The 270,910-nt window shown below is 37.5% G+C and overlaps 2 protein-coding genes across 6 annotated transcripts; one reads left to right on the top strand and one right to left on the bottom strand.

Moving 5' to 3' along the window:
* The first annotated feature begins 52,392 nt into the window (after positions 1-52,392).
* On the top strand, positions 52,393-207,587 carry LOC149800795 (protein madd-4-like). 5 transcript variants are annotated; one of them, XM_089954784.1, is made up of 17 exons: positions 52,393-52,786; positions 111,245-111,415; positions 143,331-143,564; positions 144,302-144,461; positions 159,768-159,897; positions 168,376-168,577; positions 175,929-176,067; positions 178,607-178,636; positions 185,718-185,811; positions 186,628-186,758; positions 187,133-187,237; positions 188,592-188,721; positions 189,272-189,482; positions 190,854-191,648; positions 201,173-201,361; positions 202,801-202,951; positions 204,323-207,587. In XM_089954784.1, exons 1-17 carry the CDS (start codon positions 52,751-52,753, stop codon positions 204,427-204,429), a joined length of 3,015 nt encoding a protein of 1,004 aa, XP_089810910.1. In that variant the 5' UTR covers positions 52,393-52,750; the 3' UTR covers positions 204,430-207,587. The 5 variants fall into 5 exon arrangements, with proteins under 5 accessions (XP_089810910.1, XP_089810912.1, XP_089810913.1 ...); XM_089954785.1 differs by lacking the exon at positions 52,393-52,786 and adding an exon at positions 64,064-64,983; XM_089954786.1 differs by lacking the exon at positions 178,607-178,636.
* An 8,445-nt stretch (positions 207,588-216,032) lies between these two features.
* On the bottom strand, positions 216,033-264,167 carry LOC149800794 (uncharacterized). The gene is made up of 7 exons (XM_089954789.1): positions 263,816-264,167; positions 260,203-260,304; positions 253,537-253,695; positions 246,101-246,237; positions 235,742-235,880; positions 233,083-233,212; positions 216,033-221,321 (listed from the first exon to the last, which is right to left on the bottom strand). Exons 1-7 carry the CDS (start codon positions 264,077-264,079, stop codon positions 221,230-221,232), a joined length of 1,023 nt encoding a protein of 340 aa, XP_089810915.1. The 5' UTR covers positions 264,080-264,167; the 3' UTR covers positions 216,033-221,229.
* Positions 264,168-270,910: the final 6,743 nt, after the last annotated feature.

The following is a 270,910-nucleotide window of genomic DNA, read 5'->3' as shown; positions in this document are numbered from 1 at the left end:
ACATACATACACACACACACACACACACACACACACACACACACATACATACATACATACATTACGCTACAAGAACACTGAATTTAGAGTGAAAGGGAGAAACCTCATAAACGCCATGTTTCAACATTCGTCCAAGAGAATGTGTCAAAATATCTTCATAAATTAGTCAGACAGAGAGAGAGAGAGAGAGAGAGAGAGAGAGAGAGAGAGAGAGAGGATAAGGCTTCGAAATGAAAACACATTTATCAAAATCTTTCCTACTTTCTTTTTTCTTTCTTTTCGTTTTAATAAGTGATTTTGATAAACACGCAGGGCAAGATCAGGTCAAGTGGTGTGTGTGTGTGTGTGTGTGTGTGTGTGTGTGTGTGTGTGTGTAGTCTGGTCCAAAATTTCAAAAGGGCCCTGACTTTTCTCGAAAGGCACCAAAAGTCTAATGTCTATCTATACAAGGTGTACATAATACCCAATAAATGTGCGTAACGATGGTCAAATTTCAAGTGACCAGTGACTGTACGTTTGTGTGTGTACTTTTTTTTTATCCCGATGAGAGCTTCAGGATTCCTTCCCCCAGCCCCATCTGGCCCTGCCAAGATGTAGTAGTTTTCTAGGTCCACAAGATTAGGTACTTTATTTTGTGTATATTTTGATACTGATGACTAATGCAAATTCGATCGCCTTCTTGTTTTGCATTGGAACATGATACGTTATTCCGTCGTCTCCTTATTTTGTACTGGAACATAACACGTCATTCGATCGTATCCTTATTTTGTGCTGGACCATGATCTGTTTCGTAAATATAATGTTTATGTGTATTCCCCTGTTTTCACATATTTTTTTCAGAAAACTGTATGATGGAACATTCGAAAATGTTAGACTATAAATTGAAAACTTTCACCCATGTGACTCAAGACTATAGCCTGCTTAGAAATATCACGTATTTGATCTTTGTTGGGAGATAACTCACGAATGTATAATGTGCAGTAGCCTGGGTTACAATCCGACTTTACCCCTCGTATTAAATAGGACTAATTTCACGACCGATAACTGATCAGGTTGCCCTTACTTTTAAAACTTCACTCGGTATCCTCATAACCCCGTCTTGCACTCACTGCCTTATTCGTTTTCTTTATGCAAAAAATGAGAAAAAGTTCCTTACAATTGCTTTTACCGTGGATTTTATTGCCGAATATTGTTTGGTTGGCATACACATCATGTGTTCCATGTCACGTCAAAGCTATTTCAGAACGTAGTTGCTGCTTCTTCACCTGTTCAAGTCGACTTCATATACAACTACGGCGGGCTACCTGGACGACATCCTCCAGAAATATATGGTAAGTTCTTTTCTACACCGAGGCAGAAACGATCTCTCGCTAGTCATCTAGGTTTCCAATAGCTACGATGTCGTAGCCTCAATTTGAATTGTTGTGGTTGAGGCTACGAACCGATCCCATATCATGTAATGGAGCAAAAAAAATCATCACTAAAGTCAGAAAACAAACAGCTTAGAAATCAACTACATAAGTATAATCATGTTGTGAAAGAAGTTTGGCTTATTTTGAATTTATTAAGCCCTTACACGATAAAATAAATTGGCATGGCTACTCTAACCATATCCTGTCCGCCATGACAGATAACGCGAGACTTTCGCCGTGACCGCTTTTCTACGTAAGGCTTGCCAGACAATATTTTGGATATTCTACGCTATATTATTATCAATCAGTTGGCGAATAATCGCTTCTTGGTGGAATTTCAAAGTTGCCGATAAACCGTATTTACTTTTAATGCGTAAAATTTCTGACCCAAACGGCGCTAAATATTTACTACGATTTGTTTACATTTCCAAATAAGGCGTCAATGTCCTTATATGGCACACAAACAAACGAGGTTGAGAACGGAAGTAATCATTATTTGAAATAATATGGCGGACGATCTAAACGAAAATATCGGCAAAAAAAGGTAAACGAGATTTTACAACTATTTCTACAATGATTTTCGATACTTCCGGTATTAAATAAGAGGACTACTCAATTTATTGTATCATATGCAAGGAATATGTTTAAAGTGTTATTATTAGGCTAAAAGAGCGCCGGGTGTGAATCTCACCCGGCTTGCTCCATTAACACGTATATGCTCATGTTAGTACCCTGTCCACGAGGTACGAGTAAGGGTACTAATATTAGTACTAGGTTTCCAAGTGAACAAGGAAAAGTCCGACCTCCGTCTAGCCCAGCCCTTTTCCTATCTGGGTATGGATTTTATCACCAACCTGAATCTGGTTCGACTTCCTCGTGTTCGCGTTATCAGAATCGTCGAACAAGCGGGTCCGTTTCCAACAGGACTTGGATTTCAGCGAGAGTTCTTGCAACTCCTCGGAATTTTTAATAAGGCTGTGGAATTGATTAAACGTTATTTAAAAAACCGTCCCAACCACATCGACATGCCAGTATCCTCGTTATTATATCGTTCAGCTAAAACCTAGCGACACCTGTAGCTGGCAAGGGGAGGTAATGGGTAGGAGTTACTGTTCTTTTTCTATGTGATATAGAAATAGACGATTTTCGTCTTTTAGGATGGCTGTATTCGCGAGGTAGCAAGCTAATATTCCTAACGTAATGTAATTGGGTAAGTAATCTCGGAGAAACATAATTTACTTTTTAAAAAATGCTTTCTCATCAATTCAGCAATGCTAGAGTTGAGTCGCGATGATTCAGTGGTTAGCTTACTTGACTCGCAAATCAAATGGATGCGAGTTCGAATCGTGCCCAAAACAAGTCATATCAGGCGTTGTGGTGGTTATGGGCAAAACACGTAACTCCTATTGCCTAATCATGATATAGCCTTTCTTGTTCCGCTAAACAGCCAAGTAACCAACCGTTGCTGATTTTCTAATTACAGGTGTTTCTTGTTCCGCTAAACAGCCAAGTAACCAACCGTTGCTGATTTTCTAATTAGAGGTGTTTCTTGGATTATTTTTTCATTAGAGAAGCGTCATTAAATACGTTTTCAGAAATATGGTCCTAAACATTAATTAGTGCTAAGTGAAGTGGTGAGCGTGATAAATCGAATTTTTAAACTAGTTTTCTGAAGCAGCAAACGTTTGATTGAAAGGGGTGGTAATTCAAGGCTCTAATAAATTCTTATACAACAACGTCGGGTTTTATTTCAGCAGCTGACGAAGAATAACGACATTTTCCGACATGTCTACTTGCTGCCTTGCAGAATAGACAAAGAAAGGGACATTGTGTTCATGTTCACATCTTTTTCTCGCCAACAGCTGGTTCAATATATAAGTGATGCATAATGCATAATAACCTTTTTTAGTTTTGAATAAGGATGTCCATCCAAGATTGTACAGAGGGAATGCAAATATAAAAATCAGCATACTTAACTATGATGTCAAGTCCAATCGTGACATGAATTTCTAAATTTTAGATCAGGGTCTACGTTGTTTGCAGTCGGAATCGACTTGTAAACGATTATATACGGTGAGGGTTTTCTTTAATTTAAAATATGTATAACTGTTTTCTCCGTCACAGAATGAAACCCCATGCAAACAACTAAATGGGATATATTTCAGCTGTCTCCCTTTAAGAGGAAAACTGCTCCAGAATTATTATTTTTTTGGCACTAAAAGGTCTGTTCAGTTTGGTTCAAAAGGCATATCGTATGAACTCACTTATAAGCTGAATCAAATTGCAAACATTTATCCGGATCTGCCGTATAATAATGTGCCTGCAGATTAGGGTCTATGTTATTTGTTCTACTGATTACTCCAAACAAACTGCACAGAACTAGATCTGCCAGCTCATTATGAGACGGCAGATCTGGGTCTGTGTAATTTGCATTTGGATTCTTTTTATAAGCGAGTACATACGGTAAATATAAAACGTACTGTTTATCAGAACGTACGTTCTATGTTAAGGTGAAGATACAGTCACTATTGTGACAATAAAATGTATCTAAACCTGCATGAAACTATTTATATATGACATTGTTATCCAGCAAGCACGGGATTCTTTCTTTAAATCAAATTAAAAAGAAAAAATATAATATTATTGGATCCCACTTGCACATTAGCTGTTACAAATTTCTCAGTAGATAGTCCATACACCGCTACAACATGTGGCGGTGCAAGGGTTCGAGGCTTTCTGATTGCAATTGTCTTTAGTGCCACAGAGAACAATTTTCATGTTAGTTGCTAGCCACCACCCAGCCACCCCCACCATCTAAGTATAAGGTTTGTGAAGAATTGCCCACGTAACACTAAGGCGAGGTGAATTCTATGAACATTAAAAATAAGCTAATGACGGCGACTCCCACCCCCTCGCCTGGTACCCGGGGGCAATTGCCCCACCACTACCACTCTCGCGCCCCCACAGGCGGCCTAGAGTACCAAGCCCAGCTACCCAACTGATAGTTTGATAAATCCCCCCCACCAATCTGTATTGATACTGATGGACTATATGTGAACCTGATGTCAACTGCTCGTTAAATTGTGCAAATATGGTCACCTGTTCGTTGAAATGTGCAATTTTGCTGCATGCAGATCTTTCTGGAACAAACCTACGTACACTTTAGACACATAACGGTAATTGGTAACATCCATATGTAGAGCGAAATTCAAAATGGCCACACGACAGATGGTTGTGCTATTCCAAGTGGATTTAAGTCTCGACATTGGATTTGCTCCGGGAACATAATCTACTTGTCACCAAAATAATCCTGCAGCCAACGGTGGCTCCGCAGACGCGAGAAGAAATCCCAGTAAGTGTATAAGATGTACACTAATGTGTGCAGTCAGAATTTTCTGCAAATATTTTCAGCTTTTAATGAATAGGTGATATTGGCCCCTAAACATAAAATCAATATCGGAACCGGTGAGAAGCAGATTTATCGGCCTACACAACAGAATGCTTGCCTAGTATATGATTACGCAATAAGTCGCCAGAGATGAGAAATTTTAATTAATTTAACACGTGTGCAAGGGAAGCTAAATGGAGGCTCAACTATCCTTGGACAATAAAAAAAACAATCAGAAATGTGCCTTTTGACAGTCTCTGGTATGATATGTCAAGAATGCTGCAATTTTTATTGTGGCAAACAGTCACTATAGATAGAACTTGATCTGAACTAAGACAGAAGTGGATGTTTTATATGCAACTTGAAAACGGTTGTTGTTGTTGTTGGGTTTAACGCCATTTTTCAGCACGATAGGATATACATGGCGGCCAGTATTAATGGTGGAGGAAGAACCCGGAAAACCCCGGAAAGAACCACCGACCCACGAGAAGCTACTGGCAAGCTTTCTCACATGCCCACATTGGCTGACTCTTAGACTCGAACCGCCGCAGACAGAGGTGAGATAGCAGTGATCCGTAACGAAGAGCGCTTTAGACCACTCGGCCACTCGGGGCCCCTTGAAAACGGTAAGATAACGTGTATTATCTATATGAAATGCTGCATAAACTCATGCACCTATTCAAGTGTATAAAACCTAGAGTCACTAATTTTAATCCAGAAAATGACTCACAGTTTCCTTAGTGATCATATAGGATAGTAGTAAATCTAACCAATGAATCTTACCATATACATGCCATTTTAATTTGTCAAACAGTTAGACAACACTCAAGTTTAAGAGTCCTCGATTTTCATGTCATCTTTATCGTCTAACGATGTTGCCACCAGCATACCAGGTTTGTGTCCACGTTAAAGTGTACATGACAGGTCATTATACCGCGTCTGTTAGTTAACATCGTTTAGTTTTCTAACAACACAATACGGCACTTGAAAATGTTGCTTTCGTCATCGAGGAACTTGAAGGGGAAAAATAAAGAATTCATCACCTGGATTAAATTCCCATGCTTTCCAATCACCATACAGTACCTAGATCTTCTGCTACAGAATTAACAGGTTGCATTTGGCAAGAGTTCTGATATCCGTCATCGTGTCACGTATATTCCAGACGTGCTCCACAGTCGATGTCATGTCATCCTTTTCGCTCGTTAACACGCCTTGTAAAATTTGACTTGGTACCCCCTCATCGACCAACAACACATCTTCTCCAAGATATGCCAACAGTAAATATGGTACCATCTCATCTCAATAATTTTCATTGTCTGAACAAAACACCTGCAACACTAACGTCAACGTTCCGTTAAAGCGTTCTACCACTCCATTCACTTGTAGGTGATAAGGTGTTGTCTAAACGACATGGATAACCAGTAGGCTATACAGCTATTTCAACTGGTGTTAGGTAAGTTAAAAACGACTCTTGCAACACCAACTCGGCAAAACTGGTGTCAAAGATAATGGACTCAAAATATCCATATAAATTTTTACGAAAAGTTTTGTTTTCACTGGTGAGCAAACTATTGGAGCTCTCTTGACTGAATACCGTTTTGCTGCCATCTGATACCCATGATATGTTGTACATTGTTCTTTTACGTAGGCAAGCAGCAATGGCTCTGATATACGTTATTCAGAATACTTTATATGTAATAATAATCATCTCTTTCGTTTTCTTCATAACCAAGGGACATCCTAGCGACTGATCGTATACCATGTTCATTGCAATCTTTAATAATCCTTTTGGTGCTACAGATTTATCCCCTCCACGTGAACCATTAACAAGCTGCCATTTTCTCCTTAAAACGCTTTTTTCTGTTTCCGAGTATGTGCCATTTGGCTCCTCCTCAGTTTCATCACGAATAACAAGGCGTTCTCTCTAATATCCTGCAGGGAAATAGCCACAGTCTCTAATCTTCATAATCTGTTTGCGGTCATTGTCAGAAGCTTATCAGATTCGACATCATCATCCTTGTCAGTACCTGTTGTTTTGATGCTTCTGCTGACGCTTCTTTCTCGTTTTCATTGTCTCGGCTGCCAGCAACATCCTTCGTCTACTCATCATCGATTGCCACTGCAACCAACATGATAACCACAAATGTCCTTTATTGCTTTGAAATCCATCCCTGTAGAACAGCTGCTAAATTTGTGAGAAGCTCCATTTACGGTGGTCCCTTGTAACGCGGAGTGTCTATTTTTACCGCTGCCAATTGTGCCAAGAATGGATGACCTTCTGTTGTGTATAATGTAACCTTGTGACCTTCGAGCTTGCAACTCTTGTTAACCAGATCATCCCTTATCAAGGTCACATCTGAGTTAGGATCTCACGCCTATTTACAATTATTGTTTCTGAAATAATCTAATCACCAATTGTTGACTTAACAAACAAGTTGAAGGATTGCCACGATGTTTCCCATTATCTGCAGGACAGTCGTTTGCAATATGTCCCCATGGACTGCATGGGTAACACTGATTTGGATTGATCATTCTATAGTCTTTATTTAACTTGGTGCTGTACTTTATGAACTTTGGTGTTGTGAGTAATTTTATTTCTTCAGCAGCCTCAACAACTGTGCTAGAGAGGTTTTATCCTAATCACTGTGCATCCGCAACTTCTGAGTTAAAGCCCCTTTTCCTTCTTATCTTTTGAGCCATTTCTTTTTAGGCAAAGCTTCGGGAAACATTCTTCACAAAAGACAAGTACCAGGGTCACAATCACCCAAGAAACGCTTGATACCCTGGTGAATCATGACCATCAATACTCGATACGTTTCAGTATTTCTTCATACAGAGCCAAATTCTCAAGCAGACATGCTAAAAAGCGACCAATCAACCATTTCCTGAGCTCCATATGATCATCATAAGCCTGTGTTGCAGCTTGTACAGCACGACCTGTCCAGAGTGTCCGTAGTTGTAATGCGTTTACAACATCTGGCTATTTAACTTGCTTTGATACTGTTTCAAAACTTGTCTTGAAAGGTCTAGACATCTCCTAATTTATGATCATATGTTCAAACTTTTCTTTGAAAGGCATTGAAGGCGAAGACGATTTATCAGTTGAGTTTTCTTTGCATTTTAGACTTTCTCAAGTTCAGTTTCTAAACGTTTCATTTCCAATGCATGTTCCGTTCTTATGTCTTCTCTTGCTAGCTCCAGCTTTAGCGGTCCAGTTCTAATTCAAGCTACATTTGTCTTATCTCAGTTTTCATTCATTCCTCTTCGAGACAGGGTATTGCTTTGTTTCTTTGGTAGGCGGCATGAACTCACGGTCTCTGTCCTCTTCATAATCTTCAGTCTTTGTGTACACGACCGAGTATTTCTCCTGTTCCTATGGTAGTGGTTCTATTGCTAGTGTCTCAGTGGTGGTTGTGAACGTCAGTGTAGCAATACAAAGGTTTATAAGTCTTGGATCGTGAAGATCTCTTTCTCTTCTTTTGGTCCAAAGAAGTCTGATATATTTCTCTTAGATATAACCCAGCCAAATTTTCTGGTAAAATAATAACTGTTTAGCTTTCGCTCTCTTCCTTCTTAGTGTTTACAGTTGTCCTCCTCTCTTCTTCTCGCTTTTGTCCTCTTCTTGATACTTTTGAACAAATACTTGTTCTTGTGATATATGATATTGTAAAAAAAAACTCTTCAGTTCGTCCTACTGTTTCTTTCCGAAACTAACGTAGACTGGTAATGATGGAGGAGGTGAATGTGGTACTACCGCAGAAGGTAGGAAATCACGTAAAACCAAATTAATGTCATCCTGTTCTGAAACAATAATACTTGCAGCAGCAGAAACAGCACCAGCAGTAGTAGTAGTAGTATCACACTGAGTATAAGATGCATCCGGCAGCGGACGCATCCAAATACATTGTCTATGTTTTATGAACCGTAGGTATGGCTCTCAAATTCTTCCTCAATGGCACCTTCGCTGGCCAAGGTTCCGATAACCCTATCTACACCTTGGCGGAACGAACAGAGCTATACAAGTACTTTGTCCTAGCAACATCTATTGGATTTCATGTGTTGCCTCCCTTAGTATGTAATGCCAACTAACCAACAGAGTGGTGCATTGTACATCGGCCGAAAACGGTGGTGGCAATTGACCTAAAATGAATACTTTGTAAGTTTAACATCCAATGTATGACTATGTACAAGAACGAAGCCATTACAGGTGTATTTGAGTGAAAGGTATTTGTGCAAATACAGACCGTCACTGGAAAATTGCTCATTGATCAGTACATTCAAGTTGTGTGTTCCCCTTGTCTATATCACGTATGAACAGTGTTCAAATTTGAAAAGCTTCATTTTGATTGGATGCGGTGGCTTGCCGCGCATCCAATGAAGTTCACAAACCCGAAGCACAGAAATATCTGCCCGATATGCCAAGGTGTAGATAGTGTTATCGGAAGCTTAGCTAGCGAAGATGCCTCAGTGGTAAATCGTAGGATCGCTGTTGCGTTTTGTGTGTCTGTGTGTATATATTAAAAGTGTCCGCTGCATCCTGATTGGAAGGCGTACAACACGTCCTGACTGCGTTTTGTCACGCCTATTAATTAAGATTGATGGAACTTTCCAAAACGTTTCGATTATTTCCTACAATATATATATATATATATATATATATATATATATATATATATATATATATATATATATATATATATATATATATATATATATATATATATTGATACACATTTGTCCATTTTGTCACATATTCTCAAATCAACCCAACAAGATGTGGACAAGAAGTATGGAATTGTCAACTATTGCTTCAAGTATGCACTTATTAGCAGCAGGGAAGTTCTACAGACCAGACTCCCAGACCAAAATAAAGCCTCCTACGAGAACTTTCTCCGTAGAAGCCTCAGATTTCAAAAATAAGCCTTCCCACGAAAATTAATTTGCGTAAATTCACTCCCGACTGCAATTTTTTGTGTGCAAATTCAATGATTCTAGACAAAGATTTTAGGGGGGGGGGGAATTTATTCCGTCGACGAAGTTTGCGAAGATTTGGCTGCTGATCCTAATTTTACCTCGCATTAAACAATATAGTTGAAAATAATATGAGTCGGAAAGCTAGTAGAGTTGGAGAGCCTCATTCTGCCAGATTAGCGCGAGAAGAGTTAGCGGCAGTAAGGAAACTTATCCCGGCAAAACAATTATTTAAGAAAAAAGTTCGTGATTACGAAGACTCGCAATATGGAATTACTGAGATATCGTCAAAGTTGTTGAGTCCAGTCACTGGAGCAATCGAGCAAGTCGCATACGGCGATAAAAAGGAAGATAAGGAACTTAGGAAGCGCGGTCTTATTCCTATGACGAGAGATATCGAGCAACACACTCGATTATTGCCGGAGCGAATAGTACAAACACAAACACGAGCACAAGCACGAGCACAAGCACAAGCACGAGCACAAGCACAAGCACAAGCACAAGCGCAAACACAAGCACAACAAGCACAAGCACAAGCACAAGCACAAGCACAACAAGAACAAGAACAAGCGCAAGAAGAAGAACAAGCTCAAGAGGAAGAAGAAGAAGAAGGGAAGGAGGGTGTTAAAAAAAAAGAACCTCGAGATATAATAATAGAAAAATTTACCAAGAGTGGTTGGGAAACAATGGAAAAACAATTTGAGGTATTTGGAGATGATATTAGATTATTTGCTATTTTTGCTGAAGATTCCTTTGACAATAGAAAGGCGTTTTTAACTGAAGACGGATTTAAAAAAATTAAATCGCGGGATGTTTGGTATAATAATTTATTTCGAGGTAGATTTAATTTGTCTGAGGCGAGAAAAACCAGTGCCCTGTATAGTAAATTTCTGGATGTCGCAGATGCAAGGAAGGAGGAAAAAAAAACTTCGGATAAATCACAAGAAATAACTCAACAAGAGAAAGAAACTGCGAAGTCCGACTATGAAAATCTTCATAAAGCTATCGGAATTGTTTTTACCCGTGATGTGCATGAACAAATCGCAAGGGGAGAAAATTTAGTAGATATTGCCGCGGATTATGATGATAGGGATAAATATTTTAAACCCAGTGTTCGTGGAAAACCTCTTGAAAAAGGCAAATATATCGAATGGATATATTTTGCTAGTAAAAAACCACCTTACAAACGTGATGACGAATATTTTAAATTTATGGAAAAAGTAAAACAAAAAGAAAAAGAAAAGGAAGATAAGGACGTGTTAACGGAGTGGTTTAACGAACCATCAAAATCAAAGACAGGAAGCGGATATACCGTTTGCCCTGACAGCGTTGTCAACGACGTGTCTCGCCTCGAAGTATTAATCGGAGGAAAACGAGCCGGAAATAACTCTCGCGAAATAATCAACGAAGCCTCAGATATTTGTCAGCGATTATTCCGCGGTGGTGTCATCGACTCTTACATTTACAAGGAACTTATCGATGAGCTCATCGATTAAAACAACACAATTGAAATAACATGATTATTCACAAATATCAACGCAGACCCAGACAGGTCCGCGTAGTAAATTCTCGATTGCCCGTATACAGATATATCCACGGTAATGGATTCGGCGATATTGTTGGAAGTCTCTTTACGCGAATAATACCTAAAATTGGACCCATGATTAAACAGATTGGTTTAAAAGCAATAGGAAAGATCGGCGAGACTGCTGCTATTTCTGGTATCAAAAAAATAGCCAGTAAAGGCTACGATTTTGTCAGAGAAAAAATATCAAATTTAATACGTAAAAGAGAGCCAGTTAAATTACCTATCACCAGTGAAATGCCACCCGAAATCAGCAAAGTCATAAACGACGCAGCAAATAAAAAAATAAACGACCTAGCGCAGGAAGTTGCTAAAACAAATCTAGCACAGGAAGTTGCTAACACAAATCTAGCAAAGGAAATTGTTAAGACAAATCTAGCAAATAAAGTTGCTAACACAAATCTAGCAAAGGAAATTGCTAAGACAAATCTAGCAAATACAAGCTTCATTTCAGGTAGTGGTCTTCGTTTTAGATGATATTCTTAATAATAAATGTTCGCACAAGTGTCAAATGAAGTGTTCGACATGGACGAGCCCGTAGGCAGAGACACATCCGTGCGAGATTTCCAGTATTTTTCATACGACGCAGTGACACCAAATGCACCTAATCGCATTGAAATTCAAGTTCACGACACAACGAGATATTTTCTTCCATCAGAGGCATATATCGAATTTGATGGCGAAATAAGAAGAGCTAATGATACCAATTATCCAGCAGATTCCAAAGTTGGATTTGTCAATAACGGAATTATGGCTTTATTCAAGAGCGTCACCTACACGATTGATGGAAGAGAAATTGAATCAATTACAGATAACGCTGATGTTGCAACGACGGTGATAGGCCTGGCCAGATACTCGGATGATTTTACCAGGTCAGCTGGTCCTAGTATGATGTTCGCCAAGGATACTAACGACAGCGCAGATCATACCCCGTATAATATCGCTATACCGAGAAATGCCGCTGATAATGCTGACGCCACCCTGCTGGCGCTAATTATCAGCACCAATGACAATTACAACCTTGGATTTGCCACGCGGAAATTAATGTTAGTTGGTCCTAGTTTAAGATTCTCTTGTGCAATTCCGCTATCCCACATTTTTGGATTTTGTAGACACTTCAGAAAAGTTATTTACGGGGCGAAACACACAATTTCCTTCGTTCGAGACCCCGCGAGTAATGATAGAGCTATCTGGAGAGATAATACTGTTCCTGATGCAGGCAAGGTAATCCTAAACAAATTTACCTTGTGGATGCCAGCGATAACTCCATCGATACTCGAGGAAGAAAAATTATTATCATTCATGAATCAAGGTGGAAAATCCGTCATGTCCTGGTTGACAACAATGACCGACTTTACCGACATTAATATCAACGGAATATTTACCTGGCGAATTGCGTCACAACAGGGCGCTTCGGCACCTAGACACATCTTCATTGTTCTCCAAAACACAAACAGATACGATCAAACTCACAGTCATATGATATTTGATCATTTCGCAGCAACAAACGTTTCATTAAGGATAAACGGCCAACAAGAACCATCCGAGGAAATATCAATTAATTTTCCCACCTATTCGACGTCCCGTGCATATCATCGCTTGCTAAGTTTCATGGGACGCGATCAAAATATCGATACAGGATTGCAAATATCACAGTTGGATTTTAATACTCGCTATCCTATCTTTTACTTCTCCTTGGAGCATCTCGACTTGGTAAAACAATCCGTTGTCGATATCCATTTCAAAGCCAGAATTAACACAGGTGGGCAAGTAGCAAGAGCCATCGCGGTGATCCTCAGTGATAGAACAATGATCTTGGAAGGCATCAGCGGCAGAATGAGAATTATTGACGCTCCTGTCGAGAACATGTGACAAATTCTAAATTTAGACTAAGCGATTATTAATATGCCATACGAACACGTCAGCGTAACTCTGACCCCGGGTCAGATAAAAAAGCTCCAAGCAGCAACAGCAAGGCGAAGCGGCTTGAATTTAACCCTGAAAAATGATCAAATTCACGGTGGGCCTAACAAACTATCGCTAACTAGAAGTCAACGTGAACGATTTACCAAGGCCAAATCAGTAAATTCTGGCATTCATGTGAGCCTTTCCATAGGCGCCATCAGAGATATGGTCAAAACAGGCGGATTTCTTCCTTTTCTCCCTCTGATAAAAATGGCCCTTCCGATTATTGGAAAGACATTAGGATTAGGCGCGCTCTCGGGCATAGGTTCCAAATTAGGAGAAAAAGTGGTGGGAGGACGATACGGTAAAAAAAAGGGAGGGTTACTTCCCGCCCTCTCTCCGCTAATCGAGAGAATGTTGCAAAAACGACAAAAAGGATCCGGCCTTTATCTAAGACGACCCCCGTACGGATCCGGCCTAAGTCGAGTCTACCAGCCTCAAATTTAGATTTGATCAGTGAAGTAAAGAAAAAAAAAATAAAATTTTTCAGAGGTGTATTTATGCGAGATTAACTACCAGAAAAACCAAACCCTACCGAGACAGGAATAATAAATCTCGATAAAAATACCGGCCCTGGTACGCACTGGGTTGCATACGCGATTAATCCTCGCGAAGTCGTTTATTTTGACTCTTATGGATTAGCACCGCCAAATGAATTTATCAGCTATGTGTCAAAACTAAATCTTCCGATTTGGTATTCGACACTTCCAACGCAGACATTAGCGGATCCACCGATATGCGGCTCTGAATCAATTAACGTCCTCGATGCAATTTCAAAATCATCCGGTCCGTATCACAAAATTGTATTTGAATACGCCGTAGATAAATATCATGGTTGATATTTACGGTAGATTTATCTACAGGAAGGAAAAGGCAGAAGTGACTGACGTCGATCTATCAAAGTTCGCAACCAAGAGCGATATTAACAATCTTCTATCGCTGTCAGAGGTGGACCCTGGCGAAGTTGCTGTTTTTCAAAATACCGAAGGAAGATTACAAACCAGCAACGTGAAAATAACTGATATAATCAAGCGAGACGAATACCGCGATCATATTAGTCAGTTTACTCGCCAATCGGAGATGGTATTAAAATCTATTGCTGATATTACCGATATTATCGCGGTATTACCACTAAAGGCCAATATCGCGGATGTGGAAAAATCCGACAAAGAGCTATCAGCGGCGATGCTTCTAAAGGCCAATATCGCGGATGTGGAAAAATCCGACAAAGAGTTATCAGCAACGTTGCTTCTGAAGGCTGATAAAGCATTACACGACGATCTTCAGGACCGAGTGACAAAAAGATTTACCAAGCTAACTAACGATCTTAAAAAACTAGACGATACATCAAAAAATCTCAGTAAAAAACTCGACGAGGATATAAAAAAATTCATCGAAACCTCCTCAACTACACACAGCGATCTTACCGAGAAAACAAAGAAAATAAACGAAGATATCGCCCAAATCAACAGAGAGATTGAATCGGCACGTGCATTAATATTTCAAAAAGCCGATAGAACATCACATAACGATCTTACCGAGAAAACAAGAAAAATCAACGAAGATATCACCCAAATCAACAAAGATATTGAATCGGCACGTGCACTAATATTTCAAAAAGCCGATAGAACATCACACAGCGATCTTACCGAGAAAACAAGAAAAATCAACGAAGATATCGCCCAAATCAACAAAGATATTGAATCGGCACGTGCACTAATATTTCAAAAAGCCGATAGAACATCACACAGCGATCTCATCGAGAGAGTAAAATCCATTAACGAGGAAATTACCAAAATAAATATCTCGTTAGGTCAGAGAGCAACAATCGACGATCTCAACAAAAAAATCAGCGAGGAAATTAATAAACTCAACGATCTTGTTGTTCCCGAATTTACCAAGGGGTTTAACGCGATACGTGAATCGACAGATGAGAAAACAAGAAAAATCGACGAGGATATTACTAAAATTAACGATGAAATTAACGCGGTACGTGAATTAGCGCGTCAAAAGGTTGATACATCAGCGAACGATGGAAAAATTCAAGAAATCAACGCGAAACTTCTCGCCGTAACAACAAGCGTCGACGAAATCAAAGTAGAAATGTTACCGTTGGATATTCCTATGTTGGGGCTTATTGAGGGACCAGAGGAGGTATATACAAAAAATCTTCCTCTCTATATACCATTTGTGCTGAGGTCGGAATATTTTACATGGACACCTGATAATGATTCTTTTAACTTTACCGCGCCATTTCGTGCTGTATATCGAGTATATATTATTTCGAAGTCATTAATAAAATTTAACGTGACGGCTCTTCTTCGTGAAATTTATGAATACCATCCTGGATTTTTCGTTATTTCCATAGATGAAAATAAAACTGAAACTTTTAAATTAACACCATCGGATAGAACCAACATGGGACCAGTGCATTATTTTGTAATTTTCGAATATTTATTTGGTTGGGGTGCGACCAATCCCCCCAAGACGGTCAGTGTTGCCGAAGAGGAGGATCCCGAGCCATTTAAAGTTGCCGAGATAGAGAATCCCCAATCAATTGGCTAGATAAATAACTAATAAATGACCGCATCGGATTATCGTTATAATCAGGCGCGATCATGGCAAGATTCGATAAAAAAACTACTAGACGAGTATCAAACAAAAATAAAAAAATACCAGCGTAGATTAGTTATCATTGACGTCGCCGTGTACACGGTATCCGCGATAGTCGCTGGTGCGGGTATAATTTTATCCGCGGTAACAACAATCGCGCCGATCGTAGCAACAATAATAATCTCGTCAACAACGACAATCGCTGGTGTTCTCAATATCGTAGCGAAAAAAATCTCATCATGCGCGAATGAAAAATTATCATTGTACAAAAACAAACTAACCAAGGTCAATGACGCGTATTCAAAATTATCATCGCTGCTTTCGGAGAGTCTCAATGATGGCGTTATCTCCGATTCAGAATTTTCGGTAATGATAAGTATTTACTCGGAGATTGAACAAATAAATATTAATAATGTCCGAGCTAGCCCAGATCGTGACAAACACGACACCGCCGACAACGACGTTAATATCGTTAAGCTCAACCAATCCAGAATTTAGCATCAATTTTCCAACACCAATCAGCGTCAAAGAAATTGCGTTAACACAATTGCGTGTCTACAACAGCTGGCCTAATGTTAGATCGAAATCATTTGGCAGATTATTATCAAACAATTCACTTGTTTTTGCCAACAAAAACAAACCCGATGGAACGCCAGATTGGATCGTCGTTGGCATACCAACAGGCAGTTACGAAATTGATCAGCTGGATAAGGAATTTACCACCAGAATATCAAATATAACCGGCGATGCTACTCCGGGAATAAAGATATCTGCGCACGAACCAACACTATCATCGATGATAGAAGTGAAATCGCCGTACATGGTAGATATTTACCAATCATCGATTAGGACCATATTAGGTTGGCCTGAAGTCGCACCTCTAGCAAAACCAAAAAAATCAGATTTTATTATTCCAGGTTGGTACGAGGAAGCTCCTCCAGAACTACCGGAACCAAAAAAAGAAGATTTTACCACCGACGAAGGATGGTATGGAGATATCAAACACAAGCCTCTGATTGATAGCGCCATCAACCTCATAAACAACCACAAATTTAACTGGGTAATATTCGCTTTTACTTTTATTAACGAAAGAATTCTCTCGTGGTTGCCTCTTCCTAAAATTCCCCCCGGTGTGAAAATCTTCGACGCTACCCACATTAAGATAATAGCCCCCATAGACGGTATCTTGGTAAGAAGAACCCTCGACGAATTTATTCAAGAACATACAATACAATTAAATTTATTGCGGGAATCCTTTCATGAATGCATCTTAAATAAATCAGGCTCATGTAGCGAAATTATCAAACGCGTGAAGATTTTAAATCAACTCGCGAATGATGTTGAATATTATCACGACATGTTTATTCAGGCGATAGTCGACGATATATCAATTGCCGATTATGTTCTTCCTATTAGCAAATTCGAGTTGATCAAAAATTCAGGAGAAAAACAAAAATTCATGAGAGTATTTGGTTTAACCAAGGAAACGCTACCAAATTTCAAATTTCCCGATTATGATGTTGATAAAATGAGAAAATCCGTCACTGATACCATCGATGATTTATTTCCGAAGTTACATGCCGCGTGGACTAAAAAAGTACAATTGGAATTGATTCTCAAACACAATAACGATCCCGCCGGGCAAGGGCGGCATATCTCGCCAGGTATCGTTAATATAACGGAAGTTATCGCGATTTATCTTCACGCGGATGTTGTCGAGGGCAGCTACAATGTTGATTCGTCAGAGTCAAATCAGGCACAGCAGGGTTTTATCTTGTATTCGTTTTCACCTAGCGCCTCTCCGGGTTTTTTGATAATAAAAGAACCAGTAAATCCGTTTTACCTAAGATGTCATAATCGATTATTGTCAAGGATAAATTTCAAACTGACGGACCAGAAAGGAAATTTGCTTGATATACGCGGGGAAACTGTTAGTATCAATTTACTGGTGAAATCGTAAATCCATCCGCCATGGAAAAACAGGCCAAAAAAATAAATAAAATCCAGGGAAATTTTCAAATCGTGAGAATCTGTCTGCCAGGGAAAAACAGGCCAAAAAAAATAAATAAAATCCAGGGAAATTTTCAAAATTAATATATTTTTTTAATTTTTGTTTTTTTTTGTTGTTTGCGGAAAATATTCAGGAAAATTCAAGAGTCTGCGATTTCCTTGGCCTTGTTCTCATCGACAAGTTTTTTCAGCTGTCTGATGCGTGAACTTGTAATTTTTTTTGACTCGTATGCTTCTGATAAAATCAACCTAGCTTTTTCTACCAGCGTCGATAATTTAACAAAATCCTCGACGCGATCATCGCTGACTGTCGCAAGTGATTGATACATCGCGATTTGGATTTTCTTTATTAATTTGTACTCCGAGGGCAGTGTGTATTTGTATTCGAGTTTTCCTTGGATAATTGTTTCAAATTCGGATCGGATTTTATTCGTGTCTAGATCCGATGGAAGATTTATTTTTTTCCTTAGATCATCGATGGCTTCGATGATATTGCTTATATTTTCTTCGTTCATGTTATATTATTTCTGTAAATATTCAATTATTTTTCTTCGGATATTATCGGAATATAATAAAATTCGATCCACTCACCGAGATTATATGAAAATGTCGCGTTGATTATTTTTTCTGCCGCACGTTGCACCGATGCTGGATTAATACCAAAATACCTTGCGGCGGCGGTCATCGACGTGAATACAATTTCTTCATTTGTTTCTTGATTTACTGATTTTACTGCTTTAGCTGGTCGCCGTACGCCACCGGTATTACCAAATTTGGAATTTTCACTCGGAGTTACCGCGCGAAGATTGGATAGTTTATTATTAAGTTTATTTCCATCAATGTGGTCGATAACAAGCCCATCCCTAATAGGTCCATGAAAACATTCGAACACAAATCTGTGACAGTAATATCCTTCCCATCTTTGTTTTCTGCATTTGCTAATGGTAAATAACAGATAACCCGAATTACAAATATGACCAACACGATTCTTCGTTTTAGCATTTCTGACGGTACCATCCGATGATGACTCGTAACCCTCGATACTTGGATGAGATTTAAACTCGTGTGTGATTTTCATTGCAGGAATCGTTGATTTCATTTCCATTATATAATAATTATCTGTCTAAATCATAATTTGCCTTGAATCGATTAATATAATCCTCTTCGCAGGTTATCACCGAGGAAGATTTCTTTTTGTAATATCTGAGCAATTCCCGATAATTTTTCCCTCCACAGGACAAACACAATCGAGTTTTTCCTCGCGTGCCAACTTGGCAAACTAAACACCGTTGTGGTCCTTTACTGCCTCGTCGAATTGCGTATATGTGAGCGCCACAATAATCACCTCTGCAGGATTTGTCGCATGATTTTGTTGATCCGATTGGTATCCACGAACATTTATTCATTATAATTTAAATATTTGTCTAAAATATAATAATGGATATTTTTGATCTTGATGAGGCAGAATATATCATTCCTGAGGTCGATCGCGCCAAGAGAGAATTCCTCGATGATGGAGCGATTCATGTTTGGTCGACATGGAAAACTAACGCTGTTGATGCTACGATGAATCTGGAACGGGCCAAGAAGATAATCGAGCATATAAAATTCGAACACAAGGAAGAACGGTTTATCTTTGGAATAAAATTCATCGCACAAATGCCTGACGACACTTGGATTATTCGCGATAAACGAGATCCAATACGTGGCGGTAAGAAAAACGTCGTTCTTGATAAAAATTCGAAGCCAGGATTATTATTGGGAATTGACGGTCCTTATTATGCTAGGGCATATCCATCTAGCGCTGTTGTTTATGGAATTTATCGGCTAAATAACAACCCGGATGCGAAAAATCTACCTGCGATGAAAGAATCTCCAATGATAAATTGCGTTGCCGAGCGTGTTATCGAGCACATGAAAAACGCTCGTCGTGGATCTGGTCTGACTCAGTTGAGGTTGGATAAAATTAACGCGTGGGCAAGGACGGTCGCCGATGGTGCATCGATTGACGATGTTGCTGTGTTGAGCAAGAAACTTAAATTTCCTATTACCGTGAAAACTTTATCGGGAGAAATATTATATTCGTCGCCGTATAGATCTCGAGGAGTTCCAATCGAAATTGTTGATCATAATTCACATGCGTGGTCGCAGTCGGTAATGATATTCCCGCGGGATCGTGTTGTTAAATTTTATCCTGTTGATGATGCAAAGGATAATTCCGATGCCATGTTCCGATATATCAAAATATTAGCCGCATCTGATCCGATATCAGTTTGGTTATTCTCGAGTGAAGAAAAATATGATCAGTTTATATTGCCACGAGGAGATATTTACCGAGATGAAAAATTACATGAATCTATGAAAAATATCGCGGTGAAATATTCGTCAAATCCCGATCAGTTATTAACGAACTGCTTTACGGTTCCGTCTGTTGCTGCTCACGCTGCCAGAGAGAGAAATTCGTGGAAACCTACAAGGAACGAATACCTCGCTGATATTCAACTTAGTTGTATCGAGTACGGCCATGGCGGATTATGGAATACCAAGTATTATTTCGAAGACATGATATCCGTTGACATGAGCGCGTGCTATCCTGGAAGTTTCCTCGGATACGGCGATTGTGCGGATTATTTTGCTAAATTTGGCCATCCCACCAGCGAGATGACGAGAGTGGCAATTAACGGACCGTTGCCAGATTTTGTTATGACCGGATTCGCTTATGTTACTTCATTCGAGTTTGCTGAAAATTTACATAAAATTTGTTATATTTGGTTTGGTCGGCATTTCTCTCAACGCAGATGGGTCCCTATAGTGTTATTGAGATATATGCTAGATTCGTCAATGTTAGTATCGTTGACAGTGAGCGAGGCAATTATATCGTATAGAAAACAAACTAAGGTGTGGCTACCGACGGACTGTGAAAACGCGAAAGATATTGGAAGAAAAATAATTGGCAAATTTACTCAAGGAGGATCCGTTGATCATAAACACCGACACGCTAGGTTATTTATCAACGACGCCGAAATGGACTTTATTATTGCCGATACGGTATCGCGAGGAATATTCTGCAACAGAGAGAATATTATCATTGACGGAGAAAAGTTGGGTACCGTAATTAGCTATCTCGATGGAGAATCAGCGCAGTATACGCATTTGAGATCATCGATGCTCGCTTATGTGAGTATAAATTTACTGTCGATGATAAATAAATTTTCTGAGATCGCGGTAAGGGTCGCAACGGACTCGTTTTATATCGATAAGAAATATCAGTATAGGCTAGAAAATTTAATCGCTGATGGTTCTTGGGGAACTTGGAGGATAAAAAACGAGGATATCCTAGATTACTGTGAAGACGCCGATGTCGAAGATTGCGATAAATTTCATCGAGATAAATGCGAGGAAATATCGACGGCTGCATCCGCATTTGACCCGATTTCACGTAGTAAATTCGTTTACCTAAATGGTCCTGGTGGTAGCGGTAAAACAACGAGAGCGATAAATTTATTTGCGAAATCTGATATGATCGTGTTGACTCCAACTCACAGATTAGCGCGAGAAATAAAGCAACGCGGCGTTGATTCTGGTACGTATCATAGTTATTTCAAATACAGCGGTGGATTGTGGGATTCGGCTCGTATGGGAAATAAATATATCAACAGAATTATAATATTTGATGAAATTTGCACAGTAAATTTAGTTGTATTAAAATCGTTCCTGATCTGGCTGGAGGGGAAAAATACCGCCGTGGTAATGTGCGGAGATCATGGCCAGCCTGATCCGATTGATGGTGAATCTCCTCACGAATGGCTCAGGAATTTCGTTGATTATTATGAGGAAATCGACGCCGATTATAGATCCGATGATATTTTACTGACTAAATTTAAGAAAATAATTCGATTACAACCGAATAAAATTCAATGCGATGTGATGAGAAGAATAATCGACGAGACTCCGATGGATATTTTTCTAAATTTGTGGCGTCCCGATCATCTGATTGTTGCTAGTAGGAAAATTGTTCGTGATGTTATTCAGGAAATGTTATTTAAGCTGCATTGCGAGAAATTTCCAACATTGCAGGTGCCGTTATGTTACAGGCCCGCTGATACCAGAAAACAAAATATCAGTGTTACTTTACCCTGCGGAGAGGAAAAGATCCTGGTCTTGAACGATATTATTCTTGTTGATATTAATCTTGTTAATGACGCGATAAACGCAGAAAGATCGCCATGGAAATTAGGCTACGCAACAACGATACACTCATCGCAGGGATTAACCGTGGATGGCCAAGTTTGGATCGTCGATGATAGAATTTCCTGGTCAAATTTAGTGTATTTAGCCGTGTCGAGAGTAAGAAAATTATCCCAGCTAGGTAGAATTCGGTTTCACATTAATGACGCTGGCGGTAGTTGAGTATCTTTCGGTATTATTTGTAATTCCTCCTTGGTAAATCCGCGTTGTGGCGCTAGCGAATCTAGGAAATAAATTGCTGGTCTTCCCGATGATCTTGTTACGGCTGATATTTTGTGTGTTGTTACACTCCAATTTGGATCGGTTGCTCTTTTTCTTCCTCCTTCGGCCTCGCCTTCTTTATATAAATACCTGACCGTGACGCTACCTAGCACAGGCGGAATTGTGGAATCTCGCTTTAGTGGTATATTCGATTTTGTAATTGCAATTGCGGGTTTCATTGCTATTGTTCGAGTTACTTCGTTATTTAGCGCGTTAATCACGTGAGGTAATCTTGTTACCCAATCATGAGATCGATTATCTTGAATAAATTCACGCGCGTACTGATATCCGAATAATCGTTCTGCAAGAGTTTTATTGAATCTTTCGACGATAGCCTGATTGTGATGAACACCTACAATACCGCGACGGATTTTAACATTATTCTTTTTCATCAGTGAAGTAACCGCGCCAAGAAATTCTCGACCTGGATCAATCTGAAGAAGCTTCGGCCAGGTCAGCGGAGATCGCGAGTAAATTTTCTCAAATGCCTTAGCAATCTCTGTTGCTGTTTTATTCGATAACGGTTCCGCTTCCTTGTATCTGCTAGCAATATCAACAACCGTTAACACGTATTTATATGTGACTCCGTCGACGGTATCGTAAGGAAGAAACATAAGATCAGCCTGATGGACTTCATTAGGGACGCTGACAGAGAAACTCGCATATGATATTTTCTTAGGCGGGGGAAGATATATCTGCCAGACTGCCTGTTTCGATAGCCACGATTCAGCAACGGATTGTTTTACTTTTGCTGCCTTGGCGAGTTTGGCAATTGCTGATTTTCCTCGCCAGAATCCTCGCGGAGAATAATATATCTGCTCCATTATTATTTACCAGCACCGAATACTAATTTACCTTTCATCGCGCCTTTTACCAGCCAAGTTGCCAATTTTTCTTTGAAACTTTTGTTAGGAATCGCGTCTATTGCATGAATTAACCTGACATCAGCAAGATGCCGTTGTTGTAAATCCCCACTGCGATACGCAAGATCGTGATAGTAACACGCGTTATCGATGGCGTTTACTGGATCTTCGCCGGGATTTGGTTGATTATTATCGTTGAGTCTTATATCGAGCCTTGTTCCGGGTCCACAGTAATTGTATCCTGGCAGATGTTTCTCTCCCGGATATTTCGCCCAGGGAGTTCCGGGTAATTTTGACCAGAGGGATGCGATGTCTCCTCCGATTTTTCTACTTTTTTTTTTACAAATCTGAACTTGCGTGTATTACAAACTTCGCATTCTCCTGCAATTGCGTTCCTGTTGTTGCGTGTGACGATTTCGGTTGGATTTATCGTAGCTGTGCGCGTGCGACACTTAACACAATATAGATCCATAATATTCTAGTAACATGAATGTAATTGATTTTTCGGCCACGAAGAAACGTGAGCAGGTGAAACACAACGCGGCGTTACCAAATTCGATAAGGATGATAATTATTGGCCCGTCTGGTTCTGGAAAGACGCAGTTGTTACTAAATTTGATAATGCGATGGTTAAAATGGGATAAATTGTATTTGGTTGCACCGTCAGTTGATGATCAGCGATGTTATCAAGTGCTAAAGGAATTCAGCGACAATACCGACGAAGGCACAATCGAATTCATCACAGACATCAATGAAACCCCATCCGTGGAAAATTTAGATGGTGATGTTAATAATCTTGTCGTTTTCGATGATGTTATGCTGGATAAACAAACTAATCCGGCTAGGATATTCTCGCGTGGCCGACACAAGAACACCGATGTAATTTACGTGACGCAGCGATATACGCAAATTCCAAAGGTAATTAGGGACAATTGCAATATCTTATCAGTTTTCAATGGCGTTGATACTCACACGTTGAGAAATATTCATCAGACTTGGTGCAACGGCGATATGGACATAAACAAATTCAAAATTTTCTTCAGCCGCGCCCAGGCAACACCGCATGGTTTTATCACGATTAATCTTCATGATCCGCGTAGTAGATATCGAATCGGTCTTGATCAAATTTATTCATGAGACTTGCAGCCAAACTTTGCAAACTTCGTCGACGGAATAAATTTCCCCCCCCCCCCTAAAATCTTTGTCTAGAATCATTGAATTTGCACACAAAAAATTGCAGTCGGGAGTGAATTTACGCAAATTAATTTTCGTGGGAAGGCTTATTTTTGAAATCTGAGGCTTCTACGGAGAAAGTTCTCGTAGGAGGCTTTATTTTGGTCTGGGAGTCTGGTCTGTAGAACTTCCCTGCTGCTACTTATTCAATACAGGTTTCCTTTTACATATATCAAGGCATCGTGGGCAAGTGCAAGTATACAGATACAACAAAATGGAAGACACAATCTACACAGAGAGGGAACGGTCTCTGCAGCGTGTCGTAGTCTACGGTCAGACTGTGAGTAGAAGTTCGTGGAGAAGAACTGTGTTACGTGGTAACCATCTTGTTTGGTAAACACACCCCAACAGCCCTTTGCAGGGACATCTATATCCCTAGAACAGAGAGATACTACTTAAAACATTGACAATCTGTTATACGTTTCTATGTTTATTTATGACTTTGTTATTGTTTCTGTCAATGTTTACACCAGATAAAACTTAAACCCCACCCCGTGTGTGTAAGATTGTATAGTATGTTTGTATGGATATATTTTGTGTATAAACACCCCTACCCTTGCTTGTGTGTGATAATATATTTGTATGTATGTAAAAATAGTGAATGCATATATATATCAGTGAATGGTTCTTAAGAAATCCTGATGAAATCATTGTGAATTCAATGCATAATATGTAGGAGTCATTTTATTACCAAGGTCGTGGTCGCGTGTACACACTGCTGAATAGCGTCTTAAAACAAAGTTTGTTTTTTGTGGTCTTTTTTTGCCTTTTCTGTTTATAAAGGTGGCAGGGGATAGTTTCATGACTCCTTTAAAATTTCTTAATCAGAGGCTTTGGTGTGACTTTTATTGTTTAGTAATTAAGGATATGGATGTATTTGTGAATTAGGGATTTCGAGATTGTGTTATTCTTGAAAATTAGACATATACACCTCCCATTGTTACTTCGCAGTTGGATTCGAGAACAAGATAACCATCCAAACAGTAGACATGTGGGTTTTAAGCAAGTACAGCAGCTCAAAAACTGCCTTGACGGCAAATAATTTAAATTTCATCCACCTGTTTAGTACACAATGTTTCTCAGAATTGTCATCTATTGAAAGGGGTTGTGTTTGCGCTGTGACCGTCACTTGGTGTATAAAGAAAAATGACATACGAACGTGAAAAATTCAGGCATAAATTTGGGGTTTGTGGTGCACAAACTTCCATTTTTTCTATGAACTGCCATTGGTTTGTCAGGTCAAGCGAATAATATTCTTATACTTTGTTTTAGTAATGCTATCCAAAAGTATTAACCTTTTGACCTCACTTGTGGATTTTAATTTTCATTAATTTTTATATTAGACATTTCAATACGGCAATAAATTTGTGCATGAAAACAGTCCCTCAAGAAATGTTCCAAAGGGAGATGATCGAGTAACGACAGCCGGGAGCCTCTCATACAAAAATTATATCCCTTAATTTTATGTACATTTTCACAAAGTTCGAAATAATAGCAGCTTTCTTTAAATCGGAGTAATTATTTTTTAGACTTCCTAATAAACAAAAACTGCACTGTGTGTGTGTGTGTGTGTGTGTGTGTGTGTGTGTGTGTGTGTGTGTGTGGTATAGATTTAAAAAAATCCATTTTAAAAACTAAGCGAGAATTATACATCGTAAAGAAGCGAAAGTAGTAAGGTGGGGCACCCTAGGGACAATGGGACTTAGCATTAAAAACACCCCTGGGTCACTCTAGGGACAATGGAAATTTAACATGGAGAAAAATCGTGGGTCACTCTAGGGACAATGGAAATTTAACATGGAGAAAAATCGTGGGTCACTCTAGGGACAATGGGAATTTAACATAGAGTTTGGGTTTGTTTAGGGACAAGGGGATTTTTTTTTTTTTTTTTTTAAAAAAATTTTTAAAAAAAGGGGTAGGCAATTGAAAGGCTATCTCTTTTCGAGAAAATATGGCTGGCCCTGAAAAGGGCCTTTGGTTTTTTCTTCTTCTGCTTCTAATTTCTTCTTTTTCTCAACCAACTTCTTATTTTCTCTCCTACACTCTTTCTCTTCTTTTCTTTCTTTTTTTTCTCCTCCTCTTCTTTCTTCTTCTCTTCCTCCTCTTCTTTCTTCCTCTTCTCATTTTCTTCTTCTTTTTCAATTTTTTCGTTCCATTTGCGTATTCTTATCCTTTCCTCTTCATTCTCCTTCTCCTCCTTTATCTCTTTCATGACATCACTTATCATATCCTTTACCTTTCTTAAGTTATTAATTTCCATCTTTACACGATGGGGACTATAGGAATAGTGGTCTTCAACGAGTCTTATTAACATCTGCTCCATCATTCCTAAATTGTCCAAAACGTCTTGCAATGTTTGCATTTTGTCCATTTGGTTAGAAGCCATCTTCTTTGTAGAATGGTTTGAACGACGAATACTGTGGGTTCTTATAGTGAAAGCGCGTACGTGAAGGAAAACATCCCCCTAAAACGTAAAATTGATCTTACCTAGATCATGACCCAACAACGCGCGGACGTGAAGGAAAACACCCCCTACTTTCTCATTTCATATAATAAAACCAAAACTATACTCTCCACATACGCTAAGAAACAATAAATAAACCCATAATCTACTATTCACACTAACATACCTGAGCTCTTACAAACACTAACACTCAAACACATACACTCTCACTATCAATAAAGAGTTAGTGTTTATATTCACACTACTCTACCTACTCACATTGGCAAATTAATAGTTATTTCTTTTCTAGAGTATTGGGTAGCCCTGAAAAGGGCTGTTGGGTCTTTTTTAACTCCAGATGCACCTATTTAATGGTTGCACCTTCCTGGCCTGGCGCCACACACGCATCTTCTTCCCCAGTCTTCTTTCACCTTTCTTCTTGTTAGTGCAGAGGCAGGATATGTGGCTTCAGAATCCCAATTTTCGGTTTCTGGGATTCAGAAATTTCTTCTTCTCTCCTTTTCCTCCTCCTCCTCTTCTTTGTTTCTTCTCTCCTCCTCTTCTTTTCTTCTTCTTTCCTCCTCCTCTCTTTCATTCTTGCTTCTTCGACAATGGCCTCCGCGGCCAGTTCATTTAGTATGCGCCTGGCATATTCCAGGTGCATCTGGAGTTCTAACAGTTTCACAATTCTGGTGTTCATTCCTCTGGTGGTGTTGATCAATCAACAAGGGTAGCTAGACTGCCGAGCGAGTTTCAATTTATACTGAAAGCGCGGACGTGATGGAAAACATCCCCCTAAAAACATAAAATTGATCTTACTTAGATCATGACCAAAGAAACAACGCACTGACCTAAAAGAAACACTCACTCACTTTTTTATGCTACCCATCACTGATTTAAAATTTTTTTATAAAACACTTCAATAGACTATTTACATACGCAAAGCAATCCAATCTAACCCAAAATATACACCTCAAACACCAAAAAAGACATTATTTTAATCTACTATTGACACAAACTTACGTTAACTTTTACAAACACAAACACACAAACACATACACTCTCACTATCAATAAAGAGTTAGTGTTTATATTCACACTACTCTACCTACACACATTGGCAAATGGATCGTTATTTCTTTTCTAGAGTATTGGGTAGCCCTGAAAAGGGCTGTTTTTTTTTTGTTTGCTATGGCATTCTTTTTTAGTTTCTAAGAATGCGATGTCCTCTGAGGATAGACTTTCTGGCGATAGGTCTGCTTCTTCGGAAAGAGAAGAAGAACTCTTTGGTGTCGATACGACAATCGACAAAGCCTCTGTCAGCTTCAGGTTGCTGCTGCTGTTGTTGTTGTTGTTGCTGCTGTTGCTGCTGTCTCTGAAGTCTGTACTTCTCTGTCCATTCTTCTTTTTCCCTGTTCATTTCTTCTCTGAAGGGCTCTTCTATCAGGTCTTCAGTGACTTTTAACATTCTCACATTCTCTATTTCTTCTGGCTTCGGTATCAGACTGTGTCTGACCCTATGCAAATTCACGTAGGCTTCGTTGAGTTTAGCTAGTTTGGAGCACATCTTCTTAGGAGGATGAGTCGACAATGGATGGTTAGACTGGAAACAACCCCGGTTCTTAAAGTCAAAGCGCGGACGTGAAAGAAAACATCCCCCACGGTTTTCGAGCCGCAACGTTCAATGAGTGTCATGAGAGGGATAGTAAGAAACGAAAGAGCATCAATCCAACATTCTTATAGCTAAACAAAAGACAAAGGCATTTTTTTTTTAAAACACAACATTTTTTATTCAAAAATCACTTAACACTAAACAACAACTCTAACATTTTTAACAATAATCCAACAATATAACATCAAACAATTTTTTCAAAACACAAATATTTTTTTCTCAACTGACAATCTACTTTAAACAGGGCTGACAACGTTGTGAATGAATTTGTGATTTCCACTGTTGGAAATCATTAGGCCATTGATGGACACTACGTTTCCTAGCTTGAGACAAAAGATAAGCATAATGGTCACAAAACCATCGATCTACTTTCACATCGTTTCTAGTAGAAGAACGAGGATCAAAATGAGTCACTAAATGTTCTAAGGAATAGCCCAGGCTGCGATGATGCAGAAAATACACACAGTACTGTCCACACACCAAGGAATCTGTGCCTTGTCATTTCACGTTATTGAATCGGGTAGTCTGAGCATTTCTTCTCATAAAGTCGATGATATCGTCTTCCAAAGGGGGCAATCCGTACGAATCGAAATATTCCACACATCCTTCTTGAGGAAAGTAGACGGTTACCCAGTGGGTTCCTGGGAGATGACTGTCGTCCGTGTTGATCACGTAAGCTTGATGGTCTTTAGGTTTGCGATGAGGGAGTTCATCTTTAGCACAGACGACAGGATTCCAAGAAGCCGTATACGAACTGTGGTTCAAAAGGTAATAAAGTTCCCAGGTATCCATGTTTTGTGTGTGCTTTTTTCTTCTTCACAGGTAATAATAAGTCGTCAATTCGATCCTGACTGTTTGCTTGAAAATGTCTGACGAATAAACGGTTATTCGTTCTGTTTCCTCACTCTGATTCAGGAGAGCTTGGATACGATGGATCTCTTGAGTGGTTAATGGTGGACAAGAATGTTCACGCAAGTCTTTATACCACTGGTGCAACACGTCTTTGTCCGAGATGAGACTCCAAGCTTCGTCCAGATACTCGTCCAATTTTTCTTCTTGACTTAACATTAGGCATTTATCGTGTTGAATTTGACTGGGATGATCGTTTTGACATCCATAACAATTTTTCTTGATCAATTCCGTCATTTTTTCCACCAAGTGTTTGGCAAAACAGGAGACTAAATGGACTTCTTGTTCTGGCCATCTCGATTTCATCATGATCACTTCTTCTTCTTTTTCCACGGTCTCCTCACATTCCATCTCCAAAGTTTCTTCACTAGGTAAAGAGGGATAACAGTCTTCCACGGCTTCTAATAATCTAGAATGACTTCTCTCAAACTGTTGATTTCTATGGTATTGTCGAATTCTGCATACAGGATGACGTTCACTGTGTTCCCTGCATCCAGTGGACTCGCAAACTGAATTTCCACACGAATTTGACCGGATTTTATAGAGTGGAAATGTCCCTCGTCGCTGCCTTGGTCTGGAGTGAAATCGAAAGCCCACAAAGCGTAGCCTCCTTCATAATCGTCGTACGTAATGTCGTGACTGGTGTTGGTTCCTAACTGTCCGGTGGCTTCGTACAGGGACAAGTACGATCTCAAATAATTCTTCGCGGCACCAAAGTTAGGCTCGAAAGGTCGGGTACACAAGGTTTTGCCGTCGCGACTGACCTCGATCTTGGACACATTGCAATGTTTAAACTCAAAAGGATTTCCGTTGTAGGTTCCGTTGAAGGCTGAATTCTTGACGATACCAACAATCAAACGCTTGGGTAACTGTCCTTGGAACAGATGATCTTCGATCATGGATCGCTGTCCAGCAGGAATGGTGAAGGTTTTCACTTCCACTCGTCGTATGGGATACTTGGCGGTCGTTCTGCTCAACGTCTGACTGATGTCGTTTCCTACTTTAGGTAACACTTCCACACGACGCACGTAAAGTCGAGCTTCTTGAATGATAGTTTTGTATTCGTTGGCATGGGCCATCAAATGGAAAGCGGCACTGCTACGATTCAGTCTCAGACGGATATCCACCCCGTTCAGCAAATACTTTTCTTGTAACCACATGTCCAAATGCAAACGATCCATCAGTTCTAAACTTCGCCCTTGCAGAATTTTAGTTCTACGTGTGTTAAACCCCACATTGTGGGGATTGTCATCTTCTGTCAGGACTGTGTCGTTAAACTTGTCTACACCTGCCGTGTCAGGTTTCCATACCACGCAAGCATCCAGATGAGTATTCTTGGCTTCTTTTCCATACGTCAAGAGATTTTCCAGGTAGGCGCGATAAGGGTAAGTATCCATGCTGCTGCTGACTAGTTTGTTATTCAAGTACAAGTCCACTTCGCTGAACAAGGAATGCATGAAATTGTTAACAGGAGCTACTCTAGCATCGCCTCCAGGATTGGTGTTGTCCGTTTTGATCACTTTCACTTTCAAATACAGGTAACTGCTATTCAGATTGATGTAATCTTCGGGTTGTCCTTTGATTTCAAACTCGATGGGAGCGGAATCGGTCAATGAGGAGACCGGGTGAAATTCCACCCACTGGGATTCTTGCATCGTCATCATGGTGGGGGGGGGGGGCATGGCAAACATATCCAGTTCCGTCTTGGAACAAGCGCAAGACTCTCGGTGCATCATTTTTTCTCTGTTTCAATAATCGAAAACGTCTAAGTCTCGAACGGTTCTTCTTTTCTTGGCCTTTCTAGCTTGAAGTCTGGTGAAAGGGTGTTTTCTTCGTCGTCTCTTTCTGCCTTGTCCTTGCTGAATGCCTGACTCGGTAGCGTGCAGGGCATTTATAGGTGTGTCTCGTCGGCCTAAAATGTCTTTGCCCGTTTGTAGCAAGACAATTTTGCCTGCCCTCATGAAGGCTTCTTTAGGGTTTTGTTTGTCGATGATGACATTTTGGAGAAATTTTTTGCCTTGCGTCAGTGCCGCATCTTTCAAGGCGTGCAATCCGCGTGTCACCATCGGTTTCAACACCGGGGCCACCGAACGAAAGGCCGATTTTAACATGTCTCCTAAACCGTGTCCTCGCTGTCGTGCAACCCCTCGGTACACTGGATACATGACTTACGACTCGTGAGAGAACCGTTTTCGGAAATGGAGTTTCACCGTGACTTTTCCTTTGGTGAATGCAATATTTTGTCCCAAATCTCCTTTTATAGTAATGTTGACCGTGTCCAAATACGACTTGCTGACGGGCAAATAGTGAGGATGGACAAATTCGCGGTGGACGTGGTAAGTGTTTCCACCTTCCTCGTCAGCGTTCGTGGCAGAATCCACTTTGAAAGGAATGCCACGCAGTAACGGCACGGAGGTGTGTCCCACCACGTTGTATTCCACCACATCGGAATACACAAAGATCAAATTCAGTCCTTGGTTCAGTTCTACCGGGGTACGAAAATACTTGGCAAAAGAATCGTTGTCGTAAATGCCTGATGATTCGGGTTGTCCTTTTTGTTCTACTTTCTTCCTCAGCTCCATGTCTCCGCCCAACATGTCAAACAATTCAGGATAAAATACAATGGACAGGATTTTACTCCGCTCAAATTTCATCAAGAAGCGACGAGCTACTTTGTGGTACTCCATGGTGACACTTTTGTTCTTGACAATCTCAAAAGCTTTCCCAAACACGCCATTAAACCTGGAGGCTATGGCGCTGACCAAATGATGACCACTAAAATAATAGCCTGGGAGAATGGACAAGTGGTAGGTCCACTTTTGAGTTTTGTCATTATAGGTTTTAATGTCAGATATGGTTGTTCTCTTATCCAACTTCTGTTGCAATGGATCGTCAAGAACTTCCACATCAAATTTATTTTGATTGGGAAGGACATTGAGGACTTGGGTCGGGTGAATCATTTCTACTAAAGCCACTTCCCAATGGGCTTCGTGATCTAAGGGGATGGCTTGAGGTAATTTGGCCGTGTAACAGCACAACGTGTTGTGGGGAAACACTTCCATGGAACTGTCACTGGGTAAGGTTAAGTAAAATTGGTTTTCGTGACTCATAATTCCAGAGTTCTGTGGCTGTCCGAGGGGTTAGTGGATGTCAGAGGCGTGTCTCCGTCCAAAATGGGGTTCTGGTTGTGATTGTGGTTGGAGTGGTGACTGACACTGGCACTGGACACAAGGTTCCCGTTGTTCCCGTTCGAGGAGAATTTCAGGGAGGGATTGGGAAGCAGGTAACCGATGCAACTGCTCAATAAAATGGTCCACAATTGTTTGTCTCCTTGTTGCAAACTCAAATTGGCAATGGCTGACCCGATGACACAATACACCACGAAGATTTGGCAGCAAAAGACGATTTGCGTTTTAGGCACACGTTCTCCACACCACACCCACAAGGGTTGTTTTTGTAAATCTTGCACAGAAGAACTAGGTGAAGAAGGAGTGGTCGACGTAGCTGCGTCTGATGTGTGAAAGGGCATGATGGTCACTTCTTTTTATAGTCGATGACTTGCGAAGCGTCGATCCAAGAATCAAAACTGGGTGGATATCCTTTCCAACGTACTTTGACTTCTTTGACACGTCGTTTGCCCACTTTACGGGTTCTGCGTTCGAGAATGCTTTCGATGTCGTACACGTCGTCTTCTTTTTTGGTGACACGTTTTAACTCGGGCAAATAAAACGTTCCTTTGAGCACTTCTCCGTTCATTTCTTCCAATTTATAGACGACAGGATGACGGCCATGCACTCGTCCAGTGACACGAAACAATTCGGTCGTCCAGTTAGGTAAGTAACCTTTGTCGAAAGTGCGTTTGGTTTTGCCAATGCGCACCCAATCTCCTACGACCAACTCTCCACTTTTCTTGGGGACAGCCCTCGTCGGGGACGTACCAAACAGGCGCTCAAACACCAGCACTTCGTTGTCGGGAGTCACGTCTTGCGGGGCACGTCCGATGCTTCGATGGTAAGATTGGTTGTACGCTTGCACCAGGTGCGGTAAGATGTCGATGTACTTCAGAGTGTGGTGATGCGTAAAATATTTCCACATGCGTTCTTTCAAAGTGCGTTGAAAACGTTCCACGATGCTGGCTTTGGTTTAGGGATTCTCGGTGGTAAAAAAATGAATGTCACGTTTCTTTAATTCTTTTTGGAAAGCTTGGTTCAGAAATTCGATGCCTTTGTCCGTTTGCCATCGAAGAGGGTGACGACCGCTTTGTTTCAACACCCGTTGCAGGGCTCGCACTAACTCGCTGCTGGATTTGGAAGTCAAGGGCACGACCCAGGCAAATTTGGAAAAGACGTCGATGACACAAAACAAATATTTGTAGCCACGATTGTAGCTGGCCAAATGAGAGACATCGGCTAAATCGGCTTGCCATTGATGATCGATGCCTTCCACTCGGGTGCGACTTCTGGCAAACTTGCGTCGAATGGGTTTGTGTAAAGTGTAGGTAGCTTGTTCTTGTAACCATCGTTGCACTTGAGGTAAACGGAGACTTTTCAGTCGAGTTTTGGCAGCACGATACAATTTTTGAACTCCTGCGTAACCTGCAGGATGCGAGGGATATTAGTAAATGCTGGCTAAGACTTTTTCCATTTTTTTTTGTGTTGGTTGGTGTGTTAATAAGGCACCCACTCTTGGAGGATGCTACTCTTTTTCTCTTGGGGTATTTTCTTGGATTGCAATGCTTTGCGTGTGCGACCGGCAATAGGTGTTGAAGAGGAGGATGTCTGAGCGGGGGATATCGGTTCTTGTTTCACTTCTGTCTTCACTTCTGTCTTCACTTTCTTTTTCTCTTGTGATGAAGAAGGGGTGGCCATCATCTTTTTAATCTATCCAATTCTGGAGGTAGGTGGTGTTGTTAACTTGCGTACTTTTTCTGGTGGAGTTTGAAACCCTTCTTCTTCTTCTTCTTCTTCTTTTTCTGTCTTGGTCACGGGTAGTGATGGTACTGGTACTGGTACTGGTGATGGTGCTGGACTTTTCATCAAGGTCTTAAAATCTTTCAGAGTGGGTAAAGCTGTTTCGTCTAAAGCTTTCTGGTGAAAGAGTTGCAGTCGTTGCAAGAGTTGACCGTACTTTTGCGATTTTTCTGTTTCGGACAAATCTTGGCGATCCATCAAGGACTGCAATTCGTGTTGTAACTGGGACATCTCGCTCAAATTGGGATTGGGAGGTAAATGCGGGGTGCGTTGTTCTTGCCACCGATGGTATTCCATCCATCGTTTGTAAGGCACTAAAGCTAGTTTTCGTCCTTCCATGGGGTTGTCAGGGGTTGATTCTGAGATCTTGGGACTTCCGAGGGCCTTTTCATCTTGCTCCCACCAGTCCTCCCAACATGGTTCCCAAGACTCCTTTCAGTATGGGGCCTAACAAGAGAGGCAAAATGCCTCCACGTTGGACCAACATCTTCTTTTTTTGACGAATGAGAATTTTCTTTTGAACCATTTGGCGAAGAACGTGACGATGTTTGCCTAAGCATTGTTTCTGGTGTTTGGACAAAGGGATCGTGCCTTTCAAAACGTTCAAACAACATTCGCACACGGTATCGATGACCTCTTTGGAGGCCGTTTGAATGAGTTTTTTTCGTAGGGGTGGAGAAGCTTTGGACAGGACAGATAACATGTCCCCATGTTTAGCTAAACGTGGTGGCAGTCCTTTCCTTTTCTTTCCTTGGGGTTTTCTGGAGGGTGACATCTTTGAGTCTTCAGGAGCACCAAAAAAAACCACTGATACCCTACTTGGTCACAGGCCTTTTTTATACTGGAACGCGTCGCCACTGATTGTCTTTACGTCGTATCAGTTTGAGGACAGGCATGACACGTCGTGCAGGGGTACGTAACGGACTAAATCGAGCCAGTTCTTGCTTGGACAAATCCAGTAAACTTTGTAACATGCCCGATCTTTCATGGACTTTGATTTTGGGAGAAGGTACTTTGTGAGCAGGAGCCACTGCCGCTCAATTGGAGGGTCCTGCCACTGGGGAAGTTCTTTTGGGGGTCATCAAGGGAGAAGTTCTTGGTGTGATCAACGTCTCCAAGTACTCTTCAGTTCCGGGTGTCATTAACGGAGAAGTGGACAAACCTGAGGATGCCGGAGACGCAGTCACTGTCGTGGCAGGTCGTGGTTTGCGAGTGTAAGGTTGCGTCCTTTCCGAAGTACCTCTCTTGCGACTAGGTTTCTTCTGTGGACTTTTCTTTTTCTGGGGACTTTTTTTCTGTTTCTTTTTCTGGGGGCTTCTTTTCTTTTTCCGGGGTGGTGGTGTCTGATCAGAGGAGGGTCCTGCCACGGGAGAAGTTCTCCTTGGGGACCTGGTCTTTTTCTTCTTGGGGCTTCGTTGGACTTTTGTCTTGGGGATAACTTTGGGGGCATTAGGATCCCATCTTAAGAGTGAGCGAATGATGACCCCTCCTAGAGTACCGCTCCCTCCAGGTTTCAAAATGATTTGTTTTTTGGTTTGAGTGTCGATGCGGGGATCGGCCAGTTGGACCAAAGCGACATTGTTTCGATCGAAAAAGCGTTTGGTTTGATGAGGAATCTGAATTATTCCTTGGAGTATTTGACGTGCCGTCACCGTGAACCATCGTAAGACTTCTTTGAGACTAGCTTCTAAGACACGAGCTCGTGTTTGTGGATTTTTTTCTCGACTGATGCCATACAAGGCACGAATCAATTTGACGGGAAGATGCGACTGAAGGGACGACATGTTCACACTGTGTGAGACAGACGAAAAAGGGTCTGAGGTTTTTATAGATTTTTTTTTATGGGCAGTGAAATGAAGTCGAGGACGGAGACGTGTACAGGACAGGCCCTCCGTCTTGGCACCAGTAATGAAACAAGTGGGTACGAAATCGCAAATCCTCGGGAGTGGTAGGTTTGAAATCGACGAGTAAATAGGCATGTGGCGTTTGAGTGGCATCGTCGTACGCCTGAGTCAGCCAAGGCGTTCCTAACTGTTTGGCTAAGACTTGCACTTGCGATTTATCTCGAGGGCTTTTAAACAAGACCACGTAATGCGCATTGAGACTGATGGTGCGATGGGCTTTACATTGTTGAAACAAATTTTGGGTGATGTAAACGACACTGGCATTACGGTGATGCCCTTTGCGCGTGAACCACAGTTTAATTTCTTCTTCGTCTTCTCCTAACATGTCGTCGAAAATGACCAAATGGGTTTGACGGGAGTCAGAGACGATGCCGTCGTCTTCTTTAGGAATGCCTTCCACAAACACGGTGGAATCGCCTTGACTTTCTCGCAAGAGGCTGTACGCCGATTGCCACTCTTTGTAACACCACACGATCCGTTGAGGTGGCCGATCGATCAAATGATGTTTATGTTCGATCAAACGTTTGACGAATTCGGTTTTGCCTGAACCGCTAGGTCCAGCAATGAGCATGTTAAAGGGATGGCGAAGATACAAAGCCTCCCAACTGGTACGATCTAAGTGTTCGTCGATGACTTTGACAGTAGAGGAAGAGGGAGCAGAGACAGCAGAGGTAGCCATGGTGTGAGAAATGTCACTTGTGACACGAAAACAAACAAGACAAGAGTTTATATACTTTTTTCAGGACACGTTTATTGAATGTTTCAAATATGAACAACACGAAAGACAAAAATACATAAAACCCAAATAGTGATGTACAGGAATAAAAAACACATCAAAACGATCAAAGTGGAATATAAACAAGTCTCTGTACAACATGTTTTGGGTAACCAAGATGTCCTAGGGACAGTGTGTAATGTTCTTACAGTCTCTACATGAGGTATTGTCACACAAGTGTCCTCCCGGAATGACCTTTCAGGCATGTCCATGACAGTCCTGTCCTGAAGCGAGTGGTTGTTCTCGGTGACGGGTTCTTCTGGCACCGTCACTAACACGGGTTGAAAAGTAACTTTTTTCCTTGAACAACTCTTGTGCATACTGGGCCACTTCTTGGGTCCAAGCCTCAAAACCCCCCTTTTTCCAATCACGAATATCTGTCCAATGGGGGTGTAAGTCACAAGCTACACACACATCGTCATACACGTCTTGGGTAGCTAAAAGTTGACGAATCTTTTTTTCCTGTTGAGGTCGAGAAGTATCCAGATGAAAACGCAAGGCTTTGAGCAAAAGGAGTTTTTCGTGACCATTTAAGGCCATGGGGGTATGGTAAGTACTGATCGTAAAGAGTCCACAAAGAATCGGCTGGTAAACGAAATCCCAGAAAACAAGTCACTAAGACACACACCACTTGTCGTCCCAAATTGAATGGATACAGTTCTTGTAATAATCGATGGTAATGATCCACGGTTTGAATATGGTCATTGAGTTCCTTCCACGGAATCTGTTCAATGACATGTGACATAAGCCGTGGCATGGCAGCCTGTTTTTATAGTCTCTTTTTTTCGGATGCAATACACGTACTTTCTAGCCAGAGATCTTCGTTCTCCAGCAGGGAATCTAAATCTTGCATACTGTAACCGAAACGTCAGAGTTCGTTTAGAAGTTTCCTCTTCCGCTAAGTAGATTCCACGTAACAAATGTTGGTAATCCTTTAACTTGTCTTCCTCAATGCGTTGTACTAGGTGAATCTCGAAGTAACCATAATTATGAACATGTCGATCATTAGCGACCTCAAAGTTTTGAACAATGTCCGACCATTGAAACAATTTCTGACGAATCAGTTCTCTTATACCATTCAGGTACCAGTGGTTAAAGATCTGGTGACGTAACGGATGCAATTGTTCTTTACGTTTCACTTGTATTTTCACCAACTCTCGGTAAATCCTTTCTCTCAACTCCTCAGGCAAGCCCAAAATGTTCTCTTGTAAAGTATCCATAAGTATATACACTGTTTTTGGAATCGTTGGGTGGTGGCCAATAGCCTCGTTTAACTTTGTGCCTAATGTAATATCCACTCATAATCAGTCTTCTTGTACTCTGGAACAGAGCATAATTTAAAAACGGATGAATCACTTTGAGTTTGCGTTTCACTTGTATTTTGATCAGTTCTCGGTAAATGCGTTCTCTCAACTCCACAGGCAAAGCACGAATGTTCTCTTGTAAAGTATTCATGAATAAGTCAGTCCGTACAATTCACAATCTTCTCATAGAAAGCAAAAGTAATCCACATAGTGAGTAATTTCTGACCACTGCCATTCAGGGTAACGTCCAAGAATGTCACTGAACTCTTTTGATGTAAACGGTCTAAAGCGATATAATAGGATGAATGCAGCCTTGACCCAAAGAAATCTAACACACTGGTTGACTTTTTTCACTTTCCTCTTATGAATTTCTCGACACAAAAGTTCTACAGTGACCCATTGAGATTTCACTCTGGCAAACCCCTGCCAAACTTCTTTGTAAATCTTCTCTTGCAGTTCTTTAGGTAATGATTCAATATCGTTTTTGAAATGAAGTTTAAATACTGGTCTCGGTGATGTCCAACATTTGACTCCTAACCAATCTGGTTTCTTCTTCGTCAACGACATGGTAAGTTACTTCAATGTCTCGGTCCTACTAAGGGTAAGTAATGACAATTCGGTGACCATCGAGCATGTTCTACGTAGGCCGAATCTTGCGGTTCCCAGTGGTGAAGTGACACACCGCAACTGAAGCACTTGACTTTATCTCCTTCGCCCAAGTAGAAAAATCCGGCTCTGGCTAATTCTTCGGGGGTCGGTCCTCCCAGATACTTAGGCCATTTTCCTTTGAACGATTGAAGACGATTTTCAAAGTCGCAGTATTCCGACAAACGCACAGGAAACGAATATTCGTCTTTCACAGGTTCGTTTCGATGAGGGCTAGGTGACATGAACAGGAGTTTGCTCAGGGCTGGATGACATCCGTAGGGGGGTAGACGTGAAGGTGAACATTCCCCTTTAAAACGAAACCCAGTAAAATGTCCAAGAGGACGAGCGGCATCACTTTCGCATCCCACAGGTTTGACACTCACAGCATCACTTTCCATGATAGGGGTAGGGACACTAAAGTTCCCATGATGCTTTACGGCATCGCTAAGGTCACAACGTACAACATCGTACCCATCGCAATGCTCACAATCGCACTCGTCTGCAAACTCCGTTACGCAATTACAATGGTAACCACATGGACAATCGCAGTTTCCTTCCGGACATTTTCCGTCGCAATGCCTGGGTCTTATCCATCCAGTATTAGTCACACTAGAGGAAGATACAACTTTTTTACAATCCCCAAACTGGAACAATGTCTCTTTCAAAGTATTCATCTTGTTCGCTCGGTCTTGGTAGTCCCAACGAACTATCGATCTTGCCTAGGGTTCCTTTTTATATACAGACCAATACCGACGTGACCGTACGGCAACGTAAAGTGATTGGGAAGTCTCACTCGCTTCTGGTACACGATTTGATAGACTTTTTCCAAGGGTCGACTGACGATGTGGTGAGTGGGTAAACGTACAATCTTGTTCGGTTGATAGGTGGTCACTTTAAAGTTTCCATCCTCTCCCGATTGCAAGGCTTCTTTCAATACCCCAAAGTTGACCACTCGACTGGTACGATGATTCAGAGTCAGTCCTTTCACTTTGCACGTCGTGTGCACTTCTCCTTGTTTGTCACGGTATTCGTAGCCGTAATTTTTGGGACCACCACTGACGAAACTTAGAATCTTGTCGTCGGGATGCTCGTCTGTCCAGGCTCCTAAACGGTCTCCTTCGATGTCAGGGTGATGTTGAATCGGGTGATGGATGTAAATGCAACTGTCCGTGTCAAAGTACAGGACGCGTTCCCCTAACAGTTCTAAAGCTTCGTACAATTTTAAGCGAGCGTGGGCTGTCACGTAAACCGCAATGATGACATTTCCAAAAGGGTCGTCTTGTACAAAGTCCAGATCTTCTTCGTAATTGACCAAGATCAAATCCTCTCGAACGACGTCCACGTGTTTCATGTATTTGGTTTTGTCGTGAATCATCTGGAAGTAGCGGGAAGGTTCTGTCAAATATTCCGTCTTGGGTAAACACGGGCGTTGTGCCATTTTACCCCACAAGCAATTTAACATCACTTTGGCAAACGATCGCCTGCCTTCGTTTTTCTCGATGTGGTCTAAAGAGATGCCTTCTTGTTCGTAGTATTTCTCTTTGAATTGTATTTGGTCTTCGGGAGTGTGACACCAGGAAAGATAGCCGCTGGCTTCTTGCTTCAGTTTCAAAAAGGCATCCACGTAGTCAGCGAAAATGCCTTTCTGACTGGGATCACCTTTGTGGTATTGTTGTGTCTTAGGAAAGTGGCAAATTTCGTACACTTCTAACAGTTGGTATCCCATGTCCAGAGCTTTGAACAATTCTACGCTGACCCAGGTTCCCATTAAGGCACGTTCTTCCTGGGTGTGCTGACAAGACTGGTCTTGGTTGCACGTTTCGGCACAAGTACGGCACAAGGGAAACATCAGTTTGCCTTGACAATGGTGAGGTAAGACGGGATGGTATAGGTTCGTGGGAGGCAAAACTTTGCACTTGATCAAGCCTTCGTATTGTCGAATGTTTTTCAGGTCGATGTGTTCCGTCAGCAATTGTGGGTGCCCTACAGGAAAGCGACAATATTTGCACACGTAGGGATACAGCGAACACACGTCCAAGTATTTGATTTCTTCTCCTTTCTCTTCGTCGGCTTGGTACAGCAAACAGGTGGCATTGGTCCTTCCTCCGTACAAACTATCCCTCGGGTTCAGCGGGTCCATGAACTGGTAACTTTCCACGAGGCGTTTAAACTCGGGATCGGTTTTCATACGGTGATCGTACTCGTGTTCCCACATTTCCACCACTTGGTATCCTTCCTGTTCTAACTTTAGGCGTCGCTGACAAGTGTCCTGGTACAAGTCTTCCATGGTTCGTTGTAAAAACTGATTTTTAGTGTCACGGTCAGGGTAACAGACGGGACATCCGTGAAATAAGCAACCGTTAAACTCGTACACGATCTTGGGGTTTTCTAAATCCCAGCCATCGACCGAATACGTTCCGATGGTCTTTTCACCTCCTCCGTTGCGGGCATGCTGAATCCATTTGTCTTCCTTGTCGCACAAGTAATGTAACCAACGTAGGGCTTTGACCGAGTATTGACGTTTGACAAAGTGGGTTGTTTGAGGGCTGATGACAGCCACGGTGTTTTCAGGCATGAATCGTTGTCGATACACTAAGGAACACGCTTTGGCAATGGTGCAAGCTTCTTTCAAAGGATCGACCCCTCCGTGTTCCATGAACAGTTCTCGAAATTTTCCACAGCAACGCCGTAAAATGTCCACGTCGAAACGACAATACTTTAACATTTCTTCCTGAAAGTCGAAAGGGTCCGAGGCGTGAGCCTGGTACCAAGCGTAGAAAGCTTCTCGTTGTTCGGTACGCATGTTGTCGGGGTCGTAATAGTGAGCCTCAGGTAAATGGGGTAGAACGGCGTGTTGATTGGCTTCCGTATTGAAAAAGTGTGGAAAGTACCCTTTAGCCATTTCTGTCATTCCAAAAGTTTTAGGCATTCGACTCAAAGGCATGGCCAAATAGCTCATCGAATCTTTAAACTGCACTTGTCCCACTTGCATGAAAATGATTTTGGCTCCGTTCAAAGTCACTTTAGGACGTTCGGTGCCTTGTTCCGTATAGTACCTCAAAAGAAACTGTCCATCGTATCCGGAAAAATTGTGAGCCATCACCGTGGCATGACGATGACTATCTCCGTAACGTTCGATGTCCTCTTGGCTCCACGTCTTGTCGATGGGGTCTAAAACCCATTGGGCAAAATCGGCTAACGTGTTCGGTCCCCGAAAGATTTTTTCACGCCCTCCAGGAATCTTGCTGCAGTGAGGGCAATGACTGAAAATAGGTTCTTGAATGCACTTCTCGCACGCTCGATGAGCCACGCAAAAATTAGGAATGTGAATGCCGGTCTCTTGCATGCATTCGAAATCGAAAAAGATGAAATTGCCTTTCTTCTTGTGACCGTCCTCTTTCTCTGGTGGGGGTTGGTATTTTTGCACGTAGCATTGGTGTTCCAAGTCCACGATGTGGTGACAAATGTGACATTTTTTCTTTCCTCGACATACGTGTGCCTTGGCATTATTGGTAAGTATGCCTTGTCCACACGTAGGGCACAATCTCAGGAGTTGACAAGCACATTTCTTCTGTGAACCTTGTGTTTTCAAATGTTGTTGGTAACATGTAGGGCTAACAAACGTGCGCAGACAAGTTGAACAAGGCACTGGTTCTTCGCTCAGACAGGGTGGAGAGGCCAAACATCCTGGGCATTTCATTCCACAATACTTGTGTTGCTCTCGATTGTTATAACCATAATCACATTTCTCACAATAATAAGCATATCCCAGGAATCCGGTGATGGTGGTAATGGTATCGAAATGTTCATCGTGATGATAAACATGAATGTATTTTCCATCCTTAAAATCTTGGCCTCGAAACAACAGAGGCCCACGCATTTCTTGAGGGTGCACTTTCAAGGTGTAGCGTGGAGCTAGGACATCTTGCAATTTTTGCATCTCAGGAATGCCACAGGGTGCGTCTTTGGACAGTCCGGCTTGTTGCAACAGGAGTTCTGCTTCGTTTCGTTGTTTGGTTCGGTTCGATTTTCGAATGTTCTCCAAGGTTCTTTTCCATTCTACCGTGTCGTTCTTGTTGGCATAGGTTCGTCCCACCACGATGGCACGGGCTAAACACATCTGGTCTTGAGGGTTGTTAATTCGGACGAGACTTGTTTTGGTGTTGCGAAGGTCGTCCACCAATAACATCTTTTTGCGTCCAGTCCCTTGAGGAGGAGAGACGTGGGCCATTTTCAGTGTGGCTTTACCATCGGTGATGTCAAACTGGTCATTGGATTGTTGTACGTGTTGAATCTTGTCCATGACTTTGGAAGGGGTTAGTTCTGCGGGTCTGCTAAACTCGATCCAAACAGGGGATTTCAAACCGTCGTGATCTATGGATAGTGTCAAGCGATCGTCTTCTTTGGCTTGACATTGTCGCTTGAGTGCGGTGAGCAAAGAATCCCACATCTCGGTGATAAACCCTTCTGCTTTCTCCAAGGGTACGTCGGCCTTGAAATCTTTAAACTTCACCGTGTAGGTGTAAGCCGTGGTTCTAAATTTTCTAGAGGAGCGCTTTTCCGTCTCTCGAATGGAATAGTATTTTTCAGGGTTGACTAAGGGTGGTGAACTTGGTTTAGAGGTTTCAAATTCTGGTTCACTCATGTCCTCTTCAAAATCACTGGCATGAATTTGTGCCAAAATTTCAGCCCTGGTACGAGGCGATAGATCACGTTTCTGCCTCTTACTTTCTTCTTCTTTCTTCTCGAATGAATAGGATCGTTTCATCTTGAGTGCAAAACGTCAAATGACTCAAGTTTAAACACCATAGACTAATTTATAGTCATGACAAACTAGCGTATATAAAAAGGGTGTGTGTCTTGTCCTTTCACTATTCATTTCACTCTCAAACCGAGCACAACGATGGAAGAGACTAACCAAATCGAACGTTTCGTCAGAGCTTTGCGAGGGGTCATTAGAAAATTCTCTTCAGACCAGCCGACGGACTACTCTCCTTCCTTTCGAGATAAAAGTCAAGATACTTGCTATATCTGTCAGAAGAAAGGGCATTGGTCTTCAGAGTGTCCAGACCGTCAAAAAAGAAAAAAAAAACAGGGGCTAAAAAAGACAAAAGTCAAGATACCTGTTATTATTGTAAAGAAAAAGGACATTAGTCTCCAGATTGCCCAAAAAAGAAACAAGAGGAATCAGAAGAAAAGAGGAATTCTTCAGAAGAAGAGAGGGATTCTTCGGAAGAAGAGAGGGATTCTTCGGAAGAAGAGAGGGATTCTTCAGAGTGGTCTAAAGCGCTCACCGTTACGGATCACTTCCATCTCACCTCTGTCTGCGTCGGTTCGAGTCTGGGATTCGGCTAATGTGGTTATATGAGAAAGCTTGCCAGTAGCTTTTCGTGGGTCGGTGGTTCTTTCCGGGTTTTTTCCGGGTTCTTCCTCCACCATTAATACTGGCCGCCATGTATAGCCTATCTTGTGCTGAAAAGTGGCGTTAAACCCTACAACAACAAAAATACCGCATAGGTATAATGTGACTTTTGCCAAATACCATCCGGTAACATAGTCAGAAAATTCGTAACATTCTTGTCTTTTTTCGACGAGAGTCGAATAACTTCGACTCTTTGAAAGAGACTGAGGTGACTTCAGTAATACTATCTAGACTGGTACAGCAAGAAGATGTGAGAAGGACAGATTATTATCAAAACAGCAAGTGCTGGGGAGGGGGGAACGCGTGACATTTCAACAATCAAAAGAAATTCATGCACTTTTGATTTTTAATGCAATTCCTGCATCTTTGTATTGAAATAACTGAAGAAATCGTCCTGTTTCAACGACCTAAAACGATTGCTTACTTTGTTGTTAGTTATGACACGTCATCTAGTCATTGTGACGTCATGAAGTTATTATGACACATTAAGATTCACCGACAGCTCAAAATGGCGATTATTTACATCCGAGGTTTATCCTAGCATGGAAAAACCGAGGATGTTCTAGTTGATAGTTATCCCTTTGATCCATCACTGCAATAGATAATTTCTAACACTTCCCGTCTGTGCCATTTAACATAAATCTCCAATTCTGCACTAAAGCTAATGCAGAGAATATATCACATCAAAATGATGCTGTTATCAATACACAGTTTTCTCCATGTGGCATTTACCCCCCAAATTTACAGCACTGTGGTAGTGGAGTTTTATCACCGAATTTACAGTACTGTGGTACAGCGGCGTCGCTAGGGTTGGTGTCACCCACTGCGGTAAACTCATGGTGTCACCCCTCCAGACTTCCACCATGGATTTCTTCTTCTTAAAATAACTCCAAATTTTGCTCCGACCAGCTCTGAATCTCATTCAAATAAGCACCAGACGCTCTGCAGACTGCATGGTGGCACCCTGTGCCTGCTAGTCATGTATTTAACTATGATCGGTTATCCGCTTATGAAATCCGACTAGACCGAGCAGTGTGTGCTCTGTAACATTTGCAATTTTTCATTTTGGTGTCACCCCTCTGAGATGGTGTCACCCGGTGCGGTCCGCACCCCCCCCCCCCCCCCCCGCACCCTTCTAGCGACGCCACCACTGTGGTAGTGGCATTTTCCCACTCTAAGGAGGCAAAAGATTGTGTTGAGTATGGCGAACCCCGAAAACAATCTTACCTGTATCGTTGAACAAAATACAAAACTTTCGTACGTTTAACCAAATAGGTATAACTCCGATGCGATGATACCAAGCAATCACTGCATTGCAGGCGAGTTCCAAACTAACCGTTGTAGGAATGACGTCAGTGATTTAAGATATTACCGCGAATGAAAAATGTATCGGTGTCAATTTTAAATGATTAAGCATTCCGTTGAATGTGAATCGTGTACAAGATGATTCCTATTGCTAACAACTGCATCGTAAGAAAAGGATAGACAGATAATGCAAACCACAGGATCATACGTTGGTATGATACTAGTAGATTATAATAAATGTCCTACAGGTCATGCAGGAGTTTATAACTGTCTATTTCAGTAATGGGTGCTATATTTTAGAATCTGACTTCATCTATTTTGCAATGGTAATTATTCACTTTATTTGGATCCCGATATATTCATATATTTTTTGAAGGTCTTTATTTACACGCATCGACAAGTACATACGGCAAAATCAATGTGAACATTTTTGGACAAGGTCAGCTTAAAGGCGTGATCCAGTACAAACACAATTTATTTTCGCGCGCTGTAATAAACATCATAAAAGCTATGAGGCGCCGTAGCGAACAAAAGCTGGTCCAATCAGAACGTTGCCGTTGAAATTTTAATGTCACATATCCAGAATTCCAAGTTTACACGTTGTATCAAAAATGCTTGTCCTTGAAGTTCCATTTTCTAGGTCGACATTTTAGATTGCATCTGTTGAATGAAACAGTAGTGGTTGAAAGTTATATTTTCTATGTCGAGGTTTTAGATTGTGTCGTTTGAATTACACGGCGGTGGTTGCAATTTCATTGTAATAGGACGAGAATTCCTAATTTACGTATTTGTTAAAAGAGTTTATGTTGAAAGTTCCATTTCATATGTTGAGTATTTAGATTTCATCCGTTGAATTACACAGCGCTGGTTGAAAATTCTATGTCCAATGTCGAGTTTTTAGATTGTATCTTCTGGATTACATGGCGATTGTTGAAATTTGAATGTCATATGTCGAGAATTTCATTTTAACATGCTGAATCGCATTGATAGTGCTGAAAGTTCCATTTCGTATGTTGAGTTTTTAGACTGTATCCGTTGAATTACACAGCGGTGATTGGACATTTTATTGTGCTTGTCAGATTAGTTATTTTTATATGGTGAAATGATGCGTTGGTGTTAAAAGTAACATTACACAATATCCACTTTAACAAGTCAAAATAATATCGAGTATTAAGATAAATCATTCGTGTATTCGACCGCTCCGGTGGCCTAGTGGTTAGAGCGTCCGCCTCGGATGCGGGAGGTCGTGGGTTCGATCCCAGGCCGAGTCATACCAAAGACTTAACAAAAATGGTACTACAGCTGCTCGCTTAAAGCTCAGCATTAAGAGGTTAGCGTTAGGACTGGTCGGCCTGGTGTCAGGATAATGTGACTGGGTGGGACATCATGCTACGTGTCTGCGGCATGATGCCCCAGTGCTAGACATTACTATAAACTGTCACACTGCAGACATCGTAGCGATATGACTGAAAAATTGTTAAAGCTACGTTAAAGATCCAAATCACACACACACACACACACACACACACACACACACACTCATTCGTGTATTCAATTATGAGGCGCCATTACATTTCATGCATTTACAGTTTGAAAATTACCATTCACAGGTCGAGAATTCCTATGCATTTCTTCGCCAGAGGTCGCTCTCGTGAACGGACCGCGTTAGTTATAAACAAAGAGGCTGCCTCTCGTTGCTGTGAAATTCAACAGATGAAATCTAAATACTCCGTTATGAAATGGAACTTTCATCACAAACAGTTGCATACAACGTGTGAATTAGGGATTCTTGACATATGATTTTGAAATTTCAACTACCACTATGTCCTTCAAAATATACACTGTAAAACTTCGACATAGGAAATATAACTTTAAACCACCACTGTATAATTCTACATGACAAATCTAATATCTCGATCTAGAAAATAGAACTTTAAAGAGATGCAATTTGATCAACATGTGATATTGGATTTCTCGACATACGACATCGAAATTTCAACTGCAACTTTCTCATTGGACCAGCTTTTGTCCGCTACGGCGCCTCATAAAAAGTAGCCCCTGTTGAAAGCACGTGCTACCCTGCTTTTTGTTATGATAGACCCGACGTTCTGTTTTCTTGACCTTATTTAGTGCCTGCTTACAGCTGTAAAAGTCCACAGCGATCGTTAAGTTTTCGCCAGGATGCTTTTTGATGACATTGAAGGTCAAAACATTCCACATTTAGGATTGATCAGACTTTGTTTAAGCTTTATTTGCATTAAAATTTGTGACGTAAATATAGACAGGAAGTAAAACACGGCTTGTTTGTAAACATGGCACTCATGGGACAGTAGGTAGCAGACTATCCATGACCTTTTCTCTTTCAAGTGTATTGACCATTATTACCATTATCATGACGTGATCTCCCAAAGGCGTATGGACCATTATTACCATTATCATGACGTGATCTCCCAAAGACGTATGGACCATTGTTACCATTATCATGTCATTATCTCCCAAATGCGTATGGACCATTCTTACCATTACCATGACGTGTCTCTCAAAGGCGTATGGACCATTCTTACCATTATCATGACGTGATCTCCCAAAGGCGTATGGACCATTCTTACCATTATCCATGTCATTATCTCCTAAAAGCGTTATGGGCCAGTCCTTCCATTACCCATACCAATATAGCTATCTTCTCGTAATCTGTGTTGTTTTTGTCATTATTGTTGAAGTATAACCCTTAAACATACCAGACACGATTGGTTGGAAAATCACTATTCAACCAAGCACATTATCTGGGCAAAGTCCGGCAAAGATCGTTATCCTGCCTCGAGGTTCGGAAGAACAATGATATGCAGCAAAGTTAGGTATCTTGCTCGCTAGATGGTGACTATACCTAACAACAACAACAACAAAACAAACAAAGTAACAAAACAAAGAAAACAAGACAAAGCACACACACGCACACACACACACACACACAAGCAAATAAAACAGTACTTAATGTAAAGGAACATACGTTACAATAGTTTGACGTTTTGAATCTTAAGTACGTTAAACTTCCTCATTGTTGTATAAGTCTCTATTAACTTTTTTTCCGTTTGAATTCAATATTTTGCAAGAGAACTGCGTATAAACATCAGCGCCTGAACATGCTGTCTTTCATTGTTACGTTTTGTAATGCTTGATCTGGAAAATTAAATCTGGAACATCGACTATTCCATTTTTCTGTTGTTAGTTCTTGGATGCGTAAGTAGCATACTAAAATTTAATTCGAATGTTAACTTCACTGAAAATGATAGCAAAGCTTCAACTGCCAAGAGTGGCTCCATCTGGTGATGAAGCCCTTGTTTCACTCTACCCCTTCTTAACAGACTGGCGTTCGAAAAAAGTATTGATTAAAAACAAAACTGTAGTTTTCATGATAATAACACGATAAACAACAACAAAAATGATAATAATAATAATAATAATAATAATAATGAGACAGCTACGGCAGCTTCAGGAGTAACCACAAAAACAAGGACGACAAGGTCAGAATCGACAATTAATTTCTCGACAAAGAATGCTCGTCCTCCTCTTTAGCAATCATTATGTTTAGCATTTCTGCCACCCACCCACCTCACCCATGCGTCCTCCACGTATGTAATAGAGGAAGGAAGAGGTGCGATAGCTATCACTATTTCTGTATGTCTCCCCTTTGCTAAACAGTTTTGTCTCCGGAGCATAACTCTTTAACTACTGCTTGTTTTTTTTTTTTTAAATAAAAAATAGTAACTATGGCATCCAGGCGGCGTAAATATGCGGTTTTCCTATTTTGAATAATTAGGTAGTCATTATATATATATATATATATATATATATATATATATATATATATATATATATATATATATATATATATATATATATATATATATATATATATTATTTTATACAAATTTCCGTTTGTTGATCGTTCATCTTAAAAAGGTTCAATATTTTATCCAAACTCGGTACGCTTCTTCAAAATGATGGTGCTTATGAACGATTTGCTAGTTATGTTTGTTTTTTGTACTTCATTTTTCATCTTTTATGTGGCAATGGGAACAACGAGAAAGTATTTATGTTTGACTTTTTTTTCTGCTTTTATCTTTTTCTTTTGAATCACTGTTGCCTGTTCATTCATGAAACTTGATCTTTGCTTCATCGTGAGAAGTACTATCCTATGCAATGAAGTGTAGTTCCCCCGTATCTTACCTTTTTACGCTCCAATGGCAACGCTTAATTACTCATGTTCAAGCTGCAATTCTCGAGCACTGCCTGTTCGGTAATGAAACTTGTGGATTCATCCTCAGAAGAACAACCGTACCCAAACACAGGCAGCTTTGACCTCCTTTTCGCGCTATGTAGCGACTTTCACTTTTAGGACATTTATACATTTACAGATAATACTGAAACTCAGTATATTTATGCACCCTGAGGAGTTGTGCTCTGTCATCCGAATTTAGGTCACGGTCCAGTGGGAATGTTATACTTTTGCATTGGCTGCTAGAAATGACCGTCGTTATATTTTATGGATTTTTTTTAACGTTTCAGTAGCAACGTTTATTACTGATTTTGTGGTTAATTTCACTCACAATGTTGTCTGTACGGTATAACCTTGGTGTCTGTACGGTCTCAACTTGATACGTGTATGCATTCTGAGGAATGTCATGCTGTCAGGCCAAATTAAGGGGCTCTGACCTACGTATTATATCTCGAACACTGTCGCCTGTACAGTAATGAAATTGATGTGATATGTGTATACCTGACCTACCTAACTAAATGTCTGTTACCGAAACTTCACAAGTTCTTTGTATAAAAATAGGGGTTGGGGTGCATAAACTTTTTCTGCTATGAACTGCCATTGCCTTCTCTGGTCAAGTGGATAATATTCTTATGCTTTGTTTTAATACAGGTATCCAAAAATATGGACCTTTTTGACCTCACTTGTGTATTTTATTTTGTTATGATTTTTTAGACAAGGTCACTGATTACGGCATTAAAATTGTACATAAAACGTCCAAAACTACTCACCTCCGAAAGTGAAGATTTGACAACAGAAGTGCCCCAGTAAGCAACGACAATTTCATGCTTTTGAAAGAATTGTGTTTTGTTTAAATTACTTCCAACATTTGTGTTAGATTGTCTTCAGTAAGTCGTGAAACTTAACAAAGTAATGGTGCCACGTGTTTGGAACTAGTTTGTTGCACTTAACATACAAACGTGACCTTAGAGTTGGTCGGCGTAGGGATAATATCCAAAATTGGTAGTGAATCGCGAGATAGGAACTCTGCATGTTGAGCGACTATGGCACAGAATGATCTGCTACCATTAACACAAATGCTATTTATTATTAGAGTTTATGAGAATGTCATACAATGCGATTTTAAATAAAGTATTGTCGATTTAACACTCTTAGGACGCTGCTCTTCTTACAACAGCAACTGTTAACAATGAGTTTTCATTCGACTCCACACTGCTGTCACTACACGTCATGTCATCACATTAGCGGCAGCCGAGTCACGTTTAATTAAAAAGAAATACGAAAATGCTGAAGAAAACCACGTGGTTTTCAGCTGTATCTCGAACAATGAAACAATGGGGGAACAAAGAAAGTTGTACGGATTTTAATTGGTGTATGTATGTATGTATGTATGTATGTATGTATGTATGTATGTATTCTAGGATTTAAAGACACGGCAGCACTATTCTTACTATGTATGTATGTATGTATGTATGCAAACAAACGCGCGCGCACTAATGTTTCTTACGTGAAAGCAACATATGTGTGTGTCCCACTAGATTTTGTGTCATCCTGAAAGACACATAAAAGACCTCCAGTCAAGGTGATATTACACTACAATTACCACCTACATGACATTGGCCTGCGTTTCATGTAATTTTATATTTGACAGAAGACAAGCCCAGCCACTTACAGGTACCACGTTACATTAACACGAGTTAATTTCAGGAGCAAAAGTCCACCGTCCCACGTGCGATTCCGGTTTCGATTCCATTGTTGCCACACTTGTATGAAAATGTAGTTGCTCATACAAATCGAGTGATTTTCATTGGGTTTTCCAGTTTCCTCATCTTCTTGACACGACCAATACGCTCACGTCTGAGCAGTCGAAAGTGAATTGTTTGAACATGTACAATCGACGTAACAAAACTGAGTGTAATAGAAACCATGACGATAAAGACAAAAACAAATGCATGTATGAAGTCTCTTTGCATCAAGTGATTTTAGTTTGCTTTAGCCTTCCCACTGGTAATGTATGAGCACCAGACAGTTACCAGAGAACCTACCACTCCCAATGCTAGGAAACTGTTTATGTTAGCGTCCCGGGCTGTTATGATGTTTATAGCGGGGGAAATACGGAGTCTATTATAACTATTTGCTCCAGCACGTGCCCTATACCACGTGACATATTGACACCCCTGTGGAATGAAAAGGCTTTGACAGATGTTTAACTCGACTTCCCTTGGGGAAACAGCTATATATACTTGTCCCGTATATGTCCTGCGTGTATTCGCTTATGCATTGGTTCCTTAATACTGTGGGAGTGAAAACTTATTACTTACCGCCATCGTCGATGAAGTAAAAAATTACAGCTTAGTTTCAAAACAAAAAACATTTTTATGCAGTCAGCAGTATAGAATTAAAATTCGGCGAGAGGAAAAAAAAGGATTGATCCCTGCGGTATTCATTGTAGAAACTTCTTGAGATGCAACCCAGCTTGCCGAAAGATGTCCTTCGATAACTTTTTTATGAGTGCTATGTATACCAGGACAGTTCGTTTTTAACTGGACATGAAAGTGGCAATGGATACTCAAAATGGCTAAATTGGGAGTAATTTGGGCTTTTATTCAGGTAAGTGATTCATCATTATGTGTTTAGAGTCTGGAAAGAACATACCGGTGTGGATTCCGCAAAGACAATTTATTCATTCATTCATTCATTCACTTTGCACTTTTGCTGTCTTGAGTTAGATACCTGGTAATTGGCTGTACAAGAGTAAATGAAAAGTCGGAGGGTTGCTTTGTATACCCATCCTCATCAGCAACGTCACATAATAAACTAGCCAGTCGAAACATAACAACCTCTCGCAGTAACCGAGGCTGTCAAGAGACAGCCACTTCACGACATAACCTAGTCTGTCGATATAACTCGATTACAGTTAAAAGTTGTGGTAAGTACGAGGATTTCAAGACAAAGTGGGTTTAATTTTAATTAATTCAGTCTGTACCAGCTGTTGCACTTGGGACATGATATGCGGTCAGTGTGCATACTGTACAGTTTTATTGCAACCTGAGTTATTGCACTTTATCGTGATAATTTTTTCTTCTTTTTTTCTCATTTAAAATTGAATTCAGGATGTTGTTGTTTTTGGTCTGGCTGACTGCCCGCACTGTATATAACACTATCTGGTTAGATGCATGAAAATCTCGAACCAGTGGGAGGGGTGTTGTTCGTATGAGTTTTAAAATCACTGAAAGAGCAAATGGACCTTACTGAGAGAGTAAATGGACCTCAACTAAAAAGCAAATCGACCTCACTGAGACATTGATCTTGGAGATGACGCAGGTATGCTATAAGAGTATTTCGATTTCACAAAAAGAATTGCGCTCATGAGTATATCTTTTTGAAGCACACACCCATTCCGTAAAAAACAAAATACAATCTAGACCAATAAATTGCTCGTCTTTCTTCTTCTGTTTTATTTTTGACATGATTAGTGGCGCCAACTGTCCTGTCAAAATAAAGGCGGAAAACAGCTTGTTGCTCTAAGTACAGTCGTGTCATTCAGCAATGGACATAAGTCCTGTCTGAGTTCCGTTTATTGAGTTCTTAACTTTAAGAATTCTCTTCGTTTGCACACTCTTTTGAAACAAAACTGCATCCGTCCGTGCATAATACTTTTTTTGGGTGCCTTTCTTATGTTTATTATTTTGCTTCAACGATGACATAACTTTTCAACAGCAAGATTCAACAATGCAGAATTGCATGTACCATAGACTTTCATGAATTCTTTAGGTTTATATAGTGTTGATCAATGTTTCAATGCATACACAACTTGGCTTTTGGCTTGATATTGTCGCAAACGATTTTTACTGTCTTCCATGTGTGTGTCTGTTCATACATTAGCTGTATTATGTAAACTCTCTCTCTCTCTCTCTCTCTCTGGAATGGGATTGTCACTATATAAGTCCTATTTGGACCGGGATTGTCACTATGTAACCGGGATTGTCACTATACAAGTCCTATTTAGACCGGGATTGTCACTTGTTGCATCCGGTTTGGACCATAAATCCTATGTAAGAGTGAATATTGTAATCTGTTATGGCAACACATAATTGAGTGAATCGTGCCGCTATTAGTGTGACACGTAACAAATTATATTGACTAATGTGCTAGGTACCGTATTAAAACGCTAGACTGCATTGGCTTTTACATCCCTGGCTTGGGGCATGTTTGATTTGTTAAATAGATTCCATTTTGATAACACTTAGTCGATCCAGAGACAGTTCTGTGCAGTTTGAAGTAAGTGCCATAAAGTGAAACTTTCCAGGAGTCGGTTTATTTAATAAGGGCAGAATAGATCTTTGTTCGATTTCCGCGCATTAATAACGGCGGTTACATGCAGATGAAATTCCATTTTTTAAAGTAATATACCTCGGAAGATTAGTCAGCATAAGTTTATAAGAGGCCAATTATTACTACAGGGAAATATAAAGTATTCTCTTGTTATAAATTGTCCATGGGACGAGTGTCTGGATGTTTGAGAGACATATAACTTAAAGGTGCTGAGTGATTATGTTACGTAAAAGAGAGCGAGTCTTGAAAAGCATTAAGGGAAATAGCTCCACATATACACACATACAGTGGGCAAAGGAAGGAGATAACCAATTTACGATTGATGGCCCAAAAGAGGGTGGTGAGGGAGAGAGAGAGAGAGAGAGAGAGAGATGGGGGGATATGTCGATATAACCGGTCACCAACGTTGAATTTGGAAGGATCGTCAAACATCTAGGTTATGCAGGCATGCTGAACAAACGAATTCGATTGTTCACTCGATTACAGTATGAAATTTGTCTAATCGGTATAAACAGAACAGTTAATTGCAATTTTTGTAATTATAAATCTGGTAATTTTATTTATAAGAGAAAGTGCATCATTTAAAGCTCATGCTCAATTTCATTTTGTTTATCTAATTGATTGAATTCTGTATTTTCTGCATACGGGGGCTCGTGTTGTTTTTATTCTATATCTCTGTTCAGGTCTCTGATAATTCTACCCGTTAGTTTCATATTTTAATTTATTATTTACTCGATCCGGATAATAACATCGCGGTCGATCATCCTCTTGATAACTATTACCACAACCGCCACTTAACATCCTATTTGAGCCATAATTAGCGAAACTAATCCACACAATACCAACATTGACGATTTATTTTCAGTTACCTTGCGCCTCCTTTTAGACACAACTGATCTAAAACCGCAACATTAGTGCCAAATTAGTATGATAAATGTAACAAAAATCGATTGCTCTCTATTTGGTGAAACAGAAACGTCCATGATAGTATTTTGAACAAAGCCTAACGTTAATCCTTTTGGAGAAATCGATTTTGCCTTTATCTGTTTTTCAAACTCCGTTTTTCAAACACTTTTGGCGTTTATTTATAGATTGGCGTGGTTAAATAAATATATAAAATATAACTGTTCATGGAACCAAAATAAAGCCGATTTGCGTTCCTTAAAATAAACTCACTTTTTCCCCCTCCAAATTAGTCATGAAGCATGGAAAATACTAATACATCTATAACTTTTATATATTCATCAACTGAATCACATTTTTGGATGTTTTTATATGTTGAGCTGACCTAGGGTCAAAACACTCTTCTCTTTTATTATATACTTAAATGAGAAATATAGAGTTTTATTGGCGAAATAATTTTCATCCTTTTTTCATTCCAATATTTTTACGTGTGCTAAATACGTGAAAATATAAGATATCCCATCATGCTATGCTTGATTGGTTGTGCCCACAAAAATTGTGCCTGTAAAATCAAACAAAAAATAGTACTTTGTGACAGTGCCTGATTACCAAATAGGCACAGTAGGCACCGGCCTAGGGGCCCCGCGACAACGGATCAAAAAAATGTTGATGAAACGTATTAAGAGATAATTTGCTAAGGGGGCCCCAATATTTCGACTGCCTAAGGGACTAGAATAAATAAAAGGAAACTGTCTCACATTACAGATAAAGAAATTCTACCAGACGTTATTCGCATCTCTCTGGAGTTATTTCCCTTATTTCTTTGACAACAACGATAAACCCGCTGCTGTGCATTGTTTCCAGATAGGGTCAAATCGTTTATAAAATGACAAAAATGTAATTTACTGTGACAGATTAGGTCAATCGAATCCTACCACTTTCTTAGGTTATGTTCATCAGACTTTAAAAGTACAGCGAATTTACGGAAATTGGTTAGGGGTGAGCGGGCCGAAGAGTGAGTTTAATCTTCGAAACCTTTATTCTGGAACAAGTTTGGTATATAATAAAAAGAAAAGTTTCTTTTCCTACGTTAATACGGGATATATTTCATTTGATGGTACCAAAAGGATATTTTTAACTCGTAGCTTCGTCACTCGTTAAAATATCACGTTTTTCCTACTACACGATGAAATATATCCGGTATTAACGTAGGATAAGAAAATATTCTCCATGTATTCTGCGTTGGGGCACTAATTATACCAATATTTAACACTGTCATAGACAGTTGTATCTACCCTACACCGAAAGATTTTTGGCCAACGTTAGTACCAGAAAGGCATGCCAGAATCGCTATTCTTGCATACAAAAGGAACCTTAATTTTTTTTTTTATAGATGCAATTAAAAATTCCATTGTGAAGACGCCAATCCGATACGTTGACTTTACTGATTTCTTTTCCGGGGCGGAGCGCTCACCTGGTCACGGATGAGCATCTCGCAAGAGAGACAGCTTCTAATATCTTTTGAGAAGTAACTACTTTGGGAAACTGTTCAGTATCGTATGTGTCATTTCTGAGGAATAAAGCAACAATCATTTGCTCGGCAGGGAATTACACGAAATTATTCAGATTCTGAGCCGTATTTTTATTGATACGCAAATGAGAATACAGACCAGTTGCTGTGGAGCCAACGAGCTGAAAAGTCCCCTTTGCGTGCATCCTTAGTTCCATAAATAAGACTTATTATGAAAAGAGAGTTGATCTTATTTCTCTGTTCGGAAAATTTATCTTTTCTGCAAATCCAAACAGGATTTACGATTTTCTGCCAATACACACGTGATGCGAAATACAATCTTTTGTTTTGGGTCCGGGCTGAAAAAGAATAAGCATAGCAATACACAAGAGCATCAAAGACACAATAAATCCGGTACTGATGCATTGATACCGCCATATTGATACAACCCGCCCAACAATACTGTACAGTTTGTTATCTAAGAAAAAGCGTTGTTACCGGCATTGAATATTCCAACTCGGAACAATTGATTTTAAATGGAACTTCCGTATTTTGAGTTCATGAGTTTGACCAAATAGCGAAGATTTATTGAGGATAATATATTTCTTCTATATTGTAAGCTGATGAAAACAATTTGAAACTAATGTGAGTTACAAGCAACTCACCGATACTGTAAGACACTGTGATAGTTGTCCGGGTGTCAACAAGCGCTAACCTAGTTTCACATTATGAATTCTGTGTAGGGACGGAAAGTTACATGAAGACATCTAAGCTGAGTTCTTAATTTGTTGTTCTTTTGTTGTTGTAGGGTTTAACGCCATTTTTCAGCACACGATAGGCTATACATGGCGGCCAGTATTAATGGTGGAGGAAGAACCCGGGAAACCCCCGGAAAGAACCACCGACTCACGAGAAGCTACTGGCAAGCTTTCTCACATACCCACATTGGCTGAATCCGAAACTCGAACCCACGCAGACAGAGGTGAGATGGAGTGATCCGTAACGGAGAGCGCTTTAGACCACTCGGCAACTCTTAATTTGTAAGCAGAAGGTCGCCGATTCCATGACTCGGTACCTGTATTTTAAACAATATTAAAATTGAAAGCAGGTCACAGTGAAATTGCAACTTAACAAGAGACACGAATTTTCAGCATCGATTGATTGATTGGCGTGTTAACTGCATATTTTTACGTTTAGGCTCATCCAAAACTCAACAAGAAAAGAGTGAAGACAACAAGCTTTGTAAAATTTAACAAATAATTTATTTCCCTCGAAAAAAGCAAGGTAAAAATGAGAAAAAGAACTTGCGGTTTTACGAATCAAATCCAAAAATAATCCAAGAATATTCCAAGAATTAAAAATAGAAGTCCTAGTAAATGAAACTGAGTTCGATTCCCGATGAAATCAAAATTTGAAGGCGATGACATATGCTGTGGTCGGCGTCGTACTGATGTGTCAACAGTTCTTTGCTGAATCACAGAAAATAATATTCCAGTGTTTGAATTCTGTGTAAATTTCGATAATTGTCCTGTCCAAGAATTAATTTAAAACACAAGTATTTCCAGGGAAAAATAATTTCTTGGAATTCAAATAATTTGAAGAAAACAAAATTATTAGCCCCCAAAAAACTGGTCACAACATAAAATACATTAACGTCTCCAGTGCTAAGGCAAGTAATGATTATTCTGTCTCAAAACGTCAATACTAAATCTAGCTACGGCGCAAAACAGATGCCAGATATGGGTCAATCCTCTGGAAAAGCCTAACTGATATTAGTTATTTGTCACGTACTCCAAGTATGGCATAGATTTCACTTTATGAATCTTACTCTGAGAAAGAATTTTTTATAAAAAGTTTACTTCAAATCTTACTGATTCTGAATCGAGGTCAGGAACTAGGTCAGCATTAAATACAAAGTTTATATTATTAGTTGTTTATCAAAAACAGCCATGTCAAATAGAACTGGACTGAATTTCTGGAAAATGCAAATCCAGCAAATAAAGCTACATTACAATAGCATGTAATGGAATATTTTTTTTTAAAAAAACAACAAAACTCTAACAAATAAACAATTAAATTAAATCAAATATAAATTAAATCTAATGTACACAATAACATCAACACATGAATGACTGTCCAAGTAATCCTGATAGTGTGTGTTGCCTAGAAAACCAACCAGGGTAACTATGGGCAGGATTTGAAACCGCAAACCACGAACTGGGAGTCTAGCGCAGTCACCATTCAGCCAATGAGGCTATCAATATCTAATTGACCACTGAAAGGTCACAACCAAACCTGGCTTCAATTATTACACCCTCCACCTGACAGATATGTGGTTTCAGTAATCTCAGTAGGTGCATTCGAACAAAGGTTTTATCCCGAAAAAAGGAACACGGACAAAGGGATGAAAAAGCCAACTGTTTCAATAGTTTATGTAGACAATTTATCACATATACGAATGCTTATTTCACAAAAAGCTTCCTCGGGATCACTAGGGTCACTATCCCTCCGAACAATTTGCTTTTAATGGCTGCATGATCTGTAACAAAGCATACGGTCCCAGATCAGATCAGTTAAATGCAAGTGTTCCAGGTGATGCCGTATGTATTCCGAAATACTTTGCCGAGACTGAAGATGTCTGAGAAGGATCCGAATGACTTCTGTCTTAATTCCAAACTTGTTCGCACTTGACACAGTTTACCACTGGGGCAGGAGTGGTAGCTATGCAGTTTGCAGCTTCATATGGCATGTCCCAGTAAATAAAATGTTAGGTACAGTGTTTTGAGTAAGTAGTAACAAGTATCAACTGTTTATTTATCATGATAGAGGCGGTATGTTAAATACTCCAGGTCAAAAGGTTAGGAAATTAAATTGATAGCTAGTTCCAAACGCGACCTCAGACTAACGTAGCGGAAAATTGATGTTCTGAGTAGGGCATAAAGTCACTGTCAATTTTTTTGAATAGTATGATCAAATCCACGTTTTATAACGCATCAAGTCTCTTGAATGGATATGAACATAGCTACACGCGTGTGTGTACCGTGTACTTAAAATTTAGAATGGATATAAACATACACACGCGTATGTGTACCAAATATTTAGAATTTAGAAATGTGCAGGCAAGGAAATAATATGCATGTCATAGCGTCTAACGGTGCGTAAGCGCAGTAATGAATATAGGGTTCCTATTAAAATTAAAGTTATATATATATATATATATATATATATATATATATATATATATATATATATATATATATATATATATATATATATATATATATATATATATATATCTGGTACAAATAATAATGAATATGAAGTACTACAAGACTAAAGGTAAAAAGTAAACATGTTTACATTTTTTGAAAGGAATAAAACATAATAATAAAGAAGGTAAAAAGTTTAAAATCCTGTAAATATACGGCAAATTATATATATATGATTGTCCAGAAGGGTGGATTTCAGACGTTCTTCTAGGGCATCCATGAGAGACTGGTACTGGTGCGTTTCGGCTTGGTGATGTTTAGTCGTTTGTGAGCTTTCTTTCCATGCGGGTTTCTTTTGGGCTTAATGCGGATGTTGAGCTTGATGATGATGAGGCGGTGTCCAGTAGTTGGCGCCACACAATGACTTGGTCACACGCACGTCCTGCCTGTCTCTTTTTCTGACAATGACGTAGTCGATGAGATGCCAGTGCTTAGAGCGAGGGTGCATCCATGACGTCCGGTTAGGGGTAGGGCGGAAGACTGTATTGGTGATCAGCAATTCATGCTCTGCGCAAGTCTGGAGCAAAAGGAGACCCACTCCGTGCTTTCCTAGCACTCCATCCAAGGCAACGTAATAACAGCCTAATCTTGCATTTAAGTCGCTGACGAGCTTATCTGCCATTGGAACGTAAGCAACGACGGAGTGAAGATCCTCATAGAACTTGACCTTCACTTCATCCGGGTTGGTCATGGTTGGAGCGTAGCAACTGATGATGGTAAGGTGCTTTTTCCAGACAAGAAGGGGAGTTTCGTGGTCATGAGTGTGTCGTTTACTCTCATGGGAGGTCCAGCCAGTTTGCCAGCCAATGATGTCCTCACTGCAAAGCCGACACTAGCCTCACGGCGCTCTTCATTTCCTCGGCCGCCCAAAACAAAGTATATCCGGAACCCCTTACACACAGTTCGCCTTCTCCTGCTAGCCGGGTCTCGCTCAATGCAGCAATGTCCACGTTGTGTCTAGCGAGTTCCTTTCCTGTTAGAGCGGTTCTCCTCTGTGGTAATTCCGTGTTGTCTCTGTCCAGTAAAGTGCGTACATTCCATGCGCCAAGTTTGAGAGGACCAATCCTCATTTTCTTCTTTGTATTTCGACTGCTGATGTAGGGTCCCCACTAGCTACGATGTCGTAGCCTCAGCTTGATTTGTTGTGGTTGAGGCTACGATGTGATCCCATATCATGTAATGGAGCAAAAAAAAAAACATCACTAAAGTCAGAAAAACAGTGTAAAAATTTACTACATAAGTATAATCATGTTGTGAAAGAAGTTTGGCTTATTTTGAATTTATTAAGCCCTTACACGATAAAATAAACTAGCATGGTTACACTAACCTCACTGTTTCCAGACACTGTTTCCACTGACAGATAACGCGAGACTCTCACCGTGACCTCTTTTCTACGTAAGGCTTGCCAGACCATATTTGGATATTCTACGCTATGTTATTATCAATCAAGTGGCGAATAATCGCTTTTTGGTGGAATTTCAAAGTTGCCGATAAACCGTATTTACTTTTAATGCACATAATTTCTGACCCAAACGGCGCCAAAGTTTTAATACGATTTGTTTACGTTTCCAAATAAGGCCTCAATGACCTTATATGGCACACAAACAAACGAGGCTGAGAATGGAAGTAATCATTATTTAAACTAATATGGCGGACGATCTAAACGAAAATATCGGATTAAAAAGGTGAACGAGATTTTACAACTATTTCTACAATGATTTTCGATACTTCCGGTATTAAATAAGAGGACTACTCAATTTATTGGATTATATACAAGGAATATGTTCAAATTGTTATTATTGGGTTAAAAGAGCGCCGGGTGTGAATCACACCCAGCATGCTCCATTGACACGTATATGCTCATGTTAGTACCCTGTCCACGAGGTAGGAGTAAGGGTACTAATATTAGTACTAGGTCCCCACCAGCCGCGGTAAGCTGGCTAGGGAGGTTTTAGAGTAGGCAATGCTTAGGGCACCTTTTCTATCCCTTTCCTCGCGCCAAGGAGGTGAGCAGTGCATTCATGAAGAGGGCTGCTCATCTGATCAGGGGGTTGCCGGATTCCAAAGCTGCTCCGTGTCAGTGGTGAACGACCCTAATGGTCCGAGCCGCCTGCGTGCAGTGTTGTGGCTACGGCTGCCAGTCTACCCACACCTGCCGCTTCGTCGCTTGCCTATCGCCACAGGACTTTAGTGGGTGATGAAATGGGATGGGTGGATGCCAAGAGTGACTTGCGTGGTGACCTTGTTTTAAGCGAGGAAGAGTTGCGCATTTCGTTGACCGCAGTCTTTCGCCCAAAACCATCTGAATCCAGCAACATGACAAAGTCGAGACGGTCGGAGACGGAGTTGAGTGCAGTGGATACATACATACATACATACATACATACATACATACATACATACATACATACATACATACATACATACATACATACATACATATGTACTGGGCTGGTCGACCTGGTGTCAGGATAATGTGTCTGAGTGGGACATCATGCTGCATGTCTGCGGCGTGATTCCCAAGTGCGTGACATCGATATAAACTGCCACAATGCAGACTTCGTAGCGATATGACTGAACAATTGTTAAACCTACGTTAAAAATCCAAATCACACACACAAACACATGATCATACATGCATGGATACATACATACATACATACATACATACTTACACACACATACATACATACATACATACATACATACATACATACATACATACATACATAAACATGACATTTAATGGACCGACATTAAATTGTATGCGACGTGTGTGTGTGTGTGTGTGTCTGTGTGTGTCTGCGTGTGTGTGTGCGCGCCTGGGACTCCCCACGAAACAACTAAATAAATTCCGGCTTTTGGATAGCTTAAAACTAGTCTTGCTCTGATTTATAGGATAACCCTTACCTCCCAAGAGATAAGACCAGGAAACATAATATATCCATTATAATAGTTGAAAATGCCACTATTTCGAGGTATATAAATAAAAACATATTCCGACTCAAATAAAATCTCACGCCCCTTCACGCCGTGGAAATGAAATGGCCACTCCCTAATGCAAGGAAGTCTAAAACTAGGATGTTGTACTTAACTGTTTCTCTCAAGGCAAATATTTCCATGAATCATACTCTCCTGGCGACCTTGCTTGCTTCAGTGAATCATACTCTATTTGCGACTTTGCATACTTTAGTGAATAATACTCTATTGGCGAATTTGCTTACTTCAGTGAATAATATTCTATTGACGACTTTGCTTACTTCAGTGAATAATACTCTATTTGGCAACTTTGCTTACTTCAGCGAATAATACTCTATTGGAGACTTTGCTTACTTCAGTGAATAATACTCTATTGGCGACGTTGCTTATTTGAATGAATCATCCTCTATTGGCGACTTTGCTTACTTCAAGTGAAACTGGCAGCTACTTGTAAGACAGACACAGTATGCTTGAGCACGGCTTATTTTGTCCTTTCTTTCAGCTTGACTTCAGGGTTTACCTCACCTGTGCCCTGTTAGATATTGTGACAACTCGGGCATTTGCATGCTTCTGTGTGTCCGTCTGCGTCTCTCTCTCTCTGTTTCTTTCTCTCTCTCTCTCTCTCTCTCTCTCACACACACACACACACACACACACACACACACACACACACACACACGCACACATGCAACTGTTGAATTCTCTTCAACATTATATTCGCAAACAGCGCTGAGGTGCGAGATAAACCTGTGTTCAGACTTATTTTAAATGTATACAGTCTCATTTGTGGAAGTTATTTAAATCATCCAAGCGACTAGTACCATGTAAGTCAAAAGGCGTTCATGGTACAGTTCACATCATTTAATAAATATCAGAACCTTCACTGTCGCAATGAAAATACCCTCGGGTGTACAACAGTACATGTTAGACGACAAAGCTTCGTGTTTTTTAATGTTATATTCTTATTGAGAGTGAACCTGGGAATTCCGCCAAATTCTTATCCTTTTATCGTTTGCTTGTGGGTATAATATGCCATCAAGGTGTGTGTGTTGTGTTATAGCTTGATGGGATCATTTAATCAGTGAAAAAGTGAGAAAATGTCAGTCAGCAAAATAACGTTACAATTTTCTCCCAGACAGCGAAATCCGCAGATGTTAACGAGAATGGATAATCATGAAACAGAACAGACCCTGTGGGTCGAAAGTATCCGATACGTTCATTCTAGCAGCTCTATCCCACGGTGGCCATTATCCGTAGACTTTCAACTGGTTGGTAAAAGAATGCAGAGCGCGCCCTACTGGTTCATTCAATATTTAGGTACGCACCATGATCTTTATATTTACTTCACGGTGAATGGCTAGTCACAAGAGCCTGTGTCGCGGGGCTTTGCAAACTTCTGGAATAGAAAATTACCATGCTACACATAACTCATCAAGACTAACTTAATATATGTTTCCTATATCAAATGGACGTGAGAGTTAACGCAGACATTTGGTCACTCGTTTTGGATTAATAGCATGGACAGTGACGTCTTTGTCCTGGTGAATGCATACCAGTATATCAAGGGATAGTAGATTGAGTTCATTCCGAAGATTATCTCTCCAGTAAATCTAACAGTAACCATTGGGGGGATTAGCCACTTTTCTATAAGGAGGCTAGAAAAAAGGAAGAAAAAAAAAAAGAAAAACAACGGTGCATGTACGTTTCAAGACTTGGAGCGCTAAAAGGCAAATATGTACTGTTTAAGGGAGTTACATCTTTTTCCTTAGTACGAGAGGATGTGTTGTAGAATTCTTTTGATATTTTTATCGGTAAGTTGTGTCTTAAAATTTTCTCTAGTAAACTGTTAAGCTATACAAGTCGGTATGTCTTTCCGTCTGTCTGAAAGAGGGGCCGTTCCTTGTTCTGAAAACAACCTTTTCCCCATTGTGTATTATTAGAATTATAATACTGTCGTGGGAAAAAAATTATAAATTACAATATACTAATTGTGCCTTGCATAGCTATTCGATGTTGGATTTTTGTATATATTTTGCAAAAGTAAGGTATTAAAGTACTTTTATTTTTTTGCTGTTTTATATATGTGTGTATGTTTCGTAGCGACTCTTTTTTTCATACGTTTAACTAAATTCAAAATACTTTTCTACCGGCTGCAAATCACCTAATCATAATAGTAAAATAACCGGTTCTTTATACGCGGGTACGAATAGTTTGTTCAATATAAGTGTTCTATTTAAACAACATACATCATTTTTTAAAGCGTTTTATAGTTATGCCAGACTTTTATATTGGTTTCAGTAATGACAAGCCGTTGCTCTGTCTGATAAACGTAACATTAAATCCATATGTGATTTAGAACATTTACTCTCTCTCTCTCTCTCTCTCTCTCTCTCTCTATCTATATATATATATATATATATATATATATATATATATATATATATATATATAGTGGAATTGTGGTTAGAGCGTCCGCCCCGGATGCGGTAGGTCGTGGGTTCGAACCCCGGTCGAGTCATACCAAAGACTTATAAAAATGGTACCAACAGCTGCTTCGCTAGGCGCTCAACATTAAGAGGTTAGTGTTAGGACTGGTCGACTTGGTGTCAGGATAATGTGACTGGGTGGAACATCATGCTACATGTCTGCGGCATGATGCCCCAGTGATAGACATCACTTTAAACTGACACACTGCAGACATGACATCGTAGCGATATGACTGGAAAATTGTTAAAGCTACGTTGAAAATCTAAATCACACCCACCCATTTAAGATGACAATATAATGGATTTATTCGTTCATTTCACCATCTGTTCATTCATTGTCTTTTTTACTTTAGATCCACTCCTCTGTCTAGCTTTCATAACTTTCATCCTCACATACTTCCTCCTACTTCGTTTTACATCCTTTCATTATCATACATTCATTCATTCATTTATTCTTTCTGTCTTTCCTTCCTTGCCCATTCCTCGTAATATAGTTTTCCTTTTTCTTGTTCCTGCTTATCTTCTTTCTGAACCTCAACTTTTCTTCCCAGTACTGTGAGTAAAACTTCTTTGTACAAATGAACTTGAACTTACAAACTTAGTATAACCTCATGGAAAAGGTGAGTACAAGAGGCAAGTGAATAACTGGGGTATGTAAACCAAGATAACGCAAAATCCAGGCCTTTAAACATTGCAGTATAGCAAGGATCTGTTTTAGTTAATTTCTATTAAGCTATTCAAGCTCAGTGTTACATGTACATTCTTAAGATTCCTTGCCATATAAATTATATTTGTATCATATTCTGTCCAACAAAGGTAAGTTGACTGACATAAGTCACGCTTGCGCTGAAGCGAAGAATGTAATTAATATTCCACCCACCCACCCCTCTGTCTGTCTGTCTCTGGACCGGGATTGACACTTATATTGCTGGTGGGAAGCGTACTAGCTATACACTAGAATACTGTCATTGACGCTTTTATTGCCGGTAGGAATCATTCTTCTAATGACGCTTGCAGTGCTGGTGGAAAGCGTGCTAGTTCTACTAGTATTTTGGCAACGAACCTTGTGTTAGGATTCTGTCAATGACACTTGTATTGACGGTGGGCAGAGTGCAAGCTATCTACCAGCATTCTGTCAGTGGCACATGTATTGACGGTAGGAAACGTGCTAGCTATCCACTAACATAATATCAATGACACTAGCATTCTGTGAATGACACTTGTATTGATGGTAGGCAGAGTGCAAGCTATCCAGTAGCATTCTGTCAATGACACATGTATTACCGGTAGGAAACGTGCTATCTATCCACTAGCATTTTGTCAATGACAGTTATACAACCGTAAAATAAGATAACTACCTATCATGCTTATGACACTGTGAGAACTGTGCGCAAATTATTCTCGCATTCATGTTTATGGAAAGCCAAGTAGGTCTCGCATTCATATTAATGAACGCCAAGTTGGTATCGCATTCATATCTATGGAACGCCAATGATTTCTTGTGCAATCCTTAATTATTTTGTTCGACAGAAGAAATCACCGAATGTAAGAACAAAACCACGGAGTAGCTTAATTTAGAAAACATAAGTCAGCCATGACTTCTTTATTGTCACATACGATGTTGTTAATTCAGTCAGACTTATTTACGAACAAGATACATCCTAATTTACAAGCATGTTACCTGTCTCAAGATAGGCGTTAGGGTCTACAACTTTACTTCCCCAGGCCGTATTTAGACTGAATATAATGACTATGCACACAAGCTCATACGAAACGTTCGAACCTAACAGAACGAAGCACTTATTTAACGTAGAGGAATTAGATAATAACCTACAAACACTATAATCCTCTTTTCTTGCCAGATTGTCAGTATATCTTCACACCAAATCTGTCCCTTCACCACAAACTATGGCGGGGATCGCATAGCGTTACCACTTTTCGTCCGTCTCGCTAGTTCTGTATGCCACGACTTTCATTTCCACTATGTATTTTCATATCTAAAACTGAACGGATTAAAATCAAATTGCACGTTTATGCCCTCGCATAAATTTTGTTTTCATTTAGATAAGTTTTGAAAAACATCACGGATTGAAACAAATTTGACATGCAGCTTACTACCAACAGGTCAAAGGTCAGGTTTGATTGTCAGTGGTTTTTGTTTCCTTCGAAATGTCATTGAGTTATGTCCTCATGTTCTTGTCTTCAGAGTTTGCTCATGGACCTTAAAATAAGTCTCTTTTCTTAAATACTGTATTTGTAAATATTTTAAAATATTTTATTATACTATATTAAATGTACATGGCGTGGGCTTCTGTGTGGGGATACCTTTCTAGTCCATACATGTGCGTTATGACCGGTATCTCTGGTAGGACACGATTGCGTTTTGTTGCCGGTCTAATATCAATAGTATACACCTTTGAATTTGTAATGTATGTGCATACGTGACTGTCTATGCACTGGACACGAGCATGTAAGCAATTTATATGATAGCTTCTGCTTGGATCATTGCTCATGTTTTATTCCTTGTAGATTTGCAGATATGAGGACACTGACTACCTCCACCCATTGTATATTCAAAATACCTTAGTAATTAGTTTAATTTTATATCCATTGTCATTCGATACTGACGTTGCATGCTTTGCGTGTCAGACCTTTGAAATTATACATCACTATAATTAGCAATGGAAATAACATACATTTTTTAAAAATGCATATTTTGGTGTCTGTTTTAAAAAATAATTTAATTCTATTAAATCTTTGTCGACTTCGAAGACATCTTTTAGAGCCATAATTTACGTTATTATTGCAGAAGTCCAATCTATGAAATATAACCCTGACCCACGTAATTATGTTGGAATTCGGTGTAGTATGCATGCTATTAAAGACGTACCGGCATTAATTATGTTGGAATTCGGTGTAGTATGCATGCTATTAAAGATGTACTGGCATTAATTATGTTGGAATTCGGTGTAGTATGCATGCTATTAAAGACGTACCGGCATTAATTATGTTGGAATTCGGTGTAGTATGCATGCTATTAAAGACGTACCGGCATTAATTATGTTGGAATTCGGTGTAGTATGCATGCTATTAAAGACGTGCTGGCATGAATTATGTTGGAATTCGGTGTAGTATGCATGCTATTAAAGACGTGCTGGCGTTAATTATGTTGGAATTCGGTGTAGTATGCATGCTATTAAAGACGTACTGGCATTAATTATGTTGGAATTCGGTGTAGTATGCATGCTATTAAAGACGTACTGGCGTTAATTGTATTAGAATTCGGTGTAGTATGCATGCTATTAAAGACGTACTGGCGTTAATTGTGTTGGAATTCGGTGTAGTATGCATACTAATGTCGTACCGGCGATCTCCACGAAACTCGAACTTGAATAAGAGGACATTTCGACTCGGCTTGGAATTTACTTGATATTTTCGTGGGAAGGTTCTACCTATTCTCGTTCGTTTGGATGAGAAGAAATGCTTAAATTAGAAAACAAAAGCGTATATCACTGTGGTCATGTAGGCACATTAAACCCATCTTAACTTACAGATTGCTCGTAGTTCTAAAATTTAATACTTATCTAGCTTAACCAAATTTTTTATTCAGTCCTAATTTTTAAATGCTCTACATCGTAAACGTCACCAAAACACTTCCAGACGAAAATTATCGATCGCTATAAATTCTACGGTGGTGGCCAGGTACTAAACTAGGTCAAGAAAAGATGATGATGGGTCTAATAATAACAACAAATAACAGGGTAGCACGAAATAATCTATGGAGGAGGTTTACCGCCATAATTATATGCATGTATTTTCTAATTCTCCTTGATGCATTATTCTAAATGGCTGCTTTCAAGTGCTACTTTCATAATTCTATCCATGTATATTGTATTCTTCATTGATACAAACTGTACATGGCAGTTTGCAAGTGTTACTTTCCTTCTGCATTATTGCAAATGGCTGCTTGCAAGTGCTACATTCATAATTCTAGTCATGAATTTTCTATTCTTCATCGATACAAGTTGTAAATAGCTGCTTGCAAGTGCTTAGATCTAGTTTCCTCCTGCGTCATTGTATCTTGCCAACTACTGAATTGATTCTGTAGTTTGTCGTGTGACAAATGCTATGTCAGTTATTATAGTTTTAAATATTCTATTTATAAACTTGCTATATCACAAGTTAAACAGATTGCACCTTCTAAAATCATGATTATAATGTAGCATCAAGCACGTTGCAAGTTAGCATCACGGAAGTTCGGATAAAATAATGCCTCATTTTGACAACAGATGGCGCTGTGACACATACATTTCTTATTATACGACTGCTCCCCTGACCCTAGCAACAAGAGGTTACACAAATTTAGGGCACGTTTGGGGTTCTTATTTAAAATATAATTCGAATTATATTACCGTATTACAGTCAGCTGATTTTTTAGACTATTAATATTCGGAATAGAGGTGTCCTGCACGACGCACAACACAAATTAAATGTATCAAATTGTATACAATTGATGTATTTACAAAATGTTATATTTCCGGTGACCCTTCCAACCCCATTTTTATCTGGACATTTTATGAGTGTAATTTACCGCTACCGCACGGTGGCAGAATAGGGTAGCCGCTTACAAACAAGGTTTGTGGTCCTAATTTGTTTATATATTCTCATTTACAATGTCATAATTTAGAGCATATTTATTATTTTAGAGTGCAGTGCGAATTCTGCTTCTTGTATCAGTAAAGACCTCATAAAGTTTGAGCAAGTTGCAGATTTCTCTTTCTTGAATTACTTTTTACTGTTAATTTGTAGTTTACAGTGGCAGTTTAATTATATGGTAAATATTCAATTCACATTACAATAGCAAGAGGCAAATGACTTGCAACAAGGACATCACACACAACGCATATACTGTATGAACTTATTTCATTATATAAGAAAATAAATTCTAACAGTATGACATATTTTCTATATCTAAACATAAAGAACATATCCATACAATTATGAGATGCTTTATTTCAACAGATATCAAACTGGAAACTACATTTTTTATTATTTAAAATCGTATTCATCCATATATGAAGCGATATTTTTAGCACAGATAAGATGACTGATTGTATGGTACCTCACTGATAAAACATCAGACTCCTTTGGTAGCAATTATAATGTTACGAGAACGATCCTGAAAAACATGACAGCTCAAGGATACGCAAATGCTAGGCCTAGACTAAAAGTTGTCGCTATTCCAGACATACTGTTGGATATTTTAAATCCTGGGAAAAGTGTTAAACGTGTGAGTTACGAAAATAGGCAGAAAGCCGAGTAAGTCACCATAAAATGCAACAATCAATTCACAGATCTTTTATGTACACCAGCAGTGCTAAAAATGTGATAGCCCGACACCCGGGGTCCCTCTAATTTTAGTTCGGGCCATGCCTGAGGAAACTTTAATCGCGCTGATGAAATGAGTAAATTTATTTTCAAGATGTTGATAGACATACCTTAACACGGCACAATTGAAATCAAATCACCTCTGTCCTAGGTGAAATTGAGATCTGATTTTAATCAAGTGGAAGCTTTGCTGAACATAAGATTCTAAACCCCTGACACAGTCATGTTTCGAGAAAACACAATTTTCAGTAATCTTAAACAAAAATTAAAAATTAAAAAGAAAAAGTTCAGTCTATGCCTGTTACACGTAGTATGTATAAAGGTAATCTGTAATGATTGGAACTGACATAAAACTATCCGTTGGGATGTTTAAATAGCAGCGACTAAAATGAAAGAGGTCAGTTATAAAATCAAAGTTTCAATTTAACTGGCTGACAATAGAAATTGGGGTGAGGCTACTATTGACCCCACCCCTTGCCCCAGTGTGCGAGCGCCCATGGGACGCGCCATTTCTCCCTGTGATACGCCTTATTATCCCCCAGGACAAGACCCTTGTATCTTATTCTGGTCAGCTGTGGCTAAACTGCATACTAGATAAAGGTTAGACTTGAGTACACAAGCATATGGCCAGTGTGACTAATTAACAGTTAATCCTTATCAAATTCATTTATCTTGTGAAAAGGACTGCCCTTCGGACATACTTCAAAGAAACCATGTTCTACATTATGTATATGTAAACATCAGCATTGATTGGCAAATAAACGATGCCCTATTTTATTAGAACTTACGATGCCTAGGACTTCTTTTTAACAGTTAAAATCTGTTTTTCCCACATTTAAATCCCACCTTATTTCCTTATGTTTAAGTCTTAAGGCGTGTAACACTGTTTACTGAATAAAATATTTATTCTGAATTAGTTCTTTAGGGGCACATGTACTGCGTGGCATATTTTCTTTTATTCCTTCTTTTAATTCAATCATGGTAATTAAACTTTACATATACAGTAGAGGAATGTCAGGCGTTAACTGTCCGAGATTCTTTGGTGGAAATGGAGATTGATATTGTCTGCAGAGTAAAGTAGGCAACATTCATAGTGATCATTCGTTGGATTTAGGCTAATTGGTGACAATTTTATTTTTTTAATGTTTTTATTACTACATTTATGTTGTAGTGTTTTAAAAAATCTGAAAATGTACGTGAATAATATTTAATCTTAACAGTCTATTTACTGAAGAAAAAAACTCGTGTGATATTTGTTATTTCGTCACTACAATATTCACAAGTGATAAAATAGAATATGGCATCTATGGATTGTATACGTTTTATCTATTTATGTATGTTTTTTTTTCTTCTTCTGAGAAATGAAAATTGGCAGACATAATGTAATAATAGGGAGTTCTCTGCAAAAACTCGGGAGATAATACGAGATTGGGAGGTAGGTGTGGAAATACCCTCAAAATCGGGGGGTTTTTCTCCCGGCTTGAGAGTTGACAGGTATGAACTGACCGGGCTTGTGGAATTTCAGTCAGGGCTAGTGAGTTTATTTAAGTCACCAACCCTGGGCCTGGGCCTAAAAAATTTCTTTCAGCACTGACCAGTACAGGACATAAACCATTTATACCAGACATGTATATACTATCAGATTTGTCAGTAAGCTGTCTGTAGCCTGCATGTAAAATACACTGTGATTGAATCATAAGAAGGAAGCTTCTTAATCTTTAAATTAATTACTCATGATTTCTGCTTTGTAGATTTATATGTATATTTTCAAAATATCATACCTTCGGTGGTGGTGGTGGTGGTGGTTGGTGTGTGTGTGTGTGTGTGTGTGTGTGTGTGTTGGGGGTAGGTAATGACTATGTCATTTACATATAATACGATTGAACCTCGTCCTTCTTAAATGAATTTATTGCATTGTGGTAAATTTTTAATTCTTACATTGGGCACCATCACTTAATCCGTATCACATTTTTGCACAGCACACGATGTACAAGTATTTACTTAAAAATGACATTGCATTTTTTAAATTCCAAAATATCAGATATGAGCACCTTCTTACTGTTGTACTTTTCTGGTGTCAGGTCTTCAACACATTGTTAGCACACAATTCAACATATATAGTTATGAGCATAACTCGGAAGCATATTCAACTTTTGAATGAGCAACCCAAATCTGGTCTCCGCCTGTCTGTCTCGCTCGTCATGTATGTGTTTGTATTTGAGGACTGGTTAGTATTGCGTCACGGGACCACATGATCTGTCGTCTCATCAAAACTCGGGAAAACTCGGTAATTTACGGAATCGTGGTATCTTCCGCGCAGTATAATCGCTACCTGCCTATGATATTTAATTTATAAACATCACAGTCCAATTAAAATTTGTAGAGAATTACATACATAAAAGGATTTTTTTTGTTTCTGGTCTCCTTTAAGGTCAAATCTGTATGGAAACAGCAGTTGGAATGATGTAAGTATAACATGGCAAGTTTATAAACAGAATATAAAAACAACAACTTATAATAACTGACATAGCGTTTGCCATACGACAAACTTCAGAATCAATTCAGTAGTTGGCAAGATACAATGACGCAGGAGGAAAGTAGATCTAAGCACTTGCAAGCAGCTATTTACAACTTGCATCAATGAAGAATAGAAAATTCATGACTAGAATTATGAATGTAGCACTTGCAAGCAACCGTTGACAATAATGCAGAAGGAAAGAAGCACTTGCAAACTGCCACGTACAATTTGCATCAATGAAGACTACGATATACATGGATAGAATTATGAAAGTAGCACTTGCAAGCAGCCATTTACAATAATGCATTTAGGAAAATTAGAAAATACATGCATATAATTTTGGCAGTAATCCCCGTTCATAGTAATCAACACGTATTATTTTCTTAGTGACATCACAGTGCGGGCCATTCAATTACGGTTTGTAATGGATAACATTTTCGATTGACCTCGTCCGAAATCGTCAAGGTATTTGAGTAGAACCTTTGCCGTATGCATTTGGGGGGCGTGTATATAATGACTTTCCTTAGACTGGATGTATGAGGCTCTAAATAAAGTGAATAATCGCCATTTAAGAGTATGTGTAATCACATTGTAAAAAATACACCCATTATATAAATAGTAGGTACCGAACGCCCGTATGCATGACCTGTATGAATTGTACTTGAACGCTCTTCAAATTCACACAAATTGAAGCCATCAAAGTATCACAGAATTATGGGATTTATATACACGCTCATTGCAGGTAGAACATCTTCGCTAGCCATAGTTCCATTATGTAGATCGGGTTATCATATCGGAACCTTGACTAGCGAAGATGCAGGTAGAATAATCCTTGTGCGAAGTTTTAGTGACTCTATCCATCTAAATATTGAGTGTGTACGGTAACAGAGTTCCTAAGTTGTTGTCTCGACGAAGTTCTCAAGTTCGCGGTATCCCCTGTCGAGTGTTTAAATAGCTTTCGCCTCATGCCATCCATCACTTCTCATAAACACCAAGTTTCATAATGAAAATGAATCAAGTTGTTGTTAGATATTTTAATACAACAGTTGCCAGCTTTTGAAAATATTTGTGCTGACGTATCGATTTGCAGTTTAATTAACCACACCTATAAGGTCTTCAGTTTGAGAGTAAATGTGTTCACCAGCATGCAAAAAATATCGGAAAACCCCAAACCTGCATTTCAGTAATATGCATTCAGCCAGTTGTATTCTCAGTTTTGTTCTGTCATCGTATATGGTAAAAAATTAATTACATTTAAACACTAATTGTTACGTAGAAGATCGAGCAATAAACTTTCTCCAGTAATTTACAGGACTTAGTACTTTTTATTGTTTGACACCGTATTAATTGCATGTGCAGCGTTATCAAGTGGATGCATAGATCTGTCACATGTCCTTGGCATGGTGATACAATCGAAAGACTGTATCCCATTTGATGAGAGAATAACTGTATCCCATTTGATGAGAGAATGATTGTATCCCGTTTGATGAGAGAATAACTGTATCCCGTTTGATGAGAGAATGATTGTATTCCGTTTGATGAGACAATAACTGTATCCCGTTTGATGAGAGAATGATTGTATTCCGTTTGATGAGAGAATAACTGTATCCCGTTTGATGAGAGAATGATTGTATTCCGTTTGATGAGAGAATAACTGTATCCCGTTTGATGAGAGAATGATTGTATTCCGTTTGATGAGAGAATAACTGTATCCCGTTTGATGACAGAAACGATGTATCCTATTTGACGAGAGAATGACTATCCTATTTGATGAAAGAATGAATGTAGTCCGTTTGATGAAAGAAAGGATGTATCCTGTTTAATTAGAGTAATCTATCCTGTTTAATTAGAGAGTAATTGTATCCTGTTTGATTAGAGAGTAATTGTATCCTGAGAATAAGTCTGTCCCGTTTAATGATGAATGACTGTATCCCGTTTGATGAGAAAATGACTGTATCCTGTTTGAGGAGAGAAAGGATGTATCCCGTTTGATGAGAGAATGACCGTATCCCGTTTAAAGAGATAATGACTGTATCCTGTTTGATAGTTTAATACAAGGGCCGAAGATTACCGGCATTCAGAGCTTTAAACACTTGCCTGTCTGATAACATGTCCACAAATTCCAATTTTAAGTTAAAGAATTATAAATACAAGCACCTAAGTTTGTTCAAAGATGTAAAAATTTTAAAAAAATGTTTTTGAAACTACCTGTATTAGATTGTAAATTTTAATTTCTATATAACAGATATAGAATGAAATACAATTTAACTTCAAATAATTTTCATAGTTTGCATGCGAATTAAGTTGACTCATATATACCATATGATCCTTTCAATTTATATGATGAAATTAGTTTAGTTTTTACACTAAAACAGTACCTGGAAAAACTACACCGCATTAGTTTCAAAACAAGCAAGAATACCGTATTCACATCTGTAAAGACACTCGACAAAATGCTTGTTATGTATATACATTATTGCACATGATTTCTTAGAGTTGCGATGAACTTCTTCATTTAAAAAAGTCGAACTTTATACTTTCCTCGTACTTTTGGTTAATGGATCTCGCATTTTTAACTGGTTGATAATGAAAATGTCACGCATTTGTATAAAATATGATGGTGCTAAATATTCGAATTTAAGCATGTTATATAGTGCAAGTTGTCCAAGTGTATAACCATTGGAGCATCATCGATAGCCAAGGTTCTGATATGTTAACCTATCTACACCTTGGCGGATCGACCCGATATTTCAATACTTTGCACTGACGTCATCTTTTGGATTGTACGACTTGTCTCCCCATGTATGCATAGCCAACTAACCAATATAATAGTGTGTAACAGCGGTGCATTGTTCATCGGTCGAAACGGTGGAGGGGGCGCTCTACAGATATTATGAACTTCTGAGAAAGTGGTGGGTGTAAGGTGAAGTTGTTTACATTTGCAACATGCAAAGTGGAGAGAATGTTGGCATACCTCTGTGTTACTTTCAGGTACTGTGGCTGAAATTTCATTGGATATTGTGCTTGAAGAGATTGTAAATGACCAAAGCACACATCTAACTAAAATGACTGCTCCCGTGTGCTGAAAAACCCCAGCCTGAATTAATCTAAATTACACTATCTTTAGCAGTTATTAAAATAGGGAACACGAATTTTGCCAGACTTGACAAAAACAAAAATGCATTGAATGAATTACTTAATATATAAAACGTAAATAGTTTTCTGCTCATTTATTTACAATTTACATCTGAAGTCGAGGAATTGAAAATGACCAAGCGGAGCTAGCAGCTTTTTGAAAGTTGCACATCTGCAGTAAGGCCAATCTGTATACTCTAGAACCCATATTACACCCATCAATCATATACCCCAAAAAAGTGAATTAATTGTTCGTTGAATAATACCTAAGATATTCAATGTCCTTTTTTGAATAGCCAGCATAACCAATGAGGACACCCGAAAAAATTCATTTTCTTTAAAATTCTAACCATATGCAAAATATGAAACTGATGAGCGCCACCGGAGGCAGCCTATAGGTCACCATGTTGTTGACAGTGACAACGATAAATGAAAGAGCGATTTTGATTGGCTCCATTCAATAAAATTCACAGACCGGAAGCACTGCAATATCCGATCAATTCTCCAAGGTGTAGATAGGTTAACATATCGGAACCTTGGCTGCGAAGATGCTATTGGAGAAGCAGACACCATCATGGTCTGACAGACTTAGAAGAACAAGTGTCATATTCCAACGAATCATACGTGGCACGGGACAAAATTAACTTGTGCTACATTGGAATTTGAATAAACAACAACTGACTGACATATTTTTGGTAGATGTGTGGAGCTTGGGGTTTCGTCTCTTAAGACTACATATAATAATGAGTTGTTCTACATTTTTGTCAAAATATAACTGTAAGCATAATTCCCTTCCAAGAGCAATTATGAATGATTGATTACGAATGAAAATATTGAATTCTTCAACTAAAACGTTCACGGTTCTCCTAGACTACTGGGCGTAGCCATGAAACGGTATACACATTTATCCCATTGTCCGTTTGATTCTAAATGGAAATGGTCCCGCTCAGATATTGAATGAATTGCTATATCGACATGGGTTTTCACTGAAAATCTTATGATATTTATTTAATCTCAAATGAAATTGATACAGATTTGACAGCCATCATGGTGGTCATCTTGAAAATCATGTTATCACTACTTATCATAGATAGATCGTCAAGTCAACGTGGGATTTTCACAAACATTCTTCGTATGATATGTAAATGTCCCGAAATGAAAATTAACCCAATGCGACATCTGATATGGTCACCGTAGCCTAATTCCGAAAAACTTGTTATTACTGCTTCTTCCCAGTATACTGAAGTGAGGCTTTGATTAAAAGACTTCCCTGATACCTAGCGGGTATTAAAAATGAAAATAGTACTGATATGACATTCAACATGGCTGCCATGGATGCAATTTCGAAAACCTCGTTATCGCAAGTCATATCAACATGGGATTTTCTCAGGAAGAATTTTTATTTATATGTGTACTTGGTCCTATATTAGAATAATACTGTTCTGATAGCTGAAATATATGATATGCTGGTCATCTTGTTAAATGTGTTATCGCTATTCATCTCGAAGTGCTGATCATATCGATATAGGTTTTCCAATGAAAGACTTTTTATGATATTTTGTGGGTCCTAAACAAAAACTTGTTCTCGTATGTCCTCCAACGTTGCTACCAGATCAGCCATTGTGAAAATCTTACTATCGCTGTTTTTGTTGTATTCCTGGTCATACCGACATATGGGTTTCATTTAAACTTCTTACTATGTGCTGTTGGTCCTCATAAGTTACAATGCCAATTTGACCTTTAAAAAAATGGCCGCCACGATGGCCATCTTGAAAATCTTGTAAAATTATTCCTTATGAACCGATAATTAGGTTGGCATATGGTGTCTGTTGAAGCTTTTCTGATCATCTGCAGTTGTCCAAATGAAAATAGTGTTGATCTGACCTCACGTACGTATGCATGTGTGTATGTATGTATGTATGTATGTATGTATGTATGTATGTATGTATGTATGTATGTATGTATGTATGTACTTCAGAATACTATTTCAGTAATTTACCATTTTGTTCCCCAAAAGATGTTAATCATAGACGTGATCAAACTTGGCATGTGGGTACATCTTTGCACTGTCTGAGGTAATTTCTAGGATCTTCTCTATCCACGATATAAGGTTTAAAGTAAAAGGCCATGATAAAATATTTTGGTTCTGCATTTACACGTATCATGTGAACCTCCCAGCTCACACATGAGAAAAATATTTGTATTATCAAATTTGGTATCCCGATATTTCTAAAGTATATCAGATCTGGTTTAAATTCTTAGCAGTTGAAACTGATACATTGACAGAAGAAACGAACTTATTGTGGATTCCAGGAAATTATTTTCTGCCATTAGGGTGTCAATCCCTTCCAGGGACTCCGAAAATGTCAATTTCAGCAAGGTAAAATATGACATTTTAAAGTTTTTTTCTATTTTTTTTACACTTATTGCTGTATTACAGTGATTGCATTATAACTCGAACTCATGTACAGTATTCGAAAGACGCCAAAGTCTTTGTCCCGGTGTCCATACGAGAAATGCCCGTGGCGCCAATCACATGGTCAAGATCTATATTTTTAAATAGACAAACTGGAAATGAATATACATTTTAAAGAGGAAATTCCAAAGTCAATGTAAATTATCCTACATAAGTTGTCACTTACTGTTAGTCCGATAAATCAGCCCTTTACCCATGATTGTTGGGTAAGGGGCTGATATCACGTATTCATTAAAAGCTGCAATTATCTGCAAGCAAATTTGTCTACACACATCGATGTATATTTTTACACTTACCGGTATTTTTCGTGGCTTTGCAGCTACCGTCGGCTGAAGGGTTCTTTTGGTGACATGCAGATTATATTTCCCGACCAAATCATATCTTTGGTAACTTGTAAATCCACCTGGAATAGCACAATCATCTGTCCTGTGGCCATTTTGAATTTCGCGCTTGATATGGCTGTTACCAATTACCGGTATGTGTCTAAAGAGCACGCAGGTTTGTTCCGGAATGATTTGCATGCAACAAAATTGCATATATGAACAGGTGACATCAGACCCACAACATCATCCATTAGTATCAACACAGATTTGTGGGGTTGATTTATCGGACTAACTTACTGTGTGCAGGCCGCTATGATCAGTGTTGGGGATCAAGCTGTATCACGCGTATGAATACGAAGAAAAAAATCGTAATAATAAGATGCTTGAAAGTTTTATCTTTTTTCTTCTTGTTTTTTATTTATTTGTTATTATGGGGCTTTATATGTGATGTCAATTTTCAGATTTGTTTATATCTGAAAAGACTCTTTCAAAAGGTTTCGAACAGCTGACAGGTTAATGTTGATATACACGAAGAAGTCATGTTATGTGTCTGGTATCGCTGAGAAATATGAATCAGTATAGTTGGCTTCCTGTTGTGAAGCTCTAGTCATGTGTCTCCATGAAAACCGTAGATAATATGTGATATAATGAAAATTATACGCGTGATACAATGATACTGTCAGTGTACTAGAGATTGAAAAGAATCAAGTAAATGCTTTAAGACGCCACAGTCCGGATAAGCGTGGCTTGTAAACTGTAATCACGATTTTATTTTTGTGTCACAGCTGCGTTTTAGAGCCGAGACGGCAGTGTCGTTATGTAAACGTGTCCATTATTTTCCAGCTCAAACACTTTTTTTCAATGGAAAGAGGGGTTTCAATTAAGCTTGAATTAAATTGGCGTCAAAATAGCCTTTTCAGTAACTTGTCTTCTTCATCCACATTTGCTTCCGTAAATGGACAGCTCCATGACAAGACTCATATGTGTTATGACGATACACAGATAATTTGGACTACAAGTACTGTGATCTTGGTCACATCCACGGCCAAATAATTTTTGGTAAAAAAAAAAACGTGTTCCCCCTACTGCCGGCACTATGTGCATGTAGCAGTGATTGAAGATAAATAAGTATTTTGAAATCGCCAAGGTTGAAACTATGCTACCCACCACCACCACCACCAGTAATGCGATACGGGGAAACGAAACCTATGTTCATTTTCATTCACATATAATGCGGAGATATGTCCATACATACAATTCCCTGACAGGATGTGCGGCATAAAATGAATGTGCCATTTTTTTTTTGTAAAACATGAACAGCTCCGAAATAACAAATGTAAAAGTCCTTAGGAAAAAAAAAGCATCGACAACTATATATTCCTGTTCTGAACGATGGAAAACTTTCTAACACATTCATACTTTTGCAATGCATCAATTTCTTCAGTTATCAATTGGTTCAATTTCTATGAGTGCAATCCAGTTAGAACAAGACAAGAATATATTCAACATTTCACTCTGCAAATGTATTGCTGAATGTTTGTTTTTTTGTTGAGACACCTCGGTGAAATATCGGATACTAATTCTTAAAAAAAGAATGGAAGGATACATGATAAAGCCTGAGATTTGGATTACCGTAATTACCCTTATATTGTTAGAGGAAAGCATTTTTTTAAAAAAATTATATGACTTGAGTCTCAGTAAATATGATAAGCTGATTCGATTTTCCGTACGACCACTAAGTCATACCCTCTGGGTTTTTCTGTGCAACCACTAAACCATATCCTGGGAGTTCTTCCATACGACTGCACTATGTCATACCTCGGAAGTTTATCCGTACGACACACTAAATAATACCCTGAGATTTTTTCCGTGTGGCAACTAAGTCATATCCTGGGAGTTTTTCGTACGACTCCTAAGTGATATTGTAGGAGCGAAACATCGGGGAATGGTAAACGACTCATTTCTAACAACAGTGTCTTGTCTAAGAAGAATCAGATGTTATCTACATAGCAATTCATTATAAGTGGATACACAGTCAAGGTGGACCGTATAGGTAAGAAATCATAATAAATTATAAGTAACGGACAGTAGTGATCAAAGAGAGAAGATGGTCTCACGTTCTTGAAGCTTTTTTCTAATCAAATACAAGTCACTATTACATAATGTAATGATTGCAAGCTAACTTTCTTTGACAAGTTGCTGTAAGTAGCCACATTAGTGCATAAAATTAAGGAAGTGGAGACATGACACTAGACAGTTCATGCTATTCATTTGGGATGATGTAAAGTAGAGACATGACATTAGGCAGTTCAAGCTATTCATTTGGGATGATGTAAAGTGGAGACATGGCACTAGGCAGTTTAAGCTATTCATTTGGGATGATGTAAAGTGGAGACATGACATTAGGCAGTTTAAGCTATTCATTTGGGATAATGTAAGGTGGAGACATGACAGTAGACAGATTAAAGTATCAATATGGGACGATGTAAAGACTAAAGGATCCACGGTGTGTCTCATTATCCACAAAGTAAGTTTGGAAAGATCATATTCAGTAATAATCAACACCGTTGTTCATTCTGAACTATGATTAGTTGTACGGCCGACTATCATATGTTATGTATATTTGATTTAGTTTATATCTGATTTAATTGTTTGTAAGTTTTAAAATCTTTCTATTTTTTAATTTCATTATATGTCAAAATAATGTAGTTCTGTTTACTAGGAACTCATACTTTTTCCAGAAAATAGTTTGACCTTGACTGTTCATTTCTGTAAACACATAAGGCTGACCTGGTTCCCGACCTTAATTCAAATTTAGTAACAGTCACGTCAACAAGCCTTTTCTTTATTATTTATTTTTATTGTGAAAATAATAAGGATCAGATCGAGGCTGTATGGATACGTGACCCTAGAATTGTAAATAGTTTTAGTGAAGTAAGCAACTTTTATTCTTAGAGTAAAATAATTGGTTTTTGTCAGCGTCATGCTGAGAGTACGTGATGTAAACATGAACACGTGACCATCATACGGGTACGCATGCTGCGCCTCAAAATTACTGTATAACCATTGTTTTAGAGAAATAATCTCATTCTGGGCTTAGAAACGCTTGATGTCAAGTCGTTTCCTTTTGTTGAAGCCAGTTTTCGAGTTGTATGTTAATTTTTCTTCAGATTATTTGGATCAAAAAGGATTAATTCTTTTTTTCCTGGAAATATACGTGTACTCATACTGAATTCTTGAACAAAGACATCTCTTAAAGTTTTTATTTGGATTTCCAAAACCGGAGGATTATTTGTGGTTCACAAGGAACTGTAGACAACCACTCTATACAGGATACAGCATATGTCATCGCCTTCCATCTTGGATTCTTCGTCGGGACTCGAACTTGAATTCGTTAGAACATTTCAATATTAGGACTTCTAAACATTTTATTCGTGGATTATTCTTGGATTATTTTTGGATTTAATTCTTAAAACCGTAAGTTCTTATTTTTTAATTTTTACAGTATTTTCCAGGGAAATAAATAATTTGTTACATTTTTCAAAGCTTATTGTTTTCACTCTTTATTGTGTTACTGTTTATTCGAGCCTAAATACGTAACATAAGACTTATGGCACACCATTTGGTCCATAATGTTGAAACGTTTCACGATCTCGAGGTTTGATTACGTGAACTTAAGAAAACCAACCAGAAGATACATTTTAATCATGTGATCTCCGTAAATAGCACAATAAACATGTTCACTTCGCATAATCGAGCTCTCCGTTTTGCGAAGTCAAAGCTTCCGTTTCCCATTATCGAGCGACGTAAATTGCATTCTAGCCTGGTAAAAACGTGGAAACGTGTTGCAAACTTGAGGCTCGAATTCGAGAACTTTGTTCTTGAATTCGCGAACTTCTAAGGACCAATCAGAACAGTTGTCTAAAACAAACGATATGTCTCTCGAGAGCGAATTCGAGGTGATTAATGTATTCTGGGTTCGACCTAATAACGTTATCGAGACAAAAGCAGTAAAATACATGAACAACCAATTAGGGTAATTAACTTTATTAGGAGGTGAATACCATATTGCAATAACGAACTGCTTGTGACAAACCGATTGTATTAAATGTAAAATATGCAGTAAATTTGCTATTTAGTGAAGTTTTGCTTTCTATTACTTTTGCCTTATTTGTATGTGTGAGTCTGTGTAATTTAGATTTTTAACGTAGCTTTAAAATTTTAGTCATATCGCTACTATGTCTGCAGTGTGGTAGTTTATCCAGCACTGTGGCATCATGCCTCAGACATGTAGCATCATGTCCCACACAGTCACATTATTCTGACATCAGGCCGACCAGTCCTAACACTAACCTCTTAATGCTGAGCGCCTAGCGAGGCAGCTGCTAGTACCATTTTTATAAGTTCTTTGGTATGACTCAGTCGCAGTTCGAACCCGCGATCTCCCGCATCTGAGGCGGACGCTCTAACCACTTTGGCCACCGGAGCGGTAAGCTCCTCACCTGTGAAACATTATTTGTCCATACCTGTGACGCTGTTTTGTCCATTCCGGTTATTTGACAAGATGACAGTCGGTCGTGATTCGGAGATTTGATACTTGTTGTAACGTTTGGATTTAATATTAGATACAAAAGGAATAAAGTACACACCTTAGCAGTATGACGGAATGTCTTGATAAAGGTTCGAGTTTGCTTATATCATTTATAATTATTTTTCATGCTTTTGTTTAAATCTGACAGCCATATATACTGGTTCCGCTTATCTCCATTATCCTATCACATTATCAATTGGTTTCTCGTGTATCTCCATTACCTGGCAGCCTTTTCAACTGGTTCAGTGTATCTCTCCATTATCTCACAGCCTTATAAACGGTTTCGTCTCGTAATTCCATTATCAAACAGCCTTATATACCGCTTCCTCGTTTAGCTCCATGACCCGACAGCATTATACGCTGGTTCTGTGTGCATCTTTATTGTCTGGTAAATTGGTTCCTCGTGTACCGTATCTCGATTATCAGACAGCCTTGTAAATTAGCCTTATAAATTGGTTTCTCATGTATCTATGTGCATTATCTGACAGCCGTATATATTGGTTCTGTGTATATCACCATTATCTGACAGCCGTATATATTGGTTCTGTGTATATCACCATTATCTTACAGCCTTGTGGATCATTTGATAACTATGAGTTGTCAGTTAGACAGTTAATGAGACGGAAGTAGGTAAAGAATACGTACAGCAGCACTCAACACGAACTCGAGTCATATTCCTGATTGGATATTGCTCGTTAAAATGCCTTAGATCACTATCGTTGGTACATAAACAATGAATCTCTTGATAGTGTTTGCATTCATTAAATCCTGAGTAAAATGTGTGACTTGAAGTATGCATGACAAGACTGCTTGCCTGGGAAAGAACTTAATTTCGAATGTCTTCCAAACATTTGTTCTGTCTAATGAGGCCTCATTTAGGAATTCATGCTTTTTTTTAAATCTCTTTTCTCGCATGTGACGAATGTCACAAAGGCGAGGTTTAGCAGCCAGTGGCTGATATAACGTTTGATGTTCAATCCTTGTTTTGTATCAGATACCCACAGTGGAACTATTTCGGTGTTTGTACGACGTCCACCTTTTAATATTCTTTGCTGTATCAAACCGAACTTATTTAAATTCCAATCTGCTTTGAATTACATATACACTTTAGTGAGACCAATATTTAGAAAGCGTGAAAAAGAGGGTATGCTATAAATACAAAACAACATTTGTATTTTGTTTGAGTGTGCGAAAGGAATCTTTTGTTATGGCGTATGAATTCTTCTAATGGCCTCGACACATCCCTGCACAATATCAAACTCGTTCTTTCAACCGATTGGGAACAGAAAACGCATGGTGTTTTGTGTACTTCTACCATATGTCCTTCCCGCGTAAAAAAGGACAAGGGTTATATTCAGTGGTATAATCACGGTCCTTTCCGTCAGTGATTGGAAAATTACATCGTAAATACTATAGTAACCACAACTCTATATATATATATATATATATATATATATATATATATATATATATATATATATATATATATATATATATATATATATATATATATATATATATATATATATATATATATATATATATATATATATATGGATATATAGATATGTACCCTAAGTAAAAAAAAGACGTCATAATCACATAACACGGTCATAATGTTCATTACGGCAGCTCGACTACGATGGCTTTTTCATAGCCGAAACATTCCGAAGTTTCATTTTTCGAGCACGAATTCAAGGTACTTTCTTCTACTGAACTTGTGGAAATAATTCCTTAAGTATATCATATTGTTTTTTTTATGTGATTCAGTTGTTTGCGTATCGTACATTAGTGTGTGACTCACTTCTTTGACATTTTCTAGCGATTTTACCCTTTTGATGCTTCATCACTCTGTGGAATATTTTCGCGATGGAAAAACAACGATGTCCACTGATTGGGACTATCTCCATTAATTTTAAGATGGACAGGTCCAAGTGAATATAAGAGTGCTCAAGGAGTTCAAAGATTTTGGGAGTGGCCTTATCTTTCTTTCCATTTGATGTATTGTCATCAGAGCTGACACAAGAGTTCACCTGAGTAGGTGAATGATCCACAATAAATAGTCATGGTCACAATTATTATTCAGAAGTAAGATTCTGTCAGGTCAAAGGTTCCAGGAGGTGACTTTGTATTTAATTTCCACGTCATCAGGGTTTCATATGTCGCCCAAAACAAGAAACGAGTCACAATGTTCATGTCTGTCTGTCTGTCCGTCCATACGGTGTCAACTGTTAACTGTTTGAATTGATACATTTGTATTGTTTATATTGATACTTGTGATACGTTTTTAACTGTGCTGCTCATAGACCAGAAGAACGTATCGTATGGCCTGTTGTTTGCCGTCCATCCGTCTGTTGTACGTTCCTTATAACAAGCTTGTCATCGCTACTCAACCTAAACTATTTGGAGGATTGCCACAAAACTACACACATATTCATTTTAAGGTCAAGTTGGTTCAAAATTAAAATGGGGCCCCTCCATCTTAAAAAATCATGTTGTTTCTACCTCTCATTATGGGGGTTATCACGAAAAGAATTTCAGTAATGTCTTCCTGGTACTAAATGAAAATCATGCTGATCTGATATCCACAATAGCCACCTCTACAGGTTGCGCTATACCGTTTCGTACCTTGAGTATGTGTTAATTTGATAGAAAAAGAATTTCCTAGGTTTTCCTCTGTGAATATCCGGCTATTTAAAAATACTTATATCTCTTAGGTATTGTTAAAGGACTTTTAATTCCCTTTATTTTGGTGTATGATTGATGGGTGTAATTTAGGCTGTTGAATATACAGCTTGGCCTTATTTCAGATGTACAGCTATAGAAAAATAACTGCTAGCTCCGCTCGGCCATTTTCATTTCCTGGACTTCAAAGGTAAATTGTCACAAACAAAACACGAGCAGTTAACTTTTTCACGTTTTATATATTTTGTAATTAATTCATTGTTTGCATTTTCAGAAGTTGGTTTTTTCTCCTCTGACTAAATTCGTTTTCCCTATTTCAACTGCAAAGTTAGTATACTTTGGACTAATTAACGCTGATTTTTTAAGTACATGAGGGCAGCCATTTTAGTCTGCTGTGCGCTACCATGCACGATTTCCACAACTATAACATAAGAAGAAATTTCAGCCACATTACATGAATGTAGCATAGAGGTATGCCAACATTCTCTCCAATTACACAGTTATTGTAAAGTTAAAGGCCTTGACATAGGATTTTAGCTGTACTGGCTTGCGGGCATGATAACACAAGAAAGTTTTAATGGATTTTAATCAAATCCAGTTTATGAATATACCCGATTAATAGCTGAATGATGTGCATAGCTTAAATACCTTTTTCCCAAATTACCTAATATGAACTATATATAACAGGGAAATATATATGGCCTGACAGGCTCGAACCTAGGATCTCCCTAACTCAGATAAGCGGTCTGCCAATATAGCCCATTCCTATCTGTTACAGTTTCTCCCTGCCTTTATAAGTCATGTGCACAGTCATTCCCCTTACATATAAAGTAAACTTAGAACATACAAATATTTTTGCATTTTCTGCGAGAAGTTGAACGGTTTTCTAATAATGAGATCAGGTTCAATGTCAAATGCGATGGCACAGAATTTTGTGCGCACTTACAGGCATCTTGTGATCGTGTTAATTAGTCCATGTAAGAAAATAGTTTTGCTACCACATTTGGCATTTTGAAATTCTCAGAAATATTAGAGCTGGTTTCTATACTCAGCAGTTAAAAAGAAATGGTATTGGAATACTGGAAATTCTTTTCGGTCAATACAGTATCAGTCTCTTTTCCATCACTACAGATACATTATCTTCTCTGTGAGTACATCATCAGTCTCTTTTCGGTCAGTATAAAGTACAGCGTCAGCATCATTCTCCGTCAGTCCAGCGACATTATCTTTTCTGTGAGTACAGCGTCAGTCTCTTCTTGGATTTCTTATTTATGAAACATTTAATTTCCCAGGTGGCGTAAGTGTCCCTTGATTGAGCTACATGGTCAGTGCTACACCATAAGTTTTGTCAGTAGATTTATCTTCGTATGTTTCGCGAAAATTTTATGAGAGTTTTCATACAGATATTACATTCTCATGAACTGTGGGTCAGAGGTAAAAGGTCATAGTCATAGGTTGAACAATGTAAATATTTAATGTCTGCAATAAAAAAAAACTTTTTTTGTGTGGAATTTTTAATATATAAACAAAACTACAAGATATTCATATTAAGCAAGAGAATACACTTATTATAAATCTCAGCGAATGAAGACGATTTTTATGCAGAACTCGAATCAGGAATTGCGTTTTAAAAGTCGGGGTCATGATTTGGTCTGCGTTATGTCTGAAGCAAAATGTTATGCAGAATCTCTCATTACTTCAGAAGCAAAATGAAATCACTTTGATAAAGATACCCATAAGTCACTGTTCTATATCACACTTCATGTCAAAACACAATCTCAGTATTCATAATGTAATTTACTTGCGTAATCAACAGTTTATACGTGACCTTATCTCAACATTTCAACGTGTATCGGTGTAGGTCATATTAAAGCTCCTCACCAGATGTGTGAATAATGATACCAGTCTGTCCCTGATTTATTCACAATTTGTGATAACCAGTCATCCTTTTGAGAAAATTTATAACCAGTTAACTAGCACCAAAAGCAAAATATCGAGGGGTCCAACCCTTGTTTCGCATTGATCTCGCAGAGGTGCACGAAAGTTTGGTTGAGCGAGATTAAATTTTCCTGCCATACATTACAACTAATTAGTCTAATTCAGGGTTATTCAAATTGGATGTGTATTTTTTATTCGACTTCGACGATAATTCTAGAGCCACTTTAAACCTCGAAATATTGGGTAGTGAACAAAACGTCAGCACTGACTCTGTTAGAGGCCTAATTTGCACATGGTCGGCTGGCATTGGGTCTTGCGGGTTTCAATAAAGTTCGTAGGAGAGTTGAAAGGGTCTGAACAAAACGTCTTCAAAAGAGTCAACGGAGAGAAAGGATATGTAATCTTTTATCACTTTCTTAAGTTCTCGAAATAGTATAATGCAAGAAAATATGCTTTGATGACCTTGGATGGAGAGGTTAAGTATCGTATTATGTTGATTGTTAATTATTTAGAATTTCCTTTGCCTGAAAGTGGTACAGTTGTTTATATTGCTGTCGAACCGGCAACACCAGGAATTCGGTTTCCTTGCAAGAAGACACTAATGCTACTTTGCTGTAATGACCTAAACCAAACATTCATTTTAAATTAGTCCATCCCGGGCACCACATATCAGTATCAGCTACAATCTTACATTCTTGTGGTAATTTTAGTATCTAGACTTTTTTTTTAATCAACAGCTTGCCAAGTGTCAAAGATATCACGTGGCACCCTCGAAGTAAGGAAAATATGTCTTTAAGTTACAGTCTTCGTCGAGACAGGATATGTGGCAAAATGAGCGATTTCTCATCGAGAGTTAAAAAGAACTTTTTTAGTGTGCGTGCCTTTTAGTGGAAAAATCCATGGCTTCAGTAAGCATGCTCAGCGATTTAAAGCGCATTCAAGCATGTTACGTGCGTTAGTGTCGTTCGATGCATCTCTTATGATACGTTTACGATACAAACGATGTGTGTGTGTGTGTGTGTGAGAGAGAGAGAGAGAGAGAGAGAGAGAGATGGATTAAATACACGGTAGTCTTTGTCTGTGCTATAAATGTTTGAGTCAAATGCATGCTATAAAAAATGAAATGACACTTATATCGATAAATAGCACATTACATTTCGGCTTGTATGACCGGGACAGTTTGAATTACTATCCTTACCCCATTTTAATTACACGTATGACACAATTTGAATAGAATGAATTATTTTAATATCCGATAATTAAATCACTGTTCCGATTCAATGACTTCATGAACATGTACTTTCAAGTGTTATTGTTTTGTTTTAAATTGAAATTATTACACGTAGTTCTATGTTGTGTCACGTTGTTGCAATACGGAGGTGGCGATACGATATATCGTGGCCTTAGAAAATTATCGATTTACTCCTCATGAGTTTCAGCATATCGTTGTAGCTGTAGTAAGTCGACGGAATCTGTTAAAAAGAAAGAAACTTTTTCTGATTGCAAATCATGACTTGACCATCATATGAGTGTACATGGCATGTAAAGGAGCTACATTATCTTCTGGCCAGGATGTGTTGTGTGTAAACACTATCACAGAATAAACTGTTTATAGATTCCGGGGATACTTTTTAGCGTCATCCTAGCATACATTGATAGAGCCAAGAATTACCCTTGTTCCTCTCCCATACGTGTTTATAGCTTTTCTTTAATTGATGTTGTCTAATTAGTCACAGAATTTGCAAGACATAGCTGTGAAATTATTCGTAAATATATGTTGCCGTTTGCTGCCTTTGTCTTTCGAGTCATCATCAGGCATTAACCTCCCTCAGTGTACTCCATTAGGTATTAATGTTCTTCAAGGTACCCCATTGGGCATTAACGTTCTTGAAGGTACCCTATTAGGCATTAATTTAACGGTCTTCAGTAAACACCATTAGGCATTAATGTTCATCAGTGTACCTCATAAGGCATTAACGTTCTTCAGTGTACGCCATAAGGCATTAACGTTCTTCAGCGTACGCCATTTAGCATTAACCCTTCTTCAAGGTACCTCATCAGGCATTAACGTTTTTCAGTGTACCCCGTTAGGCTTTAACCTTCTTTAGTATACCGTATTGGCATTAACATTCTTCAGTATACCCCATTAGGCATTAACGTTCTTCAAGGTACCCCATTTAGTTCGAACGTTTTTCAGTGTACCTCATTAGGCATTAACGTTCTTCAGTATACCCCATTAGGCATTAACGTTCCTCAATGTACCACATTAAGCATTTACGTTCTTCAAGGTACCCCATTAGGCCTTAACGTTCTTCATTATACCCCATTAGGCATTAACGTTCTTCAAGGTACCCCATTTAGTTCGAACGTTTTTCAGTGTACCCCATTAGGCATTAACGTTCTTCAGTATACCCCATTAGGCATTAACGTTCCTCAGTGTACCACATTAAGCATTTACGTTTTTCAAGGCACTGACGTTCCTCGGTACCCCATTATGCGTTAACGTTCCTTAAGGTGCCCGATTAGGCATTAATTTTCCTTAAGGTACCCGATTAGGCATTAATCTTACACTATATGCATCACTTTATTTATTATGCTCGTCATGGAGCGTATCAGATTATGGCGTTGTCCGTCGTCCATATATTTCCTATTTCGTTTCGACACAATCAGAGCCGTTCTAAGGAGTTTGGGGGCCCTAGGCACAAACCCTAACCTTAAACGTAACCCGATTTCCGCCTCAATCTCTCAGTCTCAGATATAGAGAATTGCTTTGCATTTCCATGTGCATTTGTCATTTTGTTAAATTTATAAATATAGTACTAAACTGCTAACACCGCAAACTGCGTAGACCTACTACAAGTGTAAAACAAATAAAAGTTTAGTTAAACATACGCTAAAGTTTTTATTGTTAATTAAATTGAAAGCGAGATTGTATTATTGCAATTAGTAAATGTTTGCTTACTTTACTATACATTGTCAGGATATCTTCTTACAAACATTGCTTTCGTGTTTTGCTCTCAGCAAAGTGTCTGATAATATCATCGAAATTTAAAGACTCCAACACATCTGATTCGATGCTCATGACAGACAGGCAGTTTAGTCATTCTTGCGTCATACGGCTGCAAAGCTTGTTCTTGATTAATTTAAGTTTTGGGAAAGAACGTTCACCGGTACAGTTTGTCACCATCATTGACATAAACATTCTTATTGCAATTTCAACGTTTGGAAACGTTGATTCCAGATTGTCATTCTTTATCATGGCATAGATTACTGACATAGATGGCACTGATGTTTTTGCACATGACACTGACATATAGTGTCTCAGGTGTGCACATTCTGAAATTAGTTCGTGTTGGTCAAGATCTTGAGAATAGAACTTTGCAAGCTTTTCATTGTATTATGTTATTTGTTCAACATTCAAATGGTCCAGTTTGATTATGAATGTAAATCTGCTGCTGATTTCTTCATAAGCTTCTCCATGTTTGTTTAGTTCATTGATCAATGAGTCGATGATTGGCAAGTAGGTTTGAATTCTAAATTTTTGCTCGCATCCAAAACAGTGTCAATTGCAGGACCTTTCCAGAAATGTAATTCGCATATTTCTTTTAGTCACTTGTCTTTGGCTATCGTAGTACTCTGCGTTGTGAGTTTGTGTTTTGGCTCTGCGTTCATATTCTTCAAAATAATTATTGTCTCTAAGTGCGTCAACATAAAGCTTCAGTGATTGAATCAGATTGACGGCGATTGATAAATTCATGTCTGCTTTTTGTAGAGTCTTGCTTGTTTCGTTGAAGCGCCCAAGGATATCATTCCAGAGGATGGTGAAGAATGTAGTTTCCAATTTATCCATCTTTTTGCTAAGAACTGCTGCTTCATAGGAAGCGTTTATGGTTGGTCTTTGTCCTGTGCAATCCTATCAAGAGCTGCTTGAACTTCTTTGTACCCATGACACAGAACCTTCACAACATCAGCATGAGCGGACCATCGCGCATCTGATAAGCGTTTCACTACTTTGTGTTCATATCCTAAAGATGTCTCCAGGACATGCCAACGATGCGTTGATGCCACGAAAAAGGCGTATAGTTTTTGAAAAAAGTCGAAGTAGGCTATGACTTGCGTGCAACAATCAACAGCCTTTACGCCTTCTAAATTCAGGGAATGGTCCGCACACGGAATGTATACAGCTAATTCGTTTATTCCTTTTATTCTAGTTTGCACGCCTGAGTATTGACCGGACATGTTAGAGGCACTATCATAGGACTGTCCAAGGCAATCTGCTATGATGATGTTGTTTTCTTCCAAAAAGTTCACGATGGTGTCCGCAAGATACTCTGCTCCATGACCGTGGATACATACAAATCCTAAGAACCGTTCCACTGATGATAAATCTTTCACATATCTCACGGTCAATGTCAAGTGATCGGTGTAACTCTCATCCGGGGTGGAGTCCACACTGAGAGAGAAATATTTTGCTTGTCTTAGTTCTAAAAGGATTGAGCAGACAACTTTGGTGCTCATAAATGCGATAAACTCTTCGCATATAGTTGCCGATAGATAGGAGGGGTTACCTTTTCCAGCATTGCCGTATCTCTTCAAATGTTCACCGAGAAATGGATCGAATTTGCTAATTAATTCCAAGCTTCTCAAGTAATTTCCACTGTGTTGTGAACCTAGAATCTGATTGTCACCTCTAAAAGACAAGCCCCTGGATGCCAAAAACTTCACTACAGCCACAACCCGCTGCAGGACATCACGCCAATATTGCTGTTCCACTTTTAATTGCTTCATTAATTGTGTATCAATGTGACCAGCTTCTCTAACACGCTCAGTGTAAATAAGCATGCACTTTCGAAGACCCTCACCACTTTATGTTCGCTGAGACGTGTCATTACATTCTTCCAATCCTTAAAGCCAGTTATGCATAGAGCAGATTGATGACCCATTGTAGTTGTTGAAAACAAGCGACACACAAAGCAATACACGGACTTCTGTGATGGAGAATAGAGTTGCCACTCGCGACAAACCGATTCACCATTTCGCAGTTCACGGCGGAAACAGGAATCAGTTAAGCAACGTCTCTGCAACTTATCTTCAGTTCCATACACGCGTTGAGTCGTACTAAAATCAGACTCTTTATGCTGGCAACTAGCAGGACCTCTACGAATCCAATGAGATCGTAATTCCTCAGTGATTGGACTCCATAAAGTTGCATCTGTCGGATAGCCCACCTAGCTGACACCTTGTGGAATTGTTTCTACTGTTGGTGTTATGACAATATCTGAACTTTCAACGGGTAGTTTATCACCTTGTACTTGCAGCGGCACTAACTGTTCATTCTGCTGCTTCCTTCTTTCTCTTCACAGCACCACTCATATAATTTCTACTCATTATTGGTGGGTTGTCTAATGGTTCGTTTAATAGATCGTAGTTAGTGAAAATTGACAAAATGGCAAATCGGTGATAACTGACAATTACAATCTGAATCTGCATAAAAGTCTTGTGTCTACAGGTTACTGTCTGTCATTATATCCAGACATACATAGGAGTCTTGTGTCTACAGGTTACTGTTTGTCATCATATCCAGACATACATAGGAGTCTTGTGTCTACAGGTTACTGTCTGTCATCATATCCAGACATACATAGGAGTCTTGTGTCTACAGGTTACTGTCAGTCATCATATCCAGACATACATAGGAGTCTTGTGTCTACAGGTTACTGTCTGTCATCATATCCAGACATACATAGGAGTCTTGTGTCCTCAGGTTACTGTCATCATATCCAGACATACATAGAAGTCTTGTGTCTACAGGTTACTGTCAGTCATTATATCCAGACACACATAGGAGTCTTGCCTACAGGTTACTGTCAGTCATTATATCCAGACATACATAGGAGTCTTGTGTCTACAGGTTACTGTCTGTCATTATATCCAGACATACATAAAAGTCTTGTGTCTACAGGTTACTGTCAGTCATTATATCCAGACATACATAGGAGTCTTGTGTCTACAGGTTACTGTCAGTCATTATATCCAGACATACATAGAAGTCTGCCGAAAGATGCAATTTAACTTTCGGCCGAGATCGAGACTACACCGAAAGCAACAATTTTGTCACTTTCTGCACCGATACCGTAACCGACACCGAATTTTTGTGTGGCTCTGGACACAATTACTCGAGTTCTCCACGATTTTGAACTATCATTCTGTTATGAAAAAGCAAGCTCAATGCACACTGCTTAATAAACTATTGGTATCTTACATTTAACTTGGCCTGGTTCAGTATCAATATTAATGTCCCATTGATATGCGAAACATTTACATAAACAATTTAAACGATATCTTTGAAATGAGACAGTGTTTGTTTACTTTGTTTACAACGGAACATTCAGCACAGTATTGATTATATCATGTCGAGGAAGCGAGGGCTAAGTCCTTATCCCAAGGATTCAATGAGACAGCCGATGGTCTCGACGGGTATTGAACCTGTGATCCTTGGATCACAAGACCGACATTCTGCCAACTGAGCTCCCGATTTTGGACAAATTTAAAATCTCTTAACTCTGCGCCATAGCCGCTAAATAAGCGACTCTGCTACCTGGCGATTTACTAATTGATTTTGAATATTATCCCCATGCAAACGAACTTGAAGTCACGTTTATGTGTTTAGAGCAAGATATTAGTTCCAAACACGTTGCCCCATACTTGGTTAATTTTATGACTTATTGAAGTTAGTGTACCATATCTCTTGGAAGAAATTTTAAGCTAAGCGTAATTACTTCAAAAAATGTGGTAAAGTGTGTTTTTGCAAAGCTTAAAATTGGCGATTCTTACTGGCGCACTTTCGTTGTCAAATCTTCGTTGTCGGAAGTGCGTAGGTGCACGTGGTAAAGCTATTCCGTTTCGGTTTCGGAGGTAAGAAAATCTTGCTTGAAGTCCGCAATCCCACAATGCCTAAATAGAAGTGATCGGTTTTGAAAACCACCAGAACTTGTGAAGTTTGAAAATCGCTCAGCATGTCACGTGATTGCTATGATTGGTAGACTTCAAATAGGTTAAGGTAAATCACATAACTGCATCTACTGTACACCCCTGCATCTACTGTACACACCTTTAGCAATCGCGTTCCTTGACGATACTAGTTGACTCATCAGAGCGAGATTTAGCAATTCACTGAGTACTTAAATTCTCCTTCTTACCATAACTTGTAAACTTGAAACGACACAATAAATTTGATTCGAATCGTATCAAACAGCTGTAATGCATTCGTGTAGTGGACAGGCGAGGGTGAACTTTAGACGTCGAACTTCATGTGTGGACTCCTATTCGAGAGAATAATTTTCACAGTACAATCAGTATAGTTATTCAGTTTATGCTCATAAAATTTCGGAACTCTTTGGTAGGATTTGCTTCTTTTTTGTATTGTTTTTTGTTGTGTTCAATTTAAGTATTAGTTACACCATCAGGTGGAATATTGTGGGATATTGTGACGAAAACCCACTATGGTAGGGAAATCATGGGCGTTTAGCGCGAGAGTTTTCTTTATCAATACCCTTTGAGTTTCCCACCCTGCATTATCAGTGGAATCACGCGAGAACATATTGTCATATTTCTTTTATGATCACGTCTTTCGTTCCAATTTTTATATATGATCAACTCTCTTTTTCATGTAGGTCACATCTTTCCTTTCTGCTCTTCATTCCCAACATCAACTATTTTTTCTTTCTAATGTTGCATCATCTGTCCATATACCTGTCGCCAATCATTTTCGAATGCTCACTTGCTCACGCTCGTGTCTTATTCAAAGCGCAAACAATCGTCATTTGTACATATTCTATGTAGCAGCGGCTGTAGCCGATAAATCAGCACTTCACCCGTGATATATTAATTTTCGGGTATGGAGCTGATATCACCTATTCATTAAAAGCTGCAATTATTTGCATTCAAACTTGGCTGCACATATCGATGTATAGTTTATGCACTTACCGGTATTTTTCGTGCCTGTGCAGCTACCGTCGGCTGAAGGATTCTTTTGGTGGCATGTAGATTATATTTCCTGAGCAAATCATATGTTTGGTAACTTGGAAATCCACCTGGAATAGCACAACCATCTGTCATATTGCCATTTTGAATTTCGCGCTTGATATGGCTGCTACCAATTACTGGTATGTGTCTAAAGTGTACGCGGGTTTGTTCTGGAATGATTTGCATGTAGAAAAATTGCATATTTTAATGGACAGGTGAAATCAGACCCACAACATCGTCCATCAGTATCAACACAGATCTGTGGGGTTGATTTATCGGACTACAGCGGCTTTTGCAGGCTTTTGCTTGAGACGTAATCCTGTGAGAAGACACTATGAGCGGAAATCGCCAGTGACAAATACTTCGAAGCTGCCTGACTGCATGGGGTTTTCCATCTTCGCTAGCCAAGGTTTCCGAAATCCTGTTTACATATACAGGTTTATATCTCGGAACCTTGGTTAGCGAAGATGGGGTTTTCCAGTTGGCTTTTGAAAAAACCCTTCGTTCACAACCCTTTAAACTGCAACTTTGACCTTTTCGAGCCACCGTCAAAACACAAAGATTTCGAGAAAATAATACTCAAAATCACAAAATTATTAAAGGTACCTTATACTTATGGATTGGGTTACATTTGTTCCCGAAACATTTAGTATACCATGTACACTAAATTACAAAATTAAATGAATTAAGTTTTAGCTAAATAAATTATTAAAATTACAGTCTGTGGATAACACATAATTGGCCGTTAGGGACAGCACTGGTTTTTAATTTAGGGTAGGTCGCTATTATATTTTACATTAAATAATAATAATAATAATAATAATAATAATAATAATAATACTAATAATATATATATATATATATATATATATATATATATATATATATATATATATATATATATATATATATATATATATATATATATATATATATAGAGAGAGAGAGAGAGAGAGAGAGAGAGAGAGAGAGATGTACCAAGCGCTTCAAAGTACTGGGCAAACCCGGCTCGGTTAGATGCAGAAATCAATTTCGGGATTGTTTTTACCATGAGGGGAAAAAGTGCTTGGGTCGGCATTGAAAGACAGGGATGGTTGGCCGGCCGGAAAATTAGTTGGGGGAGGGGCTGACACTGGCAATTAGCTTCGAACATGTTTTTTCCAACATGGGCCTTATACGGACATCTTAAGTAGTAACATTATAAAATTAAATAATTTAATAGTACTTTGTGCGTACATTTGAAATAATCGAGCAACCAATATGCGACTCAGATTCAAGCTTAGTCTGTGCAGACAATTCATTCGTCAGTCAGGTTCCACGCAGTCGGAGAGGAAACATTGGAACAGAGCCCTTTTTTTAGATGTTGATAGGAGGGGACTGCCTGGGGTTGCAACATGATTTGCCGTGCATCATAATATCAACCAACTACAAACAAGAAAGCCATGGGACTATCTGCAGATATACAAGTAAACATGTTACAGAAAAAAAAACAAAAAACATTTGACCTATTCCCCATCGAATTCTGCAACTAAAAGTGGCTGGCAAGGCGGATAAAGAAGTTGGAAGTGCTTAATACCCACCCGTCCCTCCCCGGAGTATGTTAAAAGGAGGGCATATTCCCGCTTTCCGATAGCCACCCTCGTGTCTTGATTGATATGATAAACATCAGAAACACTTTTCCATCATTGCTGAAATATACCCTATTTTAATAACAAAATTGTCCTTTTTGTCGATAAGTTTAATTTGTCATCAACGGCAAAAACAGGATGGTAGAAAAGGAAAAAGAGAAGAAGAAAAGGAAAACAAAAACGCTTCTCACATTGCGCAAATGTGTGGAAGTCCTTTGGGTAGTAAATAAATAAAAAGACCGACAGTTTAGAAGCTAGACGGGAACAAACGCGGTATTACATATATTTCACATTTATCACTCCAAGTGTTTGCAAATTCTTGATTCCTGTTCTTGATTCACACAGACCGTACACAGTAATTCTTCTTAGAAAGGTGTCAGTTTCAGTTCATAATCACTAGTTAGCACACGTGTTACTTTAGATGATTTTATTCACTTAATAGCGGAGCATGCGTTTATAATTATTGGATTCACGTCGAACGTAATTTCGCGTAGTTCCCCCTAATTTATTTCAGCAGAAGCATTTAACGGAATAGATGAGATCACTACACCGTTCATTGAGCGGGATTTACACTGATTTATTTTCAATCCAGTTGCATCCGCACAAAAGAAAGAGACAGCCCATTTCTTTTTAAAAAGAAGAAGAAAAAGAAAAGAAAGAAAAAAATAGAAACGAAAAAAGGTCTGACTTTATAATCACGACTCATCAGAATAGATGCTCTTGATATCTAACTCTGATGTTATGACCCTTCTTGATGAGTTCCTTTTAGCTCTTTTCAAGTTTTATGCGTCAGTCTTTACTTGAAGATAAGATTGATTTAATTCCAAAGTAATACAAGATGTGCAGATACTTCAAAGATGGAAGCATCCCGCTGTTCATATCAAATTGCACACTATTAATAACTGGACAGATTTCTTTAATGTAATGGTACTGGAACGACGCTATAGGCATGGGAAATTCGAAATGGAGACAAATTTGTGTTTCATGCCTTTGTTTAATGTGCTGACACTAGCTAATTATGATCAGAGAGGACGCAAATGTTAGCGCTCGTTTCTCCTTCCCCAAACTTCATTATAGTTAAAGATGGGTTTCCTAGCCGTTTATATAAACAGGAACTTTAGTTTTTCCTCGTTTTGCCTGGTGTGCGTTAAATCGCGCCACGCCATTTTCTTTTACAGCCACTTGACACAGTCTCATGGAGATAAGAGTAATAATCAGTCCCATATTAATTAAAACAATGTATGGTTAGACGCCTCAGAAATGGTCATAATGTACATGTACTTCAAAAGTAACGTATCCTTGCAATTTACTCGCGTTATTTATATTTTTATATTCAATGATACTTTATATTTTTGATCATTTGTCGAACATGTTGCGTAATGTAGAAGTATTAAATTATTCCCAATGTAACTTAGTATCGCATGTCAAAAGTAAGTTCCCATAGTTTTCGAATCCTGTATCAATTCAACTGAATTTTTATCCATTGCTACCATATTGCCTTAAAGGAAATAATTCACATTTTCGTTTGTACAAGAAAAGCTGTAAATAGGCCTATAGTTTTCTTTTGACCTATTGATACGTCAAGTTGATATTTCCGCCAGTCTTGGGTGGCTGAGTGGTCTAAAGCGCTCGCATTTACCGAGCACGGCCATCTCACCTCTAATCTGATTAAAATCAGATCTCCACTGTCCTCCTTGATGATTTGACAGCCACCGCTTAAATGTCATGTTCTGGTGACCCAAGTTATTACCATAATCATTAATAATTTTTTCAGCAAGTCAGATGAAGTCTTACGTATTCGCGTTTGGGTGACTTAAGAGCATCAATATGTGCCGAACTATTTGATTCCCTTTCAAATTTCCGAAAGCTGCATTTCCATTGGCTAATTCAAAGGTCACCAGAACATGACCCCTAAGCGGTCGCTGTCAGATCTTCACGTAGGAAAGTGGAGACCTGAGTTAAATCAGATTGTCTCGCCTCTGACCGCGTATGTTCTAGTCTTGGGCTCGGTCAATATGGGTATGTGAGTAAGCATGCTAGTAGCTTTCCGTGGGTCTTACCGAGGTTTTCCCGGATTCTTCCTCTACCAGTTTTACTGGCCGCCACTTATATCCTTTCATGCGCTGAAAATGGCGTTACAGACCCAACACATTTTTCCACCGAGCCTCAGATAGGTAGTACTTTGTACAGCCTTCGCCTGCAGGAAAACTTAATTCCTCTTTCATATTGCTGCATGCTTTTCAGTGTAATTAATTCTTGCAATGAAAGAAACTGTGTTTTACACTGATTAGGTGTTAGCAATTATATCTAAATGTGTTCTTGGAACCCAGGTAGAGGTTGATTTATAAAAAAAAAATTATTTGAGGGATAACCATTAGGACTCGATGAAAACCTCTTGCCTATTATAGGCAAACTAACCTCTGTGTGTCAGGACAACTACGCCGCAAACTCGGTACTAAAGAACTGCAAATCGTTTTTCTAACCCCTTGGATGAATCTTGCTTGATCACTAAGTCCTCACGTTTCCAAAATTGTAGCAAATAGGATTCGGTAAAACAATGGTTCTGAAACCTTCTGGCCACCGCCCCCTTCTCGTGGGTTGGCGGTTCTTTCTGGGGTTTTCCCAGGTTCTTCCTCCACCATTTTTTCTGGCCGCCATGTATAACCAATCTTGTGCTGAAAATGGCGTTAAACCCTACAACAACTACAACAATAACATTCACGATACTCTCTCACAAGTCGTTTGTTGTGATCTTTTACAAATCTTAAGTCCTGACCTTAGCAGATTTGTTCATAGTGACCCCAAAAACATTGGAAAGGGCGTTCTCTTTCTGTAAAGCTTGCCAGAAGGGAATGCACATTCCTGTGTAACGTTGACATTCGTACAATGACATGTGTAAATGGTGGCTAATTGGCCATGCCATTTTGTTAAAAATTATTTTGTTCCATATAGCAGATCACCACAGACGTATGTATGCCGATTTCTCCTGGATCTGACAGAAAACATTATTATTTTGCTGTTATCCCCGCAAGCCACGTCATAAAACCCGCTTTACTCCTGTTCCACCTATGGCCGCTTGTGCAGATTTCCTCGTTTTTCATAAATTTACATAAATCTGTTTAGCCAGTCGCTGTACATTTTTCTCCACATTGTGACCCATCATAAACCTTTCGCTCCGTTTGAATGAACTAATCGAAGTTTGTCTTTCAAACAAAGTCACTTACCATTTTATGCTCGCTTATAAGACGAGCCCAACTGCAAACTGTACCGACCCAGAGGTACCGTCACATATTGCGACATTATATCTGGGTTTATGCAGTTTGTTAGAAATAATCATTAGAACAAACAACATAGACCCAGATCTGCAGGCACACTATACTACGGCAGATGAGGATCTTTGTTGTTCGCAGTTTGACTCGTCTTAGCGCGAGTATATACGGCATCCATAATGAATCGGTATGTTCCTGGGAAGGGGCACTTTATTCCTGTTGTCTTGTCACGATGCATCATTTTACGTCTTTATGTGCTGTTAAACACCAATCAGTCAATCATTATTATATCGTTTTGCTACGTATATCTTTGCAAACTCATTATAGAAACGTTAGCCAGAGTGTTAAACAGACTTAAAACAGAAATGGGATAGAGTGTACGTTCTGATTTTTTTAATACTGTTTTATATTTTCGTCATTAATAGTCCTCGCTTGAACATATATGACTTTTAGTATACTCTTTGCTCTGTATATTATAGTCGTTGTTATGGTCTTTAACGCCATTTTTAGCAAAGGATATGCTATACATGGCGGCCAGAATAACTTGGGGAGGAAGAACCCCAAGAACTACCACCGACCAGCCAGAAGCTACTGGCAAATTTTCTCACGTACCTGCATTGTCCGCGCCCGAGACTCGAGCGAATACAGAAAGATGTGAGATGGCTATGCTATATTTTAGTTCAGGAGCCTAGCAATTTCGAGAGTGCACATCTACAGATGATCCCAATCATATATCAAAGTTTCAAGCCTTGATACAGAACGATGTAAGATGAGTAACATAGGGGCGGCTCTGGAATAGCTGGAAGCAACTGGCGCCCTAGGTGAACCATGCAATCGGTGCCCACCTTTGCCCTCTCCCAATTTATCGCTCCATTTAACAGGCGCCCAAGGCAACCGCCTCGTTGGCCTATATGGACGGGCCGCTTCTGTATAATGCCCGCATATGGATAGTCAGAAACGGGATTGTTTATAACGAGTTTAGTTTTATTTGTTTAGTAATACGCACTTTCCGAGAAGCCTTCAAAACAGCACCTCTTAGTAACATTCAGAATAAAATAAAATACTTATAATCCGTAGAAAATGGTCAGCTTTTTAGGGTGTATATAACTGAGCTATCTTATTAGGCGACTACTGTATTAAATGGTTATTATAAATCTAAACGGAACAGAGCGTCTAGATTTATGAATTGTATAACTGCTGACTTTTTGGGGGTTTTCTCTCGTCATATTAAGTAGAATATGACTGTCAGAAAAGTACAAAAGTATATAAAAGTTACATCTCTTGTGTATGTATGTATGTATGTATGTATGTATGTATGTATGTATGTATGTATGTATGTATGTGAATATGCATGTATATATTAAGGTATGAAGGACTGTAGCAAATCGATCTATTTTTTCTTACTGATCTAGGTAAAAGCCTTTACCAACCCCACTCTATGGAAGCCGAGCCTGAAGCCCTTTGAGACCGAAGCTGGTTCAGAGAGAAACAAACAAACAAAAAACATAAACCTTCAATGATATGAAATGTATTAAAGTGTACATGTCTATTCTTTCACTCTCACAGCAATGACAAATAATATGAGTATAGCAGTGAAATATCCAATTTCATACATCGTAGTCAGTACTGCATTGATTAACTTCAGTAATCATTTATCACTGTGTCAGATTGTCGTAGTCAGATGCTACCGTGATAAAACGTAATTAGTCAAACACTACTCTACTAAATTCAAGTAATCGAACACTACTATTCTAAACTTAAGTAGTCAAACACTAATGTGCTGAACTTTTGTAATCAAACACTACCGGGATAAACTTAAGTAGTCAATCACTACTCTTCTAAATTCAAGTAATCGAACATTACTATTCTAAACTTAAGTAGTCAAAACACTAATGTACTAACTTAAGTAATCGAACACTACTGTGCTAAACTTAAGTAGTCAAACACTACTGTGCTAAACTTTTGTAATCAAACATTACCGGGATAAACTTAAGTAGTCAAACACTACTGCACTAGCTCAAGTAATCGAACACTACTGTGGTAAACTTAAGTAGTCAGACTCTACTCTGCTAAACTAAAGTAGTCAAACACTACTGTAATAAACTTTAACCGTCAAACACTACTGTGCTAAATTATCATATGACTAAAAATCACATGAAAGTCATTATTCTTATCGTTATCTTTCCCTCACCATAATAGTCCACTACCTGGGACCGACTGTTGTCTGAGGACTTTCTTGCACAACGGTACTGCTATCAAACGGCTGGATGGATAAAAATGGTAACCATTCAACCGTCTACGTCATGCCTAATACCACGTAGCGGCATTGCCAGTTTAATGCAAATTACTGTCCTCCTAGCAGCTCTTCATTGTAGCTCTCAGCTTAGATATTTCAAGTTCCGTCTAGCTAGCTAAACATAAGAATACAAATAGTCTGTTTCACGACCGCTACCTAATTTAGTAAATACAGAAGCGTTCTACAATACACATCTAAGAAAAAGTATAACCACACTCTCCCATTTGTTTGTACCCAAGCGAAAAACATAAATTGTATGAAATGCACAAAACTTTCATTCATTGATTTAAACATTCTAACCTGATTGTAGCCAAGGGGTCCCTAACACTGTCGATTTATTGGTGGTTCAATGCAGACGGAAGTTCCTGAGGTAAACAAGCAAACAGAGTGGTTGCGGTCCATTTCTGATTTCAAGAACAGTCTATTTCAGTAAACAAAAAACTGTGTCGTCCGCGTCATACAATTGCAATGTCTATTTTCACTGTTTCTAAAACAAATTGAACAAAGGCATAGGAGGAACGCATGTATATATGTTTTCAAAGAGATGCAAATCCGAAATTTACGAAATATCAAGATTTTCAAAGACGGTGAACAACAACACATCCGTTGCTTGATTCCAAACGCGAAAAACTTGACAGTGTTTCTCAACCCCTGGCAACAATCAGGTTAGAACTTAAACATCGATGAATGGAATGACTAAGTTTTGTGCATTTTTATATCCTTGATACCTTCTGTTTTTAAAATCGGCAGGGGAGTACAAACAAACATAATGGTGTGAGAATACTATCATCGGTACATACTAGAAGCACTCCCATTTGTAGGAATTCTAACAATGCATGAAAGACACATTGATGATTTAACTAACTGGAGCTGGCATTGTTGCTGTTGATGGTAGTGTAAAATGCCCCCGAGTTCCTAATTGTCGAATCGATTGGACTGCATGAAATCCTATAGTATTTAACCGATCTTCAGCAACGTTGTCGAGGCTATCAACGACTCGCATTGCAACATATTTAGCAATCGACGCAGTGCGCAGACAACGGCGTAAGCACCTTTGGTGTGCCTGTAAGTAGTCCACGGACAACATCGCCAAGGCCAGTTCATATATATACCGAATAAACGTGGTTTCTCGTGTTTGCAACACGTACGTGTATTTTACGTACGATTGTCATTTTATCAAAATCAGGTCGATCTGCTGCATTGTTATGGTCATCGCGTGCAGGTCCAACATGTGTCTATCCTGGTACACAATGGTAAAACGAAGATTTACCAACCGAGCATTGCTGCATATAAGATACTAAGGCTCGAGAGTAATCGATATCAAATCACCGGGGGCCTCAGTCAGGGCAAACCCAAACAACATATAACCGTGCGTCGCTCATGTTGTCGAGGCCAAGGCTTTATAACCGTCACTGATAGTATCACATGTCAGATTAACACGAGACATTCCGGTAATTTTGACAATCTCTGTCCCGAAATCATAACTGGTACCGTCGGGTCTTGTAATAGATTTTCTGGTCCGCGAGAATCTTATTAATATCTTTAGGGAAATTAGGAACTTTTCTCAGCGATGACTGTGCAATATTTTCCGCGTACGTTGGAGAACTAGCCGGCTACGCTGAGCGTAGGGCCATTTTAGCGTATGTAGATTTTAGAGTCGCGTTTGATTACCAATGTGAGCCTCCATAAGGTCTCATTATTTATCGATTCGAGTTCGTATGTCATCGTGGGAAGTCCAACAGCGTTCCAGGTGGTGAAACCGTCTGACGAAAACATGAACCTTTTATCCATAAAGAAACCCCAAATGGCAGAGATCGAATATTAGGTCAACTGCGATAAACAGGCAGCGAGTGACACTAGTGTGATCTCGAGTACGTGACCTTTCTTTCTCCGCGGTGATTAGTGCAGATAAAGTTATGTAAAATTTTGGTTTCGATGATGAGATTATAAGGTTTAGCTCGGGGTTGTATTTGCAACGACACGCTGCATCGCAGTATTGATTTCGCGCAAAAGTGTTTTAATCAGCTCACAACTCAGCATCCGGGTTGTATACGTCATGGATGTCTTTAGTATGTTCGTGCATCAACGCTCGAAACGTCTCTGGGTCCATGATGCTGATGGTGTGCAACCGCTGATAAAATGATAATGCATAATCAATGACTTCTGGTTCGCTGTTGCTCGCGTGAACCGACCGCACGTGTGTTTCCAACCGTTGCGCAAAGTCGTGTTAATCAAAATGACCAACACGGCTTTCTCCTTCCGTTTGATTCTTTGGGTACAAATAGTGACTTATGTGGCACCTTTCCAGGGTTTATTCGGCACTCTCTTTGTGGGAAATATGTAGGCGGTTACAGGTTCGTACAGTGGTTGAGGTTTGTATGATGGCCTGGATTCGGGTTGAAGTTCGGCTGATGATCGAGTTCCTGGTTTGCGTGGACGTGAGCAAATGGCAGGAGGTTCAGCAACTGAGGAAAATAAAAAATGGTGGACGATTTGCTTGCTGATATTTGCCTCATTTGTGCCTTAAACGTGATCAGTCCTACACTTAGAAAAGGGATCGCCATCAAAAGGAGGCACGAAGGCCAAGATCGAACTTGGTTGACAAAGTTCACTCATTGGAGGTAAAGGTCAGTGATATAATAAACATGTATATAATCTACGACAGTCCGCGCAGTTAATGGAGTGGTGAAGCTGTCGTTAAAAGCTGCTCGAGCATGGTTGGCTAAACAATCATGATGTAAAATTTACCTACCCTCGCCAAGGAAGATTACACGTGAATCGTTTGGTGTGAAAACTCCCAACGAAATTCATCATGCTGATTTTTTGGGTTTGTTTATTTCACGTGACTGGGTACATGGTCTTACTTACAAGTGCGCGGTTAACCATTGTAGTTGTCGCAAGCAGATGAGAAATAGCGAAGCCGTTGAGGTCTAAAGATTCAGCACGTTCCGTAGACGGATCTCGACGTTTTACATACACGAACATCTAGCATTGCCACGGTTGTTGCAAGTGGGCCCAGACAAACAAGTTCTCGGAGCCGTTGCTGCATTGTAACAAAACATAAGGTGCGGTTTCATGATGGATATGTTGATATACATCGCGAAACAGACAAGTGTGGAACGATTTAACTAATCACATGATTAAGAGTTATTCTGACATCAGTACGTAATGAAATTGTTAAAGAGGACGCAGAGTGTTCCATCTCGCGCGTGGGTAACACGATTTCTATCAGTCATACAAGCACTAAATGATGAAACCATACACATAATTGGGTTAAAACCTGGATTAAAACCTGCTGTGGCGGTTTGACAGAAGAACGTCAACGTTAAATACAAAATGATTTCACAACCGTTGCAGTTAGTTTCACTCAGAAACAATTTCGTTTAGGATCTGTATGCATCATCAGCATTGAGCTACTAACCGCATGGTTCATTGATGCATTTCGAATCTCGGATCGGTTTGATACTAAGAGGCAACCGGCACGTTACCATTTTGCGGGACCAAATCCTCCCAGTAGATGTGTCAGAGGAATTGCAAATCGTTTACGCGCACACAAAACAACCGTCAAGGTTTATTTTGGAATCTGCGGTTGCTCATACGCGTAAGTAGTGATTCCATCAAGAAAGATTCACAGTTTGTTGTCAAGCGGAAACAAACAAACTCATTTTGGTGCAACAATACACACCCATCCGATGTTTCTTTGACCGGATCACATTTGATCTATGTCGTTGCTGAAGATATTACACGTTCATGTCTTGCTGGAGATTATTTTGCGTTTTTGGTGCTTTTGCCTGATCAAACTACGATCTAGTATAGTTTTGGTTTAAGCCCTACGTGTTATTCAATGAGTTTGCCCACATATTCATCCTTCCCTTTTTCCACTACATTTTTGTTGGTGTTTGCTAAACAGTTGATGATGTTTTGGGGTACTCGCTTTTGCATAATTCATTTATCAAATATGGTTCCGCAATGTCCACATACACATCATCGGTTGAGATATGCATTGGCAGATAACCTTTATTGTTGTATTGACCGCGGTTTGATTGTGTCGTAATAAAAGCAACAAATGAGCATTTCATATAAGTCCAACACAGACGCGCCAATGTAGATTAGCTTTGTCAGTTCAGTTCCGATATTTTTTTATGACCGTGCATAGCATTAAGTCCATCATTGAAGATCTTCCTGGATTCGAACTCTGGTCAACAATAATTATTAGAAGCTAGTCTTGCTCGTTGTCCTGGACAAGGTCTACTCTGATCCGTTTTCGAAGATTTTCCATAGTCTTGACGAATACGGCATTGTTCATTAGTTTTAAAAGAAAGTATTTTTTAAAATCGTTGTTGGCCCTAATCTATGGTTAGTATTATCCAAGCGCCAAAGCGAAACTGTAACACTCAGTGTAGTTTACATTTACGGATCCCCAGTTGCAGAGGTTTCGTGTGTGAACAACAGAGATGAGTTTGTGACGCAGGTTTGGTACTAGCTTTGTCCATTCTTGTATTCTTGCGCACGGTATCATTTACAATCTCGCACTGATACGGGGACAACCAATCATGCGGCACTGACAGCGCTTCCGGTGCAAGCGGACAATTTTTATGGGCTTTTTGAAGCTCATTCGGGTACTCTAGGTTGACTTCTTAAAAGTACTAGATGTCGCTGTTATTGTCATACTTGTAAATGTTTACATGAGCGATAGATTTATATAAAAACAAACAGGCATGGGCTGATCATTGGCCATTCATAAAGATTGTCGGTATTTAGGTATGTTATATAGCCATTTGGCAGGCTTGGGTCATACCCATCCACGTATCTATGGCTGAACATAGAAATCCCGCCACGGATTCCGCGTTCAATAAACAGATGCTGGTCAATGTCTGTTAGAAGCTCTAGTTTTACATTAGTCTTTGACTGTTAAGCAGTTCGGCCCATTCCTGGGAATGAGAAACAGTGAACTGGATCTACCTTATACATCTGCGTGGCTCTGTCTCGGAAAGTTTCAAAATAGGTCTGCGAGTAAAGCACATCTGTTCGCAGGTATTGATAATGATATTCCCCAAGGAGGTTACACTTAAACTCAGATCAGACCTGGTTTGCGTGTTTACAGTTTGAGTGTTAATATTTTCTCCGAGTCAAAGTTGAACTAAAGGCGCTTATGGATGACAACTGTGTCTTGTCAAACATTTCTCATCCGGTCATGTTCTCGTATGAGTACATTCCTTGCCTAGTTATCAATATGTTAGACTTAGCGGTCATATCGACTAGTGATTTTGAATCAATCGCTCGATCCCACTGCAAGGTTACTGACTATCTTGTCGAGATTGGGATTTAAAAGCTGCATCGAGTTAATGAAGTGCAGCTGTCCAAGTTTAAATGTCATGTATTATTCCATGTTGTAGGAGGTTGCGCTACTCCTTGCATGATCGGACGACCATAATATCCAAGCAGGAAATGAATCACCACATGGAATTTTGTTTTAATTTGGTAAATTCAGAACTGTGGAATATATGTACTGTACACAGCTCCTCTATACATGCCAGTAATGTGTCAGTGATCACGTACTTTGGCACTAAACCCTATCACACAGATCTAGCAATGAGTGTCCGTAGAGAAATGGAAGTGGCGTGTGGCATCATAGGTTATTATCGTGTCTGCGGGCTTGGAGATTGCTATCTGATGCATTTCGCCGTACCCTCGAGCAATTTAAGAAACGAATCAACCGAGTATTGGCTTCGATACAATATTAGTGGCCCAGTTACTTCATCACGTCTGATTACATTGTAGCAAAAACCCGCATGGTGTTTATTTAAAAAAATGCGTCGTATTTGTTAGGATATAAGGACCGTCCACAAGAATGTTCAAACTTTTGAAGTCTGCGTAAATTACCTACGGAACTTATATCTTCCGGTGAACCTCGGTCAATTAAAAAAAATTCTTGTCAGGTTCAGCCATAATTGTACGCTGCGGCTTATCACTGATGCCACCGCAGTAAAAGTTATGGTCCGCTTGCAGATTTTGAGTGCTAAGTGCATGTATGGAAATTTCCTACCCTCGTACTTACTGGAACATTTGCGGAAAATCATTTATTCACATATAATGATAATACGCCTCTATGCTGTGCAATGATATCAAATTATTACTAAATCACCTGCATATGTGTATGGATATTCAAATCGGCTGATGACATTTGTTGCAAAAAATACATTGACGGCGAGATCAAGATTAAGCCTTTGAGACTAACTGATGTCATTAACTTGTATAGCAAATTCAACGATACCAAACTTACGCTCACCCCGATATGGTTTGTATGTACTAAATTAGTCTCAAGCGCACATTCTAAACATCGATTGTCATAATTTTTCACACTTACCACTGCTGCCCGTGGCGTGTTAATGGTTGGCTTGGCGAAATATGCAGTTGAATTTCCATGCCCCTGTGAACAGTTCATTCTGATCGTACTTTTGTGTATTTTCTAACGTCTCGAGAGCATTTTCACAGCCTTTGCCGATTTCATAATTGATAACATCGGTGTCTTTACGGTTCAAGCTCATAAGTGGATCACCATGAATCCACTGGTTAGCGTTTTTTAATCCATTATTTTTTTCACGGTTACGTAGCACAGTCAAATGTACACCAAGAACAACATCTGCTTTAACTCCGGAGGTGCGAGAGCGTTGTAATGTCATTACTATTCCTGGACGCATCTTGAAAGAAGTTTTGTCCGTGTCTTTACCTGGCTCATGTTCAGTCAGGATATTTGCCCAATAATCTTGTAAATCACCACTATGTTTATATAACTCAAACTCCCGTTTGTCGTGCTTTTGCACAGCATCCGTGTCAATGGTATGTGCAATCAGCCCGCTTAATCCGCGTAGGAATCTTGATAGGATAATATGCTTCCATTTCGCGACGTTGCTTCACTGTGAACTGTGGAATCTCTGGAGATAGTTCTGACATTACAAGTATGTATATTTTTCTCATTCTGCTTGGAATCCTTATTCCACGCTCTGACGCTAATGGCTTAGAGAATTGCCTTGAAACTTTACACACAACTTTATCCCATGGTATAGTTGATCATAAATAAAAACGGTGCCAAACTAACACCTAATATTTGTATCGCAGCGGCTTATTTTAAAATCTTATTAACCCTAAAGAATAACAGAGACGGTTTCAACACTCGATAATCAAAAGGAAGAAACTATCTTGTCATGATATCCTAAACAAAATTTCGCCCAGTAGAGCATTAATTCCTTTGAGGAACTCTTGTTTCAAGAATGTAGCGGTTTCCTTACTCTCATCTCATGTATTTCGTTGCAGATCCTGATGGTGGCATCTGCCAGTTACTGGTCAAAGTGGACAGGATGGAGCGAGTGCTCGCGAACATGCGAAGGTGGTGCCGCCTACCAGACTAGACGATGTCTACGGAGTCGAATCTATCGGTTCGGCTGTTCGGGCGAGAGCATTCGGTATACAACTTGTAATAACCAGGTAGGCATGCTATTGTTTCTTGAAAAGATTTTCGAACAAAACATGCGGACCGTATGTTCTTGTCAGTCCATTCCTGTGTGCATAAGTTGATGGGAGGGAGTACGTAATATCTCTATTCTCATTCTACAACGTCAAAGAATAAGACTTAAAACACTGGTTACTTTCTAGATGCACAGCGGACACATAATTTGTTCCGCCCCATTAGGCGGGATTAGGGGAGGATTGAGTAGAATTCAGTATAATGTGAAAAACACGATGCAACGCATCAGTGGCTTGAAGATGCATTGTATGACGTTGAAACGGTACGCGTACCGCTCAGAACGCAAACGGCCAGCAATGGCACGAAGACCAAAAGATACGAAAATTCAACATTAAGGAACGGTGCCCAACCGATTAGAAACGGTACGCTTTCGTTGCAGTAGATAATAGACGGCGAAAACCCGGGAATGGTCATGAATGATACAAAACGATATGAGGTATGTAAACAAAGGGTCCATTGAAAAACTATCCACACGAAAAAGTACATAACGGAACTAAAACTCGAAAGTACGATCCGAACAAAAACATTGGTAAGCAAACGGTACATTAGGCGAACGGTACGATAAAATGTTACAGAAAACGTTACTTAAAGTTCAACTCATAAAATCACAGCTGTATATGTTTAATGAAATAGGAGTTCCTATTACACGAAAAAGGTATGTGACAAACGTTTTTGAATTATACCCATTTCAGTATTTGAACATTTCGTCAGCAAAAAATGTTTTAGAATATTCACTTCCGCAAAAATGTATAATAAAGACTTTTCTGGCCTAACATTTTAACGGTAAAAAAGTGAGATTCCACCTTTTCCCTGAGAAAGTTCAACGCAAATTAACTGTGGAGCTGGGGTTTTTGAACAATGCACTCGTATCTCCCATTGATTTTGTTTGAGCTGTTAGTAAATTTTTATATAGGCTATTATTCTTCATTCCTGTTACAGCAACATTTTATCCTTATGGATTCCAGTGAAGTCCAGAACACTTAGATCAAAATTTTACAAAGTTAAATTCTATTTTTTTTGTCAGATTGAAAAAATAAAATTGTGTCCTTGATGTTTTAAGTATCTAATGACGTTTATTGTTGTGTATTTTATTATAAGAAATATCCTAGTCTTATCTACAGTGTATATTTAGAACCTCATACACTTCACTCTAAAAATAGGTGTGTCCTAAAGCAATCTTGTTTAATTTTCACAAACGTTTCGTCAATCAGTGTAGGGTACGTCTTCAAAATATATTTTTCCTAATTGTGCTGAAGATTGTGTGTAGTTTCTTTCTTTAATCAGACTTATCTCCTTGACTTGTTTGCAAAAACTACTATAGCCTATGAAAATATTTTACACAGCCCTCCGCGCAAATGTGGCACACATTTATTATGTGTACTTAGCTGTAATACACACTCCCTGATGGCTTCATTAGCATTGTATGCAATACATGTCAGTCGTTATCTCGTGTACTACCGTAATGTATAGCACATTAACGCTTCTTTAAGTGATAACACCGTTCATCTAAATGAGTCAGTAACTGTTATACTAATAGTACTACTACTGTTGCTTTTGCTGTTGCTGCTGCAATGACTTCTATTATCATAACCATACCATCGTCACCACAAGTACTACTACTGTTGCTGCTTCTAATATTGCTATTGCTACTTAAAATAGGTCTACCGCTCTTAAAAATAGGTCTACCACTACTAAAAATAGGTCTACCACTACTAAAAATAGGTCTACCACTACTAAAAGTAGTAGATGTATTTTATTCCATCATCAAAATTTACACCACCATCAACTCTAAGTTTCATCTTCCCCAAGTATCATTACTCTATGTCCGCATTTATAAATTTATTTATAGGTTATTGCATTTGTATCGGAAATATAACGAGCTTTTTCTTAGTATCCTGTACGAAATTAAGAGTGCAGTACTACTCGGAATAAAACGAGTGCATATTTTCCCATATGAATGCAGTAACCTTTTTAGTATATACTTATTTCGCTTTTCAACCTAGGACTGAATAGTAAAAAGAACACGCTAAAAGAAACAAAGTAGTTGAATTTATGCTGAAAACACTCAACTGCAGGAACTTCATTTCACAGTTAACATCATTCATGCGCACATAGCACTGCCCAGCGACCTTTGAACTTGGTAGCGTATCGCGTGCCTCGTCATTTTTTTAAAAAAAATCTCGTTTTGTTCTACTTAAAATTTAAATTTAGAGTAATACTGTGAATGTATGCGCCTTGAAACATCTTTACTAGTTGGTCTGGAATAGAGAAAAAAATGTTGTTTGTCGATCCAGCTAAAATCTATTTGACTAGTTGTGATGGAATGGGTTTATTAGCTGGGTCAATTCCGTATGGCGTACGATGTATATGGGACTAGAGAGACTGGCCTTGATACAGCTGTACGTGTTTCTGTTCTGTCTTTGGTAATTTGGAATCATAATGTTGGAAATAATTGAATTCTTTTAATTGAAAATCTCAACAAACAACCCCACAGGATTAAATATTATACGCTTGGGAATATCATCTTCATTTCGTTTTTAGTGCAGTAAAGATAATGTGATTTCTGTTGGACATGTGGTCGAAATAACAACAGAGTTTCACGATGTGGACCAAATTTTGGAACCCATATAATTCTGATTAGCATAAATAACTAAGAAATTACATTCTGAAAAAAGTTCAACTTGTAGAAAGGTAAGTATATGTATTACCATTAATATTACCATCTTTAGATGACATATGTTTATTCCCCAAACCGAATAAAATCAGATCTCCACTGTCCTCCGTGAAGATCTGAAAGCGATCACTTAAGTGTCATGCTGTGGTGACCCATGTTGTTACCATAATGGCTAATTTTCCAATCAGATGAAGTCGTATATCTTCGCGTTTGGGGGACTGTGCTGTGTGGCTGAAGAACATCAATGTATGCCGAACGCTTTGATTCAGTTTCAGATTCCTGAAAGCTGCATTTCCACTGGATAATTCAAAGGTCAGCAGAACATGTCCCCTAACCGGTGGAGATCTGATTGTAGTTAGATTGGTTTATGCCCTAACACTTGCTCTTTGTTGGAGGGACCCCAAATATTTACATGACCTATAACTTGTTGCGCTAATCCAAATCCGAACATTTGCTCAATACAGTGAATCAGGGAAACAATTACCAAGTAGCTGGGCTGTGACAGCACGTTTTGCCAGCGGAAATAATGCTTCTTTTCTGCTTCTGCAAAAACCCGCCTTCTTCAGTTGTTTTTGTTTTCGAATTTAGTTGTTTTAACCGACTTGTAAAATTGCAGGTAAACGAGGGAGATGAGATAGTTGTATAGGCCCGAGAGAACAAAGGCTTAAAGCTGAACCATTCAGTTTGCGAATAGTTACGAACATTTCTTCTAAATAAGTGTTTAAATGATCAGAATGGTATTTTGCAATACTGATTGTCTCAAGTTTGTTGTAGAAATTATGTTTATCACGTTCAGTCGTTTGCTAGGATGAAAGTTCTTTTGTGACTCATTTAACTCATCCACATCCGTCAACTTTATCATCTCTGCTTTCAAATGGAAATCTAATAATCAAAAGTTTCGGCGTCTGCTACTTAATGGAACATTATTTGTTTACAATTAAACATAGTTCCAAGTAGACGATACTATTTTTAGTCACGCGTGTCGTGTAGTATGAAGCAGTATAGTAGGAGAAGTAATTACTGCACCATTCTGACAAAGAAAAGTTAACGGAGTATAATGCATGTATCTATGTTTGTATGAATGCATGCGTGCGTGTTTGTGTATACATGTATGTAGGTATGTGTAGGTAGAAAGGTATGAGCGATAGAGTAGATGGATGGATATACAGGTTAATGAATGGATGGTACAATTTTTGTTTGTCAAGCAGCAGATAGTCTTTTCTAATTTTATTATGGATAATTCACACAACAGACGTCCATGCTGTATTTGCATATTTTCTCTTTAGAATAGACACTTATTAGTTTATCTCATAATCCGAACGTCAGCTGCTGTGTGTTCATGGGTCTCAAAAGTAAGCAAACAAACGACAAACATGACAAACTTGGAATAGCCATAGCCATAGTTAATAATAATAATAATAATAATAATAATAATAATAATAATAATAATAATACGAGGTTAAGAGATTTGGTGAAAGAAACCCATCTGTTACGTGGTACTAAACATATTTACAAGTTATTATCTCTACTGGACATCCAGTATGGCCGACACAGCAGCCATCTTAAAAATCGTGTCATCACCATACCTCCTGAATGGATAGACATATCAACATGTGGTTTTTACTAAAAGACTTCGTATATTGTATAGTGGTCTCAAATGAAAATGGTCCCGATCTGAGATCCACTATGGCTGCCACGGCACCCATCTTGTAATAGCTACTCATGAATGGATGGTCAAATCAACATGGGATTTTCACTAAAAGACGACTAATTAAGTCTAGTTTGTCCTACAAAATGGTACCGATCTGACATCTAAATCATACTGATCCTTCTACATGGAGGGTCATATCAGCCTGGGGTTTTCACTAAAAGATTTCTTATGATGTGTACATGGGCCTTAATAAAAATTGTGCCATCTTTTATCCAATATGGCCATCACGGCAGCCATATTAAAATCTTATTATATCTGAATCGAAAAGCATATTGACATGGAGTTTTCACCAGAATACTACTTATGATATCCAGCTGGTATTTAATGAAAATGTTGCCGATCTGAAGTCCAATATGGCCAACACAGCGGCCATCTTAAAAAATCATGTTATTGCTGCTCCTCCTCAATGGAAGTCATATCTTGAAAATAATATTTCTACTCCTTCCAAATGGAGAGCTGTATCAACATTAGGTTTTCACTATTAGACATCTTACCGGGGTCCCGAGTGTCCGACTGGTCTAAAGCGCTCTCCGTTACGGATCACTGCCATCTCACCTCTGTCTGCGTGGGTTCGAGTCTCGGATTGAGCCAATGTGGGTATGTGAGAAAGCTTGCCAGTAGCTTCTCGTGGGTCGGTGGTTCTTTCCGGGGTTTTCCCGGGTTCTTTCTACACCATTAATACTGGCCGCCATGTATAGCCTATCGTGTGCTGAAAAATGGTGTTAAACCCTACAACAACAACAACAACAACAACAATTAGACATCTTATGATACCTAGCTGGTCGTTAATGAAACTTGTCGTGCATCCTGTATGGACATACGTATGTAGAAGAAAATACACAGTTGATTTTTGAATGTACATTCAATTACAAATAATTTCTAATAACACTCGCGTGAACAGTTACCTGCATACTTACACACTGGATACAATTATACAAATTTGTAGTGGGAGACTTTAACGTATCACTGAAACTGGTCAAGAAGGAATTTCTATAACGAAGATTGAAACGAAGCAATGGCATTTGAATTACGTATTGACATGAGTAGGGAATTCCAAATGGTAAGTGCTGATACAGCGAGTTTTCGAAATGGTTAGTTCTTAACATCTGAAGTTTGTTGTTAGTGGTAATCTAGGAAAAGGTTTTTTAGTGACTTTAATGAGGTTATTCATTTAAAATTTAGATTGCGTTTGTATGTTGGTGAACATTGTAGACTCGAGAAAAAAAAACCGGTTCAAGCCAAAATAGCTACATTCAGAATTATTCTCGTTGCCTTTTACTGGAGTTCAGCAGTCTTGCGTGGATTATAATTTTTTTGATATGTTCATTATGTAGTACAGTTGTAATATATCAGTTGTGGTATATCAGTCGTAGTATATCAGTCGTAGTATGTCAGTCGTGGTAAATCAGTCGTAGTATATCATTCGTGGTATATCATTCGTAGTATATCAGTCGTGGTATATCAGTCGTAGTATGTCAGTCGTGATATATCATTCATAGGATATCAGTCGTGGTATATCAGTCGTGATATATCAATCGTAGTATGTCAGTCGTGGTAAATCAGTCGTAGTATATCAGTCGATGTATATCATTCGTGATATATCATTCATAGGATATCAGTCGTAGTATATATCGAGAACAATAAAGTTCATGTTGACTGGGGAGGCAGACATATCGACAGGGTTTTCAGGGGAGTATTTTTGTTGGTGATCACTGTTCACAGTTGATTGATATGCTTAATTAACTATATACTTCTTTTATAAGCCTAGCTGTTTCAATGACAATCAACATTGTCAGTCGTGAACAGTTCACATCAATAATAAAAATGCATGTATATTGGTTCCTTGATGGTTCTTTTTGCATTAGAAACAAGCGTTCCAGTCTTCTCCTTGGTACTGTTGCTACTGATACTACTACGATGACGACGATGACGGTGTTAACGACGAGATCTTTTAAATTTCCATGCATGTACAATACACAAATGACTTTTTCAAAGAATATCTTTGTTTTTTGCTCACCTGGCTTAATTAACTAACCTGGATATAAATTCAAGTGAAGTCATGGTATGGTCCTGCGTGAATAGTCTCCCCTGTGTCGCTCTCAACAGTTGCTATTTTCAACTTCTTCTCAAAAGCCATCCAATCAAATGTTGCAGAGCATACCGACATAAAAACGTTATTTAAGGTTCTGTAAATATTTCAGTCCAGTTATGGCCACCAATACTAAAAATATAAAAACATTGAAATGATTTCTTCTATAAAAAAAAAACAAAAAAAAAAACTGTTACTCAGAAGCTGGCTAAAGTGAGACAAAATCCATCTAATATGAAGCTTTCTTTGTACGAATGACGATACCAATTTGCCATTAAATGTGGACTACGTTGCAATCATAGATAATCTTTTAAACTACTTTTCTTTCCAAACCTGCTTAAGAAGATTGGACTAAATCTGAAAGACTGTATCCTGGAATAAATGCTTGAAACGTTTTTCAAATAATTTCGCCCCACAAAATGTATTGTACGGTATATACTTTAGGTTTCACTACACAAAATCAGGTAAAGACAATCCTGTAAGTTACGAGATTTTTATATTTACCAGCGAAGTATTATCGCTAATAGAGTGAGACAATTTTTGTATGGAAGTGTCATTCATCTTATACAGCCGTATAGTTACAAGCAGTTATATGGTATATGGGATTTTATCTCGCCGATTAGTAAATGTTGAAACTGTTGTGTTTCAAGTATACCTTTTGTGGGTTTTTATCTCGACAATAGCATAAAGGCACAAATGCTCTTAAAATTTGTACAAACGAATCAGATTTTTTGGCAGTCAGTCGGAATTTTTGGCGGTGAATAATGCAACAGCCACGTCTTATTATATATGTTATAATAAGATACTGAAATATACGTGGAAGAAAAAAAATTTCGTCTCAGTGTCGATACCACTTTTATCGTTGCAGTGGCGTTTTTGATTTTTGGAACTACTTTTTCCCCAGTTAGGAAATATATCTGCCCTAATATATATATATATATATATATATATATATATATATATATATATATATATATATATATATATATATATATATATATATATATATATATATATATATATATATAATTAAAACACGTATTTCCATATGAAGGCCTATATCGTTTATTTTTTATTTTTCTTCTTCTTCTTCTAATTCTTCTTTTTTTCTTTCCTTCCCTCTTGAAGTAGGGTTTTAACACTCACTACAATCGTGTTTGAAAACAATGTATTTATTGGGCTTTGAGTAGTATTGACTGTAAACCGAAAATAGGTGACAGTCGAAAATGTGATACAACGTTTGCTATCGAACTAGAATTCGATCTCGCAAAGGCCACACAAATATTCACGTTTGAATGTAGAAATAATCAAATTAAAAAACGAAAATCGTTACAAATAAAGTCACAATCATTAAAATCTGTTGTTTAAACACATTACGCTCTGTTGTCTGTCTGTCTGGCTCAACCTTTCTGTGATGTTTTTACATTAGGTCTAGGCGCTCCATCATATCAGTCGGTGCATGAAATGTCGTAACGAAAATAAAAATGGCTTTTCATTTTCGTACGAACACATTCATTATTTTGCCAAAATACACATATTAATGCATGATATTTAAACGCTAAATTTGAAAAACATCACTGTCCCAAAATTATATTAAAATTTATAGCTTTTTCTATAGATGTAGCTAATCTCCTGTTAATCACATTGGCACAGAATGGAGAAACATCCATGCAAATTGACTGCAATATACTTCGCCACTCATGACAATGCAATGTGTCCATTTGACTCATGACAATGCAGTGTGTCTATTTCACTCATGACAATGCATTGTGTCTATTTGACTCATGACAATGCAGTGTATCTATTTGACTCATGACAATGCAAAGTGTCTATTTGACTCATGACAATGCAAATTGTCTATTTGACTCATGACATTGTGTCCTTTTGACTACTGACAATGCAGTGTGTCTATTTCACTCATGACAATGCAGTGTGTCTATTTCACTCATGACAATGCAATGTGTCTATTTCACTCAACAATACAATGTGTCTATTTCACTCATGACAATATAATGTGTCTGTTTCACTCATGACAATTCAATGTGCCAATTGACTCATGACAATGCAGTGTGTCTATTTCACTCATGACAATACAAACTGTCCATTTGACTCATGACAATGCAATTTGTCTATTTCACTGATGACAATGCAATGTGTCTATTTCCCTCATGGCAATGCAGTGTCTCCATTTTACTCATGAAAATGCAGTGTGTCTATTTCACTCATGACAATACAAATTGTCCATTTGACTCATGACAATGCAATGTGTCTATTTCACTCATGACAATGCAGTGTGTCTATTTCACTCATGACAATACAAACTGTCCATTTCACTCATGACAATACACTGTCCATTTCACTCATGACAATGCAATGTGTCTATTTCACTCATGGCAATGCAGTGTCTCCATTTTACTCATGACAATGGAATGTGTCTGTTTCACTCATGACAATGCAATGTGTCCATGTGACTCATGACAGTGCAAGGTGTCTATTTGACGCGTGACAATGCAGTGTGTCCATTTGACTCATGACAATGCAATGTGTCTATTTCACTCAACAATACAATGTGACTATTTCACTCATAACAATACGATGTGTCTATTTCACTCATGACAATACAATGTGTCTGTTTCACTCATGACAATGCAATGTGCCCATTTCACTCATGACAATGCATTTGTGTCTATTTCACTCATGACATTGCAATGTGTCTATTTCACTCATGAGAATGCAGTGTGTCTATTTCACTCATGACAATGCAATGTGTCCATTTGACTCATGACAATGCAATGTGTCTATTTCACTCATGACAATGCATTGTGTCCATTTCACTCGTGACATATTTGTGTATATCTGCTAGAAAAATAGATATACTACTATATACAGCTGCATTTATTTTACAAAAGGTGGATATCCTTAAGGTCAATACATAAAAATAAAACTATTCGTCCAATGCGTGACCGTTAGTTAATTTAACACATTGGCAAAGGGGCTTCCAAATTAAGCAGACGGACTTGTATATGTAAGTCCATATTTAGAAGCGAATTCTGTTGTGGGTGGAAACAAGAACGTGACCTTGAATCGTGACGTTGCTGAATGACGCGTTACAGGCAGTTAATTCGATATTCTGAATCGGGTTAGAGAGTGTCAGTAATTTGCCGTAACACTTTCATGAATATATTATTTTTGACTAGACAATCTTCTTCCTTTTTCTTACAGAAACATTCCTTTCACATACACATATACAGACATACATTAATTATTTTGCTCGTGTACTGTTCTATTCCTGTAAGCTCGTGAATTTGGCCACAAAAAAATTAATTTGGAATACACCTAACAGGAAATACCAATTTGTGAGCATGTGCTCAAAATTAATAATGAACCAACAACTTTTAGCTAATTACCTTTGCTCCACATGAAGCATTTATGGAAATTTACCAAAAGGCGGCCACATTTATGCAATTTTGCAGAAGTTAATGTAAGTTAACACCATTCCCATCATTTTATAACTGCAGCGAATCAAATAAAAGCAAAGATTATCACAAATATTCCAATGCTTACATTAGAAATGTCGCATGAGAGATTGTAGTCATGCTCAGCACTATAATTATACTAGAATTTGCATTACCTTTTCGTTTATATTTTGTTACAAAAGTGTCAATAATTATCTGTCAGTACTGCAACGCAAAAACACGTATGTCCAGCAATTCTAGTTTGTTTTCTATGTGTTTTGGTTTTTGTTGGAGACGATATGTTAAACTTTTCTCCAATAAGTTAATGCTTGGTACTTTGTTATGAGTTGTTTTAAAGGTTACGTCGATGAAATCAAACTGGCCGGACAAACTCCTATCTTGGTTTCCCTTGAACTATAGCTGCAAAGTGTTAGACCTCTATGTTTTCTAGAACCTATATCCATCATGGTTTAGAGTGAAAAATGCCAATATTCTGCAAGGGATCAGTTTATTAGCCTTGTGGTCATAGACAAGCAGAGTTTACGGGATGGCCTGTTGTCTATCGTCAGTCGTCCATCCGTCTGTTTGCACAAGTTTGCTATCGCTACTCCTCCTAAACTACTCGGAGGATTGCCATGGAACGTTACGTACTCATTAAACCCATGGCCTAATTAGTCCTATAACACTTCTTATGCCCTAAATGAAAATGGTTCCGATCTGATGTACAATATGGCTGTCATATAGGTTTTGATTATAGGACTTATGATTGTCGGTTGAATGAAAGTAGTGCCGATCTGATTTCCAATATGGGTACTACAGCCGCCACCTAGAAAATCGTGTTATCGCTACTCCTTATGAATGAAAAGCGATTATGCCATGAGATTTTCACAAGACTTTCTTATAACGATTGGTTATCAATGATAATGGTGTCCTTTTGATGTCCAATGTGGCTGCCGCAGCGGCTACCTTGAAAATCTTGTTATCGATACTCCGCCTGAGTGAATGTAATATTGCCATGGGTTTTCGCCACAAGACCTATTATGATATCTAGTTGGTCCTAAATGACACTGGTGCCCAATATGGCTGGTACAGCGGCCACCTTGAAAATAGTGTGATCACTGCTCCTCCTGAACAGATGGCCGTATCAACCTGGATTTTGTAAAAAAAATAAAGAACTTCTTAAGATATCTAGTTGGTGTTGAATGAAAATTATGCCCTGCAGGCATTCAATATGTCTATCAAAGTGGTCATCTTTAAAAGCATAGTATCACTATTTCTCCTGAATCAATAGTCATATCAGCATGGGGTTTCCTTTCAAAGACTTCTTATAATGTCTAATTCGTCTTAAGTGAAAGTAATGCCAATCCTAATCTAATATGACTGCCACATTTGCCTTCTTGAAGATGTTGTAATCACCACTTCGTCAAGATGGCTGATCATATTAACATTGTGCTTTTCATGATGTCTAGTTAATTTGAAATAGAAATGGTGCCATTGTGAAGTGGAACAAGGTCACCATGACATCCATCTTGCAAGTCTTCTTATCGTTACTCCCCCAAAACGAAACGTCATATCACGAGATTTCCATCAGAAGACTGATTATGATACCTTGTTGGTCCTACAAGAAAATGATGTCAAACCGAAATCCAATATATCCACTATAGCAGTCAGCTATTTTGTCATCTTTGTTATCGTTGAACATTATTAGAGATGGTTTCAATAGTCCTCAGTTACATGGGGGAAAATGATCATATTTTGAATTCCTGGAAAATATTTTCAGCCATTAGAGCGTCAGTCCCTTCGAGGGACTCTTGTTTAGTTTATTATAACCAGTTTAGCTTCATTCAAGATCTTTCATCTAGATCACAAATTAACAATTTCCGAATGACTACATTATAATCAAAAGACAAGAATTGTTTCTCGTTTTAATTAGCGATGGTACTGGAGCAAATAAACGGGCGATATTCTCTAAAATTTGAATATTATGAACGCATAGAATTATGGCCGCCCCTCTTCTCTTAAAGTTTTCCTTGCCTCAAAGGAGACTCCCCCTACGACAAAAAGAATGCGGACCCTCTGCTTCTGAATTAGTATAAAAACATATTTCATTGGTTTATAATTTAGGTAATGTTTAGGATGTTAACTGCTACAGTTTTATTGAATAACATACTGTCCAAAATGCAGAATATTGGTATAATCGTTGATAATCTTGGATGACAATGAATGATAATCAATGCAATCAGATCTTCCTGTTATTTAGGCACTAAAGAGAAAATCGCAGTGAAGAAAAATAACGGATTTGCACCAAAGCCACGGGACTGTCTGAACACGTGCAAACGATCGTGCTTGAATAAAAACAAATTATTTTCTATAACTTTCCTCCACTTAAGGTAATTGATGATATTGTCTAATCACTATATGTGTTATTCTGTACATGTCAAATTTTAGTTACATGTCATATAGTGATGTGTTCAGGGACGAAAATACTATGTATGCATATCACTCCTTGTCCCGAAGTTTTGGAGACGTGCAAGTATTTAAGGTTTTAGTCGGGATTCTTCTTGTGACTGTGGTCACTATATTTGCATTATCACTGGCGATAGTATACGACTATCATCTGATTCAACAGAGCAACGTTATTTTAAACAAACAATGAATATGTCTGTGTGTGTGTGTATATATATATATATATATATATATATATATATATATATATATATATATATATATATATATATATATACTTACTTTTTACTTGCTGGCGTATTTAAAATGGCATGACCCAGTCATAAATTAGCGGCTTAATAGTAATGGGAAGCTCGTTGCCTGTCAGAGGTAAATTTCTGTATCGTCTGAACGCAGCGGTACTGCGAATGGAATGAATCTGTGGACTGCATGAAACAGTCATTCCGTAGTAATTGTGCAGTGCTAGGTCAGCAATCCGCGTCAGTTGTACCTCCTAGTAAATATTTAAAACAATGTTGGCATCTGCACACTAGTCCAATATCCAAAGGTGGAACTTGACTGTGCTTATAATGTCAGACTTATTATCTGTAGAGAGGAAATATCGCAAATAATTAATTTTGGGGATGTTCATACGTAGGGTTAAATAGTACAAATACTTGGTCTCTGAGTCATTATAAAGGAGTTAGTCTCTTCTGTTCATGTCTAGAATCGTAATCAAGTTTTCTCCTTTAAAAAAAACACATTTCATTTTAATAAAGCTGGACAAAACATTGTATCACCTTGGTTAATTGAATTTACTCAGTAATATCCATTACCAGAGGAAAAACAAAATTACGTTGACTCCTGGTTTATACTAGAAATAAACATCTTGTTGATATTGATCTGATCTGAGGAGTCTGTGTACAGTAATATTCCATTTATTTTGAACTTATCTCATTTGAGGAGTCTGTGTACAGCGATATTCCATTTATTTTGAACTTATCTGATTTGAGGAGTCTGTGTACAGTGAAATTCCATTTAATTTGAACTTATCTCATTTATGGAGTCTGTGTACAGTGATATTCCATTTATTTTGAACTTATCTCATTTGAGGAGTCTGCGTACAGTGATATTCCATTTATTTTGAACTTATTTGAGAAGTCTGTGTACAGTGATATTCCATTTATTTCGAATTTATCTCATTTGAAGAGACTGTGTACAGTGGTATTCCATTTATTTCGAATTTATCTGATTTGAGGAGACTGTGTACAGCGATATTCCATGTGTGTGTGTGTGTGTGTGTGATTAGGATTTTTAACGTAGCTTTAACGATTTTTCAGTCATATCGCTACCATATCTGCAGTGTGGCAGTTTATAGTGATGTCCAGTACTGAGGCATCATGCCACAGACATGTAGCATGATGTCCCACCCAGTCACATTATCCCGACACCAGGCCGACCAGTCCTAACACTAACCTATTAATGCTGAGCGCCAAGCGAGGCAGCTGTTGTACCATGTTTGTAAGTCTTTGGTATGACTCGGCCAGGGATCGAACCCACGACCACCCGCTTCCGAGAAGGACGCTCTAAAAACTAGGCCACCGGAGCGGTAATATTCCATTTATTTCGAACTTATCTGATTTGAGGAGTCTGTGTACAGTGATATTCCATTTATTTCGAACTTATTTGATTTGAGGAGTCTGTGTACAGTGATATTCCGTTTATTTCGAACTTACTGTTTACAGGTTACGGACCATCTAAGCTCGGTGATAATCTCCTCCACCAGAACAAAATGTTAAAATCCGTACACCAGCACGTAATCCGTCAAAAGTATTTTCGATGAGTTGTTGGAAAATTGAATATATTATGTCAAAATTTGTTCAACAATCGATTTTAAAATAAATACACAGATCATGTCAAACTGGGGAGCCGCGGTAGCACAATGGGTAGTGCGTCAAACTCGTAAACCAAGGGTTTGGGTTCGATACCCTCCCAGGCCAGCCCGAGTCGGCGTGTCCTTGGGAAGGACACTTAGCTCCCATTTCCTTGACATGATAATAGCCGATAAAATAAAACCATTTCAAACCCGCTTTGGGCTCTATTGTAGGCTGTGTCTAGCTTCATCGGCCGAGTCGCTGTTATATACAGTTGAATGTTGTTTCAAATATATTTAACTAATATTTGTATAAACTACTTTTTAAGGGACATATTTAAAAAGAAATATTTCAGTGAATGTAATAAAGTACTTAGAACTAAGTGTTCTTGGCGGTAGAGGTCAGCATTATGTCAGAACTTGGCGTCAAAAGATAAAAATAAACGACTTTAATGGGAGACAACGATACTTTGCACATGTCATCACCGACTGGCGAACCTTAGACGGCAGAAATGCAAAGCAATTGTGTCATCTCCTGCACAATCAAAGCTCTCATACTACAAGAGAATTAAAACATGTGTCTTTAACATTCTTGATGCCAGCGGTACAGACGTTCGGACAAGTTGTGTTGACTACATTTAGTCATTTGAGCGCTCTATCTACAAGATCTACTTTAGGTACAGTTGGGCACTTAGATGGCCCAGGTGGAGTTTGAGGTGGTGGTCTTTTTGACGTTGAGGAAACCGGAGCCACCATTAACACCCGTACACTCCGATTCAGAAATAGAACCCAGGATAAACCGATGACTGGGCTGGTTGAAACAGTAAGCCAAGCAGCATATTCTTTCACACATGCTACGAATCACATCGTGTGAACCAGCTGATTGCTATTAACATGCTACGAATCACATCGTGTGAACCAGCTGATTGCCTGAAACAGGTTACGATACACATCGTATGAACCAGTTGAATACCTGAAACAGGCCTACGAGTCACATGGTGTGAACAAGCTGATTGCTTGAAACATGCTACAAATCACATCGTGTGAACCAGCCGAATACCTGAAACAGGCCTAGGAGTCACATCTTGTGAACCAGCTGATTGCCGAAACATGCTACGAATCAGTCATAATGCAGTCAAAGAACGGTAATCCGAGGTCACACAGGGGATATGTATACCCTTTGTCCGTGCAGTATATTCCTTGACTGGATGCAGTTAAAGAACGGTAATCCGAGGTCACACAGGGGATATGTATACCCTTTGTCCGTGCAGTATATTCCTTGACTGGATGCAGTTAAAGAACGGTAATCCGAGGTCACACAGGGGATATGTATACCCTTTGTCCGTGCAGTATATTCCTTGACTGGATGCAGTTAAAGAACGGTAATCCGAGGTCACACAGGGGATATGTCTACCCTTTGGAGTTTCAAACTGCTTTAATTTTAGATCTGTGTACCAAGAATATTTTCATTGGTTTATCAACTAAACACAAAAGATTTAAGGTATGTACTGGTCGTAAATGAAGGGGATGGATGGGGTTGAGAGAGAGGGAGAGAGAGAGAGAGAGCATTTTAATGGTTGTGATAAGTAAACACTAGTCAACTCTACTACAGACATTTCCACAATTCCCGATTCACACCCTCAACACAAACCCCCTATCCTCAACACCCCGCTGGTTATTGAGGTCGCCTATGGTTAAGATGTAGCCATTTCCGGTTCCATTTTCGCTAAACATCTCATATTTATTTTCATACTCCACTGATATTTGTACAGTCCTTCTTAATGCTTTGATGGCAACAACAATTTTGTTAATTGAATATTCAACAGGTAACAAAGATTAAAAATCAATTATAATACCGTGTGTTGGTGTTCCTATTTAAAACTAAAACTTTATTTTTCATCCTTTTTACTAATTCTGCATTTGACTAAAAAGCTAATATGGTAAAATGTATCTCAAGAGAGATAATGTAAAATCTCAATACGAGGAACATCTTGGAGAAATTTGATGAAATCGGGGCCTGTTCTGTAAAGTTTATGAGATATTTACAAAACGTGACCTGTCACTCGTGTCATTCAAGGTAGACAAGCTTGAGAGGGTAGAATATTGAGTTTTACTTTAGGGCCCATTTTCAATGGCCACACTTGACGATGACATATCGCTTATCAATGTAAATAAATCGGTGCCAGAAGTGTCACCGATAGGACATCGACTATTAAAGTCGTAAAACTCCAGGCATTAATTAAGGTCAAAAAGACTTAAATACACAAACCATTTGATTGTCATGCTATCGTTTATACTGACAAAGAAACTTGGAAATTTAACCTCATTGCAAAATTTGATCCCACCGCGGTAGATAATATATTTATCCTGTGGGAGGTGGCTGGTGTTGGAGTTCGTCACTCTCGTTGCAGATGTAAGCGTAAACATGTTCGAAGTGATTGGGACATAGGCTATTTGTGACAGGTTGACTCTCGCACACACACACACACACACACACACACACACACACACACAACAATTGCTGACACTAGGTGTAATGGCGACTTTCTACAAAGCCTTCAAAAACAATTCATGCGGTACACATGTATGTGCGTCAGGGTAATCAGATCAGAAATGTATTCTTTTTGCAGTAGATAAAAATGGAGTCAGCATACGTAGTATTTGGTAAGCACTCTCTTCGTATACAGTCAAACCTGCCTTGAAGGTCACATTCAGTAAGGACCACCTGCCTTAAGCAGCCGTGTTTTTTCTTCTAAATTATAAAAATGATCCCTTTTGTCAAATTACCGTATACATAAACTACTTTGAAACAACCAGCTGTATTCGGGTTTTCACTTTTCTAAATTCCCAAAGCTGGTTTGTTAAGCCGGTTGGTGGGGGGTGGTATTGCTATCTAAAAAAAAACAACAAAACAAAACAAACAAAAAAAAACTTCCCATGATTTACATTTTGATGCCATAAATACTGATATGGAAGCAGACTGACCACCATGCACAGAGTTTTCCGCAGCATGCGGAATTTTCATAATTGTTGCAGAAAAAGGATGAATAAACAAAACGTTTGGATATTCGTTCTGTAAATGTTTGAAAACAAATTCTTAAACTTTAAAAAATCATGCATTTAAGGTTTGCTTTTCCTTTCAGAATTTCCGTACCAATCAAAGATATTGCATGCAGACTTATGAATTACGGAAAAATTTCATTAAGATATTGAGAATCATAGTATTAAGTTTCTCTGTATTCCTTATATATTTTCTAGAAATGCTGATTTTCTTCCCAACATGCGCAGAAAAGTGCGAATTATTTGTAAACCTCTGGTCATCCTCTCCATTCGAGAATATGTGGTTGCCCAACACACTAAGCGATAATCACATTTAATAATAATAATAATAATAATAATAATAATAAGAACAATATAAATTTATTTAACACGGGTAACTGAATTGGCAATCTCCGCTACTGTCCACTATATGCCGCTGAAGTAGCATATACAAATCTTCATAACTGACATATGTGTAAACAATGGGTACACATAATTCACAGTACAGATTTACATTAAATACGTGTAATATTTCATGATAGTAAGTCATGATTATGTCCGTATAGTACAAGTTATTATGGAGGTAACATTTAACAAGCAAATTAAAAGTATGCTAACTGCGCTCTATATGGAAAGTTACATAACATGTATTAAACAAGATTTAGACTGGGTAACATCTGAAAAGTTACAAATTAATCGTAAAATTTAATATTGCATGTCTGTAAAGCTGTAACATGCATAATAATAGAAAAAATAATAAAAAAAGAACGGACGTAAAACAAACCCAAAACTATTTGACAGGATATGTTTCAATCTACCGTTCCAAATAATATTTCACGTGTGCTTTATTAAGGCGAAGAACTGCTTGAAACATGTTTTGTGTACCAGTCAGCGTAGTTGACCGGAAGCTTAATATATAAAATATTGATTTATCAAACCGTGTTGTACTCAGATTATTTGCGTATTTATGTATAAAAAAAATCCTTCCATCAATACACAACTCAATCCATTACTCATTTAAACATCGAGGAACAACTACTTTCAAGACTACCCCGTTGTACAGAGATAAGAATAAAGTATTTCCTATTCATCTAAAGTAAGAGAAGAAAAATAAAACAACTAAACCATTTAAAACGTACGTTTAAAGACGTACATCTTCCCAAGGAGTGTATGGACCGTCAATTGCACTTCTTACTCGGTTTCAACAGAGCGGTGGTCGACAGCATTTAATCACGGGTTTTATCAGAGTAAACATCACTCTAAAGTGCAACTGACAATGTAAATGTCTTTTAAATATCGGATTTTATCGTCTTGTCGCTATTTAAGATATAGTTTAAGTTACAAATTGTCCGACTGTAAACAGAATCGTGATCCAGTTTGACAAAGGATTAATAGGTAAATCGGAGCATAATAACTGCTAAAACGACCATTTGAATCCACTTTAATTATGCTTGAATTTAAATGTTCTTTTTCTCTCAGCATGAGAAAGTATAAAGAATGAAGTCTCATCTTTTCTATTGATATTTCAAGGAAATCCCAATTATGTTAATTTTAGTTCACGCTATTTAATCCATCGTCAGTGTTTTAGTGTTATTGAAAGTGATGAACTGAAGTATGTAAAGCTTGATTATATTTAGACTAATTAAATGATTAGACTAATTAGATCTTTTAGACTAGTAAAATGATTAGACTAATTACACCTTTTAGATTAATTAAATGATTGACTAATTACACCATTAAAACTAATTAAATTATGTGACTAGTTACATCTTTTAGATTTACAAAATGATAAGACTAATTACACCTTTTAGACTAATTAAATGATTAGTCTAACTACACCTTTTAGACTAAATAATTGATTAGGCTAATTACACCTTTTAGACTAAATAATTGGTTTGACTTATTACACCTTTTATACTAAATAATTGATTAGACTAGTTACACCTTTTAGACTAAACAATTGATTAGACAAATTACATCTTTTAAACTAAATAATTGATTAGGCCAATTCCACCTTTTAGACGAAATAATTGGTTAGACAAATTACACCTTTCAGATTAATAATTGATTAAACTAATTACACCTTTTAGATTGAATAATTGGTTAGACTTATTACACCTTTTAGACTAAATAATTGATTAGACTAATTACACCTATTAGTCTAAATAATTGATTAGGCTAATTACACCTTTTAGGCTAAATAATTGATTAGACTAATTGCACCTTCTAAACTAAATAATTGGTTAGACTTATTACACCTTTAAGACGATATAATTGGCTAGACAAATTACACCTTTCAGATTAATAATTGATTAAACTAATTACACCTTTTAGATTCTATAACTGGTTAGACAAATTACACCTTTTAGACTATATAATTGATTAGACAAATTACACCTTTTAGACTAAATAATTGATTAGACTGATTACACCTTTTAGACTAAATAATTGATTAGACAAATTACACCTTTTAGGCTAAATAATTGATTAGACAAATTACACCTTTTAGACTATTTAATTGATTAGACAAATTACACCGTTTAGACTATATAATTGATTAGACAAATTACACCTTTTAGACTATATAATTGATTAGACTTATTACACCTTTTAGACTAAATAATTGATTAGACTGATTACACCTTTTAGACTATATAATTGATTAGACAAATTACACCTTTTAGACTATATAATTGATTAGACTGATTACACCTTTTAGACTAAATAATTGATTAGACAAATTACACCTTTTAGACTATATAATTGATTAGACTTATTACACCTTTTAGACTAAATAATTGATTAGACTGATTACACCTTTTAGACTAAATAATTGATTAGACAAATTACACCTTTTAGACTAGATAATTGATTAGACTTATTACACCTTTTAGACTAAATAATTGATTAGACTGATTACACCTTTTAGACTATATAATTGATTAGACAAATTACACCTTTTAGACTATATAATTGATTAGACTGATTACACCTTTTAGACTAAATAATTGATTAGACAAATTACACCTTTTAGACTATATAATTGATTAGACTTATTACACCTTTTAGACTAAATAATTGATTAGACTGATTACACCTTTTAGACTATATAATTGATTAGACAAATTACACCTTTTAGACTATATAATTGATTAGACTTATTACACCTTTTAGACTAAATAATTGATTAGACTGATTACACCTTTTAGACTATATAATTGATTAGACTTATTACACCTTTTAGACTAAATAATTGATTAGACTGATTACACCTTTTAGACTATATAATTGATTAGACAAATTACACCTTTTAGACTATATAATTGATTAGACAAATTACACCTTTTAGACTAAATAATTGGATTATACAAATTACACATTTTAGATTAAATAATTATTAGACTAATTACACCTTTTAGACTAACAAAATGATTAGACTAATTACACATTTTAGACTAATTAAGGGATACAATTTGTTTCATCATAGTACAGACGATAATAAGCTATAACGATGCAGAAAGCAAATTTTCCCCTCTTTTTTTTCACTCGTGGTTTTGCAATGAAAGCTTCTTGGCTATTATATTAATACAATATCTTAATGCCATTTTTGGAATTTTCGTGATTTGTTAAGGCTATTTTGAAAATAGACAGTAACAAGAAGACCGCCAGATGCGGTAACACCTGGATGCAAAGCACAGTATGAGAAAATGAACTTAACTCAAAATGTGAATGTAATTCACTGAATCCTGAAATAGTGGTGATGATGACCTAATTTTGTGTGAACTTTGTAGAACTCCACGCCATGCATTTGCATATCATATTGCACGCACGTAACAAGTCTCTGAGAATCTGAGCAGACGCAATTTTCAATGCAGATCACTTAAGTATGAAAATAAATAAACGGTGACCTAATTTTGCTAGAGCGGTGAAGTATTTGCTTACCATACGTAATAGTACGTGTGAAGTTAATTGACATTGATGGGAAAAGTGTCCAAGATACTGTGCTACATGAAAAATTACTGCAGATCTGGGTCTGTGTAGTTTCTTAGGAGTAGTCAGTAGAACAAACAACATAGACCCTGCTCTGCAGGCGCATTATGCTACGGCAGATCAGGATCTTTTCTGTTTTCAGTTTGACTCGACTTATCAGCAAGTACATACGGTAAGACCTCACAGTTATATTTCTCACATATAATGTTATCCAGCATTAATCCGTTAAATAATGTACCAATCCGTTCGGTTCATCTTTTTCAATATATTTACCTACCAACCCATTTAGTCATTTTAGTATACAGCTTGCGATGAAATAATGAAGTAGTACGTAAACAAGAGATCAGCATGCCATAAAATCCATCGCTTCATGAATCTGCTACTCTTCTCCCAAAGCTGTTGAGTTGAAAAAAGCGAACACGCAATGTAGCCAGCCATGACGTAAAAAGTATATTAAACGGTGAAAACTCGATTGAAACAGACTGAGTTTGTAGTATACATTTTGAATGCTCTTAACCTCAGTGAAAATGTAACAGGACTATGCATTTTTCTTCGGGTAATAAATACATGAATGCATCAATAAATTCTGATATCAGTGACACCCGCCCCCCCCCCCCAAAAAAATGCATACTCTCTTAAAACGTATAAGACCTGCCAGACTCGATAGAATTGTTTCACAAAATAAATAACTAGACAGGTCAGACTGAATAATGTTATTTCACAAAATGTAAGCATTTTTGGGCAACTAATTGTTTTGTGTATCACTGTCTCGGGAGGGGGTAGTTTTGTAACCATGCACTAAAATCAGAATTAACAATAACTGGACCGCAAATATTGTGTGTCTATTAATCTCTTTACATCAATCATAAACATTAAAATTGAATGAAAATTACAGGTCCAGTTAGACTCTTAGGTAGCATTTTGCAAACTATAATTATTGGACTTGCCAGACTTGATATTCTATAGTTTGGATCTGTAAAGGGAAATAATAGCTATTTCCTTGCGCATAAATGGCTTTACTATTAGGATGCACGAAACAATATACATAACCTTTACAGACTTTGACAAAACTGCAGCTGCTTCAGTTGGCATTACTGCAACATCCACCACAATTGAATCTATAAAAGAATTTTGATTTATTCACCGGCAAAATGAACCCCGGAAGAAAAGCGAAATGGAGATGAAACCATTATTTACTTTTTACAAGACAATGAATGTTGCCTATTTTGAAATAAAGGCGACAGAAACATATAAGCATTGAATTATTAATAAGGCCAAATGTATGAAACCAATATAGATACTTTATCCGGCAAAAACGTGTTCACATTGACATAGTCTCTAGCACACAAAGACATAGGCAAAAGCAATACTAGATTTTTTATAAGGTTGTCCTATCTTGTAATTTAATATTTTTTGCAAAACATGCTGAATGATGTTATTAAGATTGTTTAATGATTTGTGGTACATAATATTTACTATTTTTTATTCTTTGACATTTAAAAACCACAAATTCTACAACATTTGATGGCCTGGAACAGTCGTTCAAAGTATGCACAGTTATGTTTCATTGTAACATCTCCGACGTTGGATTTTGTACATGCTTTGAAGTTGGACCTTGTACAAGTTCGGCGGTTGTACTTGTTCGTACGTAAATTTTTGAAAGGCATGGAAAACATTTCGTTGATGATATTCTTGTGTACACGCCATCAACCTGTTTGACAAACTCTGCAAGGCCAGTCTGACATTGAGACATACTAAACGTATCATGTATATCATAACTCTGGAATGCTTAGTCCATCTAGTAAGCAGGTCAGCGTCGTTAAAACCCCACCTGGCAAAATTGAAACCATCCTTCCTTGGGTTAATAGGCTTTTATAGGAAACTCGTTCCAAATTTCGTCACTATAGCTCTGTCGACGGACATGACTTAGGAAAGGGTAACTCAGTACAAATGTTTCTAGGGATTCGTGCCAGCAAAGAGCTTTTAACTCTTTTAGTGAAAATTGATTAGACCACCAATCCTAAAATTGTCAGTTGAATAAATGGTACGTCTGATACGGTATTAGGAGATTTTTAATACAGGACTAATAGGAGGTAAAACTACCAATACAAAGCTGCTCCATGATCGTAAAGGAGTATTTGGCACTGGTGTATGGGATATAAATCTCTCTCTCTCTCTCTCTCTCTCTCTCTCTCTTTCTCTCTCTCTCACACACACACACACACACACACACACACATATACATACATACATACATACATACATACATACATACATACATACATACATACATACATACATACAGTAAATTTGGAAGATAGTGTATAATATCATATTGTGTTCGTACAGTACTGCATAATCTTCCTTAGTGAAATGGTAAATTGTACATATGTAAGCCAGGTGCGCAATATGAGCCCTACTTGGGGCTTTTGTTTAATTTTTGTAACATTAATTTATTTGGCAGTAGCTTGTATGTCTCTAGTTTATTTTTGGTCTGATTTGCGCCAGAGGTCTTGAGGCGCCAAAATCCCACTGTGCCACAATCGTCGCTCTGGGCGCCATTTACCTTTAGTACGCCATTGATTCCAGTTGTTGTACATCCCAATTGTTTTTTTTTTTCTCTCTCTCTCTTTTTGAAATCGGTGTTGCTACGTATCCGACGATTTGCTGCCTGCTTTGAGCTCGTTAATATTCTCTATATCCTTATGGTCTTGGATTTCATATGTATACTTGCCATCGTTTGACGAGTATAGCAGACGAGTTTTTGTCGTTCCGCTATATGTCGCACTGGCGAGTTTTTCTTTCGACGAGTTGTTATTAGGCAAGTTGTCATATCCTCATCCTGTCCAAAACAGCCACTCCAAGTGGACTGCGTCAAATTTGTTTAAGTCCCATGACATAACATAATCAGGGTATTCGCAAAACGTGAAAAGGATATAGCGTGCAAAGTATCTATATCACATATTATGTTCCTTATGTATTTGACTTACTGGTTATGCAACAAATCGTTGTACTGCTCCGGTGGCCTAAGTGGACGCGGTAGGTCGCGGGTTCAAACCCTGACCGAGTCATACCAAATATGACCCTAAAAGCTGCCTCGCAGACGCTCAGGTTTAAAAAGTTAGTATTAGGACTGGTCGGCCTGGTGTGAGGATAATGTGACTGGGTGGGACATGGTACTACATGTCTGCGGCATGATGTCCCAATCACTATCAACTGCCACACTTCAGACATCGCAGCGATATGACTGAAATATTGTTAAAGCTAATTTGAAAATCCAAATCACACACACACACACACACACATCGTTCTGAAACAATTAAATTAAAATGTTTAAAAGATAATGGTTTTCAAGCTCATACAAGAAGAAAATAACGTGTTGTATCCTGCTTTTTCGCCAAAATGTTGGGGATGTGGTGTTGGCAATTACGTCCGCTACTGCGATGAAACTTGACAGTTACATCTCGTTACAAGACGGCGTGTTGTGTGCAATACTTAGGATCATTGCTGTAATGTAAATGTCTTTCTACCCCAAAACTAAATAGCTGTTAAGATAGAGGGATCAGACTTGGTACATGTATGAATCATTACTGGAAACTGAGTTGCATATCAATCTTTAAGGTCGTACAATTAAGGCTACAGTCACCGACTAAATTACTGACGTTGCCTTCAGCTTGGAAGTTCGCGATAGCTCAGTTGGTAGGGGGTCAGTTCCATATCTTCCAAAGATATCCCGTGTCGGTTGCCTCAGAATTTCGTTGGAAAAAGCACTTTGTTCCATTTCATTGGCATGATATAGCTAATAATGTATTAAAAGTGCCGTGAAACGAGCCTGCACACAAACCCTCTGTCCGTACGATTTATTGCGAGAGCAGCGTGCCGTTCGCAAAGCGAGCTGTAATGGTTACATTCATCTCCTGAACAATGATCCAGCTGATAAACCTTATTTTCAAGTTTTCTGATTCCGGATTCACATGATTTCATCATCATCATCATCATCATCATCATCATCATCATCAATCCCGTAACCCTAGAGATCGTTGGGGCACCATAATTGACTTTACAACCAATTCTCTCCATCTTCTCCATGATTTACTCCTTATGTATAATTGAGCAGAGAATGCGAAATTCAAGATAATAAAAGTAAGGAAGACAGACAAGACTGATGTTTCTTACTACAAATTCATTGACTCAAAACATAAACACTTTCCTTGGGACATGCAAGAAACGCATATGACTCTTTTTGCAAAATTTGAGTATTACGCAATATTGCTGTTATTGCCCGTGTCTTTTCCTCAAATATATAGAGAGTTTCGCCCAGCAGTGTACGGAATATGTCAGTCAGTACACATATGATCGATCGTTTCACTTTGGTTTTACCTGTTTCATATTAGCTTTGAAGCCCGTTACAGAAAGACATGACTTTTACTACAGATATGTACTACTGTCAGAGTAGGTGTTGAGTATCATATTCCAGTACTCATACTATATTTCCAAGGCCTGCAATATCTGAATGTCATATAAGAGTACTCATACTATGTTTTCAAGGTCAGCAATATATGAGTCCCATATTCGAATATTCATGCTATATTTCCAAGGTCAACAATATCTGAGTCCCATATTCGAGTATACTGTATTTCCAAGGCCTGCACTATCTGAGTACCATATTTGAGTATTCATAATATGTTTTCCAGGTCTCCAATATCTAAGTGCCATATTCGAGTACTCGTACACTATTTCCAAGGCCTGCAATATCCGAGTCCCATATTCGAGTACTCATTCTATGTTTCCAAGGTCAGCAATATCTGGGTATCATATTCGAATACTCATGCTTTTTCCATGGCCTGCAGTATCTGAGTCCCATATTTGAGTACTCATGCTATATTTCAAAGATCAGCAATATCTGAGGCGAGGGATGTAAATTCAACAAATATGCTTCTAACCTAAACCTTAATCTAACTTTTATTCGAGATGCCCGCTTCCAATTAAAATACAGTTTTGAAGAGGACGTTTTAAGTGGGCATTACGACATAAAATTTACAATATTTGTCTTTGATGGCTAATATCAACTTAGACATCAGTAACAGTTGAAACAATATTTGAATAATTATGTACATATATAACGAATCAAAATATGCTAATTGAAGAATTTTAAATCTGAATTAAAGTTTAAGAGTTCTTATCTATATTACTATTTTTGTTAAGAATTTACCTTTGTAAATTAAGAGTTGTAAAAAAGACAGATTGCGGCCAGAGTGTGGTATATTCAATAGTAGTAATGCTGTTGATAGATAATATCATCAGTAAGCTTTAGGTGAAGTTGGTGACGAATATCGCTAGCTCATGAATAGTGCATATTTTAACAATGTACGTAAGGAAATTATGTCTGAGAGTGTCTAACAAACATTCCAAATTTTAACAATGTACGTAGAGAAATTATACGAGAGAGTTTTTAACAAACGAACACACTCTTTTGAAATGATGCAAATTCAGTATGTCAGTAGTAAAACTGTTTGTGCATACATACCATACAGAGTGATTGCATACCATCTCTTGTGTATACATAACATCTGGTGTGCATACATACCATATAGAGTGATTGCATACCATCTCTTGTGCATACATAACATCTGGTGTGCATACTAAGCATCTCTTGTGTATATGTATCATCTATTGTGCATACATAACATCTTTTGTGATGTGATGTGATTTGGATTTTTAAGGTAGCTTTAACAATTTTTCAGTCATATCGCTACGATGTCTGCAGTGTGGCAGCTTATAGTGATGTCTAGCACTGGGATATCATGCCACAGACACGTAGCATCATCGTCATCGTCTTCCATCATGGATTCTTCGTCGGGATTAGAACGTGAAATCAGTAGAACATTTTGTTATTAGGACTACTAAAATTTTATTCTGGGACTATTTTTGGATTTGATTCTATAAAACCGTAAGTTCATATTTTTTTCTTCATTTTTACAGAATTTTTCCAGTGAAATAAATTAATGTATTTTTAAAAGCTTGTTGTTTTCACTCTTTCTTGTGTTACTGTTTATTTGAGCCTAAACAAGTGACATAAGAACACATACTATTTGGTGTGCATACATACATTCTAGTGTGCATACATAACATCCAGTGTGCATACATATAATCTAGCGTGGACAAATAACATCTAGAGTGTATACATGCATATCTGTTGTGCATATATTGTGCACACATACCATCTGTTGTGCATACATACCATCTACTGGATCTCTTCGGTGGCCTAGTCGTTAGTTCGTCCGCCTCAGATGCGGGAGGTCGTGGGTTCAAACCCCGGCCGAGTCATACCATAACATCTAGTGTGCATACCTACCATCTGTTGTGAATATATTGTGCACACATACCATCTGTTGTGCACACATACTATCTGTTGTGCACATGTTCTGCACGCATACCATCTGTAGTGCATACATGCCATCTGCTGTACACACATACTATCTGTTGTGCACACATACCGTCTGTTGTGCACACATACCATCTGTTGTGCATATATTGTGCATATATACCATCTGTTGTGCACACATACTATCTGTTGTGCACACATGCCATATCATGTGTTGTGCATACATACCATCTGTTGTGCATATATATCATCTACTGGCTGTTGAATCTTTTATGTATGAATCATCAAAATCGCTCTTACGCAAGACTCTCAAGGCCTTACATTTATTGACTGAGTTAATCATGCACTAAACAGTAGGTACGATCGTAAACACTCGTCTAGCATTAAACGATATTCTCTAAATGGCGGGGGGTGTAGTGAGGTGCGTGGTGGTCATTTGGTTCAAATTAAATTTATGGAAGATAAGTTAATTACGAAATTAGACTTATAACAATGGAATGATTAGGCAAAAATATGTGTTTCCGCTGATATTTAAACCTTTGTGAACGATAACCTTTCATCACCATGATGATGATCACGACGATGTAGACGATAACATTAACGCTGATGGTGATGATGACGATGATGTAATGGTGGTAATGATGAAGATGGTAATGTTAACTATGAATCTTAAGCTTTACTTTATTTCATGACGTAAGCTCTCTTACGGTTCCATTCGCCTGATTTCCTTTTGAAAGTACACATTACTATCTTAGCACTTGAAAACACAACTTCCTAACAATACATGATTAACACATGTAGACAGAAGATATATCAGCTAAATCAGTAATGTGTGCAGTAACTACACTAATCACTAGGAACTAATGACTGCTGATGATTTAGTAGCATTTCTGAAAGTGATTATTTAACGTCCTTTATATTGGTTGGTGTAGAACGAGGACAGGAAGAAATAATGTAATGCCCAGTACAACGTAAAACGCATTTGCAAGTCGTCTTGCAACATCGGGCAACGACTCGATGACACGTAAAATGTTAAGTATATAGGTCTACGGTATTAATCAAGGTGTGAATATATGTTCGTACGTCAATGAGTTGACGTATAAAAAGCATAGTAATAATAATAATAATAATAATAATAATAATAATAATAATAATTAATAATGAGGACTTTGTATAGCGTCTAATCTTTAGAAGCTCTAAGCGCTTTACAACATTAGACAACACATATAACTTTTATAAGATAAAAAACATACAATGATATGATTACAAAAACAAACACCATGATATTAGAAAACATAATAAAACATGCTGAGAATATTTAAGGTAGGAAACATTATTAGGTCTTTAAGTTTATTCTTGCAGTCGAAATAAGTGAGTTTTGAGAACACTCTTGAATGGGATCACTGTGTCTTTGTGTCAGAGTTCAGTGGGCAATTCATTCCACGTTGCTGGGCCCTGGTATGCAAAAGAACGCTGTCCATATGACTTCGTTTTCATAGTGGGAATAATGAGTATACGATTGTCAGAAGAGGAGCGTAAGTATCTTGCTGGTGTGGACACCTGGGTGAGGTCTGATAGGTATGTTGGACTAGAGTCTGACAGTGAAATGTAGCACAGAGAACACATTTTTTGTTTGATTCTGGATAGAATTGATAGCCAGTGTAGGGTACAGAACAGCGGGGAGGTGTGCTCTGATCGTGGTACTCTAAGTATGATCCGAGCAGCTGTGTTTTGAACTTTTTGAAGTTTCTGGAGCAGATATTGAGACGAACCAGACAGAATTGAGTTACAATAGTCCAGTCTTGAAAGTACTAATGAACACACAAGTGTTTTAGTGGCATCAACTGAAAGATATTTGCGAATGGAGCTGATGTGTCTCAGCTCAAGATATGCAGCCTTGCATATGTCCATGATATGTTGGTGCAATGTGAGAGTACTGTCCAGAGTAACACCTAGGTTTCGTACTGATTGTGTGAATGTAATGTTGGTGTTGCTGATATTTATTGTTTGAGGTAAAGAATGTGAATGAGAAAGTCTTTGTGTTGTGATCAGAATGGCCTCAGTTTTATCATCATTCATCTGCAGCTTGTTACATGTCATCCATGATTTCACATCATAAATGCACCTCGCTACACCTTGGATGGTAGCATCAGCTTCAGTTGGGTGGCTAGATTTGTATATTTGGGTGTCATCAGCGTACAATTGGTGAGACACTGGATCATGATCTATGACACTTGAGAGCGACTGAGTGTATATAATGAAGAGAACAGGTCCAAGAACATACCCCTGTGGAACACCACAACATAGATCAACTGGGCTGGAGTGTATTCCATTTGCAGATACAATTTGTGTCCTGTTGACCAAGTAGGACTTGAACCACGGTAAGGCTGTATCATGAATGCCAAATACATGCTGGAGACGGTGAAGTAATATATTATGGGAAGTAATATATTATGGTCTTTTGTGTCAAGTGCTGCAGACAAATCAAGGAGGGTGAAGACGGTAATCTTTCCGCTATCCAACGCAGAGAGAATGTCATTAACTACTTTTAGAAGAGCAGTTTCAGTACTGTGGCAAGGGCGATATGCAGATTGTACGTTGCTAAAATGACTGTTTGAATTCAGATGAGATACAAGCTGGGATAGAACAACCTTTTCTAAGATTTTTTTTATATGAATGGGAGATTAGAAACTGGGCGGTAGTTCTTTAAATCGTTATGGCCTAGTGTTGGTTTCTTCAGCAGAGGCTTTACAATGGCACTTTTGAAAAATGATGGGAATTCCCTGGATGAGAGAGAGGTATTAATAACATCAGTTAGTGAAGGCAATACTGGATCTAAGCACTCAAGCAGCAGTGATGTTGGAATTGGATCAAGTTCACATGACTTGGGTGCACTCTTCATCAGGATTGTACGTATGAAATCCACAGAGACAGGTTCAAATGATGCTAATAGTTGCCGCTCAAATTCTGTATCCCAATTGTATGGTGACGATGAGTCAATTGAAATTGTGGTGTCAAGCTTATCTCTAATGGTTTATACTTTGTCAAGAAATTTGCAAACGTGTCCGGAAGGTCGACTGGAGAGAATGTATTTGGAAGTGGTGTAGATTTGTTCCTTGACATTAGCTTGTTAGTAATCTCGAGGAGCTTTTTGCAGCTGGAACTTTCCACGATCTTAGTAGTGTAGTGGGCTGATTTCGCTGCATGGACTATATTTGTGACATTCTTCTTAGCGGTTTCATAGATTTGCTTATGAATAGTGAGTCTGGTGGAAAGCCAAAGCCTCTCAGCTTTACGGCGGTCTCTTTTAGCAGTGCGAAGCTGGTCCTTAACACTGCTATACCAAGAAGAACGCTTTTGAATTGATACTCTGCACTTGGCAGCTGGGGCATGTTTGTCGAGCAATGAATGCAGGCAGTTATCGAGTTGTTCTGCTGTAGGAGGTAAGCAAGTTGTTAGGTTTGCTTGGATGTCATGCATTAGTTCGGTTCTGTTTATCATACGGAGGTTTCTCTTTGTAGCAGATAAAGGTGGAGGGTTAGGGACTGATACGTTAAGATGGCATATAATGCAGAAGTGATCTGATGCAAGGTCATGGGATACCAGGGAGGACCGTAGAATGCTATCATCAGGTCTATGAAGAATCCAGTTTAAAATGTGACCATGTTTATGGGTGGGTTGGTTAACTGACTGTTTGAGGTTGAAAACATTAATGGAATCTATGAGTTTTTATGTGTTTGGGTTTCCGGGACAGTCAAAGTGAAAGTTGAAATCTCCAAGAATAATCAGGTTGCCACCTATCGAATTTCCGTACTCCAGGAGATTCGGAAACTGTTCCCAAAAGAGAGCTTCAGTCAGTCAGCTTGTTTTTATACTAGGAGGAGGGCGGTATAGGCAGAAAAAATGGACTGACCTTTGCTCCAGTGTGAGTGTGGTTTGGACTAGTTCAAACGATGTGTGGTCGAAATTGAATATTGTGTCAATTTTTGTGACGTATAATGAGCTCATTAGCTTTCATGTTTTCATCGACTGGACGTGCATGTAAGAAAACTACACATAAATCAGAATAATAAGAATGGAAGAATCTACAAAATCTAGAACTGTAGACGTTTACAACTGTCCTTTCACCTCACCTTAGTAGCCTCTTCTTCTCCTCCTCCTCCTCCTCCTCCTCCGTCTTCTTCTTCTTCATTATTATTATTATTATTATTCAGCCCTGCCAGTCCGGGATACCAGACTTTCGTGCTCAGCAGTGTGCAGCGTATAATGATGCGAGATACTCTGGCCGCTTTTACAAGTGGCTGCCTTATCATGACCCCGCTGACCCTTGCTCTTTGACCTGTCTGGCAGAGGGCACCAAGATGGTGGCAGTTTTGGCTCCAAAGGTCCTAGATGGGACCCGTTGTGATTACAACTCGCAAGATATGTGTATTAATGGAAAATGTTGGGTACGTTGTTCGTGTTTCGGTTAGGTCATTCACTTTCACTCTCCAATGAACAATGACACGCATTAATCAGAAGAATACAATAACCACCTAACAGTTGACTGGTATTGGTAGACTTATTCATATTTAATCTTAGAGTCTTGCATATACTGCAATGTACACAGAAACAAAGTTTACAAAGCCAAGTAGAGTCTTCTTCCAATCTTAAACAATGTACACAGCAAAAATATAAATATAGTTAAGCAGATTGTCTTCATCCAATCTGAAACAATGTACACAGCAAAAATATAAATATAGTTAAGCAGACTGTGTCTTTTGTTAATGAGATACAATGTAAACAACAAAAATATAGGTAATAGTTAAGCAGTCTGTGTTTTGTAATCATACTATAAAATGTGCACAAAAAGATCTAAGTTATAGTTAAGCAGACTGTCATCTTTAGATCAACTATAATGTACAAGGCAGAATAAAGTTAAGCGATTTGTCGCTTCTTTCCAGTTAAATATAACGATCGCGCCAAAGGTTATTGGTTATGTAGACGGCATCTTCTTTCATTTTAATAATATGACTTTAAAAAACAATGCTTCGATCGTAATAATTCTGACATAGATATCATATATTATTTAGGGTAAAGTTTAAAATCACTGTTCAGAGACTATTTTTCCAAATAAATAAACTGAATCGAGAATTTCAACAATATTGACATTCTACATATTTCTACATACTTTCTACTATTTCAGAAAGTCGGTTGTGACCACAAGCTAGACTCCGATGCGAAACTAGACTCGTGTGGGGTTTGTGGTGGAAATGACACCTGTATCCAAGGAAAACGTGGAGATGTCGGTCGATACCGATGGATCCAGACGGGTTACAGTGAATGTTCTGTCACCTGTGGTGTAGGTAACACCATTATTTTCACTACTTCTATTTATATCTAATACAACTTTCTTTTAGACATTATACACATATAAACTTACTAAAGTGCAAATTTCTTATGGAAATTTATGAATTATTTTTTTTTGCCGTCCTGTGGAAACAAATATTACGACTCAGTGGTCTTAAACTAAGTAACAGAAAAAAGTGAAACCAGCAATTTTTCTTAAATTCAACAAAGAAAACGTGTTTCCGTATAATACAAAGTGAACATTTAAAAATGAACTTACAGTATTGTGAATTAAATAGCAAAAAGTCCTAACATTTATATCAAAGTAACAATGTATGAAGTTCCAATTGAATTCCAGTGGTATTCCGAATAAATTCCTAGTTTGAATGTGTTGATGTGCCTGTAGTATCGAAAATCTTAATGTGCCAATGAGTATGACGTTGTGCTAACAGTCTTTGGATGTATCCCAATAATATAATCCAAAATGTCCTTGTCTGAATTAACTATAATTCCAGATTAATGTTCCAGTCCAAGAATATTTTTATGCACTTTGTAATTCCAGTGAATTAAAATTTCACCCAAACGAAAAACTGAACACAACAATAAAACCGATTCTTCTTTTAAGGTTAAAGCAAGAATGAGTCATTTGTAAGTAAACAACATCATATAAAAAGCTAAGACACAATAATAGAACCAGTATGTAGGTCAGTCTTCTTTATTCAACAATCTAGACCCTGACCCAAAATATACACGTTTACCTCCATTGATAATGATCTGAATATTTAATCCACGCTCAAAGAAACGTCAACTGTGCATTTTGTTGTTTACATAAACGCTACTGGTCAGATGCACCATAATCCAGATTTTGGGCAAAGTCAGGTACAGAATACAGAGGTACATATCATATAATCACTAAGCCAATAAATAATACAAATTAAATATACATAATACAAACGTTAAAAATAATCAACAGTTTTGCTTTCTTTTTTCTTGTACCAAATTTGAGACCCCTCTCGATGGCATGATAACGTGCGTCTTTGCAATAATGTACCGCCCAAAAATTGTGCGATATAACTTGGATTAATGTGAACGCCTAGGATTGTATCTTGTGTAACATCTGTACCACATGTTCCACAAATAGTGTATGAACTCGGATTGTATCTTGTGTAACGTTATTACAGTAGTTTGTATTAGACATACAAAGTAGAATAAATTGAATAACTCATTGTATAATTTTGGAATTTAAAAAAAAACTAATTCTATTGGTGAAGGTAGACCTTCAGGTTTTTAAGTGGTATAATGGAAAACGCGTTAGCTTTAGACACTCACAACGTATGTGTGCACGTTCGAATCCGGTAATAGGTATGCAAAATTGTTATTTATTTTGCACACCTGCTTTCCTTTCATTGATTCAATCATTCAAGTATGAGATGATAACTGGATTGCAGATCGTGAATCAAAGTTAGTATTTACTATAATTGGTGCCAATACTACGAGATGAGATCGTATCAGATTGCATGGCATCTTGCAGAGCAGAGCACCTTAAATATCTGGGAAAGGCCTCGCGATGTCTTCAGGTTGCCTTATTTGCATGGATCCTAGCCTTTCAAGATATGGGCTCCAGTAGGGTTTAATTCGACCATGTAATTTAAATGACTGAAACAACATCACATTGATGTTTGACGTAAAACACACGCGGCGGCAACCTGTCCTATTCACCATGTAAAAATAGTGAATCCTGTTCGCGGGGACCGCCACGTGCACCAAACTCATCGGATTTGGTCGTCCCCGAGGACTGACAAAGATGTGTAAGCAGAATTTTATATAAAGGTTACACGTCGTAAAAAAGACGAGAGCTAAGAAATATAAATAAACAAATGGCGAGTGAATATTTAATACCTTACATTCTATCTTGAGGTGAAACTGCAACGTTTAGAACTTTACATCGATTTTTTTTCAAGTCATAGTAGCCCAATAGTACCTTTCATACACACATGCTGAATTTCGTTTTTCTAGCGTTGAATTTGGCTGAGGCATTTTACGAAAAAGAAGTTCCAATGACCCATTTTATTGTTGTTGTTGTTGCTGTGGGGTTTAATGCCATTTTTCAGCACACGATAGGCTATACATGGCGGCCAGTATTAATGGTGGAGGAATAACCCGGGAAAACCCCGGAAAGAACCACCGACCCTCGAGAAGTTACTGGCAAGCTTTCTCACATACCCACATTGGCTGAATCTTAGACTCGAACCGCCGCAGACAGAGGTGAGATGGCAGTGATCCGTAACGGTGAGCGCTTTAGACCACTCGGCCACTCGGGGCCCCGACCCATTTTAAATATATTAATATTGTCTGAATATCAGATATATGGTTTGGTCAAGTCAAAACGGAGATATCTAGCAAAGGTTAACATGTGTAGAAACTCTAGTATGAAGACAAAAGAAAAGGAATATAAATGTATTTATGTCGAATATAAAATTAATACTTCTATCCTTAATATTTTGTCGACACACGAGCTTGCTCACTTTCCTTACTGGAATAGTTCAGTGTTATGGTCATTAAAAACCTCCCTCTTTTTAAAGAAAACATTTTGTTTTCTTAATATCAAGGGGAACAGATTAATGCTTTTATTTTCTTTCATTTGTTTATCAAGACGATTATGTTAGGCTATAATACTTCAGCATCCAATTTTAAAATAAACAAACATACAGAAATCTTTTTTAATATGCGAAAATAATTTTAAACTAAATGACTGATGGCTGTGGCATAAACTAAATGACTGATGGCTGTGACATAAACTAAATGACTGATGGCTGTGACATAAACTAAATGACTGATGGCTGTTGCATAAACTAAATGACTGATGGCTGTGGCATAAACTAATGACTGATGGCTGTGACGTAAACTAAATGACTGATTGCGTTGACATAAACTAAATGACTGATGGCTGTGACATAAACTAAATGACTGATGGCTGTGGCATAAACTAAATGACTGATGGCTGTGGCATAAAATAAATGACTGATGGCTGTGACATAAACTAAATGACTGATGGCTGTGGCATAAACTAAATGACTGATGGCTGTGGCATAAACTAAATGACTGATGGCTGTGACATAAACTAAATGACTGATGGCTGTGACGTAAACTAAATGACTGATTGCGTTGACATAAACTAAATGACTGATTGCGTTGACATAAACTAAATGACTGATGACTGTGGCATAAACTAATGACTGATGGCTGTGACGTAAACTAAATGACTGATTGCGTTGACATAAACTTGATGGCTGTGACGTAAACTAAATGACTGATTGCGTTGACATAAACTAAATGACTGATGGCTGTGACATAAACTAAATGACTGATGGCTGTGGCATAAACTAAATGACTGATGGCTGTGACATAAACTAAATGACTGATGGCTGTGGCATAAACTAAATGACTGATGGCTGTGGCATAAACTAAATGACTGATGGCTGTGACATAAACTAAATGACTGATGGCTGTGACGTAAACTAAATGACTGATTGCGTTGACATAAACTAAATGACTGATGGCTGTGGCATAAACTAAATGACTGATGGCGGTGACATAAACTAAATGACTGATGGCTGTGGCATAAACTAAATGACTGATGGCTGTGACATAAACTAAATGACTGATGGCTGTGGCATAAACTAAATGACTGATGGCTGTGACATAAACTAAATGACTGATGGCTGTTGCATAAACTAAATGACTGATTGCTTTTGACATAAACTAAATGACTGACGGCTGTGGCATAAACTAAATGACTGATGGCTGTGACATAAACTAAATGACTGATGGCTGTGGCATTGTATCGCAAGACAAGGAGCAGTAATTTTGTTATATTTACTAAAAGCCTGGAAGTCCACTTTAAATTTAAAGAAAGACCGAACACTCTACCCAAAGACTTGTACAAGCAACCGAGTAAGAATTCAGACAGTGTTTACCTGCAAGTACATGTAAATAACACAGTATATACAAATACTTTTTGACACCGATAGGTTTCTAAAATTGTTCTTGGACTATTAAATTTAAATGTAAAAAAAAAATGTAGATAACATAAACCACACCGTGCGAGAAATCTTTAAATCAGAAAAACTACATTTCTATTATGGAAAAGACTTTATAACCACAAGATTAAGGAATGATTGGAGAAAGAAAATAGCGAATACTTTTGTTGTTGTTCTAGGGTTTAACGCCATTTTCAGCACAAGATAGGCTATACGTGGCGGCCATTATAACTGGTGGAGGAAGAAACCTGGAAAACCCAGGGAAGAACCACCGACCCACGAGAAACTACTGACAGGCTTTCCCACGTACCCACGCTAGCCGAACCTTGAATACGTTTGTACTTGCCATGATAGGAAAGGATCTATAACAATTTCCATCTCGTGATCTTGGTTGGTACATTCAGTCATATTTGATGATTTTGTCCCTATTATGGTAAATCTTGAATCCTGAGGAAATGTAAAAGAGTATATTGGACAATGATACGTAGGTATGTGGAAGTCAAAGGGAATTCTAAAATTTGTTTTATGAACCAGAACCTGTGCCAGTGTTGTGTCATTAGGCGCTTCTGATTTTAACTTTCAAGATTTTATTTGTTCTTGCAGACGTGGGTAACAATACGTCTCTGCAAGCCATGAAAATGGTGCAGTAATTCAATCTGTAAATATTGCCACTATCACAGGAAATGGAGCATTCTTTCCAGGTTGTTTAACCATGTATACTCTTTGCATTTCCTTTAACCTTTACATAGAACGATATGTAAAATGACCCATAACATTTGGTCCCAACATAGGTATGACCACTTGTAAATTTAGATATAGCTTAAAACTACTTGGAATATATGTAATGCATATTTTACACTTATTATGTTTTTAGCTCTACTGGCCATAGACTCAAAGATCCCATGGGATGGTATCTTGTCCGTCGTCCGTCCGTCTGGTTGCACATGCTTGTCATCGCAACTCCGCCTAAACTAATTGGAGGATTACCACAAAACTTTAAATACACATTTATCGCATAGTCGATTTATGGTCTGGAATTGAAATCATGTCGATCCGATTTCCAATATGGCTGCCACAGCGATCATCTTGGAAATCTTGTTATCGCTACTCTCCTGGTATATTGTCATGGGGATTTTAACCTGAAGACTTCTTATGATGTCTAGCTAGTCCTATTAAAGTACGGCCGCAACATTGGCCATTTTGAGAATCTTGTTATCACTTCTGCTCCTGAACGAAAAGAAATATTGCCATGGGGTTTTCACCAGAAGACTTCAAATCTTGTCTAGTTGGTTGTAAATGAAAATGGTGCAAATCTGACTTCTACTATAACTGCCACAATGGCCATCTTGAAATTTTTGTTTTCACTAGTTCTCTTATATGACTGGTCATATCAACAAATTACTTGCATCAAAAGACTTTTTATGACTTCTAGTTGGTGCCAAATATAAATGGTACAAGTCTTGTATCAATAATGACCAACATGACTGCCATCTTGAAAATTATTTTATCGTTACTGCTTCGAAACGGAAAGTCATATCAACGAAAGGTTTCCACACTAAGGCTGCTTATGGCTGGTCCTCATTAAAAATGCTGTGAAACTGACATCCATTATATCTATCACACAAGTTATTTTGAAAATCATTTTATCATTGAAAATATCAAAGATCGTTTCAACGTTTGACAGTTTAAAGGAAGAAATGATCTTATCTTGAATCCCTGGACAATCTTTTCAGCCGGTAGAACGCCAGTCGTTATCGTCTCTTTATTTGGTGAGAAATTGTGTATTTTCTAAATGTTTCTATTCGTGTGTGCTATCGCTGTTTATTTAGCTAAGTTGTAAAGCACTTTTATTAAACTCAAGCACCTGTTCACCGTGGCAGTAAATATATACAAGTTAGACAGATTGTAAAAATCATTACGTCTATCTTAGCTATGCGTACCTCTACAATAAAATCAAGTTAGACAAATTGTGAAAAGCATTAAGACTATCTTAGCTATGCGTGCCTTTACAATAAAAAACAAGTTAGACAGATTGTAAAAATCATTACGTCTATCTTAGCTATGCGTGCCTCTACAATAAAATCAAGTTAGACAGATTGCAAAAAGCATTAAAGCTATCTTAGCGTGTCTCTACAATAAAATCAGGATGACTAAAATAATAGAAAGCAAAAGCATCACCCAAACTATTCAGCATCTGTTTTACTAAATCTTGTTCTCGGACTCTCTTATTAAGGTAGTTGAGTGACTTTACTGTGTTCTCATTGAAATCTGCCGTTTATGGTGTAAATATTCAAAGGATTTATAGCGTTATTTTGTTCTAACTCTCTTTAATGTTAATAAAATTTGATACTGCTTCTGTGTTTATAAATCCTATATACATTTTAATTTCAAAGAATAAATTATTGTCCTCCGTTTAATAGCATCTCTCTAAAACTACACATTATAATGACTTTATTCTAACCACCAATTAAACCGACCGAATACGAAAAAACGTCGAGCTTTCAGAAATTATCCAGTGTAAATTTCAAGCACAAGCCTGAATTGTAACCAGTGGTAGGACCTAAATTTACTTCAAGCTCTACGTTAAAAACATTGCATGCAAATTTGATTTTTTTAAATACAAAATTTGAATGACGCCTAAACATTGTACCGACCCATCTTTGGCACAAGCTGATGTAGAATAGTAGATAAGTCCATACATTTTAATTAATAGATGATGTCTGGTTTGATTTTTGAAACTTGTTATAATTCTACCAATTAATTCTGAAAATGGATTGATATCGTCATAAGGTTAGTCTGTCCTATTTTCTTTTGAGATCGTGAAATCGGATTGATATCGTCGTAAAGGTTCAGCCTGTCCTAGAAATATTCATATGAGATCGTGAAATCGGAGTGATATTGTCGTAACGGTTCAGCATGTCCTAGAAATATTCATTCAAGATCGTGAAATCGGATTTATATCATCGTAAAGGTTCAGCCTGTCCTAGAAATATTCATATGAGATCGTGAAATCGGATTGATATCGTCGTAAACGTTCAGACTGTCCTTGAAATATTCATATGAGATCAACAGATCTTGAACAAGATCATCTGGTAATAAACCTCGTAATTAAATATAGTTCCATGCGTTAGTTTAGTTTAGTCACACAACTCATTGTTATATTTATTGACTTCCTCCTCATAAATTTTGGTATTGTTCATTAATCTGTATATCAATTTACACGTTATATTTCAATTGGAATCTCTCACTGTTTTCTCTTATTTCTGATTCAGCTGTATAAAGTCTTTAGCTTAATACACGCTTTAATTGTACCCTCATTAGTCTTGAATGCATCCGTTACATCATTTGTATAATGCACCGCTCCGGTGGCCTAGTGGTTAGAGCGTCCGCCTCGGATGCAGGATGCCGTGGGCTCGAAACCCGGCTGAGTTATATCAAAGACTTACAAAAATTATACTAACAGCTGCCTCGCATGGCGCTCAGCATTAAGAGGTTAGTGTTACGACCGGTCGGCTTGGTGCCAGGATAATGTGACTGGGTGGGACATCATGCTACGTGTCTGTGGCATGATGTCCCAGTGCTAGACATCACTATAACCTGCCACACTGCAGACATCGTAGCGATATGACTGAAAATTTTTTAAAGCTAAGTTAAAATTCCAAATCACACACACACACACACACACACACACAAATTTGTATAATATCATTTGTGCCTTCTTTTATTCTTTTCATGCTTTAATCTAATTCATAATCCCTACCTTTGTACTACACCTATATTATCGATCATGTCATGGTCAAGGTATTCAGTAATATCAGTTTGGAATTCTTTTATTGTAGCACTAAGCGGCTCGTTTTCGAGAGCTGGCAAGTTTGATCTTCTAACATTTTGATTTGGTCGCTTAAATCAGCGATATATTAATAATATGCCATTTCCAATATTCTAATTATACTTTCGTTTTGGTTACTTCAGGTGAATCATTCTTTTGCAACTGTCAGTGCGTTAATGTTAGCAGTTATCTTCCAGTTTTATTATACTTTTAAAATCACTAACTGGCTTTTATTATCTCTTCATCGCCTTTTCATTGCTTAAGTCTTTCTTTGACTGTTCAGACTGTGATTGTAAATTCTTGCATTCTTTCTTTTCTTTCTATGTCACTCGTGAATGCATCAGTCTCTGACTATCATTTGTTCAGTTGGTTACACGTTTATGCTCGCTTATAAGACGAGTCCAACTGCAACTGCACAGACCCAGATCTGCCATCGCATAATAAGCCGGCAGATCTGGGTCTTTACAGTTTGTTAATATTAATCAGTGGAGCAAACAATATAGACCCTTGTCTGCAGGTACATTATTCTACTGAAGATCAGGTTCTTTTATGTTCGCAGTTTGATTCGGCTTATAAGCGAGTACAGCTGGTATGTGTGTTTGAATGCCAGGTATTTCTCCAGCGCTTGTATCATCTATTACAGTTTGTAGCGATTGCATAGCATCTGATAAAGTGTTAAGGCTTCTATTTAAACATATCTTGAACATCTGAAACCTTTTCACAGTTGTAGTCAATCTGTTTTTGCAACTCTTGTATTTTGTTAGCTATTTCAGTACCACTCAGAGCAATGAATGGAAGTTTACTGTCTACTTGTTCTCGCCTGCTGTTGAGCTTTTAAGGTAGCATCTTCACAAATCTTACGTACCTGAGTATCGGCACGTTTTTGTACAAAGTATTTAGTTGCTGTCTGGATCCCATACATTTGCGATAGGGTGGCTGTTGAAGTATCCGCTTACTGACTGCCCTTGTACCGCATCAATTTCATCTTCTTAGTTTAACTGGTTCAAAGCTACACTCACTAGTACCTCTTTGAGATAAATCTCGCACTGTATTATTTACATAAGGTACAAAACAAATGATACAGGCATATTTTGTGAATTTATTACTTGTATACCATCACCTTTGATGCCGATATCTTAAACTACTTCTGGTACCTTTATGTAACTGGTTTGTAATTTTAATGACATTGTAGGAACAACATTTTGAATAAACACAAATAGTAGATATTATGGTAAGTTTGTATTATTATTCTGCTGGAGAAAAAATTACAAATTTTAGTTTTGTAAAATCCACAAAATGTATCCGTCTTGGCCAATGTTTTAATTGATATCTGACTATTGAATTCTAAAAATTTTGAGTTATTGTTTCTTGTAATTATTGTTCAGAGTGACGAGAACTTTTGAGTTTTGTTTTAAATTCTCCGTATACTATTTAATCATTATTGGGCGTTGATCCATCTTTAATTTTTTTGATATAAACTTCACGGTTATACAGACCGTCTGCATTAAAAAATATTTTTTTCCCACTCATGTCCTTGGTGAAATAGAATATGTTGCTTTTCAGTTTGTTGCAACAAAATATATTCTCTGTATTTAAAGGGATAGATTTACCATTTCTGGTATGAATTGAATTTGTGAAATAAATTTTCTTTTCAGGCTGTCCTTTCATTGCAATAAAATTTTCTATTTGTATAAGAAAATATTATGCAAATTAATTAAACCTTTTCTGTTAATTCTCTATACGTTGTTGTTCATGTTGTTAATTAATCTGTTGCTGGAATCATCTCTAAAATGCATTTCTCCTTCATTTTCTATTCCATCCTCTAAAATGGTATTTTTAGCTCTTCAGTATCTTAGCTTTACGTCATACAAACTTTCTTCTTGATTTTCATTTTTAAAAATGTCCTTGTATATGTTGTATCAGACAACTGTCATAATAAATTCCTCATTACTTATTTCATCATCGTTTATTGCCTTACATACCATATCTCATTACTTATTTCATCGTCGTTTATTACCTTATATACCACATCTCATTACCGTTAAACTTATTTAAGGCAAAGATTATGATCTCATCGTGTTTGAACATTTTTCTGTACGTTAACATTTCGACGAAAGAAAGCTTTAGCTACAAACCCTAGTAAAGTTGCACCAAACCAGCTAAAACCCGAAGGGATGGTGTTACCTGTGGCTATTCCTGCGAATCCTAATCCAGCGAATCCAACACCCATCTGAAGCCGTAGGGCTGCTCACCTGTATTACTTGTCTGCAGTTTCGTAATTTTTTCTGACACCTCTTTAATGTTCGATCACTTTAGCTAAATCATTCTTAATTTTGTTGCTTCTAATAAGCCTAAAGATAACGTCTTTATCTGTTTACGGTGTAGTTAAAGACAACATAAGGTACAACGACTGTGCACTTGATATTTTCTATAAAATTCAAAGGTATGAAATATCCGATGTGCTTGCTTTTAAGTCCAGTCAAACTGCAAACAACAAAGATTCTGATCTACCGGAGCATAGTGCGCCTGCAGGTCAGGGTCTGTGTTGTTTGTTCTACTGCTTACTCCTAACAACTGCTCAAAGATATGCCGGAATATTATGCGACGGCAGATCTGGGTCTATGTAGTTTGCAGTTGGATTCGACGTTTAAACGAGTATATACAGTAGATAGCAAATATTTGGAAATTATGCAGATTTATCGGGCGTTTGTAGTTCTTCTAGCACATGTTCAAATTTAGTTTTACGAATCTTCGCTTCTCTCGCCGATTTCAACAACTTTCTAGTTTTCTGTGTTGTCCTTTACTTCTACCAATTCTCATTGACATCTTAAGATATATTGCTGGTTCTAAATGAAAATGGTGCCGATCCAACATCAATATAGCCACCATGATTGCCATCTTGAAAATCTTGTTATCGCTCAAGAACATCAGAAATAGGGTCAGCACACCGCAGTTAACAAGAAGAAAGGGTGTTATTCTGGAGTTCCATAAATTCTTTTCTGCGAGCGCACGCGGTAACTGAATGTAAGGGACGAGTTAACCGTTGCACGCTGTAACTGACTGTAAGGGATGAATTAACTGTTGCACGTTGCAACTGACTGCAAGGGATGAGTTAACCGTTGCACGCTGTAACTGACTGTAAGGAATGAGTTAACCGTTGCACTCTGTAACTGACTGTAGGGATGAGTTAACCGTTGCACGCTGTAACTGAATGTAAGAGACGAGTTAACCGTTGCACGCTGTAACTGACTGTAAGGGATGAGTTAACTGTTGCACATTGCAACTGACTGCAAGGGATGAGTTCACCGTTGCACGCTGTAACTGACTGTAAGGAATGAGTTAACCGTTGCACTCTGTAACTGACTGTAGGGATGAGTTAACCGTTGCACGCTGTAACTGAATGTAAGAGATGAGTTAACCGTTGCACGCTGTAACTGACTGTAAGGGATAAGTTAACTGTTGCACGCCGTAACTGACTGTAAGGAATGAGTTAACCGTTGCACTCTGTAACTGACTGTAAGGAATGAGTTAACCGTTGCACGCTGCAACTGATTGTAAGGGATGAGATAACTATTGCACGCTGTAACTGACTGAAAGAGCAGAGTTAACCGTTGCACACTGTAACTGACTGTAAGGGATGAGTTAATTGTTGCACGTTGCAACTGACTGCAAGGGATGAGTTAACTGTTGCGCTCTGTAACTGACTGTAGGGATGAGTTAACCGTTGCACGCTGTAACTGAATGTAAGAGACGAGTTAACCGTTGCACGCTGTAACTGACTGTAAGGAATGAGTTCACCGTTGCACTCTGTAACTGACTGTAGGGATGAGTTAACCGTTGCACGCTGTAACTGAGTGTACGAGACAAGTTAACCGTTGCACGCTGTAACTGACTGTAAGGGATGAGTTGACCGTTGCACCTGTAACTGAATGTAAGGGATGAGTTAACCATTGCACGCTGTAACTGATTGTAAGGGATAAGTTAACCGTTCCACGCTGTAACTGACTGTAAGGGGTAAGTTAACTGTTGCACGCTGTAACTGACTGTAAGGGATGAATTAACCGTTGCACGTTGCAACTGACTGCAAGTGATGAGTTAACCGCATTGCCGGATTAAGGCCTTCCAAGGCCCTTAGCAATGAAAATATTATGGTGCGTCCCCCCCCCCCCCCCGCAAAATGTGAAACTAAAAAAAACAATATTAAAAGCCAAAAAGGTGGGAAAATGACAGTGTTGCCCTCATTTCAAATTAAAATACTCGTACACGCAGATCGAAATGGTCATTTATAATTGATTCAATTTTATCATCAACAATTACTTTGAAATTGTATGGTGTTCCTGTCGGGCTCGTGCCTAAGCATGTGCTTAGTGTGCTTAATGGGTAATCCGGGACTGGTTAACCGCTGCACGTTGTAACTGATTGTAAGGGATGAGTTAGCTGTTACATACTAACCAGTGTTATTCACACTGTTTGTATCACGTGTCATTTAGTACTGTGAAAGTTCGCTTCCATTAAAGCGTTTATTGAAATAGATTTGTTTGTTGTTAATTATAGTAAGTAACGACTAGAATTGATTGTTCTTTAGCATGTTTTAAAACAAAGACAGCTGCACCCTTGTACGTGTCAACATAAACCTCAGACAACAATACCGTCAATGTATCAAGTAATACATTTGCATGTGTCAATATAAAACCCTAGACAATAATACCGTTACGTATCAAGTAATACACTTGTATGTGTCAACATAAAACCTTAGACAATAATACTGACAAGCATCAAGTAATACATTTGTATGTGTCAATACAAAACCTTTGACAAGCAATATTATCTGTATGTGTCACTATAAAACCTTAGACAATAATACCGTCACAAATCGAGTAATACACTTGTATGTGTCAATATTAAACCTTAGACAACAATACCGTCATGTGTTAAGTAATAGGTTTGTATGTGTCAATATAAAACCTTAGACAACAATTCCGTCAGGTGTCAAGTAATACGTTTGTATGTGTCAATATAAAACCTTAGACAATAATACCGTCAGGTGTCAAGTAATACTTTTGTATGTGTCAGTATAAAACCTTAGACAAGAATACCGTCAGGTGTCAAGTAATACGTTTGTATGTGTCAATGTAAAACCTTAGAAAACAATACCGTCACGTGTCAAGTAATACATTTGTATGTGTCAATATAAAGCCTTTGACAACAATACCGTCACGCATCAAACAATACATTTGTTTGGAGCTCCCTAAATTTGTATCATCTTGTACTTTTATAAAATATTTACCTTTGCCCTTGTTGTAACCTATCTGCTTTGGTTTTTTAAATTTCTGTGAATGTTTTCTGGTTGTTTACCAACTGCAAGTTGTTTTTGGATTGCATACGTGAATCCTGGAATTCGTTTCCAGACAATCTTTGAACGTGAATTCCTTTGTGGCACACTTGTTTCAAATCCTAATCACATCAACATTTGTGGGTGTACAATTTTATGAAAATTTCACTAAGTATAAGAGCCATCTTTCAATAACGAGCCCTTTTCAAGCAGAAACATAAAATTTTTCAGTAAGTAGTGTAAATACTCATGGTAATCAGTTGGATTACTATTCCACTAAATACTCATGGTAATCAGTAGGTGTAGTATTCCAATAAATATGATGGTAATCAGTTGGATTACTGTTCCAATAAATACTCATGGTAATCAGTTGGATTACTATTTCAGTAAGTACTCATGGTAATCAGTAGGTTTAGTATTCCAATAAATACTCATGGTAATCATTAGGTGTAGTATTCCAGTAAATATTCATGTAATCAGTAGGTGTAGTATTCCAGTAAATACTCATGGTAATCAGTATTTGTAGTATTCCAGTAAATACTCATGGTAGTCAGTTGGATTACTGTTCCAATAAATACTCATGGTCATCAGTAGGTATAGTATTCATATACATACTCATGGTAATCAGTATGTGTAGTATTCCAGTACATACTCATGGTAATCAGTAGGTGTAGTATTCATATACATATTCATGGTAATCAGTAGGTGTAGTATTCATATACATACTCATGGTAATCAGTATGTGTAGTATTCCAGTACATACTCATGGTAATCAGTAGGTGTAGTATTCATATACATATTCATGGTAATCAGTAGGTGTAGTATTCATATACATATTAATGGTAATCAGTAGGTGTAGTATTCATATACATACTCATGTTAATCAGTAGGTGTAGTATTCCAGTACATACTCATGGTAATCAGTAGGTGTAGTATTCATATACATATTCATGGTAGTCAGTAGGTGTAGTATTCCAATAAATACTCATGGTAGTCATTAGGTGTAGTATTCCAGCAAGTACTCATGATAATCAGTAGGTATAATATTCCAGTAAATACTCATGGTAATCGGTAGGTGTAGTATTCCAATAAAGACTCATGGTAATGATTATGTGCAGTATTCCAGTCATGGCAATCAGTAGTTGTAATATTCCAGTAAGTAGTCATGATAATCAGTAGTTGTAATATTCCAGTAAGTAGTCATGATAATCAGTAGTTGTAATATTCCAGTAAGTAGTCATGATAATCAGTAGTTGTAATATTCCAGTAAGTACTCATGATAATCAGTAGTTGTAATATTCCAGTAAGTACTCATGATAATCAGTAGTTGTAATATTCCAGTAAGTAGTCATGATAATCAGTAGTTGTAATATTCCAGTAAGTAGTCATGATAATCAGTAGTTGTAGTATTGCAGTAAGTAGTCATGATAATCAGTAGTTGTAATATTCCAGTAAGTAGTCATGATAATCAGTAGTTGTAATATTCCAGTAAGTAGTCTTGATAATCAGTAGTTGTAATATTCCAGCAAGTTCTCATGATAATCAGTAGGTGTAGTATTCCAACAAGTACTCATGGTAATCAGTAGGTGTTGTATTCCAATAAGTTCTCATACATACATACATACATACATACATACATACATACATACCCCTCTACTTGACCTAGGTCGCAATTACGATTTTCTGAAAATACTATATCACTTAATGAAAGTTTCCTTTCTAGCAGATTCTGGGGTCAGAATCTTGATTGTATCTTTTAACTCAAATCCAGGTAACATGTTTACATTAATAATGATCTGAATATTTAATATCACTCTTAGAGAAATACTGGCCATGTTGTTCACAAAATAATGTCCCTAGTCAGGTACACGGTGAACATGATTTTAGAAGAGGTCAGTTACTAAATACAAATGTATATAACTTTTAATCAATAAGAAAAGACAACATACATACGTCCGTCCGTCCATCCATCCATCCACACACACACACACACACACACACACACACACACACACACATGCATGCATGCATGCATGCATACATACATACATACATACATACATACCAATCTTTATATCCATTTACTTTTTACAGATACATAAAATCATTCATTGCTTTGCAGGCTATCAGGAGCCACGTTATATATGTTTTGATGGTCACCTGGGAAGAGTTCAGGATTCCTCGTTTTGTGTGAATCTGATCACACCGTCCATGGAAAATCCAAAATGTGACCGTGGAAGCTGTCCGCCTGAGTAAGTGCACACAAAGTTCCATATCTAGCACATACATTTTGAGTTAGGGATATTAAATAATGAAAAAGTATAATCTTTCTATCTATCTACCCAACTGCTTTATTTCACATTCCCTAGTATATCATTACTTTGGCTTACGTTTTATTTCAAACGTATATATATATAGTTTGTATCACAGCTTGCATGCTGTTTATCTTCGCGCAGTATGTGATAATGGATGCACGAAATAAATCTTCAGTAAGTTTTTGGGCATCGGATAATTGCAATTTTCTTTCTCTATGTCAAAACACACACACACACACACACACATACATATATGTATATATATATATATATCTGTGTGTGCAGCGGCTGTTGACACTTCAACGATGCCAATTTATTCCACTTATTGAACTAGGAGTACCCTAGCTGAGAAATCTAAGTATTCCACCGATTGAACTATGGGTGCTCTTTGCTGAAACATCTAAGTATTCTACCTTACGAACTAAGAGTGCCCTAGCTGAGAAGTCTAAGTATTCCACCTTATGAAATATGAGTGCCCTATCTGAGAAGTTTAAGTATTCCACCTTATGAACTACGAGTGTCTTTTCCGAGAAGTCTAAGTATTCCACCGATTGAACTATGGGTGCTCTTTGCTGAAACATCTAAGTATTTTACCTTACGAACTAAGAGTGCCCTAGCTGAGAAGTCTAAGTATTCTACCTTATGAACTAAGAGTGCCCTAGCTGAGAAGTCCAAGTACTCTACCTTATGAACTAAGAGTGCCCTAACTCAGAAATCTAAGTATTCCACCTTATGAACTACGAGTGCCCTAGCTGAGAAGTCTAATTATTCTACCTTATGAACTAAGAGTGCCCTAGCTGAGAAGTCCAAGTATTCCACCTTATGAACTAAGATTGCCCTAGCTTATTCTATCTTATGAATTAAGAGTGCCCTAGCTGAGAAGTCCAAGTATTCCACCTTATGAACTGAGTGCCCTAGCTGAGAAGTCTAAGTATTCTACCTTATGAACTAGGAGTGCCCTATCTGAGAAGTATAAGTATTCCACCTTATGAACTATGAGTGCCCTAGCTGAGAAGGCTAAGTATTCCACCTTATGAACTATGAGTGCCCTAGCTGAGAAGTCTAAATTGTCTACCATATGAACTATGAGTGCTCTAGCTGAGAAGTCTAAGTATTCCACTTGATGAACTATGAATGATCTAGCTGAGAAGTCTAAGTATTCCACCTTATGAACTATGAGTGTTCTAGCTGAGAAGTCTAAGTATTCCACCTTATGAACTAGGAGTGCCCTATCTGAGAAGTATAAGTATTCCACCTTATGAACTATGAGTGTTCTAGCTGAGAAGTCTAAGTATTCCACCTTATGAACTAGGAGTGCTCTAGCTGAGAAGTCTAAGTATTCCACCTTATGAACTATGAGTGCTCTAGCTGAGAAGTCTAAGTATTCCACCTTATGAACTAGGAGTGCCCTATCTGAGAAGTATAAGTATTCCACCTTATGAACTATGAGTGCCCTAGCTGAGAAGGCTAAATATTCCTTATGAACTATGAGTACCATAGCTGAGAAGTCTAAATAGTCTACCTTATGAACTATGAGTGCCCTAGCTAAGGAGTCTAAGTATTCCACTTACTGAACTATGAGTGCCCCAGTTGATACGTCCAGTTATTCCAATTGATGAACTATGAGTGCTATAGCTGAGAAGTCTAAGTATTCTACCTTATGAACTAAGAGTGTCCTAGCTGTGAAGTCTAATTATTCTATCTTATGAACTATGAGTGCTCTAGCTGAGAAGTCTAAGTATTCCACTTGATGAACTATGAATGCTCTAGCTGAGAAGTCTAAGTATTCCACCTTATGAACTATGAGTGCTCTAGCTGAGAAGTCTAAGTATTCCACCTTATGAAATATGAGTGCCCTAGCTGAGAAGTCTAAGTATTCCACCTTATGAACTATGAGTGCCCTTGCTAAGGAGTCTAAGTATTCCACTTACTGAACTATGAGTGCCCCAGTTGATACGTCCAGTTATTCCAATTGATGAACTATGAGTGCTATAGCTGAGAAGTCTAAGTATTCTACCTTATGAACTAAGAGTGTCCTAGCTGTGAAGTCTAATTATTCTATCTTATGAACTATGAGTGCTCTAGCTGCGAAGTCTAAGTATTCCACTTGACGAACTATGAATGCTCTAGCTGAGAAGTCTAAGTATTCCACCTTATGAACTATGAGTGCTCTAACTGAGAAATCTAATTATTCTATCTTATGAACTATGAGTGCTCTAGCTGAGAATTCTAAGTATTCCACCTTATGAACTATGAGTGCTCTAGCTGAGAAGTCTAAGTATTCCACCTTATGAACTATGAGTGCCCTAGCTGAGAAGTCTAAGTATTCCACCTTATGAACTATGAGTGCCCTAGCTGAGAAGGCTAAGTATTCTACCTTATGAACTAAGAGTGTCCCAGCTGTGAAGTCTAATTATTCTATCTTATGAACTATGAGTGCTCTAGCTGCGAAGTCTAAGTATTCCACTTGACAAACTATGAATGCTCTAGCTGAGAAGTCTAAGTATTCCACCTTATGAACTATGAGTGCTCTAACTGAGAAGTCTAAGTATTCCACCTTATGAACTATGAGTGCTCTAGCTGAGAATTCTAAGTATTCCACCTTATGAACTATGAGTGCTCTAGCTGAGAAGTCTAAGTATTCCACCTTATGAACTATGAGTGCCCTAGCTGAGAAGTCTAAGTATTCCACCTTATGAACTATGAGTGCTCTAGCTGAGAAGTCTAAATAGTCTACCTTATGAACTATGAGTGCCCTAGCTAAGGAGTCTAAGTATTCCACTTACAGAACTATGAGTGTCCCAGTTGATACGTCCAGTTATTCCAACTGATGAACTATGAGTGCTATAGCTGAGAAGTCTAAGTATTCTACCTTATGAACTAAGAATGTCCTAGCTGTGAAGTCTAATTATTCTATCTTATGAACTATGAATGCTCTAGCTGAGAAGTCTAAGTATTCCACCTTATGAACTATGAGTGCTCTAGCTGAGAAGTCTAAGTATTCCACCTTATGAACTATGAGTGCTCTACCTGAGAAGTCTAAGTATTCCACTTGATGAAATATGAGTGCCCTAGCTAAGGAGTCTAAGTATTCCACTTGATGAATAATGAGGTCCTTACCTGAAACGTCAAGTTATTCCACCTTATGAACTATAAGTGTCTTATCTGACTACTCTACGTATTCCATTCTACGAAATATGAGTGTTTTAGCCAATAAGTCTAAAGGGACAATTTCCACAACCAAAAGTTCTGGATTTCTAATCTACACCGATGAGATTGTTAGCTCCTCTGGCCGTAAGACCAAGTAAACCTCTGGTATAGCTCCGTGTCAGTCGACCATCCTTCAACGGAATATAGAATTATATTATTAGTATCTCAGGTCAGTTCAACTCAACAATCATGAGTTGATTATACATTTGATTGGCTGACCTAGTTATCACTCTGAAGGCCATATTTCTGGTAGGATTTTGATCAAACTTGGGATGTTTGCTTATATTTTCCAGATTTCGGTAGATTTAGATAATGAGCAAGCTCAACATATACTAACTTGGTGATACTTCATCTGAATGGGTTCGCTTCTCACCATTCTCATGACAGTTTTTCTGATCCAATTTTGATCAGCCGTAAAATATATGCTATATATCCTCAATCTCTCAGAGGAGTTTTTAATGAACGACATATGCATATCAATGAGATGATCTAGCGTCTGATTGGATGAGCTTGTTATCATTCTGGAGGTTATATTTATGATCCTATTTTGCTCTAACAAGTCTTCAGTAATTAGCTAGATCCATGTATATCAAGTAGGAGATCTTTCATTTGATTGGCTGAACGTGTTACCACTCTGGAAACCAGACCTCCTGTTCAATTTTGAGTAAGCGTGGAATAGAAGCGTGTATAAGCAGAATGTCACCAATGTTTAGTAAAGAGTGAAATAATAATAATAATAATAATAATAATAATAATAATAATAATAATAAACAACTGATCTTACATATGACTAGCTGAGTTTGCTACCCCTGCAGAAATTGTATTGCTGATTCGAATTTTATCAAACTGGTAATAGGCGTATTCCATCATCAGTGGCAGCATAGGAGATTGGTTTCGAACAACAGTTGGGGTCAGCCAGGGATGTATACTGTCGCCTACACTCTTCAACATTTGCCTGGAAAGGATCATTGAGGATGCATCGCATGACCACAAGGGCACTGTCAGCATCGGAGGAAGAACAATCACCAACCTTCGCTTCGCAGATGATACTGATGGTTTGGCAGGAGATGAAAAAGAAATGGCTGACTTGGTTGAGCGCCTTGACACAACCTCAACATCATATGGTATGGAGATTATCGCCGAAGAAAACCAAACTGATGACAAACAACACCAATGGCATCAGTGCAGAAGTAAGGGTAAGTGGACAAAAGTTGGAAAGAGCCACACACTTCGAGTACTTGGGATACATTATCACAGATGAGGTCTCCAAACCAGAACTAATTCGTAACAACAGCAATAACAAGGTTGAGAGCAATATGGAAAGATAGCAGTATTGTTCTTGGTTCCAAAATAGGGCTGATGCGATCGATTGTCATATCCATCGTTCTGTATTCTTGTGAAACATGGACGCTCATATCAGATCTACAAAGAAAGGCTCAAACCTTCGAAATGAGATGCTATGGCAAGATCTTGGACATCTCATACATTGACCATGTAGCCAACGAAGAAGTCCACAACAGGATCCAACGAGCCATCAGACCCGATGAAGACCTCTTTGACCACTGTGAAAAAGCGCAAACTGAAGTGGTACGGTCATGTCTCAAGATCATCTCGACTGGCAAAAACAATCTTGCAAGGCACAGTGCGAGGGTGAAGAAGAAGAGGCAGACAGAAAAACAGGTTGGAAGACAACATTAGGGAGTGGACAGGCATGGGATTTCGAGATTCTCAAATGGCAGTAGAGAACAGGGAAAGATTGAGAGAATTGGTTTTAAAGTCAACTGTGGTGCCCCAACGACCTCCTGGGTTAAGGGATTGATGATGATGATGATGATGATGATGATGGTGGTGGTGGTGGTGGTGGTGGTATATATGCTTATTTTAATACGATCTTAGATGAATACAACCTTAAGCGAAATCTGTGGATATTAATGAGGTTACCTTGCATCTGATTGGTTGAGCTTAACAGCACTCTAGCGACTTTATTTTTTATTTGATTTTGGTCAAACTTAATTCATCAAATTTAATATCAAGACGTAAATAGAATACGCACGAGATTGATATATAATAATCCGGTGATCATGCGTCTGATTGGCGGAACTTATCATCACGTTGGATTTTCATGAGCGAGACCTTTGCATTTTAATAAGGTAGTATTGAATCTGATTGGCTAAGCTTGTCTACGCTCTGGTGACTTTATTTCTGAATTTCATTTTGATCTAACCGTCTATATAGGCTAATATCATTAACATGTCCAAAAGTACAATTGGCAGCGAGATTGCACATATTAATGGCGCGATATGTCATCTCGTGGGCTAAGGTTCTTACCATTGTCGAGACATTTCTGACATAATTTTGATCAAACTTGGTCAAAAGACTAATTTTTCGGGATGTCGGAAAAGTTTTATTATGCGCGAGACCTATGCATATTAATGTGTTGATATTGCATCCGACTGGCTGAGATTGTTTATCACTCTCGAGACCGAAATATTATATAATTTTGAACATCATCAAGACCTCCCATAAGTATGATTATGTGCGAGATTTTCACATATGATGGATAAGATGGTTGGAGCTTGATTGGATGAGCTTGTTATATTTCTAGAGACTATTTTTCATTCAGCTTCAATATAAAAAAAACCCACGAGAAACTGTTTGTGCCATTAACATTTAGTATACTGCAATTATGAGTGAGATCTATGCTTATTACTTAAGCCTTCTTTTATCAGAAAGACAACAGTTAAATACGTAAAATCAGCACAATATTGATGAGGTAACTGGCAAAGCTTACGTCTGGTCGCGTAGTTTCAAACACACTTTACTCAGAAATGTTTTAACCATGCAACCAAAACTGCTTAGCAACATTGTCAGCTGTTGAGTTCTTTAATGACCTGTGAGTGATATCAGGTTCACTTGGACCTCTTGTTTCAAGTATCTTTAAGAAAACGTCAAAGTTCCATGACCCACAAGAGCAACAATAAGAACCCTACTTGGCACCACTGTTGTCATCGTAATACAGAAGCGGTTGTTAAAACTACCTTTGATTCTCAGGGACATTTTCGGCCGAAACTGAAATTATTGTTATTCATAGGTCTTTGAAATTCAATCAATGTTGTAAGAAAATATCAGAATATCGGAGGATAAAACAGACTCCTCTCTCTATTGTTACGAATTGTACATGAATACAAATATACTAGTTTCATGTCCAGATGGGTAGTTTGATACTATGTTTTGCCAAAGAATGTTCTCTTTCATTTATATTATGCACAACGTTCGATATGTTTTACGTTGTCCGTCATCTTTGTTTTGGAGGCAATATATGTATTGGAGGCACCTCCAGTGTGTCATATCATTGGTTTACATTGTTTAAATGCTGTAAATCACACATATAATAGTTTATTTATAGATGGATATTCTAAGACTAAGTTAAGTTCGGTTAAGTTCGATGTATTACAAAACAAATGTTCTGTATGATTTATATTATGTACAACGTTAAATGTATTTCACGATGTCCGCCATCTTTGTTTTGGAGGCAATTTATGTATTGGATGCACCTCAGATTTCCACTGCGCGGTATATTCAATCATTATTGAACACCAATAAACCGATAATGTAACTAGTTTTAACGTAGAATAAGTTATGCTAAGCAATAGAATAATGCACTTACCGTCTCCTGCAAAAACAACGCATCCAGATAGTGCATGTTCTAATTTTCCCACACCAAAACTTGTTTGGAGGCCAATATTTACTGTTTATGCATGTTACACAATGATTTTAGTGTTTGATCATACGTTTGTAATTAAGAGTGTAATAATATAATTAGCATTCAGTATTTGTTTTGAATCTCAATATTTTAACGAATTTTAATATTTATTGAGTCTTAAATACTTGTACTATTTTTGGCGGAGTGTTACATTGTGTAGTACAACCGAAGGTTATAAATATGGGTAGCATGCACACCAGTCCCTTTCTCTTCAACCGGCATCGAGTTCGTATGCAAATTCAATGCATAATGTATAATCGGCTTCCAAAAGTAATAGGGAATGTTATCATTCTCTAAGTAGAAATTAACTGGAAATAATCATATTAGAAAATATACATTCATTTCAGAAATATAAAAATTAATAGTAAATTTCTGTACTAAGGAAAATCAAAGCAAAAGATAAAGCGTTGAATACTTTTACGTAGGAATACAGGGCCTCCATAACGCTATTTTAGTACATTTGTATGACTTTATATTTTTATTGTAACAGAAATGGTAATCCGTTTCGCATGTTAATTCTCTTTATTTGAATCCGTTTGTTAATGGGATTTTAATGTTACCCCTATGAATATTCTTAAATTATTATAGTAAATTCTATTTGATCAATATTATTATTTAATACAAATTGTTGAGAATGTTGGTCATAATTATATGCACATTCTATTATATTAATTTATTTATTGACTAGGAAGAGAATATGTGAACTCTATTATATCGATTTGTTTATTGACATTTAAAGACTAAAACAAATCCTCTGTTTTTCTCATTCAGATTTTGTGTTGTTTGTTTACTTAGATAAATAATTTCCTCACGTATAAGTAGCTAGCATAAGAAGCCATTATTTCTACTGGGATTTTGTCTGTTATCAGACGACTTTCTATGTACTACCAATACATTATAATATTGCAACCAATACAAGGTCTCAGTCTAAGGATTGCCGAAGTTTCGAAACAGGAACAAATTTTCTAAATATAAGTGAGCTTCTGCTCGGAAGTTAAACCGGGGTGAGCACGTTACTATATATATATATATATATATATATATATATATATATATATATATATATATATCTTCATTCTCTTACAAATCTATACATTTATTACCCCCCAAAATGAATTTTTTTTATTTGTTTTAATTAAGTTCGCAGCATGTTAAAATACTGTGTATTATTATTGTGAACCCATGAGAGGGAGGAGTTTGGGTTCAATATTATCAAGATGTCATCTTAAAAAGTAATTTTGACTGTGTGACCTTTCGGAAATACATTTCCATGCTCTGGTCATATTGAAAGAGCGCTGATGCTCTGCACATTAAATTATTTCATTAAAGCTCTTTGATGTTTTTGTTGCGGCCTTTTGTAAGCACACCGATTACTCATTAAATCTCTCCATTAAAGCTCTTTTTCTGCTGTCGTCATAATTAATTCTTGTATTACTTCACAGGTGGCGAGTCGGTCCCTGGCAGAACTGTACCAAGAGCTGTGGTGGTGGACAGTCATGGCGGATAGTCACGTGCGTCAAGACTTTCGAAGACGGTATGCAGCAATGGGTCCGAGACAGTTTCTGCAACAATTTCAAACCATCGGCGCGGAAATCCTGTAATAATCATATATGTCCGACCTGGCATGCCGGGGAGTGGTCTGTGGTAAGATTCAAATCAGAATATATATTAAAACATAATACAATTTGCAAACGAAATGGGCAGGGATAAGGAATTTGTGTGATCCCAATTAGATAGGTTACACATTAATGGATTTTTATATCTTGCATTTATAATAAAGCAGTTGACAAATATTTATGCTTTATTGTATAAAAATAACGTTTTCTAGGCCTACATTTGACTGCCAAATACAGGAAACTTTTATTGATTTCAGCAAAGATATTTACAATGCCATATCAAGGAGAATTGCAAATTACATATCAGTAAAATTCCGACACTGTTCATAACCATTTTTGCAATTGCATCAAGAATGCATTTTTTCTCAACCTTTATTTAACAATATGGACAGTATGGACGGCATTGTGTCTCCCATACTTACCAGGTATAGCGTCATTTGCAAGTAAAATTTATTGAGATTTTATGTATGGCTTTACTTGTTGTATATGAATATTAGAGTATGGAAAGAGTAACGGAACTGGACCACTTTCATTACTACTGCATAAAAACAAACTCCCCACGAGGCCACTTCTCAACTGCCGCATAAAAACGCAAGCAAAAATTATCACGAGACCGTATCCCTTACTACTACTGCTTGAAAACAAAAAGCACTGCATGAAAACAAATACAGTGAGACCATATCCCTTACTACTACATGAAAACAAACACAATGAGACCACATCCCTTACTACTGCGTGAACACAAACACAATGAGACCACATCCCTTACTACTGCATGAAAACAAACACAATGAGACCACATCCCTTACTACTGCATGAAAACAAACACAGTGAGACCACATCCCTTACTACTGCATGAAAACAAACAAAATGAGACCACATCCCTTACTACTGCATGAGAACAAACACAGTGAGACCACATCTCTTACTTTTGCATGAAAACAAACACAGTGAGACCACATCCCTTACTATTGCATGAAAACAAACACAGTGAGACCACATCCCTTACTATTGCATGAAAACAAACACAGTGAGACCACATCCCTTACTACTACGTGAAAACAAACACAGTGAGACCACATCCCTTACTACTACATGAAAACAAACACAGTGAGACCACATCCCTTACTACTACATGAAAACAAACACAGTGAGACCACATCCCTTACTACTGCATGAAAACAAACACAATGAGACCACATCCCTTACTACTACATGAAAACAAACACAGTGAGACCACATCCCTTACTACTACATGAAAACAAACACAGTGAGACCACATCCCTTACTACTGCATGAAAACAAACACAGTGAGGCCACATCCCTTACTACTACATGAAAACAAACACAGTGAAACCACATTCCTTACTACTACATGAAAACAAACACAGTGAGACCACATCCCTTACTACTGCATGAGAACAAACAAAATGAGACCACATCCATTACTACCGCATGAAAATAAACACAATGAGACCGCTTACATTTCAACTGCGTAAGCCCGCCACTTGAAAAGACGCTAGATCACTTCCCTTACTACTGCACAAAAATTAAACATCAACAACAACATACACACACGAAACCACTTCAGTAAATGCTTCATAAAAACAAGAGGCCAATTGCAGTACAACTGATTAAAGCCTCGCATATAAAACCCATGAGACCAATTCCTTCACAACTGCATTCAAAACAGAACATATAAATAAATTCAAGAAAAGAAACATGCGCCTATTTCCCAACTTGCTGTATCAAAAGGTCACAAAACAAAACACAAGAAAACTTCCCTTTCTGCTTTTTAAGCTCCACCCCCACGAAACAAATTCCCTTACTACTGCATAAAAGATCGACCACATCTCAACTATTGTATAAAAACAGAGAACAATGCACGAGTCCAGTTCCCTTATTGTTGCATAAAGGGGGCGCTCTTCCGATATTATGAACTTCTGAGAGAGTGACATGTATAAAATGAAGCTGTTTGCATTTAGAACACGCACAATGAAGAAAATTTTGGCATACCTCTCTTTGGTACTTTCGTGTTATGTGTGTGTAAGTTCTTTGGATATTTGTACTTGTGGAAATTGTACGTGATCTAAATACACAGATAATCAAAATGGCTTCCCTCATGTACTCGAAAGATCAGCTTGGATTAGTCTAAAATACACTAGATAGTATCAGTGTCTGAAAGTGCAAGGAATGAATTACCAAATACATAAAATGTAAACAAAAGTTATCGGCTTTTTTTTCACAATTTACTTTTGAAGACCAGGAAGTAAAAATGACCAAGCAGAACTATCAGCTTTTTGAAAGGTGCACTTCTGAAGAAAGTCCAAGCTGTACACTCTGTAACCCAAATTACTCCCATCAATCATGCACCAAAAAAGTTAAGTCAAAGTATTTTTAACAAAGCATAATATATACAAGATCTTTGTTTTAAATAGCCAATATAACCAGTGAGGAAAACCTGTGAAATTATGTTGCTTTAAAAGTCTAACCCTCACTTCAGTACTACTGTTGAAAAAACGAAAAAGAACACGGGTACACTTTCCATTTTGCTGCATAAATACAAACATACACCCACACACAGACACGAACACACAACAATACGAAATCATAAAACTTACTACTACATAAAAAGCACGTGACTGCATCCCGTATCTCTGCATAAAATATCAAATATCACGGACAGACAGACACACTACTTTAATAGCTGATAAAAATATTCAGCTGTAGCAGGGGTGCACAACCCGTGGCCCGTGGGCCGAATTCGGCCCGCGAACGTGTTCTGTCCGGCCCTCAGGGCAAGTTAAAACAACACAGAAATCTGGCCCGTGAACAGTAATTATATTCAAGAAATTATTGTTTGCGGCCCTTGAGTGGTCTTAGAAAATGCTATCTGGCACTTGGCCGAAAAAGTTTGTGCACCCCTGAGCTATAGTAACTGACTTCATTGGATCAGTGATACGCTAATTTTATTTCTAAACTTAAATTTGATGCCCGGAGAAAATAGTTTGCATATTAAATTGGGCATCACCTGAGTAGGTTATTCCCACAGATAAATAAGAGCATTGGTAAACCTATGATGGAGATGGTGGTTGATGTGAGCTATTCCCTGCTATTTCAGGTTTTTTGGTTAGCGTTATATAGGAAATGGTCTTCCACGGTGTTATTCCCTGAATCAAGTAGTTAAGGTCATAAAATATCAAATTTAGAGATGAAATAACAAAGGACTGAGCAGAGATATAGAAAAGAATAACACGAGCGAGACCTAATGCGTAATATACAACAATTCAGTAAATTACATAAAATGTACTACGTAAGACTGTACTTTGAAATTATATCCCAGACAGTTTACTCCATGTAAAGAAATCATTCTAAAAAATTTTGCATCGTTATAGTACGTTTTATGTTTGTCTCTACTGGTTTCGTGTTTTGTTATTTGTTAGCTGTACTGGTCATAGACGAGAAGAGCTTAACGGATTGTTTGTTGTCCGTCGTCCGTCGTTAGTCCTCATGTCGTCCGTCGGTACGCTTGCACAAGTTTGTTGTCGTTACTCCTCCTAAACTGTTGGAATGATTGCTTTGATACTTTACACACACATCCATCCCATTATCTAGTTGGTCCTCGATTAATATGCTACCGCTCGGACATTCAATACGGCAGCGCCAGTGGTCAGCTTGAAAATCTTGCTATCACTACTTCTCCTGATGGGCTGGACATATCATCAAGAGGGTTTTCACTGAAGGCCTTCTTGTTATGTCTGGTTGGTACTAAATAAAACTGGTATCGATCTGACACCTCACTGGGCCACAGCACGAAGCTACATGAAAATCGTACCAAGCTACATGAAAATCGTACCAAGCTACATGAAAATCGTACTAAGCTACTTGAAAATCGTTTTATTGCTATTCCTTCTAAATGGATTTTTCTCTCAGCATGGGGTTTCTCTAAAAGACTCCTAATGATGTCGAGCTGGTTCTAAATAAAAATGGTGCCGGTCTCAGATCAACATGGTGGCCGTCTTAAATATCTTATTATCACACCTTTACTTGAACAAAAAGTCATATTAAAACGTGGGTTTGTCACCAGAAGACGCCTTAGCAAGTCCATTTGGGTTTTAAATGTACATACTGCCGATCTGACATCCAACATGGCCAACACAGCAGCTATCTTGAAAATCTCGTTATTGCTGTTCCTCCTGAAGTGAAAGTAATATCTTGAAAATGTTGTTATTTCTGCTCATCTCCAAATGGACGGCTATATAATTGTAACGAACTCTGTTCGTAGCAGAATTTTGGCCTCGCATCCAGTTAAGGAAAGTTGTTGTTGTTGTCCCACCTAGATGTTACTCATTCTTGGGCCGCCATGATTGGTTGAAAGGACCACAATCCTTTGATTAGCTCTGACATTTGGGGAGTGGGGCAACGTGGGCCTCATATACCCCTTAACTGTGTTAAAGCCGCCAAGTTTGAGACAAGTTGACGCAAAGATAAGTTAAAACGATGGGATCAGACCAATTAAATATAGTTGACTAGTGTGTTCAGCCCGAATGGGGGCTTTGTATAAAATTTAATCTGGAAATGCACCATTCGTAAGTAAAAACTTCATTAAGATTTTCAGTGCGCTGAGAATTCTGGAAGAGTACAGACGCTTGCGTGCTAAGTTAAACTACAATGTTCTAGACAAGGGAAACTGTGTTCGAAGCGAATTGTAAATAATGGTCACTCCAAGAATGTGGTGGCTTATGTCGTAAAAGGGAATTGGAGTTGGATTTTAAAAGTTTAGAAAGAAAGCTTCCATGGTGCACGCACAAGGTTGTTCATGATAGACAGAATGAGAAAGAAGTAGAAAGAAAGAGAAAGGAAAGGAATGAGAAAAAAATAGAAGTAAGGAAAGGAGAAATGATGAAGAGGTTGAAGCGAAAGAAGGAAGGACGGAATAAGGAAAGTTGTTGTTGTTGTTGTTGTAGGGTTTAACGCCATTTTTTCAGCACAAGATAGGCTATACATGGCGGCCAAGTATAACTGGTGGAGGAAGAACCCTGGAAAACCCCGGGAAGAACCACCGAGCCACGAGAAGCTACTGGCAGGCTTTCTCACGTACCAACGTTAGCCGAGGCTGAGACTCGAACTCACGCAGACAGAGGTGAGATGGCAGTGATTCGTAACGGCGAGCGCTTTAGACCACTCGGCCATTCGGGGCCCCGAATAAGGAAAGAGGAGAAAGACTGAAGCAGATGAGTAGAATGAGCAAGACAACAAATAGTGACTCCCTCACATAGATCGTGAAATTTCGAATGATGAACTAACGTGTTAAACATGAATTCGATTAACCGGTCGATTAAAATATCAATTATACTGAACAGAAATTGAAGACTTTATGCTGAATATATAGATTAATTTGATTCTTTACATTTTTGTAAAATTTATATCTGTATTATCTTGAGTTGTTATATGTATTTAGAGTGTCGGTATCGCTGAGTGAGGGCTCGAAATTCGTTAATGCACACCTTCTGCATCATTATTTATAATATCGTAACAGATTCGTGAAAATCAACATGGGGTGTTCACAAATATACTTTCATGATACCTAATTTGTCTTAAATGAAAGTGGTGCCAGTCATGCATCCAATATGGCTGCCATGACAACTGTCTTAAAATCTTGTTTCAGCAACCGCTCCCCCCCCCCCATGGATGATCATTGTTACAGGGGATTTTCATCGGAAGATTTCGAAAACTGTCTACTTTGTCCTAATTGAAAATGGTGCCAAGCTGACGTCCAATACGTGTACCACAGCTGCTAATTTGAAAATCTTGTCATTTTTGTGGGTTTAACGCAATTTTTCATCATATGATAGACTATACATTGCGGCAAGTATAACTGGTGGAGGAAGAACCACCTACTCACGGGTAGCTTACTGGCAAGCTTTCTTATATAGACTCGAACCCATGCGGTCACAGGTGAGATGGCACTGACTGGTCAAGTCAAGCGTTTTAGACCAGGCGGCTACTCCAGGCCCGAAACTTGTTATTGCTGAAGAATGTCAGAGATGGTTTGAACACTTGAGAGATAAAACGAAGAAATGGTTTTGTTATGGAACCTTGAAAGTTATTTTCACCCCGTAGATAGCAAGTCCCTTCGATAGATCATTTTTTTAAGGGGGTGGGGTATAAGAGGATTTTTCTGGTGGGATATTGAGTGTTAGGTTTTTGTTTTAATACAGTAGTGGATGATGTGGTCGTATGCTATTTGTGTTTTATGCAGTATCGCTGGACAAGGCCCGGTGTTTTGTTGTGCAGTAAGGGAAGTAGTACCGTGTTTTGTCGTGGAGCGAGGGGGTCATGCAGTACTTATGGAAGTGTACTAACCTTGTGTGTGTGCGTGTGCATGTGTGTGTGTGTGTGTGTGTGTGTGTGTTTAATGTAGTAGCAAGGGGCTGGTCTTGTATTTTGGGATGTTTTGTTTTTGTTTGTTTTGTTCTTATGCAGTAATTGAGAAGTGGCCTTGTAGGTTTTTTTCTTCTTCTTTTCATGATGTATGTAGGGTGGTGACCCAGCTATTTGATGCTTTCTCTGCAGATTATAATTCCGCCTAACAAATATCAATGTAAATATTACGAAAGAATTCGTTATTATGTACCGGTCAAAGGAAGAAAAAGGCAAATACTAGAGTTAGGGAGGAGTGGGTAATTTGTCAGATATATGCTCCTTACAGTGTCTAATGGGATGTATACAAATTCCAAGGATGTAAAATTAGATCTGCTGGTGAAGAAAACCACACAGGTATACTTATTCCTAACGTGTAAATGTAGACCTATCTACCCGTGAACCACATGGTTATACTTATTCCTAACGTGTAAATGTAGACCTACCTACCCGTGAACCACATAATTATACTTATTCCTAACGTGTAAATGTAGACCTACCTACCCGTGAACCACAGAGGTGCATTGCATAAGTAGGGCAGCTGGAAAAGGAAAGTGTTGGAAACTATTTTAGACTTTGTTGCTCAAATAATGAGTAAATAATGCAAGTCACAATAGTTTATTCGTTATCGAGACCGATTTATGCAAGGAGTATATGATACGCACATACACTCGCACAAACACATACATACATACATACATACATACATACGTATGTACGTTCGTACGTACATACATGCATACATACATACATACATACATACATACATACATACATACATACATACATACATACATACATACAACATACATACATACATACACCCTCATATATCCAAACTAAAAGAGGATCTAAATTTTCCATAATCACACACGTGTTGTTCAAGTGATCTGGTGGATATTACTACCTGAATGAGTACAAGTGTGATTTAGATTGTTTCCTGTTTCTGATTACAGTGTAGTGTCAGTTGCGGATCCGGATATCAACATCGTGACGTCATTTGCAGGCACGTGGGAGATACATATTGTGACGTGGGCGAAAAGCCAAGAGTACTCAAAAACTGTACCACTGGTGTCCTGTGCTATAACATGAGCGGTAATCATTACTTAAATCATATTTAATAAGATTTCCTCATTTACAGTCTTTTTTCCTGCATATCTGCATGTATCCTTGCTTCGAATGTAAGTTTCTCTGGCAGTACATAGTTCAGCGTATAGTTCTATATCTAAACAACGGAAATGATTTTCTCACTTTTTGATTGATTGTCTCTTTCGTGATTTGGTTCAAATATAATCCTGTTATAATTGTTTGTACATTACATTTTGCTGTGTTTTCTCTAATTTGGCATCAAGACGTTGCTGAAGATTGCCAAGAAAGAAGCAAAGAAAGAGGGAATATGTTTCGATGATAGTATCGAAAATTCATTAATGCTCGCCCATATCTCTCTCTCTCTCTCTCTCTCTATCTCTCTCTCTCTCTCTCCTTTGATGGTTTCTTATTGAAAAGCTTTGTTGCTACAAAACTAATCCTCGTTTTCATACACGGATAATCTATGTAAAATTACATTAGTCATGGTATATGGTATATTTTTATATCGCCACACAGTTTCCACATTTCATATAGCTGCTATATGCTTAAGATTTCAGTTAACAAAATAATCATTACATGAAATTATATCAAGCCTAAAAATCAGAGTAAACTGCATATCTTTTCACCTTAAGCAGGCATCATGTACTACTTGTATAAAGTTTTCTTATGAAGTTGGTAAGATGAGATTTTTTCCAGACTCGGTGTGCTAGTGCCTGCGATAAAATATGTACATTTCAATTTCTCAAAAGTAAATAAATTGGACTTCATACGCACTTGTTCCAGGACAGTTCTTGCCAAATCGTTATATTTTATGCCCGGTTTTAATTTACAATAGTACTATTTACGGCTGGTTAACTCATTAACCCCTGGCGTCTCGTTTACGTGGCAGGAGGTAGTAGCCTACTGCCGAGCTCTGTAGCGTCAAGGTCATGTAGGATACACTAAAGTGGGTGGTATTATAGAAAGGTAGACAGATGTAACTCTACAATGATACCAACAAATATGGACGTTTTAGTTTCACTACAAAATACAGACGGAAAAACCTAACTTCTTAGAACTGTTTTCACGCAAAATTCGGCCGTGGTCGGAATCCGATTTTGTGTCCGGAATTTAGACTTTTTGGCCTTAGATCTAAGACAGACTGGTCTGAACTGCACACAGACAGGTGAACCTTTGCAAAAAGTAGGATAATGAGGGCATTTGAAATAAAGAGTGGTCTCGATACAAAAATGATAGGTCCGTTAGGCAAAAAAGAAAAGAAAAAGAACTCTATATTTTACCCTTCTGCTCATGCGTGAGCAAAATAACCGATGAAAAACATGTTTCTAACACAACTAGGCATTAGGCTAATGGAAAATCTCTTGGAAGTCGATGTATTAGGATGTATTCAGAAATAGCCCCCAAAATGTGTTTCCTACTCGCATTATAGGCGAAAATGACAAAAACCTCCAGCGTGTAATGAGTTAATTGAGAACCAACCGCTACTTTCAACATTGTGCAAGTGACGAAAACTGCTGGACAGTGAACCATCACCCGCGATGCCGGAGCTATCAGTTTGTCTCAAAATTAGTTTTCGGTTAAAATAAACAACAAAGCAGAAAACCGGTACTACTTTGGAAGTAAATCTAAGGACTGTAGTCAGAGATATTAAAATTTACTTACATTTAAACAGCGTATGCTAAAGAGGTTTGGAACACGGCGTTATAGAAGATGTCTTCTACCACAACATCACAATATTAAATCAAACTTCATCGTAGAGAAATATCATCAGTGGAAAGTAAGAAAGATAATTTTCCACTAAGTTTACTGAGCTCTTAGTTAATTTAATAATTAAAATTCGTTGCAAGGTTAAGTATGAAATACAGCGAGCACTGGCATGCAAAAGCATTGTTTCCACCACACTTTTGAAATTATGACACAAACAAGGGCATTACATTTTGTGTTTTATCGAAAGTTTAGATGTGTATTTTGAGAAAGAAATGTCATATATTCAAAACAAATTCGTACCACCAATTAATTGGAAACAAGACGAAGATAAAATTATTTCATTTCCAAGCTCAACTTTCGTGAGTAAAATTCAGTTCACCATCAAATATATAATTTTGTTACTATTGCAAATGCCATTTTCTTATATATATATATATATATATATATATATATATATATATATATATATATATATATATATATATATATATATATATATATATATATAATCAGAAACTGTTGAGAACAGCTTCGTTTACGAGTCTTTGGAGAATATCCTCCGCAGTTCCTTGGCAACACAAATATATTCCTCACACAATATAGTGTTTATAGCTAGGATGGTACATTTTCCAGATTAAATAGATTACACATTCTTTGCAATCGCATTCCAATGTCCACCTGTTCGTTGTCCGTCAGAACATTTTTACTCGTCTTGTTTGGATGAAAGCTTTTATTACAAGAGTGTTAGTCTTGTGGTTTGAATTGCTTTCTGCTTTGCTTGCTTTATAGCTCTGTTGTTTGGGTGTGGCTCACATTCTTACAATTGCTTCTTTTTAAGTGCGGCCATATGCAGAATACGACAAGAAAGGTGAGTATTAACTGTATCGATAGCGCACTCCTAGGGAAGGCATACGCTTGAAAAGTTAGACAATCATAGCTCCACCAGAAGTGGATTTCACTAACACAACAAAAATCTGGACTTAAACTTTAATTTAGAATTCAGTAATCAAATTGGATGGAATGTAAGTTTTACTTTAAATTAATCTATCAAGTGTCTTCAGTCCTGACTAAATTCCGGGACTTGCATTGGTGAAATTGATGCCAGAAAGATCTAATGGCTTGACTTGTTTTTAGGACCCAGTCCACATGAATAAAGAGCAGAACAGCATAAATACGTTTGGCATGATTGGTATGCATAACTTACGCCATTCATACCAATCATACGCTGATCATACATCATACCTTATCTATGTTTGACGTGTACAAGACTGGACTTGACTCTAATAACGGTGATCCTTTGTGGCTGTATCGTCTGGAAGCTAGAAGTACATAACAAGTAATACCAATAAAATATGGCAAAAGCTCAATTATACATACCTATTTACTCAAAGGCAAGAATTTCGTGACATCATCGATGTGTTGTAATCGAACCAAAATTGAAACTAAAACCAGCTTCTAACTCGGTGATGCATCAGCTTAAAAACAAAAAACACGTGACATCAGTTATTAAAGTAAATAGAAAAATCAGTTTGGAAAAAACGAAATACTTATATACCCCGTTGTAAATATATCTTGAAATTTTCTTTTGATACATTTTAAATAAATGCCCCCCCCCCCCCCCAACTGACATCTTGCAATTTAGAAGATATTTCACATGCGAGAGTACCAGACTTCTTATTCAGAGTTGCAGGCAAATGCCCCATTATAAATGACGTATATTACACGTATGATGTTTTATTTAGTATGCCTTCTCTGGGAGTGCTACATTTGCGTTCTAGTTATGGACAAATCTGTTCACTGGAATTCGAATGCACAGCCTTGAGTAACCGTATGCCTAATGCGCTATAATGAACAATTGCGTGAACTTTTTCCTCCTTCCAAGTAAGATTATCTTTCTTAGTGCGAAAGACGATACATATTTTTTCAATAAGTAATGAAACGAGTTGAATAATGTCCATCTGTTGTTCGCCAAGGCTCGCAAAAGCTGGACATTATTTAACGTATTTCATAAATGTAATATTAAATCATTACCCATTATAGATTCTTTATATGACATAGTTTTATTTCAGTAAAAATTATTTAGATAGAATATACAGAAAGAAGAATGTATAATTTTGTTCATTCTGACAGACGATTTACCTTTCATTTGTTGTGCATAAAAAATAGTCCCAAACAAAGTTGAAATAGTAAAATTATGTTATACATTTTTGTTAAATATAAATCAAACAATAAGCGTACATCCAAATAAGCATAACATTTTACAAAAGACAAAACAGTTGTCAATACATCAGTCAATCTGTAAAGAGAATACTGAACAATAATTTTAATGGCTTCTTTGGACCAATCAGAATCAAATAACGTGATTATGTTCACATGTTATAATATCAAAAATATTAAACTGCACACTCTATTGGCAAAGTGTACGGAATATGTGATAAATATAAATATATATATATATATATATATATATATATATATATATATATATATATATATATATATATATATATATATATATATATATTCACATGTATCATTGTGAGAAAAGTTTTCTTGCCACTGGCGATATAACCTCTGCAACTATTTTCTTTTCTAAATTTGCAAAATATATATCCCCTTAGTCAAGATATATTCATCATATTTAACTTATTCTTCTTTTCTCATTTATGCTCTCTCTCTCTGTCTCTCTCTCTCTCTCTTTTGTATGGCCATCATAGATAATGTGTCAACACTGTACATGTATTGTGATACAAAAGGATGCCAGAAAATAAAATGTATTAGTTTATTTAAAATAAATTTCAAGACGAATCATATGATCACATAGACTATTGTTGACTTGATTTAGCACGACATGTTGCCTTTTGATATTTAGTGTCAAAATACTTCATAAAGTCTGACAAACGAGGGACGTTTAAACGCAGACTGTGGAAATGTGGATTGAATAAATTTCCAAAATTTGTTTAATGAGTTGTGGCTCCACTGGTCATAGATCAGAAGAAGTCGTGGGATGGTCTTTTCTCCGTCGTCCGTCCATCGTCTGTCGTCCGTCCGTCAGCACAAGTTTGATATCGCTGCTCTTCCTAAACTGTTTCGGGGATTGCCATGAAACTTTACACACACATTCATCTCTTGGTCTAGTTGGCCCTAAATAAAAATTGTGACAAAGAAGATATGGTCTTATCTTGAATCCCTGACATTCCCTTCGATCAGTAGAGCGTTAATCTCTTTAAGGAAAAATCTTATTACTATCATCACACTCGTTCCTATGGATGAATCAGATACCGATGAGTGTTGACTCCAAACCCAAATCGAGTTACTCTCAAAATTGGTATGAAGAGTCTGTTATCGAACTAGACTGCCATCTTCTCATACTCACCCAAGTCCTGTTTTATAGCAGAAAAACAGAAAAATATATATGCAAGTCATAACACTTTAAATCACAGTCATACGAATATTTAGTTTCAAAATGGTATGATCTGAGGGCTGTCGGATTCGACTGCTCTATAACGCTACACCAACAATGTTAACGTTCTCAGTCCGCGCAGTTAATGCATTATTAACGGGAAAAAAAATATTCGTTTCTATTTTCCGTACAGAATCATTAATAAAACAGTGAAAAGACATTCTATAAAACATTCGACGTAAAAGATATTTTTGTAAAAATGTTACTGTTCTAAGTTGTTGTAAACTTTCTGAAAAAAAAATGTATTTAGAATTATGTCTACAGTGTTGACTGCATTGGCACAAACAAAACTGGAGACATTTATCCAAAATCGACGTTTCTCGCTTTGAAATGTATATTAAACAGTAAATGTACTTTGTTTCAGGACATAAAAGGAAATATTTCTTTATATATAGATCGCTCAAAGCAAGAATGAAACCCATGCCGAGAGTAATGGCACCTGTTGCCTAGCTCTGAAACCCATGCCGAGAGTAATGGCACCTGTTGCCTAGCTCTGAAACCCATGCCGAGAGTAATGGCACCTGTGGCCTATCTCTGAAACCCATGCATCCTAATTCACAAGGCCATTCGCTCATTCCCTAAAAAGAATGAAACAAAGTCAGAGGAAACGATTCAGGGTACATCGAAACTTACTAGTTAGGAGAGCCGAGTAAATTAAAGATCCTGTTGGTTTATAATCATTTTACTTAAATATGTCACTTAGATATATCAGGTTAAATCTCTGGAATATATGTGTGTGCATGGGTGTGTTGTTCTTGCTTTTCTTTTCTTTTTCATTTTAAACTCGTGTGTGTCCAGTAGCTCAGAAGGCTTTCATATTCTCCATATAAGTCAAAGAACATTTGCATTCATTAATTACGATTTAATTAGCATGCAAGATGTCGTGAATTTTGAAAGCTCTATGTCATTGAAAATAATCTGATGTTTATGTAATAAATTACAAAATTACTCTTGATTCATATCCATTGATAATAATGAAAATCCGTAATAAATTACAAAATTGCTCTTGGTTCATATCCATGATAATAATGAAAATCCGTAATAAATTACACAATTGCTCTTGGTTCATATCCATGATAATAATGAAAATCCGTAATAAATTACAAAATTGCTCTTGGTTCATATCCATTGATAATAATGAAAATCCGTAATAAATTACAAAATTGCTCTTGGTTCATATCCATGATAATAATGAAAATCCGTAATAAATTACAAAATTGCTCTTGGTTCATATCCATGATAATAATGAAAATCCGTAATAAATTACAAAATTGCTCTTGGTTCATATCCATGATAATAATGAAAATCCATAATAAATTACAAAATTACTCTTGGTTTATATCCATTGATAATAATGAAAATCCAGTACGACGTTTTCACATTCAATGAAATTTGCAGACATCTGAGAAACAAAGAAGCTATGCTTAAAGTTCAGGCAAATGAAATGTAAATCACAGTTTGAACATTGTAGAACTACACGTATTCTTCAGTAGCGTTAGCATATGTTTATTCGTCAAAATGTCTAACATATGGATCACGAAGGCCCTGTAATATCTACAGTCAGACACTATTTATTCGTTTAATGTCTGACATGGATCACGAAGGTCCTGTAATATCTAGTCAGACGCTGTTTATCCATTTAATGTTTAACACATGGATCACGAAGGCCCTGTATTATCTACAGTCAGACACTGTCTATTAATCAAAATGTCTAACACATGGATCACGAAAGCCCTGTATTATCTACAGTCAGACACTATTTATTCATTTAATGTCTGACATGGATCACGAAGACCCTGTAATATCTAGTCAGACACTGTCTATTAATCAAAATGTTTAACACATGGATCACGAAGGCCCTGTATTATCAACAGTCAGACACTATTTATTCGTTTGATGTCTGACATGGATCACGAAGGCCCTGTAATATCCAGTCAGACACTGTCTATTCATCAAAATGTCTAACATATGGATCCTGAAGGTCTGTATTATCTACAGTCAGACACTATTTATTCGTTTAATGTCTAACATGGATGACAAAGGCCCTGTAACATCTGGATCACGAAGGCCCTGTATACAGATGGACACGGTTTATTCGTTTAATATCCAGGATATGGATTACGAAGGCCGTGTAATATCTACAGTTGGACACTTCGATATATATATATATATATATATATATATATATATATATATATATATATATATATATATATATATATATATATATATATATATAAAAGACTCATAAGCATATATAAAGTGTATAAAAAGATATGTACAAATACATTCTGTATCTTTGATCAAGTCCTCCATTACAATAAACCGTTACTGCTGTCTTCAACGGTAGGTTCATCCAATGAAGACCGACACCTTTGTGTATGGGAGAGAAATCTGAAAATAAGACTTCCTGCGGCGAAATGTACCGGTTACCAAATGCATTTTGTTCTGTAGTCATTATGTTAGATTGGTAATCAGATTTTCCTCAGTGGAAGTAAAGTTTATCATGGAAACGATCATGTCGCGGTACGTGGTAACTGATCGTATAAGAATAGCTTCATACCAAGATCGGCTGATAAATGTAACTGTAACAAAATTGCGTGTCTGTTTGTTGTCACGTGTCAGCATGGGAACAGATTCTCCTGGGTGGAAGTAAATGTTATCACTGACGAGATTTCATCGTGACTCATGGTAACTGATCATCTAAGAATAACATTTGTTAGATCACCGGAGGCGATTATTATCGCCATTTACGATATTTATCTGTTACATCTTGTGTTTCCGTCCAGTCACTGAGGTTTGGTTTGCACGGTTTTAATAACGTACATCATTTTTCAGGAGTGATTTTCCAAAAATCATTTTGTCGAATCAAAATTCCATTTAAGTAATGTTACAAATGTTCTCTGTCGTGTAAGCAATACTTATCACTTTTGGACTACTTAATGAATGTAAACAAAAATCCCATAGATAAGAAAGCCTTTATTAATGTAGAAATGCCAGTATCTGGGTCGGCAGGTAGAGATATATACGTATAGAAAGAAAGACAGCTGTTCAACGCTGAGTGCCCAGAATATTTTGTAAAATGTCTAAAATGGCAGAGAACTACTGTTGAGGTTATACTGTCGGTGAAATTTCAAAATTAATTTCATCTTATATATATAAAAGGTTCCTTTGACAGAAATACCTTGTTGTTCTACGGTTCAAAGACCAAACATCGTATGGGATACTCTGTTGTCTGTCGTCCGTATGTCCGTTAGCAACAGTTTGTAGTCGCTACTTCACCTAAACTACTTGAAGGATTGCCATGAAATTTTACACACACACTGATGCCATGGTTTAGTTCCGGGGTCTCAAACCGCGGCCTGCTGGCCGCATGCGTCTTATGTAGTTTTCCCGCGGCCCGCAACGACATCCAGAATGTGTAAAATAATTAATATTGCGATTATTTTTCGTCACAGCCAGCCAGGTTTGACAGAGATTTGATTGTTGCATCTTTTACTTCTTGTTTCCAGCATTTTCATCGGCTGCCTTTTATATGAGCCGCTTTCGCTGTATGGAAAGGTTTCAGTGATGCGGCCCATGGGCCAACGAACTAGTTCTAACGTGGCACTTGTGGCAATTTGAGTATGAGACCCCTGTTTCTAGATGGTCCTAAGTGAAAACTCTACCGTTCTGACATCCAGTATGGCTGCCATATTGATCATCTTAAAAATCTTGTTATCTCTAATACTCTTGAATGGATAATCATATGAACATGGGGTTATCACTAAAAGCTTATTACAATTTCTGGCTGGCCTTAACGAAAATGGGGCGATTTTGTCGTTCAATAATGGCCGACACAGGAGCTAATTTGAAAATCGTTTGAACAGATGGTCATATCAGCATGGTGTTATCGCCTCGTTGATCCTTATTGACAATGGTGGTAAGGTGACAACCATCACAAGAGCTAATTTTGAAAGTCCTGTTATGACTGAATAATATCCAAGATGTTTTCAACATTCTGCAGTTTAAATGAAGAATCGGTCTAATCTGGAATTCCTGGAAATTCTTTTCTAATTGCTTGCCTTTCGAGAAAAGAAAAATAATTAAAGGAAAGGATGGAAAAGAAGAAAATGCTTTAGAGCAAGCATTTTGTAAGTTATATAATAATGGATATAATCAGAAAATAAAATGAATTTATTTCACCAATGAAGACTTTTATACCTGGGACGGTTCTTGGTTCCCATAACGTTACCTGGAAACTATAGGAGATCCAAAGGACGTGTTACAGGCAAAATGTATCGATAATCCAACTGGGCATGGTCGTCGGATAAGAGCACAATTTCTGAATGTCCTGGACAAAACCATTCCCACTACTGTCCCTTGTAAACAAGATAACAGTATAAGTGGAAGTCAGGGTGACAAAATTTTATTGATTGATTGATTAAAAACTGCTACATTCATTTCTCTCTCCCTCACTTTATACATGGTATTTTCCCCCACTCAGATGACATCCAGGAACTTGGGGAGCTGACGGCCGGAAAGACTGGGACATTTGTACTTGGAGATGATGCGGATTCCCCAGATTTAAGAATCCCACAGTAAGCCAAGATTAATCATCAGTTTATTGTTGATTTTTTCAGTCACAAATAAACCAAACTTTTTTTCATCATTGCTGTTTATAATATGCGATCGCAGATTTGACAGTACATTTTTCTAGTAAATTTTCTTGTTGTCCGTTTAATCTGAATCGAATTAATCGGTTATGATATTGTTTCCTTGATTAAACATTGGTTTAAAGTATCTAATTAACAGTTTGCATTTGAACTTTAAAAAGTCTATACATGTATGCTGTTTTCGTTTCTTTTCATTTCTTTACCAAAACGCGTCTGTTATACTTAATATTTGTTATTTGTGAGGGATTTTCGAGTACAGAGACATAAAATATTGTAATATTTTTGGGTGGATGGGTTGGAAGCGGGGGTGGGTTGCAGGGAGCTGTACTTATAACTTTTAAACCTGTGTTTATTTCTCTTTATATTGGATTTGAGCTCCTGTTTTATTTCCAGAAACCTCTGTATTGGACTTAAGCTCTCGTGTTATATCCAAAAATCTCCACATTGAACTTAAGGTTCTGTTTTATTTCCTGAAGGGATGCAACATTGAGCTGTACTGGAAAATCAAATCGGATTTCATAAGTTTGGTTACCGGGAAAGGATGTAAGAAATGACAAAGAACAGGGACGTAATTTCTTTTGAACAGTGAATTATGGCTGAACTAAAAGCATCTTTTTGTGCCTGGATTAAATACACTCCTGAATATAGTTATACACAGTTCAAATAAATGATCTAAACTGTGTTTTTACAAGCATTTTTGTATAGACGCTGTTTTTTAAACAGTTTAAATTCTGATTCCAGATTTGATACGAGTGAGTGGGGCCCGTGCAGCGCGTCTTGTGGAAAGGGGACACGCTTCCGCTACGTACGCTGTCAGGTGTACCTCCGTTTCCTTGAGGCCATAACGGATCTTCCAGATACAGATTGCGACGGTTGCTATTATTTTCGCATTTAAATATAAGAGAGAGAGAGAGAGAGAGAGAGAGAGAGAGAGAGAGCAAAGCTAACTGGATCTGCTTTGTAACGAAACATATATCTAAAAATCATGCATGTAGTTGCGCTTCTTTCGTTTATCTATATAACAGTTTAAAATTTGTTTTGTTTGTAAAAGAAATTTAAACAGTATTAAGACTTTTTCGTCTAAATTTGATTATAAGAGTTTATTTACCTAATTTACTTTAGCTTTGAGTTAATTGCTTTAATTGTCTATATTTATAACACCTAAATTTTCTTCTCCTCCTTTGCCGGACGATGATGATGATGACAATAAAAATAATGATATTTATACGTATTATTATTACGAAAGGCACTAAACCCCCTAGCACCGAGGAATGTATAGTGGAACCGTGTTTTGACGACTTCGAATGGAGAGCATCCTGGATGACTCTATGTAGTCGCAGCTGTCTTGGAGGTTAGCTTTTGTATTTAAACATGGAGTACCTAGACTTGGTTAATTGGAAATACTAATTTGCCTCAGATGTTTACGACAATCGAGATATGTTTATGATAAGCAGATATGAGAGGAAGCGAGAACGGTTCATATTATGTGACCTTAGGAATTCCCCATCCACTTATTTTTAGTAATCTATCAGATAGAGCGTTAGTTTTGTGTTAAAGGGAATTAACGTTAGAAGCGATAAATTCCGAATGACATCTTTTACTTTCGTAAATGTGAAAGGTATAATCTGCGTGGTGAATCCAAATGTCAACAGAAAATGGCATTTATTGGTGTTTGTGAAATTTCCGTTATGTCGGAGATCCTTATTTTAACTCATATTTATGTCACTACGCAGTAGACCTACCATCACGTCTACTTCGTTTTAAATTTTATTGATGACAAAGTTTTAGGTTTCCCTGTAATATGTCATGATTTGAGAGTCTGTATGGTTTTATGATGGTACCATAATAGGTACAAATATAAGTATGTATAAACATGTTCCCAGGGCTTTAAGAAACACAAGGGATAATAAATATTCATTAAAAGGCAATACATTTGCTTAAAAATGGGTTTTAATATATATTGTTATACGTTTTATTACCATTAATAGATTTTATGAAAACTGGGCACACTTTGTGTACAAAGATAAAGAGAACTTTTAAGAGTGAACGTATCAAGTTTCATAACTCGTAACAGACGAGACGATTTTCTTTTCTGTCTTTGTAGCGTATATCTAAAGCGGGATAAAATAGACCTTGCCATCAAAGAATTTCTATTTTAACGTTAATAACAAAGTTTGACAGAACACAGACACACACACACACTGTTGGTTTTTCAGAATAAGAAGTTGGCACTGGTCTTGGTTTCATGGTTGCTATTATTTTGGTCTCATTTGAGCGGACAAGATTGTGTTGATTTTTGAAAAACAGCAACAAGGTTTTCGTGAATGAGACAGTATGAATTACGTCTACACTAGCTCAGTCAACTCTCTCTATCCATATATATATATATATATATATATATATATATATATATATATAGAGAGAGAGAGAGAGAGAGAGAGAGAGAGAGAGAACGGTGCAAATCCAGAACGGTTATATCCCTATTGGAATCAAATATACATGATTCACGGTATAATTTTCTTACAATTGACTTCTACAGCTGGAAAAATAGTTAGTCTTTTGGCTGGAAAACGAAAATAAGTTTCAGAAAATACAAGATTTCTCTTGTTTAAAAATTAACGAAAACATGGGCACTGAAAAATGAAATACAACTTGCCCATATTATTCAGTTCGCTTAGTGTAATTTTGTGATATTTGCTTAACAGGCGTCCAGGAGACACTGTTGACCTGTGTGTATAAATACAACGGTACCGGTGTGGGCGATGAATACTGTGCGGAGGCGCCGCACGTGCCAAAGGAAAGAAGAATCTGCAATGATTTCCCATGTCCTCAAAGGTTAGAGCTGTCTAGAGGTTGAGATGTTTCAATCTTTTGTTAAAAATGCAAACCATGTACGCAGTACAGTATTGAGATCTTGAATATTCCGTCTCAATCATTTTGCTATTATGAATGAAAGCGCTTAGTAAGGAAACACGGTCAGCATAGTAACGGACAACGTTTCTACCATTTATATTTTTAGGTACAAAAACCAAACCAAACCAAACTAAATAGAGACTCATGTCTAACAAAATGCTCTGTGATAATATCTATCGTTCGTTATGGCTGGCATGCCATGTTAGTTCCAGCTGGGCATAACATTAAGAAATCGGCATACTCTGTTCAAATATTATATGTTAGACATAGAAAGTGCTTGAATTACATGTGTTTGAAGTACCCCACTGCTCATCACTACGATCATCTTCTTCCGGGTTATAGAGTTCTGATCGAGATGGACTAATATGTCTCCTATCCATACCCTGACACTATTGAGAAGTTTTGGCAGTCGGTGTTGGCTGAGGCCCGTGTGTCCGACACAGTACATTTTGACTTTATTTTCTCTTAACAGATGGCGTCTGGAAGAGTTTGGTCCATGTTCTGCATCATGTGGAGGAGGTATCATGAACAGAAAGGTTGAATGCATTCAGGAGTTTGCCCACGGGGCTGATAACATCCTGACCCTACCGGACATAATGTGTAGTGATCCCCTCCCAGAAAGGCAACATACCTGCAATATCATCGACTGTCCAGCAGAGTGGACCACAGGGAAATGGTCACAGGTAAGAGCCAATAACCCTATTTTTATGTCCATATGTTAGTTCACACCCTTTCGAACATCATGAACAGTCAATTCCTCATAAATAGTTTGAAGACCTGCCCAGTAATCGACTGTCCAGCAGCATGTCACCAGCTCTGCGGTCGAATGACAGGAGACTAGTAGCAGGTAAAATCTGTACCAATGTCGATCTTCTACCTGTCATAAGCCTTGAAGTTCTTTGTAATTACTGCCTACCAGACATACATAGGACCTGCACTATTATTAACGGTCAGGCAGATGGAACTTGAGGTAATTAGCTTAAGTATATGATTGTTCTTTTGATTGTTTGCCTTCTTGGCTGTCACAATATTTTGCATTTTTCCCAAGCAGCAGCAGATGTGACAGTTATGTACTCTTGGGCAAAGTGGGTTACACAGGACTCTTAAAGAGTTATGTTCATCCCTTCGTTTGTCCATCCACATGACCTGCCTTTCTTTTGTGTAATATTCATTAACTGCATCAAAACGAGGCTGCATACCTGTGGCATCATCAAATGACGCAGCGTAGTGGGGGGGGGGGGGTCACATGAATTAGTCAAAGGTACGATATTTATGTCGGTATCGTTTCCTCGGTTCAAATGTTTTACCAGACTATCTCTATCCTTATGTCATCTCTTTCTTCCTGTCTCTATTCATTGCTCTGCATTGAAGTTCGCCGTTTTGCCAATCTCATATACTATAGAGCTCTTACAATCGTTCTGAAGACACGAAAATAAAATAACTAACAAATGTGTATACACCTCATTGGCATGTTATACAAAATCTACAGTAACCAAAACAACCCCACCACAAAACTCACAGTATCTGACTGAAACTTGAGAGTTTCAGTTTTAACATTTCAGATCTTCATGAGATGAGAATAGTCTTGTTTTTTTTATAAAAAAAACATACTTAATTCAGATCTTTTTAATGACTCTACAACATTTAAATACTGGTCAGACTGTGCATAATCCTTGTTTTTGTTTGGGTAAGAAGGTAGTTCCAGTTTGTGTGGGTATGGGTAAAATACCTCTTAATCCGAATAACTAGATTTTATTTTTAACAAAACAAGATATATTCTCATCGCCCAAAGGTAATGCAGTGTCAGGAGGATTATATACCAACATGATATAAATATTAAGCTGTTGACAATATAATTCCTGGTTCAAGGTTTTCACATAGAAAGGAATTATACTGTCACAAAAATACGATATAGGACCAGTCCAGTCTAATTAATAGTGCTGTAAAAGTAAATGCCTGAAAATGAGACAAATAATTTAAAAGCTGGCTGTAGGTAACAAGCTAGTACGATAAAAGTTACAAAATGTAAAATCCTTTTAAAATTTCTTTTGTAGTGTTCTGTTAGCTGTGGTATTGGGGTGATGACCAGGGCCATACTGTGCGAAAAGGTGAATGCTACCGGCCAAACATTCACCGTCAGCCGTGACAGTTGTTTGCCAGAGCTCGAACCTGAGATGGAGATGGCCTGCAACAAATCTATATGCCCAACGCCTCTCATCAAGACCGAGGATATACAATTTTTTCAGTTGCAGAAAATGAATCGAATTCGCTTAGTTGTAGGCATGCACGCTCTCGTCTTTCCAGGAGCGTCTGTTCTTGTCAAGTGTCCGACTCAGGGACTGGACCAAGAGAAAATATATTGGTTAAGAAATGGTACAAAACTGAAAGGACCAAAGCGCATCAAAGTCTCCAAGTCTGGAACTCTCCGCATCAGAAGTATACGTCCTGATAAAGATGTTGGCGTGTATACATGCGTCGCTGGCGATCATCAGGCCAACATTTCAATAGAATTTAGCACATCGTATGATATCATTCATGCAACAGTCTTTAGAGAGCAAACTTATCGAGGTGTTGATGAGACTTTTGAAAATGGCTCCGTTCTGGTTCGGGACCCCTTCGACAGGAAACTAAAACCCCTGCACCTTTTTGCTACGGACTGGACTCTATGCTCTGTGTCATGTGGTGGGGGTCTGCAGTCTCGCAATGTTTCGTGTGAACTTGTTTCTCAGAACTACTTTGAAGTGTTTCCGGTATCAGAGTGCACCAAGGATAAGACTACGGGTCCATTGAGAATTAGAAGCTGTAACACAGAACCGTGTGTTAAATGGAGAGCAGGAAATTGGTCAGAGGTATGTATCATGAATGAGATTTTTCATGTGACCCTGTCGCAGACTGAAACGAATAACTGCTCAAAACTAAGTCGGTGAAAAGTGCACGTGTACCTTTTATAGCCTCCGAGGATATTACGACATGGTTTCATGCTTTATGGCACAACAGCACATGTTAGTGTCAAGGCAATTATTCCTTAGAATATAAATAATAGCAGTTGTGCGGACGGGTGTTAGGTAAATTATGCGGACGGGTGTTATGTGAATTATGCGGACGGGTGTTAGGTGAATTATGCGGACGGGAATTGTGCGGAAGGGTGTTAGGTGAATTGTGTGCAATTTATTCAAAACTACATAAGTAGTGGGTACGATTTCTGACAAAGTTTCTCTGGAAAAATTTCAAAATGTACAAATCTGTTATCTTGTCAGCAATGTATGGTTACATTCCACTAAGGTACGACCATTTTGAGAAGTTGGCTTTTGATATTCTGAAGTAATTTTGTCGCTGAAACTTTGATAACTAATATACCCCCAACCTCCAACCCCCGATTGCAAAACATTTTTTAGACAGAATGTTCCGAATGCATGTCTGTATTATCGGTACACTTGTATGAAGTCACAGGTGCTCGACGCGAGCATGATGTTGAGAAGACAAAAAAGTGATGGCTTGATCAATAGAAAAATATCTCAGGAGTAAAACAAGCCATAGAGTATGGTCGTGTGCCTTTAGAAGCAGAAGGAAATAGAGGGTCATGTGTGGAACGAAGTATTTGGAAGTTATGTACCTTCTCTCTTATATAGTATGATAGAGAGGGTCCTATGTCAGAACGGGTCATTGGGTAATCCAAAGTATTTTTGTCACTCTGTATGATTTTTTTTTTTCTTTAGATTATTTTATTTTCAACATCAAGCTCGCGTCGAACATCAGGTTTTGAAGTCTGAAATAACGCCCCTCGGGTAAACCAGATGCATACCGGTTAAAAAAAGCTGGTTCGTCAGAGGAAAGCATATTTTTAGATTGTTAAATCGTGTTGTTTTGTTTGAAAATAAATAAATAAATAAATTTACTGCTATACCAAATCTTTGATAATTTTATTTGCCAACGAAAAGAAAACCCTATGACAGCAAAATAAATCCGGTTTTTAGTAAGTTTTATGCATTTGGTTTACAGTAATTTGGTTTTGCTCCAGTTATATATAGTTCTACACAAACATCGGGAAAGGTAAAGATAAATCACCTAGAACTCGCTGTTGGTATTTATGGAATTACCCGTTTTTCCGATATCATAAATTTTATGGGAAAACCTTGGTTTTTCTTTTATTTTGAAAGAAAAACTTGGTTTTCTTTGATAAATAAAGCTATTCACTCTTAACATGTGGTTTTCCTAGGTTTCCCGCGGAAAACCAGGTTTGACAAATTACTTGTGAGATCACGGTTTCTCCTCGCGAGTTGTTGAAGCAGATATCTTTCACAAGGATTGGTCAATTTGTGACGGTATGTGCATTCGCTGCAATACGGCTGTCTCTATTTTAAGGATTCGCGGTACTAATTATTTTGAAGAATGGGACCCAGTTAAGATAAAATAGATATATATGGGTTTGTCTGGTTAGGATCGGTTGATAATGAAAGTAAAAGTTTAGTATAAAAAATATTCATTTGAGAGCTTATCCTAGTCGTAACTGAAGAAAACAAAAATAGGGACGATATTTGATTGATGGAATTTCAGTCCTTGTACAAACTTGAGCTTGGAAAACTCATTACTGCAATTATCACCTGATTCTTTTGTGCGGAACTGTAAACATGTGTTGCAAACACATGTAGATAAAAAAAATGCTGCAGGACATATATCTTTCTCCATATACAACCATTGATCAAGGATGGGACTATACTGGTGAATCTAGGTTTGATCAGGAGCGTCCAGAAAGTTAAAGTTATTGAATTTTTAATATCATGATGTATCCATATGTTCCCGATCGGAACTGAATTAGTACCGTGAGTCATACATTTGACCCGCCCCCGCCTCATCCCCTCACACAAAATATGTGTGGCTAACGGCTACAATCTTTGATTAAGTGGCAGGGAAAACATTCTGATACAAGCGTATCCGAATGGCATAGATCTCGCGTTTATCAGAAGCTAAAACACTGAAACTTATAAGGCTTTAATCCCTGGTGGCCAAGAAATGAATAAAAAAAAATCAGAATTGGGTTCTGCGCGTGGTCTCTCTTTCACCAAACGTCGGATATTATAGTATTTACTGATATATTCAAATTTCGTACATCACCGACATAATTTTACCGTAGAACAGCTACATTTGAGAATAAATAGTGGATTACAGATCCTACTTGCGAAAATCTCGTCTACAGCTGTAATAACTGAAACTTCCAGTAAAGACTTTGATATACTATGAAAATATTTTAATTGCTTTCTGCACTAAAATGTTAAGCGATTCACCTAGTTATTATCTAAGCATTGGAAAATGTTAACACATTAACCCCTGGAGGTTTTTGTCGTTTTCGCCTGAAATTCGAGTATGAAACACATTTTGAATGCTATTTCTCAGTATATCCTAATACATCAACTTCCATGTGATTTTCCAATAACCTAATGCCTAGTTGTGTTAGAAACAGTTTTTTTATTGGCTATCCTACTTTTTGAAACGGTTCATCTGTCTGTTTGCAGTTCATACCGGTCTACCTTAGATTTGAGACCAAAATTTCTAAAATCCGGACACAAAATCGGATTCCGACCACGGACGAATGATAGGTGGAAAAAAATCTGGTCCAAAAGATGAGGTTTTTCCCTCTGTATTTTGTAGTGCAACTAGAACTTCCAGATTATTTGATATCATTGTAGAGCTACATCTATCTACCTTTCAATAATACCACCCACTTTAGTGTAACATACATGACCTTGACGCTACAGAGCTCGGCAGTAGGCTACTGCCTCCAGTCACATAAACTCGTCGCCAGGGGTTAATGTGTTAATGATAACTGACGCAAACACCTATGGGAAGCTGACTTAACATTTGATGGAACATATGTAAAAAAAAAAAATTATGACTTTTTTGTGTCCAAAACTTATTTTGCATAAAATATTTGTTTCTGAAATTTGAATACACGAATGGTCACTGATGATTTTACAAATGTCACTGACTATACAAGTCTCTGGGATTTTTGGATGCCTCATATCGTATTCCTCACAAATTTTATTATAAAATAAAATGCTAAATCATTAGAACTGAACGGACAATTTAGCAGGCACGAAATGTAAAGTTGAGACGCAATTCATATCTGATTTTCGTAAACCAACAATGGTACATAATACTTGTCCCTTGTCCACAATATCCATTTTATTTTGTACCTCTCTCTCTCTCTCTCTCTCAATGCTTCGGTGGCCTAGTGGTTAGAGCCGATGCTGGTTTGAACTCCAAGTCGAGCCATATCAAAGATTTATAAGAACGTTACTTTCGGCTGCCTCACTTGGCGCTCAGCGTTAAAAGGTTAGTGTTAGGACTGGTCGGTCTGGTGTCAGGTTAATGTAACTGGGTGGGTCATCCTGCTACATGTCTGCGGCATGATGCCCCATTGCTAGACCTCACAATAAACTGCCGCACTACATACATCATAGGGATATGACTGAAAAATTATCCAAGCTACGTTCACAATCCAGATCTCTCTCTCACACACACACACTTAATATTCCTTCACAAAAGCAGGTAATTAGCGGAGGAGTGAAAATATATATTTCTGTGAATCATATTACGTATATCTCGAAAAATAATTGAGTAAACCAGCGGTAGGGATCATAGGTACCCGTACATAGGAGCAAGCGGGGTGGGTGGGGATTTCACCTCTAAACATGTTTTGGCCTACATTAGTAAAACTTAATAAAAACAATTATGCGGGCGCTCCTGATAGGGACTGCTTCCTGTATAAGACTGGACAATAACTGAAAGAAATGCAGAAAGAAATTACGGATTGCTACCGTGTGCCCAGATAATTGGAGTTATTACAATCCTTATAAATGAACCTAGTTTGGAGATCACGACGCTAACATAGAACGCAGTAACAAGTCATAAACAAGTACAATTAAATATAATCGCATATAGTTGTAATTGTGAAGTAATTACTATAAACTAATTATCTTTTTAAAGTAAAACAATTAAGTCGAAGAGAAGATGAATAGAGGGAGATAAAAGTGAATGTTTACTTCTACACCCGATTGTCGGTAAGTGCCCCAAAGATGATATATACATGTCAGATGTAATTCTGAAGCAAATTAAGGAAGATTAAGAACTCGTAACAGTCCGAAGAAAAACCGAAACCCATGTAAATAATTGTTGGTCAACAACCAATGGGAGACTCAGCGGGTGATGGAGAAGTTAATCACTTTCCGGCACACGTTTGAAAAGAATCCACGTTAGTCGAGTTTACCCTAATCAAATCCCTTTGACATGTATATTCACAAAAACACAAAATCTTTCAACGCATTTTAGTATTGAAATAGTTGTGTTGTTTTTGCTGAATCTACTCTTAAGCAGGATGATGTCATCAAAGTTTAACGTGTGTGTGTTGTGTGTGTGTGTTTTGGATTTTTAACGTAGCTTTAACAATTTTTCAGTCATATCGCTACGATGTCTGGATTGTGACAGTTTATAGTGATATCTAGCACTGGGGCATCATACCGCAGACATGTAGCATGATGTCCCACCCAGTCACATTATCCTGACACCAGGCCGACCAGTCCTAACACTAACCTCTTAATGCTGAGCGCCAAGCGAGGCAGCTGTTAGTACCATTTTTGTAAGTCTTTGGTATGACTCAGCCGGGGATCGAACCCACGACCTCCCGCATCCGAGGCGGACGCTCCAACCACTAGGCCACCGGAGCGGTCCAAAAGTTTAATAGTTAATTACTGAGACATATACAATCAGATGTACACCTATTGTACCAATTCAAATAATTTCATCCACAGCTCTACTTTTCCACCTTAATTCGATCATCCGGATTAAGCTATGTTCCCAACGGATTCGGATAACTGACATTTGAATGTACGAGATTTTGCGAAACTTATGATATCACCGCTTTTTAGCTATACTTGTTAAGGTCCACAAGAGCTTATGGGATGGTCTCTTGTCCGTCGTTTGTTCGTTAGCACGCATTTATTATTAAACCCCCCCCCCCACACACACACTATTTTGAGGACTGCCTTGAAAGTTTACAAACAAACGCGGGCACAGACACATCCCATGTTCTATTTTAACCTAGATGAAAGAAAATGGTGCTGCTCAGATATGCGATCGTGTTATCTCTACTCCTCCTGAGTGAATGGTCACATCAACATCGGGTTTTTACTAAAAATACCCTAATGATGTCTAACTGCGCATAAGTAACAATAGTGTTGATCTGACATCCAGTATGACCTTCATGTTAAAACTCTTGTTATCTGAACTCTATTTGAACAGAAAGACGTACTGACGTGGGGTTTTCACCTGCAGCCAGCTTGAAAATCTTTTTATTGTTACTCCTGAATGGAAAGTCATATCAAAATATAGTTATGTCTCCTTCTCTCCAAATGGATGCTGTATAAACACAGGGTTTTCACCAATAGTCTTCTTAGAATACCTGGTTGGTCCTAAATTAAAATGGTGCCAGTCATACATCCAATATGGCTGTCAAGATGACTGTCTAAACAATAAAATTGTCACTATTCCCTCTAACTGGATGATGATTATGACAGGTGATTTTCACCAAAAACTTCCAATGATGTCTGTTTTATCCTAACTATAAATGGCGCCAAGCTGATTTTCAGCATGTGCATCACAGTAGCTAGTTTGAAAATCTTGTTATCGCTGAAGAATACCAGAGATGGTTTCGACACTCGACAGTTAAAAGGAAGAAATGGTCTCATCTTAAATTCCTGGAAATTCTTTTCGGCCAGTAAAGCATCAGTATCCTCGAGGGACCCTTGTTTCTAAAGCGATAAACCATGTATTTTAGTAGAAAACTAACAAGTTAGTGTGTGAAACCAGGTTGTTCTCTCGGAAGGTTATGATATCATTTGATAATTAAGTTTCTTCAGAGGGAAATATTGCGTATCTGGGGAAACCTGGCAAAATCAAAGAAAGACCATTTTCCCCCCTTAGTTAGGGTAACTTTTGTCTTAGAATAATCAGGTTAAACCCAGTTTAACAATTTGAAAAACCAGGTTCTAATCTGACAAACCTGTTTTTGTTCAAGTATTGTGGATTTGGCTTGCCATATGCTCACACCAACCCAAAACTTTACAAGTACACTTGATTGGATAGTGCTAGAATGAACAGGGATACCTAAAATTTATCTCCATCTTTAGTTAGTTTTTATATATGTTGACACTTAAGGACCAGTCCATTACAAAACAAAAACATAATGGACAACCAGTGAAAATACTCTGGCAACAATTTTTGCGGATACATTGTTAAAGACGGTCACACAATAATCATAAATCATTCTCAAAGTACCGTATGTACTTTTTTATACGATGAGTTTAACTAAACAGACCCAGATTTGCCATCGCATAATGTGCCGGCAAATCTAGATCTGTAATTTGTTAGGGGTAATCAGTAGAATAAACAACAAAGACCCTCATTTTTAGGCACATTATGTTACAGCAGAGCAGGATCTGTTGTTGCAGTTGGACTGCTCTTATAGGCAAGTATATACGATAATCAATCTGTCAGGACCACTAAATAACAGCCTCCCATTTTGTCCTTACCAAAGACACTGACACACATCAAGTTCACATTTGAATACAACGTACAAGCAGATGTTAAAATTGTTATTACCTTTTTCAGTGAGAGCTATGAAATAAATAAACTCAGTACTCTGATAGTTCATTCCTTTTCCGTGGTCTGAAACAAACCCCTATACCATAAATCAAAACTGACTGGTATCTATATTTTTTGTATCTACACCAGTAGCAAATATATGGGTTTTTAAAGATCTTTGTTAAGATGCCTGCAAGACCCTATAGTTAATTCATAAAACACTGGAAACTGAACAGCAGTGTACTAAAAATTGAAAACTGTGGAGATCAATTTCCACAAGAATGCTAAAGATGCCTGGACGAAATGTTCAGCAGTAGTCAGTTTCATTGTTCACAAGATGATAATTTTGAAAGCTTTTTGCTCATGAGAAGGTCATTTCCTTTGTTTCAATTTCGAACTTTTAAAATCCGGTCTGACTGTATTGCTGATCCAGATGTTTTCTTGAATCAATGAAGACCTTTTGCATTACAAACTGAAAACGGCTATCTTTGAATGAGTTACTTCAAAGTTCAGTTTCAGAATGAAGGCCTACGCTAAATTTAGAAAGAACCATACTTCAAATCCTGGGTATTCTCCAAACTTGCTAGAGCTAACTCGAACGCAGGCGCAATCCCCTAACTCCCATACACGTTACTTTGAGTACTGTGATGATATTTTGTATTCATATACGAGATCATTCATTTCTCCCGTAACCTGGCTAGTCGTAGGGGCGCCACTGATGACTTCGTGATAATCTCTCTACATTTTGCACTGTTCTCCACTGCTGTGTGTGTGTGACCTTGCAAAGTTCATGCCTGTTCACTCTCTACCTTGTTTTCTCTTTCCTCTCACTGTGGACATGTCCATCTCATCTTTGAGCATCTGGTGAGCAGAACTTCATCTAAATGCACCTTTGAATCTAATGCGCACCTCCTCATTAGAAAACGGTCTAGTCTATGCACGAGATTTTCAGGATCCTTCCATATCATCTCATCTTTAAAGCATGGACTTTCTTTCTAGTTCTGTTGTCAGGGTCCATATCTCACATGCATACAATCATATGGACATGACAAGTGAGCGCATAAGCTTGATCCTGGACCCAAGTGTGATGTTGCTGTCCTTCCAAACAGGCTTCATCTTAGCCAGTGCAGTTGTTGTCTGCGCAATCCTGGAAAGTACATTAGATTTTGAACCTTCATCAGAGGTTATAGCACCTGGATACTTGAAGCTTGACACTGTGCCTAGCTTTTGTCCATTCACTTTTATTTCCATTAGGACGCCGCTTGGGTTGTTTGGCATTAATTTGGTATTTTCAGTGCTGATCTCCATCCTATACCTTAGTGATGCTTGGCTGAGACAGTTCACTAACGTTTTTCCAGTTCATCTTCAGACCTGCTTAGCCATTGAAATCATCAGCGAAGAGCGGGTTGGTGATTGTTTGGCCTCCAATGCCGACACTGCTCTTATGGTCTTCCAAGGCATTGGACATGATCTTTTACAAGTGCATGTTGAAGATAGTGAAAGAAGACACCCCTGTCTGACTCCAATTGGTGTTTCTGAACCAATATCATGATACCACTGACGAGAACTCAACTACGCTAGTAACCTTGTCTTACATCTTTTCTATGGTGCTGATTATTTTTGCATTTATTTTGTATATCAGCATGGTGGCTCACAAGGCTGCATGCCATACCCTGTCGAAAGCCGTCTTTAAATCAATGAAGACATGTTAAAGGTCTTGTTCTTGCTGCAGATACATTCACAGGGATACCAAGATTGAAGATCTGTTTTATATTTGTGCTACGTCCAACTCTGAAACCTGCCTGTTCTTCTGGAATGATGTACTCTGCTTGGGGTTTCATTCTGTACAGGATGATCTTAAGCACAACCTTGCTTGGATGAGGCCTCTTGTTCAGTACTTCTGGCACAGCCTTGCTTGGATAAGGCCTATTGTTCAGTACTTCTGGCACAGCCTTGCTTGGATAAGGCCTACTGTTCAGTACTTCTGGCACAGCTCCAGATTCCCTTTCTTAGGAAGAGTGATGCTCAGAGATTAGGAACATGGCGTGAACCATTCTCCAGTTTGTCAGATTTTGTTGCAGATTTTTGTGAGGACATCTATTCATCTATTCTGGAGGTTCATGCTGTTTGAACAAGTTCTGCTCGTATATTGTTTACCCCAGCTGGCTTCCATTTGTCTAGTGCCTTCACTGCAGCATTTACTTCATCCCTGAGGATTGGGTGTTCAGCCTATGTTGTGGTTAGTGGGAAGTTTGGAATAGCTTGGTCTCAAAAAGTCTCCTTGTTGTAGAGCTCTGAACAGTATTCTGTCCATCTGACAAGGATGTCTTGGTCTTCTGTGAGACTCTTACCATCCTTGTCCTGGATTATAGTAGATCTCCCCCGTTTATCTGTTGTCAGGTCTTTCACCAGTAGGTATGCCTTTTTACTGTTATTCTGGTTCAGGTTTTTCTCGCCTTCCTTACAACCAGATTTTAGTAAATCCTAAGACTTTTGGGACCTTATATTAAAGTTTACTTACGGTACAGCAAATTGTACTTTCAAACTTAGTGCTTGAGTTCAGGAGTCATCCTAAAAAAATGTTCATCTCATACAAGACCAATATTAAATCTGGAAATATTAAATGGAAATATCACTTAAATGATGTTCAGTTCTTATACATATTAATAACTATAATTCGAGTTTGTTATTTACTGGAACAGGAGTTTATCATGTCTCATTTTTCCTACTTGTACAGTGTTCTAACACGGAATGCGTGAGGAACCTCTTTTCTATACAGCATCGTACTGTGGAGTGTACATTAGAGTTTAATGGGACAGTCCTTGGTTCCAAGCACTGCTCTGCCCTTGGATTTCCTCCAGACAGCATCAGAGATTGTTTGAATAGGAATTGTACAGCAGTCTGGAATGCTTCGAAATGGTCTGAGGTAGGAAATCCCTTAAGTCTTCTAAAAAATATGACCTTGTGCCAAAGCTTCACCATGACTTCAGTTGTCAGTCATTACAAACTGAATTTCTGACAGACCTCAAACCACTTATCGCAGGCTTTGTCAGTCATTACATTTTCTGACCTCGAGTTAGAATTATTAAACACTTATTAATTTTGATCAAGTGACTCGTACTATGCATGGCTCTGTAATACTAATACTAATAATGTTGCAGAATGCTACTTTCATTGCCCATGTCTTACTTAGAAAATTTTCAGATTTATAATTGATATTATATGGAGATCTTATGAACAATTAATATTTTCTTAATGTTTTAAAAGCTTCATTTCCCGCCCATTTTGATTCAGATTATTTTCATATGCAAGGTGCTTGTTTTTAGCTTAGTACAAGTCTAACAACCTTCTGCTTATTTTTCCTACCAATAATGTCAAGAAAATCTGTACATGTTGGTATTGTAATAAAGAAAAATTGTTCCAGGGGCTATTGTATGGAAACATTTACAAAAGTATCAAAATATTTCCAACATACATTTTTCGTTTGAAATGAACATGGTTAACACGAGCAGTGTTGAGAGTTCTCGTCAGTGAAATGTACTCAACTTGGGAGCCTTGTTGGTGTTGACCACCTAATTTGCCATGTCAAAGATAATGACTGCTTTAGATTATTTTCCTATGTCACTCTCCCCAACAGGTTGGTAGTAGACCTGCAGGACTTTAGGAAAAGCATTTTTCTTAAGGGATAATTTAGAGTTGGCAGCCCTATTAGCATTAGAAGCCACTTGTGTTTTCATCACATGACATTTATAAGTAAAAATTATATGACCTCACAATTTTCTTCCTATATTAACTCGTTAATGTTGTTGTTGTTTTGGGTTTAACACCATTTTTCAGTACATGATAGGCTATACATGGTGGCAAATATAACTGGTGGAGAAAGAACAGGGAAAAAATCCCGGAAAGAACCACCGACCCATGGGAAAGCTATTGCAAGCCTTCTCACATGCCCTGAAGGATATAAAAGTTTCTGCAGTCAAGAGAAAGAAATGGTCTTGTATTGAATTTCTGGAAATTCTTTTCAGCCAGCAAAGTGTCTGTCCCTTTGATGGACTTTTGTTTAAAAATGTTTTGCTAAAACAAAAATACTTCTTTTAAGAAGATTGTGTTAAAACATCATAGTTACCCCTACCAGAATGACTGAAATGATATAAGCGCAAATCTTAACCAAAATGTAATAAACAGACAAGGATAACTAGATTTCTATACGACTGTCATGGGGGTGGGGGTCTAGTGTGGCATAATAGACGAATATGGCATGCATGTACTGCGTTACAAAGGATAAGATGCCATACTCTGTGAGAGCCTATTTATTTTGAACTCAAAAATAGCTGCTGAAATCATCAAACATTACTTTGCTTTCAGTGTGTAGGGGAATGTGGCAAAAAGGGTTACAAGACTAGAATGTTGAACTGCATATGGGCCAAGTCGGGAGCCCGTGCACCTCAGGGAAGTTGTGATAGTGTAGATGTACCCAAAGTGTTTAAACGCTGCAATACAATAAATTGTCCCATCGGTAAGTATGCTTGTACATTTTATTTTGTCTCAAAATCACGTTATATTGCATTTTGCGCCATGTTTTCCTAATTTAATGGATAATGAAACATGCAAAAACCACACAAATTTGTTTTGGCAAATAAATAGGCAAACGATTGTTCATGTACAGTTGAATTAATGCTTTTTGTAATTGAGTACAGTTGAATTAATGCTTTTTGTAATTGATAAATATGACATCATGCTTTTTCTGAGAAAAAGAACAACTAAGAAACAACTGATTGCTAAATTGTAATGAAATTGGGTATAATCTACATGCAATTAGAATTTCATGTTATGTATTTTGTTTGACTAATCCACCTGGTCCGTGGAGTCGCAGTAGCTGAATGGTACAGTATGAACCTAGGCATTAGTAATGCATGATATGAAGTCTTAAGATAAACTCTGTGTTAGACTTACCATGATCTGGACCTTTGACCTTTAGACATGCCTTAAGTCCAAGCTATGGTCAAGCAATTTACTCTAATAAAGCTACTCAGCAAAACTCATTTTTCTCTCAGACAAATACCCTCAAAATAAATAGGTTTCTTTCTTACCTTATATGTAAACCCTCCACAAAACGTTTGCCAAGGTACATGATCTTGAACGAAAGTTATTAAACAAAATCATTTTTTTTCTTATTTCAGTCAGTGACCATCTTTGAATCTCAAATAAAAAATCCTTTTTTTACACAAGCACATGACATCCACAAAGTCTGGTAAAGGTACATAATTGAGAACTGAAATTTTTGTGAAGAAACCATTCTCAATTTTTCAGCCACAATGACCTTAAAAAGGTTTTCACCTTGCACCAGGTGCAACCCATCCACAGTATTTGGTCCACACCAGTGATGTAAAACTAAAGTTATTATGCAGAAACCACTCATCTTCTTTAAGTCACAGTGACCTTGATCTTTGGCCCCAAAATCGATAGGGTTCTTCCATCTCACAAATGCAAGCCATTCACAAAGTCTGATCTAGGTCTGTAATGTGTAACTAATGTTTGTTGTTTTTTTTTCTTCTTTTTTTTCTTGGTTACAGAAACCATTTTTCATCTTTCAATTACTGACTATGACCCCTGAACTAGAAAAGTGAAAGACATCCATTTTCGTACCAAAAATGCAAGTTATTTAAAAAGTTTGGTAATGGTAGATGGTTGATAAGTTGAGTTATTGTGCAGAAACAAAGTAGCAAACAGACAAATGGACAGAAAAAGCATATACAAACCATTTCTTGCCCAATTCTTCAATTTGATTTATACCAATTATTCCATCTTTTAATCACATTTTTCTGTTGTCCCATATACTTAGGAATGACATACTGTATCCAGAAACTTTACTGTCTTCTATTTTCAGTTCTTAAGGATGAATCCAGCTACTGCAGTGTGGTCAAGGCATTAAAAATGTGCCAATATGAGAATTACCAAAGAAAATGTAGGAAAACTTGCTCTACAGAAAGCTGATGACAAAGGGAATATATCTGACTTTAATTTAATTTTATTGTGTTGTGTTGATCATGTGTTGTGAGATGACAAAAATTTCATTTTCCAGCCAGTTTTATTGACCAGAATCATTGGAAAGTAAATACAAGGAAATTAAGATGAGATTGAGAAGGTTCGGACTGACCAGGAGAGTGGAAAATGAATACAAGAAAATTAATAAGGGGGCATGTCTGCATAAATGATCTTGCCAATTTAATTCGGAATAGGTTAATTTAGAGTCTTGGAGGAAATGCCTGGGTGAATGAGAAAAAAAACCCCAAACCCAACAAAATTACAAAAAAAACCCAAACCCAACAAAATTACAAGTGTCTGTGTACCCAGATATTTTAACTGTCAAATGTCAAATAAGCTACCTAGCAATCTACAATTCTAACAGATCCATAAAAACTTGTTTTGTAGACACTAGTAAAGTGGATTAAAAGAAAACAAGCAAAACAACAGCAGCATAACAAAGAAGACAAAACAATGAAATAAATGAGAAGTGAGCCTTAACACCAGTTTTATAGCAACAAGTCAGCAAACAATTTTTTTGTAACAAAAGTTTTGAAATTATCAACAAATTCACCAAAATGAGGTTTCAGGCTTGACTTAACATGAATATGATTTAGAATCCTGCAATAAAAAGATAATGTTTACAAAGTTTGAAACCACTAATAAATAAAATTAACATTACTTGATAGGGGGCTTAGTTAAAATTGCCATATGCTCAGTACAGCACAGGAAATTAGTTAATCTCAATGTGTACATGTAGTTTGAATAAAGTTGTATCTTTACATGAAAATTTAGAAAATTTAAACAAAAATCAGTGAAATGCAGCATTTTGCTTTTCTAAAATATCTTTTCTCAAAAAAGAGAAGAAGAAAAAACATTGTATATACTCACAAGTGGAGTCCAACTGTAAACTGCATAGATTTAGATGTCATTATATAATACACTGTCAGATCTGGATCTATATAGTGTGTTATGAGTAATCAGTAAAGCAAATTAACAAAGACCGTGATGTCAGTACATTATATGATGGAAGGTCATAGTCTGCGTTGTTTGCAGTTAGACTTATAAGCAATTATATATGGTAGTTGAGTTATGAGAAGAAAATGGCTTTTGCTCAAGTTTTCACTTCCCATTAATGTCCAATGAACTACTGTGTGTACTCGCTTAGAAGTCAATTCCAACTGGAAGCAACAAAGACTGTGATCTGCTGTCACATAATGCAATGGTATTCTTGGGTCTGTGCAGACTGCATTGGGACTTAACTGTTACACAGGTGAATATGGTACAAAGTTTTAGGTCGATATTAAGATGAATATATTATTTATCCTCAATGGCAAAAAATACACTTTAATGTGTATTTGTATTTGATCATGTGTTTGTAAGATAGAGTTTTGTAGTAACAGCATACAAGAAAATAAGGTTCATAACATAAACATTTTTGTGGTATTGGATACAGTTAGCATGTACTTTCTATATATTCTTGTTACTATAAAAAAAAAATTCAAATGTTAAAATACAATATCTGTTACAGCCATTAATTTTCACAGAATGAATTTTATTCTTTAGTTGGCATAATGTAGTATTTCATACTAGTGCTACCTTAGTAATGGACACAACTTGTACAACAGTTGGCTCAAAGTAAACATAGAACACTGGTTGATATTTACTGCCCAGGAATGTTATATTGATGCCATGGGTTGGCATCAGGATAGCATAATAAAAAATTGTAGTTTCCATCATTAATTATATGATATAGAGATTGTGTAGCTGAATATATGTAAAACACTGAGATAATTGCTTGTGTGACACAGATATTGTGATGCTGAAGTAAAACATTGAGATCACTGCTTGTGTGACACAGATTGTGAAGTTGACAATATGTAAAAACATTAAGATCACTGCTTGTGTAACACCGAGATTGTGAAATTGAAGCTATCAAACATTAAGATCACTGCTTGTGTGACAGATTGTTAAGTTGAAGATATGTGAAAGATTGAGATTACTGCTTGTGTGACACAGACTTTGAAGTTGAAGTAAAACATTGAGATCAGTTTGTGTGATGCAGACTGTGAAGTTGAAGATATGTAAATCATTGAGATTCCTGCTTGTGTGACACAGAAATTGTGAAGCTGAAGTAAAACATTGAGATCGCTGCTTGTGTGACACAGATTGTGAGGTTGAAGATATGTAAAACATTGAGATTACTGCTTGTGTGACACAGAAATTGTGAAGCTGAAGTAAAACATTGAGATCACTGCTTGTGACACAGATTGTTAAGTTGAAGATATGTAAGACATTAAGATCACTGCTTGCGTGACACAGATTGTGAAGTTGACGATATGTAAAACATTAAGATCACTGCTTGTGTAACACCAAGATTGTGAAATTGAAGACATCAAACATCGAGATCACCGCTTGTGAAGATATGTAAAACACTGAGATCACTGTTTGTGTGACGCAGACTGTGAAGTTGAAGATGCATAAAACATTGAGACCGCTGCTTGTGTGACACAGATTGTTAAGTTGATGATATGCAAAAAATGATATCACTGCTTATATGACTGAGACTGCTTGTAGCTAAAGATATGAAAAGACTTAATATCACTTACATGACAGACTGTAGTTGAAAATACGTCAGTCTAAACTGATATCATTGCTTGTATGACAGAGTGTGAAGATATTAAAAAATGATATTATTGCTTACTTGTCTGAGTTTGTATAGTTTAAGATATGTCAATAAAATCTGATATTATTGCTTACATGACAGACTTAGTGGTTCCAAATTTGTATAAAAAAAATAACTGATAGCATTTCTTACATGACAGATTGTAAAGATGAGGATATCTAAAGAAAATGATATCACTAGTTATAAGACAGACTGCATAAAGGTATTAAAAGCATGTATCATTGCTTATATGACAGATTGTGTATTGGAAGATATGTAGAGAACAGATATCATTGCTTGTATGACAGAAATATCTGTACAGCAGATATTTGATGCAATTATAGACTAATGTGTTTGTAATATGTGTAATACTGAATAATTTACCATAGAGGTACTTCTTAATGTGTTGTTATTAAAATAATAACTATACATTTTGTAAAACATAATAAAAACAATAAGCAAGTCTATCTTTGATGTCTGTTGTCTTAAGAGATAATGAACAAAGACTCAGCATGTTACTTCTTTTGAAAAACACTTTGAAAGTATGAAATTTTTAGATGTAGACATGGAACAGGTCAAAGATAAAAAGGTGTAATTCTTCACGTCATTTATTTCTACCTTTGACATACAACTTTAGTTACTTTCTTTTACTCCTCTAACACTTTATACAAAATCTGCTCTTTTGGCTGACCCATGTCCAGTGAAAAAGTAAAATATTTAATTGAGAGGTACAGTGCAAGATGTGACAAATCTGTACTGAGATCACAAAACAAGTCTTCAAAAATTTGAACGAGACTGTTCAACCAAATATTGTCATTTCTGTACTTTTTGAATTTCAAGACTTCAGATGATCATACTGAGACAATATACCTAACTCAAAAATTCATAGTTAATAGCTATTTTTGTCTGAATTACAAACTACAGGTCAAAACTTCTAAGGGCTGGGTAGTAAATTTTGGTCTCTAACAAAGGTTCATTGGAGGTCAACATTTACTACTCTCACTCTCAAAATAGCAACAAATATGTGTATCCCAATTAAAGAAAACAAAAGTCTCTTGAATGGACTGATGCTCTACTGACAAAAATAATTTCCTCAAATCCAAGATAAAACCATTATGTCTTCTTAGCTGTCAAGTGTTGAAACCATCTCTGATATCCTTGAGCAGTGAGGATTTTCCAAATGGTTATTACAGCAACCATACTGGATTTAATATCATCAGCATTATTTTTATTTAAAAACTAAGCAGATATCACAAGAAATCATTTCGTGAAAGCCTTATGTCAGTATGACTTTCCATTAGTAGAAGTTAATAGGTTCTCAAGATGACTGCCATGGCAGCCAAAATGACATGGCAGCCATAATGTATGTAACACTGGAACCACCTTCACTTATGACCAACTAGATATCATAAGAAGTAGTTTAGTGAAAATTAATTGTCAATACGGATTTTTCTCCAGGAAAAGTATTATGATTTTCCTTATGTAAGATTGGCCCCATTTTCATTTAGCACCAACTAGACATTGTAAGAAGTTGGGGTGAAATGAATAAGTGATATATCAATATTATCACTAAAAGGAATAGATACAAAATGATTCATGCAGTTACCCATATACAAGTTACTTTAATTTTCAGCAGTTATAAATAGTTATCAGTCGTTTCTTTGAATTGAGCATTTATATGAGACAGCTGTAGCTTGCACACGCATGTATTTGTCAGTAAGAATGAAAAACTGTTGAAAATACCCACTTGCCTTAAACAAATTAGCAAACACAAGGTTACTAAGCCTGGTGGTTTGAAATCTGCCCACTCCTTCCTCCACCAATTCCATGCTGATTATTTCATTCTACCAGCATGCTCAGCCACTCATAACATATTGCAGCAGTTTTTTTCACCATTAGGTACTTTATTTCTCTTGTACTTATTTGTAAAGCAACCCCATACACTACTAACACTTTATTTGTTAAAGAAATCTTGTACAATAAACTAAATCAAAAGTATGACAAAGTCAGACCTTTGTATGCACAAAGCATACATTTATTCACGATGCAAAATAAACAAAAATACACGTATACAGAACACCAACTTTCTGTATCTGTGTGACTTGAGTCCTACTCATTCCTTAGTGAATATGTGGTTGGGGGAGGATACAACTGAGAGGATTCTCTTTTTTCATATAATTGACAATACTGGGCAATCTTGGGCAGAAAACAACTTAATTACATGTCAGGGGAGACAACTTGTCATGTGTCTGTTTCCACTAGACAACAGGGTTGTGTCCCTTGAACGACAATCTAAACGACGATATAGGGAGGAAAATTGTTTGCCCGACGAAGAGAAACAAGTTCATTTGATTGAGAGTTTCAGTCTTAGAAAGTATGATATTTTATGATAAATACATAGGTTCAATGATCACAGATACATTTATAAAACTGAATAGTTATGATATGAAATCATTATTTTCATCCACTTTCACATTATCTACACTAGCAAAAAGAGTGGTATGTGAATAAGAAAATAGACTCATTCAATAACCAGACACAAATTAATAAGAATGAGGTGATATGTGGTGAGAATGCATCACCAATGATCACCCAAACAAAGTTTTATAACTGCAATGTATCCTGACATCTAGGTGAACTCTTGCACACAACTGGAAGTTGCATACAAATCTTTTCAGAGGACAGGAACTAAATGTTGAATATATAAATATTTCAAACTCATGAAAATGGATCCTAGATGAATTACAAAAGTTAAAAAATTACTATGCTAGAATAATATGAGAAATTGAAGTTCTACATGTATGTACTGAAATTACAGTATTAGCGATATGTATCTTAAAATCCTTTAAGTAGCAAAATCGTTAAAAATAATTCCAAAATAAATACTGAATAGATTATAGAACAGAAATTTAAATTTAAGTAGATACCCATGTCTTGCCATACCGACTGTTAAACCTGACTTTTACATGCTGCTGTACATACCCAAGGAATCAGAGCTTGAGACATTGCTGTCTTGTTGTTTGTGTTCCAGCTTTCTGGCTAATTTCAAACTTTCCCATGTCCTAAATAAAGTGTCATAGGAATTTTGCTGGAAAACTGTTCGATGTTGGAGAACTTGGAAATTGTTGGAAAACCCTAACTTGTCTTGAGACTAGAAATCTATGCAAAACAATAATTATTTGCAATTAAAGAGTTATATTTTTGTGAAATTATCATCAGGGGAAAATATTTCATTGAAAATGTATCCAAAATCTGTTGCCGAACCACAATTTGGTAACTGGTATCGACTTCCATATGGGTGTCTTTATAGAATCTATCCTGCCCATACTTGGTGAGCTATAAACAGCAGTGTCCTACAAAGGTTACGCACAATCATCAGTCACATGAAAACAAGTGTTTTCTATAAGAATTGATAACATCTCCAGTAATCAAATATTATTTCTGCAATTGCGTCCAAACTATGAAACGTCTCCTTATCATGTCAAACTTGCAAATGCATCCTTCAATATTGTCAGATCACACATCCAACATTGCCTTAACTGTAAGTTTTTTTATTCCTATCTACAAAAAAATGTCTCTGTTAGAAAATCAAAATACAATTTAAAAAAATATTGTGTGTAGTGTAGCAGCTGTGGTGGTCTTAAGCCTCAATGATTATAGTGTTTCACGAACTGTCATCAAATGTTGTAAAGACTAGAAAAATTCCACCTGTTACCAGATTTGTTCACGATGTTTAAGTACTTTACTGATCATTTAATAACCGCTTTTTCACAAAGTTTTGCAATTGTGTCACATGTTGTCTACTTGTATATTGAATAGAAGGGCTACAATTCTGGTAGGTCATGCAGTGCAGTATGTTACGTTCAATTCTGATGGGTGGTTACTGTTTGTTCTTCAAGTCCTGAGTATAACAAGAACCACCAATCAGAACTGTAAGTTATTCGCTGTGTGATACACCAAACGTAGTGGCATCCAAACTAAATCTAAACATGGATACAAATCAACAGAAACTTCACACAAAATGATCTGCAAAGTCCTTCTATTGAACATGGGGAACAAGTCTGGAATGTCCACGTTTGTGCTGATATATGTAATTAGTGACTAAGTATGCCAACAGGACCCATTCAAATGGGCACAGGATTGGCAAGGGGGCAGATCTGCCATTGTGTTGTCTTGTCTACTTGTACTGAATATGAGGGCTACATTTCTAGTAGGTGATGCAGTGAAACAAGTTGCAATCAATTCTGATTGGTGATTACTGTTTGTCCAAGTCCAGAGTATAACAATAACCACCAATCAGAACTGTAACTTATTCACTGTGTGTAACACCAAAAGTAATGAAATACAAACAAGTTATAGTCACCTTGTTTATTTGTAGAAGAGGGTAGAGGTTCTCAATTATTTCCCCTCTCAGAAAAAAGTGTACGTATGTAAGATCTTTGGCATCTGCAGGAAGCACAAAATGAAGGACCTGGTTGTCAACCATCTCTGCTTCCGTTATCATAATTGTTATGACTTTACCTGTACAAGGAAAGCTGATTTTTAAAATAATGTTTCTCTGAGAATTACAATTGATGATTTTGATTATGCGAACATGAGGAAGTCTCATCTGATTCCGGTTGGTTAATAATTCCATATTCAGATGGACAAAATTCTGAGATGGATGGAGGTCTGACTTTTCCCAGTTCACTTGAAACCCTGGAAGATCTAAACGAGAGAGGAGATCGTTCCTACCTTGGGGCAGAATGGAACTTAACATATGCTTCTGGAAGATGTCATCCAGAGACACTGCCATCATTGTATGTAGATGAAATCAGTTGGAACAGAGTGACAGTGTAATCCATAATCTCAGTAAAATCCAAGGGCTGATACTGAGGTCCAAGGGACAACTTTAAACTATAAACTGTCGCGGTAAGCAAAATGGAGACAAATGTTCATGACACTGGGTGGATAGGGATGGGAAAATATGCATTGGTAAGATTGATGTTGGTGCACATGTGGCTAAGAAGATCCTATGTCCTGAAGCCGATTAACATCCCTTCACACTGGCGGGGACTGAGTGGTTCCAATTACCTGTGTGTGTTCAGCAGTGAGGTGTAGGGGCAGTTCCTGAGCTGCCTGCCTCTGAACTTCCTCAATTCTTCCTCGAGAGCAATGGCGACCTAAACAGGGTTGTCCAGAAAGGGAGGGTTTGACAAGGTTTGAGCAACATGGAATTTAGACATGTGACATGTATCAGGAGTAAATTGGCTGAACCTGTCAAAGTATTGGTTATATTATGGTGAGCAGCCATGGTGATAACCCTAGTAATCCTGGCTGTCGCCTCCCAATCATTTCTATTGCCAGGTGTCTCTGTTGAGTCAGAATGGTGCAAATGAGGCAAACTTCAACAATGAAGAAGGTATAACAACATTCCAAACCAGCTCTGACAAGCATGAAGCACATTTGTTTGCCTTATAAAACAGACAAGCAGTCATGTGGACTATTGGTTTTCTTATGTCACATGTTTAGGCCTGAATAAACAGTGACACAAGAAAGAGTGAAAACAACAAGCTTTTAAAAATACGATAATTTATTTCCCTGGAAAAATTCTGTAATAATGACAAAATATGAACTTATGGTTTTATAGAATCAAATCTAAAAATAATCCAAGAATAACATTGTTGTAGTCCTAATAACAAAATGTTCTATTAATTTCATATTCGAATCCTGACGAAGAATCCAAGATGGAAGACGATGACATATGCTGCAAGCCGCAGTGTTGAAGTCTACATTTCCTTGTAGAAACAAGAATTATCACTCCAATTTATGATAGCTGAATCAATTTTTTTTATAAAAAACTGCTCTTGTTCCACAATATTACATGTGCACATGTATTTTCCAGAAGAAAAAAAAACAGAATTAAACCTTTTGAATCCAAGCAATTTGAAATAACTCCAAACCAAGTAATTTGAAATAATTCCAAACAGCACAACATACACCTAACAGTTTAACAGCCCAGCTTCTACTGAGATTAATTCTCCAGAACATGTGGACAGCTGCTATATTCTTGTCAAATGTCGGGAGATCAGTATTGAAGGTGTCTGTCACCTTAAGTATGCCCAACTGGGGAAGGAACCAGAAGGATTGCGTCTCATCCTCCTTGTCAAGATCTACCAATTCTTTAGAGTAGTGTAGGGGTGGTGGGCATTCTGAAGTAATCAACACCCTATAAATGTCCTTGATGGTGGCTTTAAAACTAAACTTCAGACCATTCCATGGTCGGATTGATTATGATGTGAAGGATAGTTTCATTGCACTCACTGTGTGTCAAGGCCTAATCTGGGTCTACTTGCAGATATGGAGAAGACATACCAGGTCACATGAAGACTCAATTCCATCCATATTAAAACAACACTAGCTCTCCCTTGTGGACAAGCAGTGAAAATATGGAAGTCTGGCACTACCGAGATTGCAGGCTTGTTTGCCCGGCAAATGGTCGGCCTGGAAGTTGGCAGTATTGAAGACGGTCCAGCTATCACCAATATCACTGCTCCAAGGGCTAGCTGGACAGATTTCTCACTGAAAGGGCATGTTGCCGACAGTGCAGTTAGATGGCTGGATCTGTCACTAAGATCCCTGTCAAGCATAGTTGGCTGGGCCGATTCAATGAGAAGGTCCCCATGCTGGAATGGCCGGACAGTCCAGTGATGGCCTGCACTGTTGTGGTTTTATTATGCATTGGATCCAATGGATCGATACAATCCCCATGTGTCCTATACTTGTATGCCCAGAGACCATGCTTTGGCATACAGGGGGACTGGGCTGCCTAAAATTGGGAAACACTCTACCAGTGAGTCAGAAATGCAAGCAATGAACTAGTTGGCTGGGTAGCCTTCTCAAAATATCTCCAGTGCTGGCCAGTTGGTTATGGTTGGATGGCCAGTAACAGGGCAGTGGTGTAAGGAGGTGGATCCAATTGATCCAGTTTGAACCCCATGCTCCGACTCACAGGCCCGAAGGCCATACACGGTCATGTGGGGGTCCTTGTGCCCACTGGACTGCCTAAAATTGGGGAATGTTCTCCAGTGAGTCAGTATCACCAACAAGAAACCATAGATTGTCTTCCTTGACTTATTCCATTTTTACTTCCCTTCAATGCTGAATGGACTATTGGTTTGAACATGCATTTCAGAAACATTTCTCCTGCAATGGCAACAGGAAGAAAACAAAGTAGAGATTAGCAAATCAGTATATGACTAACTAGCAAATCAGTATATGACTAAATAGCAAATCAGTATATGGCTAACTAGAAAATCAGTATATGACTGACTAGCAAATCAGTATATGACTAACTAGCAAATATGGTAGCCCTGACCACATATTATATATGCTGCATATAACAGACTTAGTACAAACAAAACAAGAGTCATGGTAGACTCCCATGCTCTGAAGATGCATATACATTTAAATGACATTCTGCTGAAATGACACAAGAAGAGAAAACAAAGCATAAATTAATAATTCATCAAGTTACTAACTTGCCAATATAAATATATTCCCCATTACTAACATAGGAATAAAAAATTTCATTGTCGCATTCCAAACTTAGAGACTATGCTTTGAACTTGTATACTGAAGTATTTAGTAGACCGTTCTACTGAAACAACACAAGAGAAAAACAAAACATAAATTTGCAATGCAGCATGTAGATAACTCGCTAAAACTAACTGTTACAAATGAAGTTTGTGAAGAAGCCAGGGTCACACTAACTTGTAATGTCCTTGCATAGATCAACAATAGTGTGATGTGATGTGCTCTTAAATGGACAAACTCCCTAAATGTGACAAAATCATTCAAATATGGTAGAAATTGAAAAAGGATACAGCAGAATGATGAGTCCACACAAAAGATTCAACAGAAACATCGAATGGTTAAATATGAACACAAAAATGGCTTAATTATTGGAGGATAAACTGTACAATGTGATCAGTACCGTTGTAAAGCTAAAATCTGGCTTCAGCTGGCAGTGCCAAGGGGAGGTAATGGGCAAGAGTTATTGCCCTTCGTTTTATGGACATGTTCATCTTTTAGTAGGGCTCGATTCACAAGGTAGCAGGCTAATATTCCTAATGTAATGTGATTGGGGAATAAATCTGAAGTTTTCCTTCACTACTGCAATATTTCTTATTTTAAAGATAACACTGTAATACTTTCAAAATTTAAGCGAAGACGTGACATTATTAATAAAATGTTTTAAAAGCATTCATGCAGTGCAAAAGAAAGGGTATGGTAGCTTAGACGAGTCCTGCACCTTATCAAATGGAGTAGTCTGAAATGGCTTAAAAGGCTGAATAAAAATCACTGGCACCTAACAGATAGTCTGTTCATTTTATCAAGGATGAGAATGGCCTATGAAAAGATGATACATCTATGATTGTAATCTGCATGCTAGAAATACAAACAATATATTAATATACATTGACACTACCCTAGCATGGGAGACCTAAAGATGAAAAGACAAAAAGATAAGATGATATTTGTATCAATAATGTACCATACTGAAGGTTTTGTATTGATAATGTACCATACTGTAGGTTGTGTATCATGAATTGTATTCTTACATGGCAGTCGTGTATCATTTCATCCCTAGCAAGAAATCTTGCAGAAAATACCCATGTTTTAAGTAATAATATCAAGAGTGTCAAGATAGCCTTTATGTATGTCTGAACAGCACCATTTTCATTTATAACCCGCTAGACCATGGGAAGAATGGGTGTGTAAAGTTTCATGGCAATCCTTAAAAGAAATTATGAAAAGTGGCAATAACTGGTGCTAATGGATGGATAGATAAAGAATGAACAACAGACATTCTCCTGTAGGATGAGACGTGCTTCCTCCCACCAAAAATGAAATAATAAAGAAAGAATTTTCAATGCAAATACAACACTCTCAATTTAATTTTCTTCCCCATTATGCCTTATAGGATCTCCATAAAATGTTCCAGCATGGGTCACCCTGGAACAGTCACTGGACTGAGGTTTATGTGGATGGGTCACCCTGGAACAGTCATTGGACCGAGGTTTGTTCTTGTTTTCATCCATCGTTGGTATCCTGTTCAAAACTATGTAAAATAACTTAGAATTAAAATAAAGTAATGCTAACTTAACCTGCAAAAATATAGTATGTAGCATAAACACAGTGTAATGGCACATCAACACAATCCTGACTATAATGTACTAATTAGTTGTTGTTGCTGTTATAGGGTTTAATGCCATTATTCAGCTAGCTGATTCTTTCCCCCTCTAGTTATTTCTTTCCCCCCTACAATAAGCTAGATTCACCTCTAGTTATTTCTTACTCCCCACCCCAACAACCAATTAGTTTCTTTTCATTAATGGACTCTTTGGAAATAAGTTTAATATCCACCTGTCAAATATCATGCATGCAATGGGTCATTTTAATAAAGGTGAAGGGGACAGAAAAAGCTAGCTAATTCTCCCTTTCAACAAAATACTTTCTTTCATTCATGGACACTTTGGTAATACACTTAAGGTCTACAAGTGAAATATCATACATATAATGGGTCACTTAGCAAATGGGGGGAACAGAATCAGCTAGCCAATTCTTTCCCCACTACAACCAATTGGTTTCTTTTCATTAACGGACTCTCTCCAAATCTGCTTTAGGCTCACATGTGAAATAGAAAACATGTAATGGTTCACTTAACAAACTCTCACACAGGGTTCATTTAAAAAAAGCCTCTACATTAGTAAGATAACATGGATTACAATTTCAGAATAATAACCTTTCAAAAATCACTTACATGGAATAAGACTCAACTTTTAATTAATGTTCATGCTTCTTCTTAGCAACCAAACACTACATTAAAATGGTCATCTGCAAGGTTTTGTAAATAAACTCCAGACTGAGTGAAAGTGTCCAAGGAAAAGGATGCTGGGTACCTCAACCAACCATACTGATCAACTCCTTTGGAATTTGATCCAATTGCACTATACACATAAATGTCTGTGGATAACAGTGATGCCCAGACAGTATTTAACTCCATATTACTGTCCTGTAAATACTTATTTACATTACTGTTGGGGAAGTTACTAAGCATTTTAGTAACCATTGTCTAGTGGATATGCCTGATAGTACCATTACAGTAAATGTTTTAGCTTTCTTCGCTTCCTGAAATTACCATCACCTCGTAGAATTTGCAGCTTTGTTGGGGCTAATACTTCTGTAAATTATACTTTGGTCGCTTCATCAAGCTGATTTGCATTTTCCTGCAACTTGTCTTTGCATTGTTTTTCTGCAGGTTGAACGAAGATAATGTTTTTGTTCTCCTTGTGTCCCTGGGGCCTCCTTGGAAATTTTGTTGGCAATCTTTTCAATTGTTGACTCGTTTGTCTTTAAGAACTTTTGGTGGATTACCATTATTTCTATTACTTATTGTTGGATAAGTTGAACTATGATGTTGTCTTCTGTCGTGTCTTTTCAGTAGTTCTTTCACTGCTTGGAATTTGTGGCATATTTGGTGGTGGTGGCTTTTATCATTGCTGGTCTCCTTGTATAAAGTTTCAAATGGCTACAATGATAGATGTTAGCAGCTTGCCACAATGTTCATTTTGTAATTTTACCCTGATCTTTGTAAGAATGTCTATTACTATGTAAGAACCCACCCATCATGGTGCCAGTTTGCAGCCAAATCTCCTTATTTTATTGGCATTCTTCATCAGTATAAGAACACCTTTTCAAAAGGTTTTAAAGGATTTATTTCACTGAATTTCTCTTCTGGTGGAGCTGTGCATTTTTAGTTTTTTGTTACATTCAGACCAATTAACTCCTTGTGTTTGTTAATATTTGCTACTTGAGAAATATTGGCTGCAAACTTTCTCGTTTTCTTTTTAATCATACTTCTTCCTAGTGAGACATTAAAATAGTTATATTTCCTCATTTTGTATTCTAATTATATATAAAATCCAAACAAAATGATAAAAACATATAAACCCCATCAATGAAGAAAGGGCATTAATATATTTTTTGTTAATATAGTAGGTTGTAACATTTATTTTAATATTAGTTTCAGAAACAAATATACTCATTTTTGGGAGGAATTTGTTCTTATAAAATTCTTAAAATTAGTATCTGCTTTTATGCTTTTATAAAATTAGTTTTGCTAATTAGTTGTTAAAATGTATAAAGATATAATTGGAGGGGGTGAAGAATCACTTAGCCAATTCTAAACTTTCAGCTGGAGGAGGAAAGAATTGGCTAGCCCATTGTTTGGAGACAGGAAAGAATCACATAATAATAATAATAATAATAATGAGGACTTTGTATAGCACCTAATCTTTAGATGCTCCAAGTGCTTTACAACATTAGACGACACCTGTAGCATAAAAAACATATATAATGATATTATTACAAAAAACAAACACCAAGAAATTAGAAAACATAAAAAAAAACATGCTGAAAATATTTAAGGTAGGAAACATTATTAGGTCTTTACGTTTATTCTTGCAGTCGAAATAAGTGAGTTTTAAGAGCTCTCTTGAATGGGATCACTGTGTCTTTGTGTCTAAGTTCAGTGGACAATTCATTCCAAGTTACTGGGCCCTGGTATGCAAAAGAACACTGTCCATACGACTTTGTTTTCATAGTGGGAATAATGAGTATACGATTGTCAGAAGAGGAGCGTAAGTATCTTGCTGGTGTGTACACATGGGTGAGATCGGAAAGGTATGTTGGACTGGAGTCTGTCAGTGAAACGTAGCATAGAGAACAAATTTTGTGTCTGATTCTGGATCGAATGGATAGCCAGTGTAGGGTACAGAGCAGCGGGGAGGTGTGCTCTGAGCGTGGTACTCTAAGTATGATCTGAGAAGCGGTGTTTTGAACTTTTTGAAGTTTTTTGGAGTAGATATTGAGATGACCCAGACTGAACTGAGTTGCAATAGTCCAGTCTTGAAAGTACTAATGAACACACAAGTGTTTTAGTGGCATCACCTGAAAGATATTAGCAAATTCAGCTGATGCGTCTCAGCTCAAGATATGCAGCCTTGCATATGTTCATGACATGCTGGTGCAATGTGAGAGTACTGTCCAGAGTAACACCTAGGTTTCATACTGATTGTGTGAATTTGATGTTGGTGTTGCTAATGTTTATTGTTTGAGGTAAAGGATGTGAATGAGAAAGTCTTTGTGTTGTGATCAGAATGGCCTCAGTTTTATCATCATTCATCTGCAGCTTGTTACATGCCATCCATGATTTCACATCAGAAATGCACCTCTGTACACCTTGGATGGTAGCATCAACTTCAGTTGGGTGGCTAGATTTGTATATTTGGGTGTTGTCAGCGTACAATTGGTGAGACACTGGATTATGATCTATGACACTTGAGAGTGGCTGAGTGTATAGAATGAAGAGAACAGGTACAAGAACAGACCCCTGTGCAACACAACATAGATTAACTGGGCTGGAGTGTATTCCATTTGCAGACACAATCTGTATCCTGTTGACCAAGTAGGACTTGAACCACAGTAAGGCTTTATCATGAATGCCAAATACATGCTGGAGATGGTGAAGTAATATATCATGGTCTATTGTGTCAAATGCTGCAGACAAATCAAGGAGGGTGAGGACTGTAATCTTTCCGCTATCCAAAGCAGAGAGAATATCATTAACTACTTTTAGAAGAGTAGTTCCAGTACTGTGCCAAGGGCGATATCCAGATTGTACATTGCTAAAAAGACTGTTTGAAATCAGGTGAGATATAAGCTGGGATAGAACAACCTTTTCTAAGATTTTTTATATGAATGGGAGATTAGAAACTGGGCTGTAGTTCTTTAAATCGTTATGGTCTAGTATTGGTTTCTTCAGCAGAGGCTTTATAATGGCAGCTTTGAAAAATGATGGGAATTCCCCGGATGAGAGTGAGGTATTAATAACATCAGTTAATGAAGGCAATACTGGGTCTAAGCACTCAAGCAGCAGTGATGTTGGAACTGGATCAAGTTCACATGACTTTGGTGCACTCTTCATCAGGATTGTACATACAAAATCCATAGAGACAGGTTCAAATGCTGCTAATAGTTGCCACTCAAATTCTGTATCCCAACTGTATGGTGACGACGAGTCAATTGAAATTGTGGTGTCAAGCTTATCTCTAATGGTTTGTACTTTGTCACGCAAGAAATTTGCAAACATGTCCGGAAGGTCAACTGGAGAGAAGGTAGTTGGAAGTGGTAATCATTTTCCCAGGTGGTAAACTTTCAGCTGGGGAAACTTTTAGAGGGGGATAAATTTGACTACTACACCAGAAAAGACGTGAAAAGAGCAAAAATACTTGCATATAGTTTCAACTTCTGCCAAATATTTTCTTTTGGTTTATTTTTTAAAATGAAAAATCAAGATTTTTTTATACAGTAGCATGATTCATGAACAGGCTCAGCAGCTTCGGACATTCACAACATATTTGGGATGATAGGCATCTCTGTATATCTTTAACACAGCTTTCAGAAAGGGGGTGGGAGTGCTACATTTACACTGAAATTACTATCTTTCAAAAAGTTTGAGATAAAGGTAGGAATTCAACCACTCTGACAACACAGATACAAGATATAAAATAGGTGAATCAATCCTGAAAATTGTCTGCATACATGTGAACCTCCCCCAGTTTTAGGGTGTCTCCTATCTCCTGAAATCTCACATGTATGCAAAATTAGTATTCAAAAATTAATTTTTGTTCCCTTTTATCACATTTTGGGTCCAGTGTAGTATATTTACAATAATACTATCTGTCATCACATGAGTGTAACTTGATTAAGATGATACAGGTACTAATTTTACCCTTTCATCCTGTTGGCAATTTTCAATACTAAGATGAAAACATCAAAAGTGAGAGTAAATGTACAGCTTCAACATACTGTCGGGTTACTTTGTGATACCAATAAGTCATTGCTCTTATTTTCATGTCACTTAATAAGGCAGGATGTGTTTGGAAACATTAAATTCATTTATAATATATTTCTATGCTTCAACTCCTACTCTCTGATGGCATGGCGGTATTCTGGCATTTGAAATTCAAATAGAATTTGTAATTTCACATCGCTGCATCTTAGTCATGATGGCCACACACTCCAATGGTGATACTCTCGTCTACACCTGAAGGCTGGTAACTGATGTCATAGAGGAAGTCAGTCACTAGAACTGAAAATAAAAGCAGGTACTTGTATTTTTATTTATCTTGGCAATGTACATCATTCATAAACAAAAAAATTCTTGGCAACCTTATACTGGAAAAATTGAAAAATACATTAAAATGATGAATCATCATGTTAAATAATACATTAAAATGATAAATCAGCAACTTAAATTTACATTAAAATGATGAATCAACAACTTAAATAATACACTAAACTGACAAATCAGTTAAATAACTCTAGCGGTGAAACATACATTGATATTTTTTCCATGTCAATAAAAGAAGTGAAGAATCAATACAAAACAATATTTACCCAATACAAGGTGTTTAATTCTTCAGCAGTTGTGAACAATGAATAGGTGTTTGCAATTTATTCCTTAAATTTAGAATTCATCTGAGACAGTTGTAACAGGCACGTGCATTTATTTATTTTTTAAATTTAGAATTCATCTGAGACAGTTGTAACAGGCACATGCATTTATTTATGTCAGGAACAAAGAAAAAATACTGGCAACATCCATTTGACCTCAACAAATTAGCAAACACAAGGAGACTCACATGTTTTGAAATCTGCCCACCTCCCCCATTCCTTGCTGATTATTTTACCCCATAAATATGGTTAGTCACTGATTACATATTTCCATGTAAAGAATACATTCCAGATTTGTTCCCCATGTATGATTTAAGAACTTATCATTTTATAACCACATTTATGCAAAGTTTCACTTTGATTCATATTTTGTTCACTTATACCGAATATGAGGGCTAGACTTCCAGTGTGCCATGCAGTAAAATATGTTACATTCAATTCCAATTGGTGGTTATTGTTGATTCAATTCCGATTGGTGGTTATTGTTCACTCAATTCCGATTGGTGGTTATTGTTCATTCAATTCCGATTGGTGGTTATTGTTCATTCAATTCTGTTTGGTGGTTATGGTTCATTCAAGTCCAAAGTAAAACTATAATATAAAGTGGCTTTTAAATAAGTACTTAATTCAAACATGGGGAATAAGTTTGGAATGTCTCCTTTTAAGCTGATATATGTAATCAGCGACTTAATGTCCCAACAGGCTAAAAAATAAAATGTTGCACAAAATCGGCAAGGGGGCAGATTACAAAGTGGAGATCTCAATCAGGAGTGGAGCAAATGATGGACATTTCTTCACTAAAAAAAACCTGGCTAGCCTAGCAAAGAAATGAAAATACTCCAATTTCAACTGAATCGTATGTTGCCTTGCTCTTTGGACAGGGCATGGATCCTGTCCCTTCATCTCATGGTCACTAAGGAAGGCAAGAAAGCAGTCTTTAGGGTAAGGTTCTTGAAGGAAGCTTCACCTAATGGTTCATAGACACAACACCCGAGAGATTCCATCTAGGCATTAGCATACCTATCAACCAGTCGAGATGAAAACCTGTATGCCAGACCAATAAAAACCTTAGAGACCAAAAAAAAAACCTGACATGAATAAACGTATTCATGTATTATATAAGATCAACAGTTTTAAAACAACAAATGCCATAAACAAACTAATTTTACACACATTTACATAATTATTTACATATCTGAAACTTTATTTCATTCTTTTGATTTTCAGTGTGTTGTAACACACACACACACACACACACACACACAATTATTATATGCAACACATACACCCTTTGCACTTTTCAAAATGTAATCAGGGGTTTTCAAGTCTATGCAGCAGGTGTCAATGTTTATTTTACACTGTAAAAATGACGCTATGTGCCCGCATTCAGAGACTTCCTACAATATGAATGTATTTTTTCATCAAAGAAAAAGATTTTTCAGTCTGCTTTGTTGTGTGACAAGGTAAGTAGTCGCTGAATAAATAAGTTCAGATTTGGGAAGTGGATGCCATCGGCTGATAATATCCAGCCATTAACTACAAAGCTCCTTTTGAGGCGATCGACTGTTAATACATGCACACACCCAGCAGGCAGCATGCAATAATCCTCAAACTCATCTTTAAGTGCTTCATGATCCAGGTATGGAGCAACTAAAAAACAAATGTGTTGCTACCAGTAAAAACAAATGATATGTGCAAGGTATTTTGAAAAACGAATTTTCAAGGTTTACTATTAACTTCTTTGGATTTATCATGACCTCATTATTACATATTTATATTTTTCTTCGATCAACCCTTACTTCTAGAATATAAGATCTTAACCTGATATTTATTTTTTAGCATTGAGGTCTTATTGCTCAATGATAGCGCTGTGTAGCGTGTTCCGACATTGATTAACTTAGGAACATCACACATACTTGGCATCCCATATTGGCGCTTTTCTACAAACTAAAGTAAGAAAGTTTTAGTTCGACTTTACTTACACTGATTTCTTTTTCCTAATATATTCAAATTTCCACCAAAGCCAATGGACATGTTTTTAAGTTCTGTTGGCCTACATTTCAGTTGGCTGGAATGCGATGGAAGTTGGGAATACCTAAATCGGTTAAAAATATCATAAGAATCTTAAACAAAATGAAGCTATCTAAACACTTTCTTCAATATTAATTTATTTTCAGTTGTTTCATTAAATAAAGATAATTTCACTTAACCCGATTTCGGTATTCTCAGCTTCCATCGCTTTCCAAAGCATATTAGAGTTATCCTCATGTTGATTGTGCATAGCTTAAAAAGATTCTGGATCACACTCGATCTTAAAAAAAAATTATGTCCAGACTTCCGGGATTAACACAAAAAAAAGTAAAAATAAAGAAAGTGAATTTTTATAAGAAAAAAAACGTACAAAATGCAGCCATACACTGACGAAAATGAAATCAAAAAATGTACAAATTACAGGTAAACCGTACAAGTTGACATGTATGCATTAGTAAGTGAAACACCAGGTTTTGCAGCGTGAAATACCTATTATCTGGGCCATTGACGGTCTATCAAAAGGAGCTGAGCAGTTTAGTTCCTTACTTGGTGATGTACAAGTAGAATCATTCTGAATGGTGGGAAGGCATAATCAAAGAGACAATTCCACTTCTGGCAGAATGTGTTTTTGACTGCCCAGGCCCAGGCTTAAAATCACTCACTGGTATTTCCAGTAACTCTTTCCCTGCTCCAGTAATATGATATACTTCAAAACTTTCAAAATCATTCTCATCATCACTATCATCAACCCATATCTGCTTTACAAAATCATTTCTGTAGATTAGCCATGTCGGGAGTCTGCTAGCTTTGGTTTCTAAGTAGCCCACATTTTAAACAGTCAAGCAAGGGTAAAACTATGACAGAATTCTTGTTCCTGGACCCAACCATATATATCAAGTCTATATAACATGTATCTATTTGGTCTAACAGCCATTCAAGTCAAGCTGAAATATTTTGATGTATTAACAGTTGCCTCCCAAAAGACATAAATTTGAAGGGTTGACAGCTAAATAAGAATTGTACAGTGTCCAAAGTACATTGTTTATATGCAAGACTTTTAACTTATTAGTGGAAGTTCTTATGCACCACTGCCTTATAAGTGTGTGCAATCGTACAAATTTGCACAATTTGCACTTTCACCTGGGTTGCTTTCGTTGGTACCAGGAAAATGCAAGAATAGTAGGTAGAAGATTGGTCGATGAACACCCTCGCCACAGTATCCTTCTGAACTGTACTAATCTTTTCATTGCACTTGATTCAATAGGTCAAAGAACATGGGGGACCTTACTAGATGAGAAAGATCCCAAAAATTATGTACATCTTTTATGATAGATAGGACCCAGCCATTGACCATTATGCCAGACTGTTGTGACTTAATGGCCTAAAGCAAAACCAAAGCAATACCAGCAAGTTTAGTAAAATCAACATATAATAAGTTTACTTTGTAATTCTAATGAATACTTTAAATAAATAATTCCTCTCAAATTATAACTGAACACAACAATAAACTCTGATGACAAATTACCATATACTGATATTAAAACAGGACTGAACAATTTCTTAATATAGTCCTTTATATACAGACCTGATCTATGACACAACAAAATGAACTGAATGTGGGTAATTTCTAATGGAAAGTTCTATCAAATGGTGTCAACAAGTTTTCTTCCAGAACATTCTAATGTCATGATCAAGGCTAGATCCTGAACTCAAATTCATGCAAACATCTGAAAAACATGACAATAATCAGAAAGGCCAAAATTCTACCCTCAATCATTGACAAAGGTCAAGCACACAATATAAATTAAATATACACAGCACAGGCAAAGCCTCTGAAAAGAGATTTAGTGTAGCATCAATGGAAGCCCATGGAAGAGGAATACTCTGCAGGAAAGGGAGCGAGTAATTAGGGCTATCCACCTGTCTTTTGAAAAAAGCGAAAGGCCCTCAAAACTTCCTTTCTGGACCCTTATAAGGTACAAAAGGGCGAGCTCTTGTGACTTTACTGACAGGCTCTATGGCTTTAAGGAACACTGCATATGGGTCCTATGACTAGTCAGGGTGATTTTGCTTATTGGCTGGTTTCAATTGGCCAGGAGCAGCTGTGAAGGACCATTGTAGTTGGTCTCTAAAATCCTGTTAAGCTATGGAGGGAACAAGGCCTCTGGACAAGTTTCTTTATCCAGGGTAGCAGTCCTCAGAAGGTTCTTAGTGTGCTCCTGAAAGACCTTGGTTGTATTCAGCGCAACATCCCTGCTGATGTGGATCAGCTCTGCTGATAAGGCCATGGACAAGGATTATAAATACTAGATGTTTTTCTAAATGCTCCCAATAAACAATGATGGGCAACTGACTGCAGGAAGCATGCTTACATGAGGCATGCGAGTCTACAGTTACTATTAATCTAGCCTTTTATTCTAGCTTCAAGTGTTTTAACTGGAGTCCATGTCAGAGTGGAAATACCCACTTGTGCCAATTTGGCATCCAAAATGGGAGGTTTAATGCGTCAGGAAGGGTATGAACGTTATAGCTAAATGCAGAGACCAAGAATCTACAGATATAGGGGGACGCTGTCATGCAAACTCCTGGCCCTTACTAAACCTTTGGGAATGCTCCTTAATCATCCACCAAATGAAGATGTGATGTGATGTGATTTGGATTTTTAACGTAGCTTTAACAATTTTTCAGTCATGTCGCTACGATGTCTGCAATGTGGCAGTTTATAGTGATGTCTAGCACTGGGGCATCATGATGCAGACATGTAGCATGATGTCCCACCCAGTCACATTATCCTGACACCAGGCCGACCAGTCCTAACACTAACCTCTTAATGCTGAGTGCCAAGCGAGGCAGCTGTTAGTATAGTGATTCTCAAACTGTGACACTAGTGTGCCGCGAGAGATTTGCAGGTGTGCCATGGGAGTTTTGAAAGATATTTAAAATTGCTAGCATTTTGAAACCTTGAACATATAAAAAAATTAAATGGTAAATCAATGTCGCAAAAGTTAAAAAAGTAACATATATAAAAATGAAAACTCTGTCAGTCTGTCATTCATTGGTTTCTTTTGAATGCTAGGCTTGTGCGAGATCTCGATTGCTCTAATTATAATAATAGTGTAATAATAAATACATGCAGCCCATTATACAGGTGTGCCATGAAATTTTTTTAGATCTTTTTGGTGTGCCGCAAGACAAAAAAGTTTGAGAAACACTGTGTTAGTACCATTTTTGTAAGTCTTTATTATTACTCGGCCGGGGATTGTACCCACAACCTCCTGCATCCAAGGCGGATGCTCTAACCACTAGGCCGCAAGAGTGGTCACCAAATGAAGAAGGAACAAGAGATCTTGTTGCGAATTAAACTCCAGAAAGTTTCTCCAAGCTAGAAAGAATTCTAGTGTGACTAGAGCCTGGTAGCCTGGGACATAGATCATCAGCAAAGAAAGGTAAATTTTGTTAACTGTTTTGTCAAAAGACCTGGACTATTCTTCCACTGCTGCCTTGACCATCAGATGGGAGGAGGTAGGGAAACCAGAAGGGAGAAGGTTCAGCTTGGGGTCAAGAGGACCATAACTTCTCACCTGAATCTAACAGACTGTCCATAGTAACAGACTGTCCATAGTAACAGACTCAGCAGGTGAGTGAGTGACTCTATCCCATCCTGAGGTTGATCCCACTCCCTCTTTTTAGACCCAACTTCATACATTGAAGATGTAGGTCCAAGGCTGCATACAGGATAAGGGCCAATTACTTATTGTGGTGGAAGGCCCCACATACAATCAAGGTTTAGAGGATTAAAAGGGGATGCGGAACTGATCCCCTTCCCTTCACGAATTCCCAATCTACGGCAGGATGAAATGGCAGTCTGAAGAGATGGAGGTCTTGACCAGATTACTATCCCCATATCATAAGGGCTCCAATAACTAGTGACAGGTACTCATAGACCAGTGCTGGGCGCTGGTCAGGCATTTCTGATCTGTTGAAAGACAATTTCCCAGATCTGATAATAGCCTTATAGCTCTCCCCCTACCAGGTGGCTTGTTCTTGTCACTGACAATGAGCCCTGGAGAATGAAAGGGTGCTGCTCCACCCTGACAGGAAGGCATTACTCATGTTCAGCATGAACTGACCAAAGGGCAAGTAAAGGATGCTGCTCCTTCCCCACAGAAGGGTGAAACTCACTCTCTGTCCTAGTGAAACAGAGAGGGTACTGCTCCTCCCTCACAGAAGGGTGACACTCACTCTTTGTCCTAGTGGAAAAGAGAGGGTGCTGCTCCTCCCTCATAACAAGGCATGAATACTTTTCACCCATTTATTGCCTCATTTGGTCAGGGGACCACTAATTTGATACACCTCTTCCACATACTGATATGATTCATGATAAACAGACCATAATGCAACACAATATCAATACACATAAGGTCTCTCATTGGTGGGGTGGTATGGTTTTATATATGTGGACATAATGCTTGTATTTCTAGTATGCAGAATTACAGACATGCTATTCTTAACCTCGATAAATGAAAAACATAACTTCCAAACTACAGAACCCATTAGGTGTCAGTGATTTTAATTCAACCTTTTCAGGCTGTTCATTTGATCTGATGCAGGACTCATTTTGGTTACCATGCCCTTTGTTTTACACTGCAGGAATACATGTACTTTTTTTAAAAAAAAAACACCATATTACCAATTTCATGCCATCACTTAAATTTGGAAGGCATTACAGTGTTATCATCAAAACAAGAAATAGTGCAATTTCCTTGTGCAAAGAAAATCTTAACTAGAATATGTCCAAGTGTGAAAGCATAGATGACTGACGACCAGATCATTCACACTGCATTTCTTGCAGATGCAAAACTGCCATAGCAACAGTCAGTCTTTTCTGTTAGAATAAAAGTAAATTATTGGCAACATCCACTCCTTATCTTCCTTTACAGGATGCCAATACTTCCAATGCATCATGCTGTGAACAAGCTACAGTTAGCTCTGATTAGCATTATTTTACCCTGAACTTGACAAACAATAACCACCAATCAGAATGTAACATATTTCACTGCATGACACTGTGGACATGCAGCCTTCAAAATTCAATCCAAGTAGACATGATGTGAAGCAAAAGAAAAACATCATGTAAAAGTGGATATTAAATGATCAGTACAGTACTTCAATCATATACTGAGAACAAATCTACAATGTCTTCTTTACTTTGATATACATTATCAGGATAAAACAATGGAATTGGTGAAATGGAGGGGGGGGGGCAGGTTTTGATCCATGCGAGTCAGTCACATTGTGTTAATTTGCCACAGAGACTGGGTTTTCTCAATAGTTTTTCTATTTTGCTGACACAAATGAGTACATGTGCCTGCTACAGCTGTCTCATATGAATTCTCGAATTAAAGAATAAAAAAGGCAAATGACTAATACTTATTACGGAGAAAAAAAAATAATTTTGGGATTTTTAAGTATCTTTTATTGTGTTATTACACATAATAGATGTATGCATAAAATTGTCACTGCTGAACATCAAAACCTCTTTTGCATTCTTCACAACTTCATGATAAGTTCTAAATAAAGATAATTCTCATTCTTATATTTCCACTGACTGTTTTCGTAAAAAGGAAAGATGCCAATCTAGTCAAAATTAACACTGGCTGAAGGTTTCAGAAAAAGGTCTAATATGGAAATGTGTCTTATCATATATAGCATGTATTTTTCAAACTGTTTCTAATTTTCACCTGCTTGCATGCACTACCCATCAGACAGAATATTCTTTGAAATTATTATGGATCAACTACTTTACAGAATGAAGTAAATGATGAGTCATATATACACAGTGTCAGTTCCACAAGCATCATCACTGACCCAAATATCCAGACATTAAAAAACGAACTTTTCTCCGTCTGGATAATTCAGGTACCAACAAAAATTATAATTTTCCCAAATATGTTGTTAGAAAAATCAATCTCTTCATATCAGGATTGTGTTTAATGTGACTGGTAAGTGGTAGGAAGTGGTTTAGGTAGGTGCACTAGGACTGTGTTTTGATGTGACTGCCAAGTGGTTTAGGTAGGTGCACTAGGACTGTTTTATGTGACTGGTAAGTGGTAGGAAGTGGTTTAGGTCGGTGCACTAGGACTGTGTTTTGATGTAACTGCCAAGTGGTAGGAAGTGGTTTAGGTAGGTGCACTAGGACTGTGTTTTGATGTGACTGGCAAGTGGTCGGAAGTAGTTTAGGTAGGTACACTAGGACCTTTTTGATGTGACTGGCAAGTTGTCAGAAGTGGTTTAGGTAGGTACACCATGATTGTGTTTTGACATGACTTTGGTAGGTACACTAGGACTGTGTTCTGATGTGACTGGCAAGTGGTCAGAAGTGGTTTAGCTAGGTACACTAGAATTGTGTTTTGATGTTAAGTAGGTACACTAGGATTGTGTTTTGATGTTACTGGCGTGTGGTCAGAAGTGGTTTAGGTAGGTACAGTAGGATTGTGTTTTGACGTGATTTCAGTAGGTACACTAGGATTGTGTTTTGATGTGACTGACAAATGGTCGGAAGTGGTTTAGGCAGGTACACTAGGATTGTGTTTTGATGTGACTGGCATGTGGTCTGAAGTGGTTTAGGTAGGTACATTAGGTCTGTTTTGATGTGACTGGCATGTGGTCTGAAGTGGTTTAGGTAGGTACACTAGGATTGTGTTGTAATGTGACTGGCAAATGGATTGGAAGTGGTTTAGGTATGTACATGAGGTACCGTTATATCCTTGCTTGCAAATAAAGAATACTTCTTTGATAATATTTCAGTATTTTCTTTATATAAAAAAAATTCTCGCTGAAATTCTGGTGTTTGTTTTTCTTTTAGTATTTAAAACCATGCTGGTAAAGCTCTAGAAACTTGCACATGAATGTAACTCAGTTTTAATATCGATTTTCTTTTATAACACTGAGATTGTCTTCAACAGCATATTGCATGACCCAAATAATACACATCTACTTATATGATCTTACCTCTGAAAATATCAAAGATAATCTATATTTTCCTTTAACAAACCTATTGAAGCAATTTTGACACTAAAATTCAAATATGGCAATGACTGCCCTAAATAACCAAATCACTCAAACTGGTTTGAGGAATTTAATTGTGGATTGCTATTGTTTGAACTGCTATTATTGGTGTAAAGACTGAACTGACTATCATAGGTAAATCTGCCATTCAATAAAACTGAAACAACAAGAACTTGTGCAACTTGCATGTCTTTGCTGTTACCACTTTATCACAAATAAATGGAAACCGTTTTACTGGACAAGGGAATCATTTGTTAATGGATCTGATTTATGGTACTAAAACATTTCCAATTTAGTGCACATGACTGCTTTGTCTCCCTCTGTACACTATCCAGTGGAAAAAATAAACGTTTGTGATCATATGTTGGCTCAAGGTGTGTGTCTGTCTGGTGGGGAAAATATAAGGAAATATGCATAAAGGTCAGTTTCATTCCAAGGGAACAAGTGAACAAACATAAATTTTTTATTGAACAAGAAAGGCCTCATCTGCCAACAATATTAAACAATATTTTAGATAGACACAGTTTTTGATTTTATGAATGACTGTCTTATGTTTACAATGCAATTTCAAATAGTCTTAAGTTGACTTATAAATCAGTTTAGTCATCAAGGGCTACTACCAGGGGTCATTTCAGATCTTTCTTATAAATCAGGTTAGTTGTCAAGGGCTATAATCAGGGGTCATTTCAGATCTTTCTTATAAATCAGTTTAGTCATCAAGGGCTATAACCAGGGGTCATTTCAGATCTTTCTTATAAATCAGGTTAGTTGTCAAGGGCTACTACCAGGCGTAATTTCAGATCTTTTTAAAAAAATATTACATCCATTTTTATATGCAACATTATAGCAGAAAAATAAGAAAAAAAGAAAGAATGTATATCCTCATTTTAAATTCAGGGAATTATTTATAGATCGGCAGTATGGATGAGAAATACAAGCAAAAGATGAAAGATGTGCAACTTCCTTGATATTTTCTCAAGACACTATTTCCATGGCAACCAGCATGTTAAGAAAATTGGAATGAGAGCATAAAATGGTCCTTCTTTAAGAGACGGGACAAAAGATATCCCTCACTCAATATAGTCCTTTAATCACATTTAATGAATATGTTTCTTCAACCATCACTGAACAAAAAATAATCCAGATATGTATTGATATGACATGGATGCCCCTCCCCTCCAATATAAAGCAACTGAAGAGCAAACGGCAAATAGTTAAACAGGGGCAATAACTCTATTCAATTTTTCTTCCAGTAAGAAGTACAGGGTTTCTGCAATCGTTAAAACATGAAGTTCCATGACTTTTCCAAGACCTCTTTACCAATTTCAAGAGTAGCACCTATTATGTAAATCTAAAAACATATTTTACAGCTGTCTTTGGGCATACTTCATCTTAAGCCATTCTATTTTAAGTGCCAGGAGTACAATGACTTAGAATGGTGATAAGATCCTTATATGTAGTCGGATTGAAGTTTTAGGGGAACCTACTCAAATAAATCCATTATCATGCATATGATGTAATGGAATGTACTGGGATAACACTGTATTCTTCCTCCACAGATTTGGTGTGACCATTACAATAACACAGATACACGATTTAAATTTTGGATATCAAGGTTTGTATGCATCTTATAAAACATTAAATCTACTTCACTGACATGAGCTTGATAAGCAAAACAGACCAAAAAGAACTATTCTAAGACCAGTGCTGCATCAAAACAACTGAACTGGTCACAAAAAGAGTTATTATGGTAACACCAATCTTCAGCATAGTTGTCCAGCTGAAAACATTCATTTCCAGTTTTCTATTTATAATTTCTCTCATGATTCACTCAGTATGAGTGCTTCTGCTGGGAATTCAAAATTTAGAACAATTAAAAAATCAAATGCTTATAAGAATAATTTTTCTTAATAAATATGTATGGCTTAAAATATATTTTTGTTATTGTTTATTATTGTTTAAAGAAAAACTAATATTCCACATAACTCAAAAATACTTACTCTGCAGAGGGCATTGGATGTGCACATGCCCCTGTGTGAACTGCTCATGTGACATCACACAATACTACTACTGCATATATTCATTCAGTGTATTAAGTAGCACTCAGTTGGTATCCACAAAATATCAGTCAATATAAAAATGACTCCTTATCCAGGGCTATGCTTATTTCATATGACTCATATTATTTTCTATGTGTAGTAGATATAAATCTGGTTGTATTATTTTATTCTCAGCATCATTTCTCCCCTGAAACAAGGCTAAACAAAGGATCAAACAGAGAAATGTCTACAACTTACATATTTCTCCTTCTCTTAATGTATCATGAAGAGGAAAGCAAGTTTTGGAACAGTGCTCTTCTGGGTGGAGAAAAAGAGTTACCTCCCCTTTGATCTGAATGAGCATCATTAATGATGCAGGCAGGGGCAGCTACAAAGAAATGAAAGGGGAAAAAAATCAGAAAGGACAAAATTAACACAATATGGTAAAGTGTAAAGTCTCCTAAGCAACCAAAAATGAGATGGATAAATTATGGCTTGGTTAGACCAATGGCTTTTTAAATGTTAAATACATAAATATTATCACAGTAATGCGGTACTGATTACTAGACCACATAGAGCTATCAGCATCAGGAAATTATGAGATGTGATCTAACAATGAAGATAAATTACTTTCATAATTATATTTTTGTTATAATTATTATAGCCTGATGATCAGATTTGTTAAAGAGAATGTTGCTCATTTCCACTTGTATGTCAATTGAGGCTATGGCAGTTATTTATGCTTGTTCAGTTATAACCAGCAAACAAGGAAAGAGTCCCAGTCTCTTTTGGGAGTATGGTAGAACAGAATAAGATCTTGCCACCCAGCTACTGCAGCATGTTCTTTTGATGTACTTTATAATGGCAACATGCACATGGGAGGGGGGCTATCAGCCACTAAATTCTGTCATTGTAAATATCAGCACACTTTTCCTACACAGCATGTAGCTCAAGCACAACTGGCATGCCTTTGAATTTTGCCACCCACCTATTACATGCATACGAGGACACAATCCTAATTGATTTTCTGTCATCCCCAATAAAAAACTGGTGTCCAAATATGTGTGATTAAACCTTACTGAAACCTCTGTAGAAGCCAGAGTGGTGAATAAACACAACTGGCTCCGAGCAGTAAACTCAATCTTTGAACTTACCAACAGGACATCAAAGACAAAGGTTATTTTTATTACAAAGCATGCCGACCTCGGAAGTCAACTTCAGATACTTTTAAGCCAATTCTTTGTTAAAGGATATCAATATGAAGGTCATTTTATTACAAAGCAAACATACCTTGGAAACTTGATTTTGGAGTTTTTAATTGTGTCGATTTTTGTGTGTGGATATTTGGAAAATAAATTGAAACAATGGAACAGTTTTTAAAGTGACACAATATAGCGCTTTGTGCATGGACATTGATGACCCAGCATTGTCCAAAAGATTTTAAGAAAATAAAATCATCTGATGAATTTGTGGAGGCCAGAAGAGAAGAAAATGATTTCGCTGACAATATGATCATTAACATGGATGAAACACTAGTGTACTTTGATCTCATTCTTGGATGGACTGACGATAAGATGGGGGTTAAAGGTTTGAGAATTTGCATGACTTGTGCAAATATTTTTTTAAAAATATGACTTTAGTCCTTGTAGTTTGCGATTCACAAATGTGTTGCCTCAAACAATAATTTTCCACTGCATGAGAAAGCTATAAAATAATAATCATGCATGAAAGAATGGATCATACATGTGCAGGAGAAGGGTTGTGTTGACAAGATGCTGCCGCAGTGGATTAAAGAGTTTTATCTCAAGTACTCAGTTTGATATATTTTAAAATAAAATTTCAGTTGGAGTGCATATTCTGAAATGTAATTTTCGAATGATTTAAAAGGTGTCCCACAACTTACGTCTGATAAAAATGATGTATCCTAGAACATACAGTGCACCAAAAAATTTACTTTACAAATTAATTTATGGTGTCCCAAGAAATATGGAGTCCCAACATGTATGGTAAATATGGTAACTGGGGTAATATTAACAAAGTAATCTCTAACTGGAGTAATACTAACAAATCCATCTCTAACTGGGGTAATATTAACAAATTCTTGAACTTGAATAATATTAACAAATCACTCTCTAGCTAGGGTATTATTAACAAAACACTCTCTAGTTAGTGTATTATTAACAAAACTCTAGCTAAGGTATTATTAACAAAACTCTCTAGCTAGAGTATTATTAACAAAACTCTCTAGCTAGAGTATTATTAACAAAACACTCTCTAGCTAGGGTATTATAAAAAAACACTCTCTAGCTAGGGTATTATTAACAAAACACTCTCTAGTTAGGGTATTATTAACAAAACTCTCTAGCTAGGGTATTATTAACAAAACACTCTCTAGCTAGGGTATTATTAACAAAACTCGGTAGCTAGGGTATTATTAACAAAACACTCTAGCTAGGGTATTATTAACAAAACACTCTCTAGCTAGGGTATTGTTAACAAAACACTCTCTAGTTAGGGTATTATTAACAAAACTCTCTAGCTAGGGTATTATTAACAAAACACTCTCTAGCTAGGGTATTATTAACAAAACTCTGTAGCTAGGGTATTATTAACAAAACACTCTCTAGCAATGATATTATTAACAAAACTCTCTAGCTAGGGTATTATTAACAAAACTCTCTACCATGGGTATTATTAACAAAACTCTCTCTAATTGGGGATTTACAAGATTAGTGCTCACAACATTACTAACAAACATAATACATATAACTGCACAGTCAGTAAGCCTACAAAAATTCTAATTATTGCATTTTTATTCCAGTAAATAGTGATATTTGCTTTACCTGTATGAACCAGGTGTGATTAACATGATCCAAGAAATAAACTAGCTTAAACTTTGATAACTTTATTCACTTACAGGAATCATTGTCTCCTCCTTGTAACTTGAAGACACAAACACCCAATTTGCATCTAGGATGTCAACAACAGTTGGCAGAAAGTATGGACGCTTGTAAAGCCGCCTGAATGCTTTAGATGCCTCAACAAAACAGTTTTGCCTAAAGTAAAAGAAACTTCTGTAATTATGACAAGTATTGGGATTGAATACAAAAGCAATTGTCAAAAAAATCTAGGTCGGCATATAAAAAATCAGTAGCACTGATTTCATATATTATGAAAACAACTTCATCACAATTTATCCAATACTGAAAGGTCTCTATTACTGAATGATGTCACAAAGTTTATCTACTTTGTAACAGCAGCAATATTTGAAGGTTGAACATCATTTGTATAAATCTCAGGGGCATTCAAGCTACAACACTTTCAGTGAAATTTGGTCAATATCTTTTTAGTTGTTATTTAAAAGCTTCTGAAGTTTATTCTATTTTTAGTTACAGCAGCCATAATCAATGACTGATTGACATTATTTGTAAAAATTTAAATGGTTTCTAGACAATTCAGTCAAATTCTGTTGAGTTGTTTTCAAGAAGAACTCATCTAAAGTTTATTCTTTTTAGAAAGGATGATCATGTTTGAAAGCAGATGAGCATCAGTTGTATAAAGGTCTTCAAGGCATGGTACTTTCTCTCAAGGTTGCTCAAGTTCTATTCCGCAGTTTTGGGATGGTCACTGAAGGAATTTTCGGTTTTTAGTAATGGTGGCCGTACTTGATGGCAGATTGGCTTTATTTGTACAAATTGGAAATTTCTTCATGACAGGATGCTTTCTGTCAAATTTGATCAAATTATGTTCATCAGTGTTAGTGAGCAAATCATTGAAAGTTTTTTATATTTTAGTACCAGCAACCACATATGATGGTAGATCTGCGTCATTTATGTAAACTGCTAAGATGATCTTTGCCAGGTTTCATAGTGTCTGGCAGTTTTTGAGAAAAGGCTGAAAGTAGCAATTGTTGATGGACAACTGACATGTCTATTTTTGGTAACAGTGCCATGTTTGATGCAGATCCTATGTACAGATCTGAAATGTCTTCATGTCAGGATACTTGTGTCATATATGATTCCATTCAACAGTTTTGAAGAAGTCATTTAATGTTTTGTTTTTTTCTGTTTTAGTAACAATGGCCACATGAACAGAATAATTACAAGCCCAGGTTTCCTGTATATTGCTCACCTGGTTGAAATCTGCCTCGTTGCCAAATGCAAGAACAGTTGGTCAAGAGATCTGGGTCAGCAGGATGCTTTCGACAGAAAACATTTCTAGTGCTGATGATTGCATGAATCATCCATCTCTGATGGCACATTACATTTTTTGTCCAATATTGAAGAGCAGCTATGCCAGAATGCTTTCTGGCAGTACTGATCTGATTCTGTTAAGCAGATTTGTTTTTGGTTAAAGATAAGGTTGTGCAACCATTTTTCTATTTGTAGTTAACAGGGCTGGCCAATTGGCATTATCTGTACCAAAATTAAAAACACTTCATGCCTATATGTTTTCTGTCAAATTTTGTGTAAGTGTGTGTGACTTGGATTTTTAAAATAGCTTTAACAAATTTTGAGTCATATCACTACAATGTTTGCAGTGTGGCAGTTTATCGTGATGTCTAGCACTGGGGTATCATGCCGCAGACATGTTTCATGATGTCCCAACCAGTCACATTATGCTGACACCAGGTCGACAAGTCCCAACACTAATCTCTTAATGCTGAGTGTTGAGTGAGGCAGCTGTTAGTACCATTTTTAAAAGTTTTTGGTATGAGTCAAATATTGTCAAATTATGTTTAAAGGTCTTTGGGAATAAGAGATTTAAAGTATTATTTATTTTTTGTAAAAGTAGCCATAAATTATTATGACTCTGCAACATTTCTATACAAATGAAATGCAAGATTGCTTTATGTTGTATCTGGTCAAATTCTGAGAAAAAGCCAAGTTTTGTTTCTATATTTAGTGAAAGCAACTGTATTTATTGGAAGATTTGCATCATCTTTATAAACTTCAAAGGCTTTATGCCACAATGCTTTCTGTCAAAGTTAGTCTTATTAAGTCCAGCAGTTTTTAAAGAGAAGCCATTTTAAGGTTTGCCAATTTTTATTCTCATCAGCTTTATTAATGGTAGATTGGCACCGTTTGTAGAAATTGAAAGAACTCTGTGGAAGAATGATGTCTGTCAAAGTTGATCAAATTCTATTAAGCTATCTTTAAAAAGAAGTTGTTAATAAGTTTTTATAATTTTAGCAATGGCAGTCATATTGGATGCTGAAGCTGGCGTCATCTGCATAAACTTGAATGTTCTCTATCCCCACAATCTTTTCTGTGAAATTTAGTAGAATTTTGCTGAGTTGATTTATAGTCAATAAGTTGTTTGAAGGTTTTTCTGTTTTAGTAATGGAAACCATGTTTGATAGTGGATCAAAATAATTTTTAAAATCCTAAAAGGCCTTTTTGCAAGGTTTTCTGTTAAATTTAGTAAAATTCTGTTGAGTGGTTTTTGAGAAGTTGTTTTGAAGTTTTACCATTTTTAGTAAGGTGGCTGGATGATATGAACAAATTTGAATTTTTCCCCAAATGCTACCTGTAAATTTAGGTGGACATTTTTAAAATGCTTTTCAAAAATGTTGCAAAAAACAATTATGAGTGGACAATGGATACATCATGAAAGATGATGGATAAAGGACCATACGACTTACTTGACCTTATGGACAGGTGAGCTAAATATTGCCATTTCTTTTTTTTAAAATGTAATGTCCTTTGTTTCCATACCTGGCTATTGTGGCTTTGATATTGTCAAGGTAAGATCATCCTGCACATAATTAGTACTTATTAAGTATACAAGTTTGATAAACTCAAGTATCATTAACTTGACTTTTTGACAGTTATATTATGATTTTAACAGTCACAGCATAATGCCTTTTTAATCTCACTGCCTGACAAAATCTCACTTCTTGCACATACAAAACAAATGCCATGACCAAAGGCACTGATTCCTGTCAGTGAAAAAGGAAAACTATTGAAAACACCTGCTCCCTTTCCATAAATTAACACAACTAACTAGTGCTGCTTGAAATAATAGACACTTTAATGTGATGATTCACTGTTGCTTTGTATCTACATGGATTGCTACAATTTTGGTGCATCATGCAGTTAATAAGCTACATTAAGTTCTGATTGATGAATATTATTTACCCGGACTGGAACAAACAATAACAGAATTTGAATGTAGCATATTTTCACTGTGTGACATGCTGGAAATACAGGACTCCAAATTCGCTCAAAGTTGACCAGATCCAAAGCATAAGAAAAACTTCAAGTAAAAGTGGATACACAAGTTGGGAGTCTCTCATTTATGTTGATGTATGTTATTAGTGGCTGAAGGTGCTGAAGAGAAAAACAAAAATTAGCTTGAGGTCGGTGGTGGTGGTGGAGGAGACAGAGATGTAAAAAAATTTGAGTTAGCTGGTGTTAATTGACAAAAGGGAGTGGGTGTTGTAAATGACAGCTCTCTCTGACAAAAGGAAGTGGGTGTTGTCAATGACAGCTCTCTCTGACAAAAGGAGTGGGTGTTGTCAGTGACAGCTCTCTCTGACAAAAGGGAGTGGGTGTTGTCAATAACAGCTCTCTCTGACAAAACTCAAAGTATAAAAAGTTAAATTAATATATATTCAATGCTGCTGAAGAATAAAGTAACTTACACTGGGTAAGAGTCTTTTTTAATTAATTTTTCATCTCTTGTATTAAATATGGCAAAATTATTAACACATAAATGAACTGTTTCTTCCCTCGGGGTCAGTATACTGGATTCCTACAAAAGAGTACCAAGTTCAATTCCCAGAACAGGCAAGGCCAACAACCATAATGTTTGTACCAAAGGCTTGACACTTTGCTCTCGTTGCCCAACAAAATTAATCAAAACCACCAAGGAAAAAACTAAAAGTTTTGTTTTGTTTTGTATCTCTGATGTACACCAATCAATTATACAGAAAAACCTCCCACCCACATTTACATTCTCTATAGATCAGATAGGACCAGTCAAAAATAGGTTGCTTCTCTTTCTATCCAAGAATAACCTCTCCAAAGTAGATATTTAATAAATACATGGTGAAAACATATAAAATTTATAACAACTTTTAGCTGACAAAAGTTATAATATAAAAGAAACTACATGTACAAATTAAAAATTGAAAATCCAAATATATACATCAAATGACTGCCAAAATTCCTTCAAAATCATTCTAAACTTTGAAAAATACTATGCCAGATGTAGTAAACTACCTACAATCAAGAGGCAATCCTTTGCCCTCCAAAAGACATACATTTGACCTATGACCCTCTTGCTATGACTCCACGGACGGGAGCTGAGTAAGACAACCCTCTCACTGATGGTCATAACATAACTTCAGAGTTTCTGGAATTCCACCCTGTGATGGAAACAAACACATGGATGACAGCAGCTGAGATCCTAAAATCCTTGTATGTGTGAAATTCCACCCAGTGGTGTAAACAAACATGGATGACAGAGGCTGAGATCCTAAAATCCTTGTATGTGTGAAATTCCACTCAATGGTGTAAACAAACATGGATGACAGAGGCTAAGATCCTGAAATCCTAGTATGTGCAAAATTCCACCCAGTGGTGTAAACAAACATGGATGACAGAGGCTGAGATCCTGAAATCCTTGTATGTGTGAAATTCCACCTAGTGGTGTAAAAAAACATGGATGACAGAGGCTGAGATCATGAAAGCAATACCTGATATGTTGCAATCTAAAGCATAGCGGCTCGTATAGTTGCTTAGAATTAAACTGTCAGTCATATATATAGTATATTATTTTATACTATATGTATGACTGACAGTTAAATTGCAAGCAACGATATGAGCCTCTGTGATCTAAATCAGATCACTACTGTGACTGAGCATATCTGTAAACTCTCCAGGCAAGTGAAAAAACTCACATTTTTTGGGGTCGTTCCATGCGTTCCTTCCGATTACAAATTATCTCCCGAATTTTACATAGAATTTGATTAAATGTAAAGCTTAAACATTATTCAATTGAATTTATGAATGTTTCTAACCTTGTAACAATACTAAAATCAGACAATAGATCACAACAAACAATAAACCACAACAATAAAATTGTCAGCAATAAGTTTCAATCCCTAGAATGGACAATGTGATACTGTAGCATCTCCATTCCCACCAAAGAAACTTACAAGAGTGAACACCTGGCATTACTGTACCATATAAGCAAACGTTAATCACCATCATTAAATTAAAAGAAGGTACACTGCTCCCTTGATAACTCACGCCCAGATAACTCACGATGTCCGTCTTGGCTCCCGAATTTTTCCAGAAAAAATGTATTTAAAATATCTTTAAAATATGCTGAACATGAAAAAATTACGACAAGAATTGATAAATTAAACCCTGATACACTGCTCGTTTTATCATCAAAAATGGTGATTAATGCCCGTAAAAATATAATCCATATTTTGAAATTTTTAAGTTCTAAAGAAGAATTAATTTCAGAGATCTTGAAAATACTTAATTACGCATATTTGGATGCCAATTTTTGATCTGGGACACAGAAAATCACTGAGGCGGGAATACTCCGTACGCATGTAATAGGTGCGCGGGAAAATTCAAAGATTTGCCGGTCCTGTTTCAGCCACCTGCTTTGTGGGAAAATGTGTTGATCAGTTAACTGTGCTGATATTTACAATGACATAATTCAGTGACTGAAAGACTCTTTGATGTACTGTTGCCATTTTATAAGACTACATTAAAAAAAACAAAAAAAACATGATGCAACAGCTAGGCAGCTAGTTCAAAGGCTTTGACTGGCGGCCGAGTGAGAAAATGTACTGATATTTAGTGACTGAATTCAGAGGCAGAAAGACCCAGTTTTAAAATCCTAGCGAGACCTCTGTTTAAAAAATATCATATATTATGTAAGTTTTTATGATAAATAGTTGTCAGTATACTGTAAATAAACAGTCTGGTGAAATAGCGATCAATGAAAACTTCTGGTAAATGCTAACAGGTGGCAACAGAGAATGAAATAAACACCAATTAAATGTCTTCCTGTGTGAAAGTCACGTTCTAATCCTTTAATTCCATTTCAGTGTAAACATTATAATCACAACATATTCTGTTCATTGAAAACAGGAAAAGAGTCAATCGACCGTCACATCGAAACCCGTGAGTACTTCTGTGAGAACCTAATTACATGTACATGCCGGCTTTGTTTTGATCAACAACTTGGGGAAGTGTTTGTTGCATTAAAAGAAAAATCGATTACAAGAGACCTGGGGTGCTGGATAAGGGTCTTGGAGCTGCCTTTGATATAAAGCAAAACAGTAACAGAGACAACGATGATGATAGTGACTTCGAATGTTTCAGTGTAACTGATGTCATTAATGCCGAGGCTGTTTGGGAGAAGTTCGTACAAACTCATGGTCCTGAGATGGGCGTTTCTCTTGATGATATGGAGGAATGGATTTGTGCTGACAATGATTGCCCCACAGCCGAATACATGTCAGATGAAACTATAATTAATTCTATAACGAACAAATTTGCAGTGGAAGACGATTCTAACTGGAGTAACACAAGTGTTGAAAGTGATGCAGACACAGATGTTGCACCCCCCCACCCCTCTGTACAGGAAGCAATCAAATATTTTGATATTGCCATAAGGTGGCTGGAGACCCAAAATGTTGACTACGTAAAGCTCATGAAGTTGAGAAATCTGTGGGATTTTGCTTGGCAGCAGAGAAACCAAGGAGTAACACACACAAAAAAAATTAACTGATTTTTTCAAAAAGTGAATTGATATTTGTCAAGCGTGGCACAAACGGCAAGTATTAACTTGTTCTAATTTACGTTGTTTTAAATTTGTAGACCAATTAAATATGTTAGTACTGATTAACCCTTGTATTTTTGTTTTCCATTTTACTTCTATCGCATTCAAATCTATCTATCTATCGTTCGATCGACACAGTTTCTCGAAAAGAGTCGATCTTTTGTCTATAAAAAAACGTCTAATTTGGATCAAACAATAAAACTAGAGTGTATCCAATTCAACATAAAAATTAGTGACGTAGTACACAATGTGTGAAGTGGTACACATGTTAAGCGAACGCAAACCACGTGGAATAATGTTTTCGATGATCGCCTCAATATACTGTAATTTATCCTGAAATTAATGTTGTCCTATGAGGAAATAATAAAGTACACCGTTATGAAGATATATTTATTGACCGTTAATCTCAGAACGATTATAAAGTGAGTATTCAACAGTATAATCTGCTTACCCCCCCCCCCCCCATTTTTCCGTTATGTCGTCAATCACTTTATTGGTTTTGGGCTTATTTTATAGGTTCCTCGATAACTCGCGCCTCACTTATAGTGCGGTCGATGTTTCTGGACCCCGATGTGTGCGAGTTATCGAGGGAGTGGTGTATGGAGAAACATACCACTCAGCTTATGTACCCTCAAAAATTTATTCAGAATATATATGTTGTTTAGTAAACAATGTTAAATGTCATTCGAATTGAGAATAAAAAAGGGATATAAAACATGGGAAATATAAGTTGCCACATGTATGGTACATGTAGCTTGAGACTATTTAGGTACTGCTAGTTACAACAAAGTAGGGCATAGTTTATTTGCCAATCAAATGCTGGTGCTTACATGCAATGTAGAATATGGTTTCTTCAAATTATGTCGGAAGGCCAGTCCTTTTCACAAGATAATTGCAATGATAAGGATTAACTGTTAATTAGACATGCCGGCTTTCTTCCTTGTTACTTAAAACTAATCTTTAGCTATTGTGCCGTTTTGTCACAGCTAAAATATGAAAAAAGGCACAGCATGGGAGAAATAGTATGTTCTTTCAGAATTTCACGTGTATTGGACCTGGAAGATTGGTCAATATTTAGTGAAAATGAGGCTTAAAAAATGCCACCAAAAACTCCTAATTTTAGGTCCTAATCTTCCTACTGTTTCATTCAATCTCTGTAATTGGCTTTTAAAAAGGTCACAGGTATGGCAACTATGTGAAATTGAGATCTGATTTTAATCCAACTGAAGCATGGTGTGTCATCATGAAAATACGATCTAGTACTCCCATACCTCCTGACACGAAAGTGTTTCGAGAAAATACAATTTTCAGTAATCTTAAAAAAAGAAAAAAACAAAAAAAAATACAACAAAAAATCCCACCACTTTCAGTATATGCCCGTTACATGTAGCATGTATAAATGGTAAACAGTTATGATTGGAGCTGATGTAAACCTATCCCTTGGGCAGGTTAAATAGCAGCATTTAAAGGCAAGGTGGTCATGTAAAAACCACCATTTCACATATTACTTAACTGGCTGACAATAACTAGTAAGATGTATTTGAAGGCTACAGTGGGTGAGCACACTGTGCTAATTTGCATAGCTAGGACCAGGAAGTGGAACAACCCATTGTAAGTACATCAAAGAGATGCCAGATGCGTGTACAAGCACAAAAGTTATTACATATTGCCTTGAATGAGAAGTTTTAAGCTGCTATGCATTATATTTCTGACAAGTTTGTGAACAGCGGCAATGTTTTTTTGAAGTCAGATTTTAATGCATTTATAGCATACAAAGCATGATCATTCTCTTGGTAGATAGAGATTTACTGTTTGAAGGCTGCATTGGGTGAGCACATTGTGCTAATTTGCATAGGTAGGATCAAGAAGTGGAACAACCCATTATAGGTAAATCAGAGATGCTAGATGTGTGTACAAGGACAAAAGTTATTATATATCACTGCCTTGAATGAGAATGTTTAAGCCCACATGTATTATATTTTTGACAAGTTTGTGAACAATGGCAATGTTTCTTTGAAGTTGGATTTTACTGCATCAATAAAATGCAAAGCACGATCATTCTCTTGGTTGACAAAGTTTTACTGTGAAGCATGCCAGCAAAAAAAAAAAGAAAAAAAAAAAGATAAAGGAGGGAGGGGCTATTAATTCTTAACACATACGGCAAATAACACATCAACATACGTCAGCTTGGTTCTGACCAGGATTCACTCCAGCAGAGAAGTTTGAACACCAGGACCATCCAGTCCCTAGTAGTGTAACAATGAACACTAATGACACCTTCAAACCCCTTTGAACCCTAGTGAATTATATTCAAATTGTAGCTATTGCAACAATGTGCGACTATATTGAAAAAAGGGAAATTCTGGGCATGTTGAAAGTGGAGTCCAGGCTTGTTGAATTTCAGTCAGGTCTTGTGAGTTTATTTAAGTCACCAGTCTGGGACCTGTGTCTCAAAAACAAATTCTTTGAGCACTGTTAGATGTACAAGACACATTTCTGAATCGCTATTTCAAATGTACATCAGCTGATGGCTGATAATTGTACTGTTTCTCCCTGTGATGAACCTTAATTTCTCCCATGCTGTGCCCTCTTTTCATATTTTTCACAATTTTCCTTATTTGACCCATGTTTTTTCCCCTTGTTCCAATTTTACTTAAAAATCTCAAACTCATACAACTTCTTGCAATGATTCATCTGTCAGTGTGTGATTCAGACCTGTCTGCTTTAGCTCTAATGGCAGGAAGTCTAAAATCCAGACACAAACTCCACTCCCAAAACCAACAATCTTTTGCCTAATAAAATATGGTCTAAAAAATCACGTTTTTTTTGGCTGAATTGTTTAAAGTGTATAGAAAGTCCACATTACTTGTCAATACTGTACAGCTACATTGTTACTGTCTTCCGAAATATCACCTGCTTATGACTACCATAAATTGTGATGCCAGAGAGCTCAGAACAAGGGTACTATATCAGTATGTAAAAATATAGGATGCTGGGATAACAAAATAATCATGGAAGGATAACAATAACACAAAATCCGTGGCAAATTCGGAACCCAAACAGGACATTTTTTCTGATACACTGAAAAAGGTACACGTATGTCAATGTCTTTTTTTGTCACAACTTATTTCTAGGATTCCTGGACATAGTGCATCACAATATTCTGTCTTTTTACCATAAATGCTCATTTATAAGATGAGTCAGATTGCAAACAACAAAGATCATGATCTGCCATAGCTTAATGCACCTGCAGATCAGGGTCTATGTTGTTTGTTCTAGCGATTATTCCAAACAAACTGCACAGACTAAAATCTGCCAGCGGATTATGTGACATCAGATCTGGGTCTGTACAGTTTGCAGTTGAACTCAACTTACAAGCAAGTATGTATATTAGAAAGTGGGAGGATGCTTGAGTTTTTCTTTTGCAAGAGCCAATCATTGAAGAAGAATATATTGTACAGACCAGTAAGCATAATAGTTCTTGATATTGCCAGCTTGAGCCTCTCGAAGGAAAGTTCTGTGGTCACCATGGTTTATGTCAATGTTACTGAAGAAATTACAGCACATGTACATTTTCAGCACTGGATCCAATAGGTACATCTGAAATTCAAATATATTAATTAATGAATTCATTTATTTGCATGGAAATAAAGTTTAATGGCTTTGTAGAATGAAAATGACTTGTTTGTCTGTTCCTTACTCCATGAATTGCAAAAAGGAATCCATTAATTTTTACCTGAAGAATCATTGTTCATTGGGTCTTTAAATCAAAGGTTGCTAGCAACCAAAGGTCCCTGAGGATAGGTACCTCATGAAAAGCACTTTTAAAAAAAAGATGTTTCTCCGAGAATACTTACCCAATCACATTAGATTAGGAATGTTAGCCTGCTGCCTCATGAAACCAGCCCTATTAATAGATGAAAACGTTTTATCCTGTCTATTTTTAGATCGACAAAGGGTACTATCTCTTGCCCATTACCTCCACTTGATACCACCATGTGTCACCAGTTTTTAGCTGAGCGAGATGCTACCATGGATGCTGGCCTGGCAGGGTGGCTGGGAGTGTTTTTAAGTGATGCAATTGGGTAAGTATTCTCAGAGAAACATAATTTACTTCAAAATTTCCTTTCTTCTTCAAATACATTCCTCAATCACATTATATTAGGAGAATAAGTAATAGGAGGAGGGGATGCTGAGCATCCAACCTTTAGCTCAGGTATCCTTCTGGGGATGAGTGGCTGGATTCCCCATATGAAAGACATTCTCCTAATGGTACAAGCAACACAGCCTAGGATCCCTTGACCTGGGACTCTTATACATGGTCAAGAAGATAAAGTTGAAATCTTCTCACCTACAAAAATTGTCACTGGCAAATCTACCGAAGCTAACAGTCGTGTTGATTGATCTAGCTGGGTCTGGTGCCCATCTGTGCAGCACTGGCCCAGCCCAATCAAAAGTTTGTCTCTGTGATGCTAAATCTCAGGTAAAAACTCGAGAAGGTTACTCTACATGCAAGCCTTCTACAATATCTTAGATCAAATTGTATTTGAAAGCGAGGCTCACAGGGATGGCTTTAATATCATGAGTTATAATCTTCATGAGGCAACTCTGATCTTGTGAGATGTCAGAGTATGCCAAGCATATAACCCACTTCAGCCATGACACAAGGCCTTGTGGGGCGATATCCTGTTTTCCAGCCTCTACCAGGAGGAAGAGGCATTTGCGCACACCACTACTTGTCTCAAGTAGTGCTTGAGAGCATGGACAGGATCTTGCATGGCTGCTGCTCTCAACTTGTCGAAAGAGAGGTAACAGATTATAACTTGTTGGTTATTGACAGATGGTAACCGGTTTTGGGCTGCCAAGCCTGCTTGTGTTAGGACTACCAACTATTCAATCTGAACTGAAGACAGTTTGGAAACATGTCCATTATGATAGAAACTTTAATGAAGTGTGGACTAGGGGCTCGAACTTGCTTGAGCTGAGCCATGTTAGAACCCAGGACAAGTTCCATTTGGGACACAATGTTATGGATTTTGGTAGCTGAAGATCAAAGTTGACTAAAAGATCTGAAAGGTTTTTACCATGCCCAATGTCACATCTGCTATGATGCTGGAATGTGTGTGATATAGATTGATAGCATTTGGATGTGATTGGGGCCAAATGTTTCTCCTCAAAGAGCCAGATAAGTACCAGGTGTGTAGAAGATGGTCTGGACTGGGATGGAACACCCTTGACCATGGCTGCATAAGGAGCTTCAGGTTGGCCATGATCTTCCTAGGTAGACCTATCGCTAGATCGAGTAGATCGGTGACCTAGGACTTGTCCCAATTGAGAAAGGCAATCAGAATCATCTTGCAATTTTGACCTCATAACTTCCGGATTATTCTTGGTATCAGGACTGGTGTGGGGGGTAGGCAAAGGCCAACAACCCTTCCCAAATGAGCGAAAACACACGAAAACACATCAACAGCCCAAGTTTCTCAGTCTGGAACTGGAGAGACGAAGGTCAGAAACTTGTGATTCCACCTTGTTGCAAAAAGAGGGCACAGATCCAGGTGAAGACGTATGCGTGGAAAGACCATTTCATGTGAAGGATTTGACCTCTCCTGGATAGAGTATTGGCCAAGACAGTGAGTCTGCTGGGAATGTGTCTGACTTGTACATTGATGTGGAGATTGTCACACCAATGTAGATACTGCCAAATCAGGACCCACAGTTTGGGTGATTTGGTGACCTCCTGTTTGATGAGATAGATCACCACTACCAAGTTGATGGACATGATGAGGTCCATTTTGCCAGAGAGTTGATCTTCCCAGAAGTGAAAGGTCTTGATGACAGCCTTCATTATGAGGATGTTAATGTGCAGAGGCTCCCACATGCCACCAATGTTATGAGTCTGGAAACAGGTAGACACCCCACCATACGCACTGGCATTGATGCATACCATTATTTCCACATCGAGCTTCTCCAGCAGGATTCCCCTGGTCAGCCAACCTGGGTTGTGCCACTGATGCAGGAATGATTGAATCTCATGCATGATCATAATGGCCTGGTCAAGGGGTCTTGAAAAAAGGACGCCACTGAGTATGCAATGACATCTGTAAGGGGTGCATAAAAAAGTGGCAGCGCGGGATCAGGTCTGCCGCTGCACTGAATAAGCTGAGGAGTTGCAAAACTCTCTTGCTGAAATCCAAGTCTTGATGGAAATAGACTCTATGAGTTCATTGATTCTGGTGACGCAAACACAAGCACGCTGCACCATATTCCAGTTAAGAACTCAACACCCAGACAGACAAAGTTCTGGGGTGGATGGAGGTCAGACTTTTCCCAGTTCACTAGAAAGCCTAGATGACCAGGAAGAGAAAAATGATTGTTCCTGCCTTGGAGTAGGAAGGAACTTATCATGTATTTCTGGAGAATGTCATCCAGGTACATTACCATTGCTGTAGATGATGTCAACCAGAACAATGGTACAATCAATAATCTGAGTGCAAGCCCTGGTGCTGATGTTGAGGCCAAAGAAAGAACGGTGAATTGGTAGACTGTGCTGCAGTAAGTGAAACAGAGAAACTTGCAGGAGACAGGGTGGATAGGGACGTCAATGTATGCGTCAGATCGAGACTGATGGCATACTCTCCCTGTCTGAAAGAGAGGCAGATTGACTTTGCCATCTCCATCTTGAATTGGGTGAGGCGACTCCAGTCAATGGTGGGCCTCAACTTGCTGTTTGCTTTCCGAAAAAGAAACAGCCTTGAGTAAAATGCTGGTGATTGTGGCCTTTGCACAAGCTTCAAAACCTTTGTTGATGAGTGAATGTATCTCCTGTTGTAAAAAGGCATCCATCTCCCAATCTGATGGTGTATTCGAGCAGAGGGGAGAAGGGATTGTTGATGAAAGAAACCCAAAGCCCTTCCAAATGACCTGGATCTGCACCCCCTTCTGTGGGAATAGGGAGGTTCAGTGAGCTCAAAAATCAGTTTCCAATGTATCAGGTGTGAACAGTGTGTGGTCAGACATAATGCTAGTGGTAAATAAGACGGTCTTGCAATCACTGGTACTGGCTGCACCAAATGCCTAGCTGAATGGATAGATTTCTCTTTGAAATCTCAGAAATGACAAGATGCCAATGGCGTGGCTAGATGGACAGATCTATCACCAAGATCCCCGTATGAACTATTTGGCTGGACCATTTCAACAATAAGTTCCCCATGCAGAGACGGCATGACTGCCAGTGTCAGCTGGACAGTTGGCAATGTTGGGACAGCTAGTAACAGTATGGCAGTATTAAGAGTTGGATCCAATGGATCCAGCATGAACCCTATGCATTCGGGCTTACAGGCCCAAAGGCCACGCTCAGACATGCAGGGGAACTTACGCTTCGTGGGCTGCCTAAAATTGGGGAATACTCCCCAGTGAGTCAGTATCACCAACAATGAACTGCAGGTTGTCTTCCTTGATTTATTTCGTCTTTCTGTCCTTTCAATGCCGAAAGACGATTGCTGTGAACCTGCATTTAATGTATATAGTGATAATTTCTTCTGAAACAACACATAAGAAAACAAAGTATATATTAGCAAATTAGTATGTGACTAACTAGCTACTAGCATAAATAGCAAATCAGTATATGACTAATTACTTAAAATGAAAGCCCAGACATCCACTGACTACATATTATAGACGATGCATATCAGAAACAGTGTATACATAGTATAAACAAAACATGAGTCATGGTAGACTTCCATGCTCTGAAGTTGCATATAGATCATTTAAATTAACATTCTGCCCAAACAACACAAAAAACACAAACTAAAGCAGAAACTAGCAACGTATTGAAATTACTTGGTCGCTACAACACTGTTGTAACTAACAGATCTGTGAAAGTGTCAAATCAGAAAGCTATGGCCCAGTTATAAACTCAGACTTGCCAACCCTGACGAATCCATCACAGTAAGGCAGTTGATTTTTTTCCATAAGATTCACCAGTTTTCAGTAAGGGAATAACAGAATAACAAAATATCATTAACAGCTATTGTAAAGATGGAAAACATAATTAAAAGTTTGACGCATCAACTATAAACATTAAGTTCAACTGTAAAGTTTGTAATGTATGCGTAAACTTTATTTACCACTAGTACAGTTCCACAAACTCTAGTTCTATGCAGCTCAATGACTTGTTGATATCTCTCAACTTAACATAATTCTTGGAAATTCTTTTCCATTTCACATGATGATGGCAATCATATCTCTTGCCATGAGACATACTCAAATTGGCATGTGATGTCCAATAAATGTAATTGTGTCCTTACCAGCTTTTATTCACAAGAATCTGAATACTCCTTTTTATTCTTCTGTGTTGATTATTAACACTTTTCAAGAAGCTTATTTTCCCTTTCATCTTAAACATGGAGGTATAATATTAATCAAATTCCAATACAAGCACCGGATAAACCACCACTTTCTGGATGCCATTTTTAAAAATTCTATAATCAACAGTTTGATCATGCAGATGCTTCGCATGAACAAATAGGTGCAGCTTAAAGCATCTGGGGTGCTGCTGTTTAGTCTGGTTCCCTAACTAATTTTACTAATTCTAAGATGAAACCCACATCCAAATAAAACACGGATGAACCAATTATCCGGATTTTTCGGCAACAATAATTTTTCCATAGTTAATGCTAGTATGCCATAAGTCAGTACTTTAAGGGCAAATTTCATAAGACTTATGGCAAAATCATAAAAGTTGGCAGGTCTGTAAACTATGCACAATGCCAAGTTAATAATTAAACCATTATTTTATCAAAACTCGTAATGACCTTGTATAAAGTCAATGATAGCATGGTGGGATGGTGGTCTTACAAGATGAAGTCCCGACAAGTGACAAATCACTCAAAAATTGGCACAAATTGTAAAATAATGCATACATCTGGCAGTAGATCAATCCAAATACAAAATGAATGTTGGATGGGTCTACAGGAACGCAAAAATGGTTAGAGTGTCAGAGAATAAATTTTACAACATGTAGTCTGTACAGCAGCAAAGCTAAAAACTGGCATCACCTGGTGGTATCAAGTTAATGCCCTTTGTCTATCTAAACATAGGATAATACATTTTCATATTTTAGTAGGGCTGGATTCACAAGGTAGCAGGCTAACATCCCAAATGTAACATAATTGGGGTAATTATTCGAAGGAGAAAATATTGAAATGACTGGGGGTTGTATATTAATCACACAAGTATGAGGATTTCATTAATCCATTTCAAATACTAACTATTAGACCAAAAAAATGTGTCTTCAATTGCACTGGTTTTAACATTAGGGAAGACAGGTAGGGCTTTTTTAAAAACATTATAACATTATATATATTATAATGGTTAGTATATATAGAATGTACTAAGCACTTCAAGTTCTGGCTGAAACCAACTCAATTAGATGCACAATTCAATTTAAGGAACTTTTCTTTTTAAGGTTATTTTTTTTAACATTATATATTAGAATGAACAGCATGGTTCAGAATAGGAAAACCTCATGTCTGTGGCAAAAATGAAAGTATTATTTGTGCAGAGGAAAGATTGGCCAGGGATTGGGATTGTTTGTCACATTGGAAGTTCATTAAATAATTTTACCAATAATCTAGGCACTACCTGCAGATGAAGTGTATTATAATGCAGTTTTCAACATGCTCATTTGCAATCACATGGCTAAAATAAATGATGAAATGAACCAAGCATTTACATGTACAGTGTTAACATGAACTGTAATTAGAGTTCTCATTATCATGTACAGTGTTAACATGAACTGTAATTAGGGTTCTCATTATCATGTACAGTGTTAACATGAACTGTAATTAGGGTTCTCATTATCATGTACAGTGTTAACATGAACTATAATTAGGGTTCTCATTAACATGTACAGTGTTAACATGAACTGTAATTAGGGTTCTCATTTACATTTACAGTGTTAACATGAACTGTAATTAGGGTTCTCATTTACATGTACAGTGTTAACATTAACTGTAATAAGGGTTCTCATTATCATGTACAGTGTTAACATGAACTGTAATTAGGGTTCTCATTATCATGTACCAAAATGTCTCGCAAGACGAATGAGATGTCTTTTCAAACATTAACATAGGACCTTATGTAATATTTATGTCTTTCATTGTTTACATGGGAAGGATACAAATCATATACATTACCCAATAAAGTTAATTGGCACCAAATATACATGCTTATAAGTCAGCCTTTTTTTAATGAAAACTCATGAAGAGTAGGGATCATCTTATAACTGCAACATGCAAAACGTTTTGGTAAATCTGTTTTGATACTGATATTGCTAGGATACCATGAATCACAAACATTTGGACTTTATTTTCATTTTTTTCATTTGTAAGACGTGTGGAGTGAATTTGCTGATTCTGGGCTATTTTTATACCAGTACAAGACCTAAAATAGAATTCATGGATTTATCATATAAATGAATTTAAAATGCCATGCATCATAGATTTCTATGGATTTTATGACACAAAGATCGTTTTATAGCTATTTTCCCCATCTATCTTTCCATCTATCTAGTTTGGCTTGTTAAATTTTCCCAGGTGCAACTGTGAGTCACTGACAAGAAGTCACCCCTTCAGACAGATCAGACTTGCAAAATACACCCCAACTCATACAAGGGTCAAAGAGAAAATAGCTTTTATAGCCCTAATAAAGGAAGGGGGATGAGTCATCTTATAATCATGTATATTTTTTAACTGTTTATTCTTAATATAAAATGAAAGACTTTAAGGAAAACCTTAACTGTTGACAATGATAATCCAGGAAAAGTGACTTATATCTCATTTGCCACTATCATTGCTTGATAATAAAGACTTTATAATAGAATCAAAGTTTGTATACCTTAGCAAGAGATGAAAGATTCTGTGACCTCAGCCTATCTGTCCAATCTCGCAAGCCATCTTCAACAATTATGGGTAGGTACTTCTCGAGGCAAATTTTATTTAAATTAGCTCTGCTGATATTCTGTACTCTTGCCATCTTAGAAGTGTTACTGCATACCTGAAAATATATTTTTTGTCTTATCAGCAATGGCTTGCTTTAATTTGTATCATGCATTCTTCTGCTATGGTTAAATAGATTTTATGCAAAGTAATTCATCTCCATCTCTATCTTTTTTTTTCAGTTAATGTAACCTCTACGGTTTCTGAAAGTGCACATTTTCTTTCCAAATAACAACTAGTTGTAATGTTTCTGACCAGATTTTTCAGAACACATGTAAGAGCTTTCTTACATTTTACATGTGTGAAAAGCATGCTTTAATTACCATACCGAGCCATTTGTGATTTCGAAACAGACGACCTTCTAAAGATTTCATACAACTATGTAAAAACATGTATGGAAACAATGTTAATCACTGCAAGAAAAAAATAAAATGTCAAAATCTGTGCTAAATGTCACTCTTCTTAGAGATCACCTGCTTTAACAGACCACAAATTTGGTTTCCTACAAGGTACTTGGTGTTGCAGGTACCGAAAATTTCAACTCACATAGATATTTAATGTTACTGGTGCTCATAATTTTGACTCCCATATGTATTTAATGATGATGCTCATAATTTTGACTCTAATATTTGACATTACAGATGCTTATAATTTTTACTTCCATATGTATTTAATGCTGAATATGCTCAAAATTTTACTCCCGTATGTATTTAATGTTGCAAATACGCATCATGTTAACTCCCATATGTATTTAATGATGATGATGCTCAAAATTTGACTCCCATAGGTATTTGACATTGCAGATGCTCATAATTTGACTCCGATATGTATTTAATGTTGAAGATGCTCAAAATTTTGATTCCCACATCCGTCTGATTTTGCAGATACTAATACTTCTGACTCCCACTCCTATTTAACATTTCAGATGCTCATAATTTAATTCCCAATGCTGCAGATCGTCATAATTTGATTCCCAATGCTGCAGATTGTCATAATTTGAATCCCACATCTGATGCTGCAGATCGTCATAATTTGATTCCTAAATGTATTTGATGCTGCAGATGCTCATGAAACTGAATTGCTACCCATCTTCAGGCACCATGCTTTTATTAATTTCCCTAGAAAGTTGCTTAAGCCTGGTCTATGTATATTTTTTGTACAGTTTATAATATGTAGAAATGTTTACCTCAATGCAGGAAATAGGGATAGGGTCCATATTTTGGGATAACAAAAGGTCAAATAGGGTCTAATACTGCTCACCTGGCATACATAACTTAATCTTTTACCACTTCACTATGCTGGCATTGTAAGAAAACATCCATGTAAACTATCTCCCAAACTTTTTATAATATTGATTTTACTGCATTGTAATAAAATTTCTCCTAATGATAACAGAATATTATTTTGAACAGTCTCTTGCTTGTAATCAAAGTCACCCATGATCTTGACGATATTAAACTAAACAGATAAAAAAAGATGGCTTCAAGAGTGGTAATAAGCTCAGCCAATTAGATGTATGGTCACCCCTTTAAAGTGTTTATTGTCCTTACTTTCAAAAATGCACAAAAACTTGATAGTATAAGCACATATTCCAAATATGATCAAAATCTAATAAGAATCAGATCTGCAATAAGCTCAAGCCAGTCATATCATAAAACATATATTGATCTCATTCATTACTGAAAATCCAAGATCTTACTGACGTAAGCACATATTCCAAATCCAATCCAAATTAGATCAGAAATCTGGCCTCTGTATTTGCAACAAGGTCAGCAAATCAAATCACAGATTACTATGAATGGATCTCTCTCATTAATAAATCCATCCAAAATTCTGATGCTACTGGCCCATATTTGAAGTGAGACCAAAAATAAGTTGGAAACTCAGCCAATCAGATGCAAGACTAAGACATTAATATGCATGAATCCTAACTAATTATAATATTTATATTAGATCTTGATGATATAAGTACCATGGTTCCCATACTTTTTTAAAGATAAATTTCCAGGGTTTTTCCAGGATTAAATTAATTTTTCAAGGTTCACATATGACCATTACTGAATTGAATTAAAGAACATTTTAGATTATAAAACATGCATTTTCTAAATCTAAAGATGGTTCTCTTTCAAGACTCTCCAAAACATCTAAGCCAGAAAAGATGACCATGTACAAAACCGCAAAATGTATCACATAAAACAAGTTTGATTATATTCCTATAAATTGGCATGTAAAGTCATGTCAATGTACAAAATAAAAATTCTAACTTTATTTTGCTGACCTGCATTATGTTGCTAAGTGGGGACAACATAATGAACATAAATTAGTTTTGTTTCCTTTCATACCTTTAATTCTAAAGAATTCTATAGGAATATGTATATGCATCTTATAGAAAGTTAACATTTCCTATTACAGTATTAAAAAAAACAATAAACGTAAATAATTAGAATCTTTTCTTGTAATGAAGAGAGTTTAACCCTGAATTTATCTGGGCCAATAAAATCCTAAAGAAGATTTGTCAAACAACCTAATCTCCTTAGGACGATCTGGTTACAAATCCATCATTTAAAAAACATTTTCGAAGCTGTTGATTTAAATTTTGACAAAATACCTTCAAAATTATATACTGTTGTATAAACAAGGACTGACTTTTCTGTAAAATCAACTTGTCTTCTTGTAATTCGTTAAACCAGTCCCCAAACCTGTACTGATACAGGGGCTCAAACCATTTTTTAATATATAATATAAGGGATGACAATTTCTCATTTCAGCTCTGAGATTCAATAAATATGGACTATACATAAGGTTTAAAATGAACAGCAGTCCATGTTCTAATCCTGGTTTCCTCCAAATATTCCCAACCCATTTTTCAAATTTGGACATTTAGGTTGGGGTGTGGGGTCGTTGCAATTGCTTATCAAAAATTTTGAATTTGCCGCCAGCATTCGCTATTGACATATTGTAGTCACTTACCAGTGGGCCTAGAAAATTTAAACTTATGTTATATTGACTTATACCTGCATGAAATTGATAGGAAAATGATTTATTTTCTTAGAAATAGCAAGTATATCATCGTTATATCTTTAATCCGCTGAAAGACTAGACGAAAATACGGCACTGATGAAACCTGACCAGGTACTCGCCATTTGCATTACTAGTCACTTCACAAATCTCAAACGACGACATTGGAAGTCAATTAGTCACGTGATATCAATAACAAACTCCATTTTAATGTTGTTGTAGAGAAATTCAATTATATTAAATGAAAGATACTTTTTGTAAACCAATCTGGCTAGTCTGATTTATCAAGCAGACAGCACATGTCAATGTGGTAGTCATGTGATACAACAAAACTCAAGAATTTGCTCTCAGAATATATATAGAAAATGTTGTGTTCTTTCGTTTTTGAATTTTTATTACAACCACAGAGCTGCCAATCCTCCCAACTCGCAATTAGTGAAAACTGGGAAAAAAATTAGTGAATTTTGAACACAATTAGTGAACAATTATATCATGACACTAACTCCATCCACTTCAATGATCAGTACCGCATTATACGAAAATTCCAAAATAAAACTAAAACATATTACTTACACTGATTACATGTACTACGTTATTTGCAGACAAATTTACTGATATACACAAACTTCCCACTATTTGTCATGATATGATGCTGCGGCAGTCAATCAGGCTTAGGTAAATTTGTTTTCAAAACAGTTCAGGCTTCTTGTCTGCTGGTTAATCTTGGTGACTAAAATTGTTACAAATTTTCAGCACCTAAGGAGACACTAAGGTTTGTCTTATTTTTCCTCACATTAGGAAATGATCTTTTACTGTCACTACTGCTGATCTTCAACTGAGAAAGACAGGTTATGTTCAACAAGAAAGCTCACAAGCAATGGTTCATCACTGGTGGCATGCAGGACTTAGGTAGGTGGCTTAAAGTACTCTGAAACTGAAATCTGCTGGGGTGGTATAGCAGTGTGCTTTCTCACATTGTTCTGCCACATGCCCAGAAGGGCTCATATCGTTGGCTACAATTTATCTGAAATACATGTGCTATATAATAATATTACTACATGGTACATATATGACAGGTAAATTGTAAGCAACAATACCAGCCCTTGTGCACTTTCCTAATTGTAAAATTTGCGGCACGCTACTGTGTGAAAAGCATAATGTTCATCGATGTTGATGGCTGAATGCTAGGCCAAATTTTGGTGTACTCCAAGCTATACTTCACTTTTTGTGGAATACAAATCTTTTTCCTTTGAGATGAAAGCATTTTAACTGTGGTGTTGCTTAATTATGAAATGGTATTAATCCAGAAGATGAAACGTTGAACAGTGAACGATTAGCGCATGTGCAGAAAACTGAGAACTCGAGCAAATTACGACTTAAGCTAATCTTTCAATCTAATAAATTCCAACACTCGAAAAAGCTGTCTTCATGCAGTTTCCCAACCTCTGTATGATTTTAGCTACCAATGTGCTTCCTTACATGGTCCCTGCCACCATGCCCAATGATATAATTTTGTGGCACACTGTGCAGAAAGCATGATGTATATCGGTATTTGATGGCTGAATGCATGGCAAATGTTTGGTATATTCCAAACTAAACTTCACTTTTTGTGCAATACATTTCTTTTTCTTTGGTGGTGAAGACGCTTTCAAGATGCAATACTGAACGGTAATTCAAATCAGTGTTGGTGGCGCAAACATGGAAAAATATTCTGGTTATGTCCCGGTTTCTTTCAAAAGCATTTGTAAAACTAATCTTATATATATATATATATATATATATATATATATATATATATATATATATATATATATATATATATATTAAAATACGCTAAAATGCTTGCTACTGGTCTAACTGTACAAATCAGCTGTAGTTCTACTAATATCACGACTAACAGAACTGGACCATTTCGGCAACTGCCTATATCACTACTAGCACTTAATGGGAAAATTTAAACTAAATGAGAATTGGTGAATTCATAATTTTTTGGCATGCAGCATGATACCGTGAATCGCTTTAGAAAGTCATGAAATTCATGCCAAAATCACGAGGATTGGCAGCTGGTGGAACCAGTATTAGACTTTCATTTAATATTTTTTTATATTTTTTTCTCTACATTTGTGTAGTACTGTATTCATGCAACTAGGAATGCAAATCGTGAGTACCAGGTCACATTTCATCAATGCCGTAGTTGTATCTTGTCTTTCAGCAGATTAAAGACGTAACAATTTTAATACTCACAATTTCTGAGAAAATATGTAATTTTCATATCCATTTCATACATGTATCACTTGATCTAATAACGTTTAAAGTTCGCTAGGCCATTCGGTAAAAGGCTACACTTTGCCACCACGATGTTTGCCTCTTGTGATGCTAGAGTGGTTTTCATACCTTCCACGTCAGGAAAGATACGGATATCGAGCTGACTTTGAAAATAAAAGTCTACTAGACAAATCTAATCCACTGAATGTTTGGATTGACTCAGCATAGATGTTTATTGCAAGCACCTAAATGATCCATACTGCACCCTTCGAATATTCTGGTTAGAACTCGATAAAGTTGACTCACAATCAGTTTAGTTACGATTCAATTACTTGATTGTTTCAGGCACCAAGTGGTGGCGGAAAATTCCCAGGTTTTTCTGACTGTCATCAATATTTACGAAATTCCAGGACTTTTCACAATCGGAATTTTTTATATAATTTCTCCTGACTTTTTCCTGGTAGCGTGGAAACCCTGAAGTACGCATTCTAAGTTTGACCATAATCAGATGAAAAACATGGCATGTAATATGGCAACAAGCCAAGTCAATCACAAGATCAGCTCATTAATAAGCATAGATCTCACTCATTACAAACTCAGCCAAGATCTTGATAATATAAGCATATGATCCAACTCATGATTCAAATTAGAAATCTGGCTTCCAGAGTTGTAACAAGGCTAGACCAATTCATTCCTATGCATGGATCTTGCTCATTACTGAACACAAGATCTTGACGATATAAGCCTTTAATTTAAGTCTGATCAAAACTGGATCTGAACTCTGGTCCACATTTTATGGTAACAAGCTTTACCAATCAGATCCAAGATTACTTCATTAGTGAATGTTCAGCTCACTCTTTGCAAAACTCTTCTGAGATCTTAATGATATAAGCATAAACTTGATCAAAATCCAATAAGAAATATGGTCACTCTTGCAGCACCAAGCTTAGCCAACTGGGTACAAAATCACCTCATTTATATGCAAGAATGTCACTCTTAACTGAACTTATCCAAGACTGTGATTATATAAACCCATTATCTGATTTAAATTGGTACAGAAACATGGAATAGATTCAGAATGGTAACAAGCAACTGTTGATAGCTGCATAAATTTTGGCTAGGTGTGCAAAAACCCGATTAATTGGGAATAACATTCTCAGCCGGAAATTGCCGTCATTGAATTCTGCTTGATTTTAAAATAATTTACACTGGAGCTATTTACACTGTGATTAAGCTCAAGATTTGTCCAATTAAAATCCCTTAGAAACCTCAGGAACCACACCTGGCAATCTTCTTCTGTAGGGTCTTCTCCATCCATGAAATATGGATTCAGAACCAAGCAATCCAGGTCATGTAACTTACGCCAGTCCCACACAGGCAGAAGCTGAATGAGAATAGAGTGAGTGGTGTTTTCATTTTCACACACATTTAATAAAGTGATTGGTGTTTTCATTTTCACACACATTTAATAAATGTAAAGGCAGAACAAAAAAAAAGAACAGGTAAAACAAAAAAGTATCATATGCATGAATATGTGGATTGTGAACATTTGTATTAAAGGATGACCACTCTAGACTTGTGAAAAATCACGCAGATTAATCTAATGTTGGGAACTGATTAAAATCTCATGATGCTGGCAAGATCATCAATATCTGCTAACCAATCAATCTTGAATTAATAAGTAGCTTTGTTCATACTATGTTTTGCATTAACCATTTTATCTTCAAGCAGCCTAGAATATGAAAGGCAGATAGACACAGAACTGGATTGTAACCAAAACTGATTAAATAATTTGCAATCAATGCAACTGCTCATTTCACTGAAAGTGACCAATGTTTGACCACTCGATTAAGCTAAACACTGTAATAGTAAAAATTTAATATGGCTGTCACCAGGCTGCAAACTTACATTCTGTTTATTTTTCTAAACAAAACTTGGAGACTGAAATTATCAGTGAACAAGACTTTGCTTTTAACTATTCATCCTTATTAACACAAAATGCTGAAATATAGCGTACAAGATCAATATAAATAACTAAGTACAACCAAGTCAACTATGAATAATAAAGTTTAGTGTGAATAGTTAAGTTTAGCGTGAGTAGCCAAGTTTACTGTAAATAATTATGTTTAGTGTGAATAGCTATGTTTACTGCAAATAATTATGTTGTGTGAATAACTGTTTTGCTGTAAATAATGATGTTAAGTGCAGGGCTGTCAAAAATCACGAAAAACCAACCCGGGTACCCGTTGCGAAATTTAACGGGTACCCGTTAGCACATGAATGACATGTACAACCGTAGACCAACTAATTGTTATCCCCATTTCTTTAATATTTTGTATGGCGATAGAGGCTAACCGTGTAATGCACTACTCGGTCTGATGCGTCCGCACCGATGTAGCTGCGAATGATCTGACCGCACGCTATTAATTAATAAATTTATTTAGAATGACCATTGTACACAGATGGTAGGTATAATCCAACTTTTAATGATCACTGTGATCAGCCGCGTTAAATCCTTTAGAACACTCACCTTTTTTTAAAGTATAAGTCCTTGTTAGAACAGACCAAGTTTATTCATCGGCTTTTGACCGCAGATTTGAATTACCCACGCATGCGTGCAAAGCAGCTTTACCACATGTCAAGAGTAATGCGTTAAAACCGTCTTTGTGTGTGTGTGTGTGTGTGTGTGCAAGTGAGAGAGTGAGATAATATTACTAAGAGTCGCTATAATAACTGTTTTGTTCGACACATGAAGCTCTTCTAAAATGGCAATAACAAATAGGGCTATTATGCCCCAGTTATACCACGTGACCACGCAGTTGCAGAAGTGATATTATTTTGGAATTATAATTCTTAAGATAGTTATGACAAAAACGTAGTAGTATCGAAAGAAGAAATATCGGTATATGTATGATGGCTAACTTTCAAAATTAGCAGAGCTAGTCGACTAGAAAAACAACGAGCTGCTCAAAGATTACTTTGAGGCATTACGAAGATTTCAAGGTGTCTAGGTGATAATTGTTCATAATATAAATTGTGGGATTTCTTTGACATGTGTGTTCGGAAATCAAAGGTATCCATCTGGATTTCATTAAAAGAGCACGCAATGTACCGATCATTTAGCACCCACAATCAATAGTTATCGTCTACAAAGAGGTTTATTACCTGTAGAACAATGCTATGTTTTAACCTTGGTATATAATGCCTCGGGGATAACGGTTTGTCCTGTTGCACAATGCCAATGAATTTTATTAATCCAAACAGACTCTCTGATGTATTGTTTATTTATATTAAGCAGGGATCTGATTTCTAATTAAAGCCATAGCTGTCACACCTGTTTAAAGTGGTTGGCGAGTGTGGCGATTTTTTTTTATGGGTACCCGCGTTTACGTTTCAATACCCGGGTTTTTCAATACGGTCGGGTACCCGAGTACCCGTTGACAGCCCTAGTTAAGTGTCAATAGCTATGTTTACTGTAAATAATTATGTTTAGTGTGAATAGCTATGTTTGCTGTAAATAATTAAGTTTAGTGTGAACAGCTATTATGTTGTGTGATGTGTTTTGGATTTGTAATGTAGCTTTAACAATTTTTCAGTCATATCACTACAATGTCTGCACTGGGGCAGTTTATAGTGATGTGTAGCACTGGGGCATCATGCCGCAGACATGTAGCATGATGTCCCACCCAGTCATATTATCCTGACACCAGGCCAACCAGTCCTAACACTAACTTCTTATTGCTAAGCACCAAGTGAGGCAGCTGTTAGTACCATTTTTGTAAGTAAATAATTAATTTTGGTGTGAATAGCTATGTTTACTGTAAATAATTAATTTTGGTGTGAATAAAGATTTGTACTGTGGTTGTTTCCGGCCCCCCCCCCCCCCGCCCGAGTTCTGCCGACATTATTAATACTGGCCACCATGTATAGCCTATAATGTGCTGAAAAATGGCATTAAACCCTACAACAACAACAGCTCTCACTGGTGGCATGCGCTCGTTCATTTTGTAATGCACACTATGTAAAATAAGTTTCCGACCCCCACCTTAAGTTATTTTACATAATGTGCATTACAAAATGAACGAGCGCGTGCCACCAGTTAGAGTTGTTGTTGTTGTAGGGTTTAACACCATTGGTTTTCCTCAATTGGACATGTGTGATAAAATCCAAATCAGTCTGAATTTAAAACATAAAAGTGAGATTATGATTGTGACATTCCAGAATGTGTATTTACATATTTTCAGTTGAAATATCATATACTAATGTGTTTTAAAGTAAACAAAGATGGAGCTGTCACACAAAACAAGGTTAAAGCTGTCCAGTCAGGTACAACTAAGTGACTTCATTAGAGGAATGGAGCAATAAATAGAAAAATGTAAATAATTCCTTTAAAAGTCACTTGAATCAAAATTTATTTGCTTTTTTATGATTATTCAAACACATACAAATCATAATACATCTATCTTCATGAGTATTTAAAATTTCGACACATGCTACAACAGGCTTGATTCTGATAGGAGAAAACATGTGGTTTACTCAGGTCTTATCCTTCATCTTGCCTTACAAGTCTAATTTTTTCATTATAGAATTTCTCAAAATAAATATTGGAAAATCCTGGAAATACATTTCAACATGTTATTGATTTAAGATATTTATTTTTAAAACAAAGGATTTTCTTCGTTATCAAAGACACAAATTTAATGGGATAAATACAAAACCAATCACCCACGTGAATGCGGCAGATAACGGAGTTTGATTAGTTATGTCGAAATTATCAATTATGGTAAAAATATGTGTATTTCCTTTTTTTAAATAGTGTATTTGGAGTTTCTAGTAACTCGTAAATATACATTTCAGTTTTCCTATTAAGTTCCAAATGAAACCAATTGTTCTACCTTCATTGCAGACAATCTTGCAACCGAAATTATATTCCTGTACCATGGTTCAGAACAAAATGTAATAGCCAAAACTACAACAAGAACTGCCAATATCTTGACCAGGTAACGTCGAGCTTTCTGCGTGCGACAGGTTTGTGCTTCTCGTATCGAACTTAAGAATGGACCTGCTGCATTCCATATTTGACTTTTATTAATGCCCTGCTCAATGCAGAACTTGTGTAGTAACCGCAGTTCATTGTTTATAGACTTAAATGCCATCATTACAGTTTAGAATAGTAACGATATTCAAAATAAAATCAGCGATTTGCTTTGGAGCATCCCTTTCTTGACGTTCCCGCTATTTTTAGAAATTGACCGGAACCGGAAAAAACCAATTGCACTAAACTGGTAAACGAAGCAGCAGTTCGAGCTAAAAGTGCCACAGTCATGATAAAACTAAACAAGCATTCAGCAATATATGGCACGATGACGAAATTTTGTAATGTACAAACCAAAAAACGAAACGTTACTGCTTTTAAATATTTTAGCGCCATTAAGCTACCTTTTCATTTTCATTTTCATTCATGCATTATGTCACTCAAAACAGGTTTTCAGTTTGCTATCATCGTTGTTGTTATAGCCGGACACTTTTATTTTTCTTATTTAAGGCATCAGGGGAACAAATCATTACTTCCATGTAGATTCCAACCCAGTTACATTCGGAGCTATTCCACTGCTTGGTGAACTAAGTAACACAAATAATGGAAACACATTTAGATCAATCGGGGTGGGTGGTGGGTTGCAGGATTCGCATACATGGAGGAGGAATTTTACCTGTATAGATATATGGCCTGATAGTAAAGGCAAGATACGCCTTAGGGGATAGTTCATTTTCTGACGGCCTTCGTAATACGAGGTGGACATCTGATTTTAAACAGTCAAATGTGTAACGAACGCACAGTTGTTCTTTAACCTGTTCTTTTATTTCAAAACACCAGAACGGGTCATTGCGAACACCTTTGACCCAGTGTGGGCAGACGCTGCAATTACAACTAAACGTAACTCACAGCCTGGGGTTTTTACTGGCATCGACCAACCTTACTACGATAATGCTTTTTCAGCTACGGCTGTAGTATACTATCTTTACGAACTGAGGCACCCGACACCAACAAGATTTTCCCGATGCGTGACAGTGACATAAAATGAGTCGCACATTAAGTGGTGGAGCACTTTAACAACTCCAGCAAGAGGCATGGCATGGCTGAGGCATATCGCGGAAGCTTAATGACTAGGAGCGACAAGTTAATGAAAAGGGTGCAGCCATCAATGTTTTAGCCGTGCTGGAATAACAGCCTCTGGCGCTCTATTTTGCGTGATATGGCAGTGATATGACCGATGTTATCATTATCTAACATAGTGGAAGATGCCAAGCTCAAGGTGGCGATCAATATAATTCATGATTCAAAATGGACATTCTTTGCCATCACCCCTGCACTTTCTTGAAGTTCGTAAAATAGTGTTCAACCATACGGTTGGTCACAGAAGCCACCCCAAAGGCTGTGTCTTCTGCTGACTGAAATGTTACCAAACAACTATATTCCGAGCTTGTAGAGCAATCAATTCGGGCTGGCAGACGGCCCATACCGTTGAACCAATTGTTTTTGCTTGCATCAAGTACACATACACTATCAAAACCGCGCAGAAGTCAGTGACCACAGCCTTTAACGAAATCTCCTAAGCAGCTTACGCAGCAAGAGATCGAAATGGACGGAGGCCAACGCCAACGGCCATGTTGGTAGCCATTCAAGGCTAATATGTCAGAATTTTTCCATGGAGTGCTGTGGACATCGCTCTGATAAGATGGCAAGCCTCGACATGGCCGCTTACCACCCTAACAGTTTTCTGGGTGAATGAGTCCTATATTTCCTACGGTTTGTTCATCCATACAATGACCCACGTGGCCATTACCTGACAACTCCATCTGACGATCTACATGATTTCCTCTCGTGCGATCGTGAGAGTTTGCCAACGAAACTAACCGCCACTTCCTTAAATATCTGTGGCTGGACCCCCATTGCGTTGATTCGGTACATGTTTGATGCTGGTTTGCTTCGGCGTTTGCAAGTGTCCAAAGACATTGTCTCATAAAAAAACAAATTGATATTTGGTTTTCAGTGGAAAAGTGCACGGGTTGCATTAACATCGTCAGCTAAATCATGAGTTTAACGCCATCATCTGGTGACTGACCCAAGAGAGTTTGACTATTTGGTGTGTAAATTATGCGGCAACAGCGTTTTGATTGGACATAACAAAATGTCGATCGAGCGCGTTATTGCCTACTACACGTGTCGCAGACACAGTATGCGCACATCCACGCTTCGATGTCATGTTGTGTACGGATCAGTGATATGAGCATGCCACAAAGGGTTACGAGCGAGGCTGTACGGTTTACGACAGATTCCATCTATGTAAATCCCGTACATCTTGAGATGCTTTCCAGGATATAATCAATTGCGGAGAGCGTTTAAAAAAAATCAATAGAAGAAACACTTAAAGCGGGGATTGGTGCTCGCAATATGGCAACTTCCATCAGACAAGACTCGAGTAAGAAACGATGGGGCAGTGGCGTGTTGGAAATGATAGATGCCTTTGGCAAACTACTAGGTGGACGACAAGGGCTGAGAAGTATCGGAGTCTACCGCTCCATGCACTTGACCCGCTGTCTAGGAAACGCCTTTCTTATCTCAAAGACAGCCTACCACACCTTTCGCTAGAAAGACCAAAAGCAGTGCTCTGGACAACATTTAGATCAATAACTGGGACAAGATTTGCACGGTCCCTTACAACAACCTCAAAATCGTTATCGAATGACTGGATCTGAGGGATGTTCAGATAATTGGCTGAAGAGATCATCGTAGTATGACTATCTGAAAGAGCTCGTAGACTAATACTAGGAATTAAAGAACGACTACCGTGCCATAGACACTTTATTAAAAGGAAATGCGCCTTAAATCGGACAGGGTTCAGTGCCAAAATATGCACAATGTCCTCTTTTCTTGCCGTAATTAAGTTGCCTTTAAAACGCTCTTGATTCCCAAAGATATCTCCATAACTTTGAGTATCACTGCGGGAGCAGACACTAACGAAAAAGTGTATAGGTTTTCCAGCCGTATCAAGTAAAAATAACAGATCTTGTGCAGTATATGTTCTCTAATGGTATGACAAAGGTGGTCTTTTTATTCCTTTTCTTTAGGTTCAAACTGAAAAAGAAAGTAGAAAATAGGAATTTCTATGTTCATACTGTGTTGGAAAACTTTCAGCTATTTTGAAATTACCATAGTGTGGATCACCTTCGATATTGTTAAGTTCATAAAACGTATCAGCCTCAATTTTATGTTAACTTGTGAGTGAACTATGCTTTTGTAGCATCAGTCACTTTTTAGCTTTCTTCGCGTTTCTTCTAGCTGTACCACCTCAGCTTCGTTGGTTATAGGACAGCCTTCTTCCAGTTCGTTTAAGGGGTTCGTCTTTATTACTTATTACATGATAAAGATCATCAAAATCATCGCAAGGAAGGTTAGGATAAATAAATCCTATGCTCCATTGCCTCTTAATTTCCTTTAGCCATCATGCATATCAAATAAGTAGAACGCGGAGATGTTTAATCAAGAAGTCGTAGTACGGTAACAAGCTTTATTCATTTTGCTCCCTGAATCTACCTCTGGGTGTAAAGGCCACCCTGGTAATGATGACAATTGCAACCCAGCACAATCGATCAGGACCAACTGTTTGACGAAAGTTTGTCAAAATTGGTTGCGGTTAATGTGATCCTTCCTGGCAGCGGTAGGATGGTATTTACCATCTTTCTTTTGGGATCAACAACTGCGCCAGATGCCAAAAAAGGATCGTTGGAAACCTGCGATTGTTAACAATTTTAGTGTACAAATCGTTCGCATGGATTTTGAGGATGCAGCTATGGCGTTCATTGAGTAGTGGCAAAGTAGGGCTTTTGCCTTTTAGGCCTAATTGGCCTCTATCTCCATGACATTTTAGGTGATCAATATGCCATGTGCAACCGATGGATGAATAACATTTAATATCCACAAAAGTGACCTATCATGGGGTGGAGGGTGTTAGAGTCTATGAAGTATATCAGTGCCTAAAAGACACCCAAACCGGCAATTTAACACTACTGTGCTTCTTGTGGATGAGGTTGCATACGATACTGCAGACACACAATAAATTACTCTGGCAGCATCTGTTTCGATTGATAACCAGACCTCAGTTAATAATAGCTGTGCAAGCGATAAAAAAAATTAGCCAGAATAACCAGATCTTGAAATCAAAGCAATTCGTCTCTTATTTCAATGAGAGATAAGCTATTTTTAGATTTAATTGAGATGTATTGATTTCAGTGTTAAAAGCAGAAGTGATATACAAAATTTGCACCGGTTATGATTACAAAATCCGGCAATATCGTATGATAACGAAGACTATTTTGAGAGAACGGACCGGAAATAGTCTGATGTCGTACTTTACAATATTGGTCTCATTATGAGGGCTCATCAAGTGTTTCTCCAAGCATTTCTTAACGTCAAATAAGAGAATATTTATTCATTCTCTTAATAGTGACCGTTAGATTTGAGAGTTTAAGCGTCGTACATTGAAGATCAACATTTCCGGGTAGAGTCTAGCTTTCCGAGTAAACTATTTTTCCATAAATAAGTAGGGATACAAGCGAATATGAGCTGGTAAAATGTTCAAATGAAATTTGATGATTGTAAAGTCGATATCGTTCATGAATACCTGGCATAATATTCTTTGAAAAGTATCTAAAATCTATCTAGACTGCATGATATTACTTATCTGTAAAACCTCACATGGATTATACATTAATTAGTTGCATGCCAATAAATTCAATTATCTAATTTAAACAAGCACAATAAATTATTATGGTATACAACTGACAAAAACAGATTGATTCTCATACAGATTTATCAAAGAGACTCAAAAGCTGTTATATGAATTCTCAGAGACATAATCGGTAGACACTGATTTATTGATTAACTTGGGAGTGACCTTCGAAATGGAGCGAAATAATCTAGGACAGGCCTAAGAAGAGAGTCAAAATAAAAATATTTTTTTTTAATATTGTGCAGGAAAGAGTAAAGTCGCCAAAAAAAAAAATAACTCGCCCACTGAGTCTGAGGTTTTTGATGATTTTAATAAGACATGTTCTAGCTGTAATGATGTAATGAGTAAATTAATGAAACAAATGCTTTGGCATATTAATATAGGTATGGCATCCGAACTCACAACTCTTAGTGGATACAAAAAAGGTATTACAACGAAGCAGAAGAGAATCAGCGCAAACACCGACAACATATTTCAGATGCTATTAGTGAAGGAGCGAAGCAAAAGACGGTTCAGGAAATTGACCAGCGTGCTAAGACGTTTAGTGTTATTTTATTTCAACGCACAGATTGTGGCCCATCTCGAGTTGGTGCAGTACTTTATCTTGATGGGTCATTGGTGATCATTTTGGGCTGAGGCTGCGCTAGAATTGATTCTATTCGTGTTTGCAAATGTTTTGCTGATACTGAAAATAACCATATCTTTTATCCGAGAAAGCCTGATTTGAAACTTCCACTCACCATAGGTTTCCTAATTGACGCTGTCAGGCTCTCAATCCGCCTAGTTTAGAAATCAGTGTACCATCTGGTGCAGAGGAGATAAACAAATGCGGCGACGGGTCATCGACGATATGGATACATCTGAACTGTAGTAGTGTTTCCACCAATTAGATAAATGCTTATGCATATGGCATTGGGAGGTAATCAGTGAAAAGCTGTCTGCCTTGGAAACACGAACTATGCGGTAGAATGCGTCATTATGATAAGTGCACGGTCATATCTTAAACGTGGTATCGGATTCAAGTCATACAATCAACTACAACGATTATTAATTAAACAACGGTACAACAACTAAATCAATATGCACGTGAGCGTAATATCAGGATCAGAAGAGGTGCAAGAAAAGCTAACATTAGGTGAGAATGAACAAACTCTCTTCTTACTGAGGATGAACAAAACTGTCGTTGTATTTGGTATAAACAAAAACGTATTTCTTCTGCTATTACTACTAAAAGAGGGTGACGTTCGTACAAAGAACAGTGATCACAAGTGCCTGAAATCACATTTCAAACGCGTAATAGTGTATTCGAAAACCACGTGGAAGTTATCCCACCCGCATGCAATCTAGGTAAAGACGCTCAACAACTATTAATAAATATGATTCATGAAATTGTAGCGGTGTTACAAAACTTTGGTCATTTTGGCGTTAAAGCAGATATCGTCCTTAGCGCTCATTTTGCTTTGCCATTAGACAAGGATGGATTTAAACGACTACCTCGTGGATTCAGATTTGTGCCCGCGTAATCCTGAATCGCAAAGACAACAGCGTCGTCAGCGATGAAAGTGACAAAGCCATTGAACATATTCTCGAAATGTTGGAGAATTACACTTAACCAAGAGAACGATGGACTCTCGAAATATGTGCCCAAGCTGAGATACATCTCTCAGCGTATAAACCGTTTCGTGCTTTTGTTACACGACAACATCAGCCGCAAATGTCAGTGATAAGTGTAGAGAATTTTGACAACCGATGCTTTTAATGGGCAATCTTATAGGCGTTATATCCGGCTAGTGACAATCAAGAATTGCCGCAAATACCAACAGCACCTGAGTAAATTCAAATTTGGTGATATTGAATATCCCGTGCAGGTTACCAAAGCCACACTGAACAAATCTGAAACGCTTAACCCAGGTATCTCATTTAATGTGTTCACTTACGATAAAGGCTTTTATCCGCTTGCATTATCCCCAAATGGGCAACACGAACGAGTCCAGATTGATTTGTTGTTACTGAGCGAAACGAAAGAATTAGAAACGGTATCGCACTACATATGGATAAAGAATCTTGCGCTGTAACAATAGTTTAATCGACAGAGTAAGTACAAGGGTAAAGTGTTTCCGTGAAGATGCGGCATGTATGTATTTAAGACCCGGTAACTGCTTACCAGCCACGACATTTACTGTGTGGTATAAGTGAACA

Source organism: Sinohyriopsis cumingii, chromosome 4, assembly GCF_028554795.1.
Source record: "Sinohyriopsis cumingii isolate HCF-2022 chromosome 4, ASM2855479v2, whole genome shotgun sequence".
NCBI lineage: Eukaryota > Metazoa > Mollusca > Bivalvia > Unionida > Unionidae > Sinohyriopsis > Sinohyriopsis cumingii.
Note: the sequence above shows the minus strand (reverse complement) of the source record. Positions and strands in the feature narration are given on the sequence as shown.

Coding starts and splice junctions, on each gene's coding strand:
- LOC149800795 (XM_089954784.1), top strand. CDS start 52,751: ATGGCTAAATTGGGAGTAATTTGGGCTTTTATTCAG. Junction 111,416..143,330: donor ATACAACTTGTAATAACCAG/GTAGGCATGCTA, acceptor ATTATTATTCAG/CCCTGCCAGTCCGGGATACC. Junction 187,238..188,591: donor TAGTCGCAGCTGTCTTGGAG/GTTAGCTTTTGT, acceptor TTTGCTTAACAG/GCGTCCAGGAGACACTGTTG.
- LOC149800794 (XM_089954789.1), bottom strand. CDS start 264,079: ATGATGGCATTTAAGTCTATAAACAATGAACTGCGGTTACTACACAAG. Junction 260,305..263,815: donor CAAGATTGTCTGCAATGAAG/GTAGAACAATTG, acceptor ATTCTCATTCAG/CTTCTGCCTGTGTGGGACTG. Junction 235,881..246,100: donor AAGAACTATTATGCTTACTG/GTCTGTACAATA, acceptor CTTTTACTTTAG/GCAAAACTGTTTTGTTGAGG.